Source organism: Equus asinus, chromosome 12 (assembly GCF_041296235.1).
Source record: "Equus asinus isolate D_3611 breed Donkey chromosome 12, EquAss-T2T_v2, whole genome shotgun sequence".
NCBI lineage: Eukaryota > Metazoa > Chordata > Mammalia > Perissodactyla > Equidae > Equus > Equus asinus.
The window spans coordinates 18,422,882-18,708,176 of NC_091801.1; the positions used below are offsets into that span (position 1 = coordinate 18,422,882).

Consider the following 285,295-nt stretch of genomic DNA (forward strand, 5'->3'; position numbering starts at 1 on the left):
TACACTGCTTTGCAGTATAGTGAAGTACCTTATAATAACAAAATAATCTTAATTACTTCCTCCTGTCCCTTCTATCATTGGTACTACTCTTTTTACTTATACAAAAGCATTAAGCATATATGATATATACATGAGCATACATAATCAAATATATTGTTGCTATTATTTTGAACAAACTGTTATCTGTTACATCAATTAAGAATAAAGTTTTTATTCTACCTTCACTTATTCCTTCTTTGATGCTCTTCTTTTCTTTATGGAGATCTGAGTTTCTGACCCACATTATTTTCCTTTTCTCTAAAGAACTTCTTTTAACATTTCTTGCAAGCCAGGTCTACTGGCAACAAATTCTCTCAATTTTGTCTGTCTGAGAAAGTCTATTTCTCCTTGATTGTTAAAGGATAATATCACAGGGTACAGAATTCTAGGTTGGTCTTTTTTTTTCCCCCTCAACACTTTAAACATTTCACTCCACTCTCTTCCTGCTTGCATGGTTTCTGAGAAGTCAGATATAATTCTTACCTTTGTTCCTTTATAGGTAATGATTTTTCCTCTGGCTTTTTCAGGATTTTTTTCCTTTGTTTTCTCTAGTTTGAAAATGGTATGCCTAAGTATAGTTTTTTTCTTTGGCATTTATCCTCTTGGTGTTCTCTCTGAATCTGTGGTTTGACGTCTGACATTAATTTTGGGGATATTCTGTCATTATTGTTTCAAATTTTTCTTCTGTTCCTTTCTCTTTCTTCTCCTGGTAATCCCATTATGTTACACCTTTTGTAGTTATCCCACAGTCTTTGGATATTTTGTTCTGTTCTTTTTAGTCTCTGTTTGCTTTTTCAGCCTTAGAGGTTTCTATTGAGAAATCCTTAAGCTCAGAGATACTTTTCTCTGCCGAGTCCCATATACTAAGCCCATCAAAGACATTCTTTATTTCTGTACTGTTTTTTATCTCCAGCATTTCTTTTTTGGTTCTTTCTTAGGATCCCCATCTCTCTGCTTACATGACCTATCTGTTCTTGCATGTGGTCTACTTTATCCATTAGAGCCCTTAACCACAGTAGTTTTAAACTTCTGATCTGATAATTCCAACATCCTTGCCATATCTGGTTCTGATGCTTGCCTTGTGTCTTCAAATTGTTTCTGCCTTTTATTATGGCTTGTAGATTTTTCTTAGGAGCCAGACATGATGTACTGGGTGAACAGAACTGCTGTAAACAGACCTTTAGAAATGTGGTGATATGGTGATGTATGGGGGAGGGGAAGAGGCCCAGAGTCCTACGACTAGGTCTCAGTCTTTGAGTGAGCCTGTGCCTCTGGACTGTGAACCTAACAAGTGTGTTTCTCAGTTTTTCCCTCTCCCTTTAGGTGGGGCAGGCTGGCTAGAGTGGACTTACCATCATTGAGGTATAAGAGAAAAATTCAACACAGCAAGGCTGTATTACCTACCATCTGGAAAGAACTGAAAAAAAGTCCAACATACTGAGATCAAATTTGACCATTTGAGTGGGTCTGTTTTACTGTTTGTAAGCCTTCTAGGTTTCATGAGTTAACTAAAAAAACACACACAAATACTGACAACTCATTGTAGACTTTCCTACAAAGATTTAACTAAAATGAAAGTGGAAAGCTCTGCTCCCTAATACAGTGAATGCTGAAATATGTTAGAAAAAAATAATCCTTGAGATATATTCCTGCAAAAGAGAATTTACAATAAAAACTTATGGGCCAGCCTGGTGGCGCAGCGGTTACGTGTGCACGTTCCACTTTGGCGGCCCCAGGGTTTGCCGGTTTGGATTGCGGGTGTGTACATGGCACCATTTGGCATGCCATGCTGTGGCAGGTGTCCCACGTATAAAGTAGAGGAAGACGGGCATGGATATTAGCTCAGGGCCAGTCTTCCTCAGCAAAAAGAGGAGGATTGGTGGCAGTTAGCTCAGGGCTAATCTTCCTCAAAACAACAACAACAACAACAACAACAAAACTTATGAGTCACACTTGAACACAAGATTTGTAAAGTCACCAAATATGTCTGGTTCTTCCAGGAAGCAGGGTTATGTAGAGTGATGTAATGCTTTGTTTTAAACTATTCTCTTAGGATTCATATGGTGATCTATCGTTTTCAGTACAATGTGTAAAAATAACTTTTTATTTACAGTATCCTTTGATTGGCTACTTCACTGCTATAAATCTCACTCTAAATTTGTACTTCTCTATTAGCTTTTTTTTGTTTAATATTGCTTTAAATCATTCTCTACTATCTTGCCTTTGGTTAAAATATTAAAAAGTTACATTTCAAGGCAGTTATATTTCTTTGTGATTTAATTACCTCCGTAAAAATAGGTATAATGTAAAGAAACAGTAAAATGAGAAATACTTTTGTGTAGGGGTCCTTTTAACTACTAAGGATATGTTAAAAGGATTACAAATGGCTTATAATACAACATTGGTAAGATACCAAAAATACTAAATAAATGATATGAATCTCCTATTGGAATGCTCTCAGGGAAGTTAGAGAGTAATTTCTCTTACTATTAGGTGAGTAAAGGAGAAGAAAGTGGCAGAGAAGAAACCTTATCTTTCTATAGCCGTGAATCCTTCTGAACATCTGAACAACGCTACGTGGCACTCCTCACCGCATGCTGACCTCATTGACACACAAAACTTGGCAAACCATTTCAAGATGTTTAAGCCACCTGAAACTCATCTGTATATACTTTGGGGTTTCATATAATGAACCTTGGGATATGGAATAATCTGTCAAAACCAAAAAAGTAAAAATTGCCTTAAAAGGTGAGTGGCAGAAAATTCCCCTTCAAAAACAGAGCTTTCAAACTACATATATGAGGAATTAAGTTATCAATTTTAACATGCTTTATTGAAAAAGTCATTCCATTATCACCAAAAATGCTTCTGCATACCCACTCCCACTTTTCATACAGTATATCATATACAAAAAAATGATTTGTAAAATATCTGTGTAAAGTTTTGTAACATTACATCTATGGATAACATACTAGTTACAGATATGCTAAAAGATATTGGTAATGGTAAATTTCTATAGTGGTAAAATTTTATAGTAATAAATATTTAGAATATTTAAACCATCTTTCAAATGTTTACCATTGCTGAAATTACATCCAAACAGTATTTGTTGGCTCTCTTGGTAAATATCTTAAGTTCAAAAATTATTTTGGCATATAAAAACTTTGAACAGAGCATCTGCTTCCAGTATATACGTCACTCAGCACCTCTCCCTGAATATGCCAAATTTTGTAATTTTCAGTGTTGGCTATGATGTGACAATGGGTAGGTAGCCCTACACTGTACCATAAGCAATAAAATAAGAGGTATGGGTAACAGGAAGAATTGAGACCTTTGCGGGGGCTGGCCCGATGGCGCAGCGGTTAAGTGTGCACATCCGCTTCGGCGGCCCGGGGTTCACCAGTTTGGATCCTGGGTGTGGACATGGCACTGCTTGGCAAGCCATGCTGTGGCAGGCATCCCACATATAAAGCAGAGGAAGATGGGCACGGATGTTAGCTCAGGGCCAGTCTTCCCTGGCAAAAAAGAGGAGGATTGGCAGCAGATGTTAGCTCAGGGCTAATCTTCCTCAAAAAAAAAAAAAGAATTTAGACCTTTGGGTTTCCTTAGGCAATAACCAAGAAATGGTTCAACTTTTAAAAGGGTATATACATTCTTCTACAAGACTTAGCATGCTATAAGAGAAAAGATACACTTGAAACTTGAAAGAGATTTTGTTCCCTAAATATTAAACGTCAGCCTATCATGATCTAGTACTTTTTACATGTGTCCAAATATTTAGTTAAAATTTTTTACTTTTCTCCTTCACACATATAAATAATTGACCACTATTGAAACCATGACCAATTTTACTTTAAAATAATGACAGGCACTAGATGATCATTAATCTTTTTGCTAGTTTATTATATCATATAAGATTTGTATTTCTTGGGATCTGAGAAACATCAACATTCTATTTTAAATTTGTTCTTAAAAATATACAATATTGCACTTTGATTTTTGGCAGTTTAATTAAGGATCAGCTGAGTAAAAAAAAATCATACTTGAAACTACAGTTCTTATTTTGCTTTATAATAAGCAAAGAGCTTTGTGTAAAAGCAGAACTTACAGTAGTGCCAAATAAACCATATATTTACAGTGTTGCTATGAAAGTCTTACCTCTAAAGGAAGATTCAGTGTATTGGATGCAAATATTATTAATCTAACAAAAGCACACTCTCCTCCCCCATTCTGCTGAACAATTTTAAGCCAAACAGTATTGGTGTGGAATGCTTTTGCGATTCCTTCCTCAAGAGAAAATACACAGAAAGAACGCCTATTCTTGAAGCATCTAAACTGGGTCACTAAACTTTTTCACAATGTTTCCTATATGACTTGAAAAATTTCTACTCTAATAACTGAAATTCCAAGAAAGCATTCTTTCTTAGTTTTTCTGTAGTTATTCTCTTTCACAATTACAAGTACACAAGTTAGTTGGTTTTTAATACGATTTTTAAGGTACGATTCCTGTACTTTTTCTAGATACTGACTATGCATCTGCCTGAATTATTTTTAACTTTTGTTACATTGTAGTGAAACTCTATAAATTTATACTGACCCAGAATCTGCTATTCTACTTTTTAATCCCCATATTAGGTAAATACTGTAGAAAGTTCAGTATTTTTCACTTATCAACTAGGAAGGTTTTGAAAAGCTTTTTGCAGAAGCAAATACCAAGATTTAGACCTACTTAACAATATATTAAACATTCAAAAGGATCAAAAAGAATATAAATAGAATGTATTTGTAACATAAATACATGACACAGAGACATTCATATTTGGCACCACCTAAAAAAAAATTCAGCAGTACTTTAATTACTCTTCAGATCTTTGGGACTACTTAAAATTTCTAACTATTAAACTTTTACTTTTCCTCCAGAGGAAAAATAATTCACAAATTTGAATTGGTATTTCAAAAGCAAAGAATTTCCTTTCGTTACTTCTTAATGTGATCCGCAGAATAAATGGTTATTCAAAGTGTTAGCTAGCAGCCAATGTGTTAACCATGCTTTTACATTTTAATCCTACCAAGAACTGATTATGTCAAACACTGATTTATCATGGAAAGATATGGTTTCTTCTTAAATAACCATGTACCAATTGCATAGTTCTGATCTGAGAACAAAGGTCAAAGTAGAGAGTTACAAAGGCATTAATATATGTTAAATGAACTGAAACAGACTGTTGAAAAACAGTCTATCTTGGGTGCATGTTAGTGTAAACTTAGAGGGAAAAAAACAGTCATTAGCAAAAAAGTTTTTTAAAAATAGGTTAATGCTAAGAACAACAGCTTTTAAAATTTCTGTTTAAAAATAAGCTTAATAAACAAGAGTACAAATTTTAATTCAAAACTTAGCTCTTTGAAATGCCCTATTTTCTGGCATACAGCAGAAAATACATTTTTCATAGTTTTTAACATTACATGTAAAAATGAGGCACTAGTTAAACATATTTGAATATATTCACAAACAGGAGTTTCAGTCTCATCCGTAGGCTTATATTTGCTCAACGGTTTCTGGATGACAAAGTGTTCACAAAAATAAGTCTTCTGAAGGAGGTGCGTAAGAGAAACCAAGGAATGCATCGTCCGCCTCCAGTACGCTGGCGTTCACTATAGAATAGTCAGAAGACACACACACAGAATACGGAACTGTTTCTTCTGTAAATGCTGCATCAAAGTTCCTGATATCATCTGGTCCTGCCTAAAACATCAAAAGTACACTGTTATTCACCTTAGCTTTTTTCCCCTTAATTCAGTCCTACATTAAAATCCTTTTATGAATTTGTATATTTATTCCTGGCAAGTTTAGATGTCTTCCTACTTCATCATTTCTTCAAAACACTTTCTGCTTTCCTCTCCTGACTGTTATTATTTGGGTGAGGTTATCTGTCCTTCTAACAGTTAAGGCTCTTGTTGCTGGGTCGGGGGAGGAGAGGTAAGAGTGAGGAAGGCTAGCATAACAGAGTCCTTAGCCATGTTAATTTGAATCTCAAGCCCTGCAACTGACTCCCTTTCGCTCTTCCCATCGCCATCTCTAAGTTTAGAGAAGGGGCTCAGGTAGGTTGTTCAGGACAGCATTTTGCATTTGAGCTTCCATAAAATGCCTGCCCATCCAGTTTCTCAATTCTAGGTAGGTGGAGCCTTTTGAATAAGGAATGATGGTCTGTAAGCAAAGTTGCGAAAGGGGCCTCTTCTGGTGCTACAGAGGTCATGAAGGACACCCTCGGCTCCAGAGGCCTAAGGGAACCAGGAACCTGGGAAAGGAAGCGCGGCGGCTGCTTAGGCTTGAAGGCAGCAGTTCTTCATCTTCCTTTATGAATCTGATACAGGCTTCCTTTATGAATCTCCTACCTTCCAGTGTATTTACAGATAAAAACTGGGATACAAATTCAGGGGATTCACTCTTAAAATCCATCCCTGAAGCTCTAGGTTATCTCTGCTCCAAGGGGAAGAGAATCCTTAAAATGTTCAAGTTGTTAGGTCTCAGGGAGGTAACAGATAAGGATTCAGAGGAGACATTATAAGCCAAGGATACAGTTAGCCTGGTAGGTCTACAAACAGCAGACACCAGGGAAACCCAGAGTATTAGATCCTTCCATATGAGATACTCCCCCACAGACGAGAAAGCAAGCTGGAAATTATATTTATATATACATAAAAATTCTTACATATAACCCCAGAAGCCTGTGCTCTGGAATAAGACTAAGGTTTGAATTCTGGCTGTGAAATCTGCTGGCTCTAATTCTTCAGAAAACGGCTCTCTCTCTGTGCCCGTTTCCTTTTCTGTAAAATAAGAACGCTACCACCTACCTGTTAAGGCTGTAGTGAGGATCTGATGAGTTAATACATAAAATTCCCAGAATCTGACATGTAGACGGCGCTCAAAAATGATGGCAAATGCAACTAGAAGGACCCACAACTAAGAATATACAACTATGTACTGGGGGGCTTTGGGGAGAAAAAGGAAAAAAAAATAAAATCTTTAAAAACAATGATGGCAAATGTTCTTTTACTTGACTTTACGAGTATTTTGGGAATGCCCTCATGGCTCACGGCTAGTACTGACATGGCTAATACCAGATGGCTTATCGAGAGAGAGGGCCCTGTCTTCAAAGTGCCTCAGCTCAAATTCCAGTTTTGCAACCTTAACTATACTTTGGGCAAGTTATTTAACCTTTTCTGTGCCATTCTGTGGAAAATAACAGTAGTATTTCATGGATTGTTGTCAGAGTTAAGTAAAAGGATACAGTATTGAGAACAGTTTATGAGAATATCTACTTTTTCATACTCTAGCTAACTTTCTGATCTTTGTTAATCTGTTAGGTGAAAACTGGTAACCTGTTAGGGTTTATTTTGCATTCTTCAATTATCAGTGAGTTTGAATATCTTTTCTTATATTTAAAAGCCATCTGTATTTATTTTCCTGTGGTTGCACCTTTTCTGTCTTTTATCTATATTTCTACTGGTCATTGGTCTTTTTTTCCCATTGACTTATAAGAATGTTTTATGTGTAAGGGAATTTCCCCCAGTTTGTTATTTGCAGTGTTTTATTCATGTAGACATTTCCAAAATTTTTTTTTAAAAGATTGGCCCTGAGCTAACATCTGTTGCCAATCTTCTTTTTTTTTTCCTTCTTCTTCTTCTCCCCAAAGCCCTCCAGTACACAGCTGTATATTCTAGTTGTAGGTCCTTCTGGTTCTGCTATGTGGGACGCCACCTCAGCATGGCTTGATGAGTGGTGCTGCTTTGTGCCCAGGATCCAAACCAGCAAAACCCTGGGCCGCTGAAGTGGAGCACATGAACTTAACCACTCAGCCACGGGGCTGGCCCCAACATTTCTAAATTTCACGTGATCAAATTTACCAATTTTTTTCCTCTCATGGTTTCTTGGTTGTGAGTCTTGCTGTAAAGGTTTAATTAACCAGTCACAGAAGAGGAGGGATCCAAACCTGGAGGTATCTGACTCTGAAGTCGACACCACTTCCATTTCCAAGGTTGCTTAGAAAGAACCCCTAACTCTTTAATATGCCTGATGAAGGTTTATTTCAGGATAACTAAACTCAGCAAGACTCTCAATACAAAGAGAAAAATAAAATAATTCTTAAAGCCCTGGGTTCCTACAGGACACTCTAGAAATCAGGGACAGAAACTGCCCCTAACAGAGTCACTTCTGAAACAGTCACTTCTGGATGAGCTTCATGAAATAAATCAGTCTACAAATACTGTTACGTTTATAGGTGTACAATATCACACTTATTAATTAATACTAGCTATGAGCTGTGCACTGAAATTAACCTTTAACAAAACCTGAGGAGACTAAATAATACTTACTCTCCTGAAGTGATTTCCTTATCCTGCTCTAACTTACTAAAAAACTATTTCACGAGTTTTACAGCAACAAGAAAAAACTTTAAATAAAAGAAAAACAAATTTACCTATGATCCTGCAAACCCAAATCAATCTTGGTTTATATTCTCTTTCAGTCCTTATCTGTTATTTTTACTGCAATATAATCATAAGTCATGAAAATTATAATTACCATGTTTCATTTAAGATTATAAGGATCTTCCAAGTGTCGGCTCATTTTTATATTTATTATCATTTGATCAACCAGAAAAGGCAATAGAGCATAATAAAGCATAAAAATAATGATGACTTTGGGATCTGGCACAGATTCGAATCTTTACTCTACTTTTTAATCCAGCTATGTGACATCTCTGACTTTCCATTTCTTCATTTATAAAACATCTATAATAATAAGAATAGTAACAGCAGTAACTTGTTAGCTTATTTGAGGAATAAATTATATATTGTAGTGCATAAAAGTATACATGCCTGTGTATATATAGGAGGCCATCAACAGTAACATCATTACTGGCCTACTGATGACTATTAATTTTTCTATTATTATATATTTATTTCTGAAAATTTTCAACATTGTTAATACTATAAACAGGCTTTTTTTTTAAAAGATTGGCACCTGAGCTAACAACTGCTGCCAATCTTTTTTTTTTTTCTGCTTTTTTTCCCCAAATCCCCCTAGTGCATAGTTGTATATTTTAGTTGTGGGTCCTTCTAGTTGTGGCATGTGGGACGCCGCCTCAACATGGCTTGACAAGCGGTGCCATGTCTGTGCCCAGGATCCGAACTAGCGAAACCCTGGGCCGCCAAAGTGGAGCACGCAAACTTAACCACTAGGCCATGGGGCCAGCCGCCTAAACAGACTTTTTGATGTAGCTTTCTGTTTAAAAATAAAAATCTTTAGGTAAAATGTTTCCATCAGTAGATTTAACAAGTTGAGATAATACAAACATTTTTATAATACGGTCTTAATGTTTTCCAAAAAGAATATAACAATTTACATTACATTAATAATGTTCATGGCCCCCAAATAAATAAATAATGTTGCCTGTACTTGGTTTTATATCAATCTAGAAAAAAAAATGTGCATTAGTGTTACTTAAAATGTTTATTGATTCATAGGTATGAAAATGATACCTCATAGTTACTTTAATTTGCATCTTTTCTACCTATTGAGCTCATCCCTTTCTTATACATACTCCAAAGAAACCTTCACAATTACTGTGCTGGAAGATATTTTTATCAATCTAACTATAATCTTACTGGTCATCTTGAAGTTATCAGTTGTCCTAGACAACCCTGAGTAACATATTTCACAAATATTTAGGTACTGATTCAATTTCATTCAGGTTAGATTTTGAGATCTATTGCTAAAATTATGATGAGCTACAGTTCTACATTTCACTGTTTTACAAAGAAAGATCTGGATATATACTTACCACATTAGGATTAAACGGTGGTGGAATCCTCTTTTGTACAAGGTCAGTCCAGCTGAGCGATTCAAAAAAAGGATGATTCTGAATTTCAAGCTAGAATATTAAAGAAATATGTATTTTTTATTAACGCTGAAGAATATATTAAGTAGTCACTGAAGAATTTTATGAAGCCAAATCATTATCACTTGTCCCTCAATAATTCTTTTTAGGTACATGTTTATGTTATTCATGTCACACAACAGTTAAGTGGAAAGACTACTACAGCAGACATGAAAGAGCTACTCAGAATGACCTGTTTAAGTTATATCCTCTTCACACAGTTTCCTCATTGGTAAAATGGGGTTAACATTTCTGCCCTGGGTAGTTTTCAGATTGTTTTAAGAATCAGTGGAAAATATGGAAATAAAAGTGGTATAGAAAGAATATAGCATTATAGAGGTACAAAGAATTATCATTATTATTATCTGAATGGGAGAAGTAAAGAAGTTAGGCAAGAGAGTTTTACACAGTGTGGCAGAGGCCAAATCAGGGCGACGAGCTCTACTAGCAAAATGTATTCCACTCTGGTGTTACTTTTATCAAAAGATGGCACCGTATTGATTCCAGCTTCTTTTCCTGCAAGGTGCCATAAGTGTATAAAGCAGGATCCAACCTAGTTTGGTAAACTTAAAGAGACTTCTTAGAGCCAGCCCTGATGACCTAGTGGTTAAAGTCCGGGGCTCTCCACTTTGGTGGCCTGGGTTTAGTTCCTGGGTACGGAACCACACCACTCCTCTATCAGTAGCCATGCTGTGGTGATGGCTCACATAGAAGAACCAGAAGGACTTACAACTAGAATATACAACTATGTACTGGGCCTTTGGGGAGGAAAAAATAAAAATAAAAAACTAAAGAGATTTAGAGAAAATGACGTCTGACCAGAGTTCTGAAACATGAGTAACAATTAGCCAGACAAAAGAATGAGGGGAGAACATTCCAGGTAGACTATGAAGGCCCTGAGGTAGCAAAGAGGTTAGGCTGGTCAAGAAAATGAGAGTCCCGGGGCTGGCCCTGTGGCCGAGTGGTTAAGTTCGCGCGCTCCGCTGCAGGGGGCCCAGTGTTTTGTTGGTTCGAATCCTGGGTGTGGACATGGCACTGCTCATCAAACCGTCCCACATGCCACAACTAGAAGGACCCACAACGAAGAATATACAGCTGTGTACTGGGGGGCTTTGGGGAGAAAAAGGAAAAAAAAAAAAAAGAAAATGAGAGTCCAATATGGCTGCAGTATAGGGAAGGATGGGGATTGTCACACAAAGTGAAACTCAAGAGGTAAAAGAGCTGTATCATATTGGGTCTACATTAAGAATTTTGGATTTTATTCTAGGGTTATGGGAAGTCATCAAGAAATTTTAGGTAGGGGACTGTCACAAATGTGGTGTTTTTTGGTTTGCTTTTTTAGGACCACTCTGACTGTAATGGGGAATGGACTGAAGAATCAAGGAAAAATAGCTACTCCCGTGGCCAAACAAAACATGACAATGCCAGGAAAAGAGCAGCAGCAGTGGGAGTAGAGAGAAGTATCTGGATATGGGAAAGATGTAGGAGGCAAATACAACAGGACCTGGCTGTTTGTTGAATGTGGAAGTAAGAAAGAGAGAAGAGTCAAGAATAACACTCAGATTTCTGACCTGAACAACCAGGTGGACAGTGACGTCATTTAATAAGAAAGGGAGCACAGAGGAAAGAAGCAGGAGTGCAATTCTGAACATGCTGTGTTTAAAGTTCTCTTAAGAAATCCAAGGGGTGGTACTGAACAGGCAGATATTATGAGTCTAGCGTTCACAAGCGGGGTCAGGACTGAAGATATAAATGTGTGAGATGAAGATACACAGATAACCGAAGCCACAGGAGCAACTGAGACAGTCCAGGAAGAGAGCACAGACGAAGGAGGGTTTAGGACAATCGCAGGAGCGGCAACAGTCTGGATGAAGAAGGGGAGCTTCACAGGAGATTATGGAAGAGGGTCCAGAAACACAGAAAGGAAAGCACGAGACGAGTGTGTGCTCTTGCAGAAGCCTAGGAAATAAGAGTGCTGGAAGTTTAAACGCTGCCGAGAACACAAGCTGAGGAATAGAAGTATTCAGCAATTCTAGTAGCTATTTAGTGGTAAATTCAGAAATTGAGAAGAGACTGGGAAAGAGAGAATGAATAAAGAAACTTTCAACAAGTTTGTCTACAAAGGGAAAAAGACAGACTATTACCTTGCAGGACAGCAGGGTTGAGGGTTTTTTGATTTAAGAAGCAGGAGACTTGATAATGTTTAATTACTGACTGGAAGGAACCAGAACGAAAAGAGCAGTTATCTGTGCAGAAAAAGTATGCCCACGGCTCCCTGCAAGGGGTCGAGATCCAGTGCACAGGCAGGAACTGACCTTTTCCACTGCATTGGGAAGAAGGAAATGATCAGAGCAGATGAACGGAGGTCTGAAATCTGATAGGAGAGGCTGAGTTAGTTCTGCTCTGATGATCCCATCTTCCCTATAAAACAGAAGGCAAGAGCATCTGCTAAGGAATCTGGAAATTAGAAGAGAGGGTCTGAAATAGTTAAGACAGAGTAGGAGAGTACGATGGAGAAAGAAACACAGGCGCATTGCCAGGCAGAAGTGGAGCAGAGAGGAGGTTAACGACCACGACTCCGCAGTGCTTCCAATATGCCCAGCTGTGCGACTTTCTTCAGCACTGTTCAGCAGCCCAGATGATAATTCCGGTCATCCAGTGTTGTGATTTCCGCCAGTGAATTCATAAAAGGACCCAGGGGCAAGGAGGTGTGAAGTATTAGCAAGACTGACTGAAACAACGGACTACGGAATCCAAGCTGGACAGAAAACACGACAGAACTACCTGCTGAACTGGGGAGCGTGGGAGGGGAAAGGCACTAGCAACACGTTTATTATCCACAGCTGAAGTTCAAGATTGATAAATAGCCCACCAAAATTTCCAAGAAATTTAAAAGTTCATGTTCCTCAACAGTTTGTGAATTTACTGACACACTAATATAACCTTGGTAACTACACTAGCAATGTAAATACTCTGACTTAAAAAAACCCCAAACAAACCTGCAGATTCCATAACTATCTCAAGGGGGTGTGACCAAATTCTCACAAAAAAGTTATTAATGTTAGCTCAAGGCAAAAGGCATTTCTCATGAAGTAAGGAGGCACTTAATAAATTCTTACTAGGTAAAATGATTTAAAAGTTTAGGTAATCAGGGGCCAGCCTGGTGGCACAGTGGTTAAGTTTGAGAGTTCTGCTCCAGCAGCCCAGGGTTCGCCATCTGGATCCCAGGTGCAGACCTATACACTAGTCATCAAGCCATGCTGTGGTGCCCTCCCACATACAAAGCAGAGGACGACTGGCATGGATGTTAGTTCTGGGACAATCTTCCTCACCAAAAAACAAAAAAGTTTAAGTAATCCAAAAATGTATACTACACATTTCTTAAAAAGGGAGGGGAGGGAAAATTCTTATAAATAATAGGATATGAAAGCTGGATGTGGGGGATGAAGAGAAGAGGATCAAATTGTTATGAAGATCAAATGGAGAAATGCATGTGCACATGCCTTAAACACTATACAGTTTTATACAAACTGGTGAAAATTGATGAGACAAGCATGCTTCTTTTTCATGGTGCTATTCTTTAAGAGATGTATTCATTCCATTAAATATCACATAAAACAAGGATTTCTCTTCAAATTTTAAATAAGTTTAAATATAGCTGGACTGGGAAAGATATACATACAAAGTCTTCTTTGGCACCGAGTCGATTTTGCCTGTCCTTTTCTAGAAGTTCTTCCAGAATGGACCAGGCTGTGAGGCTCACTCCAGGCCTCAAATTTAGGGGCTTGTGAAGAATATTGTCATACATTTCAGCAACATCTCGGCAATAAAAAGGAGGCTAAGAAAAAAAAGCAAAACAAAGTTAGTGTTAACTGAACTACGCCAAAATGTTTGGGTTAAAACAGTTGGCTTTGGCCTTGATCTACAGGGAGCAGGCTGGGTCCGGACAACTGCACAAATACACAGGCCTCTTTGGGTGTGGGGACATCTGCAGTGTTGCCTCTTGATGCGAAGAGATTCTAAAACCCAGCACACTGAAGACCTTAATACATGTTCATTGAATGAATTAGGGCCAGTCTGTTCAATAACACTTTGCAGACAGGTGTAAATAGTATAAAACTTGTGACGGTATCTATTTTGGAGAAAACCACCACCAACCCCATCATAGGCATAATCATAGAATTATTTGACACAAAAATCCAACACAGATCAAACATTAAATAATTTGCTGAGACTTGGGGATAAATTAATTAAAACACGGATTTCTAGTAGCAACGGAAATGTGAAGACAGTGCTCCTTCCTCAGTGTCTAAGGCAGTGACCGCATTACATGTGTACTCTGCAGAATTGAGATTCCATTGTCACAGCCCAAGGACCTGAGGTACAGCTTCAACATGAGAATTAGCCAGTTAATCATCTAGTTATAAGTTTTAAAGTAAAAATAACTTTTAAAGTTAAGGGAGTTACAGGTTTGTCACTTTTCTGTCTTTTTTACAGGAAAGAAAAAACTTTTACTTCTTAAAATCTAATTTTATTTTTAAACAGTTAATGTAAGTGTCATTAATGAAGCATATGTTTCAAATGTTCCCTTTTGAATCAACTGCATTTTATATACAATAATAATATTTTATACTTTCATAGTCCTCTAAAGAAATTCAAAGGGTTTGAAAATATCAGGATGGCAAATATCCAGCACTTAAAGAACGTAAGGTACAAAGTGGCTGCCAGGTGTTGTAAGCCACCAGCATAACCAGACAACTAGATCTTTTTACAAGTGGATCTTGGTCAAGGGCAGAGAAGAGGCAGTGTTGGCATGGCAGGAATCTATCATTCAAACTTAACAACATGAGACAAATGCTGTAAAATGTACATGTGTTGAATTTCATAGAGAGCTCCCCGTTTTCAGGAAAAAGGAAAATACAAAACAAAAAGCAGAACAAAAAAAAAACCCCAGGCTGCAGCTCAGGTCTCAGCTAACATGGTACCCAGCTCAGTGGGGCAGCAGCAGGAGGCTTGAGGGCGTCATGCCAGCACGAGGCTGCTGACACTCATGGGACCACAAACAGTCTGGAAATTATTCCAAGGATTTCAAAAAGCCTAACGAAAAACATATATTATTCCTATAAGAATATGTAAGCTAATTAAAACATTGAAATTGTTTGCTTTTGGCCAGAATGATATTAACTCAATGTAGGAAAACAACTTCACTTGCTTATCAGCTCTGGCTGGCCTTATGTGTGTTCAACTAATAAAAACTGATACATCGTATACATCATTATTCAATGAAATCCTCAAGACATGGTGTTCATGGTGAAGGGAACAGAGGATCCCAGTAATGGAATAAGTGGAACACCAATGTATTAATTAAGGCCTATAAAAATAAAATACAAGGCAAAAACCAAAGGGCATTATTTTCTGATAAATACAAAAATCTTTTTTCTTTCCACCTTTTTGAAATTAGGCAGAAAGATGATTGGAGTAAACTGAATGAAAGTGAATAATGTCCATGTTACAAGCAGATGTCCATTTCTAAAAAATGTGAGTGGGATGAGAACACCTGAAGTAGCGATTAGTATGAAAGAGAAATAATTATATTAAAAAACTAGTAACAAAATAAAAAGCTTTTCTTTTTGTGCATATCCCTAACATGGTTTTGGATTCATTTAACCAGCTTACTCCTGATCTGTTAGTGTTATCTAAGTGTCCACAAGATTATTAAGAGAGAGAGAAGAGAGAACACTCAAATCAATTATAATATATTGGAGTAATAATGAAAGAGTAGAAGTACATACCAATCCATACAGCATTTCATACAGAACGGCACCAAGGCACCACCAATCTACAGTATTGTCATAGGGCTGTTTTCTGATTACCTCAGGTGCAAGGTACTACAGAAGAGATTAAATATTAGAGCAACTCCATAAACAACTCAAGACAAAATTTAGAAATAATTGAGAAATTCAACAAATTTTAGGTGTTATTATTACACTAAAAATATTATCTAGATTTTCAATCGGTCGGGTATTTTCATCCTATACCAGCTCCTGGTTTATAGGCAGTGGAACTCTTCAGAATCAACTAGAATAATTTTCAAAATAAACATACTCAAGTTTCTCCCAGAAACTGTGATGCAGTCAAGACAAAGAGAAGAGGGTAGCAAATGGAGAATCTGTAATACTAAGCAGGTAAAGCAGGTATTTTGGAGAAGTCTTTCATAAGATTAATTTTGGTCATTATTCAAAACTGTTTCTCTTGAAGAAAGAATTCTTAATGTGACAATTGTAATTCATTTTTTCTTTTTAAAAGTGAAAGAAAAAAGAATGAATTGCATTATTTGAGAATTACAATAGCAATTCTCTAACATTACTTAGAAAAGTTGTATAACCTTTAGATGGCTATTTATATTTTAATTTGTAAAAAATTCAAATTTAACAAAATTTCACACATATAAGAGGTGAATTTGAATTTTAGATTCCAAAATCTATATTTCCTCTTCCTATACGAAATATATATAAGAAATAAGTTCTTCTTAAGCTTTTATGTGTGATCCAAAAAATGGCAAAATAAATAAAAAGGGTTTAATAATTTCTGATCACATTTAGATTTAAATGACCAAAAAAACTTGTATTCCCTTTCTAAAAACTACAGGACTTAAGAAAGATTTTGTTAACTATGAAATCAATATATATTCAATAAAAAATGTTTCTTCATACACAAACCAAAACAGAAAGGTTACAAACATATACAAAAGCTAGGGTTAGATTAGAGAAAGAAAGAAAAAATACATTTCCAAGCAAATAATTGCTATTTCATGATATTTGCAATTACTCCATGACGATGATGAAATAGTACCTGGCACCTAAGATTACTACAAATACATTAAAATTAGGACAGTTTAAAATTATTAAACTAAACACGTGTGTGTGTGTGAAGTGAGAATAACAAGGCTTTAACATAAATTGTAAGGATTTTACCATTGTCTCAAACAGAAAGCTAACAAGACTAGAGAATGGGATGTTCTGGTTAATAAATTCGGACTTGTAATTTTTCTCCCCCTACATCCCTTACTTTATTTTCTTGTTAAATAAACACAATTTTATTCTAAAATATTTTTTAGCCACTCAGAAAAATAGAAAAATAAAATGGAAAACAATAAATCTTCCACCTAAATATAGGCAATGTTAATATTTTGCCACATATGCTTTAACTTATATTTTTAAAAGAATAGTTTTATTACAATATTCACATAGCATGCAATTTATCCATTTAAAGTGTACAATTAAATGGCTGTTAATACAGTCACAGAGTTGTACAAATATTACCACAATTAATTTTAGGACATTTTCATCACTGATTTTGTGATTTTTGTTTTAAAGGATTAGAAATATAATCAAATGCTTAAAACAGTCTAAGGTAATTTTTTTTGTTGTTTTTGAGGAAGATTAGCCCTGAGCTAACTAGTGCCAATCCTCCTCTTTTTGCTGAGGAAGACTGGCCCTGAGCTAACATCCATGCCCATCTTCCTCTACTTTATATGTGGGACGCCTACCACAGCATAGCTTTTGCCAAGCAGTGCCATGTCCGTACCAGGGATCCGAACTGGTGAACCCCGGGCCGCCAAGAAGCAGAACGTGTGAACTCAACTGCCGTGCCACCAGGACAGGCCCTAAGGCAAACTTTTAACATTAAAAACAAATAAGCATAGGGCTGGCCCCGTGGCCGAGTGGTTAAGTTCGCGCGCTCCGCTGCAGGCGGCCCAGTGTTTCGTCAGTTCGAATCCTGGGCGCGGACATGGCACTGCTCATCAGACCACGCTGAGGCAGCGTCCCACATGCCACAACTGGAAGAACCCACAACGAAGAGTACACAACTATGTACTGGGGGGCTTTGGGGAGAAAAAGGAAAAAATAAAATCTTTAAAACAAAAAAACAAATAAGCATAGCTTATCTTTGCTGGGTTATCTGTGGCATCTCATACTCAGTTAAAAATAACTATCAATAAACTTTAAATGTTCAGAAAGAATAATTAACAGATATTTTAGCTGCCTGGAAGCTGAAACAATTTTTATTCAACTTTTCTGATTTCAAATTTTGTGTATGCAATTTGTGATTCATTTTTGCATTTTATACATGATTATATGAATGATAAATAAGACATATTTCTTACCTCTGGTGTCCCACAAAATGTTGTTGTGGTGTCAGAAATAGCAATTCCTTCTTTACAAAGCCCAAAATCTGTTAAGACAACATGTCCCTGACAAAGATAGGGGCATAGGATAAAACAATGCATGGACATAAATTGATAATTTTTAAAACCATTCTATTTTGAAATAATTATAGACCCACAAGAAATTGCAAAAACAGTACATAGAGTTCCACATACCCCTCACCCAGCTTCCCCCAATGCTGACATGTGATAATCTGTAGTACAATATCAAAATCAGGAAACTAACATTGATACAACACTGTTAACTAGACTGCCAACCCTATTAAGTTTTCACTATTTTTTAAATGCATGCATTTGTCCTTGTATACGTATGTGCAGTTCTATGCAACAGAAACATGCAGATTCATGTAACTACCACCACAGTCAAGACAGAGAAGTGTTCATCATCCCACAGGAACAAAGGAACTCCCTCATGCTGTCCCTTTATCTTAGCACCCCCCTATTCCCTCAGTCCCTGTCCCCTTGTAACCACTGATCTGTTCTCCATCTCATTATCCATCTCTATGGTTCTGTCATTTCGAGAATTCCATACAAATGGAATCACACAGTTTGGAGCCTTTGAGGCTGACTTTTTTCCACTAAGCATAACAACAACAAAAATGGAGAACTAGTAGATTTTTAAAACACAGTACTTACTACTGAATCCAAAAGAATATTTTCTGGTTTCAAGTCTCTATCAAATCAAAAGGAAAAAAAAAGCAAAACTGAGTATTAGCTGAAATAATAAAAAGACAAATTTGCAAGTAATATTTTAAAAATTTACCTGTACACTATTTTGATGGAGTGCAAGTAACCCAATGCACTGGCAATTTCAGCAGCATAAAACCTAGCTCTTTGTTCAGGAAAGGACCGTTCTCTTTGTAAGTGAAAAAACAGCTGTAAAATGGAGAAAAAAAATGCACATTAAGATCATTCACACAGAAAGTGAAACAAATATATTCTATAAACACAAAAATAGGATTTGTTGCTACTTTGAACATGAGATAAAAATGTGCCAAAGCACAGAACTGTAACTCTCCCTTGTCTGTGTCCCCCACCTAGCAATCATTCTCTCCCTTCAACCAGGTGTCTGTGTGTACTCATGTTAACTTACTCATCTTCCATTACTCCTCAACCCTCAAGGTGACAGTGTCCTCACCAGTCCAGGCAAATGCTCTGGAAAAGCTTTATTGATGAAGACCAATGATCTTGACACTGCCAGTCATTATCTTACTGGACCTTTTTTGACTGTTCCTTCATTTGGGAAAAAACCCACTATTCATTGATTGGAAACTAGTGCCTGGCGGACCAAATACAACCCACAGATATAAGCTGTTTGAGCCAAACACTATTTTTAGAAAAATCTAAATTAATTGGTAACTTTTAAGAACTGGGAATTTTTTTTAAATTTATAGTTTGGGATTCCTATGAAAGAAAAGGAAAAAAGGGAAGCTCTGCACCATGAGGCCTAAATTTCAATGTGGTAGCAACTGGCTGGAGCTGAGTGGCAGCTGGCCTCTCCAGTTCATTTCTTACACTTCCTAATTCTTATTTCTTACCTGCCTGACCTGCCTGGGTGAAGTCTGCTGTAGGTCCTTGCTTTAGGGACCTTGGCTTTTAAGACAATAATATCTCCTTGTGTTTCCTTCAACCTTGGAGAGTTCCATCTCTGCTCCTTTCTGGCCCCTTATGCTGCAGGGATAACAGGGTTTCTGTCCTCAGTTTCCCCACTGTTATTCTTTCTCTGAATACTCTGCCCAGGTAACCTAATCCATTCCAATGATTTTAACCACCACCTTATGTTGACGTCTCTCATGTGGACAACCCCAGCCCAGACCTCTGCTTGGAGCCTCTCCTGCAAAGACCTGATGCCTGCTGCTCTTTCTTGAATATTTCACAAGCCAACAAATTCAACTTGGCTAAACGAGGTCTTCTCTTACACACTTAACTGCTGCTGTCTTCTCTCCTTTAATATCACTTTCTAGCCAGCCCTCTAAGCCACAGGCAGCAACAAGGTACAGGGGAAAGAGTCAGGTTTTAAAGCTGATCGGACTTAGGTTTAAATCCTGGTTCTTCCCTTTTTATGTGCAATTCATTTAACTCCTCTGATTTTCAAAGATTGTCCAAAAAAATTTCTTAACCTCTTCTGCAAGGTGATGGTGAAGATGAGTTATAACAGACTCGGACAGCGCAGATAAATGGGGACAGACCTGGGATTCCCCTGTACTGCTCCTTTATCCTCAGCCCCTGCATCCAACCATGAATCAACTCTTCTGTTTTTATCTTTTAATTATTTCTGGAATACTCCCTCTTTTTTACTCCTACCACTGCTTTTATTATTTGAAGTCTACACTACCGTGATATTCTGTTTATTGATTTCCTGATCACATCTGTCCAACATAATACGACTAAAGAAAACTACCCCAAATTAAAATCTGACCATGTCACTAATAATAACTAACAGTGAGTGCTTACTAAACCAAAGGCACTAAGCTAAGGACTTTATATGCTTGTATCATTTAATCCATACAACTATTCTGAGGTAGGAAATTAATGAGGAAGTTGAGGCTCAGAAGGGCTTGCTCATATGCCCAGTATCATAACACTTATTTGTTTATACTCTACCTGGCTCCAAAACACATCTGAAGTAGTAATACAAAGATAAATACCACATGTCAAGGTCAAGATGTAAGTGTGAACACTGGGGAGAAATAATAGTAATAATAACAAGCAGCAGCACATGAAGAAATTCTCCTCCTGCCTCTCTTTCTGTCCTTCTTCCTCATCTATTCCTCTTCTGTCTATTGCCCCATTCAACGCCTCATCCAACCACTCCAACACTTTATTACAGTTTCTTTTTTTCCACTATCTTAGCCAAAAGTCAAGCCCGCCTCTTTACACTTTTGCCGCTCAGTTTATGAGCAGTCACTGTGTAAAAAGGGCTCAGAAGCAAAGTCCTAAAACAGCATGAAGAAAGCTCAGATAAAGCAGGAAACGTGACGGAGCCCATCATCTGCAGTTAGATGTCCTCCATGACATTTCAATAAACACATGGGGTGGTACTTAAGAATGGGCTTTGCATTCGGGATGTCTGGGTTAAATCCAGGGCCTGATACTTTCTTAACGTCACAAAGTTACTTAACCTCTCTGAGCCTTAGTTTCCTTATCTATAAAATGGGTATAAGAGTATTTAACTCAAAGAGTTGTCATCACAACTCTTAATTGAAATAATGCATGTAAAACAATTACAAATTGGCAGGCCTCCAATAAATTCTCACTATATGTTAGCACTCACACACACACAAAATAAAATGACGACCTTCAAGGTGGGAACAATGTGGGGTCATCTACATCCCTGAATCAGGGTGCCTGGGGGATTCATAACCTTGCTTTTACACTGAGGAGTCTTAAGGCATTTTTGTCCTAGATGTAGGGGGTTGAATAATGATTCTTCATACGACCTTCCCCTCAAATAACCTAGGTATATCTGGTCGTCTTTCAGGTTTGCAGAATAGAAATTGATTTCTTTTAGCTCCTTCATTCTATAGTTAAGTGTGCTACAGTAAGCTTCTTTTCCTTTCCCTCTGCTCTGGGATTAGGGGATGGAAGATCTCTTTGTAAGGATATGACAATATTTATCAGTTAAAATAATTTTTAGATATTCACAGGTGAGAGACCAAACAAATCAGAAAAGTGAGGACTGAGAAGCAGAGGGACATGGGGTGGGCAGCTGCCCAGCTCCTGGAATCAGACTGCCTGAGTTCCATTCCGGGCTCCAACACTTACTAACCACACGACTTGAGCAAGTTACCCTTTCTCTGTGTCTCTTTGTTTGCCTTATATAAAAGGAAGATAAAATAACACCTACAAAGAGCCAGAGTGTTGGGCACATAAGTATACTTGACAGATGTTAGCTATCACTGTAATTATCATCATAATAGCAGCATTTCTCACAATGATTTCAATATCCCTCTGATTCAGAGTTTCAGGGAATATTATTAATAGATTTGGTTCAAATAAAAAAAAGGGGACTGTGTGGTAAAAGAAATTTCTTTTAAGAACTTCTGGCTTTGTTTAAGGCAGAACTTCTCAAAGTCTTTAACATGCTGAAACGTACTGTGAATCACCAAGAAACACACTGTTAATCACCAAGGGGATACAAAACGAAACATTTTCCAAACTGACTTCACCACAGAACCCTTTATTAGAGGATCACCTCATCTGATTAATAGTTTGCACGTTTTAGAAACTGACAGGCCAGAGTAATATTTATCTGCCACTATTGAAATGATAATGATCTAAGTTACAAACCTTGTTTTATTCTCATGTTTCAGTATATTATTCTTGCTATATTGCTCAGTGACAAAACTACCCATGACAGCTGTAGTTTCATACCAGGGTTCATTTGTGAACCTTTCCACCTACACCATAAGCTGCTTAAGAAAAGAGCTTTGCATCCCACTTCTCCACATCCTGTATTGTGTTTAGTAGCCAGCACCTGAAATACTGCTACTCAACAAATAGCTGTTGATGCTGGACTGTCCTTCCAAAACTTACAAGGAAAGAAAAACTTTGACTTTATTCTATTTTTTCTAAACATTATCAATGTTAGAAAACTAATAAAACTTACCTCCCCTCCATTAACAAAATCCAGAACAAAATAAAGCTTTTCAGTTGTTTGGAAAGAATAATGTAATCCAACCAAAAACGGATGTTTCACATTTTTCAAGAGCACATTACGTTCAGCCATAATATGTTTTTGCTGTAAAAAAAAAAAAAAAGGTAAAGGATTAACTTGCATTATACACCAGAAAACAATCCTGTTAACTAAGAAAACGGGTTTAGGAGAAACAAAGCTATTTTATTTTACCTCTTTTCTGTTGAGAACTACTTTTTTCTGTAATACTTTGACAGCATAAAATTTTCCATCCAATTTTCGTTTAGCAAGAAGAACCTGTTGTAGTTAAAGATTGTGCATACTGTTAGAAATTTCAATATTTTGATAGGAATAACTCACTTGTCATTAAATCAATACTTAAATTTTGTAAAAAGAACATCCACGAGAAACCCAGATAATAAGATGTCTTTGTTTTGAAAACTGAAAACTACTGAATTTATTTCTATAATTCCACTTTTCCTTAAATGTTTTTTTTAAATTTTTTAAATTTATTTTTTCTCTATTTTATTTTTTATTGAGGTTATGCTAGTTTACAAGCTTGTGAAATTTCAGTTGTACATTATTTTTTTTTTTTTAAAGATTTTATTTTTTCCTTTTTCTCCCCAAAGCCCCCCAGTACATAGTTGTATATTCTTCGTTGTGGGTCCTTCTAGTTGTAGCATGTGGGACGCTGCCTCAGCGTGGTTTGATGAGCAGTGCCATGTCCCTGCCCAGGATTCGAACCAACGAAACACTGGGCCGCCTGCAGCGGAGCGCACAGACTTAACCACTCGGCCATGGGGCCAGCCCAGTTGTACATTATTGTTTGTCAGTCATGTAGGTACACCACTTCACCCTTCGTGCCCACCCCCCAGCCCCCGGTAACCACTAATCTGTTCTCTTTGTCCACGTGTTCCTCTTTCCCATATGAGTGGAGTCAGACAGAGATTGTCTTTCTCTATCTGGCTTATTCCTTAAATGTTTTAATAAAACAAAAAAGGATGTTGATCATTTGAATAGCCAGGCACCATTTCTTTGCTGCTGAATGTCCTGATGTTTGAGATTTTTACTAAATTTAAGTGCCAAAATCTATACTGCCTGAGAACTTTGTGCATGTATGTGTGCGCGTGTGCCAGCCCTGAGTCCTAAAGAGTGTCCTTAGAAAATACTGAAGCTATAAACTTCATAGCCACATTAAAAAAGGAGAAGGAAATGGTTTTTAGGTGATCAAAATGCATTTTTGTCTTAGCATTTAGGTTTCCCTTATAGGTTTCAAATTCAGAAGAGTTCAGAGGAAGAAGCACCATGCACAGCTAAGTTTCTATAATGGGCTGGGTTGCACGTACTTCCAAGGATCTGGCTCCAGCAAAAGGCAGACACCTTCAAGGTTTTGCAAATAATTTTAAGACATTTAAGATACTCCACAAGTTGTCTAACTATTAAATGATACATTCCAAAGCCTTTTGAGACGATCTGACACAGCAACTAACGACACTGTTGGCCTTACTTAACAGTACCTCTGTGGTCTTCCTCACCAAAACCTATAACCCCCGTCTAATCATGAGAAAAACATCAAATTCCAATAGAGGGACAACTTACAATGTACCTAACCAGTACTTCTCAAAACCATCAAGGTCTTCAAAAACAAGGGAAGTATGAGAAACTGTCACAGCTAAGAGGAGCTTAAAGAGACATGACAACTAAATGTACTAAATGTAATGTGCTACTGTGGATGACATCTTGGAGCAGAAAAAGGACATTAGATAAAAACTAAGGAAATCTAAGTAAACAATGGACTTTAGTGAATAATAATATATCAATATTGGTTTATCAATGGGAACAATACTAACTAATCAATGGGAACCATACTAACGTAATACGTTAATAACAGGGCAAACTGTGTGTGGAGTAGGGATGGTTTGGGAATTCTATGAACTTTCTGTATTTTCTCTTTACTCAATTTTTCTGTAAATCTAAAACTATTCTAAAATATAAAGTCTATTAGAAAACTGTTTGTTATTCATAAAGATAGAGTCAAAACATCTTCAGGGTGAAAATATCCTGTGTTCAACTGTTGGAATTTTTCTCATTTCCCATTCTTTTGTTCTCTACAACATTTGACTCTGTTGAACATTCTTTCTTTCTTATATTCTTCCTTTTCTCAACAGCTCCCACCTGCCTGACATTTCCTTCTCTATTTTGATTGGTTCGTCTCCAAGTACATTCTGAGAAAATAATTCAGAGAACGTGGCAATTAGGAGGTCCTGATTTCCTCCAAGCAGGCATTTTTTTCCAGTAGATTGGTAGATTTGGAGAACAGGCAGATAGACGGTCAAGAAACAAATGGAAAGTGGAACCAGAACCACTTACTGGAGAAGGGTTTAGAATAAATGTTAGAGTGCCATTATTTATTTTAGTTTACATACATACTTTCCTAAAGATTTTATTTTTCCTTGTTCTCCCCAAAGCCCCCCGGTACATAGTTGTATATTTTTAGTTGTGGGTCCTTCTAGTTGTCCTATGTGGGACGCCACCTCAGCATGGCTTGATGAGCGGTGCCATGTCTGCACCCAGGATCCGATCCGGCGAAGTCATGGGCCACTGAAGCGGAGTGCGAAAACTTAACCACTCGGCCACAGGGCCGGCCCCTAGTTTACATACATATTTTTTTATTTTTCAAATACATTGTGAATTTGCATTTGTTTGCTTTTCCTTCTTTTTGTGTCCTGCTTTTCTTTGTTTTATTGCACTTGATTGGTTTCTAACCATTTTGCAAGATTTTTAAATTTTATTAAATATAACATATATATAGAATAACTCAGAAATCATCACAGCTCAGTAAGTTACACAATGAACACATTATGTTACCACTATCCAGGTCAAAAAAATAAAACACTGTCAGTAGCCTAAGGCCCCCCTTTTGCCCTATTCCAGAAACTACTCATCCCCATCTTCCTCAGAGGTAACCACTATCTCAACTTGCAATTATACAGGTAAGTTCTGCCTTTTTTTGAATTTTATGCAATTAGAATCACATAGATAAAGTTGTCTCTGTCTGACTTCTTTCACTCTAAATTATGTAACACACATTCATGTTGTGGCACATACTACAGCTTTCATATTTTTACTGCTGTGCAGAATACTGCATTACACAATTTAACCCACTCTTTTGTTGACAGACATTTAGACTGTTTATGAATAAGGATGCTATGAACATTCTGGCACATGCCTTTCCTAGTGTGTACGTGCATGTGTTTCTGTTGGATATTTATTAGGTAGGAGTAGAACCAACGTACTACAGGTAATGCACATATTCAACTTCAATAATTAACACCAGTTTTCAACAGCATAGAAAACAAAACACATAGGAATAAATTTAAGATGTCTAAAAATTCTAAATGAACAATATAAAACATTATTGAGAAAAATTAAAGATGAACAAAATTAACAAAGAGATATAATACCATGGTCAAGGATTGGAAGACTCAATAATGTAAAGATAATTCTCCTCAATTTATCTACAGATTCAATGCAATCTCAATCAAAATCCAACAAAATCTTGTGGAAATTGACAAGCTAATTCTAAAATTTATATAAATATGCAAAGAATAGCCTCTTGAAGAAGAACAAGGAGGGAGGACTTATTTTGTTGGACATCAAGCTACATTTCTCAAGACATTGTGGTATTGGTGCAAGGTTAGACAAATAGATTAATGAAAAACATAAAATCTAGAAAAAGATTTATAAAACATAAAATCTGGAAGCAGATCCACGCATATACGGACACTGGATATATGATGAAGGTTACTCTGCAGATCAGTGGGGAAAGAATAGTCTTTTCAATAAATTTTGTGGGATCAGTTGGGTACCCACAGGGAAAAAAATGAACTGTGACCCTATATCTTATATTATATGCAAGAACCAATTCCTGGTAGAATCTAGCTAAACAAGAAGTTTCCAAAAGATAATGCTTTTTGTTTTTAATGACAGATTATCTCTAACATCCCAACAGACTATGAGCATTCTGACAGCAGGGCCCATTTTGAACTTTCTATAGCCCAGCATGTAGCAGGTGGTCAATATATATATTTGCTGAGTTAATAAACACACATGGGTTTAATTGCATGGTCATAGTTTCTAGAATCTAGGGAACTCAGAAAACAAACTAGAGATACCGAAAGCTACGAATATAGCAAACTATAATTAAACACATATATATTTATTTTTATTACAAATAGAAGTATAATGCAAAAAACACAAATATATTAGGGGCTGGCCCCGTGGCCGAGTGGTTAAGTTCGCGCGCTCCGCTGCAGGCGGCCCAGTGTTTCGTTAGTTCGAATCCTGGGCGCGGACATGGCACTGCTCATCAGACCACGCTGAGGCAGCGTCCCACATGCCACAACTGGAAGAACCCACAACGAAGAATACACAACTATGTACCGGGGGGCTTTGGGGAGAAAAAGGAAAAAATAAAATCTTTAAAAAAAAAAAAAAACACACACACAAATATATTTGATTTTTCTGATTACTCCATCTATGACACTTCTGACTTCCTTGGTACAGCTACATTGTCAAGTTATGTGATTTCTCTGACATTCACTGTATCAGAAGCAGGGTCTCTACACAGCCCTTTCTTTCCCCAACTGCTGTTTACACGGCTGCCCATCTTTGTCTTTCTGGCTTCAGCTTAAATAGCACCTCTTCGAAGAAGCCATCCTTGACCAACTTAGCTAAGAAGGGATTTTTCTCCCACTGTCTATTGTCCTCTGTCACTTCACTCTATTCTTTGTTTCTTTCACAGTTCCATTACTATTTGCAATTATTTATCTGACTGCATACTTCTAACTGACTATTTCCCCCACAACACTGGAAGCATCACAAAGGTAGTATCCATGTCACTTTTGTTCAATATTATCTAACCAAGGCCCAGAATGACACTTGGCACATAGGAAGTCTCATGGAATACTTGTCAAACAAACGAATTCATGTTAGAATTTGAGTAGATGCCTTATCTCCCTAATTATTCTGTCAGTACTCTGAAGGTAGGAAAGCTTCTTAACTCCGACTCCTGCATACCAACAAGCTCTGTGGCCTTCTATATATAAAGCATGCATTCCTGAAGTACTTACTTATCGAATGAGAAAACAAAAACACTCTTACCTTGCCAAAGCTGCCTTTTCCAATAACTTTTAAGAAGTCAAAGTCCGTTGGTTTAGCACTGAAATAAATGAACAATGACAACAATCAGCTTCCTAGAAATTGGAAAGATGTTAACTTTTAAACATTTCTTAGCACCTCACTCTTTAATAAGTAAATGTTCGGTACAAACACTTCAGTATGATGACTCCAGCTTTCACACTATATCTCATCTCATCTTTAATATAATATAGGTAATAACAAATAGTAATAATATCTACTTTCTGATTAGATAAGACATTTTATAACTTTGTTTAAACCTTGCTAAGTTCTCTTTAAGAGGGACTTCAGTAATAGCCCAGTTGGGAGAAAAGGGCATATATATTTCTATCGTTTTGAACTTAATGTAGCTTCTATCTAAACCAATTTTATTATAATACCACAAACCTCACCAAGGCTGTTAATGAGGAAACTAAATAACTACATAAATTAGTGATATATTACGAGGACTATCTAGTCTGGTAATTCTTCTGAAAAGGAAGTTACTAGCTAGAACACCTAGTAAAGTCACTAAGAAAAATTTATGATCAAGAAAAGTCAACACAGTGTTTTGCATATGTATCACTTATCGTACATTACAGATAAAAGATCTCCCTGCTTATTCTCACAGGCGGTAATGTAGGAAAGCCAGGAGCAGAGAAGCCAGAGGGAATACTAAGATTGTCGATTTATTTGTATTAACCTAGCAGGTAAAAACAGCATTGGCCATATGTAGGCAAAAGCATAGGGCAGCAGAAAGTTGCGCTTAAGCATCCAGAAGAGCTGTTTCCTTCAGCACAGTCTCAATTTCTAGGTTGCAATAGGGAGAGGGGAATGACTCCATTCAGATTTTAAATGTCCTTCAATTCATTATTGAAAGAAATAACCAGTTCAGACATAAGAGCAACACCAAGTCTAGGTTAAATAATAACAGGTAAAGATTAGGGAGATAAATACTTAACTAAAGTTAAATATTTTTCTTCTTCAAGAACCTGCTCTTTGGACTAGTTATTTTATTCTCTAATGGTATGCTGAGATACCAAAATAATTTTTTAAACAAATGTAATAGTGAAAAAACAAGCAAATCTCTCAAAAACACTAACTGAAGCCAGACCCAAGGCCCCAATTTAGCTGATTCCTAAACTGAAAGCAAATTTCTGCTTTTGTGCTGCCTGACCAACTCAAAGCTATGATGACAGAAAAGAATGCTCAAAACCAAACCTTCTCTTCCAGTTACCAGCCCACTTCTTTGCTTTCTTTTGCAGCGAAACTCCTCAAGTAAGTTGTCTGAACTCATTGTCTATACCTGCTGTCCTCTCTTCGAACCTTTTCCTAAACCCTTTCTCTCTTGAACTCCTTCCTATCAGCGTCTTTGTACCCATCACCTCATTGAACCTGCTCATGAAGGTCATCAATGACTTATCAAATACAGTGGTCAATTCTCAGTCTTCACCTTACTTGCCCTGTCAGCGACACTGAGTTAATTACTCCCTCCTCCAGACACTTCCTTCACCTGATTTTGTGACACCACATTCCGAGTTTTCCTCCTATCTTACTAACTACTCTTTCTGTAGTCTCCTTTTCTGGTTCCTCCTTGACCTCACTATAATGCTGAAGTGTCCCAGGACCCAATCCTTGGGCCATTTATCTGTCTATACTCACTCTTTAAGTGGACCAAAACGGTGAGGGAAGCATAGTGTCCTGGGATAAAAGATAAAATACTTTAGAATTAATCCAGTAAGGCTGCAAGGATAATTAAAAGTAAGGAGGGCAACACTACAGTCCTCCTCTAACCATGGCACATCACTAATCTGTTGGCACTCCTCAAACTGAGGCAAGACGTGGTCTTGGAATTCTTCTTTGTATTCAGTGTTCTAGGCACGCACTTTCCATGAATTGCTGGAGTTGACACTCAAGATGAAGTCTGTATTTGCCACTCCCAGTGTTCCTCAAAATGTTTTTCACCCGGGGTCAAATAAATATGGGACTATGGGAGGAACTGGATAAAGAAAATTTAATAGTCATTAATAAGTTAATGTCCATAATGACTTCTGTGGAACAAGATGGCTAACAACTAGGGCTGCCCAATGACACTGAGCACCAGGAGAACATCAATGAGGCCTGCTGAGATGAGGCCTCCTTTGTCAGAGGACCTCCCAGGACTTACAGTTATCAGGGAAATATGATCCAGTGATTTTACACACACACACACATGCCCACACATACACACATCCCAGAGAAGGGACAAAGGCAAAACAGCAAAACCCAATCAACAGTCTGTGGATTAAAAACTTCTCAGAGCTCTACCAGGGCAAAGCAAAGCTAGAGTAGTAAAGCAGGCAAGCATAGGACAGTACTGCATTCACTGCAACTATGGTTGTATTTCACAGGCTTCCAGTTAAACTGGTCTAATTATGTATATCTGCACATTCACAAAAAAGATTTTCCTAAAATTTAGTTAAAGGACTGTTTGAAACAAATTAAACCTACTGAGGATTTCCAGATGGTCCCAGGTTGATGTTCTGTGAGGTAGAGTGTAACTGTTGGGATGAGGAAAAAAACAGTAACATTTTTATTGGAGCTTCAAAGGTTATCAGTCAATGAATGTTTTTCAAATAAAATATACATAACGTACCACAGATATTTGATGTATTGCCATGTTAAAGAAGTCTGAAGTCCTAATTCTTAAAAAATGTATAGACTTTTCAGGAAACATATGTAATCAACATAAACAATCATTTTTATGATAAGTTTCAAGAGCAGTTTTAAGGAAAAAGGTAAGGCACAAATCAAGCTCAAAGTTGGCAAAGGAATGAAGCAAACTGTGGCAAGCTCCTAGAAGACGTGGGTATTGAAAACAAAATTTAAGAGGAATCATTTTTACATTTAAAAAATGGTTAAAAGTGGCATTTGTTTTTCAAATTTTGAAATTATAGCTTATTAAAGATAGGAAATGATAATATGATGATGATAAAGACTGCAAATGCTGGATTGAAAGTTTTAAGCTGCTAGAGGTAAACTTACCTCTAAAGTGAATACATACAACCAAGAGTGCTTTTATTTCTAAGTCCACCACTGTGTAGCATCAAAATTTTAGATAGGCTTTTCTCTTTGCAACAGTTATCATGGTAAATTTAATCCCTGCTATTAATTGAGAAGCAAATCACCTAGTATGCCATAAAGCAATCTGACTAATAAAAGATTCTAGTTCAGTAATAATTAGCTCGAAATTTAACTCAAAATCCTAAAAGATTGATCTCGAGATCCCATGAGAGTGAGCACTTTCACAAAAGCCAGTGTAAATGAATTCTGCTTCACATAAATTCACTTTGAAATTCTTTACACAGAGAATTAAATCAGTTATACATGTCTCAAATGTGCTTACTTTTACTAGAACCTTATATAATTATACTTTATATAACCTAGCGATATGAAATAAGCGTTTAAAAATTTCTCTTTAAGTTAATCAGAACCAGCAAATTTTATCTAAATGATTTCTTACTAGAGATGTGTCATATATATATCCACTTAAATTCATTTGAAAATTATAGACCATCTCCAGAATACCAGCTATTTTTAAAAATAAAGAACAAAAGTCCTGAAGTATAATAATACATTTCTTATGAGACACTGCCAACAACTTTTTATTACAAATCAAATTTATTTACTACTGATAACTTTACATGAAAAATCTTCATTTTCAATCCCCAGAAGACAGAAATATAAGGAGCCATAGGAGTTTAGCACAAGACAAAAAAAATGTATTCATACTCTCTTCATTAAATGAGATTTGCCCTGTTGTGGCATAATTTTAACAGGGAGTAATCCTTGCCCCCCAGTTTAATTGAGATATAATTGACATACAGCACTAGATAAGTTTAAGGTGTATGGCATAACGATTTGGCTTACATATATAGTGATTATGTTTAAATATTTTGTGTTCTATAGAATCTGATAACGTACTCCAAACTAAGCTGTAATTTCAATACACTTATTCTTTTAATCAATGTGCAGAGAACTGGATCACTTTCCTATGCAATGAACTTTTCTTATATAGAGGAGGGAAGTGAACTAAATAAGATTAAACAAGAACAATTTGTCCCCTAAATAACATTAATAAGTAGTAAGATTTTATTATTTGGCAATGATTTTCCTAATGGAGCACATTTCTGAAATAATATTGAAAATTACTGGGATATATAATTAGATAACACTTTCCTCTGGCTACTATTTTTAAAGATTACATCTAATCACTAAATTGAGGGTGAAGAATAATATCTTAACAGAATGAACACTAATCAAGAGGGTAGGTTTCTAAACTTCTCTTGGTTTCTAGTTTTCTCTCTATAAACAAGGGGATCCAGATGCCTCTAAGATATTTTCTGACTATTAAATTCATTTAGTTATCCACTTAGAAGTCCTTAATAAATAGGTACAACTGTAAGATGAAGAATGGCTTTCTCTTTTTTGAAGAGATTCTTTTTATCAGTATTTTAAAAACTGTAAGAGATCCTAGTTCAAGTTTCAGATTTTATGTATATAAAAAGAAAAGAAAAAATTAGGAGCCAGCTCTGAGGGCCTAGTGGTTAAAGTTTGGCGCTCTGGGCTTCGGCAGCCTGGGTTCAGTTCCCAGGTGCAGAACCGCATCACTCCTGTCAGTAGCCATGCTGTGGTGGTGGCTCACATAGAAGAACTAGAAGGACTTACAATTAGAATATACAGCTAGGTCCTGGGCCTTTGGAGAGGGGAGGAAGAAAAAGAGAGGAACACTGGCAACAGATGTTAGCCTAGGGTAAATTTTTCTCAGCAAAAAAAAAAAAAAAAAATAGATCTAAAATAAACAGTGGCAGAACAGGAGCCAGAGCCCAGGAATCTCAGTCTGGTTCTTTCTTGAAAAACCCAGCTGTCTCCTATAGCAAGGCAAGACATTCTTTAAATGACCTAAACTTGCATACTCTCAAGAAGGATTAGCAAACAAAACATGGAAAACCATGGTTACATAGATTTTATTCTTTAAAACGTTTTTTGAATAGTTTCATCTTTTTAAAATTAAAAATATATACTCTTAGTTATAAAATATGGAAAGTATCAGGAAGAAGACGTTTTTAAAAATCCATAACCTTACTAACACATGATTTTTTAAATATTTAATTTCATATAGTCTTTCCATAACTTCTAAAAACTGACTGTAATCACATTGTATGAACCTGCCTATAAAATTTTACACCGTTATTTAATAGTATGTCAAAACTTAAAATATTATCATCTTCAAAAATATTTTTTAAATGCACATTATTTAGGGATAAATGCTATTTGATGAATATTTAAGCTGACTTTAATTTTTCATTATAAATCATACTAAAATGAACACCTTTGTTTCCTTCCATATGAAGGATTATTTCATTTGTATCAACTCCTAAGTGACATGAATATTTTCATGTTTGATACATATTGCCAAATTGCTTTCCAATAGAGGTGCATACAGTTATGACGACATTAGTAATGCCCAAGGGTGCCCACTGTACCTGACTTACCCTTATCAGTCCTACAGTATTTTATTTACTTTACATTTTTGTTAACTTGGTAGAGGAAAAAAAAAATCTCCCATTTAAAAATTTCATTTGCTGGGGCTGGCCCAGGGGCTCAGCAGATAAGTGTGCACGTTCCGCTTTGGTGGCCTGGGGTTTGCCGGTTCGGATCCCAGGTGCGGATATGGCACCTCTTGACAAGCCATGCTGTGGCAGGCGTCCCACATACAAAGTAGAGGAAGATGGGCATGGATGTTAGATCAGGGCCAGTCTTCCTCAGCAATAAAGTGGAGGATTGGCAGCAGATGCTAGCTCAAGGCTAATCTTCCTCAAAAAAATAAAATAAAATAAAAAATAAATAAATAAAAACTTCATTTGCTATTGCTGTTGGCATCAAGGCTGAACAATCTCCCACATACTTGTTTACTAAGAGTATTTCTTCATGTCCTTTTCCTTTTATCTACTGGGGTCTTAAATATCATTATTTTCAGAAACCCACTGTATGAGCTTTTTACACAGATGTATTCCTTCTTATGCCTTATTTGTTACAAATGTTTTCCCAGCTTGTTGTTTCTCTTTTGACCAGTTACACAGATATAAAATAAAAATAAAATTTTACATTGTACTAGGAACAACTGTGTCACAGATGAAAAAGTTAAATCTGTTCTCTTAACTGAGAATCCCCTTGGGGCATTAGATAAAGAAACTCACTAGTTTCCAGTAGTCTCAAAAAAAGAATATGTCTATTTTCCAAATGAAGATTCTACCTGTGAAACAGTAATGTTCCAACTCACGATATTATCTTTTAATTCACAAAAAGAAAACTACGACAAAATTAAAAGACATTATCAAGACAAAAAGGTACTTCAACCCAACACCTCTGATTTTCACTTATGTATTTAACAAGAGTTACAATCAATTTTGAATTATAAAGGTACTACATTTATATAACATTTATAATTGTAATTGCTACTTAATAATCCTTTGAGTCAAACTACTGTAATTTAGCTATCACAGGTAACTTTCTAAAGTAAATGTTGAAAATATTTTCAGAATAAGGCACAAGCTTGTCATATTTATTTAACTGTTTCACAAATAATTTAAAAAAATAAAAATATCTTATTCTTTATTCAGAATGCATACTGATTATGTGTCTATAGCTCAGCAACAAAAGTTAGTTGATGTCAACTGGCACACGTGTATTGATCGCTCTGTGTATTAAAAACCTGACAACACAGAGAAAGAGGTACGTAATCCTTTCAAAGGATTGAAAGGCCTTTCCTGCTGGCCAAAATTCAAACAATAGCTTCAAGCAGGATGGTGATGGTGAAGGTATGTAATGATCAAAAGATAACATGTAAAGTGAAGAGAGCAGGGTACAAAACTGTATTTACTATATAATCAAAATTAGATAATTAAAAAAATTCCTATATGTTAAAAGAAGATTAGAAAGAAAATCACTAAAATGTTAAAAATTACTAGGTCTAGTTGGTGATAATACGGGTTATACTTCTTACTATTTTCAAAACTTGATTTAACTGACATGTATTACTTTTTATTATACAAAGTACTCATTCTATAAATTTATAAGAAAGAGTAATCAGTAAGAGGGATATGCATTTGTTTCTATGTATTCTACACAGTAGAAAATCTATAATGGATGAAATTACTTCATTTTAAGTAAAGTTGTCCTAGAGTTGCCAATAATTTCATCTTTGGGGAATGGTATTTTTTTCTGTTAAAAAATACAATTCCTCTTACTACCTTCTGAGTACTTCTTTCATCCTCATCTTCAGATGGATCTGACTGATGCTTTGGACTGTCCATTTGAAGAAATGCTCTGACATCTGGACTAAAAACAAAAATTAACTTTATTATGACTTTGTATTTCTACAGCTCTTCTCCCTTTTAACACGAAAATAAAAGTAACTATAGTAGCATTTACAGTAAGAAAGCCAAACACAATCCATTAATATTCATTATTATAAAAAGAATAAGAAAACTAACAAAAAATATACAGAATCCAGAAGACAAATGGGCAAAGCTATAAACAGACAGTTCATAGAAGAAAAAACCCAAATGGTAAGGAAATTTATGAAGATGCCCCACTTCACTAATAATCAGAAAAATACAAATTAAAACAATAATGAGATCTACTTTATGTCCATTAATTGGCAAAAATTAGAAAGATAGGTAATACCAAAAGTTGGTAGGGATATAGGGAAAGGACACCCTCACGTATTACTGGTAAGAATGTAAAATGAGGCAACTTTTCTGAAAAGCAATCTGGCAATATTTGGTGAAACTGTATGCATTTTCCCTAGGCGCAGAAATTTCAGTTCTGGGAATAAACCCCAGAAAAAATCATGTACAGGTTTAGTGAAAGACATGTAACTAGGATACTCATTGCAATATTCTCTGTAGTAGTGAATCAGAAGCAAACAGCCAGCTACCACTAGGGAAATGAGTAAGCAAGCTCTGGTACCTGCCTACAGAGAATACAGTCAGCAGTCAGAAACAAGGCACTAGAGCACAGTACTATTTATGTATATCTATCAAATACTCACAGATACAAAGCAACAGTCAATAAAGAGATATCCAAAGACATCTAACAAACATATTCAAATGGGTACCAACAATGGAGATGAAAAAACGGGGATGAAGAGAAAAAAATGGACTATTCATTTTAAATAGTTACAAATGTTTTTCTTGTGATGAGAACTTTTAAGACCTACTCTCTTAGCAACTTTCAAATATAAAGTATTATTAACTATAGTCACCATGCTGCACCTTACATCCCATTACTTCTTTATTTTATAACTGAAAGTTTATACCTTTTGATCCCCTTCACCCATTTCACCCACCACCCCTCCGGCAACTACCAATCTGTTCTCTGTATCTATTAACTCTTTTTTTCTTCCTCTTAGATTCCACATATAAGTGAGTTCATATGGTATTCATCTTTCTCTATTTAACTTATTTCACTTAGCATAATGCCCTAAATGTCCATCCATGTTGTCACAAATGATAAGATTTCCAAAATTGTTTTTAATAATTAAATACAAATAATATACACTCGTAAGAAATTCAGAAAGATGAAAAATAATTTTTAAAAAGGGAAGAGAGTGGTAGGAATGTAAAATGGTACAGCCACTGTGGAAAACAGTTAGGCAGTTCCTCGAAAAGTTAAACACTGAGTTAATATATAACGCAGCAATTCCATTCTCAAGTATATACCCAAAAATAAAAACGTGTTCACATAAAAACTCATAACAAATGTTCATAGCAGCATTATTCATAATAACCAAAAAGAAGATACAACCCAAATGTCCACCAAATGATGAATGGACAAACAAAATGCAGCACATCCATAGAAGGAAATGCTATTCAGCCATGAAAAGGAATGAAGTACTGACACATGCTACAACATGGATGAATCTCAAAAACTCTATGCTAAATGAACAAAGGAAGATGAAAAAGGTTACACATGTATGATTCCATTTATATGAAATGTCCAGAATAGGCAAATCCGGAGAGACAGAAAGTAGATTAGTGGCTGCCAAGGGTTGGGGGAAAGGGGAAATCTGAAAGTACAGTTTCTTTTTGGGGTGATGTTACTGTTAGATTAGACTTGGGGTGACAGAATAAGATACTGATGGTTATACAGCATTGTGACTATACTGAAAACCACTGAGCTGTTCACTTTAAAAAATAGTTAAAATGATGAATTTTATGTAATATGAATTTCACCTCAAGACATTTTTTTAAAGGTAGGAGTGGCAATCTACAATCTTACAATACGGAGGCAACTACTATTAACACTTTGGCATATTTTATTTCAATCTTTTTCCCTGCACAGTTAAGATCATGCTATATTTAAAGTATTTTATTTTACTACTTCTCACTAAAAATTACATCATAAGCACTTCACCATGTTGCTAAAAATTCTTTGTAAACAATCACTTTTGATACACGTATGATGTTGTACAATAGTTCCACTAAAGGTTACTCAATGATTGTTTCACTTTAGGATATATAGATGGCTTCCAACTTTTTACTATGCAATTTTCACTACTATTTAAATAATGTTTCAATTGATAATCATCATGCATAACACTAGAACTGTACCTACGATAATCAGATTTTTAAAAATAAAATTATTTGGTCTGAATTATAAACCAATTTCAGGCTTTAAATACAGTTTCTTAAGCTAATTTCCAGAGAGGCTGTACCAATTTATACTCTCTTAGCAATATATGAACATCCTAAAGACTCTTTCCAGCCTTGGTTAGCATTAAATGTTACAGTTTATATTAGCATCTCTGATGATAAGTGAAAAATAGTACTTTAAAGAGAGGGTACTCAATTTTCTTAGTGATTAGTGAAATGCAAATTAAAACAATAAGATACCACTACCCACTCATCAGAACAGCTAAAATTGAAAAGATTAACAATACTAAATGTTGGTGAGGTCAGCAATGAGACCTCATATACTGATAGTGGAAGTGTAAATTGGTACAATCACTTTGGAAAACTATTTAGCATTAACCACTAAGGTTAAACATATACATACCCTACAACACAGAAATTCTACTCCATTATCCATCAGAAAATGCTTGCACATGCACACCAAAAGATATGTTAATCGCAACTTTATTCATTACAGCCAGAAAACGGAAACAACTCAAATGTCCATGATCAGCAGAATGGATAAACTGTGGTATATTCATACGATGGGATATTATACAGCAATGGAAACGAACAAACTACAGCTATATGCAACAACACAGATGACTCTCACATTGCTGAAAATAAGTCAGAAGAGAATATGTACTGTATGATTCCATTCATATAAAGTTCAAAAACAGGGCACATTAATCTACGCTGCTAAAAATCAAATAAGTAATTACCTTTGGGAAGGAGAGAAAGAACAGTATTTGAAAGAGGCATGTGAGGGGCTTCAAGGGGGGCTGCTAACGTCTGTTTCTTGGCCTGGGCGATGGCACCTCAGATGCATTCACTTTGTGGTAAGTCATTAAGCTGTACAGTCATGATTTGTGCTCTTTTCTGTATGTGTTATACTACAATAAAGCTAAAATAAGGTATTTTTGCTTCCATTTACATTTCTTAAATAGATAAGGAAATGTCAAGTTTCTCTAATTAATCAGTCATTTGTATCTTCTCTTTTGCAAACTGTTAATGTGCTTTGTCTTTTGGTGTCTTAAATGTGTATCATATGCATGAGTTCTTTCTACACTAAGTATATTTATCTGTTGTCCTCTATCATGGGAAACTTCTTCTACATTTTCCGGTTTTTAATGTTGCTTGTAATTTTTGGAGGTCAAAGTTTTTATTAATCAGATTTGTTACGGTTTTACTTTGTAACAGATTATTCGCTGCCAATATGCTCAGAAAACCTTCTTGTATCCAGAAGTCAGAGAAATACTAACATATTTTATTCCAGTTTTTAAATGATTTGTAAATTCAATTTCAATAAATTCAATTTAAAAATAATCTTTTCCCTGTTGAAGTAAAGCTAGTTTTGAATTACATTTCCCCAGTGTGGTAGTAATAGGCCCACAGTAGGTATTCAAGACACACTTGCTGATTGGCTTGTCTTCTTGCTCTCTTAAATCTACACTATTTCACGAACAGTTTGATGTTCAAATGAAGAGCATGAACATAAAGTTCCGTTAATAACAGACGAGATCAAGAAAAATACGAAAATATCACTTCTTATTAAAAAGAAAATGTCAGTTAAAAATTAAGTTTAAGAAAACTCTTGGCTATTTATTTTTGCGGTGATAGAAATATCCTCTACTTTAAATGGAATGGTAGTAGTTACAGGGTCCATGTATGTAACTTGGGTAGTATACTTAAGAATTGTGTATTTCATAGTATAATGTTAAAATTAAAATAATCAAATTGCATTTAGTTGAATTTTAATACTGAATATAACATCCTTATAATACTACACTTCTAGGTCCAGAATGAATATTCAGAATTTAATATATAATATTGGAGATTCTGAGTAACACTGTTAAAAACACCAGGAGAAATTTATTCTATGTGAGGCTCTGTCAAAGGAGGAGACAAATTCAAACTTTCAATGTATGAATTATATTTCAAACAAGCCAGTAACCTGCCAATTAGAAGTAATCTCAAGTGCATACAGCAAAAATTAAAGGTTAGAAGGTAGATCTAAGCTGAAGATAACACAGAATTTGTCCTAGGGAAAAGGCATAATGTTTAAAAAAATAATAACACAAAGAGCCAAAGAGTAAAAGTCTCCTTGCTGAGAACCACATCTTATGCAGAAGCCTGAGTTCAAAGATCCTCCCCAATTTTGTGCCTCTCTGCCACCTGCTGGAGGCCCTGAGTGGAAAGGCACCTGCTCTTCAGTGCCCTGGCTAATGCCGGAGCTCCCGAAGGTGCCCCACCTGTCCCCGACCCTTGTTCTACCTGTGAGCATCACGGGAAGCCCAGAGCACTTCGTGGAAGACCTTGGTTAGAGGAGGTCTGGTTCTAGTATTTTACTAGTTTAGTAAATTAAATTAAGTAAGTTAAAAAAGGTCAGAGGACCTGCTCAGAAGGTAGAAGCCCTCTGTAAACTGTAAAGAACTATAGAAATGTTAATCACTGTTTTCAGCACAATTGCTACAAAATACAGTCCTTCAATGTCGTGATTCTGAAAGACTGTTAAAGTGTGTATGTCTGCATCACTGTCTAGAAGGCAACCTTTAGATCTACAGACAGGTGAGCTGTGGAAAAGCTCCCCAGATATTTTGCTTTGTCTCCTTTATTTCTTCTTAAAATACAATACTTTATACAAGTACAAATACTTTATACAAAACAATGTGAGTAGCAGATACGTAAATTACAGATCATAATAAATATCACAAATACCTGTGAACCAATTAACAGACGAAAAAATAAGAAAAACATCTCAAACCACGGATCTACCTAAACGTTCTGAGGAATTTCTGATATGACCTGCTCTCCTCCCTTCACTGGGAGCTGCTGGGCTACAGAAGGAAGTTTAAACTCATTAGCACGAGACATACAGGGACAGGAAAGAACCCGCATCTTAAGTGGCTGCCTGGAATGCTGTTTTGAGAAGCACTGGAAGCCTCGTCTGGGTTGAGGGATAACATCACCCCAGGTGGAACAAGATGTGGTGGCACGTGCGTCCAACCCTTGCCAAACTCCTTCAGCCTCATCTCCTTTCTGAAAACCTGTGTTCCAGTCACCATGAAATGTTAATACTTAAGCGTCCTGAACATTTCAGGCTTTTTGTAGACTCTGTTACACGAACTGCTCCCTTTGCATCGAATGCTCTTCCTTTTTGGCTTAAGTGACTGCACATCCTTTAAGCCCCAGGAAGCCTTTTTTGACCTTCCCCAAGAAGAGCCGGTCACATTTTTCTCTGTAATCTTCTAGCAGCTCTATCATAAAACTTCCCTAGCTTTAACAGCTTGTTTATACATCTGTCTCTCCTCCTAGACTGGGAGCCTATGCCTCTGGAAGGCAGGGACAACACTCCTTTCTCTTTATATTCTCCATGCACACAACAGGTACTTAATAAATCCTTTTTGAATACATGAATAAATATAACATCAAATAATTAGCAAAATGTTTTAACTGTGTGCTATGCAAATTTCCTTCAAGTTTAATCTACAAAACTAATTCAAGTACAAAGGGAAGAAAGAAAACAACTAGGGCCTTGAGTTACGGAGGGAAAACGAGTGAAGAACACCAAGGGAAAATGCTCGAGGACGATTTTACAAACACACATAGCAAGACAACATTCCATAGAACGTGTAAAATCTGTATCAGTAGCTTAGTCAATATTCTTAGGTTTGGTTTCAGTGCCTCTTTATAATACTTTGAGAATTACTTACTGGTTGTAAAGCTCTGGATGCCTAACTAAATTCTGAATGAATTCATTCAGTCCCGCTCTTCTTTGTTTAATAAAATCTGTTAAGAAAGACATAAGCTATTAGGATTATTTGTGTCAGACTACGTAATTATGATCAATACAGTTATATAAGAATAGACAAGCACAAAATACTGAATTTTGATTAAGAAGCTATTTCTTGTCATGTTTCCTGATATACAATAAGGAATACTTAGAAATATCTATTTTTTAAATCCATAAATACGATTATAAAATTAAAATATAGCAGATAACATATCTCCCAAAAGAAAATTCTCCAAAAAAGTGCCTATTTTAGGTTCTAAATAGACTCACTATAAAACTTGCAAGGCATTTTGCTTTGTCCAACTCCTCATGTTCTACCAGGTAATGAATAAAAATTAGCACTATGACACTGATGAATGAAAATCATACTAATCTTTTAAAGACACAAGAATTACTGGAAATCCTTATAACTAGGGAACGGTGATTAACTGGTTAATTGAGTATCAACCACCAAAACTATGCTGCTAAAAAACTCCTGCTGCTAAAAACCCCTCAAAAAATACACTGGAACACTTTCCTAACAAGTAATTGTCCAGCATCTTCAAAGTGTTTTGAGTGTTGATAACTGAGGCTCACGCAACAGCAGTTTAGCAGTAAAGGTAAAGCACAAAGGTTTCTTAGAATTAGAAAACTTTACTCAAATATCTTGTCTCCGCTGCTAACTGACCTTGAACCTTCCTAAGACTTAAATCCTTACTTGTAAAATGAGGATAATAACAACATTTCTACCTCATAATGCTGTTATAGGACTGAGACAATACATATAAGTTTATAGTAGTGCACCTGGTACATGGAAAGAGCACAATCTTTAGCCATTATTATTTTTGTTATCATTATTATTCGTTGTTGGGGGGTCAAAAAGTCATCATCCTAAATCCTAATCCTTAAGAAATATACTCTAAAAATTGAAAAAATAGGAGAATTGAAAGAGTGTCTCAAAATGGTGAACATCTTGGTAAAAACCTATAAACGATATTCAACTTAATAGTGACTTTTGGTTTAGTAAAATGATTTCTACTCAATAAAGGTTTTAATGTATTGTGTTTGTCACCAAAATTATGGGTTGTTTCCAGTCAAGTAGGTTTTCATTTCTTAAATGTAAGGTATGGCTATAAAAAGACAAATATAGATTAGATCTAGTCTCTTAGATCCAGATGCATATAGTACTTTCTTCTTGTTCAACTGTGAATTTCTTGAAGACTTTCAGTAAGTTATTTTATAAAGCTCTTCCAAGAGCATTCTTTATGTCACCAGACAGTAAAGCATATGTGAGATTTATATTAAAAACTGTACTTGAAAGACAATTATTTTTTAGGAACTGGAATAAGTGAGTAACATAGGAGGGAGAATTAAAATGAATGACTACATTTCAGAGATTTAAAGAAAATCTAATGATTACACGGAAGCAGCTTTAAATTGTCCTGCAGATACTTACTGAAGGTACATTGTACATTGGGAGACCAGCTGTGAAAAGAGAGTAATTTCCTTTCTTCAGTGAGCTATGCCCTTGCTGCACTAAGTGCTACTAGACTTTCCATTTCATTACTGGCTTTCAATGGTTTGGAAAGCCCTATGGAAAGCCCTATACAAGAAGATAAAGAAAAGAGGTCAGCAACGAAACAAGAAGTCCAGTAGTAGTCAGAATTTAGGGGTAATTCTGAGCTTATTTTTAAATCAGTATTAAGCATGCAAATATCCAAGAAAAATTCCAGGTAAGACTAAAATGCACACCAGCCCATTACAGGATAAATTCCAAGAATTTATATAAGGCTGACATATTATCTTTAAAAATTAAAGTTGGTGATATATATTTTTACAGATCTCTCCAATGAAGAACTTACGTGAATGTATCTGTTGTAATTCAAAAGAAATTTCAATTAGAGACTGAAAAGAATGTAATGCTTGGACAATAAAACAGAAGCTTTAGTCTGCAGAGGAAGTATGAAACTGACCTATACAGATTCCTTTCATTTCATTGCTTCAAGAAAAATCACCCAAGAAGAGACAATCCCCAATACTGTGGGGCAGGGAAAAATCATCAACCTCTGACTCAAGGAGACCTTGGGTTTTAGTCCTAACACTGCTAACTGATGGCCAGAGCGACCTGATTCCACTCATAACCAAAGGGCATTTAGAGCTTGCAGGGACCACACAGATGTTTTAGTCTTAATCACACCTTTCGGATTAGGATACAGGGTAAGATTTTTGTAATGCTCCAAACAAGTAATTTTAAAATAAAACACACGTAAATGATTGTGAATTTTGTTTTTAAAGGCACCATCCATAAATTAGGCAGTAAAGAGATAAGAGAAGCAAACAAACCTGGATGAGTCTAATTCTGCCATATATTATGTGTGGCTTGGGAGAGTGGCTTAGCCTTGCTGAGTCTCTATTTTCCTCATCTATGAAATAAAGCTAAAAGAAACTACCTTATAGTTATGAACTCAACAGCACAGTTACCATCATTACTACTGCCACTACTATTATTACAGTATATTGTATTATTAATTACTATAAATAATTATTAATTATATCCTACATTAGAATAGTAGCAGTATTTTAAAAAAAGAGCCTGCTACAGTGAAAGAACACTGGAGTTAGAGTCTAAGATGTAATTCTGAGTCTCACTTGTGCCACTGGCCAGTTTTATAACCGCAAACTCCTCCTTTCTTTCGTCCGTCAAGCAGGGGAAAGGATTAGATGACGTGTAAGGTCTCTTTCTAGCTATAACATTTTGTGATGGTCAGTCAAAAAAGAAGAAAAAAAAAGAGCAAGACTAGCTAACAAAATTAATGTGCCTAATTCAGGATCTTCAACTATTTCAAAGTTTAAATTATATGATAAGTGATACTTAAAATCTTTAACCTAATATTAAGTAGGCTTTCCAAAATAAATGGTTGAAATGGCGTACATGCATTCATTTGTTCACTCATCATTTGGCAGTGTACAAGGCACCAGAAATGCAAAAATGTTTAATTAAGACAAGGTACCAATCCTCAAGAAGTTCAGATTCTGGTGGAAGACAAATTTAAACAAATAACTACACTCAGGCACACTAAAGGTAGTAACAAAGAGGAATTCACAAGCTGCTATGAGAGCAGGGAAGACTGTTCCTAACTTCACCTAGAGATTAGATCTTAAGAAGAATTTCCTGAGATGTTGGTGCTTGCACCAAGTCTTATAAACAGCTAGGTGGTATAAAGTCTAGAATAACTATTTTATACATAGTAATGATTCTATAATCTAATAATAGAATAAAAGACTAGAATAATAATGCGGAGTTGTCTTTTTATATTGTACAAACCTATTTCTCCTCAATTAGCAAAGGTTAAAACTGAGAAATAAAATTGCTTTCTATGTGAGCTGTTGAAGGCAAGGATCATGCCCTCAAAAATTTTTTTTCTTGAGCCCTTAACACAATGTCTTGGAAGGTACTTAATTGATGTTTGTGAACAGATAAATAAAACACTGAGCAAGTAATTATACAGTCTAGCATTTGTAGTCTCTAAATTTCATATATCCCATCCTATATTTAACTCAAATTGTTTTTATTACTTTGTAATTTTATTTTTCAATAATAAAGATAAAATAATCCTTTTTTAATAAAACTGCAAAAAAAGTTTATATATTGACTTCAGGATCCTATCAGCAAAAGGTTTGATATTAAACTATTTAGAATATAAAAAGTATAGCTATCTCTGTGTGTATTCTATAGAAAGATCTTTAAATTCAAAATGAAATTTTAACTTCAAAAAGTATAGGCAGAAACAATCCTAAAAATCTGTCTATGTAAAACTTATCTTACAAAGGTTGGCAACAAGAATAAAGAAATGAGAAAAAGAAAGCGAAGACGTGAACTTAAGATGCAGCATAGGAACTCAGAAAGATGTACAGAAACACTCTGCACAACGACTGTCAAACATGAGTGAAGTAAAAAGGGCGATTTCTTTCATCAAGCTCTAACTGGCCCATCCATGGCCAGTGAAAGTCCCATCAACTGGGCTCCTGCGTCCTTTTGATAAAACCTCAGTAATCTTGTACAGCTCCCTTGCTTTCAGTCAAGACATCCTAGGACCATCTTGCACATTTCTTGCCTGGATCTGGAATCATCATTTTTTCATGGAACTCTGATTCCTTTAAGGGGGAAAGGGCATTTAGAGATTACAGCATGGACGCTAGCATGGATGGTGTTCACTGCTACTTACTTCTTACTGTTTTTAGGCTTTTCCAGGGGAGAGTGCTAGGGAATATGTATTGTTTTAGAAAGAGAAAAATAAATATGATTTCATACTATATTTCCAAATCAAGTTAAAAATCATAGGATTTTTACTAAAACTCCTTGGTTTTATATTTCTATTTCTTCCTCTGCTTAAAATCTTAGTTCCCAAGATATTAGCATAATTACAAAATACTAACTCTATATTTTTAACAATAAGACTGTTGAATGCAGTGTAAAATTTCTGTGCACATTTTTGGTCCTTAACATATATCCCATGAGGAATATACAGCTGAAATTCTGTGTTTTAAAGTCATTTAAAATAATTATTCTCCATGTGTTTACACCACCAAACAAAATACAGTTAGGTTTTTCCCTTCAGTTTATTTTCAATTGTTCTAGAGATTGTTTTATTATTGCATTTTATTATTTTTTTAAACTGTTTAAAATATGTACATGGTTCTAAAGTCAAAGCTATAAACAAGATTCATGTAGGGACATCTAACTTCTACCCCTGTTACCTCCCACCGGCCTCTCCCTCCTCCTCAAAGTCGCTAGTTTTTAGTTTTTGATTTACTGTTTCATTATTTCCTTTTGAATCCCCACACTCTTTCCTACAAAAAAAAATATACACTATAGACATCTGCACTTTGTTTTTTCCACGGAACAATGTATTCTGGAGATCACCCCAAAGTAAGGAACAAAGAGCCTTTTTGTTCCTTTTTACAGCTGCATCATATTCCAATGTTGGAAGGATATTCCAGTTGTTTCCAGTTTTTTCTATTAAAAATAGTGTCACGACAAACAGTTTTGTATGTACATCATTTCATATGCAGTTTATCTTTGGGAAAGATCCTTAGAAATGTGATTTCTTGGTCAAAGTGAAATGAATATATAATTTTGCTGAATATTACCAAATTCCCTTCCATATGGATTGTACCACTTTGTATTCCCACCAGCAAAATATGAGAATGCCTGTTTCCCCAAAGCCTAATCAAATGAGCATCTTATCAATCTTTGGTTTTTTGAGGATGACTTAGATTCGAATCTATCTCCCCAGTGAAGAGCTTTCTGAGAGCTCTGTGACACGCAGTCTATTTCACTGTTGCCAAGTCACATACAATACACTCAGGATTGATTTCAAATTGTTCTCCAATAAAAATCAATTTTAGTATCAAATTATTAATCCACCAAAACATAAATACCACAGGGCACTGGGTCTGATACTCTGCCTTTAACAATGAAGCAGCAATGGTGCAGGTCTTCATCTCTTGGCCTTCTTCCCTTGATGAAATGATGTCTTTGGGGTTCAACTAAGGGCTCTATGAACTCCAACCTGAGTTCAATCACACGCAGTCTGATTCCTCTTACATGTCTTTCTGCCACTTCACATTAACTAATTCTTTCATTCACCGGGCCGGGCACTTCAATTATTTCTGATTCTCTTCTCTATATGTCTCCTTTACCTAAGCAATCACCAAGATTTCTTACAGATTTTTCATTAAAAGCATTCCTGCATATGGCTCAATCTTTAGCCCCATTTAGCTCTCATTATCTAATGCAAGGACCACTGGAATATTCTTTAACCAGTCTCCCAGTATCTATCTTATCTCTTCTCTCTGCTATGCCAACTATACATTATACACTGTTGGTTTCACAGCATGTCTTCACTTCACTCAAATGACTCCAAGGCCCACATGTTTCCCATAAAGATATTTTTCAAACTGTGCTCCACAGACATACTTCACTGCTGTTCCAACGAAGCAGCTCTGTTTTTATGTTTTCTACACACAATATTTCTGCATAATATTTCACTCGGAAGAAAGTGTTCTGTGGCTAAAAACAAAACAAGAGTACAAAAATCACTGGCCTATAGAACCAATTCTATGCAATGTATAATCTGGCTCTGTTGTGCCAACTCAGTCTTTTCTTTATTAATAGATTCACGTATTCAAGTAATATATATTGAGAATCTAGTATTTACCAGGCACCATAAATCGATAAAAAAGACAAAGTACTCATCTTCATAAAATTTACCGTCAGATAAAAGAGACAACAATTACAATGAAGTTTGCTAAATTCTCCCAAGAGAAAAAATTCTACATATAATAGAGGAAGTGAGAACCCTCTCCAATCTCGAGGTTCACAAAGTGTAAATGAATAAAGTCTCTAGTTGAGAGGGCTCCAGGAAATAATCTAGCAGCCTCAGGGGGGAAACTAAGTTTTAATTAAGGCAAGAATATGAAAGAAATATGAAAAAGATAGGATGATAAATAGGAGTTTGTTAATGTAGGCAGAATTCCACAGGGCACAGTGAAAAGGTTTGGGAGGGAAAGGAATGGTATAAGGTTAGGTTGCAGAGAGGAAGCACAGTCAAGATAAGGGATTTGAGAGCTTACACCTTGAGTAGTGACCAAGAAAGCAGACAAGTAAGGAATCGTTGGTTTAATGGGTTACAAGGTTACAAGCAAATTAGTTAGGGAAGTAATACAGCGAGGAGGGAGAGCGCTCTAGCTTGTCAAGATTCACCCGTGGCACAGATAGATGACTTTTCTGATAGGATTTCTGGTGGATAAGGGGACTTCTGTCTCTCTGTAAGTAGCCATTTGTGACCTAGATAGATTTCTTGGATTCTAGTGAAAAGTTCCAGGCTTGAGGCTTCAGACAAACAGGCTCCAGACCCCTGAGGGTGAACAAGAGGCTCCCCAAGGGTGAACAACAGGACATTTTCTTGGTATCCCATTCAGAGGTCTGCAGGGTGCTGAGTACAGAGTAAATGTTTAATAAATGTTTCTGGATGTAACAAAGAATGTCCTTCATGGTTAGAAAAGTATCTCAAATTATCCTTAATGATTGATAAATTTATCTGAAGCCAGACTGCTTGAATTTAACTTCCAAACCTGACGTTTATTAGCTGTATATGACCCTGGGCAAATTAATTAACCTAACTGTGCCTCAGCTTCCTCATCTATAAAATAGTGATGATAATAATGACACCCACCTCAAAGGGTTTTTGTGAGGAGTGAATGAATTAAAACTTGTAAAATGTTTAAAACAATGCCTGGTACACAGTAAGAACCTTCCTGAGGCATTGTTTCCAAACAGCATGAGTCAAGGAGCTTTGTCAAGTCCTGCGCTACTATACAGCGCAATGAAAGCGTAACTACGCCTTCAAACTTCAATAATCACTTACAGCTGGTCTACACGTTAGCACTTACCGGGGTCAAAATTATCACCAAATATTCTCTTGGCAGGAATCTTCAGGGCCATAGCAGGAAACTGTTTCTTTAACTAGAATTTTAAAAATAACATTATACGAACTTAATTTTATAAGTCTTCTAGTTATGCAGGTACCAAAACAAAATATAATCTGATTTTCAAGAAAATCCATCATAAGACACAATTCTAAATATATCGTGATCAAATGTATATTAATTTAGACCAATAAAATACCATTAGTCTGACTAATCATCCTTTTGTCCCAATAAAACACTTAGGATCTTTGTGACCGTACATAAGTTATTGAACATCTCCACGCTTCAGTTTTCTTGTCTATAAAATGGGGATAATTTTAGCACTTATCTTACAAATTTGTTACGAGGTTTAAAGGAAATATTTATATCTAATAGACTTAGACTAGAATCTGGAGTACAGGTTTTGAATACTTGTTACTCATCATTTATTACCTCAGGAGAAGATGTGATCTTTGTGTTCTCTCTCTATGAGTAGACTGACAATTGTTTTCTAAGAAAGTTGATGAATTTTGCTTTAATACCCTCTGCTCTAGCATTCTGATGCATTTATTTATCAGATTTGCTTATCCCCAGAGAAAGAATCACTTGGTCCTGAAGAAATTAAATTTAGGGCAGTAAAGTCATAAAAACAGATTAATGCCTACAGCAGTGCCCCCTATATGCGCGGTTTCACTTTCCATGGTTTCAGTTACCCGAGGTCAACCCCAGTCCAAAAATATTAAATGGAAAATTCCAGAAATGAACAACTCATAGGTTTTAAGTTGCGTTTTGTTCTGAGCAGTGTGATGAAATCTTTTGCTGTCCCGCTCCTTCCCAACCAGGACGTGAATCATCCCTTTGTCAAGTATATCCATGCTGTAGACACTACCTGTCCATCTCATTTATCAGACTGACTGGTGGTAGAGCAGTGCTTGTGTTTAAGTAACCCTTATTTTACTTAATAACATTTCCAAAGCACAAGAGTAGTAATGCTGGCAATTTGGATATGCCAAAGAGAAGTTACCACTGTTAATCTCGTTCTGTGACTAACTTATAAACTAAACTTTATCACAGGTATGTATGTATAGGAAAAAACACAGTACACATAGGGTTTGGTACTATCCAGGGTTTCTGGCATCCATTGAGGGTCTTGGAATGTATCCCCCATGGATAAAGGGGGATTACTGTATTTTTACTATAAACTTGATGTCAAAACCCACACACATACACAAACTATCTATCTAACTATCAAGTGACAAGAAATACAAAGAACAAGGGCCGGCCCAGTGGCGCAGGAGGTAAGTGCGCACGTTCTGCTTTGGCAGCCCAGGGTTCACCAGTTTGGATCCCAGGTGCGGACATGGCAATACTTGTCAAGCCATGCTGTGGGAGGCGTCCCACATATAAAGTAGAGGAAGATGGGCATGGTTGTTAGCTCAGGGCCAGTCTTCCTCAGCAAAAAGAAGAGGATTGGCAGTAGGTATTGGCTCAGGGCTAATCTTCCTCAAACAAAAAAAAAAGAAGAAAGAAATACAAAGAACAGAAGAATGTATTAATCACTCTACATCATGGGCATGCTGTCAGCAAAATCCAGACTGAAAAGTCTGTAGACAAATTACCCTGTTTTTTCAACAAAAAATTGTAAAGGAAAGAAAAGAGAGGCAGAGGGGGAAACTTAGTGATTAAAAAGACACGTCATAGACTTAGCAAGCAGTCATATAAACACCGACTGAATATTTCAAATTAAGACATTATTGTTAATTACTTTTAGATGTGATGATGGTATTGTGTGTGAGTGTATGCGTAAGCATTTTTAAAGAATCTTTATCTTTTTTAGAGATATATACTAAAATATTTACAGGCAAAATGATATGATGTCTGAAATGTGCTTCAAAATCAGTGAGCTGGGGGCTGACCTAGTTGCATGGTGGTTAAATTCACATGTTCCGCTTCGGTGCCCCAGGGTTCACCGGTTTGGATCCTAGGCACAGACCTACACACACGCTCATCAAGCCATGCTGTGGCGGCCTCCCATGTAGAAGAACTAGAATGACCTACAACTAGGATATACAACTATGTACTGGGGCTTCGGGGAGAACAAAATGAAACAGGAAGACTGGCAACAAATGTTAGCTCAGGACCAATCTTCCTCACCAAAAAGCATACTTAAAAAAAAAAAATTACAGGGAGCTAGCTAGGAACAGAAATGAAACAAGAATGCCCATGTATTGGTAATTGTTGAAGCTGGATGGTACACTGTATTATTTTCTGTATTTGTACCATTCCTTCTACTTCTGTACGTATTCAACAATTTCTATAATAAAAAGTCTTAAAATGCAAACTACAGTCATCAAAAACACATTTAAACTGACAATTAAAATGCTTACAAGTTGGAAATTTTACTTTTTATCTTTTCTTTTATGCTAAAAGGAGCATACGGAAAGAATGTGTGTTTTCAAACTTAGGAAAATCCAGTCCAGGTTTAACCTCACTTCTGTAGTTTCAAAGAACATAACTGATACCATTTTCCTGTTTTCTTCTATGCCCCTTGCCACAGGAGGGAGAACTGGAAGTTATATACAAAGAGAGAAGTAGACACAGAAAATGGGGAAATAAGAAAAAGAAAAAAGGAATAGAAATTCAGGAAAGATGAGGGAGATGGACGACAAAAACTTAACTACATATTAAGAAAAAATTTGCTGCAAAAAGCTTAAGATAGAGTGTTTGATGGGAAGAGAGGGCGAAACTGATCATGGTGAGGGGAGTGCCCCAAACAAGCTTTCCTTCTACCTTTCTACTTATACTCAAATATTAACACTCCACCTAATTAATCTCCAGCTATTTTAATCATGAACCATCACGAGGATGCTAAGCTTTTCACGCATGCACATCTCCAGACTGAGTTTCTAGATGGCATCCCCTACACTCCTTCTTATTATCAGTTCTACAAAAGAAAACGTGCTCAGAAGGTAAATCTGGCCCACATAACCTTTTAAGCAAAATACAAAAAGAAATCACAAATTTTCAGTTACTAATAACCCACTGAACAAAATCTGATCTTCTCTAAGAAGTTCACGTAAACCATCTGTGTGCGGGCGTCCACGTGTTATTTTACCATCCTGTGATTTTTACCTGAGTATACCCAGGTATCCTGACAGGTTCAGTCAGATTTGTACAATTCTCAAAAAAAAGATGATCATGGGGCCGGCCAGGTGGCGCAGTGCTTAAGTGCGCACACTCTGCTTAGGCCACCCGGGGTTCTCTGGTTTGGATCCTGCGTGTGGACATGGCACCGCTTGGCACCCATGCTGTGGTAGGCGTCCCACATACAGAGTAGAGGAAGGTGGGCATGGATGTTAGCTCAGGGCCAGTCTTCCTCAGCAAAAAGAGGAGGATTGGCAGCAGTTAGCTCAGGACTAATCTTCCTCAAAATAAATAAATAAATAAAATAAAGATAGCCAAAAAACAAAAGATCGGGTATATAATGGTATCCAAGAATTTCAAATAGAGCTAACAGTTCATACCCAGCCTCCAATATAAACCACTTTAAAAAAAAAAAACTAAAAAATTACAGAAGATATTCTCATGTACAAATTCACATTGGGTATTACTTTGTTTCAAAAGTGTGACTTCACTTACAGTCAAAAAAAGAGTGTCTCAATACCCTTTGATTAAGCAATATTTAAAACTATCTATAGTAAGTTCAGTTGTATGCGCATTCAAGAAAAACCAAAGGACAGAAGAAAATACAGTCAAGTATTACAGTTATCTCTGAGTAGCAACATTATAGATCATTTTTAAGTTTAATCTAGTTTTACTTTCCTCTATTTTCCAGATTTTCTAGAAAATTTGATTGTATTACGTATTAATTTTAGATAGAAAAAAATAAATGCCATTCAAAAAATTGCAGTATTATTTTAAAAGTTCAATTTCAATCAGTAAAGCATTTTAATATTCTTTGGAACAAATACAAATATAGTGAAACATCAAACAGAGATAAATCAGAAGCTGAACTTTCATGACCTAACAAAACACAGGAAGCTGTGCAGCTAGACGTGGCTTCGTTCTCTCTGGCCCATTTAGGAAGTAGTTTATCTCTTAAGTGAGATATGCTTAACTTCCTTCATTATTTAAAATATCTTACAAGTGATAACCCACAGACTTGTATACCTATCTAACCCTATTTTTAAAATCAAGGAACACAGTTAAGAAAATTTTTTAAATGACCTTTGTAAATATAAAACATTTTTTCCGGAGGATGTCTAGTCATCTACCATTCATTAAATAATGACACACTGAGATTCCTATTTATTCTCAGATAGAGCAGAAGAAATTGGAACTTGGGAGTTGAGGCACAATTCCTTTTTTTCTTGACTGAAGCAAAGTTTGGAATCCTGAGCTATCTTAATAATCTGGGGTCTCCAACAATCGACTCAGGAGGTGTTCTTTGGCCTCCTAAATATGCATGACCTTAAAAGGCAAAACCCTCCACAAACCTGGGTCCCTGTGTAAGATCTGGCCTGATGTGTCGTAATGATCATGGCGCTCATGCTTTCTACTTGAGAAAGTATTTGTAACTGCAAACACTGGATTAAGAACAATAACTAAAAGTTATAGTTATTTAAATAACTAATGATCTCTTAGACCTCACCCCCTCAGGTAATATTAGAACTTGTGAAAGTCAATATTCACTTCACCTGTGTTAGCTACTTAAAATCTAGAACCTAAGACTTATCTCTAACTAAGACTGAAACTATGGAAGGAAGATAGCCTTATGACAGACTTTCAGACTTAAAGCTAACAGCTGGGCAATTTAACCAGACATAACACGATGATTAACAATTATCAGAGAGGGAGATAGAAAGAACTTCTTTCTTTCTTTCCTTCTTTCTTTTCTTTAAAGATTTTATTTTTTCCTTTTTTCTCCCCAAAGCCCCCTGGTACATAGTTGTATATTTTCAGTTGTGGGTCCTTCTAGTTGTGGCATGTGGGACGGCACCTCAGCATGGCTTGATGAGTGGTGCCATGTCCGCGCCCAGGATCCAAACCTGTGAAACCCTGGGCTGCTGCAGCAGAGCGTGTGAACTTAACCACTCAGGCACGGGGCTGGCCCCAAAAGAATTTATTTCTAATATTCTATGACAACAAAATGTATTTTAAACTGCACATCTAGTTTTCATATCTTCAATAGTTGATTTGGAACTTCGTGACAGTCCCTATCTACCTTTTTTTTTTTTGCAGGAGAAGATTTGCCCTAAGCTAACATCTGTTGCCAATCTTCCTCCTTTTTTCTTCCTTCCCCCCTCAAAACCCCTATACATAGTTGTAGGTTCTTCTGGCTCTTCTCTGTGAGTCACTGCCACAGAATGGCTAGTGAAAGATGAATGGTGCGGTTCCAGGCCTAGGAACCAAATCTAGGCCACCAAAGCAGAGTGTGCTGAACTTTAACCACTAGGCCATCAGGGCTGGCTCCCTCTCTCCCCTTTTTGCCAAAAATTCCAAAGTTAGGATGCTTCTGAAGACTCTCTTACTCTTTTCTGCTTGTCTGATATATATATAAATTTAATTTAATCATCTACATAAATCTCTCTTATTTTGGAGTTTTCTCAGCTGTTTTGTCTTTTTTTTTTTAAAGACTGGCACCTGAGCTAACAAGTGTTGCCAATCTTCTTTTTTTTTTTCTTTTTTTCTGCTTTTTGTCCCCAAATCACCCAAGTGCATAGTTGTATATTTTAGTTGTGGGTCCTTCTAGTTGTGGCATGTGGGACGCTGCTTCATCCGTGCCCAGGATCCAAACCCGCAAAACCCTGGGCCGCCGAAGCGAAGCATGCAAACATAACCACTCGGCCACAGGGCCGGCCCCTGTTTTGTCTTAAATAACGATCTTATAGACTATTACTTACAGTATTGTAAAGCTTATCAAACTCTGCATATCTCCTGAAGACAAACCACTCACTCCTGCCCACTGAGACCAGAACTTTATAAACCTGTGGAAATAAAACATAACATAATAAAATTTGATCACAAAAAAACCCATTAGCTATTTAAATATGTGAATAACCTGTTTCCATACTCATGAAAATGGTATTACACGTTAATTTTTATGTATGATTCTCCAAGATACACAACTATACCAACAGAAACACTTATTTTATCTTGTCAAAAGGTGATACTTTATTTTTAAAATGTTATGAAATATTTCTGTAATTTACAGAGCTTGACAGAGCGAACACCATACCCATGTACTCATTATTTAGATCTTCTGAATTCTAGCATTTTGCCATTCTTGTTTCAGATTTTTTCCCCAAGAATAAAACATGATAGATTCAACTGATGCTATTCTCCTCCCTTTTTCCCCAGCAATTACCATTACCCTGAATTTATAAAGTATTTTCAAAAGTGATGCTTGGCACATAGTAAACACTCGATTATTACTTCTCCTCCTTCTGGGTCATCTTTTACAAAGTATTTCTCAAACTAAGAATTTATCAGCAGATTTCCGACTACCATATTACATGTGTTTAGTATTTCCATACACACACAATTTCATATAACCACGGTGAACAATCCTATGCAGTAAGCAGAACAAGTATTACAACCCCCGCTATACATATGAGGAAATAACAGCCCAAAAAAGTTAAGTAACCTTCCCAAGTTCACAGACTTAATACAAAACATAAAACTGAGGCTAAAATCTCAATCTTCTAACCCTCCATGCACCAGAACCAGTACCAAATCATCAACAGTTATCATACAGAATTAACTCTCATAATTCATCCCACAGGTACTCTCAGTATAATTCAACACACCAATGTAGAGAAAACAGTCTAGGACCCCAAAGACCTTGTATCATTTCTGAAGAGAACAGTAAGAATCCAGGCCTACGAGGAAAGGCTCACCAATGTCTGGCTTGGTTATCACTCCCATTATTTTATGGTGAAGATCAGGGGAAAGAGATCTCAGTAGCTTTGGGGTTTACAATACAGCTGCCTACAGTCTGTTAGACAAGTGAGAATAATCCACGTTTATTTTAGAAGTTGGGCACACAAATGTATACAAACTATCCTTTCCCATGAAGGATAGCTAAGCTACACTCACAAGTTCACAGTTAGAAAATAGCAGAAGAAAGCACCTCTCTGATACTGTCAGTGATTATATTGTAAGGACTCTGTAGTATTGTTTAAGATACAGTCATATTAACAGGCTCCCAGTGAGGGGGGACCAGAATGTAAAGCCAGATCCCTCTGTGAGAGAGGGGGTAAAGGTCTCACTGGGAAGATGAAGCAAAGCCACTGGTATCAGTCACTTGGGCAAGAGATGCATTACTCAGACTGAAAGAAAAGAGGGCCTGGGTCCCCTACAATAGCTACAGGGCGGTAACCTGGCTCTTCCGGTTTTAACCAAGAAAGCATCAAGTTGTCTTAGAGGAGGCTATTGGACGGGAGATGCTAGAATTGTTTGTAAGATGATACAACTCACATGCAGAGAGTGCAGAAGAAGAGGGGAAAGAAGCTGGTCAAGGTGCCAGTGAAGGTGGGCCCTGCTTCTAAGACTGGACTGCAGATTCATCTCATACAGCGCTTAGGATCGGCAGGCCTGAAAGCAGGACTGCTACAAAAGGATTAGAAACTCAGGTTTACATGATTGTGAGCTTCTTGAATTATCTGTGCTGACTTCCTGGTGAGGAAAATGGGGCTTATAAAGGTAGGGTGGCTTCCCATGGTCCCCCAAGCACAGCCTAGTCTAGAACCCAAGCCTAGGTTTCAGGCTGCAGCACGTCTGCTGCAAATATATTTACAGGAACTAAGATAAGGCCTCGTGAAGTTATTAATTAGCAGTACGACTTACGAACAAGGGCTTTTAAAGTAAATTCTAATAAAACACCAACAGGCAAAACCAAAAACTCTTCAAATTTTAAAAAATACTTTCATTTGCAAAAAAAGGAAGTATTTCACAGAAAGCAGTACAATACTCGTTACAAGTATCTTATTTAGTTTTAAAAAAAATATTTCCTAATTGTCTGTCTTGCCCCACCAGAATGAAAGTTCCTTGAGAGCAAGGGTGTTACCCCCAGTGCCCAGAACAGTGCCTGGCCTAGCAGAGAAACTCAATGACAATTTGTTGAGTGGATAAATGAAAGTATAATTTAGACTTGGTTTAAGTTAAGACGTCCTAGAATGCAATGCATTTCTCTATTAGAAGCTTCATGGTATAGAGCTATATAAAAGACATGTGAGAACCAGAGTACAAAAATATTATCGAATACTCAGTAACACAATGACTACTTTTGTTCCTAACTATAACACAGGCATCTGGGCCTGCTGAGGCTGGACAGTCTGTGCTGGGTGGGGTGGGGTCTATGTGTGCTAACCAGAACCAAGTTTCTTGAGGACTGAGGACTTCACTGTAGTGACCACAACTAACATGGGAACACAATACTACTTTCCACTCAACAAATGCTTCCTGAACATCTATCTCCATTCTCGGTGCTGGTGAAACAACAGTGAGGGGAGTTGCTGCCTCTAAGGACCTTGTACTCTAGTCAGGTAAGGCACACATAAACACACACAAAATACGTCAGGTGATAACTGCTATTAAAAAATTAAATAGGGTAAGCGGGACAGAGAGTGAAAGGCGCAGGGTAGGGGGTGAAGCTGCTATTTTCTATAGGGTGGTCAGACAAAGCCTCTCTAAAAAGGTAACATTTGAGAAACTGAAGGAAGGAAATGAACAAGGGGATGTGGACAGGGCCTTTGAGAACTCGGGGTACAGTGCTGGGAAGAGCTAGGTAAGAGTGATGCTACAGGCCTCTCTGACCCTTTCAGAGGACATGGAGATGCCTCCACCATGAAAAATAAAAGGACACCCAAGGTAACCCACTGCCTATATTTGCTACATACGAACTTCCATCAAACTTGGAAGGAGGTCACGCCCTTGAAAGAGAGGATGGCCCAAAGGTAAAAACGGAGAGGGAAGGAAGGAAAACTTTCATACATTCCACTATTTTATCCATGGTACACTGACCTCTTGTTTACTATCAAGGTGACATTTACAAAATTTCCTTATACAAATGTGGAATAAATGCACAGTGCTTATGATATTGCTGCAACACACAGACTGAGGGGAGACAAGTGGCCAGACACACACTGCAATCTCTCTGCTCTGGGCTTCAGTGCAGAGTGTGGGAAGTGTGTTTCTTTTTTTTTTTTTTTTTAAAGATTTTATTTTTTCCTTTTTCTCCCCAAAGCCCCCCGGTACATAGTTGTGTATTCTTCGTTGTGGGTTCTTCTAGTTGTGGCATGTGGGATGCTGCCTCAGCGTGGTCTGATCAGCAGTGCCATGTCCGCGCCCAGGATTCGAACTAACGAAACACTGGGCCGCCTGCAGCGGAGCGCACGAACTTAACCACTCGGCCACGGGGCCAGCCCCGGAAGTGTGTTTCTTAAGGAAGGACAACAGAAGACAGAGGACTCCTTCCAGCTCCTTGTCTGGGACTTTGGGAGAAAATCACCCTTCGGGGGACCCAGCCCCACTTAGTTAAGAAGGCAGAGGGGAGTGGTCAAAGGGATTAGTCTAACTCCTCAGCTTTCCTCAACTCCCATGTGACAGGGACTCTGAGTTAAAAGTCACCTGTCATGAGGCTCAACTGGCAGGGGCCAGGGGACTCCCTGGTCAGAGGCCAGGGTAGACCACTTGAGCCAAGAGCAGGTGCAGGAAGTGTCAGAACTTCAGTGGGCTCTCCAGCCATGGAGAGCCAAGGGGAAGCTGGGTCAGCAGTGAGTCGCCACCACCCTAGCCAAGCCAACAAAGAATAGATCACAAGTTGGTTCATTAACTGCAGATGCCAGCAACGGATGCCAAGAAAATGCCCAGGTCTGGATCAGGTCAACCATAGCTGGCTGTTAGCCAGACCAGTCACTCTACATTCTAGAATGGCAAAGATCTAGAGAAACGACAAGGATGCAAGAGGCTTCACCAGGCTACCATGAAGTCAGCCACTTACTCAACAAACACTGTGAAAGGGGACCCCCCCCCCCCATAAACCATGATGTCAAGTTGGAGAATGAGAGTGTGTTGAAGTAAGAGAAAGAGAGCAGAATGAAGACATTCTGGGCATCTTTACTTAAAAGAACTGCTTAAATTTTAGCTCAAACTAAGTGTTAAATAAAACTGGGTTAAATGAATTTCTCCATTCTACTCAGTGGGTGGGGGCTTACAAGGAAGATCAGATCAGTTATAGACAAGACAAATGACATTTTTTTCAGAGGGGAGGAGGGCAGGAGTTCTCTGTATATACTAACAGGACTATTGGAACTAAGTACAATATCATATATTTCACTACACTAATTAGAACAGTGACCCTTCTCCAATAATAGTCACTGATACAGTGATTCAGCAAATATTCATTGTGCTTATTCTCTATAAAAGCCTATCGTAGATACTATGGTAATAAGTAAAATTAGAAATGGGCTTTGCTTTTAAGGTAAAAAAAAGAGAGAGAATATGGGACCAAATATTTTTTAAACTGAGGTAGAAAATGATAAATGTCATAAGAAAGCTGGAAACTTCAAGACAGTAGTTCTTAGTATGGAATCAAGGAGTTCCAAAGTCCATTAAGCCCAACAGCGCACACAAAATTATGTGTGTGTGTTGTAGATCCATGTGCATGTACATTTCTTGGTGAGAGGTTCTATCACATAATTTCATAAGCTTCTCCAAGGGGATAAGTAAACAGGTGAAAATCTGCTCTGAAAAGGAGACTGTGTACCACTGCAGTACATGGGGAAGACGGCTGAGGATATATCACTTGAAAGGTTAAGGAAATGTGGATATGTGGAGACAAGGGAGGATATTCTAGGTTAAGGAAGAATAAAAGCAGAAATGAAAATATTCCCTTTTTTCAACTTTTTCCCATACGCTTTACATTACGTACTTACAGTAAACCTCTTCTTTTTCTCTCTGTGTTCATCAGAGCTCGGAATGCTTACACTTGGGCAGCTTTCCTTGTAGTCCATGGTATAAGCTCTTTGGGTTTATTGCCTCAAAAGGACATCAAAAAATGAGTCCGAAGAAGTCGTCAGCAGAGGACAAACACAACTAGCTAATCCAAAATGTAAAACTTCTGGAGGTAATGTCCAAATTCCATCATGCAACCTTCACCAACATAAAGAAAAAAAAAACTGATTAGCAAAACAATTTTAAAAATACTCTGATTTGTCATTCCTCGTTCATAGGACCAATTTTATGTTTATTCTGACAGGAATTTCTTTGGATCCTAAGTCGCAGCCCAGGTTAGAGATTCAGCTTCTGCCACGTCCCTGTCAACAGCTGAACGAACCACAATCGAACATTTGCATCCCATCTACCTTCCTTACTATGTACTAAGAAATTCGGGAGCTTATACACCACGGCTATGCGGACTATGGGCTAATTCTCACCTAAAAGGGCTCTAGTTTGATGGACTTAGAGCAGGGTTTTTCAAAGTGTGTTTATCAGACATCCTGCTTCAGATTAGCATCCCATATAGGGGGTAACTATGTTCCCCTGTTTTACAAATGAAGCAACTGAAATACAGACAGATTAACCAACGTGCCCGTCCAAGATTTGAACCCAGGGTGTCTGATTCCAGGGTCCCGACTCCTAACCACTGGGCTATGCTGCCGTTGAACAGCTGTGGACAATTCTTACACACCAGACCCCTGCTCAGAGATGTTACAGCAGATCTTCATACAGAACAAATGCAGTTATGTTAATGTTATCATTCCACCCACGGACAAAGGGCTGGAGACGTCACACTTATGTCACCTTCGCTACACACAGCAGCCTATACTCTCCACTGACACCAAAGAGTACCTTTTAAAGGGTCAGTTTGCCAGTTTCCCTCAACGATTAATTTTAGGAAGTCACTCTGACAGATCTAATAACCATAAATAAATTATATTCAAGTAATGATTTCAAATATCTATCAGCAGGCAATGAATATTCAGGTATAATGAGTTTTAACCGATTATAAGGGTGCTTCCTTTGAGATGATTCAAAACCTACTTTCCTGGATTTGCTGCTGGAAATGCAGTCAGGAAGGGTTTATATGTGGCTGAATTAGCTGTTAGAAAACAAGAAAATGTAACTGGCCCCCTCCTAAGCTCATGGTGCAGCAGCTGTCTATAAGATAGAACGCCCTAGGGGCCAGCCTGGTGGTGTTGCAGTTAAGTTCACGCGTTCTGCTTTGGCGGCCCAGGGTTCGCAGGTTTGGATCCTGGGCATGGACCTACTCACCGCTTATCAAGCCATGCTGTGGTAGGCGTCCCACATATTAAAAAAAAAGTAGAGAAAAATGGGCACAGATGTTAGCTCAGGGTCAATCTTCCTCAGCAAAAGGACGAGGACTGGCAGTGGATGTTAGCTCAGGGCTAATCTTCCTCAAAAAAAAAAAAGCACCCTAAAACCCCATAAAAACAGCTTCTTCAGCCCTCCATTAGATCAGGGCAGCCACCTGACTAGAGTCTTGCCCTCCAGTCACAGCGCTCTACTGCTAAAGACTCAGAGCAGGTGGAACCCAGAGCTCTTCTAAGGCAAATCAGCCTTGCCCAGGAGCCCCAGGACCCACCTCAGCCCATCCTTCCGCATCTGCAGCAGAAATGACGAGACGCTGAAGGTTATGGTGTCACACTTTCTACACCTTTCCCTTGAGAATGTGGGATCCGGGGGTGACGGGTCCTGTATTATGTACAAGCTCGAAGGTCTGTTTGTATCTCACTGTGCATGGCTACCAGGGGCAGAACTACAGGAGATCAGGCCTCAGGCCTTCCCTTCAGAAGGGACAGTACGATATGACATTAAGCAGCATCAGGAATAGAGGAGGGGGAAAAGAGCTGGGGGGCAGGATAAGTCACTTCATACAAGGTGCCCAGGGGACATCTAAGCGTGTACCTACAGCAGGCAGTTAAGTGCCAAAGCCCAGCACCCAAATCTGGGCCAGAGATCCCAGTTTGGCTATTGTGCTAGATGGTCTCTATCTGCCCTTCCAGATCCAACACCACTCTTCCCTACCCTGCCACCACAGCCCAGAGGCTGACCTCTACCAGTCTCACACTGAGGCAGCCGGCCTCTTTCCCTTGCCCTCTGGCTTCTAGTTGGATTCAGCCAATGCAAGGAACTAACAGGAGATGGTAGGGTAGGAGGAGTAAGATGCTAAGGTATTTATTCCCCCTGCTCCCTTTCTAACAGGCAGTGTATTCTCTACCTAAGGCCATAGTTCCTACCAGGTAGCCCCTCTTTCATAGCTACAGTTGAAGGCCTGAGAGTAATAATGTCCAAAAACTGTTAGTAGAAAGGGTGCTTCCCCCTGCCCTGCTGGTTCTTTTACCCTCCCCATGACAGCTTTGTCAATAGTCCCTCTGTTAGATTCCCTTCAATTACTTTTGAGTGTGTCATGTGACTGATGTGGTAACTGGTACTAAGAATGACCCCAGGGGAAACAGATGCTCAAAAACGGGATGCATGTTTGATGAATGCCCTGATAACCATCCTATGAAGGGAAGGGAGAGGCAACTGATAATCTGGCACACACTGGTAACATGATCACTCAAATTCCCTCTCATGGTGTCACAGGATGAAGTACAGGTGGTAGGCAAAGGGCTACAAGTCCAAGTGGATGATGAAAATGATTTCAAAGATTTTGACATGGGTTGGGGCTACTTCTGACAGTCTTTGAGAATCTGCATGAAGTAAAGCCATGAATTCCCAAATAGATGAGTGAAAAACCTATGGCCGTTATAAAAGAGTCCTTTTTCTCTTATAGCTGATGAGTTGACAGGAGTAGCATCAAGCCCACAGTTTGATGGTAAGGGTTGCGGAGCTAATTGAACATGCAACCCTGCAAAGTCTCTTATGCTAATATAGGGGTGCTGGCTGGAAAGAAGAATGATCCTGAATCATGGATGCAGGCACTTGGGCAGACACAAATGAAGCCAAGAATGTTGAACTCCAAGTTCAGGGGAACATCCCTGCTGAAGGCATCAACCTACACTTCTCTTAAGAGACCCAGCCTCCCAACCCCCCATAAAACGCTTTCAAGTTGTTTCACAAGGAGATGCCAACTCGCCTCATGACCTACTCCCATCTCCCCTCATTTCCTCATAACAGGGCTTAGATCCCAAAAGACCCTGGAAAGAAGTTCAAAGCCTAATCCTGGAGGAGAGTGCCTTTATACTGAAAAATCTGTAAAATCTTGACAATTTTTACCAGCAGGAGTCTGAGGAGCACATACAGGAATACAATCAAAGGATGTTAGACCAAGGAGGACTAAATATAAGATTTCTGTGACCCTTTACACAGCCAGTGTATCCCCATCAATCTTTCTCTAGACCTTTCCCAAGAGAAATCTACAGCCAATCACAAGGGGACTGTCCACTGGGGAAAGGGAAATGCATAATCCTTCTGAGGGATACTGGACACTAGCTCTGAACTGATGCATATCTCTTGAGACCTAAAATGTGGTCCACCAGTCAGAGCACCCATCTCATTCCAGAGAGGAATTGAGAAATTAAGTCGACCCCGGCATGTCTTGGTGGGGTCAATGGGACCACAGGCCCATTCTGTGGTTATCTCACTAGGTCTAGAATTTTAGTAGAAACAGATACACTTAGTAACCGGACAAATCCCCACATTGTTCCCTGTCCCGTGTCATAAAAGCCATTATAGAAGAACGGGCCATGAAGAGGTCCCAGGAACTCTCCCTGCTCTACCCACTAAGAAAGTAAACCAAAAACTGTACCACATCTCTGGGAAATCAGTACCACTATCAAAAACTTGAAGGATGCAGGGGTGTTGATTCCTATTATATCCCCATTTAACTTGCCTGTTTACCAGGACCAAAGCCAGAAAGATCTTGGAACATGACTATGGGTTACTATAAACTTAATAAATTTAATCAGATGGTGATGTCAATCACAGCTGTAATTCCAGATGTGATATTTTTTGCTGGAGAAAATCAGCATAACCCCTGATATCTGGTAAAAAACTACTGACCTGGCAAATGCTTTCTTTTCTATCATCATCAGTAAGGATACTGAGATGCAATTTGTCATCAAGTGGCAGAAACAGCAGTACACCTTCACTGTCTTACCTGAGGGCTGTATCTGCACTGCCATAAGATAATCTGGAGGGACCCTGATCATCTCAGTATCCCACAGATCACCACACTGGTCCATCAGATTGATGGCATTATGCTAACTGGACCTGCTGAACAAGAAATAGCAAGCACCCAGGATGCATTTATAAGACACACAAGCAAATCAGAGGATGGGGGATAAAACCTTCAGAAGTTCAAGGATCCACCACATTGCTAGTTTCTACAGTTCCAGAGGTCTGAAGCAGGATACCTCATCTAAAGTGAGAGACATTACTACACCTTGTACCAAGTCCACTGAGAAAGAGGCAAAACGATTGGTGTGCTTCATATTGGGGTATGCTGCTCTGGCCTATTGACTGGGTAACCCATGAGGCTGCCAGTTTTTACTGGGGCCTGATCCAAGAGGAGGTTCTGCAGCAATGAAAGCTGCCCTAACTCTCGGGCCTAGGCCTCAGCACACCCAAGATTACCAGAAATGACATGGCTGACAGGGATGGGGTAAGGAGCCTCTGACAAGCAAGAAAGAAGAAAAAGAGCTGTAGACCCCTTAGGGTACTGTCAACAGCTACTGTCCACTTTTGGTTTTTTGGCTTGCTACACTAAGCCCAGGTAGAGATTAGACACCTGCCCATGAGAAACCAAGAGACTATGTAACAAGAATAGCCCATCATGAACAGAGCATTATCTGATCCACTAAATTATAAAACTAGACTGTACAGAAGCATTCCCCTTGATATGGGAAAAAGCAAGACTGGGCCTGAGCAGGTCTGGAAGGTACAAGTCAACTGAAGGACTAGGTGACTCCCCTGGGACTTGCTCCTCCTTCCTTGTTGGCTCTCTCTCAACCCACACTCACGGGGAGGATCCTACAACTAGCTAACAGAGGAAGGAAAAGGCATGCCTGTTTATGGATGGACATGCGTGGTGTGCTGGCACTGACCAGAAGTGACAGCATACAGCCCTGATCAGGGATGGTCCTGAAAAAGAGTGGTGAAGGGGAGTCTTCCCAATGGGCAGAATTCTAAGCAGTACACATGGTGGTCCATTTGTGTGTCAGCAGAGATGCATGCCAAAGATACGTATCTATACTGACTCACGGGCAGTGGTTAAGAGATGGCTTGCTGGTCAGGGACTTGGAAAGAACACTGGAAAACCAGTTTCAAAAAAAGGAGGGGGGGCGAGTTGCAGAAGTATGTGGAAGAAGCTTTCAATACAACACATAATGTGAAAATATCTATGTCCCGGATAAACGCCCACTACATATCAACCATTGTAGAGAGGCTCTCAATAATCAGATGGTCAAGACGACCTGTCCTATGGATGTCAGTCAGACTCCTTTCCAATCACCCACTGCGTGCTCAGTGCACCCATAACAAAGTGGCCAAGGCAGTAGGGTTGGAGAGCATACAGAGGCTCAACAACATGGCCTTCCTCTCACTGAGACTGATCTAGCTGTTGCCTACGTGAGTGCCCAACCTCAGCAGCAAAGAACAACACTGGGCTCCACTATGGCATCATCCCACAGCGGAAATCAGACAAGCCACCTGAGGCAGCATCTGACCTCACAGAAGTCAGATTTGCCTTCACTGCCTGAAATATACTTCTGCCAAAACCACCATTCTTGGTTACAGCAAGTCTTATTCATTGTCACAGTATCCTCTACAACATCACATCACACCATGGAACACATTTAGGGCAAAGAAGTGTGGGAATAGGCTCATAACCAGAGAATTCACTAGTCTTACCATGCATCTCTTCATCTAGAAGCAGATGCTCGATAGAATAGTAGAATGGCTACAGAAGGCTCAGCTCTGGCACCTCCTAGGAGACAATACCCTATTACACTGGTAACTGGACTGCAAGATGTGGTCTATGTGCTACACCAGCAGCCAACATATGTTGCTATCCCCTACAGAGCCAGAATATGTGGGTCAGGAACCAAGAATAGCTCTTCTCAGCATTATCTCTATTAATCCCTTAAGGAATTTTCGCTTTCCTTTGCAACCCTGGGTTTGGTGGAGGAATACTTCCACCAGGGAACAGCCTAGCTCTGTTAAACTGGAAGCTAAGACTACCCACTAGCCATTTGTGACCACTCCACCAACAGTAAGAGAGTAGTCACTGTCCCAGTGAGGTGACTGATCCAGATTTCTAGGAGGAAACTGGGATGTGCTATACACTGGGGGAAGGAGGATCATGGCTGAATTGAAGAGATTCACAAGTAGTATTGGTCACAGACACAGAGACTACCACAGTTTTGTTTTATTTTAGTTTTTCTCTGTTACTTTACATGAAGAACACTGGTAGTGGTTCCAAGTAAGAGTGTGAATGAACTGGATGCAGGGACTGAGAGGACTTTGTTTCCCCTGAGTTAGGAACATGCGTTTTATGCCCAAAGTATAAGAGTGAAAACTAAGGGACAGAAAGGGGAGGACTGTGCTGGACAGTCTCTGTTTGTCTTTTCAGATCCATCTCCATTCTGCTCCGTGCCCCAGGATGCTGACCTCTACAGCCTGCACACCACAGGTTCCCTTGCCCTCGAGCTGCTGGCTGATTTCATCCCGAGAGGCACTGGCAGGATCGGGGATGGGAAGAGAGGGATCAGGGTACCTGTCTCCTCATCCTGCTCCCTCCTGCGAAGCTGCAGCTTGGTAGTCACTGCATTCTTCTCTCTAAGGCCTAAGCTCCTGTCTGTGATCCTCCTGTGACTACAACTCTTACAGGGATGACATGCTACAATTCTCGACCCCGAATCCTTACATGAGTCTAAATCACCTGAGCCCTAGTTTCCTATCTAGAAAATGTGGCTAGCAACACCTACTTCACATGGCTGTTTTAAGGATTCAAAACAAGTGTAAAAGACCCAGCTCTGTATAGGTAGACAATAATTTGGCTCTAATAGCCAACAATCTATGAAATAATCGTTCAAATAAGTTTTTATTCCTTCATTCAACACTTAGGAAGCATTCATTATGCATTAAGAATATAAAGTCAAATATAAGAGAAAATCCTACCTACAAGGAATGTATCTCATGGGGAAGAAGGATAAGCAATATAAAAACTTCAATAGTTGCCTGAGTATGATGTTAGATGTACGCATGGTACACTGTGAGAGCACAGACAAGTGACACAGACACAGACTATCACATATTCTCAGCCTAGCAAAGCCAGGCAGGTATGGGAGGAGAAGTCTGAAAGAGAGCACCCTTGTTTGCCTCAATTTTCTCTGGAAAAAGGAGCTGGAATCATATGTTGGAAATGAAGATGTTGCTGTGAAGAAAAACAGAGAGAGATTAAACCACTTGCCCAAGCTTAAGTATCCAGCGAATAGGTGACAGAGCTACGATTCAAATCCAAATCTGTCCGACCTCAAAATCTGTATGTATTTGTGGGCTATACCACACTGTCTCCCCTTAAAGATTCTCCTTTCCTTCAAGCTGAAACAAACCAGCAACCTAACAATATTTAATACTTGGTAGCTAAGCTTATTACAAGCCAGACTGTGCTTTAAATGTGTTAACCTGGTTGCTCCTCACCACAGCGCCACTGAGAGGAAACCCAGGACAAATGGAAGCATAAAAAGGTGAAGTAAATGGCCTCAGGTGGTTGAGTCAGGATTTGAACAAGGGGTGGTCTAACTTCGGGACCTTCACCCATGATACCACACTGCCTCTATCACATATATATGCTCCAAAGAGTCCTCTGGGAAGCAATGAAGAAGGTTCATAAACTTATTTTTAAGTGGTTAGAGGTGAAATTATGAAAAAGCAAGCCTGCTATTACTGCAAATTTAATGTATATTTATTCTGTAACACTGAAGCAATTAAAATTGTGTAAAATCATCTTATGGCCAGGCAGGCAAATAAAGCAGAATGGGAAGAGGATTGATATTAAGAACCCTCACAACCAAGCAAGAACAGAACAAAAAGCTAGGTTGTTCACACGGGAATAAAAGTTGGAACTTTGGGGGAGGTTCCCAGGTATGCAGGGCTTTCCAAAAGAGGAACAGGAGAAGAATGCCTTCATTCTGCTGGAGAGTCACAAAATAATCTTGCAGATTGGTTCCCAGAGACAGCTGTCTCGCCCTGGGGTAGGTCCCATGGCTCTAATGAGACTAAGTTCAGATACTAACCCAGAATGGAAGAACTAACTTTAACACCCAGCTAGTGAATCAACTCAGACAAGTCCAACAAGACCAAAAGAAGCGGGTCAGATGAGAAGAGAACTTCCATCTTAGAAGGAACAGTGATTTGCAAGGGTAACATAATAGCTAGTAAACATATTTATAATGGTCTCATTGGGCAGACACTTGGCAATGTCTGGAGACATTTTTGCTTGTCACAACTTGGGGGTTTGCTCTTGGTTACATGTAAAGGATGATGCTCAACATCCTACAATACACAGAACAGCCACTACTACTATAGAAAACCATCTGGCCCAAAATGTCAATACTGTTGAGGTTGAGAAACTGACATTCACTGAGCACTAATACCAGGCCCTGTTCTAAGCGCTCACATCTAACACATCACTGAATAATCACGGCAGTCCACGAAGTAAGTATCATGATCCCCGTTTTACAGATGAAGAAACCTAGGCTACAAGGAGTACTTCTATATGGCCACACAGCTTTGGGTGGCAGCATTGTGACATGAACACAGCTCTGAGCCAAGAGCCCAGCTTGCACACACTATCCCTTGATTTCTTTCTTTTTTTCTCCCCTAAGATTTTATTTTTCCTTCTTCTCCCCAAAGACCCCCGGTACATAGTTGTATATTTTGAGTTGTGGGTCTTTCTAGTTGTGGCACGTGGGATGCCGCCTCAGCGTGGCTTGATGAGCGGTGCCATGTCCGCATCCAGGATCCGAACCAGCAAAACCCTGGGACGCCAAAGCGGAGTGTGTGAACTTAACCACTCGGCCAGGGGGCTGGACCCTGTCCCTTGACTTCTTATGGTACTGCTCCATGCACCCCCTTCTTCCAAATCATCTTTGGAGATATAGAGTTGAGGAGAAGAGAGCACCAAATGTCCATCAGCAATTGCAGTACAGAAAACAAGCCATGCATAGGAAAAGCAGCTTTCCGATTCTGCCACCAAGAGGGGTCAAGCTTGTGCAGCAGTATGTCAGGAGTGGGCCATCTTCTTGAGACATCACACCGTCAATACCTAACCAAGAGCTTGGCATAGAGAAGGCTCTGAGCATTGGTGCCATCACAAGGACAATCAAGGGCTAAATTATGAAATAAAGAGGACACAAGAAAGAACGCTATCACAGGATACGGTATTTAAAAAAGGAGGGGGGCGAAGGACCAACCTGGTGGCATAGTGGTTAAGTTTGCATGCTTTGCTTCAGCGGCCCAGGGTTCGTGGGTTCAGATCCTGGGCACAGACCTATACACATTGCTCATCAAGCCATGCTGTGGCAGCATCCCACATACAAAATAGAGGAAGACTGGCACTCATGTTATCTCAGGGTCAATCCTCCTCACTTAAAAAAAAAAAATGAGGGGAGGAGTTTGTCTTTTCCAGAAAAAGCATTCATAGATTTAAAATTTTTTCTTGGGGGCTGTAAAAAGTAGAAATATGGATGGAATTCCATGAAAGAAAACTTTTCAAATTCATGTTATATTAAAATTTTGTTGATAAATACTGCTTAAAATAGTTAAGGCTTTTTTTCTTTTTTAAAAAAGTACGGTTTCTTCATCATTCTGACCATCTTTTTGTTCATTGTATTCAATTACTGCCCTGGATCTTGTCCATCTTTGTTTCAGACAACGAAAAAAATTTTTATAAGAAGGTCAAAAGATTCTTCTGCTTTTACCTCTAAAATATAAGCAGAGAGGTTCTGAACTCCATTTCCTCCATACATCGTAAGTGTTTGGTACTGACTAGTGGACCCTACCTAACCTACAAGGTAGACACATTCATAAGTATCACTAGTCACTGAACTAACATGGCAGAGAGGGGTCAGTGATTCACACCAAGACATAAAGGGAACTCAAGAACAAGCCTGTACCCAAAGGAAGGAAGCAGGCCTGGAAGAGCTACAAGTTTTCTTTAGCAAAGGAACAGGACTGGCACTGGTTGTTTGGGAATAAGGGTTTCAAAAGAGGGAGGTGACAGACCCAGTCAAGGAAGAGACCAAAGAAAATCCACAAACAGACACCGGGCATGGCATGGGAACTGGTTTGGGAAATGGGGACACTCCAAGAGAATAAGAAAAGGAATTGGGAATGAGGATGCAGCATGAATTATTCCAGAGAAGGCAACAAGCCAAGTGGGTGGGTTTCATTTTAAGCTACTTTAAAAACACCTTCCCAGGAAATTCTTACTCCAAACTAACTGGTTACCTTATGGAAAGTCTACTGTAATAATATATAATCTGTATCTGTTTATTTCCGCCTCTCAGAATACTAGCTCCAAAAATATCCAAAATGTTTCCATAGAAACAAAGCACATCTTTGTCACATCTATAAATTAAGCTCATTGCAGAACAGATTAAAAATCTTAACAGGATCTGCCAATGGAAGATACACAGTAACCATCTCCCCACACACATCACAGGATGAATCAGTTACAACCTTTCCTGTTTTCCTTCCTTACTAATATATCCTTCCTCTAATTCCCACCCAACCCCCCTCTTTGATTTTTCCCTCATTCTGTAATCACAAAGCAGTCCTGGTTTTCCCTAGGTTTACCACATCTCTTGTTTGAGGCACCTTTTATTTATCCTGATTCTTGATAAAGACAAGTGATATAAGAAAAAATATGTGCAAAATATGCAATGTTGAACACAATATAGAGTAGTCTGCACCCAACAATTTCATAGGAGTGTCCAAGAACTTCAAAGAAAGTTACACGAGATGGTCATTCCCTGAAACCAGCTCCATTTTATTACATACATTTAAGGAAGGTACTGAGTGAGAAGGTGGAAGTAACTGCTGACAGTTTCCTTGTTTTCTAATACTAGAATCAAAACTGCCAGGATAAGGAGGAAGGCTTTAAATTTACTCCAGCGGGTAACATGTCCCTCTGCTGCTTCCAGAACTGACAGCATAGGGATGGTAACTGTAAGAGCAATGCTCTGCTCTATCCTTCTAAGCCTCCCAAAGCCACCATCTTGTGTTCCTGATCACCAGACTGCCTGCCCTGTTTCCGGCTTCCAAGCTTTTCCATTGGGAGGCACACTCCCAGTGTATCTTCCAGGCAGATGTAAACACAGAACTCCCAAGGATGATTCCTGGAGGACTGTGATCACTGGCAGAGTGATGGGAGGATGGGTGCTTACACAAGGCAAGAGAAAGCGAGGGGAAGATCACACAGAACTAGCAGTGGTAAAATCCTGCAGGCCCTAGGAAGCCTAGGGTAAAGCCAGTTCTGACTGGGGAGGTTAGAAGAATTCAGATTTGAAGAGGCCTGGAATTAGGCCTGGAAGAGCTACAAGTCAAAAAAACAACCAACCAACCAACTGACCAAACAAAACCCCCCCAAAGATAACAATTCCATCACATCTCCTAGAACCTCTTGGGAGAACCTCCAACGTGCTTCCATTCTAACCCTCTTCCGATCCACTCTTCCCACAGTAGCCAGAGTGATTTTTTTTTCCTGAGGAAAATTAGCCCTGAGTTAACATCTGTTGCCAGTCTCCCTCCATTTTATATGTGGGTCACCACCACAGCATGGCTGATGAGTGGTACAGGTCCACGCCTGGGATCCAAACCCACAGACCTGGGTCGCTGAAGCTGAGCCTGCTGAATTTAACCACGATGCCATGGGCTGGCCCCAGAGTGATTTTTTTAATCACTGTAAATCTGATAATTTCACTCCTTTGCTTAAACCCTTTGCATGGCTTCATATTGCACTTAAAATGAAATCCAAACTCTGAATTACTGCTAAGAGCCTAGCCACACGGCCTAACCTTTTCCTCCCTTTCCAGCTGCATCCCACCAGGGCCGCTTGCCCCTCTAGTCACTAGACTGCCATCAGAACAGCCCCTTCCTTGTTCTCACACACACTGAGCCCTTTCCCTTCCCCAGTCTCTTGTACCTGTGTCTCCTCTGCCTGGAATGCTTTCCCTTCACCACTTCACACTGAGGCCTTTGTTCAAATGTCACTTCCTCCAACAAGCCTTCATGATCACCCCAATGAAAGTGCTCCGTCCCCAAATTAATCTTCTGTGATCATCCTGGCTTTCTCCATTTTAGCATTTATTACCACCTAGGTTTGTATGTTGCTTGTTTATTGAGAACCTCCCTGACTGGAGTGTAGAAATGGTGACTTATTCGCTGCCATGAACTTAGTAGGCCCCAATATACATTTGTTTGTTTTATTTACTCATTCAACAAACAGGTGGAGAGACACACTTGGAAATTCTAATTTGCCAAAGTATGCAAGTGAGATCTTCAAAGCAACCACTGGCTCATCATTCCTTCCTCGGTCTCCCGAATCATCAATTTCTCTCTCTTTACCATGTCAATCCCATTATTATATAAGATATGCTACCTCAATAAAATCCTCCCTAAAAATACAGATTTACTTATTTAACAAATACACAGTGCTTAACCATGTGCTGGGGATATGTAATTAGTCTATGCCCCAACTTTTATTATTTGCAAGAATGATGCTATCTGATAACACCCTTAACTAAGGCTTTTTAAAAACAAGGAGAATTTAAGGTAAACACATATGCTTATACAGTGTGATAAAGGAAACTTTACTCCAATGCAAATATTTGCTTTCAAGATTCTTCTTCTGAAAGTAACACTTTACCGGTTAGCACATTAGAAGAAATTTCCCAAAAGAAAAATTTACAACCACTTACATATTTAAATTAGAGTAAATTTATATATAAATTATAGTACGTTAGCTTTAAATCTTAATCTTACTTTAGCTCTGCTCTTAGAAAAGATAATATGCAGAATTTTACACGTAAGTTTTAACATTTCAAAAATTAGGACTTTAATATATGTTTTCCCTACCAACACTTTCCTATTAATAGAAACTGCAGCTCCATCCCAGGAATGGTAAAATAAATTTAGACTCTACCTGTAAGTACTCAAAATCAAGAACAAGAAAATAATTAAGCTAACGCATGCCCCAGAATGGGAAAACCCCAGCTGAGGTTTGAGAGGCAATAGGAGAGAAGAAAAGATAAAATTAAACTGCAGAAGTGTTGACACAAGTTCTGGAAACAAGTTTTAAACTATTAGAAGTCGTCACAAGTAAAATAAAAAGTCATTCAATTGGAATATGTGAGAGGACATGTTTGTAACAAAATGAAGCAAAATACATAAAACCAAATGCTGATATCGAACAATGAAACTAGAAGCTTCAACAACAGACACATTCAAGTATCTTATATCTATCACCTTTCTCTGAAGAACTAAAAGCTTCTGGCATATATCCTCCCCATATATAGATGAAAATAAATTAAGAAAGAAGTATGAATATTTTAGTAGTTAAACAATGAAGGGAAAGCAGGTAGACTACTTCCTGCAGACCAAAAAGAGGACGAGAACATTCAGTCCTACCCAGCTCAGAGAACAAAGCAGAGAGGCAGTGTTACCCATGCTCAGAGACGCAAAAACAAAATAAAGCTTCGGACTAATACCCCACAAGACAATCCAAAGCTGCAGATGTTGCTCCATAAAGTCTATCTTGTGTTTCCTGATTGAGTTTATTGTGTATTTTTTCTAAACTTCTGCCTGTCCAGCTATGTGGTGTTGGGTACGTTTCTGCTCCTACACCTCTGTCCTTCTATGAATCCGTATCTCACTATCTTCATTTGCATCTTTTCATTTAGAACTAAATTTCTCCCTGCCTTCTCCCTTGATTGTCCATATCCTAGAAATGATTGTTGAAGCACAATACATAATGATTTAAAGCCCTATTAAGTACGACTTTAAGTTCATTTGTATTTAAAAAACAGGTAAGTGGATGTGAGTCTTATTTTTCCTTAAAAAAGTGACTGGAATTTGTGTACGCAAGCTTCTTGTCTCCCAGGAGCTTATTTGTAGCAAAAGAGAAAAGACAAATGCCAAAGTATTACAATTCAAAGTAGACTGCAATAAATTCCCTAAGAACGGTATATGGAAAGTCAGCAGAATTCGGAGGAAGGAAAAACCATTTCCAACTGAACTTATCTAGGTATTTGGGGTGGCAGTGATATGTGAGGGAGGTTTGGAAGGCAGGGCACTCAAAACAGAGCAGCCAAAGTCCTCAGGTACAAATAGGGAATAGCCATTAGTTCAGTTTTTCTGAATTCCTGCCCACTTATGGGAAAAGACTCACTCACTAACAAAAACAGAAAGAGAAACTGTCATGAAGCAACATTCACCTTGGAATTTTATAGGGTATTGTCATTAAAGCCTTATTTTACTTTCATATTTACAAGCGTAAGTTGGAAATCACTTTTCTTATACACAGGAGATACAGGCTGGAACAGTGGATCTGAGATCATGTTGCAGAGAACTTTGAATGACAGGCTTCTGGCTCTGGATTTCATTCTGCAGATGAGGATGTGAAGGCATTTGAAAGGGAACTTGAAGGGCTGTAGGTGTAGAGGATGGAATGAAATGGAGGACGGCTTAAAGAAATAGGGGCTTGGCAACAATAGGAATGGCAGGTTTGCAAAAAATTGACAGAGAAATAAGACAGTAACTATCTGCATGTGGAGTGCAAGGTAGAAAAAGGAATTAACCTTGCCTCAAGGTTTTATTCCTAGGTAACCAGGAGAAATAACTAGAAACGCAGGGAAAGGAGAGCAAGGCAAGATGACAGGGAATTGGCTTAAGTAATTACTAGCCCTAGCTGGAAATGTCTGCATCAGATCCATGCATCTGACACCTCGTGCCAGGCAGTGTTTGCAGGCACTTAGGATACAGCAGTAAACAAAACTCGGCAAGCACCCCTACCCTCACAGAATTTATCCTCTAGTGGCAGGTAATAAATAATGAACAAGTAAATAGATAAATATACATTATAGGAAGAGTAGGGTCATAAGGAATTTTAAACAGAATGGCCTGACTGAGACGGTAACATCTGAACAAATACCTAGAGGTGAGGGAGTGAACTACGCAAGGAGCAAGGAAGAGGCAGCAAGGAACACACCACTATCTCCCAACAATTTCACTCCATGATGCTTTTGAAGTGAGCAGCAATTGCAACATCTCTCTTCATTTCCTTGGGCTAGCACTCAGTGTTCCACTTCCTGATTCTATCCTACCCAATCAAGAAAACTTCACCAATAACACAGTGATAACAAACTGCCTAGTAGGTCAATTTGTTTATACTGGCTGTTTACGTTCCCTACATGGCAGAAAAGGACTGCATTTTAAAACAACAAAACCAGAGCACTGTCAGAACATGTTTGTACAAAGCTTAAGAAGACAATCATCTTGTTCTCAAAGCAATCATTGATGTAGCAACTTTGAGACTTGTGATTTAAATCAAAGGCGCTGAAGAATGATTATGAATCATGCAATTAAGCTACCAAGCAGGATGTTGCTGACAGAAAAACCATTCACAGCACCCTAAAATTGTCAAAAGAAAAAAAAAAGTTCTGTTATCAAAACGAGAAGCAATATCCTATTTTGATTTTATAATTTGTTGCTCAGGAGAGCTGAATTCTAGTCTAAGCTCTGCCACCTCTCAGTTCTGGGTCTTTAGGTCTCATCCTCATCTGTAAAGGGTAGCTGGTCTGATTTTTTAGATTCAATTCTGAAATTCTATGTGGTAAGTTATGGTTTCTATGACGTTTATTTATGCATTTGGGTACTCTGGTTTACTTCATTTTGCAATAATAGTACAAATAAGCATGCACCTCAAATAGCACAACTTACAAGTTCTGTTTAAAGTGATATGAACTTCTTTTAAACAAATCTACCAGAGCTTGGTGCTTAAAATGAGGCAACACCCATTCTAAAGGTGCTACCTTTCTTCATCCCACTTTTAAAAGGAACAGCCTTCAAGACTGGGGTTTCTGTTATCATTTGAGAGTGGATTTCATTTGGGACAAAGTGGATGATGCACATCAGGTAACAAATACCTCTAGTACGAGAGAAAACCAATGAGACCTTTTCTGGTGGAACTGTCTTTGAAAAATGTTCCAAAGGAATCCCCAGGTATTTCTACCAAAAGCTCTGCAGAAAGGTTTTTCTGTGGTGACAACTTGGAGGATTAATGCCCATCTGAATGCCTAATAAAGAAAACAGCCAACGTTATTGTGGACTATGGGCCAGGCACTAAGTATTAACTCATTTAATCCTCATAACAATCCTATGAGGATCGAACTATCATTATCCCCATTTTACATATGCAGAAGCAAAGGCATAGAGAAGTTAAGCAAATTGCCCAAGTTTTCACAATTAATAAATAGATTCAAACTCAGGCACTCTGGCTTCAAAGCCTGCGTGCTTAACATCCACGAAACACTGCCTATGCAAACCCTGGTGTCCTTGTTTAACAGTCACATTACCAGTCACACTGTTCTTGCAAACTGAATAACACGAAGTCAAAACAAAGCCACACCGCAAGTTCCCTATCGAGTTTCTCTTCCAGTCCTGAACCACAAACTAGAAATAGACTATGGAATATAAAGTCTGAAAGTACCTGAGGTCTCTCGAGATCTGCGGAGGAGGTGTGTGTAGCAACGCAAATGCTTTCTGTCCGGTAGCTAATGCCATGAACAAGTGCTGCAGAGCCAGAGCCCGACTGGGTGTCTCCCTCCTTCTGGGGGTTCACTGGCCGCCAGCGCCCCGCGCTGCTACTCTGCGCGGAAGTGGCACCCGGGCGCGTCCGGCTAAACCACACCTGCCTCGGGCGCCCGCGCTGCGTCCCTCCACCTGGCCCGTGCGGCGCGGGGACCCTTGCCCGCACTTACCTTGGGGGATCGACGCCCGGCGCGTGGCGAGCGAGAAGCGCCGCCACAGCTGCGCCACACTCGGCCGGGCTCCACCCCGCGCCTCCCGCCCCCAGCGGCGCCGCCGCGCTCCGCGCCCCAGCCAGACCTCCAGGCCCCGCCCCCCGCGACAGGCCCCCGCCCTCACCAATCAACGGCGCCGTCTTGGCCGCTGGCCCCGCCCAAAACGATGGGGCGGGGCTTCTGTTCATTCAGCTCTGTCCCCGCCCGGCACGCTAGGGGGCGGTGGACCCGAGAGGAGCTGTGGGCACGGTGAAGCCCTGGAGGCCCTAAGTAAATAAAGGGGACTCGTGCCTGCGGGTGCCAGCCCCTGAGGGAGGAACGGCGGGACGCAGGGAGAGGGAAGGGAGAAAAGAAGAGAGATAGCCATAGGGATAAGATGAGGAAAGAGGCCTGGGAAGGGAAAGCGAAGGCACCCTCCCCAGGTTCCAGTTAAGGTGTAGGACTGGGTGAAACATCTCAACAACACAGTTCACTTATTCAGGGTATTGGCATAATCTCATTCTCCGGGCAGGGTGGGAGTCATACGAATTCAGGGTTCCATGCCTGAGAAGTCATAGGGAATAGGGTTTAGAGGGGCAAAGAAAGGAAGCAATTCCTTGACTAATTTCCACCTGACATCCTTGTTCTTCATTTTAAAAATTTTAGAAAGGACTCCCAGTAAGAATCCTCACCCCAGGCTTAATTTAATGTTAATCATTCCCTCTCCCCTCAAACAGCTCAGGCACTTTGCAAGAAAGCAGACCCGTTACACCCAGTCCAGCTCTGGCATAAATGTCCAATACTGTACTACCTCAATGCGACTGCATGTATGGATAAAAGGGAAAAAATCAGACGACGTGGAGGGAATTATTTTAACTATTAATTTATTTGATTTGGGGAGGTGAAAAATGATTTCAGGAATCAAGTAAATATCTAACTGAATTATGGTGGGGAAACACAAGGCTCACTTTGCCAAGAAGGAGAACACAGTAACCTCTGCTACCAGAATTTCAGAAAATAGTGCCACCAGGCCAGCCTAGCTGTGTGGCTTTAAGGAAAGTGACAATACCTAATGCCGTCAATATCCTTATCTGTAAAGTGAAGAGAGTAGGTCAGCTGACCTGAAGACCTCTAAACACCCTTGCACACTCCATTTCATCCCACCAGGCTCAACAATTAAAGGAGAAGTTCTACAGGGAAAGCCCTGTCCAGTCAGAAGCCACACTGAGAAATGAGGAATTTTTAGAAAAAGCCTCAAGGATCTCTGGCATCACTTCATTCAAACTCACCTTTCTGACATCTCTATTTGTAATAATAACGCTCTTGTCCTAGCTCAAAACCTTTGACTCTTCTTCCCTCTCAATCCTCACAGAGTCACCAGGTCCTTGGCTTTCTCCATTACAGAGTCTCTTCAGTGACCCTTCTCATTTTCACTGCCATCTCTGTATAAAGTACAAATTCAAAGAACTCAGGATCTTCCATCTGACCCTCTCCTACTTTTTCCACCTAATCTCCAACTACTCTCTGTGTGTAATCTGTCTGACAGATTGTCTCCTCACTGTACAGTATCTGCAACATCCAGCCAACATTGCTGCCACTGAACATTTATACCCACTGCTTCCCAGCTCAGAATGCTTCTTCCCAGTCCTAGCTCCCAGTCCAGAATGCAACAGCTTAGCTCAAGGACCTCTCTATGCAGGACAATGCTATAATACTTAGGGTCTGTACCACTTAACTTGGCACTTAGTAGGGTTGCCTTGTTTTGTTTTCTCTGTTACTTATAATATTTATCTCCAAAACTAAATTGGCAGCTACTTACTGGATGTCCCCAGACGCCAGACAATTGAGAAAGAAAAAGCTATTTTCAGTATCTCTAAAAGCCTAAAAGAAATTATATATTCATCTAAAGTTTGTCTACTCAGGTTACCTATAACAGCAAGAGTCGCTGTTTTTGTCTGAAATTACATGACACTGAAGTAACACCAGTTACTTCATGCTAACTAAAGCTTTGATGGGCTTTGGTGACATTCAAAAAACAGGAAAATAAATTATTATTAAATAAGACTTGTTTTGAAAACTAAATCCTTGAGATTCATGGAGGTACATAAAAATAAAAATTAGCCTACTCAGTCTTTGTCATCCCATTGTCCAAACAAGTGATATAACCATAGTAAGTGCTTAAAAAAATATTCGCCAGCCTATGATTATTTTCAGCTTCCCTTAAGCCCCTCTCTCCTTCGCTGCAATTAAAATACTGGTCTTTTCTTTTTCATGCAAATAAGATCGTAGGAGTTTCCCCTTCTAATTTCAAATAAATTCTCGAGAATAAGATAAACAAGAATCACACAGCACTTCTTGAAGTTGGATTAGAAAAGTTTTTAGTGTTCCAAAAATAAATCCTCAAATCACAGTAAATTGCCTATGTTAGGTGGTCCTATATTATATTATTAAAGATGTTGAGAGAGTAAATTTTCCTTAACTGCAACCTTATCCAGATGAAAAAGTAGAAGCAGAACCAAGTTTGCAGAATGAGTACAAGTAAGAGTGAAAACTGATTTGCAATCTATCAATGGCCCCTTGTGTTTTGAAAATGTCACTGGCATGCTGAAGGGAGGCCTCAGGGCTCTGAAGTCTGGCCCAAACAATCGATAAATCACTACTCACAGCAAACCTTTATAATATTCTGGGATTTAAGAAGTATTAAACTGGCAGACTAAACAACAGTCACGCTTCATTTTATAGAGTGATTCTACCAGAAGCTATTGGTTACAGACTCTTGGAACTTTTCTCTTCTTCTCCTCAAAATGTGAGATGACTATTATAAGTATAGCCTTGGGGGAACTTCCAAATCCAGCCAAGATAAAGTAACAAGGACCATATTTACCCTCCCACGTAAACCAACAACAACAACGAAAAGGAGTCAAACAAAATATATACAACAATAGTTTTCAAGATACTGAATATAAGGCAGTGAAGAAGAGTGATCCCTCAGAGACAGGAAATGAACAAGGTTTACCCCAGCTTATTACCTTTGGAGAACCTACAGGCCATGGCATAGGAAGAGGGAATTGCAGGAGGGCCCAGCAGATTCCAAGTTTCTACCAAACATTTAGGGAGGAAATGATACCAAATCTATATAAATATTCCAGAAAACTGAAGAGGAGGGAATACTTCCCAACTAATACCATGAGACCAGCATTACTCTAAAAGTTTTTTTAAAAAAAGATATCACAGGAAAAGAAAACTCCAAACCAATATCCCTCATAAACAGAGATGCAAAAATTGTACACAAAATTTTAGCAAGTTGCATCCAAAAATATATAAAAAGGATACTACACCATGACCAAGTGTGGTTGATCCCAAGAATGCAAGGTTGGTTTAACATTTAAAAATTAATCAATATAATTCACAATATTAACAAACTAATACAGAAAAACCATATGATTATCTCAATAGACACATAACTAGTGCTTGATGAAATCCAATTTCCATTCCTGATAAAAACTCTTGGGAAACTGGAAATAGAAGGGAACTGCCTCAGAAGGGGCATCTATAAAAATCTTACAGATAACATCACACTTAATGTTGAAAGACAACACTTTCTCCCTAAAATTAGGAAGAAAACAAGGATGGCAAACAACAATCAAAAATTGCAATTAAAAAATAATTTACAATAATATCAACAAATATTAAATACTTAGGAATAAATCTGACAAAAGATGTACGAAAACTCAACACTGGAAACTATAAAATGTTGTAAGAAATTAAAGGATAACTAAAAAAGTGGAGAGCCTATACCTTGTTTATGAGTTGGGAGACCCAAACTGTTAACTTGTTAATTCTCCCAAAGTAATCTATAGATTCACCATAATTCCAATCAAAATCTTATCAGGCTCTTTTGTAGAAACTGACAAGCTGACTCTAAAATTCATAAGGTGTGATAAGCAGAATCATGACCCTCTAGAGATGTCCACGTCCTAATCCTCAAAACCTATGAATATGTTACACTACATGACAAAGGGAATTAAGGTTGCAGATTGAATTAAGGTTGATAATCAGCTAACCTTAAAATAAGGAGATTACCCTGGACTATCTGGGCGATCCAAATATAATCAGAGGGTCTATAAAATGGGAAAGAGGACCAGAAAAAGAGATGACAACAGAAGCAGTGTTGAGAAGATGCTATGTTGCTGGCTTTGAAGATTGAAGAAGGGGGCCACAAGCCAAGGAATGCAGGCAGCCTCCAAGCGATGGGAAGGACAAGAAAACGAGTTCTCTCCTGAAGCCTCCAGAAAGAACACAGCCCTGCTGACAGTTTGATTTTAGCCCACTGAGACCCATGTTGGACTTCTAAACAGTGAACTATAAGATAATAAATTTCTGTTGTTTTAACCCACTATGTTTGTGGTGATTTGTTATGGCAGCGATAGAAAACTAATACATATGGAAATGCAAAGAAGCTAGAATAGTCAAAACAATATTTAAAAAGAAGAACAATGTTGAAAGACTTAAACTACCTGATATTTAAGACTTATTGTAAAGCTGTAGTAATCAAGACAATGTGGTATTGTCATAAAGCTAGATAAACAGATCATTAGAACGGAATAGACAATCAAATAGAGCTTTGTGACCTTAGAGAAATTACCCAAAGTATCACAACCACTCAACAATAGAGAGAGGACTTAAATCCAGGTCTTCAACTTTAGGTCCTGGGCTCTTTTTACTGTAACTGGCTTTCTCATCCAAGCTCATGTCTTTGATTTTTATCTCCACACAGTTGGCTACCATATACCTACCTGAAGCCTGACTTCTTTCCCAAGCTCCAGTTGCAAAGTTCCAACCACCTACTAAATGTCTTCCCCCTGAAAATGAATGAATTCATGGTTTTCCTTTCAAGCATGCTCTATAAATAGCACCACCGCTTACCCAGTCACCCAAGTTCAAAACCTTGGATTCTTCTTTGACTTCTCCCTAAATTTTCCCTCCCTTCCCTGTTTAGGTTCTCAGAGCCTTTGACAATTTTCTTAGGCTAGAATCTTTCCCTTTTTTCAACCCTCCCATCCCTCACCAGGCTAAGTGCTCATTATTCAGGTCAAGTTTAAATAGCTGCTCCTCAGAGACGCCTCTCCTATCTAAAGTGGGCCTTCCTCTGTTATATCTATCATAACAGCTTGTTTATTTTCTTCATAACATTGAGCACAGTTTGCTCTTTTTTTCTCTGTTAACTATTCCGCTGTTCCCTACTGGAATGCAAGGTCCATAAAAGCAAAATAACATATCCACCTAGTTCACTATAGCAATTTCAGTGCCTGAGGCATATAATAATGGGGTACAAATCATTAAGTGAATGGACAGATTTCTTCAGTCCTTTCGAGTCTGCCTCCACGATCTCTGGCATTTGTCCCTTCTCCTTCACTCTCACGATCTAGGTCCACGCCTTCCTGTTGTGCTAACTTTTCTAATGGTCTCTCAGTCTCCTCTTTTCCTTTTCCTATCCATCTTGTAGAATGTTGCCTAAGCACAATCTAGTCATATAATTGTCTCTGTTCAAAAACCCATAATAATTGTATTGCAATCTCTATCAAAATTCCAACAGCCTTGTTTTGCAGAAATGGAAAAACTAATCCTCAAATCCATATCGAACTGCATGGGGCCCTATACAGCCAAAAGAATATTGAAAAGGAACAAGGTCTCACATTTCCTGATTTCAAAACTTACCACAAAGATACAGTAATCAAAATAATGTGGTACTAACAGAAGAATAAACCTATAGACAATTGGGATAGACTTAAGAGTCCATAAATAAACCCATACATCCATGGCCAACTCATTTTCAACAAAGGTGCCAAGATTATTCAATGGGGAAAGAATAGTCTCTTCACATGGTGCTTGGTCAACTGGGTATCTACATGCAAAAGAATGAAGTTGGACCCCTACCTCATACCACATAAAAAAATAAACTCAAGATGGATTGATGACCTAAATATAAGAGTTAAAACTAAAAAATTCTTAGACGGAAACTTAGGGATAAATCTTCATGACCTTGGATTTGGTAATGGATATGACACTGAAAACATGTGCAACAAAAAAACCCAGATAAATTAGACTTCACCAAAATTAAAAACTTTTGTGTGTCAAAGGACATTATCAAGAAAGCAGGAGCTGGCCCCATGGCTGAGTGGTTAAGTTCATGCACTCCACTTTGGCCCAGGGTTTGCCGGTTCGGATGCTGGGTGCAGACCTGGTACCACTCATCAGCCATGCTGAGGTGGCGTCCCCCATAGAGGAACTAGAAGAATCTGCAACTAGGATATACAACTATGTACTGGGGGGCTCTGGGGAGGGAAAAAAAAGAAGATTGGCAACAGATGTTAGCTCAGGGCCAATATTCCTAACACAAAAAAAGAAAAAGTAAAAAGGCAACCCATGGAATGGGATATTTGCATTCATATTTGCAAATCATATACCTGATAAGAGTCTAGTATCCAGAATTTATAAAGAACTTGTACAACTCAACAATAAAAAGATAAATAACATAATTAAAAAGTGGGCAAAAGGGGCCAGCCCCATGGCCTAGTGGTTAAGTTCAGTGTGCTCCACTTCAGCAGCCCTGGTTCAGTTCCCAGCACAGACCTGCACCATTTGTCAACAGCCATCCTGTGGCGGTGACCCACATACAAAATAGAGGAAGACTGGCAACAGATGTTAGCTCAGGGCGAATCTTCCTCAGCAAAAAAGAAAAAAAAAAAAAAGGTGGGTTGAGGACTTAAATACACATTTCTCCAAAGAAGACAGATAAATGGACAAGAGTACATGAAAAGATGCTCCACATCATTATTCATTAGGGAAATGCAAATCAAAACCACAAAGAAATACCACTTTACATGCACTAGGATGGCAATAATCAAAAAAGTGGAAACCAAGTGTTGGTGAGGATGTGGAGAAATTGGAGTCTTTGTACATTGTTGGTAGGAATGCAAAATGCTGCAGCTGCTGTGAAAAACAGTTTGGCAGTTCCTCAAAATGTTAAACATAAAATTACCATATGACTCAGCAATTCCACACCTAGATATATACCAAGAAGAACTGAAAACAGGTACCCAAATAACTCATAAGGAGTAAAAGGGCACATGTGTATGGTGACGGATGGTGATTAGTATTTGGGTGGTGGACATGATGTAGTTTACACAGAAATTGAAATACAATGATGTACATCTGAAATTTATATAATGTTATAAACCAATGTTACCTCAAGAAAAAAAGTAAAAAAGAAAAATAAACCAAATACATGCACGTTAATAGCAATACTATTCACAGCAGCTAAAAGATGGAAACAATCAAATGTCCACCAACAGATGAATGGATATACAAATTGTGGTACATATAGTCAACGGAATATTATTCAGCCATTAAAAGGAATGAAGTACTGATGCATGCTGCAATGCAGATGAACCTCAAAAACATACTAAGTGAAGGAGGTCAGACATAAGAGGTCGCATCCTGTATGACTCCACTTACATAAAATATTCAGAATAGACAGATCCACAGAAAGAAAACCAGATGGCAGTTGCCAGGGGCTGGAGAGATGAGGGAATAACTGCTGAATGGGTATGGAGTTTAAGGCAGAGGTGATGAAAATGATTGAAACTAGACAGAAGCGGTGGTTGCACAACATTTAAATGAACTAAATGTCACGGATTTGTTCACTTTAAAATGGTTAATTTTATGTTATGTGAATTTCACCTTAATTTTAAAAAAACACCACCTAAACAATATTCCACTGATGACTGCATAAGATCTTATCAATCTAACCTCCTAGATCCTCCATACTCTGACCATCATTTACCCCCCCTTCCCCTTCCTGCATCCCACGCTCCAAGCAAAACAAGCCCTTTCCTTTACATGCCACACCCAGCCTCATTCCTCTACATATTTAAGTCTTGCTCATCTTCCAAGGCATTATTCAAATACAAACTCCTTCAAGAACTTTCTCTCATTCTTTTAGGGGGGAATACTCTCTTTCCTATAAGCTCCTATAAGTATTTTATCTGCACATCGTGTTTTCTACCTCAGAGTTATTTATTTATATTTACATGTCCTCTATTAGCCAATAACTGTCAGCAGGACCCATATGTGTTTCAAACTATTTTTCCCAGGGTCATTAGGATACTCTAACACGTAGCAGACACCTAAATATTGAAGGAAAAAGATTAGTGTAAAGTGAATTTCTGCATTTGAATTCTCTTGGCTTTCATTATAAAATTGGAGATGTGCTTTTCTGGGAATATATTTGACTCTAGTATGTCTAAAACCCTTTGAAAATAACATATAGATATATTACAATTTCCTAATGAGGTAATCATAAAAATATTTCTGAACACTAACATAAAGTAACTAGAACTATTTGTATCCTTGACAGTAACAGCTAATGTTCTTAACAGTACGAGTCATAATAATAATAGCTAATAGTTATACACCACTTATGTGTCACACTCTCCAAGCTCTTTACACATATTGATCCTCACAATAAGCCTATGAGGCATGTACAGTTATTACCCCCGTGGTACGGGTGAAGAAACACCTACAAAGCCAAATAACTTGGCCCAGTGTCACTTAGCTAGTGACTGCGGGGACTGAGAGCAGAACCCAGGCACTTCAGTTCCAGAGTCCATGCTCTTAACTATACTATGCCGCCTCTCTGTAACAACAGCTTAACTGTGTATAATAAAACGACTTTGAAAGGTCAATGAGTTTCCAAGAGAACATTTCCTAATATTCCAGAGCAGGTTAATGTGAAACTTTCACTGTTTTCTCAGACTTTGTGTCTGGAATTTTGAGATGGCTGATAACTTTTAGAACTTGATTTCATTGTACTGAAGAAATTATATTGACTAAGAAACAGTGGAAGCAGGAACACAACATAAAGCACAATTAAACATAGAATAACAAATGAACTCCTAATAAAGGAACGCAAAAGTTGAAGTACAGCAATGGGACTATACACCAACTGAAATATAAAGAAGCCTGGAAATTTCACAAAGACTTCTGATAACTTAGTTTTTAAAATGTGATTTTCTGCATCTCAAATTCCAATATAACTCTTATATAAAACAGTGCTTATATATCTTTTGCTTAAATTCATATTGGTTTACATAAATATTAATGTTATAGTGAAGGGACCTAACTTCATAAAAAGCGAATTAGTGACCTATGATATAAGTACATTCAAGCCTCATAGAACAGTGGGCCAGAGAAAATAAAATTTAATAAAGAACTTGGGGCCGGCCTGGTGGCGCAGCGGTTAAGTGTGCACGTTCCGCTCCAGTAGCCTGAGGTTCGCCAGTTCGGATCCCGGGTGCACACATGGCACCGCTTGGCACGCCATGCTGACGTAGGCATCCCATATATAAAGTAGAGGAGGATGAGCACAGATGTTAGCTCAGGGCCAGTATTCCTCAGCGAAAAGAGGAGGATTGGCTGCAGTTAGCTCAGGGCTAATCTTCCTCAAAAAATAAATAAATAAATAATAAAACAATAAATAAATTTGAAAAAAATTTAATAAACAACAATTAGAGGTTGCTCATCTTGGAGAGAAAACAAAATCTTTGAATTTGACATCCAGTTCAATCCTTTTTTCAACTTTCAAAAATCCATTCTTTTCTATTAATCTTATGTGTAGAAAATCATCTTATTAATGATGTGCTGAGAGTTTTATTTGACAGCGGAATTTGGAATAGGCCTTTGGGTTTAAATTTGTCTAAAATGATTTATATGTTATGGTCAGTAACTTTTAATCCATGATTAATTACCCATATTACTGTTAAAACTCTGTCTAATTCAGATTCCACTAATGGAGGCAGCGATTATAAGGATATTTTTCTGCATTCTTTTGTATGCTAAGGGGGAAATTATTTTCCACCATATTTTCATGATTCAATAGACTGTGTCATAAGTAGGTGAAGTTTTTTTTTTTTTTTTCCAGTTTGGGTCCCAGCGCTCAGCACTAACAGCTTCATTTCTATGAATTTACTTTCTAATATTTTATTGTCGGTTCACCTCTTATCCAATTAAAACACTCTCAAGCTCTCTTCCTTTATAACTTTTCTCTATTCACACCAAATTTGCATCACAGTAACTAATATCTTTTAATACTGGAATGATAGAAACATAAAAAGAAGACAACAATCAAAGTCATTTACATGATATCATGATTTACAGATTACTAATTATTGATTGAGCTAATGCCTCCTTTAATTGAAGACTACCATTTTATTTGGCAGAGTATAATGAAAATTCAGTTTAATTCAACAAGTCTTGATTACCCAATATGTACAGCGCTCTCTAGTGGACTGCATGCACAGTACATTAAGTGTATAAAAATAAAACACTTTTAATTCCACCATCTACTGTTGATAGAACAAGAAATAAAGGTTATTAAGTACAGAAATTAGAGTAGCCAAAGGAGTGGATAAAGTGGTGACCTTACTACAGTGAGGGGAGGAGGGTATGCTAAGTGAGCTCAAGGCTCACGTGTTCTATTTGTATGTTCAAAGATAATGTACAAAGTCGACAAAAGTCAAGAAAGAAAGGTAGAAGTTTATTATTTAGAGATATGGAGGGAAATATAATAGGAACCAAAAGCAGAAAAGATTAAAAGTGGCTCTTTCTCAAAATTAAACAAACAGACCTAACTAAACTTATTAGAGAAATTATTTTAAGAGACTTCAAAACAAAATCTATTCCTAGTGGGATAAACTCTTAAGGACAAAAAGAACTGCAAAAATGTCTTAGACTCTATTCAAGTAATCACATTGTTGGTGAGAGTAGTATTATTCTGAGACCGTGTTTGTGTTGTGGAATAAAGAAACTGAGTAATTATCCTAGCGTCTTCAAGAACCAAGAATTCTGATGCAAGAGAAAGGAGATATAAATGAGATTAGGTTTAAACAACAACAAACTATAGTACTGAATTTCAGTTGAAAGTAACATTACAAATATGTTTATTTCACCTTTTTCTTTTTCCTAGCTCTGGCAGAAAAAAGGCCTAAAACCACTGACCATCCCAGTGAAATGGGCACCACCAGCACCTAGATAGTGGTCTCTCAATCTTTCCCACTAAAATGAACCAGGGCGCCTTGTAGGTCTGGGCTAGGAAATGTTCGAGATGGGCCTGGAATGTCTTAACTTCCTTACCTTTTGGTATGATACTAGAGTCAAGTCAAAGCTTCAGAAGCCAATTCAAAGAGTCAAGCAAAGATGAAAAAAATCGTGCATAAAAAAGAATAATGACTATGATGAATTGAAATGCATTGAATGTTAAATCCAGGAGTTTACAAAGATACTGAAAAATACAAAACAAACCTCCTGGATTGCCATTGAGTGACGCTAGGGAACTAACTCACTATTCTGAGAACTGGTAAATAAAGGGTAAGAATCAAACCTTTATCCTGCCTTTCCAATACACACCATGCCCCAAGGTAACCAAACAGTTGATGAGGAGAAGTTTGTCTTTACAGAAGAATTCCAGCTAACGAATAAAGAAGAATGGAAGAATAATACTACCTTTTTGCAACCCCTAATGCGTTAACGCATCTAGGCAATGATCATCAATGCTGTTCACTTTATAAAAGGAGAGCCAAGCAGACCTTTTTTGTGCCAGAGCTGGGAAATTTTATGCCTCCTGATGGAAGAATATACCAGCACTATGAAGCATTCTTGCCAAAAATTTTGAACCCAAATCTCATCAGGTTTCTAGCTCTAAGTTCCGATTTATAGGAAATACAGGGGTGAGAGGGATGTGAGAAATGACATTACAGGGATGTGATCAGCAAAATTTAGTGGGAAACTCTACAGAACAAATTATCTCATTTCTTCATTATATAAATTGTAAGGGAAGAAAGGAAGGCAAGAAACATACAGATTAAAAGACTTAAAAAAATATATCAGCTACCAATTGTAATATATGGATATTATTTGGATCTTGATTGGACTAAGCAAACTGAAAAAATTACAAGACAATTGGGGAAGTTTAAACATGACTGGATATCTGATGACATTAAGAAATCACTGGGGTTTTTAAGGTATGATGATGTAACTGTGTTATGTTTTTTAAAAGAGTTTATGTTTCAGAGATAATAACTGAAATATTTACGGATGAAATGACCTGATGTCTCACATTTGCTTCAAAATTATGTGTATGTGGGGGGGGTGGTTTAGCTGAAATAAGATTTAGCCATAAGTTAGATAACTGTTGAAACTGGGTGACATGTTTATGGAGGTTAATTAGACTATTTTTGTATATGTTTGAAAATTTTCTATAATAAAAAGGGTTTTCCCCTTAAAACAGTGTTTACTTCAAAGGAACAGTGAGGTGAGAGACTGTTGCTTTTCATTTAAGCATTCCTGTACTATATTTTTATTTTTAGATACATGCATATATCTCATTTCTAAGAAAATAGTCCTATTAATGAGATAAGAAAACACATATGTCACAAATCTAATCGGTGTATGATGATTTCATTCTGAACTGAATGGCATACACCAGCAGTTTTCAAAGTATAGTCTGTGGACCCCAGAAGGCCCTAAGACCCTTTTAGGGGGTCTGGGTGGTCAAACTATTTTCATAATAACACTAAGATGTTATCTGCCTTTTCGCTGTGTTGACATTTGCACTAAAGATGCAAAAACAATAGTGGCCAGAACTGCTGGTGCCCTGGGAGGAGTCAGTGCAGTGGCATTGCAGTGCTGGCAACCGTCGTGTTCTTTACCATCACTCACTTGCACTTTAAAAAGAGAAAAAAGCCAATTCACTTAAGGATGTCTTTGACAAAATTACTAATTTTATTAGATCTTGGCCTTTGAGGACATTTCTTTTTAATATTCTGTGTGACAAAATGGGAAGTATGCCTAAGGCACTTCTGCTGAACACCAAAGTCAAATGATCGTCTGAAGGAAAAGCTCTTCTTTGCGTGATTGTTTGAGTTAAAAGCTGAACTAGCTGCTTTTACATAGAAAACCATTTTCAGTCAAAAGGATGACTGACAAATGACGATATTTGCCAAACTTCAGTATTTGGCAGACATTTTCTTGAAAATAAACAAAGTAAGCCTGTCACATCAAGGAAAACAGCTCAATGTATTTGTTGGCAATAAGAAAATTCAAGCTCTCAAGTGAAATTTAGTTTTGGAAAATTTGTTTCTGCCACCATGAGCTTGACTGCTTCCCACCACTGAAAGATTTTTCTGATACACTCAGAGATATTAGCAAATGTGATTTCTAAAAATATTGTTAAATGAAATGTGTCAACATTTGGAAGATCTGCATAAATCGGCAAACCAATATTTTCTAAATGACTAATGCATAAAGTTACACAATCATGCATGCATCAAAGATGCATTCAAAATGTAAGATGACTGTGGTGGGTTGAATGGTGCCCTCCTGCCGAAAGAATCACCAGATGAGATCATCTGGATTATCCAGGTGAGCCCTAAATCCAACGACCAGTGTCCTTATAAGAGAGAGAAGAGGGGGCCAGCCTGGTGGCGTAGTGGTCAAGTTCACGTGCTCTGCTTTGGCGGTCCGGGGTTCCCAGGTACAGATCCCAGGCACAGACCTAGCACTGCTCATCAAGCCATGCTGTGGCAGCATCCCACATAAAATAGAGGAAGATTGGCATAAATACTAGCTCAGTGACAATTGTCTTCAATCAAAAAGAGTAAGACCGGCAACAGATGTTAGCTTTGGGCCAATCTTCATCACACACACACACCCACACACACACAAGAGAGACAGAAGAGAAGACACAGAGGAAAAGGCGATGAGAAGATGGAGGCAGACAACTATGAGAAGTTGGAAGAGAAAGAAATGACTGTCTCCAGAATCACAGAGAGACTGTGGTCCTGCTGACACCTTGATTTCAGATTTCTAGCCTCTAGAACTGTGAGAGAATATATGTCTGCTGTTTTAATCCACCCACTTCGTGTTAATTTGTTATGGCAGCCCTGGGAAGCTAATACAACACCGAATGGATTTTAATGTAACTGAGTACAAAAGTTTATTAATATAGATTCAGAGTCCACATTGCATCTAATCTTTTTTTTTAAGATGGGCACCTGAGCTAACATCTGTTGCCAATCTTCTCTTCTTCTTCTTCTTCTTCTTCTTCTCCCCAAAGCCCCCCAGTACACAGTTGTATATTCTAGTTACGAGTGTCTCTGGTTGTGCTATGTGGGACGTCGCCTCAGCATGGCCTGATGAGCGGTGCCATATCCACGCCCAGGATCCAAACTGGTGACAGCCCAGGCAGCTGAAGCAGAGTGTGTGAACTTAACCACTCAGCCACGGGACCGGTCCTGCATGTAGTCTTTAAGATACTATCTGTACGATATATATGAAAGTTAAGAGAGCAAATGCTAAGAATTTTCATCACAAGGAAAAAAATTCTTTTTTCTTTTTCTTCTTATTGTGTCTATATGAGATGATGGATACTAACTAAACTTATTGTGGCAATCATTTTACAACATATTTAAGTCAAACCATTATGCTGAACCTCTTACTCTTACATAGTGATGTATGTCAATTATATCTGAATAAAACTGGACAGGGGCTGTCCTGGTGGCATAGTGATTAAGTTCACGTGCTACACTTCAGCGGCCCAGGGTTCATGGGTTTGGACCCCCGGCGCAGACCTGTATACCACTCATCAAGCCATACTGTGGTGGCATCCCACATACAAAATATAAGAAGATTGGCACAGATGTTAGCTCAGGGACAATCTTCCTCAAGCAGAAAGAGGAAGATTGGCAATAGATGTTAGCTCAGGACCAACCTTCCTCACCAAAAGAAAAAATAAATAATAAATAAATAAATAAACAAATTTAAACAATGGGGGGCTGGCCTGGTGGCATCATGGTTAAGTTTGCATGCTCTACTTTGGCGGCCCAGGCTTCACAGGTTTGGGTCCTGGGCGTGGACCTATAGACTGCTCGTTAAGGCATGCTGTGGTGGCATCCCACATACAATGTAGAGAAAAATTGGCACAGATATTAGCTCAGGGACAATTTTTGTCAAGCAAAAAGAAGAAGATTGACCACAGATGTTACCTCAGGGCCAATCTTCCTCACCAAAGAAATAAATAAATAAAACTAAATAAAACTGGACAAAAATAGGAAACTACCCCTTGCCAAATCTTTGATATAGAATCGAAGAAGAATTGCCACAATTTTCTGAAAACCTTAAAGTTTCCCTGCTTTTTTCCACTACATATCTTTGTGAAGTATAATTTTTTTATATACCTCAATCAAAACAACATATTCTAACAGTTTGAATGCAGAAGCAGGTGTAAGGATACAGTTGTCCCCTATTAAGCCAAAAATTAAAGACATTTGCCAATATGTAAAATATTGCTAATCTTACTCTATTTTTGGTTTTGGGGAAAAAGTTATTTTTCATAAAAAATAGGCTTTCATGTTAAAATGTAATGGGTATATTGTTTTAAATTTAAATAAATATCTTTTAAATTTCTCAGTTTTAACTTCTTACATAGTAAATATCAATAACCCAAATAAATACAAAGTCTTTGGGGGCCTCCATAATTTTTAAGAATGCAAGGAGTTCTGAGACCAAAAAGCTTGAGAACCACTGGTATACATAATCAGTAAAAGAGGACGACAAGTAGGGGCCTGAGGAGTCAGAAAGGTATCACGTACATAAGATTTTGGCTATTTTGAACCATGCATTGATTTTCATGGGCAGGAAGGCAGAGAAAGATCCTTCTGGGCAAAAGAACCACATGAGCATACAATGCACTTAGAAGCAGGTTTATGGATGACAAGGTCAGGGGAGACTGGGCCATCAATAAATACATAATTTTACATATCCAGATTATTATTATCTGTTCTGTGTGTGTGTGTGAGGAAGATTCGCCCTGAGCTAACAGTCATTGCCAATCTTCCTTTATTTTTTTCCTTGAGGAAGATTAGCCCTGAGGTAACCTCTGTGCCAATCATCCTCCACTTTGCATGTGAGATGCCTCCACAGCATGGCTGATGAGTGAAGTAGGTCTGCGCCTGGGATCCGAACCTGCAAACCCAAGCTGCCAAAGCAGAGGGGGGATCTTTAACCACTCAGCCACGGGGCTGGCCCCAAGGTTATTCTTCTCTTTTTAAAAGAGCAGATACATGACTCAATTTCAGGACTCTTTTTAAGTCTTTGGAAATACATAACTTGAAAAGATTTTTGGTTTTGTAAATGTGGATAACATGTTATTCTTCTCCTTATTCCTTGTGCTCCAAGTAGATGGAGTGAGTCCCTTTTAAATACTAAAACTAGCCAACCACAACCCCCTCTGCGTCTTTATACATTCACTCCACCTAGAACACTCATACCTCTACTTTTTCGTGGTGTGTTAGTTAACTAGGGCTGCCGTAACAAAGTACCACAGGCTGGGCAGCTCAAACAACAGAAATTCATCTTCTCACAGTTCTGGAGGCTGGAAGTCTGTGCTCCAAAGTGGCTGCAGGGTTGGTTTCTTCTGAGTCTTCTCTCCTTGGCTTGTAGATGGCCATCTTCTCCCTGTGTCTTCACACGGTCTTCCCTCTGTGCGTGTGTATGTGTCTGTGTCTGTGTGTCCTAATTTCTTCTAAGGACAGCAGTCATGTTGGGTTAGGGCCCACCCCTAATGATCTTATTTAACCTTAATTATCTCTTTGAAGATCCTACCTTCAAATACAGTCACATTCTGAGACACTGGGGGTTAGGACTTCAACATATGAATTTGGAGGAAGACAATTTAGTCCATAAAATTGGCTAATTCCTACTCACCAACTGGGATTCAGCCTGAATAGCACTTCTTTGGGAAAGTTTTCTTTGACCCTGGACTTGGGTTAGGGCCCTTGTCATACTCACATAGCACCCAATACTTATCCTACATATCTTTTATCACACAAAGGTAATTAAACACTTGGTGTAATTGTTTTATGACTGTCTCTCCTGCCAAACCCTAAGCATCACAAGGGCAGGGACTGTGTCTGTCACGTTCATATTGGGTCCACAGGATTAATGATAGTGTCTGATACACTAGAGTCGCTCAGCAAGTGAGCGAGGGAAAGATGTATGATGTCACCACATTAGACAGTTTCATCGATGAAAGCTCCAGGTCTGCCACCTGCCGGGGAAGCATTCTGAACACTGAGGCAGCCGTCATCCACAAGAGACACACCAGCAAATCAGTAATCTTGGTGTAAAGTCTCATTGGCTTTTAACCCCACTGGAGCACTAGGTTAAGGGGGTAGGGACTTAACTCTAGTCCTGGCTCAATCATTAACCAGCAGTATAAAAATGAGGCAATGTTCCTTAACTGTGCATTTTCTCTCATTCCTCACCTGTAAATGCAGAAACTATCTAAAGTCAAAACTGGTCACAATTTAATTAGAAAATCCCGGATCTGTGAATATCCCAAACATATAAACCAACTCTAACCCATGTTGCTGGGGCCCTTTCTGCCCTTGATGGGAGGGTCACCCCAACCTTTAACAGCCAATTCTGCTGAAGCTCTGGGAGTGCCACCTCCACACTTTTGAGGTTTTCTTTCAAGCCACAACAGGAGGTTGCTAACCAAACAGAGCTTCAAAGAGTCACTACCACTTCCCAAAGACTTAGGGCTCAGAGGGCAATTAGAGTTCAGGGGGTCATAACCACATTTGAAGTTTAGGGCCACTATTAACAATCTTGCAAATTAGTTAGGAGTTAGGAAATGATATCCATGACTTCTAGGGGAAAGTGCATTTGAATTCAAAAAACCAAAACACAAATGAATGGCTGGAATATTTCTGGAGTATGGAGAAGGTAAGATCATATTCTTTTCTTTTGAAGTTGGGAAAGTATGTAACGTGGCGAAAAGAAAAGTCTCAGCAATTTAGTGTCTTTAGTTGTTCTCTCCTATACATTGCCTAACTATATATCTTGACTACCCATGTGACTTTGGACAAGTTTCTACCTTAATTACTATCCCTCACCTGGGGATAATAATACCACAAGAAGTGGTTGTGACTGTCACATGAAGTCACATGTGGAAATGTCTTAAATGCAGAGGTACACAGTGAAGGGCTCTACAGAACTAACAGAATTGTAGCTCTGCCTCTTAGGAACTGTGTGACCCTGGGCGAGTTTTAACCTCTTTGTGCCTAGGTGTCCTCATCTGTAAAATGGAGAGAGTAATAGTATCTATCTCTTGTGGTTGCTGTGATAATTAAATGCGATAATGTTTGTAAGATACTTAGTGCCTGAAATAAAGGAAGCTCTCAGTAAGTGTTAGCTATTTCTTTTAATGCTTTGTAATTCTCAGAGCTTTTCCAATATCATGACATCTGATCATCTCAGAAACCTGTAATTTTCCCACTCTCTTCAAACTCCCCACCCTCTTTTTTTCTCTCTCTCCCTCAGCAATGCCCCAGTCCCACTGAAAACATAGAGGCCACCAGACTTTATCTCCCTCAACATCCCCCACATCCACAAAACACTGTGATAGAAGACCTGGGTTCCTTTCCCCAGGCCCTTTAGCAACTTCCCCTTCTCTTTCTAGAAGAAACAACTTGTGTTTTTCTAAAAACCACAGGCTGCATGCTCTCTCTGCCTGAATTTTTCTATCCCCCTAGTTTTTGTTGGGGTAACCCCTACTCTTTCTCTGGATTCATTTCACCTTCTCCTTGACAACTTCTTTCTGACCATCTTCTGGAAACTGGGGCGTGTAACCTTTTGTGTTCCCACAGCCCCTTAAATTTACTTCTATCCTAAATTAGCGTATTATATAACAATTTTCCTCTTTGCATGTCTATTTTTCACAACCTCAGAACCTAGCACAGAACCTAGTATGTAGGGTAACCAACTGCTCTTGTTTGCCTGGAACTGTCCTTTTTAACACTGAAAGTCCTGCTTACGCCAGGAAACCCCACAGTCCCGGGCAGTTGGTCGCCCTACTACACACTAAGTTTTACTAAATGAACAGCGTCCACATATGCTGTCTTCTCTTCCTCCTCAGCTGTTGGCTCTTCAACCCAGTGACATCAGCTTCCACCCCTGACCTCCCCAAACTGCTCTGGCACATAGCACGGGGCTCTCCTTATGGTCAAATCTACTGGACGTTTTACAGTCCCTCATAGATCAACCTCTCAGTAAATGATATTTAATAATCAGATATTATTCATATGATGTACCTGTTTTTTTCTTACAGTGAAGCAAGCCGGTATTAAAATATTCCCATTAAGTCTATGAGTATATGTGGAGTCAAAGCACCATCCCATGTGCTGTTTACATAGTTCGAAATGCCATGCCATACTTATGATCTCATTAAAATAATCACAAGACGTGATCAATGACTGCTAAATGTTTTCTGAATAAGAAGTTTCCAGAAGTCATGACTCATGGAATTAAAAAAACATTTGAAGCAATGAGAAAAGCAGTTCTCCTTTTTCATAAAATCCAAACAAGAAAACAGAATGGCATTTTGGGAAGCTCATAATAAATGATTTTTCTTTTTCATTTAACTGCTGAAAATAGATGTATAAAAGTTACCTTTAAAAAAGAGCAAGTAAACAAGTTAAATTTATTGAGTATTTATTTTCAATCAAGGATCAGGTTTTAAAAAATATCTTAACAGTGGAGACTTTCTCTCAACCCTTCTTAACCCTAATATGAACCAACCCTTATCAAAGAAAAATTCCTGGGAATTGCTTGTTTACATATCCCTCTCTCGCACTGAACGCAAAGTTCTTTCAGGGGAGGATTGTACCTCGTTTCTTACTGCGTCTCTAGAACTTAGATAAACAGGTGCCTGGCCCAGGCAGGGGCAAAAATAAATGTCTTAAGTAGGGAGAAAGTGGGGAAGGGAGAAAATCTAAAAAGTGAGTAAATTTTAGATAATTGTAAAACAAGGCTTTTTTAGAAGAGAAGGCATTATATCAGAAATGCACATAAATTTCAATTGTAAAACATTTCCAGATATATACAAAAGAAAGTATTGGCAATAAACACTAATTGTAAAGTTGACAATTATGATAGCCATTATTGACTCCTCTTTTCTTGAATTTGTAGAATTTCTAATATCATGGTGAAAAACTAATTCAGCATCTCACACTCCATCTCACATGCAGACAGTAGAAAATGCACTGAGCCTCAAAGGAGGCTGAATGAATAGAAAATTCCTTTTTTTGTCCCCAAATCAAGAAATCTGAAGGCAATTTTTTCACTTCTCATATTCAGAGATTTACACACACACACACTAAAAACTACTTTCAGGAAGTGGCTAATATTCAATTGTTCAATTGGATATACCAGGAGAGTCACCCTGTTTTGTATATATTCAATACAAGCCATTATTGTTAATATTATATTCTGATTCTTAAAATTGACTGACTATGTCTTTATCTCATATTTATATATCTATATCTCTACATCTCTATATAAACACACCTAAATAACCTGGAATCCCTCACTTCCAGACCTTTCTGAATAAATCAATTATCTCTAAATAATTTCAAAAGCAAACTATTTTTCCTAGAAAAATTGCTAAAATTGATACAAAATTATCAAACCACTGATTTGAAATAAATCATCTCAGTCTTAAATCCTCCTTAAATTAAAAAAAAGCAAATTGTATTTTTCATGAAATTCAGAAATTCAGCAATTGGTGTAACAATTCTGCTTTTGCTCATGTGCAACAAGGGACATGTACAAGAAGTCAATGCTTCTACTAGCCAAAAAATTAGCAATGATGCAAATGTCCATCAAGAGAAGAACAGATAACTAAATTGTGGGATAGGCATATAATGGAATATTATAGAGAAATGAAAATGAATGAACCACATCTGTACACATCAACATGGATGAATGTCACAACACTATGTTAAAAGTAAGTATCAGGATAAATTATTCCATTTGTATAAGATTCAAAAAAAATTCAACACTTTATTGTTTAGGGATAAATACAAATGTTGCAAAAGCTAGTTTTACAAAAAGACAAAGGAATAATAAATACAAAGTTCTGTCATAGTTACTTGGGGGATGGAGGGAAAGGCACATGGAGAATATAATGTATTGCTAAAATTCTGTTTCTTAAACTTAAATTTTATTTCTTAAACTTATTTCTTAAATTTCTTACATAAGTGTTTGTTTTATCGTTATTCTTTATACTATGAACATATGCTAGGAATATTCTCTTATATGTTTAATAATATGTTAAAAAAAGAGTGAATAGTTTACAAAAAATATTTTAAACAATTCAAATTGGAGTCCACTATATCCCTAGAATGTTACACCTTTTACTTTTTAAATGAAAAAGTGTAAGCGGAGACTTTTAATAAAAAATGTGTCCATAAAGCTATGTAATATTCATCTTCGAAGTTTAGAGTAAGTCTTCCAAATGCAAGAAATAGCCCAGTAATAAAATAATTTTTTTATCAGATAAATCAAATTTTGCCCATTTTGTTATAAGTTGACCAAAGGTAGTTAATTTCAGAAAGTGCATTAAAGAACAATTTTCTGAACAATACAAAATGGATCCAACCCTTACTCCATATCTTCTTCACCATTCTCTCAGATGAGCATTCACACAACTAGAATATCCAGTGAGAGTTTCATTGGAAATAATTTAATAGCACAATCAGAAGTCCCTAATGGTCAACTCTGACATGACGGGTTTCAAATTGATGAGTCCACCATCTTTGTAAAAGTAACCCAGACAAACTGATGACAATAGTATGTAGGTAGTTTTCAAAATTAAAATTGATGAGCCTGTTCTTTCTACTTGTCAGAGTAGAGAGTTTATTGATCTCAATCTCAGTGGTGTAGAGGGAAATGCAAGTCAGGGCAGGACTGCATTGGTCCTGTGGGTCCCTAGAGACAGTAGGTATTAAGTCAGGTCCAGGAGGACTGTGATGCTGGTGATGCCAGTAACAACCCAGACAAGTCATGCCCCACAAGTAAGATGCGCCCAGCATATTTATAGTACATTAACATAAAAACGAAGAATCTATCAAGGCTTAACATATTTATAAATTCTCCTAGGTAATACCCAAAGCCTAAGCAGCTTGGCAAATAAAATATTTAACAAATTCGGAGCTCCCTCCAGCAACTCACTGTTGTTTTTATCAGTTGCTAATTCAGCACAGACAGGATCAACTCTTTAGAAAGCCCTGAGCATAAATAAATACTCTGTTAGTAGCAGTATCTTTTTGAATTTACTAAAACTATCTCCAAATTAAATCTTCTAAGAATTAGAAGAAAGGATCTGTATTAAAGAACTTTAGTTCTGACTCAGCAGAACATCCTGAGTAAGTAGGAGGGATGTGGGAGGAAAAGGCACTGTGCTAGATGCCTCACATATCTCAACAGAACCAGCAACGTTTATGGAGCCAAGCCCTGGGCTAGGGACCTCACATGCATTCCCTCATGTAATCCCATGTAATAGAAACCCTATGACCCCATTTAACAGATGCAGAAAATGAAACATTAAGTAACTTGTTCAAATTTGCATAGCAATCAGTGGTGCTGGAATTCAAGCCTAGGCCTGTCCAACACTAACACTTGTGTTCTACCTGCCATGCTATGCTGTAAAGCACACTGCATTAATTTTTAATAAAGACTTAGCAAATCAAACAGATTTTTAAAAATTAAATTGCTAAGTGGCTACAAGTTTAAAAGATAAGAGGCTTTTTAGCTTTATACTAAAATGGCACACACGTCAAAGAATTTTAGAATAACATATAACACTATTCTTCCATAACATGGCACCATACCCGATCTCAGTCTTCTCCAGCTTTCTTACTAGTCTAGACCTGGACTTCCCAAAACAGGCATTCTGTACTATTTGCTCAAAAAACTGTATGGCTCTTTAAACTACTTGAAGATAGTCTTTTATTTGGAAGCAATTACTCTGTTAAGAAATTTTACTCAAGTTACTGAAATGGAAAAACTATAGTCATATGTTCAAAACGAAAAAGAACATTAAAATGAGGTTAGGGAATAAAACAGTCTATTTTAAAAGTAAACTCCACACCTTAATATCAGGAGAACTAAAAACTTTCACAAAGCCACATTCAGTATGTGTCATATTATGAATGGTCTCCTGATGTCATACTCTGGATACTTCAATTGGCCATGAGAGACCAATAAACACTGGCCTGTCAAAATCTAAAGTCATAAAGAGAAAAAAACCTTGTTTTTTTAAAATGGGAAACCATAAAAGGTAATTTCAAATCAATATAGCATTCTCTCTATGCCCTCTGGAAAACGGCACGCCAACTAATACTTACACAAGGATTTCATCTTCAAAAATGCATTAACATTGATTAATTAGGTCTCAACAGCCCTGTGTAGGAGAAACATTAGCATATTCCTTCCAATTTTAATGATGTACATGGAGAAACTTGTGAATTGAAAAGTTCAGGAAAAGATTGCTTCTTTTTTTTTATTTAATTTTTTTTGAGGAAGATAAGCCCTGAGCTAACATCTGCCGCTAATTCTCCTCTTTTTGCTGAGGAAGACTGGCCCTGAGCTAACATCCGTGCCCATCTTCCTCTGCTTCATACGTGGGACGCCTGCCACAGCATGGCTTGCCAAGCAGTGCGCAGGTCTGCACCTGGGATCCGAACTGGCAAACCCCGGGCCGCTGAAGCAGAACGTGCGAACTTAACCACTGTGCCACCAGGCTGGCCCAGGATTTCTTATTTTAAAATGTTGATATTAAAGATGTTTCACCCCTTTCTCTCAGAATTCACCCCAAAACAAGAGGAAAAACGCAAAACATAACACAATCTCCATACTATACGAAGACAAAGCCTATGGAGGAGTGGGAAATGGACAGAGTGGTAGCAGGTGAAACCTGAGGGCCTGCAAAAGAGACAGTAGGCAGGAACAAGCTGAACGAACATGCAGATTCAGAGAAAAAGCCTAGGACTTGGTGCACGAGGCAAGAGATGTCCTGTAGAAAACAGCTGCTGTTGCTGAAATCTGTGATGGCCCCCATCAAAAAATCTGGTTCACCTCTAGCAAGTTCCACTCAGTTTTTAATGTATTCTTTTAGTGTCTCACAGCAGGCACTTAAAGGACCAAAGTAAAAACAAGATATGAAACAAACAAACTAGAATACATAAAAACAGGAAACAGAATACTAGGAATAGACAAAAGTTTTTACCTACCAAAAAAAAAAATACCTTCATAGAGACAGAAGATAGAAGCATGAAACAAGAACAAGATGTTTTTTAAAAATAAAATAATTTAAAAAGCACAATCAGAGAATAGGAAAGAGCTCACAGAAAGTAACAACAACAGCTAAAAACAAAAAGTTCAATAGCAAGGTTAGACGATAAAGTTGAGAGATTCTTGTAGAAAGTAGAACAAAAACACCAAGAGATATACAACAAGAAAAAAACACTAAGAAAATTAGGGGACCAATCCACAAGAACAAACACACAACTAACTGAAGACGTAGAAAGAGAAAATATTGAGGATGAAATTATCAAAGAATTTTCCTGAGACATGAACAACATAAATTTCAGATTGAAAAGGCACATGCTTACCTGGCACGATAGCTGAAGAGAGGACCTCATAAGGCAGATCGTTGTAATATCTCAGAGGAGAAGGTCTAAAAAGAAGATCTTAAGAGCTTCCACAGAGGAAGAAAGAGGTCACATACAAAAGTTCAGGAATAAGATTGGCACAGCTTCTTTTTTTTTTTAAGATTGGCACCTGAGCTAACAACCGTTGCCAATCTTCCTTTTTTTTTTTTCTTTCTACTTTTTCTTCCCAAATCCCCCCCGGAACATAGTTGTATATTTTAGTTGTGGGTCCTTCCAGTTGTGGTACGTGGGATGCCGCCTCAACGTGGCCTGATGAGCGGTGCCACGTCCGCGTCCAGGATCTGAACCAGCAAAACCCTGTGCCACCGTAGCAGAGAGGGCAATAGTAACCACTCGGCCACGGGGCTGGCCCCTGGCACAGCTTCTTAATTGCAACAGTGGAAACTAGAAGACAATGGGGCAATGGCTTTAAAAGTCTGAGGGAAAACTATTTTCAACCAGAGTTCTATAGCCAGCCAAATTATCACTCAAACATGAAGGTAGAATACAGGCATTTTCAGATAACATCAGGTTGAAAAAATTACCTCCCATGTACTCTTTCTCAGGAAGCTACTGGACCACGTGCTCTACCAAAATAACAGAATAAGCCAAAAAAGCAGCAGCAAGGGATCCCACCCAGGTAAGAGGCACAGAGAATTCACAGAATTATAGCTGTGCAGCAGCAGTCCAGATTGGAACCAGAGAACAGAGGACTGTTAAAGGAGGTTTTCCAGAGCGGGAAAAGGAACTGGGAGATTCCAATCCACGAGACTGAACCGTGTGGGAAATCTGTGACAACGCCGTTTCAGGGTTTAGGAAGAGTTAGAGACAAGTTCAAAGAAAATCACTTTTGATGAACAAAACACCCTAGATACTATATGAAGTGGAGAGGATGGAATATTTAGAGCCTGAGTGAGAAGTCTGTGTCCTAAAGTAACATACAATCTAACTGGGCAGCTAATCCAGTTGGATGGATATGATATGAACCAGTGTTTTTCGAACTTTTCTGACCAAGACTTACAGTAAGAAATATTTCTTACATGATCAGTCAGCACACTCATATATATCTATAACTGCAACGAAAGTACATGGAACAATATTACCTCTTTTTATGTACAACATATTTTAATATTTTCTATTCTGGTCTATTTTATTCCAGGTTTTTAAATGCTGGTCGCAAGCCACTAAACTGACTTCAAACGTCACTAATGGGGTGCAGCCCACATTTTTTAAGACAAAAGACTCTGGTATGTTTTATTAAAAAGGAAACACTTCTAGAGTAGAGAATTGGAGGAGCAGGAAGGATAGCAAGAAAATCAGAGACTTGATAAAGTATTTGAACTGAGCTTTCAAGAAAGGATCATAGTTTGACAGGCAGTGAAAGGGAAGAAAGCTATTCCAGGTAAAGGGAAGGTAAGTAAAGACTCAGAAGCAGGAAAACACAGGGTGTGCTAAAGGTATGGTAGAGAAAAGGGTAAGTCTGGATGAAGGAGAGGAGTAGAAAATAGAGGTAGAGAGGTAGGCGGTAGAGACTAACCACGAAAGACTTGACAACTATGCTAAGGAGTCCGATGTTATTCTAACAGCAATGGAAATCCAAGGAGTGGATCCAAGGAAATGTTCCAAGTGGAGGGGGCCAGGGGAGGTGCACTAGCAAACTGCAGTGATGTGTACACGATCTCAATATGACATATTAATTTTATATGCATAAAAATTACATGAATTAAAAACAACATAACATTTGACTAGAAGCTGAGTGTCAGCGAAACAACAGAAGCTTATTTTATTCATTCTGATCTTTTTTTCCTCCTGAAACTTTCAAGAAAGAAAGAAATACATTGATTTGAACAATTTAGACCCTGTAGGAAAGAGCAAGCAAGTCCCTGGTAGGACAAAGAGATATCCTTTCTTTTCTTTCATGATCTACTACAGTGACACAAATCGCTCCTTGTTCCTGACATCCAGGCTTAAGAAATTTCTCTCAATTTCTTGAGGGTACCAGGCTGTCTCCCCACTAGGCTTTGGCACTTGCAGTTCCTGTAACGCACAGCCCATCAACTCCCATCAAGCTAGATGTCACTGAGCCTGAGAAGCGTTCCCTGATTCCACAGCTGGATTAGGTGCCCTTGCTATGGGCTCCTGGGCCACTTGCCCTGTCCTAGCACTTTTTAGCCTGGATTATAATTGTTAATTTGTCTTCACAGTTAGACCAGAATCTCCATGAGGGCAGAGGTTATGTTGATTTTGATTATCACCTAAGCCCATCCACTGGTAAAGTGCCTAACCCGTAGTGAGCACTCAATAAATATTTGATGAACACAAGGTTTTTGTTTAGTGTACCAACATATAACTTTAAAGTTTATACTCTGATGCTAAAGCCAAGATTTGAACAATGGAAATCTGCTCTAAGTAAAAACAATCCTTACTCCTGCCTACTCTGCCCGGTAAGTAAACTGATCTAACTGCACAGACTGATTCTGCAGAACTGCTGCCCAAAGTTAGGCTGAATAGGCAAGATGGGGTGAGGAGTTTGGACTTGAATTAATAAAGAGCAATTGTAGGTTAAGAAAGGTCGGCATGCAATTAAAATAGAGCTTTAAGAAGATTAGTCTCTTCTGGTATGCAGGACAGAATGGGGGGAATTCTTTCCTCCAATGTTTTTAGCCATTTTTTAAGGTGTAAGCAGACGACCAGACTAACATGAGCAATCAACCACAAAGGTTCAGTTTGCACAGATGGAGTTTAGTATTCATTAGCTAAAAAATATTTTTTGAGGTTCTGCTACATTCTATGAGCTGTGCTATGTTACAGTCAAATAACTTCATATTCTGTAACCTGACATTTAATGAAATGGATAAAAATTGTTGAGAGCTGAGCCACAGTAATGTCAGCATTCTGGTACAGTAAATGGAGTCTATGATGCTTAAGTACAAACAGGAAAAAGTCGACATAAAATGTCTGAACTTAATAGTATTTTCATAGAACCAAATCACATTTTTCTTATTCTTGTCTTACTTTGTTAGTGCTCTTGTATCAATAAATAATTTTAATGACAACTATGACTCCCACCCCTGGAAATAATCAGAAGCCCTGTTGAAGGTGTCCCAGGGTACCCAAGACTTCCTCATGGGCTGCAAGAGATAATTCCAACACAGTACTGTATTAGGATAGAAGAATCCAGAGTTTACAGCGGAAGCACAGGGGAGAGGCAAATGGTTCAGTTTTGGGAGGCAGTGTAGGCAGAAAATGAAGCTTAGGGAAGATGTCCTAAAGAAGGTGGCTCTTGAGCTCACTAATGACAGTTATACAAGTCAGTGAACAATAGAGGGACAGTATTCCAAGCACACAGGGGTGAATTAGCATAATGTGTGTGGAAGTAATTACTATTATTGGAGCTGAGAGCATGAGCCTGGAAATGCCAGTAGATAAATAGAGGTCAGAAGATCACAAAGAGCCTGACAGGCCACGTTAAGGACCTTGGACTTGATATTACAAGAAATGAAGAAGGTACTTACACACAGGAATGACAATGGTCAGACACAGAACAGATGCGACAGATTTGAGAAATATTTAGGAGGTAAAATCAGAAGGACTTTGTAAATGATAGGATGTAGACAGTAAGGGAGAAAAGTCTAGAATGCTCCTCGGGTTTCTGGGTAGGTGGTAAAGAGGGAAAATAAAAAGAAGATGAAACTGTTGAAATGTGGGGGTGGGGCATCAGGAAGCAGGGGGTAAAGAAGATATATTTTGTTTTGCACATGTTGAATTTGAACCACCTGTATTGTAGCACTATGTGAAGCTAGTTATCTGGTAGTAAGCAATTGGACACATCAGTCTGAAGGACAAAGGATAAAGGTCAGAATAGGAACCGTGGATTTGGAAGTCATCCGCACAAGATGCGTGTAAAAGAGGAAGAATAACTCTAATTGCCCATAGAGAGCTAGCGTAACCTAAAAAGGCAATGGGCTAAAGTCAGACACCTGGGCACACAACATCAGGGGAACGGGGTTATCACCCTAATGCTTAGGTCAGGAATCATCTCTAAAGAATCCTGACTGCTAATCTCCAGATCTCCTCCGTTACAGCTCTTTATTACTTAATGAAGGAAAAGTTGTGGTATAGATCTTTCCCTGAGTTATTAACAAAAGAAAGTTAAGGCCATAAAATTTTATCTATTAAGAATATCATTAATTACTGACATTTATTGAGCACCTACTATATCACAAGCACTGTGTTAAGTGTTTTACGAGTATTATTTATCTTAAACTTAATAACAACCCTATGAGTTCTGTCCTATTACCACGCCTATTCTACAGGTGAAGAAACTAATTTATAAGTGATGGACGAACCACTATTTAAACTATGGTCCAGGTAAATTCTGTTAGTATAATCTCTCACAGGAGCTGAAAATAGAGAATATGTCACCAGAGGCAACCTGCTACTTCTATACATAATATTGCCTGTCAATGACATTCGTTCCACTTGTGACCATTTTATAATATAAATTTTATAGAAGTATTCTGTTTTTACATATGATTACACTAAAGTTTGAATAAAGGTTCTATTAAATGCCACAGTCCAAAGACTCAGTCTGCTTTAATTATAAGAGAGAAATATTAAAATTGAAACCTGAGTGGTAAACTTTGACGACAGACATTAAAATAGAAGAAAATTGCTTTTTAAGCTCAAAATGTGATGTCTGTAGTTAACGTCCTCAGATGAAATGAGAAGGTGCTCCTTGCTTTTTCACCTGTAAAAATAAGTCTGAAAGTCAATACTGTCCACTAGGATAGGGTTAGATCTGGTGGGTCCTAGAAAGGCTTAAGAACAAAGAGCTTAAGAGCTGACCAGGGTAATAAAGAATTATCCAACAAATAGTCCTTAACATAATCACTTACCCAGAAACCTTCTCCAAGTGATCCAAGCTCTATATTTTAATGATTAGAAAGTATGTGAGAAGAGAGTTCCATTAAACATATACACCATCCTTTTCATTAAGGATTTGGGAAATCTGTCATTTTTAAGAGAGCTATTCACCCAATAGACCCTTCTACTTCTGTACATACTTACACAATAAACCATAATGACTCATAACCACCATCCGTTACCTAAATTAGTGTTTCGCAACTTGTTTTCCACTTTTCCCTCCTTTAAAAACTGAACTTAAGGCAATGTACACAGAATTATGATAAATAAACTTTAATAGTAAGATTTTAATATTTAAAAAAGGAAAAACCCATAATACATTTGGATAGGTTGCCTCCTGGTTTCTATGAAACCTCAAACTGATATTTAAAGTATATTCTTTTAATAGAGGTGGAAAAAATTGTTTCGGTTCTCATAATTTTAACAATTTTAAAATAAGGTATACTACTGTGAATTGTGATTTAGATTAATAAATATATGTATTTGGTCTTCGTCCATTTCTGCTACAAAGCTCCTAAAATCCTTGGAATTTCCTAAGTGATAAGAGGGATAAAGATGAAATAGGTGTCTTTTGTTATTCACTTAATAAGCCTCTTTCAATCACACCTGAGTTTCTAAGTTTATGTTATAATCAGGTGACTTTTGGAAAGCCTCTGGGTAATTTAAGGATGGGGTAGTTGCCAGGGGAACCAATCTGATTAGATTAGACGTTTAGAACTTTCAACTCTACCCTACCCCCACCTTGAGGGAGGGGAGAAAGGCTGGAGGTTGAATCACTCACCAATGGCCAAGGATTTAATCAATCATACCTACATAATGAAACCTCCATTAAAACCCCAAAGGATGAGGTTCAGGGAGCTTCTGAGCTGGTGCACATGGAGGTGTGGGGAGAGTGGTGCACCATCAAAAGAGGGCGTGGACGCTCCCTCGTCCCTTCCCATATACGTTGCTCTATGCATATCTTCCATCTGGCTATTCCTGAGTTATATCCTTTTATAATAAACTGTAATCTAGTACATAAACTGTTTTTCTGAGTTCTGTGAGCTCCTCTAGCAAATTAATGGAATTGGAGGAGGAAGTTGTGGGAAACTGATTTACAGTCTGTGGTTCAGAAGCACGGATAACAACCTGGACTTACGATTGGCAGCTGGTGGGGGACAAGTGCAGTTATACAGAACTGAGCCCTTAACCTGTGGGATCTCCAGGTAGACAGTGTCAGAGCTGAGTTAAGTTGTAGTATACCCAGCTGGTGTCTCAGAATTGCCCGGTGTGGGAAAAACTACCAAGACATTTGGTGACCAGAATAGAGAAGTGTTCAGAGTATTGCGTGTAGTGTAAAGGAAAATGAGAGAGTTTCTTCCTTTACAACGGCATGAATATGATTCCATCAGCGTTATTTGTGGCCAGACACTGGCTTCCCTTAAAAACAAAGATGACCAACCACAGTGATTCATTCTCTAACAGTCACACCATACATCGACATTTCAAAATGGTCAAAAGGCTCCTAAAATTTAGATCATCGTCAATTTTTACTAGAATCACACAAAGCCAGAAAACAAATACATCAAAAAGCAGCGACAGGTTCTCCAACAGCTTTGCATGATCTGAGCCACACTTCCAACATGCTTTTCACTGTGATTCCTGCAGTGAATTCCACGAGTACATTTTAGAACTTTTGCAAGTTAAGTTAGAAGTACTTGTTCACCTCAATTCATCTCTGGTGAATGGCTGTGCGGAACTCCAAATTTAAGTACAACTGCATTACTGTTCTCTGATTAGTTGTAGAATAATTCGTGGATTCATGGCAATGCCAGGCTAAATGACACTATGAAGAAACCCTTTGTTTTCAAATAAATCAGTGGTTGGCTTTAGATAATGCTATAAAGAATCTTATTAATGCAGTGTACCCTAGTAAAAATTGTAAAAGTTGAGAACAACTAAAACTTCCACCTCTATTAAAAGAATAATCTTTATTTAAAGCTTTTTTTTCCTACATGAATTTAACAGAACTACAGAATTTTAGAAGTGGAAGGAACTTTGAATAGTTTACAAAGAAAATCAAGTCACTTGCTAAGCATCACTTAGCAAATTTAACACTATAACCTGGGCCTTCTAAATTCCCTAGCCAAGGCTGTTAAATACTATAGGATATTATGGACAGGTTAATATCAGCCAACATTTATCAAGTGCCTACTTTGTGCCCTTCATTATGCCAAGTATTTCCACATCTATCATCTCTTCCCTAAGTCAGCTCCTAAGATTCACTCCTTTGGACAGCCAGTGTTGCCAAGAGAGAACACTGCTACACGATCTAAATGGAAAGAGGTAATTCAATTATTGGAATAGCTACACTCCTGATGAAGATGTGTTCCAACAACATACTTCACTCTCATAAATTTCCCCCCCAAAGGTAGATACAGATTTAGAAAGCCTAGGAATGCATTTCTGGGTACTGGCCTCTTTGCCAAGGACCTATAAAAACTTCTGCAGCTACCCCTCCTCCTTCACCCACTTCTTTACTTTTTCCACTATCACGTTCTTTTTGATTCTTCTGTAGCTGCTGTTTGTTCTCCAATCTATACTTTATCCTGAACTTCCATCCCTTTGATAATCTAGCCATCTAGATAAGTTAGAAATGATGTAGAATTTCTCCTCTACATTCTGACCCATACCCTTATAGTTACCTAAGCCAAATGGCCTTCCAAAATGGTCACTGTTAGATGACAGGATTTATTAAATGAGAGATCACTCTAATTACAAATACAGTTTTAAAAAAACACTAAAATGTGGGTATTCGCTTTTTAATAATTTCAAAACAACAGTCTGTTTTGTTTTTAAAATACAGAATAATTTCTATGTGTGTTCCAAGGCCAAGTCAAATTATACTGTCTTCACAAACACACGGTGCTAAAATATCCAAATATTTTTAGTTGAGAAAAAGAATGTACTGATATTCCTATGTTGATACATTTTAAAGTGTCTCTACTAACTGGATCACACATGGCTTTTCTATCACTGCGAATCTGGAAATGTGTATTTCATAGAATTCTTACAGGTGCAGATCAAATAACCTTACCATGAAAAACAAGGAAAAAAATTTAACCATTTCCTAATTCTGGTTAGCATGAAGATGTGGTGCTGTTTGTTACATTGTTTGAAGCTGTCATCTCAACCACACATTAGCAAATAAACTTTCAATTCCTAACAAATAAGTTATCAAATAGGAATGTTAATTTATTTGAGATGAATGTCAATACTGTTTGAGAAAACATTCTAGTGCACTTTGCTAGCATATCCTATCACATAGACACAAAAGAATCGTGGACCTGAGAAAAGAACACTGAACTTAAGTTACATTTAAATTTTAATATTCAAAAGTAATGAAAGTAAATAATCTTCTTTCTTTTTTTTTTTTTGAGGAAGATTAGTCCTGAGCTAACATCGGCTGCCCATGCTCCTCTTCTTGCTGAGGAAGACTGGCCCTGAGTTAACATCTGTGCCCATCTTCCTCTACTTTATATGTGGGATGCCTGCCACAGCATGGCTTGACAAGCGGTGCCATGTCCACACATGGGATCTGAACTGGCAAACCCTGGGCCACCAAAGCAGAATGTGTGAACTTCACCGCTGCACCACCAGGCCGGCCCCAATAATTTTCAAATTTAATTTTGTTTAAATAGCCCGCTAAAACAACATTATAAGTTTGCATTTGAGTCTTTTATCTTGATAGTAAGTTTTCATATTTATATTAATACGAAACATTAAAATAATACTTTAAAAGTATTAAGTGGAACAGCTAGACAAAAGATCAACAAGGAAGGAGAAGACATGAACAACACTATAAACCAGCTACAGCTAACAGCCATGTACAGAACATTCCTCCCAACAAGAACAAAACATACATTCTCTCATGTCCACACAAAATATTCTCTAGGATAGCTTATATGGTAGGCCACTAGAAGGCCTCATTACTTGAAAAGGATGGTAATCATACAAAGTTATGTTCTCAGAAAACAATGGATTTAAATTAGAAAGCAATAACAAAAGGACATTGGGTAAATTCACAAATATGTTCAGACTACACAACATATTGTTAAGTAACCAATGGGTCAAAGAAGAAATCACAAGAGAAATTAGGAAATACTTTCAGACAAATGAAAATGAAAACACAATATACCAAAACTTCTAGAATTCAGCTAATGTAATGTTTGGAGGGAATTTTATAGCTGTGAATGCCTGTATTAAACTAACAGCCTAAACTTCTACCTTAAGAAACTAGAAAAAGAAGAGCAAGCTAAACCTAAAGCAAGCAGATGGAATAAAGTAATAATGATTAGAGCAGAAATCAATGAAATAGAGAACAGAAAAACAATATAGAAAATCAATGCAACCAAAAGATGGTTCTTTGGAAAAAATCAACAAAATTGGTAAATCTTTAGCTAGACTGATTAAGAAGAAAAGAGAAGACTCATCACTAAAATAAGGAATGAAAGAGAGAACACCACTACCAAACTCACAAAAGTAAAAGAGAAATTTAAGAGAATACTTTGGACAATTGTACACCAACAAATTAGATAACCTAGATGAAACAGGCAAATTTATAGGAAGAAAAAAATTACCAAAACTAACACAAGAAGAAATAGAAACTATCTGAACATACATATAACAAGATATTGAATTAGTAAACAAAACAAAACAAACAAAGAAACAAAACTTCCTAGAAAGAAAAGCCCAGGTCCAGATAGCTTCACTGGGGAATTCTACCAAATGTTTAAAGAATTCTTCACAAATAATTCACTAAATCTTCCCCCTTAAAAAAATAAAAATTAAAAAAAAAGGAAAAAACTTATTCAATAAGGCCAGTATTATCCTGATACCAACACCAAATAAAGGTACCACACACACAAAAAGAAAATTATACATCAACACAGGTGCAAAAATCCTCAACAAAATACTAGCAAACCAAATCCAGCAACATATAAAAAGGATTATATACTACGACCAAATGCTATTTATCCCAGGAATGAAAAGTTGGCTTAACATCTGAAAAGCAATCAATGTAATACACTGTATTAATAGAATAAAAGATAAAAACCACATAATCATCTCAATAGATGCAGAAAAGGAATTTAACAAAATCTAACACCCTTTAATGATAAAAACACAAAAACTAGGAATAGAAGAGAATTTCCCCAAGCTAATAAAGAGCATCTACAAAAAATCTACAGCTAACACCACATGCAATGGTGAAAGACTGAATGCTCTTCCCCTGAGATCAGGAATAAGACCAGGATATGAGCTCTCTTCACTTGTATTCAACATTGTACTGAAGGTTCTGGCCAGAGCAACTGGGCAAGAAAAAAAAATTATAAAAGGCATTCAGATTCATAAGGAAGAAGCAGAACTATCTCTATATGCAGACGATATGATCTTGTGTATAGAAAATCCTAATGAATCCACCAAAAAACTATTCAAACTAATAAATAAGTTCAGCAAGATTGAAGAATAGAAGATTAATATTCAAAAATCAATTGTACTAATATGTCAATTATATCTTAATAAAAAATCAATTGTATCTCTAAATAGCAGCAATGAGCAGACATTAAATGAATTAAGGAAAGAATTCCATTTTAAAAAGCATCAAAAAGAATAAAACACCTAGGAACAAATTTTAACAAAAGAAGCATAAGACTTATACACTGAAAACTACAAAATATTGTTGAAAGAAATTATAGAAGACCTTAATAAATGGAAAAACAACTCTTGTCGATGGACCTGAAGACTAGTCATCATTAAGATGGCAATACTCTCCAAATTGATCTATAGATTCAATGCAATTCCTATCAAAATTTCAGTTGCCATTTTTTCATAAATTGACAAAATGATCCTAAAATTCAGATGGAAATGAAATAGACCCAAAATAGACCAATCTTGAAAAAGAAGAACAAAGCTGGAGGTCTCAGACTTCCTGATTTCAAAACTTACTACAAAGCCATGCTAAGCTAATTAAGACAGTGTGACCTTAAGATAGATAAATCAATAAACCAGAATTGAAAGTACAGAAATAAACCTTTACACTTACAGTCAATTGTCTTTTGACATGGATGCCAAGATAATCCAATGGAGAACGAACACTCTTTTCAACCATTGGTCCTGGGACAACTGGATATCCACATGCAAAAGAATGAAGTTGGACCCTTATGTCACACCACAAACAAAAATTAACTCAAAGTAGATCATAGATCTAAAAGTAAGAGCTAAAACTATAAAGCTCTTAGAAGAAAACACAATAGTAAATCTCTGCAACCTTGGGTTAGGCAATAATTTCTTAGATGATAACGACACCAAAAGCACAGGTGACAAAAGAAAAAACAAATTGGACTTCATCAAAATAAAAACTTTTGTGCTTCAAGGGAAATCATAAAGAAAATGAAAAAGAAAACCCACAGAATGGAAGAAATATTTGTAAATCATATATCTAGTAAGTAATGTGCATCCAGAACATATAAAGAACTCCTACAATTCAACAAAAAAGACAAATATCCCAATGAAAAAATGGGCAAAGTATCTGAATAGACATTTCTCCAAAGAAGATATACCAATGGTCAATAAGCACATGAAAGATACTCCACACTACTAGCAATTAGGGAAATGCAAACCAAAACCACAACAAGATACCACTTCACACCCACTAAAGCGATCAAAATCAAAAAAACAGACAAGTGTTAGTGGGGATGTGGAGAAATTTGAACCCTCACACATTACTGGTGCGATTGTAAAACACTGCAAACACTGGAAAACTGGCAATTCCTCAAAAAGTTAAACACTTACCACAAGACCTAGCAGCAATTCTGCTCCTAGGTATAGACCCAAGAGAAATAAAAACATATATCCACAGAAAAACTTGCATATGGATATTCATAGCAGCATTATTCATAATTTCCAAATAGTGGAAATAACCCAAATATACATTAACAGATGAATGAATAAGGAAAATATGGTATACTGATACAATGGAAAACTTTTCAGCAATAAAAAAAAAATGAAGTACCACATGCGAATGAACCTTAAAAACATTATGCTAAATGAAATAAACCAGTCATAAAAGACCACATACTATATGATTCCATTTCTTATGAAATATCCAGAACAGGCAAATCTATATAGAGAAAAAGTAAACTCATGGTTGCCAAGGGCTGGGGGATGAGAGTTACTGCTAAATGAGTCTAGGGTTTCTTTTGGGGATGATGAAAATGTTCTGAAAATAGATAGTGACAATGGCTGCACAACTCTGGGACTAAACCACTGAACTTTACACTTTAAAAGGTGAATTTAATGGCATGTGAATTAAGTCTCAATAAAGCTGTGTTTAGTTGTCTTTTTTTTTTAAGCATTAAGTGTTAAGAGACTCCGGAGTATGCTATGAGTTTATTCTGCCCTCTCCATTCACTATCCATGACCTTTTTAAACTTCTCTAATCATTTGACTTTCCTTAGTATCTTTCTCAACATCTTTGCCCAGAACATAAATACATTTTATTAGATAACAGAATCACGGGAACTCGGACCTAAAATGTTCTTTCATTCTTACTTGGTTAACAAGAGCTCATCCCAGTATGTGCCAAGATACACGATATATCTGCATTAGCTAATATCTAACAAAAATCAGCAAAATGTTGGATTGTACCTGCTGACTGCTCTATTTCCAAGGATTAATATAAGTGGTGCTAGTTATCATCATTAAGGGCTTTTAGAATATGACAACAGCATTTGTTAGAGTTGGCAAAGTTCACTGGACACAGGTTGCTAACAGTCGGAGTCTGACAGCTCTACAGATAACACAAGACATTCAAATTCTGTAGGTTCAGAATTTAACACATTCAGTAATTAAACTTAGAATTTTAAGTCCTTTTCTATTAGGCAAGAAATATATGATATTTAACCCAATTTCAGTCAGCTTTCTTCTTGAAATATGGCAGTAGTTTCTAAATTAAAACATTAATATAAATACCAGAATAAGAAAGTAAAAATGAAAAGCCAGTTTTCACACTCATTTATCCAGTGCCTCATCAGTAGATGGGCATCTGAGTTATCTGTGAATCAATTCCGTGTGTTCTTTCTGACGAGGGGCTTGAGAGTGGGCCTTTACCAACCCTTCTCAGAGGCTCAGGGCCCTCCCGGTAGATCCAGGTAGACCTGTTCATCGGCCCTGCCCCGTGTTGGCCACACACAGCTACCTTCAAGACCTCACTAAACCCCGATTTTCTCATCTGTAAAATAAAACTACCCACCTACCCCACAGAGTTATTATGAGAAGTTAATAAAATAAAGTCTCTAAACTATCCAGCACATGGTAGGTACTCAATAAATATTAGTTGCTTTCTCTTTGCTCTCCACAGAGTAAAATACAGGTCACAAATGACAAAAACTACAAAAATCCTGATGAAAGAAACTATTTGGTTTAACATGTACTGAAAATAGCAGAATTATCTAAACGCTAAAAGAAAACCAAGCTTTATTTTCTAAAAGCACCAAACTCAGTTAATCCTAAGTAGGTAAATTATAACCATGATGATAAGATAGAAGACACCATGGGGAAAAAAATCAACTAACTTTGTACTAATTGTGCTGGTATTGTCTAACAGTTTTATTAGGAAGCAAGCGAATATCCAGTCAGCAGAATACCGCAGATAATTTCAATCAAACAGCTCTTCCAATAAGCCAACAATTACTCAAGGTTTGGCCGTACTTGCAGTTATCAGAATTTCCTAAGGGAAGCTTCATAATGAATCTTAGTCACAGCACTTGAGCGCGCTGAAGGGGAACGAGGCCAGGTCAGGATGCAGCAAAACACTACTAGTCCTTTGAGACTAGACTACACGTGCATTTTTTTTTTTAAGATTGGCACCTGAGCTAACATCTGTTGCCAACCTTTTTTCTTCTTCTTCTTCTCCCCAAAGCCCCCCCAGTACATAGTTGTATATGCCAGCTCTAAGGCCCTCTGGCTGTGCTATGTGGGACGCTGCCTCAACATGGCCTGAGAGCCCTGCCATGTCTGCACCCAGGATCTGAACCTGTGAAACCCAGGCCGCTGAAGGGGAGCGCGCGAACTTAACCACTCGGCCACAGGGCCGGCCCCTGCACATGCATTCTTAAAAAAGGACTTAAAACAACAACTTTTCTAAACACATATGGAAAAGGAACAACAGAATATACAGATCTATTTTTTAAAAGCTAGGGAATCCAAAGACATATTTAAAACAATTTTTACAATAGGTTACATATTCATCTGGTTCAAAAACCAAGAAAATAAAAAGAGAAGTCCACTTCCCATCCAGTCCTCCTCACCCAGTCCCAAATAGATAAACACTGCTAGTTTATGTATCCTCCCAGAGTCTCTGTACACTTATGCAAACACATCAAAAACATATAATTTTTTCCTTGTTTTTCTACACAGAGGTAGCAATTCACAAACATCTTTCTGCATCTCAAAGGCAAATTTTTAATCCTAAAATGTCCAATGAAAGCAACTAATAATTCAATGGGACAGGGACTTTTGTTCACACTTGAGTGGACTTTTAAAGGAGGAACAGAAATAAATGATGTTAATGTTAGTGGGAATCAGAAATAAAGGAAACCTAAAGAGGAAGACAAAATTCAAAGGGAAAAGGGGTCATAGTCTTATAAATCTCTTTAAAACTTTTCTCTGCTAAAACATTGGAATGTCTTACCTTTCATTAATTTAAAAAAAATCATTCCCTTACAGACAAAAAATAGATAAGATAACTAAATAGTCAAGGGGGCCGGGCGGCGAGGTAAAAGGAGATCAATTAGAAAAGAGAGAAAAGTACTTATGTTGAACTGACCAAAACGTCAACTATGCACAACTATGTACACCCAGAACTACAAAACTAAGAGCCATGTTTTAAAATTGTAGCAAAGTCTTAACTGCTGAATGTTTATTAACAGGAGTCCCAGCTCAAATAAGCAAATAATATGGTACTCTCGTGTTTAAGCCATCATCAATTTTAGTACCATGTTGTTTGGAGGCTGAAAAAAAACGTCTCTTCAAAACCTTTCTCATTAATGTTCGTGAAAAAACAGGCCTTTGCTCCCAGCGTAGTTTAAGCAGCTGTTGGCTCGGTGCGGAGCTCCTCATGCTGTCTGCCGAAGCACCTTGGCAGGTGAGCTGAAGCCGGTGTGAAGTCAGCCCCATGGGCCTCATCCCCCAGCTCTACCTCCTGTGAGAGTCTCCAGCCGCAAGGCAACCGAACGTTCCTGCAACCAGTACTGCCGCTTCTCCAGCCCCAAGGATGGAAGGCTGATCCATTTTTCTCACCAACGCATATCTCTGCTAATGAAAATGTGGCAGGAAAGGGTTTGGAACCCTAACATACCACTCTCAAAGACTGCTAAGCTTTGGTCTAAGATAGTCTTCTCAGTCTTCAACTTACTTAAAAACAAAGAGGTAAACGAAATATCTAGAATTTCGGATGTATTTTCTGAAGAGAACCGTGGTCTTACCTAGGAGTTAGCTTTGAAGAACAAAACACTCTCTATTCAATGCATAATATGGCTGACATCTTCGATAGGAAAACAAAAAGCAGCACAAAACAATGCAATTGCAATGACGTGATCCAAAAAAAATTATAAATAGTTTTAAATTTTATTGTATATGCCAATACTTAAGGAAAAACAGCTTATTTAGAGAAGAGGAGGTGGGTGGAGACTTCTGCGGAAATTTTGAAAGCAATTACTGGGTATTCTCAAGGGCTTTGAAGGTTGAAACCACTAGTTCTTTTTAATGTCTACCTTTCCTCCTAAACTAAAAGCTTTCCTTTTCTTTATTAAAGGCTTTTTCTTAACTGTATCACCATGATTAGTATCTTTTCTGCTCAAGACCAAAATGAAGACAGTGGGAGAGAGAAAGGACAGGGAGAAATTTTCTTAAAGCAAAAGCTGGAAAAAGAGGAAAAAAGAACACGGTCAAAAGGGGACTAAATTCTCAGAACGGTGGTAAGGCTGCAAAAGGACATAGGAGGAAAGTGTAGGCGACAGCTTGTGCACATGCGCAGTGGGAGAAGAAACAGGGGGTGGAGAGTTGTTAGCCCTGTCTGGAAAAACTGGTGGCGTTAGTAACTGAGGAGTTGTATGCACAAAATTATACTAAGTGTTACTAACTCTGAGACAGCCTCTAATCTAATAGGATCACAAGAAACATCAAGGCCACCTATTCCTACCATTGGTGGGAGCTTTGTCAAACCAATTACTTCAAACAATGTACTTATCGTAGGAAATTATTTCAAAACATGTAAAGTTTAGCTGTTCTAATTTTTAATGAATTCAACACTTTTTCCTTGGTTCGAGTCTATTATTTCTGCTGCTTCTTTAGTGATCACAATCAATCATATGTGAGTATTCTATCACTGCTCTTCTTAAATGTCGTGTACTTTAGCTGTACTTAAAATATAAATATACACTGACCTCCAGTAGAAGAATATATGCTTTATGCTGATTTGGATGGAGTTGTCAGTCCATCCACACACCGTCACCTCAGTCCCTTTTATGAGCAGTAGTATAAATTTCCAAGAGTATTATCCAGGTTTGGGGAATGGCAGGTGGCCAGGAAACACAGTAAAATAACTGGTTCAAAGGTGCATGGAATCTATGACGTTGGTTGGCTACATAAACATGATTCTCTAACCAACAAAGCAAGCCTGTATAAGAGAAAAATTTTTTAATGGCATTGAAAATATGGATATGCACACACAAATAAAAGTTTAGAAAGATACACTCTAAAATGCTAAGTGACTATTGAGTGGTAGGTTTACTGGTGATTCTTATTTTCTCTTTTTCTCCTTTTAATTTTTCTTAAAAAATGTATTACTTTGATGACTTAATATATTTTAAAAGATACAAAAGAGTAAACATACAAATATAGAAAATGGATACATTATTAACTATAAACTGGAATTCCATGCAGCTGTCAAAACTAATGATGTCGATCTACAGATGTCAATGATAAAGTGTTAAATAAAAAATACAAGAACAAATTGTGTAGAATGATTCCTATTTTTTAAAACCTCCATGTACGTTTACAGATACGCAAATTTAAATAAGCATTGGAAAAGATCTAGACGGATATAAAAACTTAGCAGTGGTTATCTTTGTGGGTAAGATTAGAATGGAGAGGACTTAGTTCACACGCTTCTCAACTGCTTGAATTTAAAGGCATGCATGCCTTCATAATTAAAAATAATGCTTAGAAAATATAAGAGACAAACTAAAATAAAAATAGGAAAAAAGTGATGTACAGTGTTTTCTTGAGAAACTAAGGATATGATTCCTGTATTCCCTTGTAGCTAGTCCTATGTATAATATACGTGTACATTGGATTATATAGTCTATACACTGGTCTTATATATAGGTTTGCATGTGTGGATGCTGAGTTGGAAACCAGATCACTTTAAGTTAACTTTAATCTATTTTTATTTTTTAATTTTATTTTTAAAGATTGGCACCTGAGCTAACAACTGTTGCCAATCTTCTTTCTGCTTTTTCTCCTCAAATCCCCCCGGTACATAGTTGTATATTTTAGTTGTGGGTCTTTCTAGTTGTGGCATGTGGGACAGCACCTCAGCATGGCCTAATCAGCAGTGCCATGTCTGCGCCAAGGATCTGAACTGGGAAACCCTGGGCCCCCGAAGTAGAACATGCACACTTAACCGCTGCGCCACCGGGCCAGCCCCAGTGTCATTTATTTAAAATCACAAAACAGGCCAGCCCAAGGCCGAGTGGCTAAGTTCTCATGCTCTCCGTTGGTGGCCCTGGGTTCCCTGGTTCAGATCCTGGGCGCAGACCTGCACACCACTCCTCAAGTCGTGCTATGGCAGCATCCCACACAGAAGAACTAGAATGACCTACAACTAGGATATACAACTATGTACTGGGGCTTTGGGGAGAAAAAATAAATAAAAAGAGGAAGATTGGCAACAGTTGTTAGCTCAGAGCCAATTTTCTTCTCCAAAAAAACAAAACAGTGAAAAGAATGACATTATTATTTCAACATTATAGGCATTCTCCAAAAAGAGTAAGCCTTTAAAAAGATACCAAATCCAGACCTTTACTCAGCCAAAAGCCTGTCAAATCATCCCTACTGTGAAGTTAAAAGCCACCAAACCAGCTCTCTACATTTTAATTATCTCCAAGCAAACTCATTTCGTGGCCTGAAGAAACAGCTACCTATAATGACACTTCTGCACTTGGTAGCACAAAGGAACTCTGCCCGCCAATATCATATGTCAATAGATGTTTCTAATCCTTCCCGGACTTTCTTTGATCCCATATAGGTCTTCCCCACATTTATGCGCCGGTTGGGGGAGGCACAGCAGCTCTCTGCATGAATTCTCCGTCACGAGATCTCACTAACATCTTTTCTTTCACCCACACACCTCCTATGTTCCATTTTACGCATGTATTATCAATCTCTTACCCTACAACAATTCCCCTTATAAAATCACCCTTCTCTCACTCATCCCCCACTTCCACCAAAGAAAAACAGATTTTGGTTTTGAAAAATAGAAGAAATAGTGACTGCAAGGAGACAAACTAAGGCAGGTTTCCCGGACCTGCGGGAAATAGGAAAGGCCCTGAGAAATTGGACAAGGGCAAGGATATGGTACACTGCCCTAATTCCCTTTGAAAACTCCCTGGCTCGGCTGCAGACAGGGTTCAAACCATAAAATTTTACTGGTTGATGCTCTGAATTGGCCCTCAACATCTGATTTCCATGTTGTCTTCCTCGGCAATGACAATGAACTCAAAGTCAGTATTGAGTTAAAATTACTTTGACATGAATTACAAGATGTGGAATTAGCACCTCTTAGGTTTTCCTTTTTCCTCCATGAAATAGAAAAAAAAAGTGAAATGAGAACAAAGACTTCACCATAAGGAATAGAATAGGTAAAGGAAAACAGACAGCGGAGTCCCTTAAAATAATGTGGGAGCTGTTTCTGTCAGGAATAACATGTTACATAATTTGAGTTTCATGAATCAGCAGTTTAGTCAGTAATTTACATGAATTAAAAAAAAGGAGAGAAAAAACATGAGGATTGGAAAAGGTAAAGTGGTTTCCGAAACAAGGCAGGTTTCAAGAGTATTTTATTCCACCCACACACAGAAGAACGTTGACAGGCAGATGACTCAGTCTGGCTTCATTAAGGGTTTCTTACCACTTAATATCCCTCACGGGAAAGGCCACCCCATCTCTCATTTCTCCCTGAAAGTCCTTCTCAATACCTCCCACTAGGTAGTGGCCATATTTTCCTCTCTAATTGAAGGTTATCCGTCTGGAGGTCACATACTTTAGGATACAGAGGATTATGCTTGAAGGATATAAATAGTTGAGGGGTTTTTGTTTTTCAAAAAAAAGACCCTTTATACTACAGTAATTGCAACATTTCAAAAAACACAGTAGTGATGTCAGACACTTAAAAAAAACACCCCTATGTTCATTGTGTTTGAGTTTGATCATAAATCTAAGTTGCTTAACTGAGTTCATTCACATTGAAAACCTGTAGTGATTTGTCGTCCTTAACATAGACCTTAATGAGTAGGGAGAGACAAGAAAGCTGTCAACACAAATATTAAGACCATGTGTGCAATCCAAGCATTCTCAAAATCAGAGAAAAAAAGCAGGATGTTTGAAAGAGAAAAAAAATAAGCAACCTATTTGCTTTTTCAAAAAACCAGAGATGCTAAATCCTAAGAAATTAGGCTAAAAGGCATTCTCATCTCTTTTGTAGAAAATATGTTGTATCAGATACTGTTTGAAATAAGAGAGAGACACTGGTTTCGGCCTGGAAATCTCAGGTACAAATCAATTATGGTACTTGAGAGGCATAATGTTTTAAAACAGCAAGAAATCTGAAGGCATTTGGAGTCATTCATTTCACAAATGTTTATTACAGGCTGGTACATGCCAGGCACTGTGCACACACCTGCTCTCTATTCAGGCCATGCCCAGCAATCCTGGCTAAAGCACTATAACATTTCCATGCCTCAGTTTCCTCATCTGTAAAAACAGTACTGAAAAATGGCCACCAACCTTACAAAGTCTTTCTGAAGAGCACACGAGTATGTCTGGAAGCACTCTGTAAACCATGAAAGTGTTAGTTTGGCTGAATTGAATTCGTGAATGCCACTAATGTCTGTTGCACCATCAATTACATGAGAGGAAAGTGAGCCTTCTTGCTTCCAGGAGACACTCCATAATCCTATTAAATAAAGCCTAGAGTCTCATTTAATCATCTCCCTGGAAATTTAAATATATGAAAGACAGAGAAAGAGAAAGCTAGAAAGAGAAAGAAAGCTAGTACGACATGCAGATTTTGACATTAGATTCATAATAGCTACAATGACAAGAACCAAGTCTATTTTATTCACCGTTTTGGGTCTTTATCAATCTGGCCATTAGGCCAAGGCATTCATTTGAAAAGGGCATTTTATTCTGGAAAAATATCCTCTCTCTATATCTGCAAATCACAAAATGGACACCTGCAAGGTTGACCCATCAACTCAATGTTACTAACAGAAAATGGCAGTAAGATTGCAAAGCATATGTTATATGAATGTGTACAAATAATAACCTTCTATTTTATAGTACATTTCAAGTTCAATCGGACCCTCAAATCTAAACTACAGTCATATCAATTGTCAAACAGATTAGGAACAAAGCTCATTTTAAAAACAAAATTAGGCTCAATGAAGTGGCAGTTGAAGAAATGGGGAAGTTCTGGTCTCTCCAGAGTTAGCAAACTACCACCCGATGAGAAGAACCATCTTACGGAAGATGCTGGGGATCTGGCCAAAGATCTGCAAGGAAGAAGTCTCATTCCCCAGCTCCAGACTCCTTTCCCCCAGGGAGTGGAGGGCTGGCGGCTTCTCTCACAGCAGTGGTAGCCAAGCGGGCCAGCAGGCACACCCAGTCCTAAAATATGCCTGAAACTTCCTCTAATGTTTCCAGCTCTTGCAGTGACAGTCAGGGAACCGAAGTATGCACAGCCTCTTTATTGCTAGAACCGCTATAATTTAATATTGAGCTAATAATTTGAGTTAATATTTATAAAGCACTTAGAAAGAGCCCAGCACATAGTAATAGCTATCTAAGTTTTCATTGAATAAATAAGGCACTTTCCAGATTGGTTGGGTGAATTCTTAACCTAGTGACAAAATACAGAATCAAAATACACAGCAATCTAAATTTTTTTTTACCTTGATAAAGATTTAGGAACTGTAGTGCTCTGTATTTATTCCCACATTTCAAGTGTACCCTATATAGTCTCTTGTGCAGGTCTAAAATTATACTCATGGTTCAGAAATCAATGTGCACAATTAAATAATGAAAGAGTTCAAGTTTCAAGAGATGAATTCTCTTTCCTCTCTCTCCAAGTAACCACCACTAAAAATGACAAACTCTAAAAATCTCAAAGCACTCCTAGATGTACAGCCGAATGCTAAAAGTGTGGGAATAAACAGAGACAAATTCACTTGAAAAGAGACGGAAAGGGTTCAAATCACAAGAGAACTTAAGGGATAGCAATGGCATTAAAGTCTCAAGACACCAGGTCCGCTGACAACAGGTTGATTCCCGTGCCCTCCACTCCCGAGGCCTCCTCCATCCCTGATCCTCGCAGGTGACCCGCAGCCACTTTCGACCTCAGGTTGGGGTCTCCCTCCCTCCCCGTTCCCAGCTCCTCTTCGCTCTGAAGGTGCGCACGGGTTAACACTGTCGGTCCACCGACACCACTCGGGCGTTTAGGAATCAAAAAGCAGAATCTGAATCCACCACGGGGAGACAAAGACCACAAACTCTGAGTCGGGTGCTGAGGCGAGGGTATTGCTTTTCCCCTTCCGACCAACTCGGAGGTTTCCGGGCGGAGGTGCGGAGAGCTGCCAGGGGACCCGGGAAAGTCACGTTTGCTCCGTGGAGCGGCGGCAGTCGAGGCCCGTGACCCCCCGCCGCGCCCCATCTCACCCGCCCGGGGACCTCGGGCTGCGGTCCGGACGCGCGCGGCCCCTGCCGCCCGCCCCCGCCGTGGGTCGCCGCGGCCCCACACCTACCCGGCTCCGCGGGGCTCCTCCCGGCGCGGCGGGCGCGGAGCCGAGCGCACCCGCGCTTCCTCCTTCCCGGCAGGGCCGCCGGGCGCCGGCGTTTCCTCCCTGACGCGTCACGGCGGCAGGCGGCTCCTCCCGCGGAGGGCGCGGGCGGCCCGGAGACCGGCGGCGGGCAGTGCGCGGGGAAGGCGCCCGCCGCGGAAGCCGGCTGTCCGGCCTCTTCCCGGGGGACCCCTCCGATCCCGGGCCGCAGCGCGAAGGCCGGCCCGCCTCTCCGTGTGCGCGAAGCTCAGGGACGCCGGGGGTCCTGTCTGGAGGCTCAGACTCCCCGGCGTTTCGCGCTGCTCAGTGTTAGCGACCTCTGCCCGGGGCCCGAGAGCCGCTTGGGCCAAGGCGCCCGGGGCCGGCCAGTGAAGACGACCCTGGTGTGGGCAAGGAGCAGGAGCGCTGGACCGCCGGAGGGATCAGCGTCGCCCGAGGAATGGCCTGGCGGACATGTGGCTGGGGGTCACCTGGAAACTCAAGAGAAGTGAAATAAGTATCCAGATAATTCAGGGGAACAGCTATGCTTCATTTAGCATTGTTTGAACAGCTTTCTACTTTTTTCATCAGCAGAGTTTTGGCCTTTGGGTTTATAGATAGGAGAGAGCTTTCACAAATTGGCAGATCTGTGTACAGAGAAATTTCCTTTCCATGCATCTTTTTAGGTTTACTAACTTTATTTATTTATTGCATTCCCATTAATCTCCAAGTCAGCACACTTTACAGCTTCCTCTTACTCTTTCTTATTCTTTAAATATAGAAGTTGCGTTTTTGACTCCCATTTCTCTATTTTTTTCCAGATAGGATAAAGAGAGGTACAGAAGGTGAATGGAGAACTAAGAATTATATGATTCAATGGGTGTGGAGTAAAGTGGTCAAGATTTTGAAGCAGAGTGTTTTGTTTTGTTTGTTTTTTGCCGCACAACACTACTGTAATTTAAATTTTATCAGATATCACTTGAAGATAGACTCAAACAACTATTTAAAGATTCCTATATGCGTAACGTGCTTCAGATTTTGAGGCAATTGTCTGCTGTACACCATCTGATTCCAGAGAATTTGCTACAAATCTATGAACAAGTAAACTTCCAGAGGTAAGTAGAGGAACTGGGATTTATATGTGGCTTCCCTAAATTCAGGGAACATTTCCTTATATTTTAAAATGATAGTCAAAAATTTAGCTCACAGGTAAAGGTAAGAATATTCATGTTTAATGTCAATTACCACAGTATGGCCTTCTCCTTCTGAAAGAAAATGGTTTGTGAATCCCATATTTTTATACTTCAAAACATAATAATCCTACAGATCTTTCTAAACAATGGTTCTCTGTGGCATATGGAAGTAGATATAAAATGCAGTAGACACAAATCAACACATTGCCAATGGTCCTTTATACATTTTCACTGTGATCCACACACAAAGCAATACACACAATAAGGCACAGAGAATTTCCTTCCTTGTAACAAAATCAACAAGTGGTCAGTGTCTCTCTTAATTAAAGCCATATTCACAGTGCTGAAAAATTCCTCAGACAAAAGGAAGTTTTGTGTCAATGAACTCCAAGTGGAATGACATCATTCTCGTTTTAGAGACAAATACCTGGCTATCAGCACATTTCAACCTTTGTTTCTTTTTTTTTTTTTTAAACTAACGTCTGGGAACCATTACATTTCCAAGATAAATTTGTCCTCCGGCTGTGAAGAACACGCATATACACACACACACGCCACTTCCCACAGATATGAACACAAGCTTTGGAAGAGGTCAGACCCAGGTTTAAATTCTGGCTCTGTCACTTTCTACTTTCTGCAAATTATTTCACCTCTCGAGTACTGGATTCATCAATAACAAGAGGATGATAATAGTACTTTTCCCTCCTCAGTAAAACAGAGATAATAATAGTGCTTATCTCATGAAATTGAGGATTAAATTAACTTGTAGAATACTGGAACATAGTATCAATTGACTGCTATTGTCATCATCATTATTATTACCTATAACAGGTAGAAAAATGCCAATATTTTATATTTCATTTGTACTAGTATAAGGAATGATCAAATTTTAGAGTTTTGGTTTTTTTTGTAGAAGTCCTAAAAGTTAACAGGAAAAAAATCATAAAAGAAATACTAAGATATCGTTATGTTCAGAATTTTAGAAAATTGGCCTGGCCGTACTATAAATTGTTGATCCCAATATTAAAACAAAAAAACTACCTAACCAGGTAATACAATGTTTTCTTCTAGACAGTATATTCCAATGAGATAAGTGCTTGGTTGTCATCCTCCATTTTTCAAAACGGAAAACCTTTTCTCTAAAATAGTGCCTGATATGGAACCATATGACTTGTCATATAATGATAGGATCCTCTGTTATTTGTAGTTCTTTTATTGTAACTTTCGAGGAGTTAAGGAGCATAACAATACAAGAAATATAACTTCTCTTAGGGAGAAAAATTGACAAATGGCAGCCACAGGACCTGAATAACTTCTATTGATAAGCCAGCTGGTAATGGAAGTGAGGGCAAATATTTGTTAGAATATTTGTTTTATAGCAGATAAATCACCAGTACTAGAGAAGTAAGAATAATGCTACCAACTACATGATTACAAAAGCAAAGATGTTTTTGATTCATATTACTTGCATTGCTTTTATGGCACATTTTCGTTCATTCTACTACAGACTCATCTATTTAAGTGGCTCAGACATCATGAGTTGTTGCTATAGTTTCCAGCTATGTTGATAACACCAACGGCAGCAGCCCACAACTTCGCAAAAAAGAAAACCATTTTTATGAGGGAAGTAGTTTAAGACATGTTCCTAGTCATGAGTTGGCTCAGAAAGTAATCAGCAGGAAAAGCCTGCTGTAAAAAATAGGTAGGAATATGGGCATTAAAGTGACCAATTTATTGAATTTTCTGAGGAAAATAATTTAATACAACCCAAAGCAACCCAAGATATAGTTAGAAAAACTCCGAGACTCACAGGAACTGAAATAGAGACGAGTTTATACCGCCTTGACATGAAACCGAATGAACCTGTTTCTTTGATCTGGAAAATGGTTCAGAGAGCGCTCATGTTGTGTGTCGGGGATGGGAGTGGCCCAGGCTCAACATCTTTCTTGCTCCAGATTAGCCATGTTCAAACTCAAACTGAAACGCCTGAAGTTCAGTGCGTTTTGTAATAAAGAGAAAAATTCTATTTTAAAGCAAGACTACATTAGGGTCAAATGCAAGGCTTTTCAGATCACAGGACTTTCTCACTTTCTATATTAGAGTCGTGAGAAAAACCAAAGGCAAGTGTTAGGAGATCAGAACCCTTAAACTGCTAGCATCAGCTTTTTGATAAAAAGTAGCTAGAAATTACTTTAAATCTTGCTAAGACCATTAATTATGTAAAGTAAAACTATTATCCTTCCCTATTAGGTAAATCTCATTGTCTTCTAATCTAGTTATTATGGGTATCAAGAACAAAATATAAATCGCTCCTTTTTTTCTCTCTCATTTCCTCTTTCTTTTTTCTGTCTCTTGTTTGGATAATCTATTGTGTACGTAAACTATGTCTGTTAATAGTTGACAATAACTTATTTACATAAATTGTGTCAGCAGTTACTATGTTCCTCAGAGAACCTTATTAGGCCTTTGAGCTCAAACCTACTAGGCAGACTTTGAAGATAATAAATATTTTAGTTGCTTATCAGTAGGAAATAATAGCTTTTCTTAAATACTGTTCATTTGGTGACTCAGTTATTTACTGTCAATTATGTGCAATTAATGATTGAACCCATTTCAAAAGCAAAGGCTTAATAGCCTCTGGCTTAAAGAGGTGCGTTGCTGTGATTTCCTTAACTAATTCTCTAAGGAATCTGTGTCTGGCTCAACCAGATGTGTCAAAGACTTAAATAGACTTTAAGGGATTATAATTCTTCATATACCGGAAGACGCTTAAATTCCCTAGATTTTCTAGAATAAACAATCCCAGTTCTTTTAATATTTTCTCACACTTTTTTTTTTTATGTTTTATGACTCTCATGCGAATGCTTTCCAAATTCTCCGCATTCTTCTTTAGATGAAATGCCCAGTAGGAGACATGGACCTCTATAAAGGATTGGGTAAGTCCTTAGCATGGTGAGAGTATTCTCTCTCAGGTCTTCAATTCACATTCCTGTGATGCAACCTACAATTATTTGTACATTTAAAATTACATTTCATCATTATCAGATTTTAAAATCTGAACTCTATATGCTTGTTTAGCTTACTTATATTTTTCACATTATATTTAATAGGTTGTTTTGATTATCCTATTGAACTCCTCTGCACCTATTTTACTGAAACTGTACTTTTCCTGGGTAATTTTGAGTGTCATAATATCTGTTAAGACAAAAGACATCCAAAGTGGAGGGTGCACATCCTAGGGGTGCACAAGACAATCTACTATAGTCCAGAAAGAAAATATCCCAATGGCTATTTATTTTGTTTTATCTAAAAAGAAAGAAATTAAGCTTAATTATTTAACATGCACATGTTGACACTGGCGCGCTCACACAGTCCTTTGTCAGTCAGCCATACGTATGCTCTGTGAGGTGTCCTGAGAAGGGTGGGCTTCCACTTGAAGGGAAACTCTCCTTCATGCACATTCAGTGTATTGCACTTTTGTGTGGTATAGGAGATCATCGAGGTTAAATTTGTAAAACAAATCCTTTCAATAGAATCTATATAATACTTTGTACTGAGATGGGAAGTAGTTGTGGAAACTCTTTATCTTCCATCAAAGTATTCAAGATACTTGGGGCTAAAAACACAGCTCCTGGATAACGCATTGCCTGGTTCTGACCATAGTTCTGCCATCACCAGCCATGTAACCTTGGGCAAATTACTTAGCATCTCTGGGGTTCAATTTCTTCATCTGTAAAATGGAGATCATAATAGTGTCTACTGCACTGGGTTGTACTGAGGGTGAAGAGAATTAATACATATAAATCTACCACCAAAATAAGCTCTACATAAGCACTGTTACTATAACTTAAAAGAATAGTTAAATATGGAGATGAATGATGCATTTTCCTCTGACAAAAATACAAGGTATCCAAATTTCCCTATCTCATCTGTTAGTACTTTCCTTTAAAAGTAAAGTTTTGGGGGGCTGGCCCTGTGGCCGAGTGGTTAAGTTCGCCCGCTCCGCTGCAGGCAGCCCAGTGTTTCGTTGGTTCGAATCCTGGGCGTGGACATGACACTGCTCATCAAACCACGCTGAGGCAGCGTCCCACATGCCACAACTAGAAGGACCCACAACGAAGAATATACAACTATGTACCGGGGGGCTATGGGGAGAAAAAGGAAAACATAAAAAAAATCTTTAAAAAAAAAAAAAAGTAAAGTTTTGGCAACGAGTGAGAGAATAATTCCATCCACCACCCCGCCCCCCTTAAAAAGTGTACATGTGTTTTGAAAGAAATACTTTGGAGAGAATGTTTTGAAAATGATGCTTGGAAATATTTCCATTAGTATGTAATTTTGTTGCAAAAACCAGTGTGTATGTGTCCTATTAAAACCCTAATATATGCACACCTAAAAATTTTGCAAACATAATTTTCTATTTGTTTAAATATTTTCTAAATAATGAATTTCAGTGGGTCTTAAATTTATCTATTGAAAAGGTAAAATGCAATGCCTTTAAATTAGTTTGCAAGAATTGCTGATTGATAGCAGAGAAAATGGAAATTTACTAGTTGAACTTCAACCAAAACCTTTGCAGAATGGTTGCTGAGAAAATGGGTACTTTTTAATAGGTATGGCCAACAAAAATGCATTTCTTCCATTTAAATCTAAATATCTTTTTCAGCTATGATAGCTATTAAAATAAACTAAACTTAGAACCAGATCTTCAAATCATGATATCACAAAGTGTTAAACTAAGAATTTAAAAAAGTACAAAGTAATAGAGAATCAAATGACAGCAAAAAGGTTCTGACACTATTAATAAAATACCATTAAATTATTTTAAATATATTGATTACTTCATCTTTTTAAATTTGGGGTTTATATTTTACAAGGTGTACAATATATTAGTATAGGAGGTCACAAATACATTATTTATGGGTATATGTTTTGGGTATACAGGAGGTCACAAATATGTAATTTACAGGTGGTTGTGCATGGTGAAACATTTTTAAGAATGGGGTACATATTCAAAAGCAAGATGTCAGTTATCATCCACTCTCTCTCTTCTTTGGTTTGGTGTCATCTAAGAATTTAATGCCTTTTGTTCTCTTTCTTCTTCATTCAGTAACTATTTGTTGAGTACCTAGTGTGTGTCAGGTACTATGCTAGGCTCAGGGAGGTAGAAGTTAAAAATATGATCCCCACCCACCCTCAGTAGTTTAAATCATTTATGAAACATATAGTAAGGAACTATTCCCTGTGGAGCCTGAACTCCACAGTCTCCCCAGCTTCTCAGCTCCTTCCCCTACCTCCACTCCCAGGCCTTTACATAGATAGCCATCCGCTGTGGGTTGAGATTTGAATTTGAAACTGTTCATTTGAACACTCACTTCATTTTTATGTGGTTTAAATAAACCATTTATGACTTTTCTCTTCCAGAGATCTGCAATTTGCTTTTAATGTAATCATATGTGAATAGAAATATTGCTGGTTCAACAGACATTTCCTCTGCAAAGCACTGTGTTAAGACAGATGGAAGGTTCAGGTACAAAGATATACTGTGCTTTCAAGGGGATTTTATATCCTTGATATCACATGAGAAAATGAGAAAAACACCTTAATTTTTTTCTTATGCCCGTTACATTCTTATTAAATGTATCCCTCAATACACTGCATTTTTAACTATCTTACCACTTTTGCCTTGTGTTGTATTTCTTCAAGCCCTGTACCATACTGTTTGAAAGTATTGCAGGCATGTTATTTGGCTTGAACTAGTTCTTTCAAATTTCATCTTGTTCCTTGTAATTTCAACCCATGACTGGGATAAATTTTTTTAATTGCTACTTATTTGCATTGGAGAAGAATCATATGAAAAATGGGTAGAGGAAAATATTTCTGGAAACTGTGATCATAGAAATTAAAATTCCCTACATGTCTAAAATGGATTCCTATACCATTTCCCTAAATAGCAAGAAAATATGATGATTTGAGGTATTCAAGGTAAGAAACTGGATTGTATGACTTCCCAGGTTCTCCTTTACTTTTTTTTTTTTTTTGGTGAGAAAGGTTGGCCCTGAACTAACGTGTGTTGCCAATCTTCCTCTTTTTGCTGGAGGAAGGTGGTTCCTGAGCTAACATTTGTGCCAGGCTTCCTTTACTTTGTATGTGGGATACCACCATAGCATGGCTTGATGAGCGGTGTGAAGGTACGCATCCAAGATCCAAACCGTGAACCCTGGGCCGCTGAAGTGGAAAATGCTAACCCGACCACTACACCACCAGGCCAGCCCCTCCTTTACTTTTAAACTCTGTAAATAAGCAAAGTCAAAGCTCACAGCCTTCGAAGGAACTTATACCTGTGTGACTTTTTAAAAGCAAGCAGTACTGATAGTTCAGAAACTTGGGCCATGGTATGAAAAGTCAAAATTAGTTATAAAAGTCTGTGGTAATATAAAATTCAATTTCGAAAAAATGTAAGTAGCATATCAAGGCAATCAAGAGACAATATCTTTATTTGAATTTTAACTGATACATACTCCTTGGGCTATCCCTCCCACAGAAGAATGTGACTTTCACTATGATAATCATTTTCTTAGAAAATAGAAAGAAAAATACAATTTGAACAAATTTCAGTACACTGTAGTGATTAAGGACATGGCTTTAGAGGAAAACAGCCCTGGGTTTGAATCTCACTCTGCTGCTTACCAGCCTTGGACCCAGGCACATTTCCTAACGCCCTAGCCTCAGCTTTCTCGTTTGTAAAAGTAGTCCCTACTTTGTAGGGTCTTGTGAGGATTAAGTGAGGTAATCACAGAGTAAGAACACAATTCATGATAAAATTTAAAATTATATATCTATATATAATGTACATAAATTACATATATATTACATGTATAAAATGCATACCCATTATGATAAGCAGAATGATGGCCCCCCCAAAAACACCCACATCCTAGTCCCTGGAACACGTGAATATGTTACATTTCATGGCAAAGAATTAAGGTTGCAGATAGAATTAAGGTACTAATCAGATGACCTTAAGATAGGAAGAATATCCTGGATTTTCTGGGTAGGTCCAATGTAATCACATGGGTCCCTAAAACTGGAAGAGGGAGGCAATAGAAGAGAGTCAGAGAAAGAGATGTGACTATGGAAGAATGGTCAGAGACATGCAACACTGCTAGCTTTGAAGGTGGAGAACGGGGCCATGAGCCAAGGAATGTGGGTGGCCTCTAGAATCTGGAAAGGGCAAGGAAATGGATTCACTCCTAGAGCCTCCAAAAAAGAAGGCAGCCCTCTGACACATGGATTTTAGCCCAGTGGCACTCAAGTCTGACTTCTAACTTACAGAACTGTAAAACAATACGTTTCTGTTGTTTTAAGTGTCCAAGTCTGTGATAATTTGTTACAGCAGCAAACAGAAAACAAATTAGCTATTTAGATATTTATCAAGGGCCCTACAAAAGATGCAGATAAGTGTGGGCATATGGAGAATTGTCTTTTTTTCTTCCAGTTTTGGAAAGCATGCTAATTCACACACTTTTTCATTTTTGTGTTCTTTATAGAACTAATTGCAAGAATTTGATTTACCATAAGATCATCCTCCAAGCAATGGAGGTGATACTGGCCAACAGCTTAACCCATTATGATTCCTTGATGATGGCAGCAATTATAGGCAATAAACTTTACTTAAGTACTATCTAGTTTCTTATGATATTCTTATTTGTGTCTAGACACCTGAGAGTATCAGATAAATTATTTATGAGTTGACAACATCTGAGACTAACAGGAGTGGCCCTGTCATCTCCCTGAGAGATGAGATCAGAGGTTGGCAGTGGAGGCTGGCCACACTCACCGAGTACTTCTTGCCTCTTCTCAGCTCTATCAGAAGCACATTATGTATGTTGTTGCCTTTAATCCTCAAATCCATGCCATCATTGTTGTCACTTTACAGATAAAGAAACAGAAGTTCAAGGAAGTGAAACAAACTTACCCAGGACACACAGCAGGAAAGGGGCAGAGCTGAGTCCATTTGATTTGAAGCCCATGATCTTTTTAGAGCATCACAGAGCCTCCAATATCAATAGGTGATGCTGGGAGAAAGATATCAAGGACTAGGGGTAGAAGAGTTTACAAACTCAAATGCCTAAAGTACCTGCAGGGCATCACAGATGCTGAGTGTCAGAAGAGGTGAAAGTGAGATGATAAATGGCAGCTGACAATCAGTCTTCCTGAGCAGCAAGAGGTGCACGCCCTCTCTAAAGGAAACGGCTGACAGCTACTACCAGCTGGTTGTTGCTGTGTGAGACCATAGGTCCAATGTTGCCAGATCAATTAATTTTTCAATAAAAGATAACAGTATACATTTTAATGAGAAATGGTATAATTTCAAAATGCTAGGAATGAATTCAGATTTTCTTAAAACACTGTAAAGGCCAAGTAAGTCACATCTATCTAGCAAATCTGCCCAATGGGCTGGCAAGTTGAGACCACTAGTATAGACCCTAAGGGATCAATACTGACCCACAGAGTGGTCCATAGTCTTGCTAGAAGAGAAGATGTGGAAAGGATTGGACTAGATTTGGATTGAGCTCCTTGAGTGAAGAGGTACCCTGATCTAAGAACAGGGAGGTTTATTCTAGGGCATTGAGGCATGTCAGAGGAGGGCTATGACTCAGCTTTTCCACCGAATCTTCTTTAAAAAACCTATGTAACCCAATAAGTAAAGCAACTCTAAACATATTAAAACACCTGTTATTTTTCCCTTTCCTTTTTGCTAATGCATCTTCATTGATAGATATGCTTATCTGCCATATTTCTATATGTGATAATTAGTAACCAGATTATGTTAATTAATAGAAAACAGCTTAATTAATAATGTAATTAACTCACATTATTCACATTATTAAATTTGAATAGATTCACATTTTATCTATATGCAAAAAAGCTGACATATAATATCTGTAGAGCAGGAATAAATGGCATGAGTTTGAAAATATTTATTTATTTTAAATAGTACAATATCAAAAAAAGAAAACTACAGTTAAAACGTACTGATACACATTTGAAGTAGAAAGCTCTGATTTGAGAAACACAGTTACAGGAAACTCTAAGGGAGGAGCTGATGTTGGAGTCGAGTTGTGTGGTAGACATCATCTTCACCATTGGGACCTTTCTCCAGCAGAGCTCTGCAGCCTGGGTACAGTGTTGGGGGAGGCAGACAGCTGGACTGAACCTGGGCTGAGAAGGACAGTGGAGGAAGAGAGCCCAAGTGGGGGCCATGCCATTTACACTTGCTAAGGAAAGGAGGAGGTGACAGGCAGAAACTCGAGGCCAAGGGCATGGGGGACTGAAACAGGTATAAAGTAAGGTTAACAAAAATTTACTACACATTCTATTAATATAAACATTCTATTCTACATTTTAAAGTGCACTGAAATTTTCAAAGCATTTTTGAAAACAGACTTTATTTTTTAGAGCGGTTTCAGGTTCATAGCAAAATTGAGCAGAAAGTACAGATAGTTCCCATATCCGCTTGTCCCCACACGTGCACAACTTCCCCCACTACTGGGATCTCCCACCATAGTTTGTTACAATCAGGGAACCCACACTGATACATCATTATCATCCGAAGTCCATAGTTTACATTAGGGTTCATTCTTGGTGTTGTATCTTCTATGGTTTTGGACAAATGTATAATGACATGTATTCACCATTATAGAATCATACAGAGTGGTTTCACTGCCCTAAAATCCTCTGTGCTCTCCCTATTCATCCCTCCCTCCCCTCTAACCCCTGGCAACCACCGATCTTTTTACTGTCTCCATAGTTTTGCCTTTGCCATATTGTCATATAGTTGGAATCAGATAGTATATAAACTTTCCAGATTGGCTTCTTTTACTCTGTAATATGCATTTAAGCCCCTACTCCCATCTTTTCATGACTTAATAGCTCATTTCTTTTTCGCATTGAATAATCTTCATTGTATGGCTGTACCACAGTTTATCCATTCACCTACTAAAGGACATCTTGGTTGCTTCCAATTTGGGCAGTTATGAATAAAGCTGCTATAAACTCCATGTGCAGAATTTTTTGTGAACAATGCATTTTTACCTTCATAGTCTGAATATAGAGCAAATTTTCTAAATCATATTCTAACAAATCAGATACAGCACAATAAATCAAAGCATTTATTAATATGACTGGTAGAATTTATCCTTTGAATACACAATGAAAAAACAAAAACTATAACATTGTGGTGTTAGGAATAAAAACGCTAAATGATTTCAATGAATGTTTTAAGGAATTAACTTTCTATTTTGTCATTTCTCCGTCTTCTCTCTGCCCCATCCCTCCTCAACTCTTAACACAGTTAGCATGATATAGTGGATCAACGGATGCTGTAGCCAGGTTGTTTTTGTTTCTGTTTGAATAACTGGGCTCTGACCCTAATGAGCTGCATGACTTGGAGCAAGTTATTCAACATCTTTGCACCTCTTCTTCCTCATCTGTAAAACAGAGACTTTTAATAGTGCTTACCTCATGGATTAAATGAGCTTATATCCACAAACTCTTAGAATAATACCAGGCACATAAGTGTTTGTCAAATAAAATGAATAACACGTACATGGATCTCTTGTGTGAATGCTGGTCTCACAGGCTCATAAACAATTCTGATGAGGTTGTCCCATTGAGTCAAACTGTCAGGTCTGTGATTTGATTTTATCCTACTTACAAGCCAACAAGTTAGCCTGTTACTGTTTCACAGATGCTGGAAGATGACACCAGACATCTGAGTCAGAGAAAAAGAAGCTTTTATCTCAATGCACAGCATAAAAAGCATGAACATCAGAATGTTTGCATCAATTCCTCTTGCCTCCAAGTTCCACAGGAGTGATGCGAAGGGCCCGGATAGATGCCACACATGCAGTGGGTTGTGTTGCAGCAAGGAAACAATGAGCTTGGGGAACCCACTGCTTTTCTGGCAAGCAGCAAGCTCAGCCAGCTCTTTGTCCCAGAGGAGATGATACTTCATCTCTCAAGATTGCTTGCTGCAAACAAACCATGAAAAATGGCTTGGGTAAAGAGTGGTGTGGTGGAAAGCCTGGAAGATGGCCCATAATGGTTCTTGCCTCTGGGTATTCACTCTTTTGCAAATCCCCTCCAGTTGACTGTGGGCTGGACTTACCGACTTACTTCTTACTAACTGAATACAGCACAAGTGACAGGATGTTGCTCCTGAGGTGAAGTTATAAAAAGACTGTGGCTTCTGTCTTGGGCACCCTCTCATGTTCTCTCACTCACTCACTCTGAGGGAAGACAGCTGTCACGTTGTGAGTTGCCTTATGGAGAGACCAGCATGGCAAGGAAAGGATGTCTTTGGCCAACAGTCAGCAAGGACTTGAGGCCTGCTAACAGCCACATAAGTGAGCTTGGAAGCAGAGTCTCCCCCATTCAAGGCTGGACATGACTGCAGCCCTGGCCTACACCTTATTGCAGCCTTTTCAGAGACCCTGAGTCAGGGGCACCTGGCTAGGCTGCACTCAGCTTCCTAATCCACAGAAACTGTCAGAAAATAAATGTTTATTGTTTTAAACCTATGCAGTTTTGGACTAATCTGTTATGCAGTAATAGATAAGTAATACAAGTGGTCAGGCCTTGAATTCTTGGCATACTGAGCAAGACATGCAGAGGCATGAGAGACCCATAGATAACCATTTCCCAACACCAGTGTAAAGCTACAACCCAGGGTAGGCAATCCCATCTTCCTTGAAGAGGGTTGACATGCTTAATGTCTAGCATCTAGGAAAGAGGCAGATACTGAGACAGGAGACTAGAATTTCAAAGGAAGCCCTGAGCTGAAACCAGCTTTACCAATCTTGGAGCTAGTTTTCCAAGAATTTTCCTTGCTTGAGTACATAATGCAGGGTAGAAAAAAGTGGCTTCTGCTTTGTGCATGCAGTAGGAAGCCAGGTAGGCAGGAATCCTTTTACGGTGTCAAATGTTGAAATGCCTACACCACGTTCAGTGAACCAGATTATCTAGTTGTATATTACTGCCTGTACTCAGTTGCCTTCTGTTCATCTGGACTCCTTTGTAAACTTTTGTTTAAATATTTCCCCGCCGCTTATCTATACCCTGGGGAATTGAGTGAAACGCTTGAGCTACAATATTAAAGAAGATACAGTGCCCCCTGGAGGCCAGAGTGGTAATGCTCAGAGACCCCCAAGAGGCAGGAGAACCTGGGGGGACGGCAAGGCTCCTTATAAATGCTAATGAAATATTTGATAAAATTAAAAACCTCTTTGATTTAAAGCCTTTAAGAAATTGTTATGAAAATTTGTAACTATGTGTGGTGATGGATGTTAACTAGACTTATTGTGGTGATCATTTCATAATATATACAAATATTGAATCATTATGTTGTACCTGAAACTAATATAATGTTATGTGTTAATTATATCTCAATTTTTGAAAACTCATTAATTCTAAGTAACTAAAAAATAAAAATAAGGAAAGAAAGAAATTGGTATGGAAGGGTTTTTTCTTAAAATGATGAAGAGCTTTTTTTTTTTGTAAAGTGAGCATCAACTTTATACATAATGAAGGGTCAGACAGTACTGTCATTTAGTACAACTATGACTATGTTAAAGAGATAAGAGTGTTCCATGTAACCACAATTATTTAATCTACTAGTCTACCTGCTGCTAATAGAATTTTCAGATAAGAATTTACAGAAGACATAAATTAGAATAAATAGAGGAGAGGAAGTCTCAATGGGCAAGAAAACCAAAGAACGTTTGTAAAGTTATGGGAAAAATATAATCTTTAAAAACTTTCTATCCAATATATAAAGAGTTGTTGCAAATATATAATTAACATCACCAGTCTATTGGATCAGTGGTTAAAGAAGATGAAACAATGGTTTAACGAGTATGTTATCAAACAGCCTACTTATTAGTCAAGGAATGCAAAGTAAAACCACTTTCAGGTCTCATATACCTTTTAAAGTTTCAGATGTAAATAGAAAATAAGAAGGTATTGGTGAAGATGTAGGAAGAAGGCATTGACCATGGAACACAACATACCTGACTTTGCCTCTTACCAGCTGCAAATGCAGATACATTACCCTCCCTCTCTGTGCCTCAGTTTCTTATCTGTACTTACAAGATAGTAACAGCATCTTATAGGCTCATAACTGTGAGGATTAAATGAGAAAAGACGTGGAAAGCCCAGAGCACAATACCTGGCTCTCAACAGAGGGTCTCATCCTCCTCCTCCTCGTCTTCATCATTGTTACTGATGTGCTGATGTTACCACAAGCAGAATTGGAAAGGGGGCTAGCCCTTCGTAAGATTCCTCAGAGTAATATGTAATAAGAGCTATAAAGTTACATATACTTCTTAATCTGTCTTTCCCATTTATGGAAAGAAATTTAAAGGAAAAAAATTACCTCACTAAAGATGTTTATAGCAATGCTAATTGTGACTGTAAAAATTGGAGACCAATCTAATGCCCAGAAATGGAGGAGAGGTTAAGTAAACAAAGTACAGTAATACAAGATATTAAATACAAGAGGAATATACAAAGATCAGCAAGAACCAATTCAAAAGTATAATGGAAATATTTGTCATTTATAATAACCACAACTATAAAATACCTGGAAATAAAGCTAATAAGAAATGTTCAGAGCCCATTAAAAAACTATAATGTTTTACTGAAGGACATACAAAGATCTTCGTAAATGGAAAGTCATATCTGGATAAGAAGTCTCAATATATTTTTTTAAAGCCAATCATCCCCTATCAGTCTGTAAATTAAATGCAATTTTTATCAAAATCCCAATGGAATTTTTTAAATTTAAAAGTTTATTCTCTAGTTTATCTGGAAGAGTAAACGTCTGAAAATAGCCAAGAAACTTTTGAAAAACAACTGTTAACAAAATAAGACTTGGCCTCCAAGACACTAAAAAGAGCTATAAAACTATATAGTAAATAGGGCAATGTGGTACTGATAAGGAAAAGACAGCTAGGTCAACAGAGTGGAACAGAGTCCAGAAAATAACCCAGGTTCATATTTATAGGATGTCACAAATGCTCAAGGTGGCGTTTCACACCAGTGGGGGAAGACTATGCAATATAAACGGTACAAGATAACTGGCTTAATTACCTATAAATTATGAGTGGTTTATATATTTAAATGTAAAAAACCAAAATGATAAAACTATTTGTAAAAAATGTATAGAAAAATATCTTTACAAACTTTTGGTAGGAAAGAACTTCCTTAGCCTGACACAAAACCTAGAAGCCATGATGTATTAGATTACATAAAGATTCAACACTTTTGTACAGAGCTCTGCCTTTCCTTATGTTCATCTTTCTCCCCCAGGAATCCCTAGGGGAGCTATAGCACAGGGCGGGACATGGGAGTTGGGAGGCAGGTAGAGAGAGTCCAGGAAGGGCACCCGGGAGTCTTGCACTATGCTTTGCTTTGATCCTGGGCATTGCTCCCTGCTCAGATAAGCACAGTGGATTTCCCACTTGGAGTTTTGATATGTTTTTGAAATGCATTCCTAGTTCATACTATTTCTAATTTTAAATAAATTTAAAGGAAATAAAAACTCATTTGTACCCTCTCCCAAACACCAACATAACTTCCATATAGTAAAAGTGACCATAAAGTTAAAAGATATGCGAAACACAGAGAAAAAATATTTGCAACATGGGCAACAAAGGGTTATTATTCATAATATATAAAGAGTTCTTTTAAAACAATAAGAAAGAAAATAAGCAAAAAAGAAAAACAGTCCAAGGATATGAATAGGCAATTCGGTAAGAAAGAAATACAAATTGCCAATAAACAAATAAGCATATGTTCAACCTCTCTACTAATCAGAGAAATGCAAATTAAAGCAAGATGTCTTCTTTTGCCTATCAGCAGCGGTATCCCAAGGGGGGATGGGTGGTGTGAGTAGTCAGCAGGAAGGAGGGCAGGAAAGAAGGGGGTGCATTGTCTGTAGAAAATTAAAAAAAATAATAATAAAATGTCTCATCTTGCTCCAGCAATTCTAAAATATGTCACTGGTAAAATACTCTTTGCTGCTCCCACTGCCCACCACCTCAGCAAGTCCCTGTCTATCAGAATAGCAAAAACATAGAAGATGGATAGCATCTCATGTTAGTGTATGACCATACACTGTTAGTGGAGGCATGCAGCTATTTTGGATGGCAAACTGGAAGGACTTAGTAAACATTTTAAATGTGCGTTTTCTTGACTCAGTAATTCCACTTCTTGAAATCTAGAGTACTGAAATATCCCTAAATGTGCCCCAAAGATATATGTACAAAAGAATTCACATAAACTTTGTAAAGGGGACAATTTGGGGCACGACCTATATGTCAACCACTAGCTAAGCAGGTAAATAAATTGTGGTACATGGTAGAACTCCCTGGAATGGTTGGGAAACTGGACTAGATAATTCCTCAGATCTCTTCTGACACATCTGGTTTTATGAACTTCCATTTCATGCTTTTGAAGACAATTCCAAAAGAGGGGCTTCAAAAATAATTAGGGCAATGACAGTGTTAACGGAATAACCATGCAATCCCTTAAGATTATTTAGAAGAAGAAATTAATTGTAAAAAATTTTTACTGTGAAATAATTTTAGATTTAGAGGAGTTTTTAAAAGATAGTACAGAGTTCCCATATATCCTTTATCCAGTTTTCCCTAATGACACCATTTTACAGAACCATGGTATAGTTCTCAAAACTAAGTAATCACATTGGTACAACACTACTAATTAAATCACAGACTCATTCAGATTTCACCAGTTTTTCCTCTAATGTCCTTTTTCTGTTTCAGGATCCAATCGACAATACCATCTTACATTGAGTTGTCATGTCTCCTTAGTATCTTTCAATCTGTGACAGATTCTCAGTCTTTCCTTGCTTTTCAGAACTTTGACACTTTTGAAGAGTACTGGTCAGGTATTTTGTGAAATATCCTTCCATTTGGGTTTGTCTGGTATGTTCTCATGATTAGGCTCTTAAGAAAGACTTTCCCCTTCTGACACATGCTCCAACGTGGATGAAGCTTGAGAATGTTATGCTAAGTGAAATAAGCCAGTCACAAAAGGACCATCATACTGTATCTTTCCACTAATACGAGGTACTTGAGTAGTCAAATTCACAGAAGCAGAAAGTAGAATAATGATTGGCAAGGGCTGGGGGGAGGGCAGAACGGGGAGTTGTTGTTTAATGGGTATAGAGTTTCAGTTTTGCAAGATTAAAAGAATTCTGGAGATGGATGGTGGTGATGGTTGCACAACAATGTGAATATACTTAACACTACCGAACTGGATGCTTAAAAATGGTTAAGATGGTAAATTTCACCATAATTAAAAAAAAAAGAATAATGATGGCAATGGATTAAAACACTTCAAATAAGAAAAGAAAAGATTTGCTCCTTCTTCCTCGTTTATTTGGAAGTTAATTTTTGATTGTATCACTTTAGATCAAATGTCAGAGATGCTACAATTAGAATTTTATAATGCATTCACTATTGGCAATAAAGAAAAGTTCTGGCCCTGCATGGTGTGATTTGGGAATCCACCTACTTGGACAGATCAACTCATGTTATTCTGGAGGAAGCAGAGGCGCTGGCTTGTGTGAGGAGGGAAATCTCACGCTCTTCATCAGAAAGATTTTTAAACTTTCATACATCTTGTGAATTATATATTTATAAGCCATTGTGATTCTTATAATCGGTCAATCAGGTTTTCTAATACTTGCTGGGAAGCCTCACTGGTGATCCACTATTGTAGTAATTAACAGACGTGAGTTTAATTTTAGTTCCACTTAGTAGCTATTGACTTTAGGTAAATTGCATAACCTCTTCAAGTTTGTGTCCTCATCTGTAAAGTGAAGTATTGTGAGGGTTCCATTAGATGCAGTAAGCAAAACAACGAGTATGGCTCCTGGCATATAGCTGTTATTCAATAAATTATAGTAATTGCATTTAACATTGTAAACTGCTTCCTTTTAGGACTTCTGTGACCTATAAATCCTAACATTGTTCTTTTATTATTAAAAACTATTCCCGAGTCAAACACAATTAAAACTGTGAACTCCTTGAGCGCAGAGATAATATCTTTGAACCTTTGCATCTGGTCATCAGGCATAGTCCCTGACATACAGCAAGTTCTCAAGAAACATTTGCTAAATGAATGGATAAGCCAACATTTGATTCAGCTCCTTGTTCCATTATAACACTTAGAATATTATCTGCCAAATGTTAATCTCATTGTTAGTGTGGTTTGGTTTAAGTTGCTTTTGCTATTTTAGAACTATTAATCTTTCCTAATTGAACACTGTATGGTGAGGAGGCCAGCCCTGGTGGTCTAGTGGTTAAGATTTGGTGCTCTCACCACGGCGGCTGGGGTTCATTTCCTGGTCAGGGAACCACACTATTCCTCTGTTGGGTGGCAGTTGTGTGTTGTTGTGAAAGCTATGGCACTGGTGTTTCAAATACCAGAAGTCATCCATGGTGGACAGGTTTCAGCAGAGCTTCCAGACTAGGAGAAATTAGGAAGAAGGATCTGGCCACCCAGTTCTGAAAAAATTGGCCGTGAAAACCCTAAAACCTTGTGAATAGCAGTGGAGCTTTGTCTGATAGAGTGCTGGAAGGTGAGAGGATGGCACAAAAGAGACCTGGCAGGGTTCAGTTCTGCTGTACACAGAGTCACTAGAAGTCGGAATCGAGTCAATGGCACTAATAACAATGGTGAGGAGACATCAATGTTTTCTGGCCATTTGGATGCCAATTCTTACTACATTAAAAAGTTCTAGAAGGATGAATAAGATGTGATCCCAGTTCTCCAAGATACTTATATTTTAGTGGAAGGTATATATTTGTATACAAATAAATATAACACAAGGCAGGATATGATAAATCCAAAGAGCTATGGGAACACAAATAAGAGTGACTAATTATCGATGGAGGGCGGGAAAGCTCATCCACTAACCACCCAATTCATCCGGACGTCACGTCGAGGCTCCAGCCCTTATCCATGGCTAGTGTCTGTCTGGCCTGGTCCTCTACACACTTATTTGCTACAGGGATCAAGAGAGGACAGCTGAAGCAGCTGTAGCTAGCTGATTGAGGATTCTAGGATCCTGGCTCCTAGCCCTTTGTCTTTCATCTCAAAGTAACTAATATGTATCTCTGTCAAACACCCATAGTTTAGGGCCTGATCCAACAGACACACCCAGAATTACTCAAGCTACACTTTAAATTCAGTCTCTTTTATTATCCCTAAGTCCCTAGAAATTAAGTAGAGTATGTCCATTTTGCAAGAGAAAACTACGGCTCAACAAAGTTAAATGGTTTCTCTGGCTTGTAAGTGGTAGAGACAGGATTAAGTCCAGAATGTGTGAGCACAGGTTCAATGAAGATACTGCCTTTTGTTTTGTAGAAGTGAAATGAATATAGTTTTCTGTAAATAAGGTTTACGCTTAATTTGGAATAATATTCTTGCTTTGAATAACGAAACTAGTAATTCAAAATGATTAACATTAGATGGATATTTAAAAATCTTTTTTGCTTTAAATTTGCAATAATATTCATGCACTACAACCTGTTGAAACAACAAAGCCCAGAGAGCCAGTGAACTAATTCTAGTTCCTGCAGGTAATAAGACTCTGCTTCATTGGCAACAGAGGCTAATTATAGCAGAGAAAAATCAGTCATCCTTCCAGGGGAAGACAGACACTGAGGCGAAGAAAACATGTATTGTTAGGCCACTGCTTCTTCTGTGCATCCTTAAAGGGCAACCAAATGTGGCTTTTACTGATGCTACCTCCAGTTCAACTATTTTCAATTTTCTAATTTCTGAAGTGAAGAAGGCTGAGGTTAGCAAACTGAAGCATTATCTTAATTGTTTTTAAAAATGAGAAGCTGTGCTATTTTCAGATTCTGTTAATTTAATAACAGTAGACAAATCACAGTGAGTAAGCAGGTCAAGAACCTGAGAAGACTGAATGATAAAATTAAAACACTAAGCGCAAGCACTCTTACTTAACAGCTTGTATATGCATGCCAAGTGTGGGGAGTGCTTATGGTTCACTGGACTGTACTTTATGCCAGACACTTCAAAGAACATTCCAGAGAGATGGTCTGACTGACTGGAAGTTTAAAGGCTCAAACCCCACATTTTGTCCTGTTTTTTTGTTTGTTTGTTTTTATCATGAAATATTTAGACATTTTATAGGACAACTAATCAAGTTTCTACAAGTCAATGATAACACATTTAAAAAATGGAAAAAAAGAAAAAAGGAGGGGGGAAAAAACCTGTGCCATGGATTAAAAGAGACTTAAAAGATCTAACAATTAAATGCATTGTGTGGACCTTACTTAGATTTTGATTCGAACAAACCAACTACAAAAAGACATTTTTGAGACATCAAGGAAATTTGGTTATGGAATTGGTATTAGATGTTGGCAATACATTGTTGTTTTGTGAACATGGCTTTGTGGTATGTAAGAAAATGTTCATATTTTAGAGATGGATCCTTAATAAACATAAACAGACAAAACTACATATTTTGGATTTGCTTTTAAATACTTCAGTAAAAGAACAAAAAAAAGTGAAAGATGAAGTAAATGTCAGCAAACTTAATTATCATTGAGTAATTCCCAAGGTAATGGGAATTTAGTGTACTCTTTATGAAAGTTTACGTTTTTCAAAATGAAAAGTTTTTACAAAGTACCCGCAAAATTTAAATGGGGGTGGGGTTATGGTCACAACTCTAGACTTTCCAGACCTGTCAGGAATCTGTGATGGTCATCATGAACTGCATGGACAATTCTTTACAGATGTAGTTTAAGTCTGTTTGATTTGCCATTGTGGTTTTAGTAAACTCTGACAAGAGGGAAACATACTTTGAGGTCACCAAAAACCTCCATTTGCCGAAGTTGACCTGAATGGTGTCCCTGCTTCCACTCTTGATCTTCTAGTCATTTCCCACCTACTAGCTAGAGTTATACTTAAAAACATAAATCCCATCATCTCAGTCTCTGCTTAGAACCCTTCAGTGGACTCCAATTTCTGGAATAAAATCAAAAGTTCTAACTGGCTCATACAGCCCTATGTGAGCTAGCCCCTACACGTCTCTCCCGCCTCACGGGCTTCTTTCAGCCCTTCAGTGGCCAAGGTCTGTCTTGGCCCATGACCTTTTCAGAGCTGGTCTTGGAAAATCCTTCCCCAACACTTCTTCACAGTGCAGCCCCCCATTCACTGTTTTCTCCCTTATAGAAACAGTTCTTTCCTCTCTAGCAATTTTCATAATTTATCTGGGTTTGTTTCATGTCTGTTTTTCCCACTCTTCTGAAATCTCCGTGTGTATTCTGTTTACCACTGTACAGCCAACAATATTTAATTTTTATTCACTCAATTAAGAAATATTTCTTCCTAAGCTTCCAGTCCCATAAATATCATATGAATATTAAAATTCAGTTTTGAAATATTGGAAAAAGGGAATTTGGTGAATATTATCCAAAAAGTTGACTTAAACTTCACAGGAATTAGGTCGAGAGACCAGGGGGCATTTGAGAGGAGAAACATGAAAGTGTAGCAAGTATGATTAAGTTGCAGAGCAAAACCTTATAAAATCTCCTGAAAGAGGTGTCAACACCGCTGGAATCCTCTGGGATCCTTGGTTTGTTTGAATCCATGAACTTCCATTTCCCTGTGATGTCTTTTCTGCTCAGCCAGTGCCCTGACCTCCGCCCTAGTGCTCTGCTCTGCAGTGAAGTACAGCCCCCACTAACCGAAGGGATCAGGGGATGGGATCCAAACAACTGACCAGGACCTCTCACACCCACGCCAGGAAGCAAAAGTTGGCAGAATATGTGCAAAAATGTATAGCCCCACAATCACAGGAAGATTTTAACCCACTTCTCTAAAAATTGAGAGCTCAAACATACAAAATTTGAAGAAGACAGTTAATGAATGTGAGCTAGTGGACTTATATATAACTGTACATCCATATAATTATTTTTAAAATTTAACACTACATGGTGCTTACCATGTGCCAGGCACTGTTCTAAATGTTTTACAGCCATTAGCTCATTTAAAGAATTAAAGAGTACATATTCTTTCTCGGTTTATATTGACAGCTTGTAAATGTGATCACGTACTGGGTCACAAAGCAAGTCTCAGCAAATAAAGATTTAATATCTATAGATCAAATCATATGTAGTAAAAGGACAAAAACGTGAGACAGCAGGTTTTCTGACAAAGGCAAGGAGAAGCAGGGTGGAAGAGAAGGGGATGGGAGAAGAGAGGAAGTTTTAGCTCTACCTAAAATGTTTTATTTGAGAGAAGGGAAGGAAGGGAGGGAGGGGGAAAGGAAGGAAAGAAGGGAGGAAGGTAGGAAGGCAAGAAGGAATGAAGGAAGGAAGAAGGAGGGCAATTTCTCTTAAATGGTCCAGAAAAAAAATCTGCATATGTAATACACAGAGACAAAGATAAGCAAATGTGGTAAAATATTAACATTTGGGAAACTGTGAAGGGTGTATGGGAATTTTTTGTAGTAGTTTTTCAATTTTTCTAAAAGTCTAAAATTAAGTCAAAAATTTAAAAAAGTTATAACAATTATGGCAATCTAAATTTATGGGTAAACAAATGTCACATTATTTTCTTTACCTTTTAAGTATTTCATAATTAAAAGATAAAAAGAAAAAATTTAAATCAAGCACAGCAAATTGTTTACAAGAAGAATCCTCATGTCAGAAGAGATGAGGTTGTGGTTCCCCCCACAGAAGGCTGCCTTTGAGTGAACTGAAATAAGCTGTGCTCAGGGGGCCTTCCCAGCAGAGGAGCTGAGAGCTGAGTGCCCACTCTCCTGGGGAGCCAGTGGCCCCCTGTTGGACAGTTGGGCCCTGCCCAATTCTTCAGCCCTGGCTTTGCATCTTATTTATCTACATTTGGCAGTTTTTCTCTATGACAGGATAAATAAATTAATAAACATCAAGACACAACCAAAATTTGTTTACCCATTCTTCAGTTTCTGGGCATGTATGCCAATGTCGTTCAGTCGGTGTTTATAGGATGCTCACTGTAAACAAAGCACTGCACGGGGTACGGTAGAAAAGTATAAAAACAAATATAAGACACGGCCAAACGCTCGCCCCAAACCCCTAATCTGACAGAGAAAGGGAAGGCACGAGTGCCTGTGTGTGCTGGAGGTTAGACCGTCCACTTTCATCTTTGCTGCCTCATTTCATTTTCATACCAATTCTCTGAAGTAGATCTCTGTTCCTATTTTATAGATGAGAAAGCTCAGAGAAGTTATTAACTAGTCCCAAATTACACAACTATTAAGTGATGAAGCCAGGAGTTTACCTCAGGTCTTTCTGACTCCAAAGTCCATGTTCTTTCCACATCACCATGTTTATTAAAGTCACCAAAACACAAATACTGTAAAATTTCACTTACTCGACACTCTTGGGGATGAGTCATGCTGGACAGATGAGTAAATGAAAGGCCAACCTCTAGGAAACATTGTTCAAAAGCTTCCAAGTCAGAGAAGACTCCAGAAGCCTCTGGGGGAGAGGCTTTTACTCCTTGCATTTCTGTTCCCTCTGGGCTGCTGGCGTCTGAAGCCCAGCACTGTGTCTGACTGACATATTCTCCCTGAAAGCTCCGGCAGCAGGTGGCCAAGGATCCCTTTTTCCTCCTTGCTCCCTCAAAGCACAAATGAGATAGACTGATAATTCAGAAATAATCTTAGTGCATACTAAGGGAGAATAAAACAGGAAGTACTTATGGAAAATATAGCCAGCATAAAAACAGTTGGATTTCCAAAGCAGAGTTTTCTGAAACCAGATTGGGAACCCACCCAATCCTGAATTTAAAACACTGCCCCTTGGTCCTAAAAGGACTCTGCAGGCCTGTTTCCCATCTCATTGCTCAGCATTTTGCTATCTGCTGGCCAGGTGGCTTTCAGTATTTGTATTGTCCTTATTCCTGGAAATGGGTCTAATGATTCATTCTATTCCTTCCATATATAACCTCTCTGAACATTACTTTCCTTATCTGTATAAAAAGGGAATAATAAAAATATCTAACTCATAGAGATCAAGTGGAGAGATGATGTAGGTATATGGCACATGATAAGCGCTCACAAGTTATTTTTCTCCTCTTCTCCCATCTCTGCACACGTGCCTAATAACGACAATAATTTACCTAATGGTGGAGCACTTACTATGTCCCAGGCACTATTCTAAGCACTTTACACACATTAATTTAATCTCTACCATAATCTTAAGAGGTAGGTACAATGACCACCTTCATTTTATGAAGACATTGAGGCACCAAGAGAACAAACAAGTTGCCCAAGTTCAAAAGCCCGGACTCAATCTAGCCCGTCGGGCTCCAGAACCAGTGCTTCTAACCACCGTGCTGCACCACATACACAACGGACCCTGCTGTGTTTAAAGTCAGCCGTTCAGACCTGCATGGATCCCTCCACTCAATCTGCCTTTCCCATCTGTCTCCATCCCCAACTCCGCCTATAAGTTCACCCTACAGCAAGGACAAAGAGAATTGAGGGAACATAAAAGAGCCTACAAGTGTATCACTCATATATATAGAGAGATATAATTTATGACTAAAGGTGCAGCTACTTCATAATCTTCAGTATTGTCTGAATTCATACAGCAGGCATTAATATTTCCAAAACCAATAAAAAACATGTGTAGGGACCAGCCCAGGGGTGGAGTGGTTAAGTTCGCGTGCTCCGCTTCAGCAGCCCAGGGTTTCGCCAGTTCGAATCCTGGGAGTGGATGTGGCACCACTCATCAAGGCATGCTGAGGTGGCATCCCACATGCCACAACCAGAAGGACCCACAACTGAAAATACACAAGTGTGTACCAAGGGAATCTGGGGAGAGAAAGGAAAAATAAAATCTTTAAAAAAAAAAATAATAAAAAATGTGTAAAGGTAGATTCATTTTGAGGAAAAAATTACCAAGCACAAATAACTTTGGAAAGGAAGAAGGGATTGCAGATAGGAGGGAGTTTTTGTTTGTTGTTTATTTTAATGTCAGTTAAACTGCATTAAAACAATAACCTATCAGTAATAGTGAATATTTTCCTATATCATTAGAATAGTGATTAACAACATGGGTTAAGAGCAGATGTGGGTTGAATTCCAGCAACACTACTTTACTAGCTGTTTGAACTTAACTTCTGTGTATTCTCGTTTATAAACAGGAATAATGATCCCTATCATCTAGGGATATTGTTAGGCTTAAGTAAGAAAATGTAATTAAGGTGCTTGGTGTTGTGCCAGATTCATCACAAGTACTCAATAAGATATTTTTCTTTTTATAACATTGCTGTAATGGCTGAAGAGCATCCTATCTCACGGCTGTGCCAGGCTTCATTTAACTAGTCCCACACTGCTAAACATTTGGATCATTTTCAATATTATCACTAGTATAAACAATAGCAAGAATTTTCCATACATTTCTGGTTATTCCTTTTGGGTCAAATCCTACAAGTGATTTGGTAGACCAAAGAATATCAACATTGTACACTTGTGACACATGTTATTAAGTTATTGACCAATATATCATTTTACCAAGTTAATCTTCTTTATAGTGAAGGTATTTAGTCAACTCTTGCCAATAGACATCATTTTAAAGAAATATGCTAATTTCACAGGCCATCCCCACCCCCATGTTGCTGTTTTACTTATTTATTAGATATTTCAATATCTTCTTTTGTTATATTATACAGCTTTTAGGCTCCATAAATGAATTCACATATGAGATTGGCAGAAAAATAGAAAAATAATTGGAATAGGTAGAAATTTTAATGCAGCATACTACAGACATGGCATTTTGTCATTTAAGAGGGGATGACTTTTTCCTATGGTTTTCAAAGTACTCCCTGGAGCCTTCCCTGAGGTGAGGGTGGGAATGGGGGTATGACGTGCTGGCAGGTTGGAATAACTCTCATCCTTTCTCATTACAAGCACATTTATCTGTTTTACATATTGAACTTCTTGTAAGTTGATCTGAAGGGTTCTGGACCTGAAAACAAAACCAAAAACACATTTAATACAAGGTTTTGAGACAACTGGTATTTTGCAATAAAATGAACAGATAAATAAAATAAGCTGAATCTCCTCCTCACATCATATACAAAAATACATATCAGCTGGATTAAAACATTAAATGAAAAGTAACTTCCATAAACTACCAGAAATTATGGGCAAGCATTAATTCCTTTTTAAGCACACTGATAAAAGTGGAAACCATAATGAGAGGCACAATTTGTCTGGGTTGGTTTTTCCTAAAACGTGTGCCTCTGATACAGATTCAAAATGTTTTGTAGCCAAAGTGTGGAAATGGTAGATATCAATGATAGTGCCAAGAGGTGGTTTAGGGCACTAATACCCCCATTATCCCTAACAGCATGCCCAGATCACCCCAAAATATACACTCTAAATAAAATAATGTGCAAAGCAAACAAATATAACTGAAGGACACATCCTAGTATCTTTTGCTAGAGGCAGACTCATGACACTAAGCCCTTCTCTCCCTAGACATCCTGGAGCCATCACGGCTGCTCTCTGGAAAGAGTCACAATGTCATCAGCATAGAAAGGCTCTGAGAAGTCCTACAGCAAAAGAAGAAGAAAACTTAGTTTACTCATATTTCCTAAATGTATTTGACTATAGAACCCTTCTCTCAACATGATACTTATTAATATCCACAGAATTTGTGGAGCACACCTTAGCGAATGCCAGGCTACATGAAAATTAATATTTGAATCAGAAAATGCTGGGCAAGAGGCGTCTTTGTGAAAGATGCACTGTCCATTTATTGCTATTTTTACTAATGCTCAACTTGAGGCGCTCTCCGAGTTGTGATCTGCTGACACCTAGTGCTGATGCTTTTATTTAGTACACAAACATCATTTCCTACAATATGTTGCTGTCCATCTAAATAAAAACCCCTGCCTGCAGGCTGCGTTGGATTTAAATTCTTGTACATCATCAAAATGATGCACTTATATCTTGGAATACTACGAAAGGATTTATGTAAATGAACCCATGGCTAAAAAAAGCATACTGGCTTGTATTTTTGTTCCTCTCTCACCTATTAAAATATGTCTTATGAAATGATACATATGAAAAAGGTGTCAAGTACTACTTGTTCTGACTTCTGATGTCATACTCATGAAAGGAACTAAATTAGACTGTGTTTAGGGGACAGAGCTGGAAGGTTGAGAGAGAGGGGTCAGGGCAATTTACAAAAACTCAAGATTGTTACTGGAATGAAGATACACCAAGTGTTTCTTTTAGTAAACTCTTAAGCTTTATTTTCTTTTACACCAAAAGTACTCTTCAGGTTCTAAATAAAGGGAAAAGAAAAAGCAAGAGGCAGAGGTAATACAACCGCAGTGATGAGCATTCTCCTGCTCCAAGGACAGTGGTTATTTGGTCTGGCCGTTTAAAATTAATGTTGATTTGAATTGCAAAATGTTAGGGTTATGAGCATTGAGATTCAAATTCTGATCCATAGTAAATGTCTCTGTATGTTTACTTTAATAATGTCAATGCAAATGATACCTATTTGCACAAACACACTGTATTTTAACTTCCAGGTTTTTTGCTGCCAATTTTAGATATTCAGATCTCATATTTCAATAAAAATTCTGGTGCTACAAAATCTTGGAATGCCAATTTTAATTGAGTATCACTTGATAATTCTGTAAAGCAGTGTTATTCACTATAAGATAGGATTAGTATTTTTGAATATTTGAATCTGAATTAATTATTGAACTAATCTAATTGTTGCTGGGAACCAAAACCTCACTTGTTCACTAGCTCACTTACAGCTACTAAGTTGTTGCTAATTTAAGTACGTCTATGTGTGTGTGTGTGTTTTGTGCCATTTCTGTTTCTAACTGGAATGTGGCACTGACAGTTAAAGGGCTGGTTCCTGTGAGTTTGGCAATCTAGGCTACTGTATGACATGTGATGACTCAACTCCCTATCAAAATTACTGTGAAATCTTTATCCATACATTTTGTCACAACGTCTTTTGGCTTTCATCTGATACAAACAAAATCCTAAACTCGATGTGAACTCAGGCACTCAAAACTTCATGTTTTAAGGTTCTCATTTGGGAACTCATAAATAACATTACTTTGTTGTAGATTACTATCAAAATGACAACACAAAAAAATTGTTAAATCTTGTAGAGAATTTGTGGATTTTCTATGAACATATGTTTGAATCTCAGGCTGAGAAACTCTGCCATGGATGATCGCCATTCATTCATTCAACGATATTTATTGAGGCGACTGTGTGCCTGGCACAGGGAATCCAACAATCAACAAACCGCCTGCCCTTATGAACAGCCTTACAGTCTAGTGGGGAAGGAGGACAATAGACAAGTAACTATATAATTTCAGATAGTGATTAGCGCTGTAAAGAAAGTGAGCAGGGTAAGGGGTTGGACAGTGAAAAGGACAGGGGTGCTGTTTTAGAGAGGTTGGCAGGAATGGCATCATGTTGGAGCTGACATCTGAATAGACACCTAAGTGAATATTACCTGGGAAAAGAGTTTTCCAGACAGAAGAAGAACAAGTACAAAGGCTTTGAGACAAGAATGTACTTGGAGTGTTTGAGGACCGAAGAGGCCAGCGTGGGTGAAGCATAAGCCAGGGAAACAATGTCAGAGAAGCAGCCAGGGGCCAGATCACAGAGGCTTCTGTAATGTAGTAAGAACTGGTGGTTCTCAGGGAAAAAACGGGATTGCAGAAGCCATGCTTCAGACAGACTAGAGGTGGAACTCCTGTCTCTGGAACTCAACTCTTTTCTTCCTTTTCCTTTTTAAAATCAATGTTATTGAGGTATAATTTATATACAACAAACACTCATTTTAAGAGTACAGTTGGATGAGTTTTGGCGAATGTATATATCCATGTCACCATCACCATACCATAACCAAGATAAAGAATATTTCCATCATCACAAAAACTTCCCGCGTTCTTTTTGCAGTCAGTCCCCATCCGCTAGCCCCAGCAGAGCCAGGGACTCACTGGCATATGGGGACTCATTACTTCTAAAGTGGACTTTGAGGACCTAGATTTGTGCTGTCCAATACAGTAACCACTAGCCAACTGTGGCTACTTAAATTTAATTAAAATTAAACAAAATTAACAATTCAGTTCCTCAGTTTCACTAGCCACATTTCAAGTGCCTAATAGCCACAGGTGGCTAGGGGCTGCCATATTGGATAGGACAGGCACCAGACTTTTCCATCACTGCAGAAAGTTCTACTGGGCAATGCTGAGACGTTACCCTGGTGGAAATTGACCTTCGCCACATGGAGGTAGGCCAAGTAGCCTGAAAACTGAGTAAGCCATACAAGTCACATTGCCTAGCTTTATGTTACTATCTGTGTTTACTACCTTTATAACCAAGTAATTAATAAAGGTTATGCTTGGGCCAGGGTTTGAAGTGGGAGGAGCACTCACTGGGATGATATGATAATGGCAACGGTAATTATGGAGTTGTTCACTACACAGAAATTCTTCTTCCATTGCTAAGTTTAAAGGATATTCCATTTTTATTAAGGGAAGTGGTGATTTCCCTTATAACTCATAAGGCACAATGTCGTGTTAAGTAAAATTAAACTTCAAAATCATAGTCTTACTAAATCTATAATGTGTTTTTTTTCCCTTTGGAAGGGGAGATTCTGAAGCTACTATGCTGAAATGTTAACATTTGTTAAACCTAGTAGTGGGTACATGAGCATTTTTTATATTATTTTTCTGTACACTTTTGAATGTTTCAAATACTTTAAAAGAAAAATGTAGGCTTTCATTTTAAATGTTTATTTGATGTTATTAAGATTTTTCATGATGTGATTAAGCAATACAGGTTAAAAATAGTATGCACAGTAGTATAGTATAATGGTCAGTACAACGTAAGAGTCAGTACAGCATAACTGTTAAGTGTACAGGCTCTGGAGCCAGACTGCTTGGGTTTTAATCCTAATTATGCCATTTACTAGTAATGAGACACTGAGAAAATTAAGTTACTTAACCTCCCCGTGCCTCAGTTTCCTCATCTGTAAAGTAAGAATGATAATCATAGTACCTAGCTCATAAGGATATCATAAGGACTAAGTAATATAAAGACCCTGGTGCGGAGCAGACACTCAATAAGTATTAATAGCTATGATGATGATGATGATACAATTTTGGTTTTCTAAAAACGTATACACTCTTTTTTTTAATAGAAAAAAAGAACTTGAATGGTCCATCAAACATGTTAACAATTGTAACCTCTAATTGATAACAGACTAATTTTAATTTTCTTCTTTTTTACTTATTTTCTAAACATCCTATGTCAAGCAATTCCTTTTGTAGTTAAAACAAGAGGAACACAGAAACAAAGCCTTGGCTTTAAGCCCGTCCTCAAAAGTGCCCTACAGTCTGGTAAGCAGTGATTTTCAAAGTGTGATCCTTGGGCCAGCAGCATCAGCAGTAACAGAGAATTTGCTAGAAATGCAAATTCTCACGCTCCACCCCAGATAAACTCATTCTGGGGTGAAACCCAGCAATCTGTGTTTTCGTCTTACATTTAATTCTGCTGCTCACTAAAGTTTGAGAACTACCATGCTAAGGCATAACTTGTAGCTCTGTACTTTATATAATGTATATATAACATTGTATGTTTATATAATGATCTCTCTTACCTTTATATAATGATAAAAAACTGCCAACCATTCTTCCTCAAATACTCCCTGCAACTCTTGCTTAGGAAGTCCTCCTCCCACCCTTGGACATACATTTTCTGAGAACCTTTTGAGAACAGCTCCTCTCTGTCCCCAGTTACTGTCTGATATAGAAAATGCAAATGCTTTCTGGGGCCAGGCAGATAATTTGTCTCAAGGGGGCCTGGTGTTAGACCTTAAAGAGTGAAGCCCTGGCCACTGTCCAAAGATGTTCACATTAAAAAAAAGTTAAACTGCTCCTGGCCAAACAAAACACATGTAAGCCAGGTTGGGCCACTGGCCACCAGTTTGCACTCACTCCTTGGCTAATTCTCTCTCAAAGCACTAAGCAGCTGTGATGTAGTGGAAAGAGTGAGTGCTGAGCATGGAAGACAACCTTGATTTGAAGCCCACCTCTACTACCTGCTGGCTGGGTGGTGAAAATGATGATAATGTTAACCTCTCAGAGTTAAACCTTCTCATCTGTATAATAAAAACAATACTTCCTATCTCTTGTAAAGGCTCTTTATCTTTTAAAGGTTAAGATAATACACTTAAAAATACCTGCCCTATAATAAGCCCTCAATAAATTTTTCATAGCATTTGTGATATTTATTATCCTGTACTGTTTTGATTATGTGCTTTATTCTACTCGTATTTATGAAGAGTTTAGTTTAGCCTATTACTTCTATTAGACTCTGAGCTCCTTTAAGACAGGGATGGCAGTCTGCATTCCTTCAAGTTTCTACAATACCTTCTTCAGTAATTAAGTCCCTGTCACGTCCAACCTGAGCTTCAACAAAAGCTGTTACTCCAGGGGCCAGCCTAGCGGCACAGTGGTTAAGTTCTCGTGCTCTGCTTCAGTGGCCTGGGGCTCGTGGGTTTGTATCCCGGGCACGGCTCTACGCGCCACTCATCAAACCATGCGGCAGTGGTGTCCCACATACAAAATAGAGGAAGACTACCACAGATGTTAGTTCAGAGACAATCTTCCTCAAACAAAAAGAGGGAGATTGGCAACAGATGTTAGCTCAGGGCCAGTCTTCCTCACTGGAAAAAAAAATAGGTGTTACTTGAAATTTGATTGTCTGGGTAGGGATCTGGAATAAGAGAGTCAACTCTTCACACAGACATGCATTTCATATGAGAAAGTATGTAGTTGACTTATAACAACTCCCAAAGTTATGATTCTCTTCCTTTTCCAATATGAAAGAGAAAAAACAATGGCTGTTCTATTGTTAAGTGGATGCCTCTTGCTTTTACATTTACCAGGTTTGTTAAAAGCAATAAAGAAAGTACAGAAATTGTGAAAAGGGGTTTCCGTTTTAACTGAATTTTGGCAATTCAGATACAAGTGATGCTGGGGTGATGGTGGTAGAAGAGGTGTTTATTCGAGCAGCTAACATCAGGTGCCTAGTTCATTTGTCCCATCTAGAATACTGCGATAAGACAAGAGCTATCATGTATCACACAAAGAACTTGTGAAAGTTACTAGGCAATTAATCATGGAACTTAGGGGGAAGAAGGAAGCATGTGAATCTCACATAAGCAGGTTAGAGGCTTTCTGTACTCCTATGGCCTTATAAGAAACAGTATGTCATATTTTGTCCTAACAAAATTTTGTTTTTCTCACTTTATAGGTACCCATGCTTTCTAAGTGCCTGTAGAGAAATAATTTACATAGTGAACTTGGCATGGTTAATATCATTGCCCCTTTGTTAGCTTTCTTACTTTCTGAACTTTGCATCAGCAGACTCATTGAATAAGTGATTTTCAGGTTAAATGATTTAATTTAATCCTAGAATTGCTTGAAAACTTATCTTCTCTCCCTTCCCCCAATAACTATGCTTTATACCAGGGTATTTCTATTTTTTCCCTCAAAAGTATAATCCTAAACCTAGGAGAACCATAGTAACAAATGGGTTTAAATATCAAATTTACTTTGGGAAGAATGTTTCTAACTAATCAAGGTTGCATATGGGGAAACGAAGACTGGATCAGTCAAGTGGATTGTGCTTGACAAGCCAGAGAAAAGCTGCTCATTTCTTCAGTAGGGCAGGAAGTGGTTATTTTGTCAAGGTACAATGCAGAATGATATATTCAGTTAATTTAAAAAATCTATTTCACTGTTCATATGTATCATCAATAAGGAAAACTTGGCTAGCTGAGGTTAAGACAGAAGTGCATGACAGTGTTAGTTAGGGTTGCACATGGCTGTCATCTTTCACATGCTCCGAGGCTTTCTTAATTCAATTCTTTGACTCTGTATGAGAAAAATAAAATTCACTGCAGGTGTAACTTCTCAGTCACAGTAGAAAATAATTTCCACTTAAAGGGTATATCCAATTTCTCAACTTATAAACATTCAATTAAAAATCAGTTTCAAGACCATTTATGTAGTTACCACCAAACTACTGTCAAAATAGAAGTAAACAACTTTTCCTGCATGAATTAATTCTTTAAGAAAAACTTTACTGAAAATTATCCCCTTCAAGATAAGTAACATTACCTATGTTGTATGAAGGTAACATTATTTTTGCATAGGCCAGGTAGAATTGGGCAAAAAAATCATTAACAGTTGAAGGATTTCCCTTTCAAAATATCAATCTTTTTGAAGAAAACTGTAGACGATAAGTAAATGAAAGTCAGTACTAATACACTTTAGGAGTGTCTATCTTACAGATGGTTCATTTCAAAGCATCAAATTCTGTTTCCTCAAAAAACCTAACAAGGTAAACAGTTCCCTCCACAGCTACACAGGATTCAAATGACCTCCTGGACTGCACTGATGTATCTATTTTGTGCCAAATGTTTCAGATAATTTGAGGTAGTTCACTTATCCAAGGTTTCAGAAAGCAAGAACTTCCAGAGTAAGTGAAAGAGGCTGACTGTACAATAGTAATTAAAATAATACTAGCTTTAAATTAACATATGACTGTGTTTGCATGAAGAGGCAGTTTCCTAACATGCAAGTAATAAAGCTCTGTTTTCTCTTTAAGGGTAAACATCCTTACAACCCCTTGAGTCACTAAGACCCTGAGGCCTAACAAAGGGTCTGAGCTCAACAGCTCTTTTTTTCTTTTGTAGGAAGTAGTGTAAAATGCACTCTTTGGGTCTGAGATACATTGGTGATTTGGCCTTGGACAAATCACTTAATTCCTTCTAGTCTCTTTCCATAGCTGTAAATGGAGTCAACAAGACCTGGGACAGATATTACAGGACTGGTGTGGGGATGAGATGATATATGTGAACGTATTACGTAAACTATAAAGCAATAGTAACCAGTAGTTACTATTTTATGTAATACTGGCCTAACCTTTCCTGCCCAAGTCCCTGCCTATAAAATGGGTACAGATCTAGAATGCCTATCCAGTCACTTATCGGTTGGGTGAATTCGAAAAAGTCATTTCCTTTCTGGACGTGTTTCCTAACAAGGTTATTATGAAGAGCAAATGATACCGTGTATAAAATACTGTCACAGACATATATCAAGGACTTAATAAATGATAGCTGTTACTACTATCTGAGGGGAGAACTCTAAGGAGCAAACAATATAACACCTAGTTAAAAGGCTTTGTATATGTATATAAAACTCCATACACATCCAAGATATTGTTATTTGTATTGTAAACTGCAAAATCCTACAGGAAAGAAGAAACAAACGGCGCCTCAGCGAACCCCAGCAAAGAGGGGAAAAAAAGGTAGAAAAAGAGGCTCAGGAGCCTCGGTAGATTGGAAAAGCAGTAAGAATGAGACTAGAGAAGTGTGGCACAAAAAAAGACCTAAAGAAACACTCTGAGAATCAACTCGCTACTTTCTCTCTTTTCTGTTATGACCTCCAGCCTAGACTAGACCGTTTCATTCAACTTCCCAGCCCGCCACATCGCTGGACATTTATTTACTGTACCTTCTTCACCGAGAGCCTTTCATTCACCGCCCCTTCTAGGAGTCGTGAACCTCAGACCCTCCGCTTCCGACACCCCTTCCATTTAACTGTTTTTACCAAGCTTCCCCGTATTCTTCCCTCCGCCTAAGGGGGAAGTTAGACTGGACGGGCCGCAAGGCATCCTAGGAAATGTGGTCTCTCATACTCCTTCCCTTGGGCCCCAGAGTCGGGAAGACGACGAAAGAAATCCAGTTAAAACTACAACTCCCGGCAGGCAACGTGAGTGACTGTGTTCCTTTCCGCCCCCCTTCCTATTGCCTTCCTCTTCCTCCTTTCCGTGGGCGCTGAACCGCTTGGCCTCACGATATTTGTAGTTCTTTATGGACCCAAGATGTTAGCACTCGATGGCCAGGAGAGCGGCTAGAAGACTCTAATTCCCAGAGGGCAGAGCGGAAGCTGCGCCTGCGCAGTCTCAGTGAGGGTGTGTATGTCTGTGTGTCTTGGGGAGAGAGAGCGAGAGTGAGTGAGTGTGAGTGCGGGGTAGGGTGGTGGCCGTTACGTTCGGGGCAACGGCTACGGCAGTGGAGAAGTAAGAAGAGAAACAACGTCCGGCGCTTCCGGCTTCGCTTAGGAGGAGGAGGAGCTGGTAGGGAAAGGAAAGTGATTCGCCCTGGGCCTGGACTAGACCGAGTCGGCCGGTGGGGGGTCTGGGCTATGAGCCTTTGAGGTTCGCTTGGGACGCGGAGCGAGACACGAGAGCCGAGCGCTATGTCTCAGCCGCCGCCGCCGCCGCCGCTGCCGCCGCCACCTCCTCCCCCTGAGGCTCCGCAGACTCCGCCGTCCGTGGCAGCAGCGGCGGCGGCTGCTCCGGGGGGCCTGTCGAAGCGGAGAGATCGGAGGATCCTCTCCGGGAGCTGCCCAGATCCGAAGTGCCAGGCGCGTCTGTTCTTCCCGGCCTCCGGTTCTGTCAGCATCGAGTGTACCGAGTGCGGACAGCGGCACGAGCAGCAACAGCTGCTGGGGGTAGAGGAGGTGACCGACCCGGACGTAGTGCTACACAACCTGCTGCGGAACGCGCTGCTCGGGGTGACAGGGGCACCCAAGAAGAACACGGAACTGGTAAAGGTGATGGGCCTTTCCAACTACCACTGCAAATTGTTGTCGCCCATATTAGCTCGCTATGGAATGGACAAGCAGACAGGCCGGGCTAAGCTTCTCCGGGATATGAACCAGGGCGAACTGTTCGATTGCGCTTTGCTGGGTGACCGCGCCTTCCTCATAGAACCAGAACATGTTAACACGGTGGGCTACGGCAAGGACCGCTCCGGAAGTCTCCTATATTTGCATGACACTCTTGAGGATATCAAGCGGGCCAATAAAAGTCAGGAATGCCTCATTCCAGTGCATGTGGACGGGGATGGACACTGCCTGGTGCATGCTGTGTCCCGGGCTCTAGTAGGCCGGGAGCTCTTCTGGCATGCCTTGAGAGAGAATCTTAAACAGCACTTTCAGCAGCACCTGGCCCGATATCAAGCCCTGTTCCATGACTTCATTGATGCTGCTGAGTGGGAGGACATTATCAATGAGTGCGACCCTCTGTTTGTACCACCCGAGGGTGTTCCCTTGGGCCTGAGGAACATCCACATATTTGGCCTTGCCAATGTGTTGCATCGCCCTATTATTCTCTTAGATTCTCTCAGTGGCATGAGAAGCTCTGGTGATTATTCAGCCACCTTTCTGCCTGGGCTCATCCCTGCAGAGAAATGCACTGGGAGAGATGGTCATTTGAACAAACCAATCTGTATTGCATGGAGTAGCTCTGGTAGAAATCATTATATTCCCTTGGTAGGCATAAAAGGGGCTGCTTTGCCCAAACTCCCCATGAATTTGCTTCCTAAAGCTTGGGGTGTGCCTCAGGACCTTATTAAAAAGTACATCAAACTTGAGGAGGATGGTGGTTGTGTTATTGGAGGAGATAGAAGTTTGCAGGATAAATACCTACTTAGGCTTGTTGCTGCTATGGAAGAAGTCTTTATGGACAAACATGGTATCCATCCTAGTTTGGTTGCTGATGTCCATCAGTATTTCTACAGGAGGACTGGAGTGATAGGAGTTCAGCCTGAAGAAGTCACAGCAGCTGCTAAAAAAGCAGTAATGGATAATCGCCTCCACAAATGTTTGCTCTGTGGTGCCCTTTCTGAACTTCATGTTCCTCCAGAGTGGTTGGCTCCAGGAGGGAAACTGTATAACCTGGCAAAAAGTACTCATGGACAGCTGAGGCCTGACAAAAATTATAGCTTTCCCTTGAACAACTTGGTTTGCTCATATGATTCAGTCAAAGATGTTCTGGTACCAGACTATGGATTGAGTAACCTAACAGCTTGTAATTGGTGCCATGGCACATCTGTGCGAAGGGTCAGAGGAGATGGGTCTATTGTGTATTTGGATGGGGACAGAACTAATACTAGGTCCACTGGTGGCAAATGTGGTTGTGGATTCAAACATTTTTGGGATGGTAAAGAATATGACAATCTACCAGAAGCTTTTCCTATTACTTTGGAATGGGGTGGAAGAGTGGTCAGAGAAACAGTATATTGGTTCCAGTATGAAAGTGATTCATCTTTGAATAGTAATGTTTATGATGTTGCAATGAAACTTGTTACCAAGCACTTTCCAGGTGAATTTGGGAGTGAAATCCTAGTTCAGAAAGTTGTCCACACTATATTGCATCAGACTGCCAAAAAGAATCCTGACGATTATACTCCTGTAAATATAGATGGTGCTCATGCCCAAAGAGTTGGAGACGTACAGGGACAAGAGTCGGAGTCGCAGCTCCCAACTAAAATTATTCTTACTGGACAGAAAACAAAAACTTTGCACAAGGAGGAGTTAAACATGAGTAAAACTGAAAGAACTATTCAACAGAATATTACGGAACAGGCTTCTGTAATGCAGAAACGGAAAACAGAGAAGTTAAAACAAGAACAAAAAGGACAGCCCAGGACTGTTTCTCCCAGTACCATTCGTGATGGTCCGTCCTCTGCCCCTGCTACCCCTACTAAGTCTCCTTATTCACCAACAACTTCTAAGGAGAAGAAGATCCGAATAACAACTAATGATGGACGACAGTCCATGGTTACTCTTAAGTCTTCAACAACCTTTTTTGAACTTCAGGAAAGCATAGCCAGAGAGTTCAACATTCCTCCATATTTGCAGTGTATTCGATATGGCTTTCCTCCCAAAGAGTTAATGCCACCCCAGCCAGGAATGGAAAAGGAGCCAGTTCCTTTACAGCATGGTGACAGAATTACAATAGAGATTCTAAAAAGTAAAGCAGAAGGTGGTCCGTCTGCTGCAACACACTCAGCCCACACTGTGAAGCAAGAAGAGATTGCTGTTACTGGGAAACTGTCTTCTAAGGAACTTCAGGAGCAAGCTGACAAAGAAATGTACTCCTTGTGTCTTTTAGCAACATTGATGGGTAAGATCAGTTTAACTCAGCTGGTATTTTTTAACTTAATTGTGAATATGATAGTTTCTCTGTTATCCTTGTGAAAAAAACAAACAAACTGTGGTCTTCGTAAAAACTATTTGATTATATATTTTAGGAGAAAATTATTTTCTTTAGTTTTTGGACAGTTAATGGATAGACGTTGGTGTGATTCTCTATTGAGTAAATATTAGGGAAACATAAGTAAGAAAGTGAAAGTAATCCCTTAACTGTCACCAGGTTATTTAAATATAACTTATTCTTGTAATTGTTTTTTTAAAAAAGGCTTATAACGTATCCATTTAGAGTCTTTTTAATTTTTTTCCTCCATTTGGCTGTATTGAGCCTGCCCACTTTGCCCTTTTTCATTTATTTTTAAATTTTATTTTCCTGCATGTCATGTGATTTCAGGACTTCCTGTTTGATGAATTGCAGTTTCTGGTGCTTATATTCTCACTGCACTTCCACCTCAGTCTCTCTCCTCCATTTCCTGTTCTCCCTTTCCGAGTTCATCACATTTTTCTTATCTGTACATTAGAATTTGTGTTTAAGTAATTTCCTTGCTCACTGACTCTTTGCCATTGAATGTAATGAACTATTATAACTCATGAGAAATGTAAGAAACAGAGGTAGATGTTAATGGGATTGTTGAAGAAGCATTTCTTTTTAATAATTCAGCATAAATTAAAGGAAAATATATTATCAACCAAATATGTAATTTAAAACTTTAGATGATTTTGGATATGATTCAATGGTGCACTTTTTTTACATCATTTTTATTTGCTTAATCTTTGTTTCTAAATCACTGTTAATATGCTTTATTAAGGCTTAAAGTAGAAGTAAAATTTAGATATATTACATATTAGAAGGACCTTCTTTTTGCTGAGATTAGAATTTTCAACTAGAAAAGTGATCTGGCTTTTTATTTTGTTTTCTAAGAGTACTAAATATCAGTGAATTGGGCCTTGACCTACCAAAATGAAGATTATTTATTGCTGGCTTGTTAAGTTTGGGGGCCTAGTCATTAACACGAGGTCTAAAAGCCCTGTACAAATTTACAACTTGATATTGCTGATTTTATTTTGGCAGACATAGTCATTGAATTGGAGGATATATTCAGAAATGTACTAAGCACTTTACATATTTCTCTCTCTCAGAGTTTTTAGTTTCTTAGAGACTGCATTGAATAGAGGAAAGATTGTGTGATCTTTGGAGTCAGAAAGACCTAGAATTTGAATCTTGGCTCCACTACTCATTAACTTAGTGATTTCAGGCAAGCTGCTTAACTGCCTAGTATTTCAGTTGCCTCTTCTATCCAAAATTCCCCTTGTAGTAGATAACACAGGGCAACAGTAAAGTACTCACAGAACTCTGAAAATTAAATAACATCAGCACAGAATGAATAAAATTAGACATATGCAGAAGGCACTTTAAGAAACCAGCAATCTCCTAGGTCAAAAATAAGAAAGACAAAGTCTTCAATAGAAGATGAATTCTTGAGTATGTGGCTCCTATCATTTAACCTTGGTATATCTAGGTTAACCTAGTATAATGACCAGCAGGTATTAGCCACTTTGAAATGTTTTTGATTGAATTAAATAGGTGACTAACATATCTAAAGAAAGGCTGTGTCAGCAGAAATGGAATGGATGGTCAGCATTGAACATTGAAAAAGAGTTCAAAAGCAGAATTTGGCACTATTTATATACTGCTGTACAAAGGGAAAAGATGCATCATCTGGGGTTCATGAAAATTCTGGTAACTAGAAACGTAATTTCTGTTGAGGGGTAGGAATATTTGATCAGCCCTCGCCGTGGCCTGGCTGAAAGAGCTGTATCCCTTCACTGATTCTGTATCTATCAAGTATGTATTCTGATCACTCATTTAACTTCCTGATATAAGTATTGATGTACAAGTGAGAGTGCAGATGAGGATTATGTTCATTTGGAAGGCTGTGTTCTCCATTGTAGATTATTAAATTGGTGTGGGTAAGATTATGATCAGTAGTCTAAAAGTCTGGTCAGCATCATAATATATTTCCTAATGAAAATTAGTAAAGTATAATTCTGGTTTATAACTAGTCACTTTTTGAGTTTGGTTTGAGGTTTCTGGACCTGAATATCTGAGTACTTGACTGTGGACTGCAATGAGTTCACCAAGATAATGTCTTCCTTTAATGATCCCTTCCCTCTTCATCTCCAACATTTATATTGTTGCTGCTACAAACCCACACATTTCTTTAAATCTTCTACTCCCAACACAAACTTTGAACCTAAAGAGAGGGTTTTGCTAATTTTATAGTGGTAGCACTTGAGAGACTTTCTGTTTTAAAGTAGTAAGACAGTGCTTGGCCTGTACTTGTCCCTCTATAAATATTAGTATTCTGTCTCAAATTCTTTTATAACTGTGTCTGAATTATGTAGAAGATTTTCTTAATGAAAAGTGATGTATTTATAAAAATATCAATTTGGGGGTGGTTATATGCACACAACCTTATGTAAGAAGTGCTGGGGAACTACTGATGTTTAGACTGGGGAGGGCTGGAAAATGAAAAGTGACAGGATTTATTTAGAAAATTGCAAATTTTAAAGTGCAGAAATTACCTTGTGAATTACCAAATGTGAGCTAAGCTTCTGCTATGTTTGTTTAGAAAATAACTAATTAAACTTTATGTTGTTCGAGTAGCTGGCTCCTTCTCATTTAGGTTTAGGCTTAAATACCACCTTCTTACAGAGGCTTTCTTCTGATCACCTTATCTAAGGGTTTGAGAGACTTGTTAACCATTCTAAGTAGGTCCCCTCTATCCTTGTACCCTGTTCATTTCCCTCATATACCCATTACAAATTTTCATTATCTTATTTGTTGGTTTATTTATTCATTTGCCTCCCCCACTATATTATAAACTCCACAAAGGCAGAGATGGTAGCCTGTTTTATTCACCCATGCAATACCCTATCACCTAGTACAGGGCCTGACACTTACAAGGTGCCAAATAAATGCTTGTTGAATGAATGAATGCAAATTATTTTCGCAAAATGAATGTCTGCTATGAGTTAGAGACTGTGCTGGAGATACAAAGATGAATGAGACTCAGTCCTTGCCCTCCCTAAACTTACCTGCAGGATTTCAGGTGAAGGCATCCCCTACTTTTATAGCTTTCATCAACAGATCTCCAGCTTTCTTTTCTGTATACATAAAAATTGTAAAAGCCAGGACTGGCCTGTTGGCACAGCGGTTAACTGAGTACGTTCTGTTTCGGCGGCCCAGGGTTCGCCAGTTTGGATCCCAGGTACACAAAAAATTTTACAAAAAATTGTAAAAGCCATATATATGGGATTGTATACCTTCATTAAATAGGCTGACTGCTTGATAGCCAGGGACATGTGTTTTTCTCTTCTTTTGTTTTTAAGTAGAGTATTCATTAAATAGAATTTATATCAACAAGACAGTAAGTTAGTGCATCAGTCTTTTGCTCATTATGAACCATTCATGGAACTAGTCACTTTCAATCTTATGACAGTAGTTTAAAATGAAATAACAATGTTCTACCTGTAGTAGTTCATAGGTTTTAATCCGCTTTATCCAAACCACTTGGAGGTTATTGAACAATTTTTGCAGACTGTAATTTTCATTATTTATGTACTATGTGAGTGACTAACTCTGGCATTGCAAAATATGTTACTAACTTTTCTGGTAGACCAGGTTTTTGTGGATTTTCTTTGTGGTAGATATCCACCATAAATACTAAGCTTATTTCTTTTTTCTTAGTGTTGTATTCCACTAAGTTTCGAGTTCATTTTTTTCAAGAGATAAAGACAGATTTGTGAAAAGTGAAATTTGACAGTTTGGAGTTGCTTTAATAGAATTAGGATACTTGTTATATTTACTCCACTTCACTACAAAAGGTTAGCAGCCTTTCAGGAGTTGAGAAACTTGTTTGATTTTTATATAGTTTTTATCTTCCTGAAAGAACTGGATGAGTTTTTAATATACATTTTTAAAGTGCACACTATTTTGTAATTTTGTAGTACCTCTTGATGTTGTAACTGCCTTAGAATTTTCCAGAATCGCACTTGAGATTCAAACACTTATTTTTTAGATGACCTTGAGTCTGAATATCATTATCGCATCTTGATTTTTTTCTTCAAATGTTGAGTTAGGGGCTGGCCCAGTGGCATAGCGGTTAAGTTCGCATGTTCCACTTCAGGAGCCTGGAGTTTGCTGGTTCAGATCCCGGGTGTGGACATGGCACTGCGTGTCAAGCCATGCTGAGGCAGCATCCCACATATAAAGAAGTAGAGGGAGGCCGGCCCGGTGGTGCAGTGGTTAAGTGTGCACGTTCCACTTCTCAGCAGCCCAGGGTTCGCCGGTTTGGATCCTGGGTGTGGATATGGCACCACTTGGCAAAAAGCCATGCTGTGGTAGGTGTCCCACATATAAAATAGAGGAAGATGGGCATGGATGTTAGCTCAGGGCCAGTTTTCCTCAGCAAAAAGAGGAAGATTGGCAGTAGTTAGCTCAGGGCTAATCTTCCTCCAAAAAAAAAAAAGAAATGGAGGAAGATGAGCACAGATGTTAGCTCAGGACCAGTCTTCCTCAGCAAAAAGAGGAGGATTGGCGGCAGATGTTAGCTCAGGGCTACTCTTCCTCAAAAAAAAAAAAAAAGGTGTGAAAGACAGTCTCAAATCTAGATAATACTTAATGTATATGGTTATTCTTTAATGCCATCTGATAGGCCTTCTAATTGATTTGTATACAGCATACTGCTAATGGGGAGCAGTCATAAAGTTGAATAAAAAACAATACATATAGATATGTCTTAAGATTAATGTGTATGTTGTAAATGGTGATTTTATACTATCATACTTTGAAGGTTAAGTTAAATATTGATTCTATTCCTCTCTGCACTCAGCTACTTTGATACCTTTTATTTTCCTTCATGTTTTTCCAATTACAAGATAATATTTTTAAAAATTCAAAGAATTCCAGTATAAAGTAAAATGTGATAGTTCTCTTTGACATTTGCACTCCCTGAGAGAATCAGGCTCTGTGTGTGCATTTGTGTACACATTTGCACACAGTTAGGTTTGTGTGGGTGTATGATAAATGTATCTTTTAATGCTGATGACACTAAAAGCTGTATGGGGTGGATACACTTAAGGGACTGATTATAAGGAGAGAAACAGGCATGCCTTTCTTAGAAATGGGTTTGACTATTGATAAGGTAGATACATTTTTAGATGGGAGGATCTGCAGGAAGGGTGGAGAGATGGCAACAATTCTTTCAGCTAATGAATACCTTTAGGATTCTTTCTAGTAGAAACAGTCCATGTTCCTATTTAAATTTATATTTTTGTCAGTTTCTTTTATGGTCATAGATACTTGAGTTCTGAGTTAATTTTAGATATTTTTGAGGGGGTCTTTAAAAATATATTTCATACAGATCTTAGATTTTTAAATTTACTCTCTTGTTTCATAAATTGCAAGGAGAAACTTGAAATTGTCTTTTTAAATATCTAAAGTCTGAGAGTTGGAATGATGAGCTTTTACACTCACTTTTAACCCTATGATTTTATTAGTAGTAGAGAAAGTTAGAAAAATATAATGTTTTAAAAAATGTTTCATTTTAACGTACTTTTAAAAAATTACTTCTTATTAAAAAGGAAAAAAATCAGATAAACCAAAAGAAGAACCATCCATAATACCACTGCCATATATAGCTACTGTTTGGGTAGGAGAATTGAAGACTGTTAGGAGGAAGGATTTGAGGAAGACAAGGTGTGAATAGAGGTTATCTATGATGGTGGTGCAGACTTTCTTCTACATTTACACACACACAATATATTGAATGTAAGTGTTTTACTGTTGTAGTATAAAGAAACAGTTGAATTATATAGTAAAATTAATTGATGACTAACAGGAAAATGTGAATTAATATACTATTTGCCAAGTGTTTTATCAAACTGTTCCTATTTTCTAGAAGTTTGTTTTCTAATGAAATGGTAGAAAAATAATTCTCCCCCCCACTTCTTTCCTCCTGAGGAAGATTGACCCTGAGCTAACATCTGTGCCCATCTTCATCTATTTTGTATGTGGGACGCCGCCACAGCATGGCTTGAAGAATGGTGCGTAGGTCCGCGCCCGAGATCTGAACTTGCTAACCCTGGGCCACCAAAGCAGAGCACATGAACTAAACCACTATGCCACCAGCCCATCCCCCCCCCCCACCCTTTTAAGATCTACTCTCTTAGCAACTTTCAAATATGCAATACAGTATTATTAACTCTAGTCACCATGCTGTACATTACATCCCCATGACTTACTTTTTTTTTTTTTTTTAAGTTTGGCACCTGAGCTAACAACTGTTACCAATCTTTCTTTTTTTTCCCTGCTTTTTCTCTCCTAATCCCCCCAATGCATAGTTGCATATCTTAGTTGTGGGTCCCTCCAGTTGGAGCATCTGGGACGCCGCCTCAAGGTGGCCTGACGAGCAATGCCATGTCTGCGCCCAGGATCTGAACTAGCGAAACCCTGGGCCGACAAAGCAGAGCACATGAACTTAGCCACTTGGCCACGGGGTGGCCCCCAACTTACTTATTTTATAACTAGAAGTTTGTACCTAAATGTCGTTCCCATTATTTTTTCTATGACTTTCTTTTATTAGAATAATGAAGAGGTACAGATGGTACCATTAGTTGTATTTTATCCATATAACATTGAAGAACAGTTATCACTGTGCTGCTTCAATTAAGTTTTTCTGGGCTTCTTTCAGGTGTTGTTAAAAGGAAAAACCTCATTTATACTATTCATTCATATAAATTCATTCAGTGAATGCTAAGAGTGCTACTGTCTTTTCAGCACTGTGTCAGGCCCTGGGAATAGAAAGTCAGATAGGCCACTGACCTTTTCCTGAATCTGAAAAGCTTCTAGTCTAGAAGGGAAAACAGAAAAGTAAGCTAAATTAGCCTGCAGTGTGATAAGGGCTGTGGTATTCATTTGCGTAGAAGGTACCTACTTAACAACCACTGTGAAGAATCCTAGAGGAAGTGACACCTAAGTTGAGTTTTAAAGAATAGACAGCAGTTACTGGCCTTTGGGGAACTGGAGCAGTTTCGTGGTGCTACTTTGTAAAAATCAAGTTAGGGTATGATGAGAAATGTGAGATAGGAGAGAGGGCGAGAGTTCTTAAAATGCCTTGTATGCTGTAAAAACGGAGCTTGGATTTTACCATATGGTTTTGGGGAACCATTAAAGGTTTAACTCTGAGGGCTGTATGGCGAAGGGAGTTGGGGAAAATAAGATCAGAAGGAAAACTAGTTATGAGGCAGCAGCAGTAATTCTATTCTCAAAACTAGTTATGAGGCAGAGGCAGGAGATGGACCTGAACCAGGGCAGTTGTAGAAGGGATGGAGAAAAATGTGGTGGAGAGCCATATGAGACTGACAGGGGCCTTGTGCAAAGTGTCACAATCCCAGCTTCCTAATCTCTAATCCTTCCTTGGTTCTATTACCAACAAACATGACTTCAGTGGAATTATTTGTATACCAAAGGAAATAATTTGCCTTTTTTTGCTCCCAACCAGCTATTGATGCCATGGAAAAGACTATGGATAGTTTTGTCAAGTTTGTTGTAACCCAGTTTGGTCTCTCGTAGAGGTTTAATATCAGTGGAAAGGTTATAAGCTATACACAGGATTCAAATCCTGGCTCTGCTCCTTACTGTCTGTTTGCTCTTAGAAGAATTATTTAAGCTCCTTGAGCTTGTTTCCTTGTCTGTAAAAGAGGGCTTAGTTGTGATGAGAACTATGAAAATGAAACTGTGTGAAGTGCCTGCTCAGAGCTGGGTAGATAATAGAGGTTTAGATGATAGTTATCCTTCCCTTAAAGCATGTATAGAGCATGCATACTCATTGGGGCCATATCCTCTCTAGGGGATGAAAATTGGTTCTTGGGAAGAGGGAGAAGATGAAAAAAATCTTGCTCTATTTAATGAATAAAGCTCAGATATACGTGTAGTACCTGTACAGATAGTGTATCTGTAGTATTCAAACATCATGGTGGAGGCGGATTAGGAAAATGTCTGAAAAGGATCCTTGGGGGAAGGTAATGAAAACAAGCTTGATAAACACTCCAATAGGGTTCTTACTTGGATTTCTGCGTGCTTAAATAAGGAATAGTTAGGTATGTAAAGTACTAAGGAATGCCATTTTTCCTACTAGTATTTAGGTGGTCAGTTGTGAGGAGTTCACTATTTTGGCACCTGTTCAGATTTTTACCAAAAAAATTGTGCTACCATATAATTTTTTGATATCCTTTCCAAATAAATGATATCCTAGAGTATTTTATAAAATACTAAGTACATTTAAGATAACATTGATAGAGGGGCTGGCCCCGTGGCCGAGTGGTTAAGTTCGCGCGCTCCGCTGCAAGCGTCCCAGTGTTTCGTTGTTCGAATCCTGGGCGCGGACATGGCACTGCTCGTCGGACCACGCTGAGGCAGCGTCCCACATACCACAACTAGAAGAACCCACAACCAGAAATATACAACTATGTACTGGGGGGCTTTGGGGAGAAAAAGGAAAAAATAAAATCTTAAAAAAAAAAAAAGATAACATTGATAGGGGCCGGCCCCGTGGCCAGTAGTTAAGTTCACGCGCTCCGCTTCGCATCCCGGGGTTTCGCTGGTTGGGATTCTGGACGCGGACATGGCACCGCTCATCAGGCCATGCTGAGGCGGTGTCCCACATAGCACAACCAGTGGCACTCACAACTAGAATCTGCAGCTGTGTACTGGGGCGCTTTGGGGAGAGAAAAAAAGAAGAAGATTGGCAACAGTTGTTAGCTCAGGTGCCGATCTTTAAAAATAAGAAAATCAGTATATTGGGGGGGAAAAGATAACATTGATAATAACTAAATGAAAGGTTATCACCAAAGAAATAATTTATCCAAATGAAGGTTAATAGGTTCAGCAATCAGAACTTCTACCAGAAGTTATTAGCATTATGTATTTGGGGGCTCTTATTTGTATTGAAAATTTAAAATTAAACTTCTGTGAGCCTACCCTTAAATATAGCCATATTTTAGTTGTACTGTATCATTAGTGAATGAAGTGTTTTGTGTAAGTAATTGTTCCAGTTAACTGAAACTTCAAGCGCCAAAGCTTTTACAACTTGTAAACTTTAAACTGATATGCTGAGTGACTTTAGCCAATGCCATGCAAATTCATATTCCTGTTGATGGATGTAGGAAGAGGTTAGATCTCTGAGAGATTGTAGGGACATTGTGATTAATTCACATCATCAGTAACCTCCATTCAAAGCTCAGATCCAACAATGTAAACTTCTAGTAGGAAAGATGAAAGTTAACCTTTCCTTGTTAAAATTGACTAAAAAAAGTCTTCATTATAGAAGTAGTACATATACATTATCAGATTGGAAAATAATAAAAATATAAAGAAACAAAAACAACCATATTTGACAAACCAAAAGTAACTTTAATGTTTCTTTCATTCTTTGTCAACTTCTTGGACAGTGGTTATCACCCTTATCTTTTTCTTTGAAACTTCTTATTGAAATAGGCACTGTCAGAGGCTGCTTTTGAAAAAATATTTTTGTGAAATGGTGGTTTGCTTCTGGATATTTTGTGGACTGCTAAAGGTTATTATAAATCTCTTCAACAAGTCATTTCCCCCCTAAATTTCTACTTAAAAAAGTCAACTTTTAAGAACAAAATACAACCCTAATTACTTATCTTCAGTCTACCTATTTACTTTTCTCCCTAGCCCCTTCCATCTATTTTTGTTTGGTTTTAACATAAATATAGAATATACAATTTTATATTCTACTTTTTAAAAATATCTTTCTGTAACCCTTTCTGTTGTTCTAGTCCAAGGCTGCAAACTACTTTCCTTTGAACTGGATTGAGTCTTCAGATATGTTTTGTTTAATATGCCCAGTATTGACGCATGCAGTTTTTAAAAGACATTTTTAAATTAGTTCTTACATTTAAAAATTGAGAGAACTCACATTAAAAACCCAGATTTCTAGCTTCTCTTGAAAAGCCATATGGTCTTGAAACATCAGGCCAACACTCTTCCATCAGAGCACTTGGCAGTGGCTGCCATCTTTGATGGGCTGTGCATTTTCTAGTGTGAAATAGTCCCATCACTCCATGTCATCTCCCTATATGTTATACCAAACTGCATCACTCATTTAGGAGGTCTGCCTTGCAGTTTCTGTTCGAGGCCAATCCATATTAAAGCAACCCTGGGTTGAACTCATTTGTTTGTTGCTAACACTGTATCTGTTTTTCTCTTACAGGAGAAGATGTATGGTCTTATGCAAAGGGGCTTCCTCACATGTTCCAGCAGGGTGGCGTATTCTACAATATTATGAAGAAAACCATGGGTATAGTTAATTTCTGATTTTATTCTTAGATAAAATATCTCCACTCAAGCTATTAGATAACGTATCTCAGTTCAATTATAAGATTAAGAAAGTTCAGATAGTATTCTTCTGAAACTGTTTCCAATGTTAATGTTAGGTATATGGTCTTCTTTGGCAGTTGGCCTAGTTAAAATGGATGATTATCCTGATATGGTCAGCTATGTTTTCTGCTATAATATTAATAAAAATCTCCTATCACTTTCTTGCTCCTGTTTTCTCACTTAAATTATGTATATGATTTTTAACAACTACAGACAAATTGTGAAGTTAGAAGCACTTTGTTATAATGCTAGTGACTGTCCCAGAACCAGAAGAGATGGTATTTTTGTTGTTGTTGTTGTTGTGTTTTGGCTATGATTATTGTATACCTCAGTGCTTTCTGGGTTTTTGGAAACAGCTCTTTTACATTTATTGTCTTTTCACATTGTATGTTCATTGTTTGTAAAGATATGTGGAAGTATATAACTGTATCTTCAGAGTTTTAAGATCTTAAGAGAGAGGTTGCTGGAGTGTGTGTTTGGAGTTTTTTCAAAGACTTGATGTGCATGCTTTTAGCCCCAGACTTTATCAGTCTGGCTTATTTTACTTCTTCATCTACCTCTTTAGACATTAAGTACATAATCTCTATTTTATGATTTTTATCACTTCCTCACATACTTTTTTTTCCTTCTTAAAAAAGAAAAATCCCAACTTGGCTGTTGTAGAAATATTCAAACATATGTAAAAGTAGCAAGAATAATATAATGAACCCCTTTTACCCACCACCCACTTCAACAATTATCAGTATGTTTCTACCTCACTTCTCAACTGGACTATTTTAAAACAAATTGCACACATAATATAATTTCATCTCTAAGAACTTCAGTATGTATCTCTAAAAGTGAGAATTCTTTTTTTTCTTTTTAAAAAATAACCACAGGGGCTGGCCCCGTGGCAGAGTGGTTAGGTTCGCGCGCTCCGCTGCAGGCGGCCCAGTGTTTCGTTGGTTTGAATCCTGGGCGCGGACATGGCACTGCTCATCAAACCACGCTGAGGCAGCGTCCCACATGCCACAACTAGAAGGACCCACAACGAAAAATATACAACTATGTACTGGGGGGCTCTGGGGAGAAAAAGGAAAAAAAAAATAAAATCTAAAAAATAACCACAATACCATTATCACATCTAAAAAATATGAGCAGTAATTTTTAAAATATCACCAAATATCCAGTCAGTGTTTAAATTTCCTTGATTTTTGATTGTCTTAAGAAACGTTTTTTTCTCTTGGTTCATTTGAATTGGGGACCAAAGGATGGCTGACTGGCTGGCTTCCTTCCATACAGTAAAATTAATCCTTTTTAGGTATACAGGTAGGTGAATTTTGACAAGCATATAAAGTCATGTAACAATCACCACAATCAAGATATAAGATATTTCCATCATTCCAAAAAGTTGCCTTGTGCAGCTTTCTAATTAATCCCTTACCCCTACCCCCAGGCCCTGGCAACCTTTTCCATATCACCATATAAATGGAATCATATAGTGTAACCTTTTGTATCTGGCTTCTTTGGTTTAGCACAGGGGTTGGCAAACTACTGCCTGTGGACCATATCAGGCCTGCTGCCTGTTACATATAAAGTTTTATCGGAATACAGCCACACTCATGTTTACGTATTGTATGTGGCTGCTTTGGCACTACCATGGCAGAGTTGATTAGTTGTGACAGAGACTATGTGGTCTGCAAAACCTAAAATATTTACCATGTTTCCCCTTTACAGAAAAAATTTGGCAATTTCTGTTTTAGCCTAGTACTTTTGAGATTCATCTGTCTGGTTGCATGTATTAGTAGTTCATTCCTTTTTATTACTGAGTAGTATTCCATTGTATGGATGTATCACATTTTTAAAAATCCGTAACCAGTTGAAGGACATTTGAGTTGTTTTGAGTTTTCAGCTACTATGAATAAAGCCACTATAAACATTTGTGTACAGGTCTTTGTGTGGATGTATGTTTTCAGTTCTCTTTGGTAAGCAGCTAGGAGTGGGATTACTGAGTCATATGGTAAGTATATGCATATCTTTATAACAAACTTCCAAACCATTTTCCAAAGTGGCTGGACCATTTTATATTCCTGTTAGCACTGTTTTAGAGTTCCTATTGCTCTGTATCCTTGTCAGCACGTGGTAGTAGCAGTTTTTGTTTTTAAAACCATTCTAATAGGTTTACAGTACTATCTTGTAGTGATTTTAATTTGCATTTCCCTGATAACTAATGATGTTGAGCATTTTCATGTGCTTGTTTGCTATTTCTTTATTTGCCCATTTTTAAATTGGTTTGAATTTTTTTATAATTGAGTTTTTAGAGTTCTTTATATGTTCTGGCACACGTCATTTATCAAATGTGTTCTGCAAATATTTTCTCCCAGTCTGTAACTTGTCTTTTCATTCTGTTAACAGTATCTTTTGAAGAGCAGAGATTTGTAATTTTGATAACCAATTTAACAATTTTTTCTTCTATGATTCATACTTTTTGTGTCCTATCCAAGAAATCTTTGCCTAATCCAAGGTCACAGAAATTTTCTTTTATATTTTCTTCTAGGAGTTTTATAGTGTTATGTTTTGTATTTAAGTTTATGACCCATTTTGAGTTGATTTTTTAATATGTTGCAAGGTATGAGTTGAGGTTCAGTTTTTTAATGTATGGATGTCCAATTATTCCAGCACCATTTGTTGAAAAAGCTATACTTTACCCATTGAATTACTTTGGTACCTTTATAAAAATCAATTGACCATGAATTATACACTTGAAAAGGGTGAATTATATATAAAATATACATCCATAAAGTTGTTTTTTAGAAATCAGTTGACCATAAATGTATCAGTCTAGTTCTAGAATTTCTTTTCTGTTTTGTTGATCTATATGTCTCTTACCAATACTACAGTCCTGATTACTGTATCTTCATAGTAATTCTTGAAATTGGTTAGAATAAGTCCTCCATCTTTATTCTTTTTCAAAATTGTTTTGGGTATTCTAAGTGCTTTGTTTATCCATATAAATTTTAGAACCAACTTGTCAATTTCTACAAAAATGTCTGCTAGGATTTTTATTATTATTGCGTTGAATGTATAGATCAAATTGAAGACACTTGATATTTTGACAACGTCAAATCTTCTGATTCATGAAAATGTTGTTTCTCTGTTTGTCTTCTTTAATTTCTCTCATCGAAACTCTATAATTTTCAGCAGACAATTTTTGCACCTTTTGTTAGATTTGTACCTAAAGATTTCATGTGTTTGGCATATTATTGTAAAAGATGCTTTTTAAAAATTAGAATTTCCTATTGTTCAATGCTAATGCATAGAAATAAGACTGGTTTTTCTGTATTGACCTTATATCCTGTGACCTTGCTGAACTCAATATTAATTCTAGTAGTTCTTTAGCAGATTCTTTGGGGTTGTCTATGTAGGTCATCATGTCTTTTGCAAATAAAAGACAGTTTTATTTCTTCTTTTTCAATCCAGATGCCTTTTCTTTCTTTTGCTTTATTGCACTGGCTATAAGTTCGGTGTTGAATAGGACTGGTGAGTGACGGTAGACATCCTTGCCTTGTTCCCGATCTAGGGAGAAGCCTTCAGCCCGTAGATTTTTCAGAAATGCCCTTTATCAGGTTGAGGACATTCCCTTCTATTCTTAGTTTACTGAGAGTTTCTACTGTAAGTGGATGTTAAATTTTATCAGGTGCTTTTTTTCTGCATCTACTGAAATGATCTTACGGTTTTTCTCTTCAGTTTGTTGATAGAGTGAATTACATTGATTTTTTTCATGTTGAACCAACTTTGCATGCTGGATTTAAATTGCTAATATTTTGTTGAGTGTCTTTGTGACTGTTAATGAGGGATAATGGTATGTGTAATGACTGTTTAATCAGGGTAACGTTGGCTTCATGAAATAGAGTTGGGAAGTATTCATTCCTCTTTTGTTTTCTGGTAGGTTTTTTAATAGCGTTGATATTATTTCTTTGTTAAATGTTTGGTAGAATTCACCAGTGAAGTCATCTCTGCTTGGAGTTTTCTTCGTTGGACAGTTTTTAACTACAAATTTAATTGCTTTAATAGAGTGCTCTTGAGGTTATCCCTTTCTTCTTGAGTAAGCTTTGTTAGCTTTGTCTTTCAAGAAATCTGTGCATTGCATTTAAGTTATCAATTTTATTGGTATAGAGTTGTTTATAATATTCCTTTACTGTCTATTTAATGTCTGTGAAGTCTATAGCTATTTCATTTCTGATATTGGCAATTTGTGCCTCTCTTGTTTTGCTGACCAGTCCAGCTAATGGTTTATCAGTTTTATTGATCTTTTCGAAGAAACAGCTTTTGGTTTTATAGGTTCTCTCTACTGTTTTTCTGATTTCAGTTTCATTGATTTGTGCTCTTTATTTTTTCCTTCTTTGTGTTTGCTTTGAGTTTAATTTGTACTTTTCTTTCTAGTCTCTTTAAGTAGAAGTTTAGATTATTGATTATAGATTTTTGTTTTCTAACATTAGCATTTGAAGCTATAAATTTCTCTCTGAGCATCCTCCCCCCTTTTTTTTGCATCCCTTTCTTTTTAATTTTCCATCTTTCACTTCATTCTAGCTCCTGAAATATATTGATACCAGTTAATGTTTTTTTAAAAAGTTAGTATTTAGTTAGGATTGATTATGGGGGTCCCAGTAATTTGGATAATTATGCACTGTCTTTCATGCAATTGAAAATAACTTCTCTCACTTCTTTTTTGTGTGTGGGAGGGTGGTGTGGGTGGTGTGGGGATGACTCTGTTGATTATTTTCTAAATAGTTTTATGTTTCTGGTTTGAAATTATTTTAAAAATGTTGGTTGTGATGCTAAGACAATTTAACGGGGGAAAGAATAGTTTTTTCAACAAATGGTGCTGGGGCAACTGGATATCCACATGCAAAAGAATGAAGTTTGATCAAATACAAAATTAACTCAAAATATATAAAAAACCTGAGTATAAGAGCTAAAACTAGAAAACTCATAGAAGAAAACATAGGCATGAAGCTTCTTGACTTTGGATTTAGGCAAAATCCTCTTAGATATGACAGAAAAAGTACAAGCAACAAAAGGAAAAAGCAGATAGATAAAAAGCAAACTTTCCTGCTGCAAAGGACACCATCAAGAAAGTGAAAAGACAATCTACAGAATGGGAGAAAGCTTTTTGCAAGTTATATATGTTAATAGATTTGTATCTGGACTATAAAGAATTCAGCAATAAAAAGGCAAATAACCCAATTAAAAAATGGGCAAAGGATCTGAATAGACATTTCTCCAAAGAAAATATATAAATAGCCAATAAGCACATGAACTGATACTCAACATCATTAACCATCAGGGAAACGCAAATCAAAACCACAATAAAATAGTACTTCACACACTAGGATGGCTGTAATCCGAAAGATAGATAATAAGAACTGTTGGCAAGGATGCAGAGAAATTGGAACCCTCATACACTGCTGGTGGGAATGTAAAATGGTACCCCGCTTGGGAAAACAGTCTGGCAGTTTCTCAAAAGATTTAACATAGAGTTACTATACAATACAGCAGTTCCACTCTTAGGTATATACCCAAGAGAAATGAAAATATGCTCACACAAAGCTTGAATACAATGTTCATAATAGCATTATTCATGATAGTCAAAAGTGGAAACAACCCAAAGGTCTATCAACTGATGATTGGATAAACAAGATGTGGTATAGCCATACAATAGAATACTATTTGGCAATAAAAAGGAATGAAGTACTGGTAAATGCTACATCATAGATGAACCTTGAAAATATTATGCTACATGAAACAAGCTAGTCACAAAAGACCATATATTGTATTATTCCATTTATTTGAAATGTCACAGAATGTGCACACTTAGAGAGTAAATCAGTGGTTGTCTAGAACTGGGAGTAGGGTCAGGGGAGGAAATGGGGGTGACTGCTAATGGGTTTGGGGTTTCTTTTTGGGGTAATGAAAATGTTCTAAAAATGATTGTGGTCATGGTTGCCAACTCTGTGAATATACTAAAAACCATTCAGTTGTACACTTAAAATGGGTGAATTGTATGTGAATTATATCTCAATAGAACCCTTATGTTTTTTAAAATGTTGCCTGTGGTATTTATCCTTATTAGGATTTGGAGCTCTGGAGTAAGAACATCTGAGATCAAATTTTGGTTCTACCGCTTACTAACTGAGTGACCTCTAAGTCTCAGTTTCTTTATTTGTAAAATGGGTATGATAATCTCAGGGTTGTTGTTAGGATCAAATGAGATCATGCACATGAAATAGTTAGCAAAAGGCCTGGTGCCTAATAAATACTTAGCTAATGTTTGTTATTGTTATTAGGATTCCAGCTGTTATTTGCAGAATTATTTAAAATTCTTTTGACTATAACACAGCCATTTGAAATGAGTCATCGTCAGGAAATTATCCTACCTTTCAATATACAGTTTCTTCTGTTATTTACAGTAAAATTTTATCTATTTTTAGGATGATTCATGTGACAGATCATTGTTATTATCCTGTGGTGAAGGAATCAAAGCATGTCAAGCCCTCATCACCCCCAGACATACACCCCTACCCTCCAAAACTTGAGAAAGAATATACTTCTCTTACTTTCTTCAAATCTACCCGAACAGATAGATGGTTACATCTACCTTTGAACAGAAATATTGCCCAGTATAACCAAACTAAACAGTTAATACTCTTATTCTTTATATTTGGAAAAGTATTTTAAAAGTAATTTGCTTAAAATATAGTAAGTTTCCTTGCAGGTCTTTATGCAGAGATGAAGGGCAAATTTAGTTTTAACACTTATATAGATATCTTTAACTTTATCATGTTCAGTTTTGCTTGTGTTTGAACTTTATAAAAATGGAATTATGCTGTATACATTCTCTGTCTTGCTGCTTTTATGAAACACTTTTTCGGATTAATTTGTGTTGATGGGTTCAAGTGTAGTTTGTTGATTTTCACTCCTGCGTAGTATTCTATCATATCATTTTAATATAATTCACCCATTGTTGAATTGTTGATATGTAATATAGAATTTTTAATACACTTTGATTCTTAAAATTCAAAGGACTATATAAATTATATAGAACAAATTATGCTTAAAGGGATCACAACAAAGTATTTGCATTGATTTTTTTAATATATATTTTTAAATTTTTTAATAATGTAAAAAGTCTAGAAACTATAGAAATGGAAACATCACCTATAATTTCTATATATTTATCTTATGCTTACATACTTTTGGCATGATTGTAGTTATGGTACTTAGATTTGTTTCTTGCTATTTTACCATCATGCACATTTTACTGTATATATGAGGCATCATAGATTTCTCCTTTATATCAATATTAATAGCTGCAAATTACTTCTGTCAGGTAGATAGACCATAATTTTATTAACCATTCTCTTCTTGTTGAAAGCTTCAGTTGTTTCCAGTGTGTCGTTGTAAACAATACTGAGATGAACATGTGTGAGACTATGGTTCTTTCCAGGGATAGCCAAGGGAAAGCACCACAGAAGCAGCCTGGAAACAATTACAAAACCTTTTTGATCTAATAGAGGAGTTAATTATTGACTGCCTGGGGCCAGCCCTGTGGCATAGTGGTTAAGTACAGTGCATTCCACTTTGGTGGGCCATGTTCACAGGTTCAGATCCCTGGCACGGACCTACACCACTCGTCAAGCCATGCTGGGGCGGCACCCCACATACAAAATAGAGGAAGATTGGCACAGATGTTAGCTCAGGGCTAATCTTCTTCAAGCAAAAAAGAAAAAAAAGAGGAAGATTGGCAATGGATGTTAACTCAGAGCCAATGTTCCTTACCAAAAAAAAAAAAAAAAAAATTTGTTGACTGCCTGATTTACATTAGGCACTGTCATATGTGCTTTTGCATGTTTTTTTCATTTAATTCTCAAATAATCAGTGAAATGAGTAGTATACTCATTATTATACTTACCTAATTGTATTATAATGATCTGTTTGCATCTGTCTCCTAAGAATTACATTTTATTTTTGAATCTTCAGGGTCTGTTTCAGGTCCTGGCACAGAGTGAGGCTCAATAGATACTATCTATTGAAATGAATATTTAAAAGCTTTGCCTAGAGCCATCCCTGGCCTTACCATTCAAAATTCTCTTCTTTGCCACCTTTGTCTCCTGAGCCATGGTTTACAGTCTCTGAGGTAGGGGATTGGTAGACAGTAAACTGATTCCAGGGTTGTACCATGAAAGGTACTATTTAGACCACATCTCTGATTTTAATTTTGTATGTCTGTTTTTTTCAGTTCTCTCTGCCAAAAATGTGGTGCCAAGAGGAAATTCTAGTTGGATTTTTATTAACTGATACTTTACTTACCATTGAAGTGAATGTTTATTTGAAATTCCTGTATGTTATTTATTCACTTGCAGTTTAGTTCTTTTCTCTGGTTATTTGGAATATTCACAATGAGATACATTAGAAGCATTCTATATCTTTTTTCAGTGGAGGAAGGAACTGTTCTTAATAACCTAAAAAACTGGAGACTACTTAAATGCCCACAAAGCATTCCAGAGTTCACGCGTTTTCCCCCTCTCTGAATTTCTATCGCACTTACTAACAATTTCATTCATTTTTAACTAGTTTGCTTTTGCCTTTATATTTTACCATAAACATACCCATATGTACCATGTATTATTAAAAGTTCTACTTCAACTTTTTTTAACATAGCAATCTATGGTTTCATAAAATTTGAAACTCTTATTTTTGCATACTTGGAATATGCTTAGAGTGACAAATTTAAAATGTAAGGATATTGGATAGTTTAAAACACACTTGCAATTCTTTATACCCAGGCTGGAAAAAATGTAAAATTTTGGAATACCATGTAGTGAGACCAAACTCCTCAACTAGAAGGTAAAGAGAAGCCTGCTTTAAAGTTCTTATCCTCTGCTTTGCTCTCGTTGCCTATGAGAAGTAATCGCAGTGGGCCATTTGAGGAACATCCATAACTCAGGCTTATTTTGGTGGGTCTGACTTACCAGAGAGGAATAAGAGTAGTAACATGAAATATAAATATTTCAAAGGATTTGAATTGAATATCTTTTTAATTTATTGTGACTGTCAGTTCTTGCAGTTATCCTGAAGTCACAGTGCATTAATCTTAGCTCTTCTAAATGTGCCCCTATAACTACTACTTTAACTATGGAATTTCTTATTTTGAAAGTTCATATTTTTTATATTTGTGAAAAATATACACCTTTGGCACACTGAGGAAACAACTTATATTCTGGTATTCTGTAATGCAGTAGAATTACTTTTGATTTTTAATTCAACACGCTGTGCAACACGTTTGTACAACACTTTGCCTTTATAGTATATTTGTAGTTTATAATTTAAATCTTGGTAAATGAAAGTATATTTTCTTATTGCTTTACTATAAGCAATTGCTTTACTATAACTAATTGCTAGTGTTTTCCTTATAGCTCAGCTCTTTGTTTCAAGCCCCTTTCCTAACTTTGTAATAGGTTAATCAAATTTTTTTAAAAAACATCCCATGGGGAACTACTTAAGGTCTGTGGTGATATTTCTTTTTTGTAATAGTATTAAATTCTATACATTATTTTCTAACTAATTTTGTTTTGAAAGCTATCTGTAAATTGTTATTGAAAATTCACTATTTCAACTATGGTTGTCTTTGCTACACTTTTTAAGTACGATTTTAATATGTTAAATGTCTTTTTCCCTTCTTTAGGTATGGCTGATGGCAAACATTGTACTTTTCCACATCTGCCTGGCAAAACCTTTGTCTATAATGCTTCTGAAGATAGACTGGAGTTGTGTGTGGATGCTGCAGGACATTTCCCCATCGGTCCTGATGTTGAAGATTTAGTTAAAGAGGCTGTAAGTCAGGTTCGAGCAGAGGCTACTACAAGAAGTAGGGAATCAAGTCCCTCACATGGGCTGTTAAAACTAGGTAGTGGTGGAGTAGTGAAAAAGAAATCTGAGCAACTGCATAATGTAACTGCCTTTCAGGGAAAAGGGCATTCTCTAGGAACTGCATCCAGTAGCCCACACCTTGATCCAAGAGGTAGGGAAACCCCAGTTGTAAGGAAGCATAGCACAGGGACAGACTTTAGTAGTAGTTCCAGTAAAACAGAGCCTTCTGTATTCACAGCTGCTCCTAGTAACAGTGAGCTTATTCGAATAGCTCCTGGAGTAGTTACAATGAGAGACAGCAGGCAGCTTGATCCTGATTTGGTTGAGGCCCAGCGAAAAAAATTGCAGGAAATGGTTTCTTCTATTCAGGCTTCGATGGACAAGCACTTGCGGGATCAAAGTACAGAGCAGTCACCATCTGATCTTCCTCAAAGGAAAGTAGAAGGTGTGAGTTCTGTGAAGTCTGGGAGTCTTCAGACTGGCTTACCTGAATCTTTTTCTTTAACTGGTGGCACTGAAAACTTGAATACAGAAACAACTGATAGCTGTGTGGCGGAGGCACTGGGAGCAGCATTTGCCACAAGGTCAAAAGCACAAAAGGGAAATTCCGTGGAGGAGCCTGAAGAGATGGATAGTCAAGATGCTGAGATGACAAACACAACTGAGCCAATGGATCACTCTTGATTTAATTAGAGGCTAATAAAGGCAGAATGTTTATTGTGAATATGTAATATTTGTTGGCTGGGCCACGTAACTTGATTAGTCATTAAAAATCTTGTACGTATATAATTCAAAGATTATATCTTGTTATTCAGTGCATGATCGCAGTGTGTGATTGGCAATAGCTTTTAATATACTGCTGCCCAGGCTGGCTCTGAATTCTTATAAATTAGTTAATAGATCTGCTGAGATGAGTTTCTTACATATATGTGGTTTATTGGAAGTTCTTTGTAATTTTAATTCCACGAAAGTCTTAATGTTTCAAACATAAAAATTCTCTTGCTTAAATATGTTTGATTTCTGAGAAGGCTAGAACTGGGGGAGAAAGGAGATTTTGCTAATGTTGATGTCATCAAGGTAATCATCCCACATATGTATTAGAATGACAAAAGAGTTATGTAAATTTGAAGGTTATCTGAACTAAATTGTATCTTAAAATTCGTAAAAGGATTTATTAGACTGGGTTCCTGACATTTCTGTGAACGTAAACACATTCATAGAGATATGTATTCTTGGTGAAAATATCTTGAGAATAGAGGGTAATAATATAACATTTTGCTAATTTGAGCAAGGTTAGGGGGAAAATATCTATTCTAGAATGATAAAGTCAATGTGATTCAGTAATGTTGCTGTCTGAGCCAACACAGCCAATTGTGTGCTCTGTTGTTGATAATATGTTACTGTTATTTTTTGAATCCTGGCCTGGTCAATTTTTTTTCTTTAATCTTGCAGAAAAGTTGATTGCAAAGTGTGGTAGAAAATATAAAAATAATGGTAGCAGTAGTTAATCTCTAATTTTCAGAGTTTGTCAGATTCACAGAGAATTTATAAATAAGAATTTATCTTTATGAATGGGTTACATTGTTCCACAATTTTGATCAATGGTATTTAAGCTTGTATATGCTAAGTGTCTTTGAGCCCCTTTGAACCAAAAATGTTTCCTTCTTTTCTTAGAGTCCATTAGATTCTCTTTATTTGTTGGCTTTACCTGGATTTGGATGCAAATTTTACTGCATCATACCCTGATCAACTGGGCATTTGCTTAAATAGTGTATTCATCAAATCTTTAGTGCCAGTTTCCTCAAGAAGCACCTTTTCATGCTTACTCCTTAAAGACAAAGAATGTTTATCCCGAGATTGGTATTGCACTATTTTATCCTATTCTGCAAATCTGTATTCTGAAATGTACATTTCAATCCATATTTTTCCCCTGTTCACTGAAATTAAGTTGAATTTGAATGGATGAAAGACAAAATGTATGTTAATACAATCTTATCTAGAGCATTCAAAGCCTGGCTGTCTCTGTTTGCACATGTAACAGATGCAGAACTATGTTTGCATTCTAAGAAAATGTACATCAGAAAGTGTATTATCAGGTGTTTAAAAATCTCAACCTGTTGATTCATGAGGAATATAGGCAGTACTTTAACTTGTGTTTCCAAATAGGGGAGGTTTTAGTTTTCTTTCTATGAAAGTATCTCTGACTGAATCTACTTACTAAATGAACTACTGCATTTTGAATAAGGAAAGAATGGAGAATCTAGGCATTTTCCAGGTAATATCTGAGCAAGATGTATATTTGGATTAGTTTCATCACCATATCACATTTTTTAAACCATATTTTGTCTCCATTCTTTCTTCTAAATTTACTTTCAAGTGTCTTTCTCTGTATCTAAATAGAAGGAAAATTTAGAACTTTTATATTGTGTACTAGTTTTGCATAAAGAACTGCAGCTACCAAATAATATTTCCCATTTAGTTAGGATAGATGGCTTCTGTGTATTAAACTGAAAATTACAAATATCTCTAACCACTATAATTATTTTTGGCTTTTTCAGCCACTGAAACATGTACCCCCTCCCTTTTTTTTGTTAGTTTAAATACAGGAAAATTGTTTAACAAGCAAATGCACTGCTTTCACGTAAATGATATAATCACTTTTCTTTAACATTTTCTTGACCTGTGGCTTGATAATGTTTAGTTAATAACTGACAATTACACTCTCCTAGCATAATGTAAAAATATCAGAGACAAATAATTTTATCTCCCTATTAAATACTTGCACTTAGTCAAGTTAGAATGCACCTGTGAACATTAAGAGATGGGCTTAATCTCTGACAACACTATTAATTTCTCTTGCCACAGCAATGCTATTTAGAAGCTGGTTAGGTATAAATATTACAATAATAGTTTGGGTTCTCCCTTGATAAGGAATAAAAGACTTGATTCTGAGAATGGTCAGATTTCTTGAAATTAGTTTAAATCAGCTGATCTTTGATGGGGTAATTAATGGTTTTTGAGAAGTGGGCCAGGTATCATCTTCACAAAGACGTTTTAGAGCAGAATTTCTTTAAGTTCTTAAATATCATCCTTTGTCCTTCCATATGACTCTAGAATGATTATTTTTTAGTACTACCATTTGTGATTGCCACAACTTTGAGTCCAAGCTAGAGATCATAAATCAGTTAAAATATTTTTTAGCCTTAGATGTAACATTATAATTCAATCCTATAATTAAACTGTTTTTAGTGTTTTACTGAAAATCGGAGTAAATTGTAAATTTTTTTCTTCAGTAATCCATTTTATAGTTAATGATACCAAATTTGAATCGATGACTCAAAGTCCAGGTAGAGTTGAAGATGGTGTATGTCTAGAATTCTAGTAGTGAGAAACTGGTTGAAATGGAAGAAAACAAGACATTGCCAAATATTATGAGCTAGAATATAATAAACTTCAAGGGAATGGTTACTCAGGAACTAGTTAAAAGAGCAAGCCTAAGGCCCACTTCCCCCCCCCCCCCCTTCACTATGTTTCAGGTATTTTATTGGAAAACGTTAGAATAAAGACCTGAGAAATTTAGCAAATGCTATTGACTGTGAAATTTGCTTTCTATCTTTTGATGATTTTTAGTTTGGTTTTTACAATCAAGCCTAGTGCTTGTAATTAAGATATATATTAACCTGAAGTGCATATTCTCAGTCACAGGTCCTTATTGTCATTATTTCTAAGTATCTAACTTCATTGGAAATGAGCAGACTTTTGCATATGGTCTCTTACCTCAGGGAAGATCACTTGCTAGCAAGTCATATACTACTAATGACAGGTTTTTCAGAATTGTACTGACACCACGTTAGCTACTAAATGCAAAATTTATAACAGTATTATTTTATGTAGTTACCTACTTATACTGGCTGCTAGTGAACATTTCTTTAAAAATTTAGACCTCACTAATAACTAACCTTTAGGTATGAAATAAACTTGTAACTTCTGTCTTTAATTATGCTTTGGTCAGTATAGTGACAATATCATAAAATGTTTATTTCAGAATATCAATAGTTTTGTCTTCATTTTTCAACAGGAATTTTAATTGGCCCCTACTTAAAATACTGCAGAGCAGATTTTGAGAGGTATCATCATTCTCAAAAGAGGGTTTCCATATTAAGATTTTCATAAAAGCCTTGCAAAATCTGATTAAACTCCACTCATCTTAATGTGAATTTAAAATGACCTTTTCTAACAGTGGTTGTGAGATGCATACGCTAAGTTGGGTAGCCATATCTCACATTTCAAGGTTATCATATAATTTTAAAAAATTGTCCAACCTCAAGGCTCTTCACAATTAATACAATTAATATAAGAACTTAGTTTTTCAAACCACAACTATTCACTTGAAAACATACCATAGTAGAATGTTTACTTAAGAAATAAAATAACAAAAGAGAGCTATATCACCAATGCAAGATTTATACTTAATTGTAAAGTTCTGCCATTCTTAATACTTCTTGGAGATGCTAAGTGTTTCAATTCATATTTAATGATGCTTAAATCGTGGGAATTTTAACATTTGTTCTAAATAGCAGAAATTGTAAAAATTGTGAATTATTGGAGAAAATGCCATTACTTGTATATCTGACATTTAATTTTTTTAATTATGGAGTCTACATGCTTTTGTAGTATAATATTAATACAATGATTATTCTCTTGTAAAAGAAAACTAGTAAAAGAAAAACCGTTTTAGTTGATGTTATCTGCTTGTGAGTATCAATTACTTAGTATTTAAAATTCAAGGTATTGCATGCGTTTCTTTAGCATGCACAGGTCCCTTCCTGAGCCTTTAATGCCTGAGGTAGAGGAAAAGACTGAAAAGGTTGTCAATATTTTCAAGTTTATTTAACTTTAAGAATTAGTGCCGGAGAGTCTACTTTTTGGAGGGAAATGCTATTTAGAATATGTAAAAATAAGTGGTAATAGTGTAAATATTTAGAGGAAATTAAGTGGCAAGTGCTTTAAGTGCTCAATAAAATAGTATAGATGTTATATCATCCCTAAGGCACTGGCTGTTACCCATTATTTTCTGACTTTGTGATTGCTGTATACATTACATTTGAGTAATAAATAATTGGTAATAGCATATTATAACTATTTAGTGTTCTACAGCAAACCTCACTGTACAGTATTTGAAGTTCTCTTTTATATCAGTAATAAAACTAAGTTAACATACTGATTTTCCCCTCCTCTTCTACACGTTAGCTTTTTAAAATAATTTTTCATTCTTTAGTTTCCCGAAATTATCCCTTAATATTATAATGCGTGAAAATATAGTTCAGTTTTATAAAGGAATTCTTAGGGTAATAAAGTTTTTTTTTTAACTTCTGTAAGTAGGATATCTTATGGGGGCAGTAATTTCTCCGTTTAATGCAGATTTCAATGCAAATGAAAGCGACCTAATTAAAAGAAAGTAAGCAAAATTTCTTTAGACATATTACCTTGTTAGGTCATTTAATGCTTACTGAATATTTAAAGACTTTCTAATAAAGAGAGAACTTGGTTTTGTGCTGGTTTTTAAAAAACACTGGTTACAGATAATGAGGAAATAAAGGAAAATACAGAAAATAGTACTAAATTACATTTATATAGCTTAGCAATCAACATGACATTTACTTTCTCGTATGTATGCTTAATATCCATTTTGTTAGAGTAGACTGTTTCACTGAGTAGTTAGAGCATAGCCTCAGACTCCAGACTTCCTAGATCTGAGTCTTGGCACACTGCCTACCGTGTGACCTCTCTGTGCTTCAGTTTCCTCTCTGGGAGACTGATAAAGACATCTACTCCAGGGTGGTTGTGAGGATTAAATGACTTAGTACATTAGAACAGTGCCTGACATATAGTAAGCTCTCAAATTTTTGCTGTTATTTATAAATTGAAGCTATTCAGTAGTTCAGTTGCCACTTAAATGGCATAAATTCTCATATATAGGGCACCCATTATTTAAATAATTTGTTTCATTACGTTAAAACTTGTATTGTGGTATATAGTTAATGGGCTAAAAACTGAATGGTTGTATGCTCAAATTTTCATGCAAGAACTTTATGACCACATGCAACACTGAACATCTGTCATGTTCACATCACAGCCTGTGCTCTGTGACGAACTGTTCTGTGACCTAAGGCAAGTCATGGAGCCTTTCAAGGTCTCCATTTCTGCTATAACCTTGTGGTTCTATGGTTGTTCCCCTCTGGTTCTGCTGACCATGTCATCATGGTCTCACCTGCTGACAGCACAGTGCTGATGGGACGGGTGACATGGGCGTGAGCCCAAGTAAACTCAAGATAATTAGCTTTGCTTTATGCTTTGGGTACACTTGTCCCAAACTCGGACTTGAGGTCTTGTACATACATGCCACTGGTCACATACCATATAGTTTGGAGCTCTTGAACACTCTTCAGTAAATAAAATAGATAAACATCCTACGTATGACAGTTCAGCATGGATTTTATTTTTATTGACTGGCTTTTCAGACCCCAGTAACTGCAATTCTGACTGCATAGTTGATTGTTTCTAATCATTAAACATGTATATAGAAAAACTGAAGTAAGTCTTTAATTGATTTTCTAAACCATATATGGTATACTGAGGTGAAAAAAACTCATGGGCTCTTCAAACTTGTACTCTTTCCTTGTTGGAACTAAATCTGTCTTTGGTCCGTTAGTCATACTACATAATTCTTTTTTGTTTTGTTGAGAAAGGTTCACCCTTGAGCTAACATCTGTGCCAATCTTCCTCTATTTTTTAGTATGTGGGCCACCAGCACAGCATGGCCACTAACAGAACAGTGTAGGTCTGTGCTTGGGAACCGAACCCAGGCCGCTGAGGTGGAGTGCACTGAACTTAACCATTAGGCCACCAGGGCTGGCCCCATACCACATAATTCTTTTTATCTAAAAACAGATAAATTGTGTGAAAATCTGGGGGGATTATTCCAGTTTGTCAGTTCCATATATACAAAGAAACATGTATAGTATAAGGTCTACCTGTAAAATAATGACATTTTTATATTTGATTTATGGAATCAATATACTTGAATCATTCATTCATTTAAAACTGTTTATTAAGCACTGATCAAATGCCAAGCTTCTCTGCTAGGAACCAGAAAAACAGTTCTAAATGAGACAAATTCCATGTGGCTTTTAGAGCTTACATCCTGATGATGGAGGCAAGCAATAAACACATTCATAATACCTACCATTTACTATAACCCGGCAATAGCGAAACATAACATGCAATAATTACTTTAACTCTCAAAACAACTCTTCGTGGTTAAGTATTGTCATTGTCTCCACCTTTCAGGAAACAGGCTCACGTAGGTGAGGTGGTTTACCCAAGGTCCTGGAGTTAACAGGTGGCAGGGCTGGGGCTTAAACCTAGATTTTTATGACTCCAGAGCCTGTGCTCTTAACCTCAGTGCTAAATTCGTAATTTAGCAAAAAAGAGTAAAATTTGGTAGTCACCTAAGTCTTTACAAATATGATTGTTACGTCTAGCTTGTTTTCAGGTACACCAACCTGGTTTGAACTGATTTCAATATATAGTACCTGGCTTTAATTTCACTTCCTACAAGTTCCCTTCCTGAACTCCAATCCTCTACCCTAAGTTGTTCCTTCCTTGGGTTTGTTTTCTTGCTTCCTCCAAATGTGGAGGTGCTTTAAGGAAGGGTTTCAGAATTTATTTGATGATTGATCTGGGTAAATTTGAGAATCATTGGTTAGGTAAAAGTCCAATCATCTTATTTCAAGAACCTAAAATAATTATTTTCATTTACTAAGTGGGTCTGTTGTTTTGGTGGGAATGTTCCCCAAATGCTATATTTCTCAAAGTTCATGGGCTACATGCATCTCACCTAGAAAACATTTCCATGGAATCTGTCATGTGCCAGGTACTTTGCTAAGTATAAGGAATAATAAAATGGCAAGAAAGACATACCTCCTGCCTTTGTTATGCTTATACTTTTAGTGAAGGAGAGAGACATTTAAATAAGCAAGTGCAAATGTAAGGGGAATATTAGGTGGTGTGGGATTACACTACAGGAGGAACTAACCTGACCTGGTAGTGCTTACAGAAGGCTTCCCAAGAGGTGATTAGCTGAGACCTAAAGAATTACCAGGATGTTTAAAAAATCAAATTGGCAGGGCCGGCCCCATGGCTGAGTGGTTAAGTTTGTGCCCTGCACTTCAGCAGCCTGGGGTTCACCGGTTCGGATCCTGGGCGCAGACATGGCACTGCTTGTTAGGCCATGTTGAGGCAGTGTCCCACATGTCACAACTAGAAGAACCCACAACTAAAAATATACAACTATGTACTGGGTGGATTTGGAGAGAAAGAGAAGAAAAAAGAAATCAAATTGGCAAGATTCAGCACCTCCAAAAATGTTTTATTTGCTAGGCCAGTCCATCAAGCAAAATCAAGTGGGATGCTTATGTTTGCCAAACTTTAGACTCTAAATCCTTCCTGTAAGAGGGTGATGATCCAGTTGAATGAATAAGGTGAAAAAGTTTGAGAAAGCTTACACAAGTAGGTTGCTAAGGAAGGGAAAACTAACAGAATGAAATAATAAATTCAGTGTATATAAAACCAACTTCAGAAACATGAGCTTATCCTTTGAAACTAAAAGGTGTCTCTGCTACTGAATATGACCAGTGAAACTTAGATGCATAGATGTGTAACAAAAATGTAAGCAAAACACTGAAGTGAGAATCAAATTAGGACCTAGAAACTCTCATTCTGATTTCTTTCAATATTACCAGGATTATAGCAAGATTAGTTCCATTTTTTCCTCTAGCGTCTCATGGCCCTGCCCAGTATCTGTCACCTTGTCTGTTTCCATTAAACAGCAGTACAATGTATATCTTAAGTTGTGCTTACAATATTGCTTTTCAAGTTAAGATTATCATTTTGTGATCTTTCTTATGGCAAGTGATTTGGCTTTTTCTTTGGTGTAAACTTCACAATGTTGTTAAATTTATTTTTGGTACAGGGAAGTGATTAGAAAAATTAAATCAATATCTGAAAAAGAAGTAATCTGCAAAAGTTTTCATTGAAATAGGCCTTGTTTTCCTTTTTAAGTTATTCTCAAAGCAATGCACGTACATAGTTAAAAAAAGAATTTCAAAACTATAGAAAGACACCCAGCTCCCTCATCTCAATTGCTAAATGAACCATTTCTCTTTTGGTGGTTACCTCCATAACTTAAATGGAGATGCTTACAGGTTTAATCTCTCGATTTATCAACTTTAGACAGTATGTGATTCCTCCATTAAGAAAGATGAGTTCCCTTGCCCTTTTTAGGTTATATTTATATTTTCATATAATATACTTAAGTCTCTATTGAGCCATCAATTTTAGACATTATCTCTTAACTTGCCAGTTTGTAAAATGAGGAAATTAGTATTTCTACACTTTCTAATATCACTTATCTTCCCATTCTACTTCCTTTTATTAGCTATACTATTTTTACATCATCAAGTTTTATGGTATTCAAAATATGTTCTGAGGCATAATTTAAATGTAGTCTATAGTTTGACTAGGCTAATAAACGGCTAAAGTGGTCCCAAATGTCAAAATGAGAAAGGCTTTTGTTCTGAGACACCAACTAGAAATTGGAGCTTTTCCAAGGCAGATATTGTAATTTAAACAGATTTATGTTTTTAAAGATCCCCCAGGTGGCCAAGTGGAGGACATATTGGATTGGACCAGACTAGAGGACAGGAGATCAGTTAAAAGACTGGCTGCAACTGGGTGAGGGATGAGAGCTTGAAATGATCCACTGGCAGTGGGGATGGAGAGGAGAGGATAATGGAGAGTAAAAAGGTCAATCCAGGCTCTCAGGTTCTGACATCAGAGGCTGGCTACTGGTGCTACTAATTTGGAATAGGACACACGAGTAATTACATATTGGTAGGTAAGAAGTGAATTCCACTATGGGACATGTCGTATTTTGGGTGTTTAGTGCTTCCAGATGGAGAGAGATGGAATTCAGGGGAGGGTTTGGGATTCAAAGTAAAGATCTGTGAATCATAGGATATGACTGAAGTCATAGGAGTGGATGAGATTGCTTAGGAAGAGAATTTAGAGTGAGAAGAGAACTAAAAATGTAGTTTTTAAGGTTTTTTTTAGTTTAAATTAGGGAATGCCATCTTTTAAGGAGCAGGCAGAAGAACAGAGGCTTGAAAGAAATCATGGAGGTGATATCACAGAAAACAAGGGATGAAAGTTTCAAATAAAAGGGAGTAATGAAGTCAAATGCTGTAGAAAGTTCGGGTAAAATGAATATTGATTTCTATCTTCAAGTGTCCATGGGATTTAACAGGGTTTCGTGACTTTTGCAACACAATTTCAATGGCATGGTGGTGGTAAAGGTTAGATTGTGAGAGGACTGAAGACTGATTGGGTAGTAAAGTCAAGACATCTTTGACGAAGTTTGACTCAAAGGGAAGAAGGGAAGACAGCTAATACAGGGTCATGGGAAGAATGGATGAATATATTTAGATCAATATTTTCAACCCTACTGGAGTCAATATCCCCTTTTTATAACATTATATTGTATTCTCCATATCCTACTAAAATGAAATTCAAGATAACTTATATACAATTTTTCAAAAATTAATTTAATGCTTTACCTATAATATGGAGGAGAAACAGAAGAGAATCATAATAAAATCCCTTTCAGGCACTACTAATTCAGCTGATATATCTGTAGAGTCACTTATGAACTCAATAGCTATAAATACAGACAGATATCAGTGGGCTGTATTAGTGTCTTAAAACCTTGAACTGTGTTATCTTCAGGGATGTGATTTTCTAAAATGGAGCAACAACTCTTGGTTAAATCTGAACAAAATAAAATACAGTCTTCCCCTCGTTTACATAGTAGTTGCATTTCTGGAAATAGTCAATGTATTTTAAAACAGTGCAAAAACCCCAACACTTGTGCACTGTGTTTATGTGTAAAAGGGAGTTGGTTCTAGGCATAATAATTATAATCAGGTTTTCATTTACATTACTGTCTGGTTGAATGTTGAATGGAACTTAGGATAATTCTTCCTTGTGCAAGACTATCTCAAACATTGCAACAGTCTTATGTTCCTAGAACTGGCACTCTAAATGACAGTGATGACGTTCAATAACCTCAGATTCCCCACTGTTCCCTCTGGGAATGCCTGGAGGTGCTAGGCCAGAAGAGAAGGGGAGCTGAAAAAAAAAGACAAGATAGATTATTATCTCTGACAAAGTGGAAGGTGATAAAATTGAGAGTAGAGGTAGAAAGGTTAGAATTTAAGAGAAGCACACACATTCATATCTTGGCAGATGTCATGTTTCCCACTGATGAGTGAGAATCCTGCTTTAAGGACTTTGTGGTATGCTGGTATATTATTTCTCTTTTTAATACCCTGAGTACCCTCTCTCTTAACTTGAAGTTCCTATCCTTCATTTTGAACACTCAATTAGTAGGCTCATTTGCTGTAAATAAAGGCTAAATTTTGAACACTGTGAAAGATCACTTTTTGAAGAGAAAGTTCTACTTTTATTGTTATAGGCCATAAATGAAAATTTCAGAGTAGGTATTATTAGTTTCCTATTGCTGCTGTAAATTATCACAAAGTTAGTGGCTTAAAACAATATAAACTTAATACCCTAAGGTTTTGGGGGTCAAAAAGTGCACAAAAGATCTCCCTGGGCTAAAATCAAGGTGTTAGCAGGGTTGTGTTCCCTTCTGGGGGCTCTAGAGGAGCTCCTAGAGGCTGCCTGCATTCCTTGGCTCGTGACGCCTTCCTGCATTTTCAAAGCTAAGAGCATAATATCTTCAAACGCTCCTGCTTCCCTCTTTCACTCTTAAGGGCACTTGTGATTACATTGGGTCCATTGAATACTCCAAACTAATCTCCCCAAGTCAAGATCTTTAATTTAATCACGTCCACAAAGTCCCTTTTGCCATTAAGGTAAAATACTCACAGGTTCTGGGGGTTAGCACGTGGACATCTTTAAGGGGCCATTATTCTATCTGCCACAAAAGGGTAGAGCAAGGAACAGTGAGTTGAAATAGGGACATTTTAAAACATCTTTTTCTCTTACGGTTTTTTTCTTGCAAGTCAACCACTCTTATTTTTCCCTTTAAAAGCCAAAGTGAGAATTCTACAGTTGCTTATGTTAGTATGATTTCAATTTATAATTCCCATCAAATTTAAAATAGCACCCTAAATGTAAAGTAGAGATTAGCAAAATACATTGGTGGTGGGGAGAGAGAGGTTGGAGCAGATGTTTATGTATCCAATTTATAGTTCTAAACCTGATTTTTGTTTTCAGATTGAATACATAATATATGGTTTCATCCTTTCTGCCAAAGCATATTTACTTAGCATTATCAATATTGGGACAAGTTTTATATACCATACTTGTGCAATTTCCTTCTAGGATTTTCAGCAATTTTTGGCGTTTAGCATCAACTTTTTTTTTAATTAAAAAATAAAATAAACATACGAATTTATACTTAAAAAAAGTCAAATGATACAAAAGTACATAGGGTAAAAAGTTAAGCCTACTCTGCTCCCATTTCATTTCTTTCTCCAAAGTAAAACACTGTTAAAACAGTTTGGTGTGTATTCTTTATACCATTTTCTAGAACATTAGACACATACCTAGAAACAAATACACCTTGAGTTTTTGTTTACATAAGTGACATCATACTAATCATACAGTTCTGCTACCAGCTCTTTGCACTACACCATACTATGTCTACACTACATCGACACCATACTTGTAGGTGAATGCCCATAGATATTAAGGCGGTACAGTGATTGGGAGCTTGGCTTCTAATTCTATTCTTGATTTTTCCACTGTATGCCCTTGGACAAGCTATCCTTTTGCTGCCCAATTTTCTTTATTTATAAAGTGCCTGAAAATAATAGTATCTACCTCACAGGGTCATTACAATTATAGAAGTTGTGAACATTACTTAAGATGAATGCATGTGAAGCACCTAGAAGGGCCTAGTTGTGTAACAGCCATTTAATGGCATTGCATTAATATTATACTTGTTTGTTTTGTTTTGTTTTGAGGAAGATTAGCGCTGAGCTAACATCTGCTGCCAATCCTCCTCCTTTTGCTGAGAAAGATTGGCCCTGAGCTAACCTCTGTGCCCAACTTCCTCTATTTTACATGTGGGATGCCTACCACAGCAAAGCTTGATAAGTGGTGTGTAGGTCTGCACCAGGATCCGAAACAGAGCGCAGGAACTTAACTGCTGCGCCACCAGGCTGCTCCCAATATTACACTATTTTTACTGGCTGCGTAATTGTTCTTTCCTGATGATGATCTATTTAAATTAGTCTCAAAATGTGAATGCCTCCAAATTAGGGTTCTGATGGAATACACTACTGTAAGCATTGAAGTACATTTTTTTGCTGGTATTGAGTTATATCCTTAAGATAAATGTCTATCAAAGGCTATGCACATATTTATGGCTTTTGATTAGTATTGCTTTCCAAAAGGATTACCCTGGTTTCAATACTAATATCAAGGAATTATTCATAGTAGTCATAAAATGGTATTTCAAATCTATTTTAATTTGTACGTTTTGTGTCTGTGTGCATGAATATTTATTCATGTACTTGTTTGTTATTTGCCTTTTTTCATCCATTCTACAGTTATTGTATTTATTGAGTTTCTATTCTAGGGACTGGGGATATAGCAATAAATAGAACAGACAAAAATCTACCATGGGAATGGCTGATACAGCTCTATTAAAAGTATATAGTCTCTTAGGGGGCTGCCCTGGTGGCATAGTGGTGAAGTTCGCAAGCTCCACTTCAGTGGCGTTCGTATCCCGGACACAGACCTACAGAATGCTCATCAAGCCATGCTGTGGTGGTGTCTCACATATAAAATAGAGGAACATGGGCATACATGTTAGATCAGGGCCAATCTTCCTCAAGCAAAAAGAGGAAGATTGGCAACAGATGTTGGCTCAGGGCCAATCTTCCTCATCAAAAAAAATTAATTAAAAAATGTATGGTCTCTTAGATACTATATTAAACCAGCATGAGCTTTTCAAACTAACATAAGCAAACCTTGGGAGTACTTGGCCTTTGTGGGAGGATAAGAAGAAGTAGAGGCAGCCATGTGAAAGATGAGCACTGTGCACCTTCCTACTCATTTAACACTGATGAAGCAATTTATCTAAAGATCTAGAGTAAGAAAGTATATTAGTACATAATTTTTTACCATTTTTATAATTAAAAACTGAATACATTTGTCATGGAGTAGAAAGAAAACTTCACATGAACTTTTAAAGATAAATACTTTTCAAAGAAATTTCCAACACTTGTCCTGAACCCCTCTTCCCCTTGGTATTCAGTCCGTTTACTTCAGTGGAAAAACTTGAGAAGCATGAGCACTGTTCAAAACCAACTCTCAGTTGAGGAGTAAATGTGTGACAATGAGAAGAATGTCCCTTTAAGTGTTTTCAATTTTTAGTGGTTACAAATAAAGCCACTAGAAACATTTGCTTTCCAAGGTGGCTATTCCATTTGCACTCTTACTAGCAATGTGTGAAAGTTGTATTTGCTCAACATCTTCATCTACACCAACACTGTGCAGTCAGTCGTTTTTCCCCCTCGTTCTGATAGCTGTGTAGTAGTATCTCATTGTGGTTTTAATTTGCATTTCTCTAAGGATTAATGATGTGAAGCATCTTTTCATGTGGCTTATCTGTCATTTGTATACCTTTTTTTTGGTGAAGCGTCTGTTCTAATCTTTTGCCCACTTTTTTACTGCTTCTTTTTTTCTCATTATTGAGTTTTGAGAGTTCTTTATACACTCAATAAAAATTCTTTATTAAATATGTTTCGCTAAAAAAACCTCCAACTCTCAGGTTATCATATATTTGAGTATGTGTATTCAAATGACTGTGAGCCACTTTAATTCCACACTGTCTTTTTATAACTGATTTAAATCAACTTACAATATTATCTTTCTGAGGAATTTTCTCTATCTCTAAAATGAGGGGGACTGAGTTTGCTGTCAATATCTAAAATACTTGCAGTCAAGCTCAAAAAAAGGTATTGTGTATAAAACTGACTATAGCCTAAAATATAGCAGAAACTCTGCTTCCTGTTAGGATATAAATAAGCAGAGTAATGTATGACCCAGGAGTAAATAAGAAAACAGTGTCTTCAAATGGCATTGCTTTCTAAATTAGGTTTTAAAAAAGAAAAGTGAAGCAGCAACACAGTAAGAAATGATTGAAAAGATGTTTTACCTTCCCAGAACCCATACCTTGAGAAAAAAGGAACTATAAAAAGGCAGGTGTTTTAAAGTTTTGAGAGTAGTGCTTGCAAGCTCCTCTTTATTCACATTTGCACCTGCACCTGATTTGCAAAAATTGATGCGTAAAATTTCAAAATAGCAAAATGTAAGGCTGTTATAACATTAACATGTGGTTTAATGCCCTATGCAGCAGACCATGGTACCTTGCAAATCTGGGTCCTTCACCATTTCTAATCGTTACGGTAGTTAATCTGCTTTAATGCTACTTGAACTGAGCAGTTTAGTTTTTAGACTTGAACCCTCTAGAGTAGTTGCAACCGCTGGAAGCTGCTCCGGTGCAGTTCCCCCCTCCTCCCGACTCTCCTGCGAAGGAAGGTCACCTTCTTCTGTTGACTACCGTCCTCATTTATCTGGGCGAAATTCCCAGTCAGCTCCTGTTCTCCTGCATTGTTCTGGCTCAGGGCTCCTTCACCGCGCACATCAGTTATTTCCCGTAGAACGGGATAGGAGATTAAGCACTTCGAAGACCAGCCGCAGACTTGGATTATTTCCCTTTTCCGTTCCAAGCATGTCTCCAGATAAAAATTTTTTCACCTGTCACACTCCTCCTGCTCATTCTTGATATTCAGTTTCCTGCCACAGAATCGTCGCTACTCCAGTAGTTATGTCTGGTCAAAAATAGCTCAGATTTTTGCTTAAATAGTAACGGCCGCGCAAATTTTATGGTTAGATTTGTCTCAAGTCCGAAGACTGCGTCTCCTAACTAGTGGGGCGGGATATACCCGAGGAACAAGCTTTGGCCGAGAGAAGACTGGGGGGACTTGCCCCAGCTGGACCGCCCAATCCCCAGGGACACCGTCCAGTCACCCCGTGAAGTTTCAGATCCCGCAGCCGCTTCCGGACCCGCCTCTCAGGCAGCACTGGAACTCGCTTTCCCAGCAGGCCCCGCGCGGCCCCGGGCGCCCCCGCCCCCTCGCGGTGCGGCGCTCGGCGCGCTCCGGGTTCTGTCGCAGGCAGGCCCGCGAGCCCCGCCTGCGGCCCCGCCCCCTGGCTCCCAGCTCCTTCCCGGACTCCCGCGAGTTCCAGTCCCGGCTTCCAGCTCCCCAGCCCCGCCCTCAGTCGCGCGCGCTCTCCCCGCCCCGCCCCTGTGCCCCCGCGTGCGGCCCCCACAGCCAATGAGGTTCGGGGCCGCGTGCGCAGATTCAAACGGCGGCTCTTGAGGGAGGCTGGGCGCGAGATTCGGCGGTGCGGACAAAACCCTGCAGGAGGCTGCGAGCCCTGCAGAGCTGCTCGCTGCGGGGAGACGGCGGGGGTCGGCGCCTGCGGCGGAGCCGCGCTGAGAGGGCAGCGAGGAGGCTGAGAGGCGTCGGGAGGGGTCGACGGAGGGCGGGAGCGCGCCTGCTGACATGTTGGGGGCATTCCTGACCGGGCCGGGCCGGGGCTAGGAGCAGCGCTGCGGGCCGGGGGCGGGTCGCGGTCTGCCCCTCCGTCCCTCCGTCCCTCCGTCCTGCCCTGCCGGGGACTTGCGTTCCGTACTCGGTCGCCTCGGAGAGGGAGCGAGGCCAGCGGCGGGAGGGTCAGGGAGAAGGAGCGTTCGCCTGAGGCTGGAGGAGGCTGAACTGCGTCCCCGCCCAGCCCGCGCCTATGCGGTACTTGAAGGATGGCGAAGAGGTCGCGCAGGTGGGTGACATCCCTTTCGCCCAGGCGTGTCGGCAGTCTCGGCTCGGATTCTCTTTCCTTTCCCGCTGCTTCCCCACCGGGCCCTCCCCTCCCGGGGCAGAGGTTGTCCTTCCCGCTGCTCCACAGGCGCTTCGGCCCGGCTGGCCGGAGCGCAGCCGTGACGTGTGGAGAGTTGGGGACCAGTGTGTTTAAGACGCGGAAAGTGGGTGACAGATGCCCAGGCCGCTCCTTGGAGCTCACTCTCCCCACAGCGCGCGTCCAGACTCTTAATCTTTCACGGCAACTTTCCGGTGGGAGTTTGTTGCCAGGTAAGTCTGTGCGCCTTCAGGGCACACGCCGCGCGGATGGAAGAGGTGGGGTCCAGCCCGGGCGACTTGAAAATGCTGCTCAGAGGGACTCTTTTTTTCCGGAAATACTGTACCAGTTAAAATAGGAACTGGGTCATAAATCTGGGCCGAGACCCCTCTGCCGTGTTTGCTACCTTGGAAAGTACGGAAAATCCTCTGAGGAATAGCTGAGGGGAGAGGACGTGTTTGATGTCTTCTGTAATTACCCTACCCGTGTTCGCAACTTTATGTATATGTTTTTAATGTCTTCCACTGGGAAGATGTCACACTGTTACCAGCAGTAGCTCGATCTTAAAATAAAACAATGTATTTGATTTACTTAATATTTTGAGTGTCCATGTTTGGCTCTGACTGTACGTAAGTGTTGCACAGTGGTAGGGCCCATTTGTTTATTGGAAAACTTACTAGGATGAATTTATGCATCTAATTTTGATCTATATATTACTGTAGTTGCTACTCCTAAATTGTGGGTAGTAATCACTTAGATGGCAAAAAAGGAAGGCGTCTTTTAGTCGTCAATATTGTTAAATAAACCAGAAAAGATGTTTGGCAGAATTTCCAAATGGTTTTATCTGGATCCACAGCCTCAAAGTCTTAACTAGAGATGTATTTCCTAAATTGAAATTTAGTACCAGGATTCATTCATTGCAGATTTCTGTTAAAAATTGGTAATAACTACACATATTTTTCGCTTTATTCATTTATTAGGCACCTGCTGTATGTAAAATGTTTTTGCGGAAATCAGCATAAAATATGATTAAGTCCTCATTAGCTTATTATTTTGTAGCAACTACACATAGGTCAAACTCTTGAGGTGGAACAAATGTACACAAACACACATACACACATAAACCCCCCTCTCTCGAACAGGATTTTCACCCTTGGCACTATTGATATTTTGGATCAGATAATTCTTGGTAGTTGGGGTCTGTCCTATGCTTTGTAGGATGTTTAGCAGCATCCGTGGCCTCTACCCACTAGATGCCAGTAACGCTTTCTACTTGCCCCAGTTGTGACACTCAAAAATCTCTCCAGACGTTACCAAATGTCTCTTAGGCAAAATCACCCAGGTGAGAATCATTGCTCTAGAACGTGGACCAAATTAACCTCTAAATCCTCAGAAAAGGTAGCTATTAAAAGGTCCTGTAATTGTAATTACTGAGGTACTGGTTTAGGCCTTTTGTTTTGAATTTTTAAATATTCAAAATTTAAAAAATAAAATAACTTCCTTAATCAAGGTGACAAGTGATTATGTCACCTCAGTAACAGAAGTTTGTTTATAGTCAGTGTGGCATTATCTAATTATCAGTGTTGGTGTTAATCTTATTTGAAATAGTTTCTTGGCTAATGCTGTCATCAGCACTTAGTTACGGTTAGACATGGGTGCTTGAATATCAGAACCCTGTCTTCTCCAATTGGTTTTCTGTCTATTTCATAATTTGTGTATGCTTTGTAATAATAGACTGAAAAAGAAGAAATGATTTAATGATTAATTTGCTTGTATAAGTCATTTTCTTTTATTGACAATACTATGAGCTTTGAGATCTAAATGTTAATTTTAATGTTGACTTTTATTTCTTGTCAGCCATATAAATTAATTGAAACATGTATTATAGAATGATTAAAGAGTCCTAAGTCTGGGGTAATTAAACGTGGTGGGGTGAAGCTACACTCCCTATGGGAGTAGAAGATGGATGAGAAATTACCATCTCTGAATGGTGTATTACTTAGGGTCTTCATACTTGAATGTTTCGTATTCTAAATTATATTTCTTGTCTCTGTAAATATCACTTATCCTAGGAGATAATAGAATGTGAAGTGTTTTGAAGGGGAAATAATCTGTTCTTTGGGAAAAGTCTGGATTCATGCCGTTTGGCTAAATATCCTAATAATAAATATGAACCTAATTTGTAATTGAAAAAGAAAGGAAATAATTCGGTCACTTTAAGATCTCCACTGTACAGCCATTTAAGTATTTGAGCAAGCTGTACTTTGCTGTGTAAAAGTTTTGCATGAGACTATAGGCATAAATCCTGTAATATACTTTTTCTGTATGGTCTGAAAAAAAAGAGTAAAAAACTGTTACCTCAGGTGTGAAACTGAAGGATGTTGACTCTTTCGATCTGTAAGATAGCTGTAGTATCTCTGACCTATATTTACATAAAGGAAAGGGCTCATTTAGTGTTGTGACTTTAAATAGTTTTAGATCCCACTGGGGGTTTTGATGACATAATTTACAGGCAATACCAAAATTGTATATTTATTATGAACATGTATTTGATTTTTAATGTATTGTCATTAATTTTAGTTTTTAAAGCCAGTTCTACCCTTAAAAATAAACTTTTAAAAATGTCATGCAGAAGCTAGAAGGTCTGTTTAAGTAGTAGTGGATTCAGGTGTTTACAGTTGCGGCCTGCAACTACACTAAACTGAGAAGATAAAAAGCCAGCTCTTGAACTGGAAGATGTTTTTCAGTGAGGTGTGTTTGTCTGTAGGAAGCACTTTTACTGTTTTGTTTCCAGCAAAATGGATGTTATGGGTGAAAGAGTACTGAAATATGGGAACTGATTTTTTTAATCAGCTTGTCATTAACTGGCAATATTGTTTTGGGATAGCAAGTAAACTGTGTATCCCAGTTTTTCATCTTTTAAGATAAGGGGTTTGGATTTTATGGTCTGTAAGGTAACTTCCAGCTTTAATATATATCCTATTTTGAACTCTTTTGTAATCATTTCTCGTTAAAAATATACACACACTAATGGAATAAAATAGAAATGTTTTCACGTTGTTTTTGCTTATGGGTAGCTAGGTAGAACTCCCTTCAGTAGTTATTTCAGTTTTGCTATTAATAATGGTCACATGAAGTGAAATTTGTCGTACTGTAATGATGCTAGTTTGCAGTCCCAATTAGGAAATAAAATATTCACGTATGCAGTACATCATATCAACCACTAGGTGGCCTGATTTCACTTTATTAAATCAACCTGGTATGTTTTCATACCTTGAATTCGATTGGACTTAAAATATGCACAATTACCCTAAAGTATAATAAAGACGTATTTTTTGGTTATGACAAAAATTTCAGACGATGTGGTTTGTGATTTAAAATATAATCGAGTTAAAGTGATTTTTATTAGAGGAAATTTTATAGAACTACTGATATTTCTCTAATTTCACACCAGTAGTTTCTTTTCAAATAAAAATAAATTTAAAAAAATTCTCATTCTTCCTTTGGCTACTTCATTTTACTCTTTTTAGGCTGTATGATTGGTGTCCTTTAAAACTGAACTTCTCTCGAATGTTTTATCTTAATATTGTTGTGTGAATAGTTTGTATATTTTTTCGCAGAGTTATGACTGTCACATCCGTTAGCTTACAGCCCAGTGTAAAGTTACTCTTAACCATTCTCCTTGTCTAATGAGCCATAGTATTTGTGTGTGTGTGTGTGTGTGTGTGTATGTATGTGTGCGTGTGTGTGCTTCATTTTACTGTTTCATAATCACCCTGATCACTTTGTTCATTCATAATCTACAAAACCCTTTCCATGTGAATGTAGTACTTAGGTAATGTATTAGACAGTTATAGAATAAATATTTCCTTTGATTTAAAAAACAAAACTGATGCAGTGTTTCTGGAAACGAAGTCCTGGAAGGAGATTCAGAGACTAAATTCCTCTTCTTTTTTTGCTTTGTGACTGGAGAAATAATTTCGCCTATTTTTGCTGTCTTCTAGATTAGTCACCCAGGCTAGAAATGGTTTATTTATTTACATGGAGGAGCTGATTTTATTTCATTATTGCATATTACCAGCATTGATTGCTACAGTAGAGTAATGCTAAAAGATGATATAAAGAGCAGAAAAATAGAGCAGATTTGTTTTAATGGTGTCTAACCGTTATTAAGCGGTGGGACCTTTTCATTGTTAAATGGTGAGAGTGGACTATTGATGAGCTTTCTTGTGGGGTTTTATCTTTTCCCTTTTTTCTTGGCAAATTGTAGGTGTTCTCAGGCATTTTTCTTTTGTAGCTAATGATGTTGATCTTTTTCTGTCACACTTATTTAAAAGTTATATCATCCTTTCAACAATCACTTAAATAATATAGAAATAGCTTAATGTTAAAACCAAGAACTAGCTAGGTAGATAGACTCTAGGAAAGCCTCAGTGGTGGAGAGATGATTCTAAGAATTCTACTTTAATCCTCTCTCATACTCACCCACTCAAAAAACCCAGCTTCCTGAACATTGACTGGGCTTTGTAACTCTATGTGAAACTCATGACCTGCTGATGCAAAACAGAGAATGAAACCTCATGTAGAAATAGAAATTTCTCACAAATCAAGTATGTGGTTAAAAAAGAAGGCGGAATTTTAGAGTTAAAATGAACAAGTTTTCAGGAAAATTACTTCTTGGAAACTAGTCTTTTGACCAAAGTAACATTTTTGGACTCATGTCCTTAACTTAAAATATTTTGGTAAAAACCTTAAGGTGAATTTTGTACAGATTAGATGTATATTTTTTTGTGAATACTCAAGATTTATATGGGCAAGTCCCCAAGTTAAAAATTGTTTTGATCTAGAAATAACCTAATTTTTAAAACAGTTTCAAATATGCTGTTGTGGTAGCTGTTGCGATCTGAGAGGAGAGAAGAAAAGTGGGGAACCTGTGAAAAGCATGTCTGAGGGCTGTTTGGAGTGGCAGGAAGTGGTAATGTTTCTGGGGACAGTTCTGGGAAAGATTAGGCAATATTAATAGACACCCCAAAGAACCCCTTCTGTACTGAATATTTTTTATGTTTATTTCAGCAGGTTCTGCTTCTTATATTCTACCACTTGGAGGTGCATTTGGATTTTGAAAGTCTCTTTTAACAAATGGGAATGCCTTTCACTTCCTCCTAGAGGTATTTTCATCTGTTAAAAAAAGTGTTTTCTTTTTCATATCTATTTGTGGTCAGCTGTATTGAGGGAGGTGAAAGTTTTGATTGGGTTGGAAGGGAGTGAGGTGGTTTTGGAATACAGAGTACTTGGAAAAGTAAGGAAGATCATTCATTAATTTTATATATATTTGGCAGGTACTGTGTTTGGTGCTGAGAGGTGAACATATTAGACATGATCTTGGCACTCCTGATCATACTACTTGGTTGGGAAGGATGGCAAGTGGGATAAGCATTAAGAAGGAAGGGTGGATGCCCTGAGTACATACAAATTGAACAGAAAGCTTCAGTGTGGTTTGATCTGATTTAGTAGTTTTCTTGGAAATTTGTGAAGTCATTGGATCCTGAACCTTCTCCAATTTTAACAATTTAATCGTGGCCTATCAGGTGATTTTTCTGATAGCTGAAGATGGCTGCAAATAACAGGTATTTTCTTTAATTAAATCTGTGTTTTTATTTTCTGCATAGTTTAATGAAACAAGCATATATGGAAGTAGGACTGGCAAATTACTGTTACAAGTAGACACTAGCTTTTGGGGAGAGCATTGAAATAGTGAAGTGCATTGAACTAAAGAGACAGTAGATAAATATCATAGTTGGGGGAATAGGGGATCTGGGTGTCTTGCTTGGTCAGATATGAGGAATTTTGGTCGATGGAATTGACAAATTGAGGGAAATTAGAAGTTCCTGCAAAGGGTTTGTAGACAGTACATATTAAATCTAGGCCTTCATTTTTCAGTGTTGTAAGATTGAAATCATATGTAGATATTAGGAATTACCCACATGTTCTTAAATATATTATGGTCAGGTTAAATGCTTGCTTTGATTTCAAATTGTACTTGAGGTTTGTCTTTGGTATCTTCTAGTTTCTCGTTATCCTCTTCCCTGTTTTTCCAGTATGTTGTAGTACTGTGGTTAAGTAGTGGGTTTTGGAGTTCAACCATGCTATATTTGGTGTAACTGTGGGCAAGAAGTTCCTTTCTAAGTCAAAGTTTCCTATTCTGTAAAATGGGAATAATACTAGTCCCCTCAGGTTATTGTGGAGTTTTAAGAGAGAAATTTCATAGACTGCCACAATGTCTTGTACTTAGAAAGTTTAAATGAATATTAGCTTATGTTATTTTCAGATGCTCATGACTTTGTTCAGTCCTCGGGCTACTCAAAATTCTCTAATTCAGTTTATCATAAGGGCCTGCCCTCTTTCCTGGGCCTTTGTGCTCTCATGACTTTAACTGTTCTCTTTATGCTGGTGATTGTCAAAACTGGGTCCACCCACACTTCTTACCTGAGCAGAAAGATCGTGTACCCACTTGTCTTCTAGATCTGCTTTGCCCAAAAGAGAGCCACTAACCACATATGGCTGCTGAACTCTTGAAATGTGCCTAGTCTGAATTGTGATGTACTGTTAACTGTAATGACTTTAGTACAAAAAAAGTAATGTAAAATATTCCATGATTATGTTGATTATGTGTTGAAATGATAAACTTTTTGAAATATTGAGTTAAATGATATTTATTGTTAGAATTAATTTCACGTGTTTCTATTTTTTTTTTTAATGTGGCTACTAGGAAATTACGTGTGGCTTGCATTATATTTCTTTGGGCAGTGTTGTTCTATGTATATCCACCTGTATATTTCTCAAGTGCCTTGAAATCAGCTAGTCCAAAACTGCTTACTCTCTTTGTTCCCTTCTCCCTCCCAAAGTTCTGTTTCTCCTTCTTCTGTTCCTTGTCTCAGTGAATAGCTCTACTTAATGCTCCCAAAGCTAGAAATTTTGTAGTCATCCTTGATTCGTTCTCCCATGTCTCTTATATCCATCAGTTGTAAAATCCTTTTGTTTCTGCCTTTTTAATATCTCTCAGTTTCATGTGCTTCTTTCTGTTGCCACTGTCATTACCTTAGTTTATTCTTTTATGGTTTCTTGATTTTTGTCACATTTAGATCTCTTCTAGTAAAAGATATAAAAAGTAGAATTCTACCCTGTTTCTTATAGTACTATTATGGTTTCATTTTAAGAAATGTAAAATATTTGCTTCATCTGATTTTTTTTTTATTTTAAAGTAGAACTTGAGCTTTGTTTTTCAAAATAGCTATGCAGTGTCTTACCATTTATTGAAAAGTCCATCTTTATCCCGTTGATTTGATATGTTACTGTTAGAATTTACCAAATTCCCTTATGGGTTTTCTTTTTTTCTGAATGCTCTGTTCCAGTGATCTGTGTGTTTGCTCACGTGCCAGTACCGTTCTGTTTTGTTCGTTGTTTCTCTGCAGTATATTTTGATATTGGGTAGTGCGGATTCTCCTGTTATTATTTTTGTAGAACTTTCCCAGCTATTATTGCTTGTTTATTTCTCCAAGTGAACTGTAGAATCAACCTGTCTAATTCTCTCTGAAAATCTATTGGTATTTTTATTCACTTAACTTAAATTTACGAATTAATTTAGGGAGAATGATGGACATCTGTGGTTTCCGTTTGTTCAAGTCTTCTGTGTCTCACAATAGTGCTTTGTCGTTTACTATACCTTGCTCTTGTACATTCAAGTTATTTCTACATATTTTAACTTTTTCTGTTGGTATTCTTAATGGATCATTTCTTCCGTTGTCTCTTTTAACTGGCTGTGTTTTGTATTTTACCATTACCATTGTCAGGCTCTAATAGTTTCTTACTTGGTTTATTGTGAAAGATTACTAATTGGTCTTCCCTCCTCCATTTCTCCACACTCCTGCCAGTGATTTTTCTGAAACACAAGATATTTGTCTTTCACTCCCTTACTTAAAGTCCTTTAACTCTTTAGGATAAAGATCAAATAAATAATAAATGTCAAACTCCTTAACATGACAAAAAAGGTTATCATTTGGCCCCCGGTGGCATACGCAGCCTCATCTCTCTGGTGTCAGTCAGAGCTATAGCTCCTCCCTGTTGTAAGACTCTTAATTTTTTTATACTTTGAATAATCTCATTGATATATGTCTTTTAGTCTGAGTGGCTTCTTTATATCTGTATACACAGATTCAATGATTGAATTCACAAATTTAAATTAAATTCTTGATTTCATGATTGTGTTTTTTCAGTGAGGATGAGGATGATGACCTTCAGTATGCTGATCATGATTATGAAGTACCACAACAAAAAGGATTGAAGAAACTCTGGAACAGAGTAAAATGGACAAGAGATGAGGTATAAGGTTTACTAATTTCATACTTATATTTACATATTGATTAATAATATTGTAGATATGAAAACTATTTAAAAACAAAACGTGAGAAAAGTTATCCATCAGCTAACTTGCACGTTATTTTTCTTCAACCAGACACATGAAGGGCAGGTTGATGTTGAGACTGACAGAAACTAGTAAATGGGAGAACCTGTATTATAATGTCTTCAGTCTGTCTAAAAATGGCCACCAGATATGACATTAAAGAATTGGAGAGTTATCTCTCTTCAAGGATAGAAGAACAGAGTGGGGGAAAGCTTTCTAATTTTCGTACCTGTTTTAATAGGATGATAAGTTAAAGAAGTTGGTTGAACAACATGGAACTGATGATTGGACTCTAATTGCTAGTCATCTACAAGTAAGTGAAACATTATATTTCTTACATGAGTGATTTAGGCCATTGGGTTAAATTTACTGTTTTTCAAAAATGTGTCTACATTATTTTAGATTTAGGTTTCCTTCCTAAAAACATCTCTTGTTCTGGTCTTCCTGTAGTTGCCAGTGGCTTAGAAAGTCTGATTTTCTAGTAGGCAGTCTATCCAGGGGCCTAAAGAAGATTACGAATCTAAAACAAAAATGATATTAAGTTTAAGTAAGGCTTTATAAATATTTGCTGATAAATGTTAAATCATTTTGAGAGAAGTTAAATATATTGAAATATTTTGATAGCTAATAAAATTAGAAAAAGTGTGTTGAAAAGTTTGTCATAAAATGCTTACATTTTAAAGTGTCACTGATTTTTTTAAAAAAATTATACTTGCTGTTCACCATACTACTATTCACATACTGTTCATTAGCATGTAATTTTATAATTTACGAAGTATTTTCACATATACTCTTATTTGTTCCTACTACATTGTAGGTTGTGAGGCAAAATATTCATATTTGAATTTCTGTTTTGGCTACTTTGGGTTTCAGAAGCCATGTTACCTATGTTCTTTCTATATTGTTATGATGCCTTTCAACATAACCTGAAATTTGAGACCAAATAATGAAAAGAGCATAAGTTTTGGAGTCAGTCTGAATTGTGTTTAAATGTCAACTCTAATGGTTGTTTGGTTTTAGAAAAATTACTTAACCTCTTTGATCTTCAGCTTCCTTGTCTATAATATGTAAATAATAGTACTTGTTTTTGTAGCATTGTTGTGAGACTTAGAAATAACATATAGGATGTTTGGCATGGTTCCTGACATCTAGCAGCTGTCCAATAAATGGAAGCTAAATTAGAAAAGTTATTTACATTAGATTTATCAGTTTAATGTCAGTGGTTTAACAGCAATTGAAGTGAGCAGAGAAATGCTACAAGGACATTCAGGAATAACTTGATTATTTTGAAGAAAGTGATAGCCTTAAAATGGATCAGCATTGATGTACAGAAGCCATAAATGAAGAAGCTAAGTTTGAACAAAAATAATTTGAAGTCCATCAGGCACAAAGACAGAGATATTAGTAAACAAAGTATTTGTATCTATCCCTTTATATACTTCTAAATTATCTGTAATCCTGTATATGAACTAATATCCTTGTAAACTGTGAATGACTAGTGAGAAGTTAACTATTATTTATTGTTATTATTGTTACCATCATCATTGTAATACATAGGAGTTACTAGGTTATGAATTGACTAAAGTAAGACTTGATTTATTAATCATTTTTGGAGTTTGAGATGTTTCTACATAAAGTTTTCTTATCTTGGTAAAGTGAATTTTCCTTTTAAGATTCAACACAAATAATTTAACTGATATGTAATGAACATCTTCCATATAGATATAATTAGTTTTTTCTTGATAACTTGGGGATCATCATTTATGAACATCCTTTCAATACTGTGCAGTAGTCTAGTCATGCTTTTAGGGTTTTTTTAATTAGGTAGAGTTATGTGCTGCTGTGCTGTATGAATCCAGACTGCTGTGCTGAGTTCTTATATCTACTTTGTATAGTTTTCTGCCTACTCCCTTTTATTTCCCAATCTTAGATACGCTTCTTTATGTCAGTGTCTGTGCTTGGCTCCTTGCTGTGTTATGAGGCGTAGTGTAGAGACACCTACTTTAATTTCAAATATATATTGTTTTTATTTGTAGTTTAAGCTCTGCCAACAACTTTAGTTAAAAGAAGAATTGGGACACAGGCATGTAAAATAAATATTGCATGTTTAAAGAATGCTATTGAATACATTATTCTTAAAGACTTTTTTCTTGAGGTGGTGAGAGATAAGTTTGGGCTGATTTGCTTTCTGGAAGACAATTGTTCAATAACAAAGCCATCTCTTCTTTCAGAATCGTTCTGATTTTCAGTGCCAGCATCGATGGCAGAAAGTTTTAAATCCAGAATTGATAAAGGGTCCCTGGACTAAAGAAGAAGATCAGAGGGTAATGTGTTCATATTCTTTATTTTCACTGTGTAGGTGGACTAGCTTTTTTTCTTTCTAATACATTGTCTTGACCCATAAAGTATATGTTTAAATCACTTTGATTCTTTCCTCTGGGTGCTGCTTGCATTAGAATTGAAAGTTGAGTGTCTTGGCATGTAGTTTTTGATGACTTGAATAAAACCAAGTATAATATCTATAGCCTTTTCTTTCTGAGAGTTTGGTTTGCAGAAGGAAAGAATACTGTCAGCTTAGTCACCTTGTTTAGAGCTTGGGTTAGCAACATTTAGGGTATAGTTTCTTGTTGAAAATTAACATTTTAAAAATAATTTAATTTAATTTTTTATTTTATCTGATAACATGATATATAAGAAAGGCATTCTTAACTTTCCCTCTTGACCTATAATGAGCCTTAAAATAAGATAGATATCAGTGTGTCATATTTCCAGAGGGTTGGATGATTTAAAAACCAAGGTAATTCTTTGTGTTACAAAAGTCTGAGAAGAATGGGAGAGTTTCTGTCCTCCACTCGTAATTGCCCTTTAGTTCATGTTCTTTATGGCATCAAAATTGTTACTGTAGTTGGCGAATTAGAGCATTCTTATTGTCACTCAAAGCAAAAAAGGAAAACAGTTACTTCTTTAAGCTCAGAGCTGATATAATTTACTTGATAGCCAATGATAACTTTTAAAATGTGTGATCTGTATCCTTTCAGTTTGAGAAAGAAAGAAATGAAAAGACAGTAACTCTGTAGATCCTTCTTGGTTCCAAACTGATTTATTTGGCTTTCAGCTGAAGCTTTTTTTTTTTAATTTTTTTTTGTGAGGAAGATTGGCCCGGGGCAAACATCTGTTGCCAATCTTCCTCTATTTTATGTGTAATGCCACCACAGCCGGGCTTGACGAACAGTGCTAGGTCTGCTCCTGGGATCTGAACCCCCGCAAACTCCCGGCCGCCAAAGCGGAGCATGCAGACTTAACCACTCTGCCACTGGGCCAGCCCCTGAAGCTTTTTTCTTAAAGATGTGAAAATAGAAAATGCATAAGTCTCAACATTTTTACTGTTACTTTAAATTAATTTTGTATGAAAACAATTGAACTTAACAAGTCACTTTATTAGCACCTTGTATTTTAGCTAAGTTTTGGGTCAGTTTTTGAACTTGGCAAATACTGAAGGGTTTATTGGTAAAATTGTTTTTTGAAAGTTTTAGTTATGGTTTGGATTTAATACATTAAAAAAATCGTATTCTTGAGTTGTGTTTTAAAATTCTGGCAAGGTAGTGCTTTTTTAAACTTTGTTTTTCTGTTTCTTAGGTTATTGAATTAGTTCAGAAATATGGGCCAAAAAGATGGTCTTTAATTGCAAAACATTTAAAAGGAAGAATAGGCAAGCAGTGTAGAGAAAGATGGCACAATCATCTAAATCCTGAGGTAAAGAAATCTTCCTGGACAGAAGAGGAGGACAGGATCATCTATGAAGCACATAAGCGGTTGGGAAATCGTTGGGCAGAAATTGCCAAACTACTTCCTGGAAGGTGCTTATATAAATGTATATACATTTTTCTGTACTTAAACTTGATCTTTATTATATTACTATTAAATATATTTGCAAGTACCCCATGACTTTTATTTGTAATTAAGATTTAGACTGCATAATACAAGCAACCCTTTGGGACTATTTGTTATAAATTCTGTGGTAAGGGATGTAATTGCTTTTTTAATGAAATATTTTGTAGCAGTAATTTTTGCAATAAAATGATAGACCTTTAGATTACCAACATTTAATGCACTTCCCAAATCATGTTTACATATCAGTGCCGGTCAGGTAGACATTCTTGTACAAACTCAGTTGGAGTGGAATTTAAACCGAAGAGATTTCTTTTGTATTGGAATCTGTGCATAAGACCCAGAGAATAACAAATACACTGGCTGAAATAAACTGCTATGAAAGTGCATTAGAGAAAATTCTCTTCTTAATGAATTATGATATGATTCAAATCATGAGAGTAGTGTATTATATCTGTGTGGCTAAAATACAGAATTCCCCTCAGGCAGTGATGTGCTAAGTACACTGTACATTGCACTGGTTCAAATGTTTCGTGATCATCTGTAGTGCAGTAGACCAACCACCTTGGGAAAATCCATACTTCACTCAGAAGATATGTGTTTGTTTTTTTACTTCTGTAATCTCTATCTGTATGGTACTTCCTAGTTTATAAAGTGCATTTACATATATTCTTAATTAATCTTCATATACTTGTGAAATATACAGAGCAAACATAGCTATCTTTGTTTTATAGATAAGGGACTTAAAACATAATGTTAAGTTTTTTACTCAAGTTACTGAAACTGGTCTGGGAACTTCTGATGTTTTCAGTCTCATACATCTTTTTACTGTCCATAGAACCTAACTTAGTGCCTTAACATAAAGTAGGTTCTCAGTAAATGTTTGTATATTTTATGATGGATGGAATTTACTCTACAAGAAGCTGTAGATTGAAGATTTACGTTTCTATAAAGGGAACTTAGGTAAAAAGGGAGACAATGAATTCTTTCTTCCATAGATATTTTGTCCTTTGAAGTGAAAAAGAATGCTGGGATTCTGTAGTTCGTGGTTTGCTTTTCATGACCATGTTTGTTCCTGGCTTCAAGGCCTTTGTCCTCTCTATGCCCTCTATCTGGAATGTTCTTTTTTCTATTCTCGTATGGCTGGTTCATTCTTGCCATTCAGATCTTAGCTTCACTGTCACCTCACAGAGGCCATCCTGGACTACCTAATCAAAATTACGCTGGTTTCTCTTTTCTTATCCTACTTTAATGATCTGCACTGCACTGACATTTTTCTTCTTTATTTTTTTGTTTTTCTGTTCTTCCCTCCTTCCCTGCTGCCACATTTCCAATGAGAATGTAAGTTCTATGAGAGCCTTTCTTTGTCTTATTTGCTTCTGTATCTCCAGTGCTTAGAACTGTGCCTGACATGTAGACATACAGTTTATCTTTTTAATTTAAAAAGTATCTAATTTCAGCATTTGTAAAAATTTGTTTTAAGCACTTTGTACACTTTGTATTAAAATTTGTGGAATCCTCTTTTTCTTTTTAAATTATACACTCTCATTTCTTAGGACTGATAATTCTATCAAAAACCATTGGAATTCTACTATGCGAAGAAAAGTGGAACAGGAGGGCTACTTACAAGATGGAATAAAATCAGAACGATCTTCATCTAAACTTCAACACAAACCTTGTGCGACTATGGACCATTTGCAAACCCAGAATCAGTTTTACATACCTGTTCAGGCACATACTTTTAATACCTTTATTATTTTTGAAATTTCTTTAGTTTGTTATATTGGAAGGTGTTTGGTTTCTTAATAGAACAAATACAATGTATATTAAGGGGAATAGATATTTAAATTTCCAAATGAAAAAAATATGCCATAACTAGCTGTAAAGCCATTAGTGGAGGTTTATCTCTACTTGTTTTGCTTGATAAATATTTGGGGAACAACTCATTAACATGTTTCCTTTTGTATGTAATTTTTATATTATCTAGTTAAGAAACTTAGTATGTATGTTTCCTAATACTATCATTCTTTGAATCTTTATTTGTGATTCAAAGCTAATGGTCATCTGTGCTTTAACATCTATTGTAGTTTTAAAAAAAATTGTGTAATTGTAGTATTGCTTATCTCTAAGAGGTAAGTGTATATAAAATGGTTTAAAGGAGGAAATAGTAGAAAACCATTCAAGCCATCATTTTGGGGTGTGTGGTAAATAATTGGTTCTTTGATGGCATTCAACTTTGCTTTTCTCCCTAATAACCAATTAGTTGAGTAACTTCAGTCTTTGTTTAGACAATTTCCTTAGAGTGGATGTTACCCAAGTTGTAATAGGGCAAGCTCTGTTTTCCTTACCATGCATTTTCCTACCTGCAAGAAGTTAGTTTAGGAGTTTTCATAATGTTTGTTTTACATTTCCCTGTCTATCTGTCTGTCATGCCATTTTTCATGTTGAGCAGTTCTTGGTTCTTGCCATATAAAATGTAAAGATTAAGTCAGGACTTAATAGTGTCTATCAAAAGATAAAATTTGGCTAAGTGTTAAAAATTTGTGGTTAGTATGCCTCAGATTTGATTTTATTCAATTAAATGGACATTTTTTAAAGACGTAATTTTAAAAGAAGCACTTAAAAAAAGTAATGACATCTTAATTTACAAATAGGAAAACATGTGAAGACAGTATATGTAATTTTCTGCTGATACTCAATACCTTAAAGTTTTTGTTGTCTGTTTCTTTACGTTTTTCTTTAGAGTCCTAGATTTCAGTAGCATAAACTGAAACATTCTGCTTGTATCTTAGAAAGGTTATCATTTAAATTTATTTTTTTAACTCATAGAAAGATAATTTTTAAAATTATTTGGGGCCAAAGGAGTATTTAACAGTCTGAATCAAAATATATTGGAAAGATAAGGATATTTCTTGTACTCTAAGAATTGTTTAATTCTTGAAAGATTTATGTTTTCATAGTTAAGTTCATTTAAACTGCCAAAAAGATAATTCTAGTTTTGACTTGAAAGAAAAAAATGGATTGGTTTGAAATAGTATTGCAGATTTTAATGAAAAGTTGAGGAAGATAAGTTTCTAATTCATTGGAGTTATCAAGTTGAGCAATAACTGATATTACCAAGTATTGTGAAAATTAAGTTCTATGCTAGAAGTTCTGTGTAATGATTCTGCATTGTAGTGATTTAAATAGGCCATTATGGAAAAAAGACAATTTCATATTTATACTTACTAGATTTAAAAATTTTTAAAACTGCCTTCTCTCATATTTCTTCTCACCACTGCACACAGAATTTATATGCAACTTCAGTGTTCTTCTTACAGATACTTTAGAAAAGAAGTAGAATAATTCTTTAGTCTGTTGTCAGAGTATTAAAAAGTACATGAGTGATTCTGATTGTTTTTCTAAGACAAATAATAGAAGACGACTCTGTTTACGTATCTTTCTACCCAGAGATTGGCATGGGTGGTGCTAGGGGTAGGAGATAGGAATACTGAAAAACTTGCTTTAGTCTCCATCTTTCTGAGTGCTTCATATAGACTAGCCCCTTCCTCTGAAAGACAGGAACACAATTACTTTGTTTTCTCCGGGAGATAGAGCAATCCTTCTAATAGTAAACTTAAAAAAATATTTGGTGGATATTATAGGTAATAGATGGACTGCTTGGCTGATAAATCTAGGCCAAGTAATTCTAATGTTTCATCTAGGAGAATATAGTTCTTTCCTAAGTGTTAAGATGTTTAATCAGTAGATTCTAAGAGACGTAGTTATTAGATAAACTGTTGTAGGTATGAATATTTAAAGTTAACAGATGCTCAGTTTTTATTGTTGATGTTTTATCAAGAGTTTTTGTGCTTTGCCTCAGATTTTAAAAATTTAGCTAGTGTTATTTGTACAATATTAATGTTTTAATTACTTTTTAGATCCCGGGCTATCAGTATGTGTCACCTGAAGGCAATTGTGTAGAACATGTTCAGACTTCTTCTGGCTTTATTCAGGTAAATTTTTATTTATAACAGAAACAAAACAAAAGAAATGCTTTCAAACATATATTTGAAAGTCTAATAGTGTCTGTTTCTTCATCTATAAAACTAGAACAAAAACAATACTATGTGTTCTACTTACTTTGAGTGCTATAATATTAGAGGAGAAAGTTTATAAGTGGGTTTGAGAAATATAAACTGTACAAATGTAAGGTGGCTGGCAACACCAGTTAGGTGGTCCTTTCCTTTTTGCAACTTAAAGCATTCAGGTTGTGATTGCACATATTAGTTCAAACATAGTCCAGACGTAAATTTTTAAATTGATATAGATGATACAATATTTTTTTTTGTGCATTTGAATTTCCCAAATCTTTTCTGTTAAGTTGAAAATAGTTATCAGCACTTTTTTAGATACCAGAGGAATTGTCATGTTGAGTACTTGGGATTTAGTAGTATTAAGCTTTACTAGTGAAAAATAGATTTTATTCTGTGTAGAAGAAAATAAAAATTAGAGCACTAATAATAATAAAACAATTATGTAAGTAGCCTGTTTAATTTTTAGCAACCCTTTGTTGATGAAGATCCTGATAAGGAAAAAAAAATAAAGGAACTTGAGTTGCTTCTTATGTCAGCTGAGAATGAAGTTAGAAGAAAGCGAGTTTCATCGGTAAGAAATAAGCTTCAGTGTTTAGATTTTATTGTTAGGATCCGTTATATGCTTAAATGCTTTTATAATGTTCATCAGCATTGACTTTCATATGGCAACAGGTGGAAAGCATATTCAGTATGACTTCAGATTTTAATATGGGCTGAAAATAGTTTCTCTAATTTGCAGCTTTGAGGTTGCCTGATTTTGATTATGCATCTCTGCGTATATTTTACAATATCTTCATTAAATGCTTCTTGAGTCAAAATGTCAAGCAGACTTAAAGTATCATCTTTGATACACATATTTGTAAAAATGATGTATGGGTTAGATTAGGCTTTGGTTTTATTTTAGACATTCCTTGTAATGATGGTTTTAATAGAAAAAAAATAAAGCTTAAAAAATAAAGAATCAAATAGATGTGTAGAGCTTTATGTACTCCAAAATTATGTTTATTCTGTCTTTGAAATTTTTTTCTGTTTACTATGTTTACAATGTGAATTCAAATTCAGTAAGTTGGAAAAAGTAATAACATTAAAAATATGAGGAAAGGGAACATTTAGATTTTATGCTCTCTAGAGAAATTTCTATATGGATGTTGGGTTTTGGTTACAAGGTGTGAAAACTATTGTCTGAGATTTGGTTGATGATAACAACTAGGAGTATTCAATTAGGATAAATGATAATCATTCTAGCTAAGTTAAATAGCCTATGTTAGATGGATTAAAAGAGAAAAAAAATTTATACTTAATTGACAGTTTAAAAAGTTTAATTTCCTGAGACTTTTTACGTTTAGGAAAGAATTTTTCTTGGTTTGGGGCTGAATGAGGGGACAGTACATTTAGAGTGATTGGAAACTAATACCAAATTACTAAATAGAGTAACCTGAGATTTTGAAATAGTATTATGAGGCAACTAGTGATGTCTTTATGCTGTTTAAGAAAGTATTAATAAAAGTGACATCTGTTAATTGTAATAGATGAGATATATACCATAGGAAAAGTACTTTTTGTTTTGAAACTGCAAAAATCATGGGAAATAGGAAGATCTGAAGTGTACTTAAAGTTAATTTAGGTTGTATTAAAAAGATACAAATAAATAGTTATGGTTAGAGAGTCCACATCTATAGGTAATTATATCATGTTTAAACCGTTTTTTATTTTTTTGATAGTAGTCTATCATTTTTAATTTAACAAGAAAATATAAGTAGCTAAAAGAAGTGGAATTTTGCATTAGAAAGAGAGAAAGTTATTAATTTTTCTTTTAGAACTTGCTATCTCATAAAGATCTAGTTGAATAAAGAGATTGGAGATTCTAGATTCTAGAGGAAACTTGCTGCACCCAGTAGAACAGACTCCATACACATATAAAGTATTTATTCTTAACAGTTACGTGATAGTGATGACTGCCGTTTTACTGAGTATTCATTCTGTTCCACTCTTGTAGATGTGTTATGTGTATTCTTGGTAATCCTTATATTAATTCTGTGAAGTAGGTAGTTTATTGTTAGGGATTCAGATTCAGGTGTGTATGATTCCAACCATATGGCTTTTCCAGTGGGCACAGCAACCTCTCTCTGAATCTGTTTCCCAGCTGCAAAATCAATTGAAATGCATATGGTTTAGAAGCTGTCTTTAGAAAGTGATTGTAAACTCCGTGGTAATGAAGTAAGATTAATTTCTTTTATTTTTAGGAAACTTTAAAACAGATGGAACTTGTTTTGCAACAATGTTGAAAACTTGTTTTTTCACCTTAGTTAACTTGAAACTTAGCATTTTGTTATTGTGAATCTCTAGCACATTCTAGCAATTTTTAATAGTAACAGGTACCATTTACTGGGTGTTTCCTATGGACTTGGCAATGTGCTCTCTAAAATAGGGTAGTTACTAGCCACATTTAATTTTAAATAAAATTTAAAAATCTAGCTCTTGGGGTGCACTAGCCACATTTGGGTTGCTCATATGGCTAGTGGCTCCCATATTGAGCAGCTTCAGATGTAGAACATTTTTATCACCTCAGAAAGTTCTGTTGGACAGTGCTACACATTTACGTATTGTTTCTTTTTTCTCCAGTTTTACCGAGATATAATTAACTTACAGCACCGTATAAGGTGTACAGCATAATGATTTGATGTATTTTTGTTGTGAGATAGTTACCACAATAAGTATAGTTAACAGCCATTGTCTCCCATAGGTAGCAAAAAGAAAAAAACAAAAAGAGAAAAAAACCTTTTTCCTTGTGCTAAGTACTCTTAGGATCTACTCTGTTAACAACTCTCAGATTACGTATTGTTTCTTAATCGTGACTCTTCAAGGTCTCTTTTCTTGTTTTGTTTTTTTTTTTAAGATTTTATATTTTGGGGACCGGCTGTGTGGCTAAGTGGTTAAGTTCGCGCGCTCCGCTGCGGCGGCCCAGGGTTTGGATCCTGGGCGCGGACGTGGCACCGCTCGTCAGGCCACGTTGAAGCGGCGTCCCACGTCCCACAACTAGAAGGACCTGCAACTAAGATGTACAACTGTGTACAGGGTGGGGTTTGGGGAGATAAAGCAGAAAAAAAAAAAATTTTATTTTTCCTTTTTCTCCCCAAAGCCCCCTGGTACATAGTTGTGTATTTTTAGTTGTGGGTCCTCGTTGTGGCATGTGGGATGCCACCTCAACATGGCTTGAAGAGCTGTGCCATGTCCGCACCCAGGATTTGAACTGGTGAAACCCTGGGCTGCTGAAGCGGAGCTCACGAACTTAACCACTCGGCCACGGGGCCGGCCCCCTCTTTCCTTGTTTTTTATTATGAGACCATAGGAACCTAGACTGAAAAGATAAGTAAATTGCCCAATGGACGTCTCTAGAGAGAGAAAGAAAAATGACACAGTTGCTGACTTCAAAGGGTTTACTCTGCAGTGGGGACACAAACAAGAAACAGAATATAGTATGATAAAATAAGTCACAAAGTTTTATGGGAGCACATGGGAGAGTTGCCTCATTGAGATTTAGGTAGTCAGGGAAGGGTTCCTGGAAGAAGTCCTGTTTGAGCTCAGTCTTGAAAGACAGGTGCTGACAGTAGTTGAATTAGGACATTAGTATAAATGGAACAGGCAAAAGTGTATAATCAGATGGAGTACTTTACAGTATTTGGACTGTATCTTAAGTGAGGAATAGGGGTTTTCCCTGGTCTGTAGGTTGGGGAGCATTCTAGATAAAGGGACCAGCAGTACATGCAAAGGCACTCCAGGGTAAAAGACTAACTCCTCAGGGAATTGCAGATACTATAGTTGGGAATTCCTGGGAGGAGGGCTTGAGAGTGGAAGTGTTGGGAGATGAAGTGTGAAAGGTAGAGGCCAGATTCTGGGAGTTTGCACTTTACATTTTAGATTGCTAAAACATTAGATTGTTTTATCTCACTATGACTTTATGAATTAAAAAAAATTTTAGTTAGGAAAAAGAAATATAGTGAAGATATGAGGTTTAGTCAAAGAAATTTTATATCAGTTTTGAGGAAAGACAGTATATTTGCTACTATACTTCTAGCTGAAATGTTGTGAAGTATGTTGTTCTAGAAAAAACTCTTAAAATCCAAATTTATGCTTAGGTTGAGAATGACAAGTAATATTCAAATTTCTTTTGTACTTTTAGCAGCCTGGAAGCTTTTCTAGCTGGTCTGGTAGTTTCCTCATGGATGATAGCATGTCTAATACTCTAAATAGCCTCGAGGAGCACACTAGTGAGTTTTACAGTACGGATGAAAATCAGACTGTGTCTGCTCAGCAGAATTCACCCACAAAGTTCCTGACTGTAGAGGCAAATGCTGTGCTGTCCTCTCTACAGACCATCCCAGAATTTGCAGAGACTCTAGAGCTTATTGAATCTGTAAGTTTGAAATTGTGAGATTATCCAAAGCTCAATTTTAGTTACATCATTTCATGTTCAGAAACTCAGTTTGATGGACACTGACCAGTTTTACGTTAAGCATTACTTTGTATGTTATGCTAAATTTTGTTCTGATATGTTGCAGTGACTTCTGGCAAAGAAAAAAAAAAAAGTATATATATATATATACACACACATACACACATATATCTTTCTCAAGTATGTACCTTGTATAGAATTTTTAAAAATTAAAAATTTAACAGTTCATTTTTTTGTTATACAACTTGTGTATGAGAGAGAGTTGAAAACTAGAGAAAACTATAAAGAAGAAAATTAAAATTCTCCATAAACCCAGAGTTAATAATTTGAGGTATTTTCTCTTAGGCTGTTTTCTATACATATAAAACACACATATTCATATATTTTTAAACCCAAATATATACTTATGTATTTTGTTTGTGGATTTTTTTTCCACATTATATCATGAGCATGTCTTTGTTAATTTTTTTAAACTTGAATTTTAATTCTATCATATGGACATAACAAAATTTATTTACCCAATGTACTATCATTGTTGGACATTTAGGTGGTGTCCAGTTTTTCAGTATTACAAATTACAGAATGTATTATGTAAAGCTTTGTGCAAAATCGTGATTATGTTTTTAGGTTAAATTGAATTTCTAGATCAAAGTGTTTGATCATTTTGAAGATGTTCCATACACGTCACCAAATTCCATAAAATTTGATAGTATTTTTCTGATGTGGAATAGAGGATGAAGTTTTATGATGAATTGTACTCTTTGATAATAACTTAAAATAATTTGTTCCTTTTATTTAAAATACTTTGACATTAAGCATCAGCTACCGAATTAGGTGAAATATTATTTTGTGATGTTCCAAACTGGAGTTGCAGTAAAACCATAATCTGTTCCTTTCAAATGGTCTTGCTTAAAAACAAGATAAAGAAGGAAAGCCTATTTCTACTGATAAAAATGAGTGGTTAATTAACTGTGGAAATCATCATCCTGTGTTCAAGATTAGATTTAACTAGGATATAGCATTGACTTTAGTTGAGAATTTAATTTATTGCAGGATCCTGTAGCATGGAGTGATGTTACCAGTTTTGATCTTTCTGATGCTGCTGCTTCTCCTGTCAAGTCCACCCCAGTTAAACTAATGCGAATTCAACACAACGAAGGAGCCATGGAATGTCAATTTAACGTCAGTCTTGTGCTTGAAGGGAAAAAAAATGGTTGTAACAGTGCAGACAGTGAAGCCGTTCCTGTAACATCCCCAAATGTGGCCAAGTTTAGCACTCCACCAACCATCCTCAGAAAGAAGAGAAGAATGCGAGTGGGTCAGTCCCTAGGCAGCGAACTTAGTGATGGCTCATTCAATGATGGCGGTAATACAGCACTAAAACACACACCGGTGAAAACACTACCATTTTCTCCTTCACAGGTAGTTGTGTGGTTTTGTTTATGTTTCCAAATGTTAATGAGCTAGATTAGATCATTAATATTCTTACTAGCAGTTCGTTGCTTTGATATCACATAAAAATGGATAATATATTTAAATGTATACATGAGAGTGCTAAGATCTGATAAATCAGAATGTATCTCACAAAGTGTAGTAGTTGCATATAGTATCTTACAATTTTTAGAACTAAAAGGGATGTTTTAGATATGTAGTTCCACGTCTTTATGGGACTTAGCAGGAAACAGGCCCAGAAAGGTAAAATGATTTGCCTAAAGTTATCTAACGGCAGAGCTGAGACTGAGGTCCAGATTCCTGACTAACTCTTCAGCAGATATGAAGTACATATCTATAGATAGCTGCTAACTGTAAGACTTTCATGTGACAGAAGGTTTTCTGGGAATGTCAGGAACCACCTGCTTCCTCCTGTAGTTATGCACCTGGGCGGCAGATATTTATATTAGGTCAAACTGTACGTCTTATTTTATAATAGTATCTTGCTTTCTTTTTTTTCTTTTTGCTGAGAAAGATTTGCCCTGAGCTAACATCTGTTGCTAATCTTCCTCTTTTTGCTTGAGGAAGATCTGCCCTGATCTAACATATGTGCCAGTCTTCCTCTATTTTGTATGTGGGTCGCTGCCACAGCATGGCTCCTGACAAATGGTGTAGGTCAGGTCCATGCCTGGGAACCAAACCCGGGCCGCCAAAGCGGAGCATGCATTACTTAACCACTAGGCCACGGGGCTGGGCTCATAATACTGTCTTTCTTAATGAACACTGTGTTCCAGGCTGCTAAACACTTTTCTTACAGCATCTCAGTTAATCCTCTTTCAAAAAACCATAGGAGGTTGGCAGAATGAAATTCAGAAGTTAAGCAATTTGTCCAAGGTCAGTTAGTAAGAGGTGGAGCTGGTATTTGCTTGAAAGTGTCTTGACAGAGGTTAAAAAGTTTTATGGGGTCCCAGCCCTGGTGGCCTAGTGGTTAAGTCTGGTGCACTCTGCTTCAGCGGCCCAGGTTTGGTTCCCAGGCATGGGCCTACACCACTCATCTGTCAGTGGCCATGTGTGGCAGTGGCTCACATTACAAAAAGAAGAAGATTGATAGTGGATATTAGCTCAGGGCCAATCTTCCTCAGCAAAAATAAAAAATAAGTTTTATGGGAGAAGGAAATTTAATGGACAAATAAACTTGGAGGATGCTGGGATATTATTGGAGCTATTTTCACTCTGGGAAGATGGGGAGGGTCTGGCAGTACACAACCACTGTATTCTCTGAAAATTGTGTCCTCAAGCTTCAGGGGATGCCATTTACATAGTCTGCAGTGTGCATAGTGAACCCCCTCCCTGACCCCAGCCCTCAGAGTTACAAAGCATCCTGAGGAAGGGGAAACTGACTTGGGCACATTAGCAATTTTCTATTTTTGGAGTTTTGCACACTAGTAATTTTTGTTGAAGTGTAAATTCCAGGTGGAAAGTGGCCGAGAAGGTGAGGCATGATTATAAAGACCTTATATCCCATGGCAGAAAGCTCGGATTTTATCCTATAATTAATAGGTGTCACTGCAGGGTTTTAAGAGTACTGACTGCTAGTCTTAGGGCTAAGTATATTATAGCACATATTAGGAGCCACAAGTGATAGAGCTAGAATTCATTTCCGGTTATATGTAGCCTTGAAGCAATTTCCACTTCTTACAACTGCTTCTAATCTGTTGGCTACAAAAATAAATTAGTATTTCACACTTGTATGTAAGTTAAGATCCAATGAGTAAATTGTGTCATTCGGAAAATGGACTCCGTGATACCAAGTTTGGCTGTTCAAAGGTTCTGAGCTATGTTCTAAATAGGCAAATTTACCAGAAAGCTGCATTTCTTATCAGCAAAGCATTATTATTATATTCTGAATTCAAACTATTCTCATAGAAAAGGATACTTAAGATTGTTTATTAATAAAATAATAAAACATTTTTTTCAGTTATACTGTTGTAGAAAAGTGTTACATTTAAAACAGCAGCTGTTTATGGTTTGTATAGATTCCTATTTAATAATATACTATTCTAAAATTTTTGCTGTGTTTTGTAACTTGAATATTTGTTAAACTACTATTTCTTGAATGCCTTTTATGTGCTGAAAACTCTTCTAAGAGCTGGGGAGGCAGCAATGAACAAAACAAAAATTCATGCCCTCATGGAGCTTAATTTTCATGGACTGGACTGTAAATGTAGTATTATTGATGATCCTTTCCTAAGAGGAATGGGAAAGTAATTTGAAAATCTTAGCAGTTTAATATTTGTGTAGGAATTTTGACGTTCTGGAATTGTTTTTAAACTTTTTTTTTTTAGTTTTTCAACACATGCCCTGGAAATGAACAAATTAATATAGAAAATCCTTCATTTACATCAACCCCTATTTGTGGGCAGAAAGTTCTCATTACAGCTCCTCTTCATAAAGAAACAACCCCCAAAGATCAAAAGGAAAATGTAGGGTAAGTAGGTATTAAATAATTGTGTTAGAGAAAATGGGAAGCATAATTTCAGGGGCAGATGAGCTTTTTGTCCATTTATACATATATCATAATCCCTATTCATATGGAACATAAGAATTTTTTAAAAAATCATGATTTATCCCCAGGAGACTGAAAACTAGATAAATGTAGTGTAAAACTTTGATCTCAAGCAAAATATCATTTTTAGTCCTTTTTTCTACATTAGTCCTTTTTTCTATTTTAAGATCATTGATTAGAATAAGAATTAGTTTAGGCAGGCATACTTTAAAATAGTCTTGGAATGTTTAATAAAGCATGCGTATATGCAAGAAAAATTTAGGATGTGATTTTATCATGGCTTTGCTTTCTTAATTCGTATGAAGTCAAATTTTGACTATAATACAAATATTTAAATGATTGGATAGGTTCAGAACACCTACTATTAGAAGGTCTATACTGGGTACCACACCAAGAACTCCTACGCCTTTTAAAAATGCACTTGCTGCTCAGGAGAAAAAATATGGACCTCTTAAAATTGTGGTATGTATACTCTTTTCTTTTTAAGAATTTTCCTAATCTTAGTAAAATGCGAATTTTGATTTTTATCCTTGATTTTTAACATTTTAAAAAAGATGTTCACTGAGACTGATAAAAAATTTTATACTTTGGTTTATGAGTTTGAATTTATGTTAATCTTTTTCCTTGACTTGTGTAAATAAACCTTTACTTGGCTTATTTTGAATTCTTATTCTCTTTATATTAATATCATCTAGAGAAATCAAATCAAATGTCAACAGAACCCTTTTCTTAATACTAAAGTCCACCTTGTAGTAGTTTCAATAGTGGATACCTGCAGTAGAATAAAATAATTGTAATATTTTGATATACATAAGCACTTTCCTTATAATATTTATGAAACTGATTCATCAGTATACCTCTTTAAAGCTCAGTTTCCTCTTCTATTCAATGGAGATCATAAAACACATCCCAAAGGGTTATTTGTGAAGATAAAAGAGGTAATAGAAATAAAGGGACTGGTACTAAGTTTCAAGTAGTACTGTATGTGCTCAGTTGCTACTATTATTATTTTAATAATAGTGGTAGCAAGAGTAGTTCATGAGTGGAGGTGGGTGGTGTTATCTGTGGTTTCATATATATTGTCAACCTTGAAGTACCTTAAATGAGCCATGGGCATTCTCATTCTAGGCAGATATAGATTTATGACAAGTTAGGTTATTAGAAATAAACGTTGATTTTTAAAATATTGGTCGCTTATAATGTTGATCACTTTAATTCTGTTCTTCTATTTTTAGTCACATTTTGGGTAGATTCATTAATAACTTCGCTTGATTTAATCAATTTTCTACCAAAAGGCATGTCACACTCTAAAATCTTCAGGTCTTTTCCTTTTCTTTGAAATACTGTTTTATAGGGAACATAGTAGGATTGATCGAGTCTTTTTGACAATTATATTCTCTGTAGAGCGCTCTAGAATTTTTATGTATGCATAGATACATAACAAAAGTGAGATCACACTTTATGTACTATTTTGTAGTCTTTTTAAATTTAATTATGTTAATGAATATATATTTATCCCATAGTTTTTAATGTTTGTATAATATTCCATTGTATGGAATTACCTAATTGATTTAAGTAATATGTTTCAGTATTTTGCTATTCATTTTTAAGATTCGTCATTCATTCAACAAATATTGAGTGCCTAATAGGTGCCAGGCACTGGGCTAGGCTTTGGGGATGTAATTGAACACGTCAGGTATGGTTCCTGCCCTCATAGGAATGTAGAGCCTGATTGGGAGTTAGGCAAATAAACAATGATTGGAAGACATTTAAAAATTCTGTAGTGCCTCAGGGTCATTTGGTCAACATGTAAGTTGAATAAAAAGCATCATTTTAATATTAGTGCATGAGAAATTAGGTTTAAAGTGACCTAGAATTCCTGTCAGTTCATATTTGGGAAGAATTTACCCATTGCAAAAACAGATCATTTTCATCAACAACTTAAGAAAAAAGGAAGATGATGATTTAGTAATTAACATTTCTAAAATGTCATATAGACTCCTACATTTCTTTGCGGCAAACTGACTTTTCATTCTTCCTGCTCCTCCTCCAGTTTACTGAGTACCTGCTATATGCTGACCACTTAGCTTTCTGGTGTATCTTACTGTGAGTCAAATGCACTTCTCAGAGATTGCCTTAAATATCTGTTGCCTTCTTAATAAACATTGATTCTTCTAATGTTTATTGAAAGTTACTTAAAAGACTAAAATCCATGGAATAGTCCTTTAAATATAAACCCATTAATTTTGGTAGTATCAAACCTGAGAAGTATTAAATGCAGCAGTTCTTCTTTTTGTCACATTAAGACAATTAAGAGAATAATTCTTGGTGGTGAATGACTTCTGTATCTTAGCCACTTCTCTAGGGCATTTGTATTCTTAAGGGGTGGGGGAACAGATTCTAGATTTCTTTTTAAGAACACCTAATGTGTGTTCTTTATGAAATGTAATCCTTAAAACAAAAGCTCTTGGAACAATGAACAGAAATATTGACATAATTCCTGCATGTCTCAGGCTGTAAATAAGAGCACTTTTAAATTCTATTTCCATTTTTAAAGTTTTTGTAAGTGCTGTGAAATATCATTTATATATGAAAGCTATTCTCCCTGGCTTCATTGACTGAGAACATGAGCTGCTGGTCATCATGTGCTGCCAGTTTGTTCTTTTATTTAGTGGAGCTTTGATGATGATTATGATGATGATGATGATTTTGCTGAGGAAGATTAACCCTGAGCTGACATCTATTGCCAATCTTCCTCTTTTTTTTGCTTGAGGAAGATTAGCCCTGAGCTAACATCTGTGCCAGTCTTTCTCTACTTTATATGTGGGTTGCCACCACAGCATAACTGATGAGCAGTGTAGATCCGTGCCCAGGATCCAAATGCGTGAACCCAGGCAGCTGGAGTGGAGCATTCCAAGCTTAACCACAAGGCCATGGGGCTGGCCCCTGATTACCTTCTTTTTTTTTTTTTAAAGCAGATCTTGGTTATGGTAGGTGTTAAGTTTGGTGTAATTAAATTTTTTTTTCTGAGGTCTACAGTATGCTTAGCTATTTGATAGAAAGCTAGATGAATAATATTTTGAGACTATTTTATTATTCAGCCTACACTCGAGTATCTTTCTGTATCCTGCCCTCCCACACTCCGTGCTCACATAGACATGCACCCTCCTGTACTCCAACCAACACTCACACACACGCTTCTTGAACAGCGTTCTCAGCTCTAAGCTTAAGGCTAGGTGTATAAAGATGCATATAAAGAGGAAAAAGATGTGATTGCTGCTATTAAGTAGCTCACACATTTAGTGGTAAGAGAAGCATGTTAACTAGTAATTGCACACTATATAATAAGCACAGTAAAAGTAGAAGGAGAGCTAGTTCTACAGTTCCTATTTTCCTATTTTTATATAAAGATATTTGGGGATTAATTTCTTTCTTTTCTGTTTAATTCTGAGGATTCTGATTGAAGCAGGAACTACAAGTTCCCCAAAACGATGATTTTTGTTTCATAGCCTAAAGTGAAGAAAGTGCTACACTTGATTCAGTGCTTGCAATGTGCAATATTATTTTTGCCATAAATCTGATTAGTTAATTAATTTATTCAACTTAGGTATCTATAGAGACTGGGAGAAAATTATGCCAATAATGAAAAAGTATAAAAGATGGGTTTCTATATATGGGGAGGAAAAGGAATTGCTATAAAAGACTTTCTAAAAACCCTTCTAAAAACAATTTAGTCACAGCCACTTGCCTTCTTGGAAGAAGATATTCGGGAAGTGTTAAAAGAAGAAACTGGAACAGACATATTCCTCAAAGAGGAAGATGAACCTGCTTGCAAAAGCTGTAAACAAGAGGTGATCCTTTAATATTATTGTTAATAAAAGTCTTATTGTGTCCAAGTGACTTTCCCATAACGTTTCTATTGTAAATCATTCATTCTAGCATACTGCTTCTGTGAAGAAAGTCAGAAAATCACTGGTTTTAGATAACTGGGAAAAAGAAGAACCAGGTACTCAACTATTGACTGAAGACATTTCAGACATGCAGGTGTGTAAAGAATTTTTTTTGACTAAAATGGTTGTTTTAAGTCCTAGTGGTTCTTGTTTCTTACTCATTGTGTGGTCAGTTCATTAGAAATTCATAGAAAGTTTCCTTTAGTAGTATTCTGCTTAATTCAGAGAGAAACTATTAACTATAGAAAATATTTTATTTACTTCCTTGCTTTTTGTATTCGTTTTGTTTTGAGAGGAGTTGGCTCTCTTAAGTATGATGTCAAAAAATGGTAGTTCTCAAGACTTTAAATTTCAGTATTTATCTTTGGTTCATTTATGAAATATTTAATTTTACTACATACTAGAAGTTTCATCAGAGCCAAAAGCTTTCTTGGAGGGAAACGAACAGGGCTTCCACTACCACTTACTCAGTAGTCCTTCTATTCGTCTCCATTTTTGAATTAGTTATTTTATTTTACTCTTTCTTTTTTCTCTCTTAGTCAGAAAATATATTTACAACATCTTTATTAATGATACCATTATTGGAAATACACGACAATAGGTGCAACTTGACTCCTGAAAAACAAGATATAAATTCAACCAACAAAACATATACACTTAATAAAAAGAAACCAAACCCTAACACTTCCAAAGTTGTCACATTGGAAAAGAATCTTCAGGTATGAATTTATAAATTTCTTTTAGTGATTTTTGTTGTGGTTTATTCAATTATCACTTTGGGCTTACTGATTACAAATTATACTTTTTCTTTTTAAATTTGAAATCGACAGTAACAGTAACTAAAAATTCACCATTATTTTGTCATTCAAACTACATTTGGGTTTTTGAGAGACTCATTCATCAGAACACATATAAACTGAACAATTGGAGTTGTAGCCAAAGACTCTTCTGGTGATTTCTTAAGCACTGTTTCCTTTTTAAACTAAAGATATCTAAATCCACTTTTGACACCTCTTCTCCCATGACAAATATGTATAGCCCTAATTGTTATCTTGAAAGGGTAAGTGGTTGGAAGCAATTTCAGCTTGATTTTGTTGGTATAATGGTTTCCAGTGAACTTTTTGGCTCAGAAGTTGAAAAACAAAATTATTTTTTCTGTTTCTATGCAACCATTATGTAGCTGCAAATGAAGGCTGGAAAAATTTGTACTACATTCTTAAAAATTCAATCCAGAGAATTTCAGAGTTCATTGCGGAGGAAGCTTTCTTCTCTACACTTGTAGCAATGACTGCAGCACGGGTGTTCAGTCAAATATGCCCATTAAATATGGCCACCTCATCTCTGTCTTGAGCTGCTGCTCTTCAAAGAACCATGTAGCACATTTGCTTAATCCATTTTAAATGATTTGACTTCCTAGTGTTTAACACAGATTTTTTCAAAAAAATTTATCACAAAGTAGCTCATCCCTATAATGTAGTAACCTTTACTCTATAATAAGGGAAAAAACAAATGAAACAAATGTAAACTTGACTTTGTTTTATGAATATATTTCCTAATTTTCAAGACATAAAGGATTCTTGGCTCATTTTTTGACATTACATACTCTCTTTAAATCATTTGCAAAGTTTTGAAACAATAAAGACTGACATTTTCTCCATGTTAAGACTGATTTGATTTGATGGGGAGTTGTGGGAACAAAACTTCGAAACTGCCTCCACAGCCCTGTAAACAATATAGAGAACTGAAAAACTGACTTTTTAAAAAGTTGATCATAAATATTTCAGTATGTATTTTTAAAACATAGCATCATTATTTAAGAAGAATCACAATGCCATTATCAAAACATTTTTACAATAATTACTTATCATCAAATATCCAATCAATTAAAATAATAGACTTTTAGGGACCGGCCCGGTGGCGTGGCGGTTAAGTACACACGTTCCACTGTGGCAGCCTGGGGTTCGCCACTTTGGATCCTGGGTGTGAACATGGCGCCACTTGACAAGCCATGCTGTGGTAGGCGTCCCACATATAAAGTAGAGGAAGATGGGCACAGATGTTAGCTCAGGGCCAGTCTGCCTCAGTGAAAAGAGGAGTACTGGCAGCAGTTAGCTCAGGGCTAATCTTCCTCAAAAAAAAAAAAAAACCGAAAAAATAAATAAAATAAAAGAATAGACTTTTAAAAGTCTAATTGTGAAGTAGTATGGATAGTTATTTTAGTAATTTTCACATCACTATTATTATTTTCGTTCTAGTCAAACTGTGAATGGGAAACAGTGGTTTATGGGAAGACAGAAGATCAGCTTATCATGACTGAACAAGCAAGAAGATATTTGAGTACTTATACAGCTACCAGCAGCACGTCAAGAGCTCTCATACTGTAATTGTTACTAAAACTGATGAAATGCCCACTCCCTCACTATATTCTATACTAAATTAGGTTGCAATGAAATTTTTGTCAATTAATTGTTTTTAAAGTTTTAATACAGCCCTAAAACGGTTTGCACCTTTTTTCATGTTGGGCAGGCAGAAAGCTAAGCCACTTAGGTCAGGGGTAGGCAATTTCATAGTTTATTTTTTAAGAGCTGAGATTTTTAAAAATTGTTTTTAAAGAACAAGATGGGAAAGTCATATCAGAATGTTCATGGATATTCCAACGGTGAATTCTCACATATTTTCTTCAGAAGATATATGTTGCTACTCTCTTGATGCTGCAGTTTTGTTTTAGATAGGTTTATGAGTATATATGATTTCTGAAATTAGTCTGTGTATGGGAAGCACACACGGTTTTATGAAGTACTTTTTGCCCTTGTGCTAATTTCCTTAGGCTACCATTTACAAAGAAACACAGTGGAAAGGAATTTAAAGGAAGGATAGAAAGTTGCACTACTAATTTTTGGTATTTTTCAAAAATGGTAAAATTAACTACAGTGTTAAATGTATTTATTTGAGCATAGTACTAAAAACAAAAACATTGAAAAAGTTTTTTACTTATTAGTGAAGAGACAGTATTTTCTTCTTAAATCTCAGAAGAGCTGAGAGTTTTGTTGAATGTATTGTACAGTATGTAGGAGCAGGAAAACTTTGTAAATTGGAAAAAAGTCTGTTTTTATAATTTATTTTCATTTTTAAAGCTTAAATGTAGATATTTATACCTATACAGGGTGTCTAGAAGCTAATGTTGTTTCCTGTTATTACAGCTAACACAGTAAAGAACAATTTCGACTTTTAAGTATGAAACAGTAATGTTATAGCTGCAAAGAATACAATATCTATACTGTATGTCACATCTGCCTAAATATTGCACTATGCCCTTTAAATCATGTTGGTTATAAAGTAGTTCTAAAAATGTACTAAATAATATTTTTAATATTTTCTTTTTAAATTATATGGGGGGGTCATATAAATTAATCTGGTGATTTGTATATGTGTTTGAAAATTTTGCATTTTGTTTAAAAAGTAATATGGTACTTTGGTCCCTAAAAACAGTCTGCACTTAGAAGTTTATTATATTTACTCCATGTTTCAGAAGTAGAGAACATTCTCTTTTATTTATAAAAATATTTTGTCCTTTTATAAATGTTGTGTTTCTCTACAGGTTACAACAGTTGCTTCAGTTGCCTGTTTTAGGTGTTTGCACTTATTTTATTTCTTCCTGAAAGAATGTCTTTATTTGCTTTTGTGTAGAGATTTTATGTAATTTTTTTGAGACATATAATGGTGTGCTGTCAACTTAAACACTGACAGGTAAATAGAATTGTACACTGTAGTTTTAATTATTTATAATTGACACACTCTCTCCCTCTCCACTCCTGAAGTATGCTGCTATAGAAAGTAGCAGGATCGGCTTGCTGCTATGAGAGAAGGAAAGAGCGACCACCACTTGCACTGTGTGAAAAGATGAAAAGCAAATGATGGCAAGTTCTCAAGTTAACTTAATGGAATCAACCATTACCAGACAAATTCTTGCAAATACCAAAATACTATGTCTTAAAACAAAAACAGTTTAAGATTTTTTGATGTTTTTATGTTAATAGAAATGGAAATGGAAAAAGTTCTTTTCATGCCTAGCTCTTGAACAGTCAGACTTAAAAGGGTTTTAAGCTATTTAAATCCACCTGCTTGTTTTTGCATATTATATGTAGTGAGAAGTGAAGAAAATGTATGGTACTAAGATTATGCCTTGTTGATAACCAATAGATGAACCAATTTGAATCTTCTTAGCATGTTTGTTAAGTATGTTGATTGCTTCCTGATTAATGAACTTCTCACAGAAATTTCACTTTGTAAAACCAATGATTGTAGCAAAATCATACTGCATCGTTTCAATTTCAGTTACCTTGAACTAATAGCACATAATAGTTTTTTGTTTTGTTTTGTTTAGTTTAGCCCTTAGCTGGTTTGGATGTACATAGTCTCCGATCATCGAAGTATACTATCTTGAAAGAGCTATATTTTTTTAAAGCATAGTTTTCCTTGAGCATTAAATTATCCCAAATATTGCAGATAAGCCCGATCTTATTTGACATAGTACATACGTGGGTTGGTATTGGTTGAATCCTCCAGTTAACTGCTCTGTTGCTTTTTGCAAGAAGATTTTTAATCTTAAACATGTCAGGCATCTTAAGTCACCTTTATACTGTTATGTTCATTTGAATTTCTTTCAGTATGTTATAAAATTGCCAGACATACATGTAGCAGCCATACTTGCATGGAAACTGACTACACATATATAATACTGCATTTTGTTGTAAGGTTTTCACATTAATACAGCAATTACCCTGACTAAATTGAGTTTTTTGATGTATGGGAAAACTTTCCATTGTGAGAGAATCTTGCATTCAATGTTGACTATTAACATCCAAAATAAAGCGTCTGTGTACAAGCTGACTTGGCATCACTCATTTCACTTTGGTTTTGTGTTTTATGGTATTGATTGAATCCTTAAAGACTTAACATTCTATTCTTAGACCTTTTTTCTCCTTTAGAAATCCCTTTACAGGTGATTTTATCTGTTAACACAACTTGGCCTCTTTACTCTTTTCTTTTTCTTTTTTTTTTTTATAGATTGGCACCTGGGCTAACAACTGTTGCCAATCTTTTTTTTTTTCCTGCTTTATCTCCCCAAACGCCCCCTGTACGTAGTTGTATATCTTAGTCGCACATCCTTCTAGTTGTAGGATGTGGGACGCCGCCTCAACGTGGCCTGATGAGCAGTGCCATGTCCGTGCCCAGGATCCAAACCCTGGGCCGCCGCAGCGGAGCACGCGAACTTAACCACTCGGCCACGGAGCCGGCCCCCTTTACTCTTTTCTTGAACCGCATTCAGAGTCATATTTTCAACTACCTTTAGATATTTTCATATGACTGTTCTGGCAACACCTTAAATGCATCATATCTTCTTTTTCCCAACTTGTACCTGCCCTTACTTTGTTCTAGCTCTCAGTGGTGTTGCCTTCCCTCCCATCATCCACTGAGAAATCTCTTGCCCACCCTTCACCCCTCATGTTGAAATCTGTTGTAAATTCTTGGCCTGCGTAAGGCCACTGCTCTGATTTCATCCCTTCATTTCTTACTTGGATTATTGCACTAATCACTCTGATCTCCAGTCTATAGAAATAGCAAGAAACTGTGTGGTGACATCAGGGTGTCACCCAGGCAAGGCCAACTGGTCATCCAGTCAGGTCTGTGCAGTATTACATTGCCCCAGGGAATTCCTCACCATCCGCATTTTACCTTTAGCCTTCTGGGCTCGGAAATCTGATGGATTAACCCGTCAAAAATGAGTTTACCTGGTACAACTGAAATCTCACAAGGTTGTAATCTATCATAACATTAATAAAAAAAAATGAGTTTACCTGTCAGAATGCTTATATCAATTGTGTGAGACTGACACACAAAACCATAATGCCAATCTATTAATTTACAGTGTGAAATATAACTGCTGAGAGGATGAGGCACATTCTCCTTCTGTGTAAGCATAAAGAAATATAGAAAACAGATCTGATCACATCTTTTCTATTCAAAGATCTTCCATAGTTGTCTGTTGTCTAAATAATAGTAATTCTCCATTGCCTCCTAATCTGGACCTGGGGACTTAGATCTTCCAGGAACATATATACGCACACTCCTGTCTGCGTGCCTGTGTTTGCAGGGTGCTCTGCATGAATCTTTTCTTTGTCTCCCAGCCCGTTAAAATCTTACTCAGCCTTCAAGGCACAGGTCTGTGAATCATTTCCTGATTATCCTAGTGCTTCCATAAAACTTTCCCACTAGACTTTATGTTTTGAAGAGCAGGGATTGCTATTTATAACTTCTGTGTCTAGTGTAGTGCTTAGAAAATCTAAGTGTTAAATTGACAGAATTTTTAAAAATTAGTCATGGCTCTCTCAGGGAAAATTAACCATGCTTATTTTGTGCAACAGATTATAAATAGCTTTGGTTTCTTAGTTATCTGCATGAAACCAGTTTTGCTTTACGGTCAATAAACTATTATTTCAGTAAAATCTTTTAGCTCATTTTATAACCATGGAATTCCCTGCTTGATTTATCCAGTTATAGAATGATAGGCCTGCAAGCCAATCAGACCTTTAATTGTAATCTAAATCAGATGGTAGTTTTTCAAGAGGTACTTCCCACTCTGTAAGAAGATTTATTTTTAATTAGGTAGTGGAGGATAAAATGAGCCACGTGAAATTCCATCAGGGCATTACACTTTCCCCTTCCCGGCGTTTTTTGGGTTTTTTTAAATGACTAGATATGGTCAAGAATATGTGAAATATATTGGTAGAAAAGCAAGATAAAATGTACCAGGAAAAAAGTTACTCATCACTGACAAGTGTTGGGAAGAGAGTGTTTTTGAAGACTGTTTAGTATCTTGGCATTAGTACATTGAAAGCTGTTGAATTTGAGCAAACTCAGTCTTAAAAACAGTGTAGTATACTGCCCTTATTTCCGAAGGTCTCAGACCTGGTGTGCTTATTCAAGTTCTAAGTACAGAATGTACTGAGTTTCAGTGGATTTTCCAGGCCAGCACAGGGAAAGAGGGAGGGAGATTGACTTTACTCTGATTTTACTGCTGTAATTTTGCCACTCATAGCTCAAAAGACTGGGTCAGATTCTGACATGATTTCCTAAGCCCCAATACAGTTAGCACTTATTTATTCGTTCAAGTAGCAACCAATACTTAACTGAGTGCCTACAGTACCTGGTGCTAGGTACTGGCAATACTATGGTAAACAGGACATGACCCTTTCCTTAAGGAAGCTGATATTCTAGAAGGGGAGATAGATAAGTATGTAACAGAAATCGCATGTCTTCTTTTTGGCGGCAAGTCAGATGAATCGAGAAGCCCTGTTTCCTATTTTATTTGTAGATGCTCATTTGAGAATAGGGAATGGTTAGTCACTGCATAGTGGGGATTTTGGAGAATTGGTCGGGCTAGCATCACCCAGGGGTCTTGCACCACCCAGGAAGTTCATAGAGTAAAAGTTTGGGTACAATGTTGCAGCTGCAGCCATGTGCCATTCACATACATTATGTCATTTAATCCTCCCAACAACTCTATTAGGTAAACATTGTTATAATCTGCTTTTACGAATATGGAAACAGGCTGAGGTTCAGGGGCTTGTCCAAACTCACACAGTACAGTGCTGAGCCGGGAGTCATTCAGTCATCTGAGATTTGGGTTGATTCTTTAAAATTAAGTATAGGGCACAAAAGAGTACATCGTATATGATTCCATTTCTAAAAAAAGTGCAAAAACAAATGTATGCTATGAGAAGTCAGGATAGTGGTTACCCAGGGTGGGAGGGTTGTTGAAAGGAGCCTTGAGGAGGGCGTCTGGTAGGCTGTGAAGCTCCATTTCCTGCTCTGGGTGCTGATGTTATGGATGTGTTTAACTTCGTACAAATTCAAGCTCTATTATTATGTGCACTTTTCAGTATGTATGTACATTATGCTTCAATAACAAGTTTTTAAAAATTAAGCCTATGTTGCATGGTAGAGGAAAATAAAAATGTTCTGCCAAAGGAAAGTGTAATGAATTACTATTCTTGCTCTATTCCATTCATACACTTAAAACACATAAGAGTCTGCAAAGCTAGCACTCAGCTACGAACTTCTCACCATTATTCTCTTGTATATGTTGTGCCCATTTCTTCTGGTAAATTTATGCTAAATTTCTGCATGAAATAAGTGAATATTTCCTATGGCTGTATATACCAAATTTTTATGTGTAAGAGGTTGCTCTCTTCCGCTGCATGAGCCCTTTACTCAAGACAAACTAGTCAGAGTTCCCCAGAAACACTCCATGATTACATCTCGGAACCTTCGCTCAGCCCCTTGCCTCCACCTGCCATCCCGCTGAAATATCCATGTTCACCAAAATTACTTGTCACTAGATGTTCATCTATCTAATATGGTCCACTGGTTACTTTGTGCCTCTATAGCACAATGCGTTATTATCTTGTTTATTTAGTGTTGATGTTCTCTTAACCAACAGTCACTTAATTCACTCATCTCACTGATTCTTCGTTCCCAAGTTCCCTGTTCACCCGGGGCTAGTAGGCGATAGCCTTCTCCAGTTTTTTGAACATTTTTGCTCAATTAACAATGAGTGCAAATGATATCAGATAAGAGGGCTTTACTACACTTTTAAAAAGTTAAATAATGCGTTTCATTTAACCCAATATATCCAAAATATTATCATTTTAACATGTGATCGATAGCATTATTAAGGTACTTTCCATTGTTTTTTTTTTTCCTTTCTAAGTCTTTGAAATTCAATGTGCATTTTACACTTACAGCACATCTCGATTCAGACCAGCCACATTTCAAGGGCTCAGCAGCCACATATGGTGAGTGGCTACTGCACTGGGCAGAGCAGTTCTAAATCACTAGGAATTCACAGAGAAGATGTTTTGTAATTCAGAAGAAACACTACCTATTTCAGGCCACATCAGAACAATTTAGGAAGTTACGGTTGTAATCTTTCCTCCCTCCCTCCCTCCCTCCCTTCCTCCCTCCCTTCCTTTTCCCCCCAAGCCTTTGGAGTTCTCAGTTCTTCTTGCCCATCACAAGCTTCAATTTCCTTATTGGTAGAATGGAGATCTACTACATTCGTTAACCGTCTCTCTCAGTGGATTGTAAGCTCCCTGAGGGAATGTGTCCAGCATTTGGCCGACCACCTGGAACTATGCAGACATAAAAGCTGTGATAGCAAAAATAAGCAGCCCTGCCAGCATGCTTAAATTCCGTGAGGGGAGATAGACAGAACTCTAAGTGCTGTGAAGGGGAGAAATATGGTCCTGCGAGAGGTTATGACGAAGGAAACTGATCTGTTTTCCACAGGAGAAAGTTATGTTTCAAGTAAGATCTCACAGATGGATAGGCATGAGGTAACTAGGTAAAGAAGGTTGGGGAATAGCGAGTAAAGTCCCCATGGAGGGAGCGAGCATTCCATCTTCAAAGATCCTAAGGTCAGAGCGACTGAAGTGGTGAGTGGAGGAGGAGGCGGTGCAGGGAAGGCTCCTGAAGAAGAGGGCCCAGACCTGGTAAGCCTGCGTATTCCCGGGGAAGCAGACTCTGCGATGGAGATCAGCATTCAGGAAAAGTGTTAGGGAGCGCTCTTGGAATCAACACTTGAGGGAGGGAAGGAAGCAGGAGTGGGCAGAGGAGAAGTTGGGCTGCCGTGCAGTCTCAGTGAAGGCCTCGGCCCAACTCCATGGGGAGCTCTGAGGCTGGGATGGCGCTTCGAGTTGTCCCAAGGACACCAGGTCTTTACAGCCTTGGGTGTGTCATGGGAAGTGGGCTGCCCCAGGAAGGCAGCCTGCCCTTGGATGAGGGCTCTCCTCAGCAGAGGCAATTCTTTGACTTTAGTTTCTTTGTGGAGTAAGAGGCAGGGTTGTCTACTGAGAGAGAAAAGGAGGAAGTGTTGGTGTGGGAGGCATTGTCCGAGATCTGAGGAGAATAAAGAATCTTTGAAACAGTCCTTGAGCAGAACGGGGAGGGGATTTGATCAGGGAAAGAGTAGAACTGCCAGGCGGCAGAGAGGACTTGTTTTAGGTTGGAGAGCGTGAGTTCAGGCCCTCTGCTAGGTACCTAATGACGCTTTTGCTTTTAACAGCTGGGTTCAGGACCACAGGCAGGGGCCCAGTGGCGATACATAGTGATACATGTCTGCCCTGTGCTTGTCTTCTGCCACCAGGGCCCATTGATCTGGTGCAGCAGCAGAGGCAGCAGACAGCATATCCGTTTGCCAAATGGATGCGACAAACGGACTGAAGGGCAAGGGAGTATGGAATATTATTAAGAAAGGTGGTTCATGGGATGAGGCAGGATAACCACAACTGGAAGCTACTTTGTCTTCTGAATTCCCATTGCACTTTGTCCCTCACTTGTGGTTGTCATTCTAGCTTTTATTACAGTTTTTTATGAGGAGGTTTTAAAGAGGAGCTTAGCTCCTCTGATGGATTTGTAGCTCTTTCTGAAGAGTTCCAACTCCCATTGGGCCCTCAACAAATGTTTTCTAAATGTTCTGGAGTGTTGTCCTCTGGTTTTTGACTCACCTACATTGACTTTATTTATAGCCTAGTAAAGTATTTGTTGGGGGGGAGGAGGGGAGCCTGAGTCCACACCCTAGTTTCCTCATTCACTCATTCACTCAACAAATATTGATCATGTCCTGCCATAAACTAGTAGGGATAGATCAGGCCTGGTTCCAATCTTACAGGATTTCATATTTGGCAGGGAGAGAGACACACAAACAAATGACCATCCTAATGCATATATAACTACAACCCATAATAAGCATTCTGAAAGAAAGGAATACAGTGTGTTATGGACATCTATAACGAAGGAATCCAACTAGATGCGTAGTCAGGCAGGAAGGTTTCCCTAGGGAAATGATGCTTGAGCCAAATCCCCATCTGTGGAAGGGGTCAAGAGAGAGGGAGATAAAATACAAGAATATGAATGAAACAAGGCTAAAATTATTTACTGGCTGGCGTTTGCTGTCCAGGCTCTATGCTGAACACATCTCCAGTCTGTGCAACCCTTCAGCAAGGCAGGCTTTCCAGGCTTCTACTGCATCTACTGAAGCAACACCTTCTAAGATTGGAGGCCACAGCTGCAAGAAGTGTAGGGTGCGTGCCTGGACGTGACCTCCGCATTTTTCAAAGTTTCAGTAGGATGTAAGAACTATGGCACCTGGTTGGGGAGTGTTGGAAGAAGAAGTGCCAGCTCCTAGGATAAGCCCTTTGACCCCCTGGTGCTTAATTACCAACTATGGCTACTTCTGGCAGAACCTTCTTCGGCAATGTACAATCTGTTACTATAACTATACTGAATCTAGAAAAATCAAACCCAACGTATACTATTAGGGCCTCATCAGTTGTAATTGTCAACATATTGTGTTTACTATTATCAAGTCCTGCAGGACTCTAGAGTTTATTGAAAAGGTATTTTTTAAAAAACTTGAAATGACTTGAAAGGCATACAAAGGCTGTTATTGGGTAAATTAAAAACAACAACATAATAAATAGTCTACATTGGATGATGCTTATGGATTTTCCTTAGACATTTTTAACTTCTAGGTTGGTTGGTTTCCTATCAGCCACTCAGCTGTTGTCTGTAATCTTGTCATTCCTGCTCAAAGAGTACCAACTCATCTTATTCAAGTCATGGTGCTCAATGATTTTGGATCAGAGAAGTCTGAAATAGAAAGATCTTAGATATCTCTCTGTAAAATGAGAATTATTACACTATGTCTACTGTATTACTTTCCTATTGCTGCTGTAACAAATTACCACAGCTTTAGTGGCTTAAAACACAAATTTATTATCTTACAGTCTGGAAGTAAGAAATTTGAAGTCAGTTTTAATGGGCTCAAATCAAGGTGAGAGGCCTGCATTCCTTCTGGAAGATCCAGGGGAGAATCCTTTTCCTTGCATTTTCTAGCTCCTAGAGGCTGCCTGCATTCCTTGGCTCATGGCCCCTTCTTCTATCTTCAAAGCCAGTGACGGTTGGTGGAGACTTCCTCATGTTCCATCCCTCTGACATTCCTCTTTCTAGTCAAATCTTCTGTCTCCTTTGTGATTACATGGAGCCCACCTGGATAATCCGGGCTATTCTCGCCATGTCAAGATTAATTTATTCACATCTGCCAAGTCATTTTTACCACATGAGGTAACACATTTACAGGTTCTGGGGATTCTCATGTTGACATCTTTAGGATCATTATTCAGCCTCCCACATTAGGCTATTATAATAGTGTGAACTATTGCATTTGTCCACGGACAAATTTTGAATAATGGAGTAAATATAACATATTAATTACATAATGCTCAGAAGTTGTAGTCAATGAAAAGAAGCTATCCAGATAGCCCCTTATAAGATGAACTTTGTCTTAAATGCTCTTTTTTCCAAGTACATTATTTTAGTTTCATTCTTAACTTTTTTTTAAGGATGGAAGAGTGTTTCTCTACTAATCATTCATTTATCCAATAAACACACATCCGTGTATGTGGGTGGGGGAAACATTCTCCCCAAGCAGAGGGCTGGGCATACTCTCCTTATTAGGAATTATCATTCATCAAGTTACATTGATGTTACCGAAAAAAAGAAAAACTCAGCTCAGCCTAATGTTTGAAGAATATAGAAGCCAAAATTCAAGATGTGGAGAAGTCTGGGTTGAAGCTTAGGGAAGAGCAATAGTAAGACTTAGTACAAATCTCTCATGCCTTTAGACCGGGGTGTAAATAGGTGGGCCAAATGTCTTGAGAAGTGGAATCATGAAGTTTACGTTAGAATCAAAAGTGAATTAATCAAAGCAGATATGTTTCCCCACGTTTATAAATTTAATTTAAAATTGGAGGTCAATTTTATCTCTTGCTAGAATGTATCATTACTAGACATTTACTTTTAGTATTTAAGGAAATTTGCTTATAAATATTCAATTATCTCCAAGGATTTTAAACGTATACTCTTTTTTAAATACGAAAAAGAAAACAATAGACTTAGTAAGAGAAACCTGGATAAGCAATGGCTACGTCTCACCACCCACTCTTTAAAATTAGCATATTCGTTTCTTGTTTTCGCTCTCCAGTTAATCGGAGGTTGTTCATGGCTCATTCTCCTGCCCCTCAGTGTCAGATCTGCTTGTGAGATGGGGCCAAGCCTCCTTTTTAGTTTCCTCTCTCCCGTCTACCTCGCCGTTCTCCCTCTCCATTCCTTCCTCTGTTATTATATAAGGTAAGTAACTGAGCTGATGCTGGACTGGTTGTAATTGCAGAAGCATTTCTTTCACAAAGGCGGGACTAAAACCTAGGTTAACAGTTTAAAATGGAATGAGACTCTTGGCATCCCCTGCCTGTTGGGGTATCAGCACATTTTCCCAGGTTGTGGATTATTTTACAGTACCTAATTAGTGTTTGTCAGAGGCTGTAGGATATCAGGTAAAATGCAGCCACATGGAAATGGTCCTTGGAGGGATTTATGTTGTAAATTGTGGAATAAATGACTTAGGGACAACTTTCAGGGGTCACCTTAGACTTTTCACAGCATTTTGGAAAACTCGCCGCAGAAGAGGGTACCTTCTTGGTGAGGAAGCAGGAACAGGAAATAGTTCATTGAAACTTCTGTGGGTTACTTACAAGACAAAAACCATGGTGGCAGAGTTCCAGTGGTATGAAGGAAAGCATTTATGAGTCGCCTAAAGTGGATTTCCCTGTAGTGATTTGTAAAGACCAATTTGCTGAGGGTGGCGAGTCCCTCCGATGAATACAGGCCACCAGAGAAGCCGGCCCCAAGCAGTGTGCATCTCCAACCGGGCGTGAAACAGACACATCTCCAGGCTTTTGTTCCATACGCAGGCCAACTTGGGCAGGAAATTCATCTGAGACTGCTCTGAATTGGAAACTACAGAGTTATGAATGGCCCGTCTGCTCACAGGCCAGAGCCGTTGAATCTCTTGAGTCCTCTAACCTTTTTCTAATTGCTTCAGTGCATCCAAAAAAAAAAAAAAATCAGATTTTATTAGGCCTTGTTTTCAGAAGAAATAATTCAGGGAAGACCCAGATAAAGTGTTGCTTTACCTAATTCCTAATTTAGCTCTAAATTGCTAAAGAAAGGTTTGTAAAAACTAACAAAATCTACTGGTCTAAAAATTCATTAAAAATGACATAAGAAAGGAAGGCAAGGACTGTTTGTTGAAAAATGACAATAATCTAATGGGAAGGGAAGTGGTCTCTACAAGGAGTGGAGCAGTGTAGGGTGTTCCCCACGCAGCCTCCACCTCCGGATCATTGGCTTTACAGAGATAATAACCAGGCTGTGCGATGCCCCACGGGTTCCAACACTGGTTTCTGCATTATTTCATTTGTTCCTCACAGCAACCTCTGCAGGTAGCTATTATGATTCCATTTTATAGATAAACAAACTGAGGACCAGAGAAGTTATGCGACCTGCCCAGGATCATAGTGGCAGACGTGGGTTGACCACAAAGCAAACGAAACTCAAACTTCAGGGCCCCCACTTGCACAGGCCCCTGTGAATGTAGGAGTCACGTGGTGTCGGGGGTGGGATGGGAAGCCAGATTGCCACCAGACAGCATTTCTGTATAAGGATTTCTGATAAATTACCTAAAGAGATCTCAGAAGAAAAGATTGAAATCTCCAAATCTCCAGAAATGTGTTGTGATTTCCTTTTTCATCCCAAAGAAATATTCAGTTCTGCTCTCAATTTTGTAATCTTAAAGAGGGGGCCCCCAAATTGTAAAAGCTTTGGGTCCCATAAGACTACATCTGCCTTTGTAGATACGGGTTAAGTGGTAGAGCTGGGTTTTGAACTCAAGTCTTCTGATTTCAAGACCTGTTCTATTTTCTGACTATTTAGAAACATAGAAAAGTATAAATAGAACATTAGGTGCAAAAATAAAAGCAGAGCATGAGATCTATAATTGTAATAACATAAAACTTTTGTGTCTGATAAAAGACTGAAAGTAGACACTTTCAAGCTAGCAATGGTTATGCTAGAATTTGTGGATTTTGAGAGTTTTTTTCCCAAATTTTCTGAAATGTTAAGTTACTTTAAAAGTATAAGACAGAACTGAAGATACAGAAGGATTACTTGCATTTGAATTTTTTGTTGGTTTAACAAATTATGATATTAGTTGTTTAAGTTTTAGCTATTTATAAAGCAAGGCCAAATTACCAATAATTGAACTTATGAATTCAAATAAATTCCAGCAAATAGCTTATTTTGTCTCAAGGCATTGACATGTGATTTATGTTATTTTGGTGGAAGAAGTAACATTGAATTTTATTTCCAAATACCACTAGGTTGCATTTGTTTTGCAGCATATCCTGGCTTCCACTGTGCCTTAAGGAGTTTTCTCATTTATAAAGTAGAGCTAATACTGCTTATCCCTCCTCCACATCTGGTTTCTGGAGGTAGTGAAATTGGACATGGGGTCAGAAGGCCAGGATCCTCATCCTAGATTTGACCCCATCTAGGTCAGTTAACTTAACCTCTCCGAATTTCATTCTCGTCTTTCATAAGATGGGAACAGGCATACATTTGTTACTAATCTCTGAGTTAGGATGAAATGAGATAATGAATGTGTATGTGTCTATCAACTCTGGAATATCTACCAGTGAGGCCTTATTGTTGGCCAAATGACCAACTTTTGTATTATTACACCAAGAAAACAAACCATTCTTAAATAGAAACCCTGCTCAAATTCTCAGGGTAGACAGGCCAACTAGTAGCGGCAAGGAGGATGATGAAGGCAGGAAATCATAGCTGTCTCCTTCATTGCTGTATGCACGCAGTACGGTACCTGCAATATAGTAGGTGTTCAATAAATATCTGTGGAATAAATGTATACATGCGTATGTGGAAGAACAGTTGAATTTTGCTCTACTCCCATGTTGGGCTCAAATGCCAGAGGGTCGTTTTGACCACTGATGATGGAGGAATTACACTTTAGGCAGAAAGAACAAGATTGAGTAAAAGATAGAGAATGGAAAACTAAGGACATCCATAGGGAATAAGAAGTGGCCCACTTTGGTTCAAGTGTGGAGTGAATAGTAAAAAATAATACAGTGGAAATGCACATTAAGCCAGATCCTGGAGAGCCTTTAAAATGTTGGTAAGAAGTTAAAATTTATCCTGGAGGAATTTGGGAGTTTATATGTCTCTGAGCATAATGAAGGAATTATTTTTAAAAACTAGAGCATACACGTGAATAAGATGTGAGTATGTATTATTCCCATTGAACAATGGGAAAATTTGTCCTGTTTGACGAGATGCCACCTAGGTAGTTCACTTAGTGACGGTTGGCCTCAAGCCATAATGCAGATAGTAATTAAAGCTTATTTCCATTCAATCACTCAACAAATATTCATTCAGGACCTCCTGTGTGCAAGACCCTGCGTGGGCCATGTGTTGCAATCACAGATGTGCAAGACAAAAGCAAAGATTCATTTTGCTTAAAGCTTCCCGAGAGAAATGGACATATACATGTTAAAAATTTACCAAAAGCACATGGCGGTTCCTTCTGTGAACCAAAGGAAGGAGTTTAGACAAAGTGCTTTAAGAGTTCTGGGAAGATTGGATGCTGGGCCAGAAAAAAATTGCTATAAAATAGGACATTACTGGACCGTTAGCGTATTAATCTGCTTGAGTTGCTGTAATGAAATACCATACAGTGGGCAGCTCAACAACAGAAATTTATTATCTCACAGTTTTGGATGCTGGAAAATCCAAGATCAAGGTGTCTGCAAATCCAGTTTCTGATGAGGGCCCTCTTCCTGGTTTGTAGGAGGCTGCCTTCTGGCCACGTCCTCACACGGCCTTTGATCTGAGCTCCTGCTCAGAGAGAGAGAGGGAGCTCTCTAGAGTCTCTTCTTCTAAGGACACCACTGTTATTGGATCAAGGCCCAACCCTTATGACCTCATTTAACCTTAATTACTTCCGTGGAGGCCCCAGCTCCAAATATAATCACAAGGGGGACTCAGGGCCTCAACATATGAATTGTGGGGAGACACATTCAGTCCACAACAATTAGCAACACTTGAATAAAATTCGTAGAGTAGATAATAGTACTGTGTCAATGTTAAATTTCATGATCGTGATTATTGTACTACGGTTGTTAGTGAGTATCTTTGTTCTAGCAAACACTCACTGAAGTATTTAGAAATAAAGGGGCATGATGTCTGCAACTCTTAGTTCAAGGAAAAAGTGTGTGTGTGCGTGTGCATGTGTGTGTGTGTGCACACATAGAGAGAGAGAAGGAAAGAGAGAGCAATACACAAACATGGTTGTTGGTGTCAGCAGCTGGTGAACCTGGTTCAAAGGGCTAAATGGAAGTTCCTTGTGCTATTCTTGCTACTTTTCTCTTAGTGTGAAATCATTTCAAAATGAAAAGTTAAACAAAAAAGTTTGGGGAATCCAAAGAAGGCTGGGATTGTGGAAGAGACAGGAACAAATACTTTCCTCCCTGTTGTTCCCAGACCTTGTGCTCCAGCCCCAGCCCTCGACGATGGCTCTGGGGACCGAGGGTTTGCGTCCATGCCCCTTAGCTCCTGCCCTCAGAGACAGCTCCGGATTCCTCTCTGGCCTCTCACAGGACCTGGGGTTGTGGGCGGCACACTAGTTCGTGGTTGATAAACCTCATTTAATCAATTTAAAGTAGTAAATGTAATTCACACTTTTGCATATGGTTTACTGTTCACTTTCCAAAGGAGAAAGTATCTGATGTCCCCAGGGTGTCATAACTGGATCTGGGGAGTAGGTGTGATGATTACATCTAAATTTACTGCAATTGCTGAGCACTTTTCATCTAGAGGTAGCTTATTTGTGTGGTTTTGAGTCCTTTAATCGGTTTCTCTCACTGTAACTTTTTACAACGTGGTTCCAAAGGTGAATGTTTTCTCAGCTCTGCTGATGGAGAAAGAGTGGCATAGGAAATGATTTCCCTAGGCCACAATACAAATTAGGGGGTTGAGGGGGCAGGATAAGAACATAGAATCGCTGGAATTTGTTAGACCTTTGCAGCCCCATATTTTATTGCCTGAATTCTAGCATTCAGTTTGGGATTGTTTTTATCAATCATTTGATCTGGGTAAAGAATTAGAAACAAATGTTTCTCTAACTCCATTATCTATACGAAAGACAATTCTGTTTTGGGTGAGGATATGCTCCTATTCGAGGAAGATGGGTGGGCACAATAAGTTTTCAAGTAAAACAAAATTTAATTAACCTATAGAATAGTCATTTATTCTGAGAACATGCTTTTTGTATTTTGGGGGCGCTCAAACAATAATCTTTCTTTTTAAAACAATGAAGGTATCCTTATTTGACAAAATGTGCCAGACTATCATTTCTCCAAACCCCCAATATTTTTGAAATCTTACAGGTCCACAAAATCTACAAGTTTGGGAATCACTCCTGGGGCTCTTGAATAAGAAACTCCATCTCCACAGTGTTTTGCTGGAAGGTTCTAGAAAGATCTCTGACTTTTCCAAGTACTTTGTATTGTTGATGTTCTTGTGTTCTGTGGCCACTGAATGAGGGCCTCAGGCTTGATGAGAAGTTGGAATTTAGCCCTTGCTGCTGTTAAGTTTTCTTGGCACATTGATACCAGAAACTATACTCGTATTAATTGGCAGGTATTTGATTTTATAACATAAAATGTATGAGAACATGGTCCTGGTAGATTTCAGTGCCACTGTGATGGTGTCTTTTCAGGTTTTGTGGTGAAAGAGAAGTTGATCAGCAATTTTCAACCTAGAATCTCATGGAGAATGTTGAGCTGTGGTAAAGAACAAAGGGGCTCACGGAAAACAAGGCCCACTGCATCCTAGCAGCTGGATGGATTTTCTCCTCATGTAACCCAGAGAAAATGGCTTTAAATGACAAGGCAGGATGTCTACTTAGTCATCACCACAAAGCGCAAGTAGTTGGCTGAGGCGTCTAATGCTCGGGTGAGAGTGATGAGAAGAACCCTTGAGGCAGAACTTCTCTGGGCTGTGTAATTAAATCATCAGATGTCAGCTATCGTCTTTCTCCTACATTGTAAGGAGAGAGCTCTCTTCTCATTTGTGATTATATTTCCCCCCTTTTCATGAAAACATAAGATGGGGTGTCTCTTGGAAAAAAATACTAAAGTGTTATCATGCTCGAGAATATAATCATTATTTTATAATTCCTATCTATTTTTTGAGTTGATATGAAGTCATTTCCTGAGACAAATAAAAATTACTACAAATTGAAAGAGAGAGAGAGAGAGAGAGCTAGGGAGTGTATGTTTGGGGATGGGGTTGTATGCATTAAATCCTGTTAGCAGAGGGCTCAAGATGTGCATGATTTAAATAAATTAAATATGCATGATATAAATAAAATTAATCCAATTATTGTTGTCTTGGTTGCAAACTCCGTGAATTTACTAAAAATTGTTGAGTTGAACACATAAAACAAGAAAATTTTATGGTATATAAATTACACTTCAAAAGAGCTCTCAAAAATTAATTCAGTTTCATTTGGTATGTATAACCAATAAAGTAGTGACAAAATAAAGAAATGCGAACAAAACATTTTTAAAAGATATAGTTCAGGTCACACTCATCTGTAATACTGAAAGCTGTAGAGAGTCAAAACTGAGAATCTGATACCAAACGTCATGAAAATATGAAAATGTTTTGAATTTTCAGTTTGCAGATTGTTCTGAATCCTTTGAACCAAGTAACTACCCTCGGTCTGTCCGCTGATGACCACATTTGGGTTCTGAGGTGCCGACAGGGGAGTTTTCAGGGGAGAATGACTTAGGGGGCCTTTGGTGACTCGAGAGTAGCTATAACTGGGGTGACCATATAATTTATCATCTAAACCAGGGACAGTTTGGAGCTTGAAATGTGGTGCTATCATTAATTACACTGGGACAATAAGCATAACCAAATTATCTTCAAGGTCCCTGTAGCTCTAACCATGTGTCTGATAATATAACAAATATTATATGTAACTCTTGGCTGGTTCTATAAGCTGGTTTGGAATCAGAAGACCTATGTTTACCTTTCTGAGCTTTGATTTCCTCAATTGGAAAATGGAGAAACTTCTTCCTCCTTCCCTTCCTCTCCCCTCCTTCTTCCCTTCCTCACTTCCTTCCTTCAACACATACTTATTGAGTGTCTACTACTTTTTGAGTTCTGTACTAAGTCTTCAGGAGACAGAGATAAAGATAACCCATTCCTAGCCTTTAAGGAACTCCTAGTTTAATGTTGGAAACAGATACAGGTACCTAATTGCGATTCATGTGCTTCTGACAGCACATCCCTCAGCTTCTTGGAGGGACCGACCCCTGAGTTAAGTCAAAGTCAGGATACGCTTTCGCAAGATTGGAAAAAGTACTTCTAGCAAGGGGCTGAAGCATATCAGGAACGAAGGTTCCGAGGCGAGAAGCTCTCCGAGGGGCAGCCTTCTCAAGGTCTCTGGTCATCTCTGCATCACCCTGGGCAGGTCTTCTCCCTCACAGAGCACTGGATGGTGGCTAGAGGCAAGCACACAACCTCGCCGATTGACTGATGTGCAATGCACATGGACGCCACAATCCTACCCATGACCCTGGACAGCTGACTTCCCTCTCTGAGAGGATCAGTCTCACTTTCTCCTCTCTCCTCCGACTTGTGTTCACTCTGAGCTTCTCCGTTTTTGGGAAAAACTAGTGACAATCAGCCTAAAAATACCTTGTCTTCCCCCGGCCACACCTGCCAAGCTGACTGCAGTGGTGCCCACCTATACTCTGCTGTCTTTCTCCTAAAGGGGGTGAACTGTCGCCCTCGTTCTTGGTCCGCCCCTCCTGGGAGCTGCACCCCAGCCTCCCACCCACACAGGCTTGCTGCCCTCGCAACCCTCCCTTCTTTCCCCAGCAGCCCTCCCTACTTGATCTTTACTCCCTCTTTCCTTGATCATTCTCATTATCCCACAACAGGGTTGAACATCTCCTATCTTATACAAACAGCTCTCACTTGACTGACCCCACTCTCCACATCTCCCATTTCTCTGTTGCTGTCATGGCAAAACTCCACTTTCTCCCCTTCCCTCTTATTTTGAGAAAATTCCATTGTGCCAAACCAATGCCCAATTTGCTGTCCTAATCTTATTATCTGACCTCTTAGGGACGTGTGACAGAGTCAGCCCTCCCTTCTGTCTGACGCACTTCTTTCACCTGGCCTCTGGGATCCTTCTGGTTTTTCTGCTTTTTTACTGGCTGCCCCTTCTTGGTTTCATTTCCTGTCTCCTCCTCCTCCCATGTCCAACTTCTAAACACTGGAGTCCCCAGGCCTCTGCCCTGGACCCCCTTCTCTTCGCTCTGTTTTCCCTCACATGACCTCATCTAGTCCATGCTTTTAAATAATATCTATAAGTAAATAAGAGAGCTGTCTCCAGCGTTCATTTTCTAAAATTTCTTTTTTTATGATCCAAGTAACACGTTATTTAATCAATTATTAAAAATATGTAAAAATCAGAAACTACAGCTAATCAAAAATAGGAAGACAAAATCAGTCATAACCTCAATACCTAGGAACAATCAGGTCATGACTTGGTGTATATACTTTTTCTTCATACATACGTATAGACATGTATATATATATATATAAATTTATAGATGTATTTTATAACAAAATGGAATCACATTGTACTTATTATTTTGCCACTTGCTTTTTAAATTTAAGAGTGTTTTTGTGGATAACCTTTGATGCCAACATACACAGGTCCCCAGCATCATCTTTAATCTACATAGTGTTTTGTAGTGCGGCTATTTGCACAATTTATGTAACCCAACCATTTTTAATTGTTAAAGCTGTTTCCAAATTTTTGCTATTGCACAAAAAGGCGGTGCTGTGAATGCTTGGCAGCTTTGTCTCTGGGCCCTTCTGAATTGCAGCCCAGGATGTGTTCCTAAGAGCTGTGAACTGCTGAGTCAGAGGTGCACAGTTTAATACATGTTGTCAATGCTCGATGGGGTCCTAGGACTCGTACATTCACTTTCTGTGGCTGAGGGCCAGTCCACAACATCACTTGTCAGTCCTTGTGCTGACAAAATGTCCTCGGTGCCTACCCCGGAGCGTGGGGGGACCCAGGCCCTCCAGCCTGGGCGCGGCCTTTTGTCTTCCTGCCCTGAGCAACGGTCCAGTGACTGTGATGGCCCTTGGTCTGGCGCCTGCCAGCAGTGTGCCCTGTTGAGCCTGGCGGGGTGCGGCCGCAGCCTGTGCCGCACAAATGCACAAAGTGGCCTGGAGAAAGGCCGGGGGCGGGGCTGGGCCTTTGTGTGTGCCAGACACCAGATGGGATGCAATTAGGGGACGTGCCGAGCAGGTCAGATGGCAGGCTCTCCGTGGACCTGCTGCTGCTGCTGGTACAGACATTTTGGCGGGAAGAAAAACTTCTTAAAAAAAACAAACAAAATTTTTCCTCTGTGACAGGCCTTTTGGACAAATGTCTTTTTGACTGTGTGTTTGGGGGCGGGGTTGCGGCTCAGAACTGGGCTCTTTCCTTCTGAGATAAAAGCCTTTTGCTCTGTCAGATGTGGGCCAACAAGTGAGAGGAGTTTCTGTGCAGCCTTTCAGGGAGCAGAGAGCAGAGAGCAGAGCGTTGTCTGCACTCCGGCGAGCAGCGGCTGCCCATTGTTAGGGGGACCCTGAATGCAAAGGATGCCAGTGAGGGATGGATTTGTGCTGGGTCTGGGTGTGTGCACGTGCAGAGAGAAAGGATGGTGGTGAGGAGGGAGGGATTCTGGGACCCCCCTCCCCTGAAATCCCCTAATTTACATCTCAGCCCAGTGTTCGTGGGCAGAGCCAGATCTAGCAGGTAGGCTTCCTGACCAGGTGTTGATTGTTGATTTGTAATGTGTGTGTGTGTGCACGTGTGGATATGTGTTTGTGTGTGTGGGGGTTGGTAGGAGATAGGCAGGCAGAGCCATATTCCATCTGTAGCCACATGCCCCACGGTCTCAGCCTCCTGGGGTGGCCCTTTATCCAGCTCTGCTTCAGAACTGGTTATAGTAAACATGACTTATTCGGGCCTGAGGCTTGGGCACCATTTAGCGAAGCGGTAAATGCCCTGTTGTTTGGATTGAATGGAGCATTCAGTTCTAGAACACCACTGTCCTGGACCAGCAGACGTGAAGGGAGACTGCATGAAAGCCCTTCTCTAGCTTCTGAACATCTGCTCCACTGACTGGCCCTCTTCACGTCTAGGTGTTCTCTCCAGAAGGCCCCTATTGTATCTGCAGGGGTGACCCTGAGTCTGACACATCAGCACACCTCATCACTTAAGCAGAGAGTGGGGCATGCAGGTAACGACACTCAGCCCAAATGCGCCATGGGGACATGAGGAGCTGGGAAAGTCTGCCATGAGTGTGAGAGAGAGGACAGACAGACAAGGTGAGAGCACAGCAGAGGGTCCCAAAGTAGGGGGGCAGTGAAGAGAGAAGATACTCCAAGGGGACCTGAAGAGCCACTTCTGACATATTTGCCCAGAGCCAGCCTGCTTGAATCCCACCTTCCCAGCTAACCCCACATTTCTAAGAAAGCATCCTGGATAACATGCTCAGATGTCCATCTGTGTTGGGGTAGTGCCTTATTGGTGTTCTAAAAAGAGAGTGAAATCCATGTGGGGCCAGACAGGATGAAGTCACAGAGAGTCCTCTGGAGTTTCAGGAATTGCCCCCTGGAAGCCGGGCTCTTCCAGAGCACTGCATGGCCAGCACAAGGAGTCAGGAATCCTGGGCTTGAATTCCACATCCACTTCTCCTTCATGGTGTGACCTTGGACCAGCTCTTAGTCCACTGACCCTGTTTCCTTATTGCTAATCAGGAGAGAATAATACTCTTTACAGGGCCACGGTGAAGATGGAACAAACTCTGTAAAGACTATGCTGGTGATGACAATGATATTCTTTTCAATACTTACAGTGGCATCTTCCCAGAGAACCAGTCCACCTCTTCCCCTACTAGAATACTGGTGTCCTTAAATTATCTTTTTCATTTATTTTTAATTCTCTGACTCTGAGAGGTTCAACACAGTAGCCATTAACCACGTGTGGCCATTCATCACTTGAAATGTGGCTGGTTTGAATTGAGATGTGCTCTAAGTGTAAAATACACATCAGATTTTGAAGACTTAGGACAAAAGAAAATGTAAAATATCTTGCTAATAATTGTTATATTGGCTACATGTTGAAATTATTTTGGCTACATTGGGCTAAATAAAAATATTGAAATTAATTTCTCTGTTTCTTTTTGCTTACGTGTGGCTTCTAGAAAAATTAAAAATCCATATGTGGAATGCATTATATTCCATTGGACACTGCTGACATAACTGCTGGGAGGAAGACTACCTCCTCACCATCCAGCCCTGGTCTCGCTCAGCAGGCAGGCTGGTTGGGTGACTGAATGCTCTGATCTGTCTTTATCTTACTCTCAGGAAGTCCAGTCTCTCCAGCTTCAGTGTTTTGTTTTCTGACATGAGGTTGTTTTGAGGCTGTGAATCTTGCCTTGTTCCTATAAGTCAGGAGGCAAAGCAAGGCTCTGCCCTCGTGTTGGCTGGCACTGTTCTGGAAACGGGAGCTGTGACTCCTACACCTTATGTTTCGGGTGATTAGAGAAAGCCCAAGTCAAAGGAAAATCTGCCAAGGACTTCCAGTGTTTGATGCCTTAACTGGCCATCTCCTTTCTCCTTTGTAAGTTTAAGCCAAAGCACATGGCTGTTAAGGCCTGAAGGGATATTTTGATAAGGGGAGTCCTGTGGCCGCGACTTGGCAGAGGTGTCATTCTTTCCTTCTTCGAGCAGTGGCAAGCCCTGAACACTTCGCCGGGGGACTTTACCCACCACGTACAGTGGTTCTCCAGAAGAACTGCAGAGAGAGAAGGACTCCTTCTCACCTCCCCTGGGAAGCAACTGAGCGTGTCTCACTTAGTTCCCATTGAGGAAGTGATTTCACACCAACCTCTTTGTATTTTGGTCTAGGCCAAGCAGAATACGTTGCATTTTCTTAACTTAAAATTCTCTTCCAAACAGTTTAAAATTCCGTTACATTTCTGTTTTTAAGAGTGAAGACAGGCTCTCTGCACACTGGATGGGAGTCAGGCCAAGGGTGGAGACATCCAGGCGGCGTCCTGCGGTGGGTCGCCTGCTTCTGCGGTCGGAGGTTCTATGGACCCTGGCACCAGGTGTGAAGGCCCTCTCCTGCTGGCCTGCAGCCCAGAATGAGGCTGGAACTGACCTTTTCTGGTCTTGCAACAGCCTTGTAGACAAGGGTGACAGAGAAGTCCCTTCTTCTGAGTGAGAGGATGCTAGGGATCCTCCAGCTTTTATAGTTTATATATTTTTAAAAGGCTCTACTCTAGCTTGACCTACTGCAGTTGGACAAGTCATTCAGCCTCTCCATTAAATAAGGGAATTGGCAAAAGGGCTCTACACTTCCATCCAGTTCCCAATTTCTGCGATGCTAATGTGAGAATGAAGAAACAGCTGGCTCACAGGAATCAGGTTCACAGAAAAAGGGACTGAATGTTTCTTCTTAGAACAGCATGTACTCAGAAACAAGTACACGTGAAAGGAGATTATTGTCAAATGGGGTTTCTTATCTGATCATGCTCTCTTTTCTGATGATAAACATGCCCAATGATAATCATCACAACCCCAGACTTTGATAAATCGGTGGTTTAATACTCACCATCATAACACACCGTGCTCTGTGGCTATCTTCCTGGGAACAGAGCTTGGGCCACTTCCCAATCCTCAGACAAGGCCCCCGTGGGGGCTGGCCCCCAATCCAGCCTCTGTTCACTTTGAGATGCTGGGCATCTGTTGATTGCATGGTTGGCAGGAGGGTGGGTGTGTGGGGAGATGGAAGAACATGAAAGAGGATAGTACCTATGTCTTCAACAGAGGATTGTAGCACACAAGAGGAGGCTCATGACTTCTTCCCCTTTCCCACTTACGCCAGGAGGGTCTGGTGTACAAGAACTCCAAAGCACACGTATAGTCATGGCATTGCTCTACTCAAAAATCTCGGTGACTTCCTGTTGCCCACATTTGGGCATTTGCGACCATCTATGACCTAAATCCAAGCCTTCCTTTCTAGCTTGTTCTCTCACACTCCTAAACCAGATTCTCTCATCTCCTTGGAGAAACTCTTCATCCTGCCACCTCTATACTTCTTCTGGGCTAGACACTCTTTCTAAAATGCTCTAATCCCAAATCTGCCTCTTGAAACCCTAATCATTGTTTAAGGCCCCGCTGGTTCTGCTGCCTCCTTCATGAAGCCTTCCTGCATTTCCTGAGCCAGGAATTTTCTCTCCTTTATCTGAACAGTCGTGGTCTTCAGTTTGTATCTCTCTTTTGGTACCACTTGCTTTCTACCTATTCTTATAATTATTTCTACACATCTTTGACCGCGCCTTTACGTACCTGAGAGCGTTTAGATCATGTTATGCACTTAACCGGTACTCAACAAATGTTTCTTGACCCACATATGAAGCGAAACTAGCACGAAAATGCATGCGTTGGTCCTGATGAGGCAGCACGCAGGGCAGCTGCAGGGCAAGGTGAAGTGGAGATCTAAGGACAAAGGGTCTCAGACCACCTCAAACCACAAAGACTTTATTTTCTAGAACTGAATCTGCTGGTAGCTTGCCAGCCCTGTCTGCCTCCCAGAGAGGACCTATTTTTTCCCCTTCTCTTTTCTTTTTTTGAGCCCCACACACCTGCATCCCTCTCAGATTGAATAAAGGAAGAATTGGAAATATGAGATGCACTTCAGGAATAGAAGTATAATTTTGAAGGATTTTGTTGTGGTTTGGCTAATCTCACCACACAGGGAGTTGGCGTTTTGATCACTTTCTGCTAATGGTTTACTTAAGAAGACAAACAAACCATATTTCGAGCAAGATTTATGGCCTTATAGGCTCTAAACCAGTGCTTCTCAAACTTCACTGTGCATACTCACCACCAGAGGATCTTAGTAAAACACAGATTTGGTTCAGTAAATCTGGGTGGAGTCCATGATTTTGCATTTCTAACAAGCTCCCAGGGGATGCCTATGCTCTGGTTGTGTGGGTCACACCTGGAGAAACAAGGATCAATACATAATTTTCAAATTGTGTGCAGTGACTAAGTTTCTGAAATCACCTTTCTCACTTAGAATCCCCATAATATCTTTTTTCTGCTGTCCTTAAGGCCCAGTTAGCAGATTTTATTTTATTAGAGCTATGCTATACATTAGAAGGAATCTCCTGGAAGACAGGAGCCATCTCTTCCTTGTCTCTACATTTTTCCTTATAGCCCTTGTACTGCTAGCACATAGTAGGTCTTCACAAATGTTCGTTAAATGAATAAATGAATGAATTAATGGGCAAAGCAAAATGATAAGACTACAATTCAAGGCATGGTTGTGTCCTTCAGAGTAAGCTGAGTCCAGGAAAAGAAATCAAGTGTTCTAGGGAAACTTAGCCCCTTCAGGAGCTGACCTCATCACCTAAGGAGAGTGGTCATTTTGAATTGATGGGACCATATGGCCTTTTGGGTGCTGCCCACTCCCTGTCACACTTGGAATGTGCCACTAGAAAGGATGCACCAGGTATCAAATGGAAGTCACCATACTCTGGGTTTTAGTGTTGTGATCCTCTGGGAACTTCTCACTGTAATCCATGTAATTATTCAAAGGCTAATTATAGATCCGTGGAGTATCCAGGCTCTCAGCCTTCCTTTCCGATTTCCCCTTCCCTGTTTCTTTTCGGTTGCTTTCCAACATATCAGCACTATCCGTCATGTCACACACAGAGCCAGTGAGAGCTTTCTGTAACAGAGGCCTCTTCAGAACACTCTTCTTTCTGGGGGCTTCATGCCTCCCTACTGCCAACCAGAATCAAAAACATCCGCTGAGCATGGTGTTCTAGGCCCGAGCTGCCTGACCTGTGCCCCCTTTCCACTTTTGCTGTTTTGCTTTGCCTAAAATGGCTTCTCTCCACCCAGCAACCTCATCCTCCTGGCCCTGTCCGGTCCCACCTTCCCCTAGGGTCCTCATGACATCCCAGAAAGAGCAGTAAGTCCTCCTCTGGGGCCTCTGCCTCTTTGCTCCTCCTCTGTTTCCGCATTTATCCCACTGCGTTATCAACGTTCCTCTGTCTCTGTCCCGTTTGCCTTCTCCTCTGTGTCTTCGGTATCCAGTGGGCACTCAGTTCATGGTTATTGAAGACGTGAAGTCAACAGGCAAGTTAAATCACCTGCCTTAGAGCTTTATGAAGATTTTGTCTACAGTCTTGGGGCCCAGAATTTAGCCATATGCTAAAAATTGGGGCTCTGGAACCCCAAGTCCCATCAAGTATGCCCTGAAAATGTGCGCCTGCACAACAAGGCTGATTGGCTGGGCAGGGAGTCTGTCAGCAGCATCTGAGTCACTCATTCCTGAAACAAGACTTCAGCTGTTGAATGGAATTTCCCCTCTTTCCCGGCCCTGGCACATTCATATGACTCAAGAGGAGGGCATAGTGAGTAGGGAGCTCACCGACTTGGTAGGTATGACATTGAGGGTGGGGCAAAATTTCTTAACCACAAGTAGCCAAATTATTTCCCCTTCCAAGAGGGCTTATTGCTGGTCATGCTCATGTAGCCATCATTTGAAAACATTTTCAAGAGGTATTTTCCTTTTTCCGTTAAATTTGAAGACCAGTGATTTCATTCTTGCTTGTCCAGTTCTTCTGCGGCTGTGGGGTAATGGACCCGTCTATTATTACTGTGATGCAGACACAAACACACAGAGGATCTTTGTGACCTCGGGCAAGTTACTGAACCTCTCTGAGCCACTGCTTCCTCATTTAGAAAATGGGATTGCTTCGAGGACTACCTGAGAGCACGTATTTGTGAAGACAGCTGCTGAGCCTATAATAGCTGCTCACAAATGTTTGCAGAACCTGAAGTCCCAGCTCACCGAGTCTTTCCCAACACTTCTCTTCCATCGCAATCCTGCTCAGGCATTGAAGCGCTTAAGCAATTCTAGAAACAGGTTGGATATAAATTACATGCAAATATGCAAAGAAGTATCTGAATAGTTAAATAAGGGTGCCCTTTGGGATTCTATTTCCTCTCCAGAAAAATGTGGGCCACAGGGAAATGAAGTGAAGGTGAAATAAAGGTGAAAGAAAATCACTCCTTCACTGAGGGTTTACAGCCAACTGGACCACCAGCAGCTGAATCCCCTGGGTTGTTTTTGAATGCCCCGCCCTAACCTATGATCATCTCTGGTGAGGGGTCCAGGAATCTGCCTGGACCTCTCTTGGGCCTGGAGTTTGGGTGGGTATCAAGAAAGGAGATGGAGCTTTACAAACTCAGCAGGTGATTCCTATAAGGATTAAGACTTCAGGGTGACTCAACTGCTTTCTTAATCGAGTAAAATTTACTAACAAAAGGTGCTGTGCTGGAGAGCCACTGTCCGCTCTGATCACAGCTCTTCCTTCAGGAGACCTCAGACCCACGTCCGGCATTTGTCATACCCCTTTTGTTTCCTGCAGACAACCCTTCTAAAGCTGAGGATGGTTAACTGACATGCATTTTGTAAGGAAGATCATGGAGAAATTAGAATCAAACTCTAATCACTGTTAGTGCTTGCAGCGCTGGGGTTTTAAATCACAGCGTGTCATTAAAAGCAAGCAAGAAGATTGATTTTGATCATTCTGGCATTGATATCTGGCATTGATTTAGATAATTCAGAAATTCTGATAGTCTCTCCAGGAAATACAAAATGAAAGAATCTGCTCTGTGATGGTGGAGAGCATTTAATCCAGGGAAACTGGTTTATATAAAACACAACATGTATTGTACAGGCCACTGTACCTGGGTTGGTGGCGCTGGATGGTCCCTGCCCCCTGTGCCTGCCTCCATTTCCTCTCCTTGGAGCAGGAGGTGCACTAGCATTCATTAAGTTGGGGAGGCCACATGGCGTTTTGACATTGTTTTAACACAAGCACTTTGGTACAGCCTTAAAAAAGAAGCCTAAAACAGCCTTTACAGAAAACCTCTTATTTTTCAGCTGTTTTATTATCAAATACAGTTAAGACAAAGAGCTTCATCCATTGCAAGCCCATTCAGTCCCTGAACATCCCCTCCATGCTAGTCCTCTGGAACTCCCCTGACATGGGGATTGGGACTAAGTTGGGGAGCAGGGGTGTGTCAGGTCACCAGGGCAGGTGGTAGCTGATGGAAGACAGTAACAACCACAAATAACATATACAGTGGCATGTTTACCCAGTGTGTGATCTCAGGAAGGGCACTGTCATCCTTATTTTGTGGTCTCTTTTCTGAGAATCCACGTGGCTCCCTAGAGTTCGATCTCTTATGTCTTCTGATTTTGCTCTTTCAGTTGCAACAACCATATTCATGACATTCAATTAATAACAAATTTGCAAATACCTCTGCTTTGTGTAATTTCTCAATTATATCAACTGAATTATTTTTTAGACACTAAAAGAGGCAGAGGGAGAGGAGGGGAGGATATTTGGGATACGATATGATCCTTTTTCCTCAGCAACAGGCTGTCAGGAAAATGGCCATTTATGTTTCTAATAACTTTCTCAACACATATTTTATACAGGATTCTTCAGTATTGTTAAATTTCCTTATGAGGACAGTTTGGAGGGGGGTCCCCAGAGAAGTTAGCTCAGTTTGAATAGACTTTTCAAAAATATTTTCACAGTTTTAAAAATAATTATTTTATTAGGGTCATAATAGTTTATAACATTGTGACATTTCAGTTGTATGTTATTATTTGTCAGTCACCATTGTGCCCCTTTACCCCTTATGCCCACCCCAAACCCCTTCCCTTCTGGTAACTGCTAGTCTGTTCTCTTTGTCCATGTTTTTGTTTATCTTCCACATATGAGTGAAATCGTGCAGTGTTTATCTTTTTCTGTCTGGCTTATTTCACTTAACATAATACCCTCAAGTTTTGTCCATATTGTTGCAAATGGGACAATTTTGCCTTTTTTATGACTGAGTAGTATTCCATATATATATATATATTTTATCCCATCATCAGTCTTCTTTATCCCATCATTAGTCGTTGGGCACTTGGGTTGCTTCCATATCTTAGCTATTGTGAATAATGCCGCAATGAACATAGGGGTGCATAAGTCTCTTTGAATTGTTGATTTTAAGTTCTTTGGATAAATACCCAGTAGTGGGATGGCTGGGTCATATGGTATTTCTATTTTTAATTTTTTGAGAAATCTCCATACTGTTTTCCATAGTGGCTGCACCAGTTTGCATTCCCACCAGCAGTGTATGAGGGTTCCCTTTTCTCCACATCCTCTCCAACATTTGTTATTTTTTGTCTTGGTAATTATAGCCATTCTAATGGGTGTAAGGTGATATCCCATTGTAGTTTTGATTTGCATTTCCCCAATGATTAGTGACGTCGAACATCTTTTCATGTGCCTATTGGCCATCTGTATATCTTCTTTGGAAAAATATATGTTCATCTCCTCTGCCCATTTTTTGATCAGGTTGTTTGTTTTTTACTTGTTGAGTGGTATGAGTTCTTTATGTATTTTGGAGATTAACCCCTTGTCAAATGTATGATTTGCAAATATTTTTTCCCAGTTGGTGGGTTGTCTTTTCATTTTGTTCCTGGTTTCCTTTGCCTTGTAGAAGCTCTTTAGTCTGATGTAGGCCCATTTGTTTATTTTTTTCTTTTGTTTCCCTTGCCTGAGTGGACATGGTATTCGAAAAGATGCTTCTAAGACTGATGTCAAAGAGTATACTGCCTATATTTTCTTCTAGGAGTTTTATGCTTTCAGGTCTTACCTTCAAGTCTTTAATCCATTTTGAGTTAATTCCTGTGTGTGGTGTAAGATAATAGTCTACTTTCATTCTTTTGCATGTGGCTGTCCAAATTTCCCAGCACGATTTATTGAAGAGACTTTCCTTTCTCCGTTGCCTGTTCTTGGCTCCATTGTTGAAGGTTAGCTGTCTGTAGATGTGTGGTTTTATTTCTGGGCTTTCAATTCTGTTCCATGGATCTGTGTGTCTATTTTTGTACCAGTACCATGCTGTTTTGATTACTATAGCTTTGTAGTATATTTTGAAGTCAGGGATTGTGATGCCTCCAGCTTTGTTCTTTTTTCTTGGGATTGCTTTAGCTATTTGGGATCTTTTGTTGTCCCATATGAATTTTAGGATGCTTCGTTCTATTTCCATGAAGAATGCCATTGGGATTCTGATTGGGATTGCACAGAATCTGTAGATTGCTTTAGGTAGTATGGACATTTTCAGTATGTTTATTCTTCCAATCCATGTGCATGGAATATCTTTCCATTTCCTTATGTCACCATCTATTTCTTTCAATAATGTCTTATAGTTTTCATTGTATAGGTCTTTCACCTCTTGGGTAAATTTATTCCTAGATATTTTATTCTTTTTGTTGGAATTGTAAATGGGATTGTATTCTTGAGTTCTCTTTCTGTTAGTTCATTATTAGAGTATAGAAATGCAACTGATTTTTATAAGTTTATTTTGTACCCTGCAATTTTGCTGTAGTTGGCTATTTCTAATAGTTTTCTGATGGATTCTTAAGGGTTTTCTATATATGTATATAATCATGTTACCTGCAAACAGTGAGAGTTTCACTTCTTCCTTGCCAATTTGGATGCCTTTTATTTCTTTTTCTTGCCCACTTACTCTTGCCAAAACCTTCAGTACTATGTTGAATAGGAGTGGTAAGAGTGGACATTCTTGTCTTTTTCCTGTTCTTAGATGGGTGGCTTTTAGCTTTACACCATTGAGTGTGATGTTGGCTGTGGGTTTGTCATATATGGCATTTACTACACTGAGATAATTTCCTTCTATACCCATTTTATTGAGAGTTTTTATCATATAGATGGATGTTGGATCTTGTCAAATGCTTTCTTTGCATCTATTGAGATGATCATGTGGTTTTTATTCCTCATTTTGTTAATGTCGTGTATCAGATTGATTGATTTGCAGATGTTGAACCATCCCTGCATCCCTGGAATAAATCTCACTTGATCATGTCGTATGATCCTTTTAATGTACTGCTGTATTTGGTTTGCCAATATTTTGTTGAGGATTTTTGCATCTATGTTCATCAGCGATATTGGTCTGTAATTTTCTTTCTCTGTGTTGGTCCCTGACTAGCTTTGGGATCAGGGTGATGTTGGCCTCATTGAATGAGTTAGTAAGTGTTCTGTCTTCTTCAATTTTTTGGAATAGTTTGAGAAGGATAGGTATTAAATCTTTGAACGTTTGGTAGAATTCTCCAGAGAAGCCATCTGGTCCTGGACTCTTGTGTTTTGGGAGGCTTTTGATTACCATTTCAATCTCTTTACTTGTGATTGGTCTATTCAGATTCTCTATTTCTTCTTGATCCAGTTTTGGGAGGTTATTTGAGTCTAAGAATTTATCCATTTCTTTTAGATTGTCCGATTTGTTGGCATATAGTTTTTCAAAGTATTCTCTTATAATCCTTTGTATTTCTGTGGTATCCGTTGTTATTGCTCCTCTTTCATTTCTAATTATATTTATTTGAGCCTTCTCTCTTTTTTCTTAGTGAGTCTGACTAAGGATTTGTCCATTTCATTTATCTTCTCAAAGAACCAGCTGTTTGTTTCATTGATCCTTTCTACTGTTTTTTTTTTTGGTTTCTATTTCATTTATTTTTTCTCTAATTTTTATGATTTCCTCCTTCTTCTGACTTTGGGCTTTGTTTGTTCTTTTTTTCTAGTTCTGTTTCATGTAGTTTAAGATTACTTATTTGAGATTTTTCTTATTTGTTAAGGTGGGCCTGTGTTGCTATGAATTTCCCTCTTAGGAGTACTTTTGCTGCATCCTATATGAGTTGGTATGATGTATTTTTGTTTTCATTTGTCTACAGATATTTTTTGATTTCTCCTTTAATTTCTTCAGTGATCCATTGGTTGTTCAGTAGTATGTTGTTTAGTCTCCACATATTTGTCACTTTCCCAGCTTTTTTCTTGGAGTTGATTTCTAGTTTCATGGCATTATGGTTGGAAAAGATGCTGGATATGATTTTAATCTTCTTAAATTTGTTGAGGCTTGCCTTGTTTCCCAACATATGGTTTATCTTTGAGAATGTTCCATGTGCACTTGAGAAGAATGTGTATTCTGCTGATATTGGATGGAGTGTTCTATATATATCTATTAAGTCCATCTGGTCTAGTTTTTCATTTAATTCCACCATTTCCTTGTTGACTTTCCATCTGGATGATCTAACCATTGATGTAAGCAGGGTGTTGATGTCCCCTACTATTATTGTATTGCTGTTAATTTTTCCTTTTAGGTCTGTTAATAGTTACTTTGTGTACTTTGGTGCTCCTGTGTGAGGAGCATATATATTTATAAGCGTTATGTCCTTTTGGAGGAGTGTTCCTTATATCATTATATACTGCCCCTATTTGTCTCTCATTGCCTTCAAGCTGGGATGCTGCCCACCTTGAAGTCTACTTTGTCTGATATAAGTATTGCAACATCTGATTTCTTTTGTTTCCTGTTAGCTTGGAGTATCATCTTCCATCCTTTCACTCTGAGCCTGTGTTTTTCTTTGGAGCTGAGATGTGTTTCCTGGAGGCAGCATATTGTTGGGTCTTATTTTTAATCCAGCCAGCCATTGTGTGTCTTTTTTTTTTTTTTTTAGGAAGATTAGCCCTGAACTAACATCTGCTGCCAATCCTCTTCTTTTTGCTGAGGAAGGCTGGCCCTGAGCTAACATCTGTGCCCATCTTCCTCTATTTTATATATGGGACATCTGTCACAGTGTAACTTGATAAGCAGTGTGTAGGTTGACATCCAGGATCCAAACCAGTGAACCCTGGGCTGCCAAAGCAAAGCATACAAACCTAACCACTACACCACCGGGCCAGCCCCTACTCTGTGTCTTTTGATTGGAAAATTCAATCCATTTACATTTAGAATGATTACTGATATATGAGGGCTTAATACTGCCATTTTATCACTTGTTTTCCGGTTGTTCTCTATTTCCCTTGTTTCTCATCTCATGTATTTCCAACTGCCAATTCAGTTTGGTGATTCTCTATGATGGTTTTCTCTTTATTTATCATTTGTGTCTCTGTTCTGATTTTTTGTTTAGTGGTTACCGTGATATTTGTATAAAAGATCTCGTAGATGAGATAGTCCATTTTCTGATAGCCTCTCATCTCCTTAGACTAAGCAGGTTCTATCCCTTTCCTCTTCTTCATCTAAGTTATTGTTGTCATACCTTATTCTGTTTTGTGTTGCAAGTTTGTGATTAAAATAAAGTGATTATAGTTATTTTTGATGCTTCCCTTCCCTTTATGTTTAATGTTATAATTGTTTGCTAACCTATTCTGATAGAGAGCAGTGATTTTCTGATTTTGTCTGTCTATTTATCTCCTTGCTCAAGGCTTTGTAAACCCTTTCTTTTTTTTTCAGGTATGAGGGCCTTCTTGATCACATCTTATGGGGGGGTCTTGTGGGGATAAACTTCCTCAGCTTTTGTTTATCTGGGAAAGGTTGTATTTCTCCACCATATCTGAAGGATAGTTTCACTGGATAGATTATTCTTGGCTGAAAGTTTTTGTCTTTTAGTATTTTGAATATATCATTCCACTCTCTCCTAGCCTGTAAGGATTCTGCTGAGAAATACGCTGAAAGCCTGATAGGGGTTCTGTTGTAGACTATTTTCTTCTGCCTGGTTACCCTTAATATTTTTTCTTCATCATTGACTTTTGCCAGTTTTACTAATATATGACTTGGAGAAGGTCTTTTTACATTGATGTAATTAGGAGATCTATGAGCTTCTTTTACATGTTATTCCAGCTCTTTCCCCAGCTTTGGGAAGTTCTCAGCTATTATTTCTGTGAACAAACTCTCTGCTCCTTTCTCCCTCACTTCTCCTTCTTGAATACGTATAATCCTTATGTTGCATTTCCCAATTGAGTCAGATATTTCTCAGAAAATTTCTTCATTTCTTTTTAGTCTTAGTTCTCTCTCCCCCTCCATCTGAAACATTTCTAAATTTCTGTCCTCTAAATTACTAATTCTGTGCTCCATAATATCAGCTCTGTTATTTGAGGACTCCAGATTTTTAAAATCTCATTCATTGTGTTTTTCTTCTCCAACATCAAATCAAATTCTGATTTTTTAAATAGTTTCAATCTCTTTTGTGATGCATTTCCTCTGCTCATTAATTTTATTCCTGAGTTCATTGAACTGTTTTTCTGAGTTCTCTTGTAACTCATTGAGTTTCTTTATGATAACTATTTTGAATTTCCTGTCCTTTAGATTGCAAATTTCTGTGACTTCAGGATAGGTTTCTGGGTATTTTCCTTCTGGTCTGGAGTGTTGATATATTTCTTCGTTCTGTTTGATGGAGTGGACTTTTGCTGTTGCATAGTGGTAGTATCTGGTTGCAGATTCCACCTGCCACCACTGTGGGTGGGGGGCAGGAGCTGTGTTTTCTGAGCCCTCTGTGACCCCTGGCCATTGTGCCTGTCTGTTGGAAGTTATGCTGATAGAGCTCTCTGCCTCTGGCCACTGCTGCTTTATACACCTAGGTGCAGGTGCTCTGGTGGGGATCCCCTGCCCTGGCCAACTGATCTAGCTGATACTCCAGGTGGGATGGTGGGGAGGGCAGGGGCACCTTCTTTCCTGCCCACACTACCACTCTGCACTCCCTGGCTGCCCACCTTGGCTGCTTGGCCTGGTGAGGGCACCCCTGTGGTTGCTTAGCGGCCTCAGTGTGGAGTGTTCCCACGAGCTGGGAGGCAACTCTGAGGGCAAAACCATTCCTGCAGAGGGCTGCCTTTCCCCTCTTCTCCTCTCAGAGTTGTGCATGGGCTGTTGTGCAAGGTCCCATGCCCTAGATTGCTGCCACTGGGAAGGGAGAGGAGATCCACTTATTTCCTTTCCCTGCCTCCCAGGGGGGGTCCAGCACCCCCACCTTCAGACGTATGGCTGTGTGTCTCTCTCAGAGATCTATTATGTTGTGTGAATGTCCTCTGTTGATTTATGAATGTCCTTTTCATTGTATCTTGTGGGGAGAGACTAAGGGAAGAGCTCACTCCACCATGACGCTGACATCCCTCTCTTTAAAGTGGTTTTTGAAAAATATGTAAAAAATAGATACACATGTCAAAAAAAATCAGAGGCAAAACTATGGAAACTGAAATGATGAGTGGTTGCCAGGGGCTTGGAGGGGGGTAGGTGGGGATGAATAAGTGGAGCACAGGGGATGCTGAAGGCAGTGAAACTATTGTGTATGACCCTACAAGGGTGGATACATGTCATCATACATTTGTGAAAACCCATAGAATGTACAACCTCAGGTGAGCCCTGATGTAAACTGTGGATACTCTTGTTAATTAATTAAACTCTTGTTAATAATAATGTCTCAATATTGGCTTATCAATTGTAAGAAATGTACCATCCCAGTGTGGAAGGGAGTCTACAGGAACTCCCTGTACTTTCTGCCCATTTTTTCTGTAAACTAGAAACTGTTTAAAAATAAATTTTAAAAATGATTTTTAAAAATAAGTAAAAGATACGTATGGAAAAAATACTCAAAGAGTTCAAAAGGTTATCTTGTGTGGAATGAGTTCTCCCCCTTCCTGATCCTGAGTCCCCTACCTCCCACCCCAGAGACAGTGATGATGGCCAGTTTTAAAAATATCCTTCCAGAGATGTTTGCTCCAAGCACAAGCACATATAAATATGATCACCTACTTTTCTTTTCTTTTTTTTTTTACAAACGTTGCTTGTTATATATACTTTTCATTTAAAAAGAAATACATTATAAGACTAATACAGAACAGAAAGCAATAGAGTAAGCAAAAATCCTCTGTAAATGGTGGTGGCCTGGGATGGAGCAAGCATCAGGGGTGCACGTGGGGTTTGGTCATCCCAGAAAGGAGGTTGCATTTGATGAGGTGGTTTTGATGCAGCTCTCAAGATAGAGGTCCTATCAAAATAGCTGCCCCACAAAAGCTGCATAAAAACAGCCTGCTTCTGTCTCTGATTAGACAGCTGTATGAAGTATGAAAGCTGTGTATTCCAATGAGTTCTCTTCAAGACCTTGGCAAGCAGTCCATTCATTCCAGTGACATCATCTCCCAAATATTTTTGGACCCTCTCCTTTGTAACTGTCCTTCAGAGTCTGTGGGGCAATTTGTCTTCTTGCATTTTTTAATGTCAAGAAAGGGAGTTATCAGATGACACTGTGCCCTGAGAGTGTGAGCCTTGTGACACCTGGTAGAGTTGCCTGTGGACCTGAATTTTCCAATGTGGTCATCCTGGTGTTTGCTTTTTGTACAAGAGTAAAAGCAAACAAACCTGCAACCCAGCCTACTCCCGCCACCTGTGTTGCAGTTTGAAAACATGGATGCAGTGGGCTGCTTTGCATCTGAGAAAATGAATACTGTTATGGCAGCTTGATTTGTTTCTGACATTTTTTCCGTATTAAATTAAATGAAGTCCAGTGAGTGAAGACATTAGACCTGCACTGTCTAATACGAGAGCTACAAGCCACGTGAGGCTGTTGAGTACCTACCAGTTATCAATATGCTATATACAACTTACTTATTTATTAGTTTATTGTTCAGTGTCTGTCTCTCTTTGCCCCTGCCTCATCTCCTCACCTCATCACACTAAAAATATAACTCTATGAAGTCAGGGATCTTTATTTTGTCTACTTATGTATCTAAAACAGCATTTGCACATAGTAGGCCCTCAGTAAATGTTTGTTGATTGAATCAATAAAAGACCTCATCTCCATGCTTGAAGAGCATTCACTTTGGTTGAGAAGGGAGCAGAGGTACATACATAAAATGTGGAGAAGAACATAGGATATACACACACACACACACCCATATACATATATATGTATATCTAATCGAATTTCAGATTGTGTGGTGTGGGTTATACATGCTATTAGAATTCACAGAAAGAAAATAGTGAGGTCTAGAGACAGACTTGAGCTGAAACTTGAAGAAAGTATAACAATCAGGCCTGAAGTTGGGGTGGGTGTCAAGAAAGGAGATGTAACTTCAGTTAGATGGATAGTAGGTAATCCTCCAAGAGGGTAATTGTAAAGAGGGGGAGCAAAGGGCTGAGGCCTCAGTTTTGGGGGATGCCTACAGTTACAGCCTGGGAGGAGGAGGAGAAAGCAGTCAGGAAGACAGGAAAGAGAAAGTCAAGGAGATAAGGAGAAGCCAGGAGTGCTCTGCAGCCAGAAGCCTACCTAGGAAGCAGAATTTGAAGAATATGTGATGATGAGGGTTCCATGCAGGAGCAGGTGTGGATATGCACAGAGAGTGAGGGGCAATGTTGACCTGAGGGGAGTTACTATTTATTATCACTTACTAGATTTTGAATTGCCAGGCTGGTTCTTGGTGTAGTTCTTACAATTTGTATAGTTGCCAGTAGGTGCCGCCTTGCTTAGGTTCGATTGGTTCATGAATAAGTGAGAACAAGATCACCCAACAACCCAGTCTCTTAACATTTTCCTCTAAAATATATTATCTCCTTTGTAAAACAAGCTATTATTTATTTATACCTATAAAGAAAGCAATACATAATTTAGAGTAAGTAAACATAGGTTAAATTCCATTGTCGTTAAACTCAATTATTATTAATCGCTGCCTAGTTAAATGTTGACTTTCTTTTTCTTTTTCTTTAATTTAAAGGAAACATTACATTTTCTTCCACTTATTAGAGTAAAACCATGGGTCCAGCCTTGCTTGAGACGGTCCCTGATTGTGCCTCTTATTCTGGCATCCCGTCTGGCTTAGCATTTGTCCCAGATTTCCCTTTTTGGAGGAGGTACTGTTGTTACTGGTACAGAGATAAGCAGGGAAGGGTTTGCTGGCCTCTACTTCCAGCTTCCGGTCTTGGCAAGTAGTGTGTGAGACACTGAGAAGCAGCCAGAGTTCTCCTTTCAACACGTGGTGGAATCTGAAAGACGGTTAAGCTTTCCAGTCTCTTTCCTTGAAACTTTCCAGATGCCGCACAACCAGCACCTTCTTTTCAAGGACAGCATGGACGGTGTTTCCTGATAAGATGAAGCACTCTTGGACAGGAGCAGCTAGCGATAACTAACGCCCTCTGGTCCCAGGTGGTGGTAGTTGATGCTGCTGTACCAGCTGTTGATCGCTGTTGGGGCATGGTGTACCAGCTAGCTGTGCTGGGATTCATGCTCTGGCCTGTGGGATGCCAGGCTGCCAGTCAACAGGGTCAATGGGAAATGCAGTGAGATATAGGCTAGGTGTACTTGGGATATGTTCAGGAAATAGAGGCTAAGAAGTTCTACCTCAGAGCACATGGGAAGCTTCTGGAAGCTCCTGCTACACTGGTTGTGTCGTTTACTGTATTGTGTAAATCTACACTTGATTTTATATTGCTTAGTGTGGTAGGCTGAATAATGTCCCTTTTCCCCCAAAGATGTTCATGTCCTAACCCCCAGAACCTGTGAATATACTGCCTCACTTGTCAAAGGGAATTTTGGAGATGAGACTAAATTAAAGATCTTGAGATAGGGACAGTATTCTGGATTAGCCAGGCAGGCCCGATGTGCTCAAAGGTCCTTAGATGACGGAGGCAGGAGCTCAGAGTCAGTAGTAGATGTTACCACCAAACCAAGAGGTTGGAGTAGTATGAGGAAGGGGTTGTGAACCAAGGAATGGAAGTGGACTCCAGAAATTGAAAAAGGCAAGGAAACGGATTCTCCCCTTAAAACCTACAGAAGGAACCAGCTTTACTGACATTTTGACTTTAGCTCAGTGATACTGATTTTGGGCTTCTGACCTCCAGAATTGTAGGATAATATATTCATGTTGTTTTAAGCCACTAAGTTTGTGGTAATTTGTTACAGCAGCAATGGGAAACACACACTTAGAACGCTTTTTTTATTTTGCGATAAATCTTTCTGCCAACAATCAGCCAAAAAACCCCTAAAAATTCATATTTAATGAAAAATTATTCAAATTTCTGTCTCAAGATAGCTGATAATGAACATGAAACTTGAACAAAGTGTTTGCCAACATTTATTGTCCACAGTGAGGGGCTAAGGTGACATCACTGACCAGAGGAAATGCAGGAGACACATCTGCTGAGGCCCCACCAGCACCTGCTTTAAAAGTTTCCTGCAATTTTAAGAAGACTGGGCAGAAAGATGATGCAGCTGCAGAAAGTGCATTCACATGTCACTCAGTGAAGCATGACTTTTCATTTAGATCAATCGCTATTTCTTCCAGATTAATTTCACTCGTTTTCAATTCTCAGTTTTCTTGTATAAGTACACAAAGTGAAGCAATTAATATGAACATGGCGGCTTCAGTAATAGCACCAGTAACTTTTTGATCTAATCCAGTCTTCTGATTGTATTTCGATTAAAATCAGTTTCAAATGTTTAATCAGAGTATTCAATGCATGAAGGGCCAAAAAACCTTAGCTTGGAAGCTTCTTAAAAATTGCAGCTATTGAAAACAAAGTTGCAAAAGGAAAGAGAGTGAAATTTATCCCTACAAAGACAAAGGAGAAATTGAACAATGAAACATTGAAGACTCTCATGTTGTATGAGATTTAATTTTAAAAATCTATAATTGTGCTTATGCTTTGGAGGTTCTTGACTTGTGGGCTCTTTTGACAGAACTCCTACTTTTAATTGAAAAAATTTAGATTCTGAAGTGGAATGGATGGCTTACAGTTTTGTAACATTTAAATTTGGCAAAATATTAAAAAGAATCATAAGTAGAGACAACTTATTTGACCAGGTTTATCTTATAAAAATATTTGTTAAAGAAATGTACCTTGAGGGGCCAGCCCTGTGGTGTGGTGGTGAAGTTCACACACTCTGCTTCGGCAGCTCAGGGTCTGCGGGTTTGGATCCCAGGCGTGGACCTACACACCACTCATCAAGCCATCTTGTGGAGGCGTGCCACATATAAAATAGCAGAAGACTGGCACAGATGTCAGTTCAGGGACAATCTTCCTCACCAAAAAAAAAAAAAAAAAGAAGGAAATGTACTTTGACCTTAGGAAAAAAGATAAGAAACCATGAAAATATTTGGTCTGAATTGTCTACACTTTTCAATGTAGAAAATGCTAGAATTTTGAAAGCCTATTTAGCAGAGTTTGTTTTTAATTTACCCAGTGCTTTAGCACTTGTAGAGAGTATTTTCCCAACTAAAAATATTGTGGTCTATAGGGAATCAATTGAAGATGTACAGCCTACAATTTATTAATTGTAAAAGGCAACTTTGCAGAAAATTGCAGGCAATTTCATGAAATAATTAAAACTTATAAGAGTACAATGGGGGCCGGCCCGGTGGCGCAGCAGTTAAGTGCGCACGTTCCACTTCAGTGGGCCGGGGTTTGGTGGTTTGGATCCCGGTTGCGGACATGGCACTGCTTGGCAAGCCATGCTGTGGTAGGCGTCCCACATATAAAGTAGAGGAAGATGGGCATGGATCTTAGCTCAGGGCCAGCCTTCCTCAGCAAAAAGAGGAGGATTGGCAGCAGTTAGCTCAGGGGGAAACTTCCTAAAAAAAAAAACATAAGAGTACAATAAAAAATACTCTTCAAAATATTCCCATAAGAAAGATATGACTAAGTAATTGATTAAATTACACAAGTATCTACCAAGAATGATTTTACTTATTTTTAATCTTCAGTTAATCTATGTATTTTTTTCTTATTTAGCTCTAATACACATGCATATCGACTACTTTTAAAGAAAGAATTTTACTTTTGAAAATAACTTTGGAATAGAACTATTTTGTAGGTCCACTAATATAATAATTCCAATTTGTCCACTGAAAATACATATTTCAAAATTTATATAATTTAAATTGATTTTTGTGTCCCCTTTCACTTTCAGAAGTGTGCAGGTTTGTGAGATAATTACATGGCTAGCCTGCTTGTGGTTTTTCTCATTGTCTGTAAGTCCTGAGCCATTGGCTGCCTGTTGACCTCTCTGCAGCTCACATGGATCTGTGTCTTCACGTCACTGTGCTTGAAAATCGCTAACGCCCTGCCTGCTTCATGATTGCCCGTGAAGTTTGGCTTCCTCCAACCAGCTCATACTACTCTTGATAAAACTGCTTTGCTCATCTCAAGGAAGCCCTTAAATTCGCTTCCCCTAGGTGTGGTGCTGCTTCACATTTCCTCTTCCGGAGGAGAACACGGACACACACACACTCACACTCACAAAGAGCCTAAATCTTGGCTTGGCTCTGATGACTGCCTTTTTTTTTCTTAAGCAAAATTGATTTCTTTGGAATTCAAATTTCTACTAATTTTGGCGTCTGTTTCCCGTGAAAGTTGTTTTGCATCACATCACTCATTGCTCACGTAGCCCAGCAATGACCAGTTCTCTAAAATACGTAAAAGAAGTTTTATCTCTCCCTCCCTCCTGCTGAATATTAAAAACATATTTAACAAAGTGGAGTAATTTTAAGATAAAATTTCACAAAATTCTATGTGGCCTTGAGAAGACCTGTTCCAGTGAATTGACAGGAGAGAAGCCAATCATTGGAAAATGATACAAGTTTAGATAGATCTTTTGAATAATGTTTGACCAAATGCATGTTTATCTACTTGTTAATTTGGGTATTCTAAATTCCGTTGCTTAGTTTTATGGTCAATGTGGCTAAAATAAATTTTGTGTTAAAAATAGCACTTGCCATGCACTGTGTTAGTGATCTCATTTAATCCTCAAAACATCCTTGGAGGAAGGTGCAGTTATTATCTCTGTTTGCAAAGAAAGAGGCTGATATTTAGAGAGCTCAAGCAACTTCTCGAGCTTATGTGGGAAATAATGGGACTGAAATCTTGTCTCAGTGTCGTCTGATTCAACCACGTGTTCTAACTACTACTTTATGACAAGGTGGCTATGATAAATCCAGAGGCAGCCCTAGCCAAAACCAAATGTCATCACCATCTTCAATAATAAAACCAGGTAACATTTGACTGTTGTTCTTGTCTCCATTTACACTCCCCAACTTATCTCAAACTCCTCCTCCTCTTTTTTGAACTTTCCTGACAGCACCCAATAGCAGCCTTTTGATCCTTTCTTCTTTCACGGTCCTCCAACTTTGTTCTCCACCTGAGTTTACTTTTTCTGGGCTAATGTCCACCTTATGAATAAACGTTTCTCAAACTGGAGATCCACAGAGACATCAATGAGAGTTTTTAAATACTTGCTCTCATTTGTGATAATCTAGCATCCTTTTGGTGATCTGGGTATTCACCAGGTTACTGAAGTTACAGACATTCTTTCCAGTGTCAGGATTTTGCTGATGATGCTTACAATGGCATAGGCGTCAAGTAGATAAGAATATCTTTAATTGTCTAATAGAAAAAGGACGGAGGAGGGTGGAATATGTAAATGATGTATTGGAACCCATAGAAGGCCGGATTGGACAGTGGCTGGGACACTGGAGGTTTCGTGGGAGTTCACACAGAAGGAATGTGATGGGAGAGCTGCGTTCTCACGCTTCTCCAACACGATAGCTTTGCTGCTGTGGTCACTACTACATCTCTGTTGAATTAACTTCAGCAAAACAGTTCAATTTGTCACATTAAAGTAATAGAGTGATTTGGGTTTTATTGGTATTTAAGTTTTCCATATTCAACATACAGCATTTCCATATGGTAAGCTTGTTTTTCTACCTAATTTTGTGTCTGTACATATTTAAGTTGCCTTAGAATAACAATAAATTGAATTACTACTGAGGATACAAGTGATTTTTTTCCTTTAAAGAGGTCTGTGTATTGTTCATGCTTGAGAAGAACTGTTGTAGATACTATTCAGCTTCTTTTTTTAAAATTATTTTATTGAGGTCATATTGGTTTATAACATTGTATAATTTAAGGTGTACATTATTATGATTAATAATACTATTATTTTGGTGAGGAAGATTGTCCCTGAGCTAACATCCATTGCCAATCTTCCTCTTTTTGCTTAAGGAAGATTGCCTCAGTTGTGCTTTACTATGTATCAGTTTTTGTGCAGACTGCATCATGCTCATCACCAATAATCTAGTTTTTATCTCTCACCATACATATGTGCCCCTTTACCCCTTTTGCCCACCCTCAACCCCCTTCCCCTCTGGTAACCGCTAATCTGTTCTCTTTATCCATGTGTTTGTTTATCTTCTACGGCTGAGTGAAATCATACGGTGGTTTGTCTTTCTCTGTCTGACTGATTTTGCTTAACATGGTACCCTCAAGGTCCATCCTTGTTGTTGCAAATGGGATGATTTTGTCTTTTTTATGGCTGAGTGGTATTCTATTGCATGTGTTCCACATCTTCTTTATCCATTCATCAGTTGATGGGCACTTGGGTTGCTTCCACATCTTGGCTATCATGAATACTACTACTCAACTTCTTCCTTGTATCAAAACATGCAAGGCCTGCATCTCAGTCCCTTGGGACTCTACTCCTGCTGAGTGCTAACATGCTAATGGATTACAAACTGTTACCCTTGGATTCTCCCATAGATGACACCTGACCCTAAGGGTGGCCTCTGGCGGTGGGGATTTGAGGCCTTCCTGTGGGATGAAATAAGAGGTCGTTTTGGCTGGAGGATTTTGGGACCATTTATGTTACACAGTGGATGCAAAATTTGCCTAAGAGTGAGCTGTGTTCTGTGCAAACCTTTGATGTGTTTCATGAGAGACGAGGTGACCGTGGCCTTGTGAAGCGCCATGAATGGACACAGGCCTCATTTCCCTGGACCACTAATATTAATGTCTAGAAAACTTCTCTGTGGCCTCCAATGCAGGCACCACCCCAGGCCATGGTGTTGAATTCCCTGCTCCCCCCTAGCCTGCTGGGCACCCATTCCGTTCTGTATGAGTATTTGTGCCATGGACTCAAGGAGACAGAAGGACAAATCACTGTGGCTCAGGTCTTTACCAGGGCCCCCTTTTTTCTAGGTGCGATCTGCAAGGGAATGAGCTTAAATTCCATTTACAGTGTCTCAGTGAGCAACAGCTCTGGATGCTCAAACACAACAAGCAAGACAAAATACAACGCCTCATCTTTTATCTTATAATAATAAGAATACACATTATTGTGGGAGATACAGAAAACACTGATATAAAAGCAATAAAAGTTAAATCACTCATAATCCCACATCCAAAGATAATCTCTAGGAATGTTTTGGTGTCAATCTTTTATATATTTCTAAACATAAAATTAGATCACATCCCGTTTCTACTTTTCACTCACATGTCCAGCAAATACTTATTGGGAGACTCCTATGTGCTCTTGTTCACAGCAGAACAAGACACAGTCCTGGCCTCTCAAGAATTACGGTTTGTTAGGGGAGATGAGACATTTCCAAGATATCCAACCCTCATTTCAACAGCTCCCAAAGCAGCTGGCATGATGCTCTCTGCAGGGTCGTTGGACGCCCACCCACTTCACAAACATGTAGTGTGCTGGGGGATGTTGGCCTGGAGAGAGAATATCTATGCAGGCGGGATTAATTTGCCAGGGCTGCCAAGCAAAACAGACTGGGTGGCTTAAACAACAGGAATTTATTTTCTCACAATCCTGGAGGCTAAAAGTCTCAAATCAAAGTGTCGACAGGTTTGCTTTCTCCTGAGGCCTCTCTTGTTGGCTAGAAGATGGCCGCCCTCTCATTGTGTCCTCACATTGCCTTCCTCTGGGCTCTTGCCTTCCTGGTGTCTTTCTCCTCTTATAAGGACACAAGTCCTATTGAATTAGGGCCTTGGCCTTATGACCTCATTTAACTTTAATCACGTCTTTAAAGATCCTATCTCCAAATACGGTTACATTCTGAGGTACTGGGCGTTAAGACTTGAACATATGAATTTTGGGGGAACACAATTCAGCCCGTAACACATGGGGTACTTAAAAAATTATTTATCTATCTACTTATTTATTCTGCTAAACCAAGCCTGTGAATCTACCACAAAATAGACACAGTGAATATAGAGGTGGACAGTCACACATGGTGAGCCTACCCATCGCCATCCCAAACATCACTTCCATAGCCTCCTACTTGCTCAGAGCTTCAACTTTGACTACAGGCCTGGAGACCTTGGGGAAGCTATCAGTTTCTTAATTTCTAGAAGATTCTCTGCAGAGGAACAGAGAAGTTGTTTCCTCAGGGACATACCAGCTTTACTGCACAATCCAGGTGTCCCTGTGATTCTACAGTTCCTGGGGCTTTTCACCAATGTCCACCCACTGGCATTGCTTTACGGTGACACAGAATCTTCACGGAATATAAATTCTTTAGGATAGTTTTCCTCAAAGTGAGGTTCCCAAGATCTCCACAAGAATTTTTAAATTCTGTGATTTTATTTCAATGAATAATTTTAAAGAATCAATACAGAGAACATTTGGTTTTGATTTTATAGTTCTGCAAGAGCAAAAGTATAAGTTTATGCTTGATTTTATGTTTACAACTATTTAAGTATTTAAGTTACATTTAAAAAATAACTTAAATTGTCACAGGGGTGGGGTGTGGAACAGGAGAATTTTCCCCCTCCCTTAAAGGGAGTCTATACACTATTGAAATGTGAGAAACTCTGCTTGAAGGGGGCCGTGGTGGAGAATGGAGTAGGGTGGGCATCTGTATTAGTTTGCTGGGGCTGCTGTAACAAAATACTGCAGAGTGGGTGCCTTAAACAACAGATGTTGATTGTCTCACAGTTCCGGAGGCTGGAAGTCTGAAATCAAGGTATCCGTAGGGTTGGTTCCTTTTAAGGGCTGTGAGGGAAGGATCTGTTCCAGGCTTCTCTCCTTGGCTTGTAGATGGCCATCTTCTCCCTACATCTCTTCACATCCTCTTCCCTCCAAGAGTCTAAATTTCTCCTTCTTACAAAGACACCAGTCATATCAGAGTAGGGCCCACCCTAATGACTTCGTTTTAACTTGATTATCTCTGTAAAGACCTTATCCTCAAATAAGGTCACATTCTGAGGTACTAGGGGTTGGGGACTTCAATATGTGACCTTTTGGGGGGACACAGTTCAGCCCATAATAGCATCATTCTTGTCATGTCCCTTGCCCAGAGTTTCTTCTACCAAGAGGCAACAACCAGCAGTGGGGGCACATTTATTCCTGGGCCACAGGTGCCACAGAGCTCAGTGCTCTGGGCAAGAGCCTCCATCACAGCTACGAGCTCCACATCTCCCAGCCGTCTGCTCCTCTGCTCAGGAATGACCTTGGCAGTCATGTGGGAATGGGTCATCTGCCTCAGCTTCTCGGGGATGGAGCTGGAGGTGATGGCTGGCCGTGGGGCCACCATCAATGCCTCTCCTGCTGCTCCCTTCACACAGTTGGTGAGATGGGAGTGTTGAAAGGGCTTTTCTTCTCTCTTTTAGAGAGCACAGCGTCAACCCCACCTTCTTAGGCATTCTAGTTCCCAGGAAAGGGATGGATTATCTCGATTTCTCGGGTAAACTGATCTAGGGTGGTTAACTTCTAATTCAATGAATGTTTATTGAGTTTCTATTTTTAAAAAATTATCATTTAGTGAATGCCCCCAAAAAACCATCTGGATGATTTGCTATCCTTACCATACATATATTCTTGCTGTAACTTTGCAGACTAGCAATTATTATCCCTATTTTGTTGGTAGGTAATCCGAGGTAAAAGTATATATGCAAAGTATAATCAAGACCTTTCTCTCTCTCTTCCCCTGCCCATCATCCCCTTGAGTTCAGACTGACCTGTATTGCCATTTCCCAAACCTCTTGCCAAAGGGTCCAGATGTCTTGTCCAGGGATGCTCCCTGTTCTCTTTCTCAGTAAGAGAAATCTCCCTGAGCTGGTTTCGCGGCATCTTTCCTTCAAGTCCTTCCTAACTGACTTATCTTTGGAATGCCCTCAGACTCTTTCCCTTTTCTTTCATTTTTTATTGAGGTCACATCGGTTCGTAACTTTACATAAATTTCAAGTGTACATCATTATATTTCAACTTCTATACAGACTGCATCATGTTCACCTCTAAAAGTCTAGTTGCCATCTGTCACCATATACATGTGCCCCTCCACTCCTTTTGCCCTCCTCTCACCCCCTTTCACTCTGGTAATCACCAATCTCTTCTCTGTATCTACGTGTTTTTTTTGTTTCTTTATATTCCATGTGAGTGAAGTCATATGGTAATTGTCTTTCTCCATTTGATTTATTTCACTTTGTATAATACCTTCAAGGTCCATCCATGTTGTCCCAAATGGCAAGATTTCATCTTTTTTTTTCTGGCTGAGTAGTATTCCATTGTATATAAATACACCGCATCTTCTTTATCCATTCATCTGTTGATGGGCACTTAGGTTGCTTCCAAGTCTTGGCTATTGTGAATAATGCTGCAATGAACTTAGGGGTGCATCTCTCTTTTTGAATTAGTGTTTTCATGTTCTTTAGATAAATACCCAGAAGTGGAAGAGCTGGATCATATGGTAGTTCTATTTTTAATTTTTTGAGGAATCTCCATACTGTTTTCCTTAGTGGCTCCACCAATTTACATTCCTACCAGCAGTGTACAACGGTTCCTTTTTCTCCACATCCTCTCCAACACTTGTTGTTTCTTGTCTTTCTAATCTCTTTTCTTGTCTTGTCTTAGCCATTCTGACAGGCATGAGGTGATATCTCACTGCAGTTTGATGTGCATTTCCCTAATAATTAGTGATGTTGAACATCTTTTCAAGTGCCTGTTGGCCATCTGTATATCTTCTTTGGAAAAACATCTGTGCATATCCTCTGCCCATTTGTTGATCAGGTTGCTCATTTTTTTGTTGTTGAGGTATGATGTTGGCTGTGGGTTTCTCATATATGGTGTTTATTATGTTGAGGTACTCTCTTTTGATATGCATTTTATTCAGAGTTTTTATCATGAATGGATGCTGTATCTTGTCAGATACTTTCTCTGTGTCTGTTGAGATGATCATGTGATTTTTACTCTTCATTTTTTTAATGTGGTGTATCACACTGGTTAATTCGCAGATGTTGAACATCCTTGCATCCCTGGAATAAATCCCACTTGATCATGGTGTATGTACCTTTCAATATATTGTTGTACTCGATGTGCAAATATTTTTTTAAGAATTTTTTCATCTATGTTCATCAGTGATATTGGCCAGCAATTTTCCTTTTTTGTGTTGTCCTTGTCTGGTTTTGGTATCAGGGCAATGTTGGACTTATAAAATGAATTAAGGAGCATCTTGTCCTCTTCAACTTTTTGGAAAGTTTGAGAATGATAGGTATTAAATCTTCTTTGAATGTTTGGTAGAATTCACCACAGAAGCTGTCTGACTTTTGCTTTCTGGCAGATTTTCGATTACTGTTTCAATCTCTTTACTTGTGATTGGTCTATTCAGATTCTCTATTTCTTCTTGCTTTAGTTTTGGAAGGTTTTAGGAATCTAATAATTTATCCAGTTCTTCTAGGTTATCCAACTTGTTGAAGTGTAGCTTTTCATACTATTCTCTTATAATCCTTTGTATTTCTGTGGTATCCATTGTGTTTTCTTCCCTTTCCTTTCTGATTTTATTTATTTGAGCTTTCTCTCTTTTTTTTCTTAGTGAGTCTAGCTAAAGGTTTGTCAATTTTGTTATCTTTTCAAAGAAGCAGCTCTTAGTTTCATTGATCTTTTCTATTGTCTTTTTAGTCTCCTTCATTTATTTCTACTCTGATTTTTGTTATTTCCTTCTTTCTACTGACTTTGGGCTTCGTTTGTTCTTCTTTCTCTAGTTCTTTTAGGTGTAGTGTTAGATTGTTTGAGACTTTTCTTGTTTCTTGAGGTAGGCCTGTATTGCCACATACTTCTCTCTTAGACCACTTTTGCTGAATCCCATAGGTTTTGGAATGTCGTATTTTCATTTTCATTTGTCTCCAGATATTTTTTGATTTCTTCTTAGTCTGATAAATGTTTAGTAGTATGTTGTTTAGTCTCCACATATTTACAACTTTTCCAGCTTTCTTCTTGTAGTTGATTTCTAGTTTCATACCACTGTGGTTGGAAAAGATGTTTGATGTGATTTCAATCTTCTTAAATATATTGAGGCTTGTTTTGTGTCCCAATAAATGGTCTATCTTTGCGAATGTTCCATGTGTACTTGAGAAGAATGTGCATTCTGCACCTTTTGGGTGGAACGTTCTATATATATCTATTAAGTCCATCTGGCTTAGTGTTTCATTTAAGGCCATTGTTTCCCTGTTGATTTTCTGTCTGGATGATCTGTCTGTTGATGTAAGTGGGGTGTTAAAAGTCCCCTATTTTTATAGTGTTGCTGTCAATTTCTCCCTATAGGTCTGTTAGAAGTTACTTTATACACTTTGATGCTCCCTATGTTGGATGCATATATATTAAGCATTATGTCTTCTTGATGGATTGTCCCCTTTACCATTATATTATATCCATCTTTGTCTCTTGTTATCTTTTTTGGCTTGAAGTCTGTTTTGTCTGATATAAATATGACTGTACCCATTTTCTTTTGGTTGCCCTTTGCTTGGAGTATTGTCTTTCATCTCTTCACTCTAAGCCTATGTTTGTCTTTAGAGCTGAGGTGTGTCTCCTGGAGACAGCATATTGTTGGGTCCTGTTTTTTTAATTCATCCAGCTATTCTGTGTCTTTTGATGTGAATTCAGTCCATTTACATTTAGAGTGATTATTGATATATTATGACTTAGTACTACCATTTAATCTTTTGTTTTCTCGTTGTTCTATATTTGTACTCTTTCTTTTTCCTTGTGTTTCTGTTTGCCATATCAGTTTGGTGGTTTTCTGTGATGTTTCTCAATTTCCTCTTTTTTTTATGTTTTATGACCCTGCTCTGAATTTTTGCTTTGTGGTTACCATGAGGTTTGTATAAAAAATCTCATAGATGAGATAGTCCTTTTTGTGCTGATAGCATCTTTCCTCTGTATGTTTATGCAGATTCCCTCCTTTTCCTCTTCCCCTCTTATGTTTTTGTTGTCACAAATTATCCCTTTTTGTGTTGCGAGTTTGTTACCAAATTGAAGTGGTTATAGTTGTTTTTAATGCTTTCTTTCTCTTTAGTGTTTACTAACCTATGCTGGTATAGAGTTGCAATGTTCTAAGTGTCTCTCACCTTGCTCAAAGCTGTGTATACCTTTGCCTTTTTGTTTCAGGTAGGAGAGCTCTTTTCAATATTCCTTGAAATGCAGGTCTAGTGGCAATGAACTCCCTCAGCTTTTATTTGTCTTGGAAAGCCTTTATTTCTCCTTCACAGCAAAAGGATAACTTTGGGTAGAGTACTCTTGGCTGACAGTTTTTATCTTTCAATCTTTGAATATATAATTCCACTCTCTCCTAACCTGTAGAGTTTCTGGTGAGAAATCTGCTCATAACCTAATGTGGGCTCCTTTGTGAGCTATTTTCTTCTCTCTGGCCACCCTTAATGTTCTTTCTTTGGCACTGACTTTTGACAGTTTTAATATAATGTGTCTTCGAGAAGGTCTTTTTGTGTTACTGCTGCAGGCACCACCTGTGCTGCTGCTCATGGGTTATCTGGGGGTGCTGGCGATGCCACTGCTGCGGGTGCTGGGCTTACAGATGTTGCTGCCACTTCTAGGTGGGCCAGGGTCATGGGTGACACTGCCACTGCCACAGGGGGAGGGATACCTTGGTTGTGAGCACTGCCAGGGCTCCTGAAGCCTCTGGTTTCTGGAGCCTACATAGTTTCTGGGAACTCAGGCCGCAGGCATCAGTGATGCTGCCAGGAGCCAGGGTCTTGCACGCAGTTCCCACTGCTGCAGGGCTAGTGTGGGGGGTGCCACTTCCAGGGGCTAGGTCCTGGGCACTCCTGTGGTTCCAGAAGCCTCAGGTTGTGGGCACCACCTACCACTACTGAGGGGTGTTGGGTGTGTTGCTGACCCACGAGTGCTGCTGTAGCTCCTGCAGCCTCTGGTCTTGGGTGCTGGCACGACTCCTGGAATCTCAGTTCATGGGCACCGCTGCTGCTGCTGGGGCTACTGGAGTCTTGGATGCAGCCCCTGCTGCTGGAAGGGCTGATGTTGGAGGCTCTGCCACTGGAGAAGTGGGAGGGGGGCAGTTCTCGAGTACCACTGTATTTCCTGCAGCCTCTGGTCTCTGGTTGCTGTGGCTTTTCAGAACCTCAGGTCACTGGTACTGCTGCTGCTGCCCGGGATATTGGGGTCTTGGATGCAGCCCCCACTGCTGGAAGGACCAGTGTCAGAGGCACCACTGCAGACGAAGTGGGACGGGGCTGGGTCACAGGTATCTTGCAGTTCTTGGAGCCTCTGGTTGCGGGTGAGGCCCACAGTGGATTCCTGGTGCCTTTAGGGCCACAGCTGTCTGGATTCCTACAGCCTCTGTTTGTGTGTGTTACCTGAGATCCCGGAACCTCCAGTCTCGGGAGCTGCCACCTCTGCTCTTCTAGTTCCACTGCCTCCAAGAAGTCCAGTCCACCCCCCTTCAGATGTATAGATGTACGGATCTCTCAGGTGTTCTCGTGTGCTGTGCAGAGAGTCCTTTGTTGGTCTAAGGATGTCCTACTGGTTGTAACCTAGAGGAGAGAGACAAAGGGAACAACTCCCTCTGCCATGATGCTGACATCACTCCCCTTTCCCTTTTCTTGGCAAAACTGGTACTCATCTTTCAAATGTCCCTGACTCCCCCAGTCAGATGATCACTCCTTTATTTTCCCTTAGCAGCCTGTAAATGCCTCAATTGTAACACAGATCACATAGTTTCCTAATTTGTTTATGTTGGTGTCTTCCACTAGACTGTTGCACTTTTCAAAAGAAAGGACTATTTTTTCATTTTTGCCTTCCCAGAGTCCAGCACAGTTTTCTGAGTAGTCAGTTTATCCTGTCTGAAATATCCTGGTTTCTGATTCTAAGCTTCTTTAAGTTCCTTCTCTTTTCTCTTTTTCTTTCTGCCATCTCAGATTCTCACATCTGATTCCCAGCTCACTTCTGCTAGCTCGTATTTCCTAACCTCTGCTTCCTCTTGCTTGCCCCTTAATTCCAATTTAGGCACTGTTAAATTCAATGTTTCCCCAGGATAACTTTTGCTTTTTGGTGTCTTATGGGGAAGGCAGGGATTGCATTTCAAAACACAATGTTAAATTTGGAGGACAATGTGTTTCATAAATCCTGTCAGAAATCCAGGCTTCTCGGTGGGGGTGGGGCTCTCCTTCTGGAGTTCACCAGCAGTACACGAATTTCTTGGGTGGGAATTAGGCCCATGCGTTTTTATTAACTGCATTTCCAGTCAAAGTGGGCAGCCTAGAAATGTTCCAAGCCTGGAGAAATGTTCTCACATCAAGAAACCTACTTGTTTTTTTCTGCGCCCTACCCCCTCCCAGCACACATGATGCAGGGGTTTTATGTGAGGGAGCCCGGGCCACTGACCTGTACACCTCCACACTGTTTGTGCTGTTGCCCTGGACTCTGGGATGACAACCACTGTCTTTTGCAATCGGCTCACCTGCTGAGTAATGAGCTGGCTGAGGGCCTGACTTGCTTCTCCTGCCTCCCTGGAGCATCAGGCAGCATTTGCTCCCTCTGAAAATTAGCTATGGTTCTGGTCAGGAACACTGAGGGCGTTTCTACACTTCTCTTGGTCCTTAGAATGAAAGACTATCCAACAGAAACAGTTGGACCATTGGAAATGCAGAAAATATCCTTGTCGTTTGTCCTGAGCCCAGAGAAGCAGGTAGGCGCAGCCTTCAAGGTACAGAAGTTGTGTAGGGGCAACACTCTGAGAGCCTGGACATTCCCAGGCTGTGGATGCCACCCTCAGGCTTGGCACTTTCTCACATCACCCTCCCTCCCACAACATTTCTCCATCAGCATTATAATAGTGCCAGAAAAGTGCCTGCCTTGTGGAGAGGGAACCCAGAGTACAAGGACCATTTCTTCCATTAGAGTGATTTTCTGTTGCAATCAAAAAAGTGTGATGAGACTTTGCAGCCATTTTTGCTCTGGGAGTGCTGGGTGGGAGTGGGGAGTGGTGCGTGTGAGCATCTAGACGGTGGAGAACCTGCAGTCCCTGGCGTTGCCCCTTATGTCATCTTTTCTGCTGAACTCCCAAGTCGAGGTGGGAGGATGTGAGCAGCCCCGGGGAGCGTAGATCCACCAGGAAGGAACCCTCAACTCCGGGGGTAGCTCAGAGTACCTGGTATTTCCAGACAGCTTGGCTTGGGTGTGGCTGGACTTCCCAAACATTTTCACTTTAGTGCTTCTAATGGCAGAAGACCACGAAGATATACCTGGGGGTCTCGAACCTAAGAGCAAATTTTTTTTTCACGGCTTATGTTTTGTGTGTGTTTGCTTTCTTTTTTTTTTGAGGAAGATTAGCCCTGAGCTAACATCTGCTGCCAATCCTACTCTTTTTGCTGAGGAAGGCTGGCCCTGAGCTAACATCCGTGCCCATCTTCCTCCACTTTATATGTGGGACATGTGCCACAGCATGGCTTGACAAGTGGTGCCATGTCTGCACCTGGGATCCAAACCGGCAAACCCCAGGCCGCTGAAGCGGAGTGTGCACTTAACCACTGCGCCACGGGGCTGGCCCCTGTGTGTGTTTGCTTTTTAATTAAAAAAATTTTTGAAACAATCCCAAACGTACAGAGAAATTGCAAGTGCAGTGCAGAGAACATTTTTTCTCCTGAACTACTTAAAAGTAAATTGCCTATATATTTGTTTCATTCCCCAAAAGCAACCTATATTTTACTAACATTTTGTGACTTTAACAACCAATGTAATGAAAGCTTAACAACAGTGTTTCTTTTTTTATGGTGAGAATTAAAATCTTAAAAAAAAAATTGTTGACAATTTTATTTTTTCCAGTTTTATTGATATATAATTGACTTACAACACTGTGTTAGTTTAAGGGGCACAACATAATGATTTGATATGTGTGTGTATATTGTGAAATGATCACCACAATAAGTTTAGTTAACATCCATCGTCTCACATGGTTACAGCTTTTTTTGCTTGTGATGAAAACTTTGAAGATCTAGTCTCTTAGCTATATATTTGTATTCTATAAAGACACCACCTCAAGGATAGTGGTGACTTCTGAAAAAAGGACTTAGACTGAAGGGGAGAGGAAAAGACTTAAATTTTTTAATGAATAGCTTCTGTGTTGCTTGATATTTTTTACAATGAGAATATACACAATACATTGCTAGTTTGTTTTAAAAGTAAGTGAAAAGGTAAAAGTAATAATGAAAAAAATTTAAGGGTAAGTTGCTGGCATGATGCCCTCCACATAAAGACATCCCCTACGTAACCCTGACAGACCCCTCCAATCAGGAAACTTGCCTGGATCATGGCTGCCATCTATCCGCACACCCCACTCAAGTTTCTCCAATTGTCCCACTAATGTCCTTTATCTCAAAAGGATCCAGCCCTCCTCCCCTCTGTGTCACTGTGGTTCTGTCCCCTCCCCCTGCCGGGATGCCTAGCTTGCTTTGCCAGGCCGGACTGCTTTAGGACTGAGTTGTTTAAGAAGAAAAAGATTTATCTATAAATAATATTTTATATATATGATTTATTGTTGTTTTGGTACAACACCTCCAGAGAGAGCCTCAGGCTATTTGAGTCGTTTGCCCCTGGGAAGCTGCCCCTTCAGGGCAAGCTGACCGTGTGTTTGTGTGGAGAAAGCCCCTGTGTCAGGGCACACGGCACTTGCCCCTGGTAGGGCCTCTTGGGGCACTGTACAAAGTGGGCATCTACACGCAGTGGCTCCAGAGTCAGACTGTCCGGGTTCATCTCCAGGCCTGCCACCAACTGCTGTGTGGCCTCAGACAAGCTATTGAACTCTCGAAGCCTCTATCAATGAAGGGGGTAAAGGAAAGAACTATCTCACAGCCTTGTTTGGAGGGTTGCAAGAGCTAAAGGCACTTTAAGCACTTAGCACAGT

At 38.2% G+C, this 285,295-nt stretch overlaps 3 protein-coding genes and 1 long non-coding RNA gene across 14 annotated transcripts; 2 read left to right on the plus strand and 2 right to left on the minus strand.

Annotated features, from left to right (window-relative positions):
• Positions 1-2,845: 2,845 nt before the first annotated feature.
• On the minus strand, positions 2,846-123,802 carry SGK3 (serum/glucocorticoid regulated kinase family member 3). 6 transcript variants are annotated; one of them, XM_044780247.2, is made up of 18 exons: positions 123,665-123,802; positions 59,914-60,130; positions 54,880-54,963; positions 48,962-49,034; positions 41,448-41,523; positions 35,311-35,398; positions 30,509-30,558; positions 29,681-29,719; positions 28,004-28,061; positions 23,054-23,137; positions 22,814-22,945; positions 18,968-19,080; positions 18,841-18,877; positions 18,145-18,231; positions 15,770-15,865; positions 13,660-13,815; positions 9,882-9,971; positions 2,846-5,782 (listed from the first exon to the last, which is right to left on the minus strand). In XM_044780247.2, the coding sequence occupies exons 2-18, from the start codon at positions 59,989-59,991 to the stop codon at positions 5,612-5,614; spliced, it is 1,512 nt and encodes a 503-aa protein (XP_044636182.1). In that variant the 5' UTR covers positions 59,992-60,130; positions 123,665-123,802; the 3' UTR covers positions 2,846-5,611. The 6 variants fall into 6 exon arrangements, with proteins under 6 accessions (XP_044636182.1, XP_044636184.1, XP_044636185.1 ...); XM_044780249.2 differs by lacking the exon at positions 123,665-123,802 and adding an exon at positions 76,987-77,113; XM_044780250.2 differs by lacking the exon at positions 123,665-123,802 and adding an exon at positions 76,716-77,097.
• Positions 123,803-149,715: 25,913 nt separating this feature from the next.
• On the minus strand, positions 149,716-158,890 carry LOC123290047 (uncharacterized). Its single transcript, XR_006534321.2, has 2 exons — positions 158,569-158,890; positions 149,716-149,957 (listed from the first exon to the last, which is right to left on the minus strand). It is a non-coding gene; the product is annotated as an uncharacterized lncRNA (long non-coding RNA).
• A 125-nt stretch (positions 158,891-159,015) lies between these two features.
• VCPIP1 (valosin containing protein interacting protein 1) lies at positions 159,016-187,168 on the plus strand. The gene is made up of 3 exons (XM_014838510.3): positions 159,016-162,028; positions 172,356-172,442; positions 182,247-187,168. Exons 1-3 carry the CDS (start codon positions 159,316-159,318, stop codon positions 183,113-183,115), a joined length of 3,669 nt encoding a protein of 1,222 aa, XP_014693996.3. The 5' UTR covers positions 159,016-159,315; the 3' UTR covers positions 183,116-187,168.
• Positions 187,169-198,936: 11,768 nt separating this feature from the next.
• Positions 198,937-233,222, plus strand: MYBL1 (MYB proto-oncogene like 1). 6 transcript variants are annotated; one of them, XM_014838511.3, is made up of 16 exons: positions 198,937-199,432; positions 207,781-207,886; positions 208,210-208,281; positions 210,200-210,292; positions 211,605-211,825; positions 213,413-213,587; positions 215,777-215,851; positions 216,399-216,503; positions 220,113-220,346; positions 221,439-221,807; positions 224,162-224,304; positions 224,730-224,844; positions 228,117-228,233; positions 228,322-228,426; positions 228,872-229,051; positions 230,588-233,222. In XM_014838511.3, the coding sequence occupies exons 1-16, from the start codon at positions 199,413-199,415 to the stop codon at positions 230,714-230,716; spliced, it is 2,259 nt and encodes a 752-aa protein (XP_014693997.1). In that variant the 5' UTR covers positions 198,937-199,412; the 3' UTR covers positions 230,717-233,222. The 6 variants fall into 6 exon arrangements, with proteins under 6 accessions (XP_014693997.1, XP_070337243.1, XP_014694000.1 ...); XM_070481142.1 differs by having other exon boundaries at positions 220,116-220,346; XM_070481141.1 differs by lacking the exon at positions 198,937-199,432 and adding an exon at positions 204,986-205,134.
• The last annotated feature ends 52,073 nt before the right edge of the window (positions 233,223-285,295 follow it).

Bases quoted from the DNA above. Each gene is read 5' to 3' on its own strand.
- SGK3 (XM_044780247.2), bottom strand. From the start codon at position 59,991: ATGGACTACAAGGAAAGCTGCCCAAGTGTAAGCATTCCGAGCTCTGAT. The intron at 18,878-18,967 runs GTAAATTTTTAA...TTGATTTGATAG, and splicing joins TCCATCAAAATAGTGTACAG to AGACTTGAAACCAGAAAATA. The intron at 18,232-18,840 runs GTAAGTACTGTG...TATCTTTGTCAG, and splicing joins ATATTCTTTTGGATTCAGTA to GGACATGTTGTCTTAACAGA.
- VCPIP1 (XM_014838510.3), top strand. From the start codon at position 159,316: ATGTCTCAGCCGCCGCCGCCGCCGCCGCTGCCGCCGCCACCTCCTCCC. The intron at 162,029-172,355 runs GTAAGATCAGTT...TTTCTCTTACAG, and splicing joins TCTTTTAGCAACATTGATGG to GAGAAGATGTATGGTCTTAT. The intron at 172,443-182,246 runs GTATAGTTAATT...TCCCTTCTTTAG, and splicing joins TATTATGAAGAAAACCATGG to GTATGGCTGATGGCAAACAT.
- MYBL1 (XM_014838511.3), top strand. From the start codon at position 199,413: ATGGCGAAGAGGTCGCGCAG. The intron at 208,282-210,199 runs GTAAGTGAAACA...CTCTTCTTTCAG, and splicing joins TAATTGCTAGTCATCTACAA to AATCGTTCTGATTTTCAGTG. The intron at 224,845-228,116 runs GTATGTATACTC...AAAACAATTTAG, and splicing joins ATGGACCTCTTAAAATTGTG to TCACAGCCACTTGCCTTCTT.